General features: G+C 42.8%; 11 protein-coding genes and 2 long non-coding RNA genes across 28 annotated transcripts; 9 read left to right on the plus strand and 4 right to left on the minus strand.

Moving 5' to 3' along the window:
- The first annotated feature begins 2267 nt into the window (after positions 1-2267).
- On the plus strand, positions 2268-5077 carry si:ch211-222l21.1 (prothymosin alpha). The gene is made up of 5 exons (XM_064968956.1): positions 2268-2466; positions 3217-3300; positions 3679-3769; positions 3893-3975; positions 4174-5077. The coding sequence occupies exons 1-5, from the start codon at positions 2416-2418 to the stop codon at positions 4240-4242; spliced, it is 378 nt and encodes a 125-aa protein (XP_064825028.1). The 5' UTR covers positions 2268-2415; the 3' UTR covers positions 4243-5077.
- A 980-nt stretch (positions 5078-6057) lies between these two features.
- On the minus strand, positions 6058-12744 carry slc45a1 (solute carrier family 45 member 1). 4 transcript variants are annotated; one of them, XM_064968952.1, is made up of 9 exons: positions 12588-12744; positions 11368-11835; positions 11104-11196; positions 10770-10994; positions 9658-10529; positions 9415-9568; positions 9077-9253; positions 8274-8479; positions 6058-8056 (listed from the first exon to the last, which is right to left on the minus strand). In XM_064968952.1, exons 2-9 carry the CDS (start codon positions 11801-11803, stop codon positions 7784-7786), a joined length of 2436 nt encoding a protein of 811 aa, XP_064825024.1. In that variant the 5' UTR covers positions 11804-11835; positions 12588-12744; the 3' UTR covers positions 6058-7783. The 4 variants fall into 4 exon arrangements, with proteins under 4 accessions (XP_064825024.1, XP_064825025.1, XP_064825027.1 ...); XM_064968953.1 differs by having other exon boundaries at positions 11368-11845; XM_064968955.1 differs by having other exon boundaries at positions 6058-6942; positions 7831-8056; positions 11368-12744.
- A 13547-nt stretch (positions 12745-26291) lies between these two features.
- On the plus strand, positions 26292-33972 carry prxl2b (peroxiredoxin like 2B). The gene is made up of 7 exons (XM_064968957.1): positions 26292-26463; positions 27462-27666; positions 28188-28239; positions 28483-28546; positions 28703-28778; positions 29659-29777; positions 33390-33972. Exons 1-7 carry the CDS (start codon positions 26404-26406, stop codon positions 33414-33416), a joined length of 603 nt encoding a protein of 200 aa, XP_064825029.1. The 5' UTR covers positions 26292-26403; the 3' UTR covers positions 33417-33972.
- Positions 33973-34344: 372 nt separating this feature from the next.
- Positions 34345-78110, minus strand: LOC135542189 (membrane metallo-endopeptidase-like 1). The gene is made up of 24 exons (XM_064968958.1): positions 78029-78110; positions 71133-71422; positions 70589-70633; positions 69857-69916; positions 69533-69694; positions 68864-68944; positions 68584-68679; positions 66474-66592; positions 66294-66359; positions 66073-66207; positions 65734-65823; positions 61823-61959; positions 61497-61590; positions 61259-61387; positions 60985-61083; positions 60798-60881; positions 60585-60688; positions 60414-60472; positions 40208-40327; positions 39928-40061; positions 39095-39160; positions 38858-38953; positions 37870-37946; positions 34345-37774 (listed from the first exon to the last, which is right to left on the minus strand). The coding sequence occupies exons 2-24, from the start codon at positions 71287-71289 to the stop codon at positions 37675-37677; spliced, it is 2310 nt and encodes a 769-aa protein (XP_064825030.1). The 5' UTR covers positions 71290-71422; positions 78029-78110; the 3' UTR covers positions 34345-37674.
- A 26393-nt stretch (positions 78111-104503) lies between these two features.
- Positions 104504-108034, plus strand: miip (migration and invasion inhibitory protein). Its single transcript, XM_064968959.1, has 9 exons — positions 104504-105088; positions 105214-105434; positions 106115-106217; positions 106319-106430; positions 106591-106670; positions 106790-106916; positions 107067-107163; positions 107385-107522; positions 107661-108034. Exons 1-9 carry the CDS (start codon positions 104770-104772, stop codon positions 107793-107795), a joined length of 1332 nt encoding a protein of 443 aa, XP_064825031.1. The 5' UTR covers positions 104504-104769; the 3' UTR covers positions 107796-108034.
- Positions 108035-108668: 634 nt separating this feature from the next.
- LOC135542191 (uncharacterized) lies at positions 108669-109966 on the plus strand. Its single transcript, XR_010456031.1, has 2 exons — positions 108669-109250; positions 109474-109966. It is a non-coding gene; the product is annotated as an uncharacterized LOC135542191 (long non-coding RNA).
- Positions 109967-110735: 769 nt separating this feature from the next.
- LOC135542195 (uncharacterized) lies at positions 110736-125918 on the minus strand. The gene is made up of 4 exons (XR_010456032.1): positions 125831-125918; positions 121255-121388; positions 111367-111438; positions 110736-111164 (listed from the first exon to the last, which is right to left on the minus strand). It is a non-coding gene; the product is annotated as an uncharacterized LOC135542195 (long non-coding RNA).
- si:dkeyp-61b2.1 (tumor necrosis factor receptor superfamily member 21) lies at positions 115012-124923 on the plus strand. 3 transcript variants are annotated; one of them, XM_064968960.1, is made up of 10 exons: positions 115012-116588; positions 117941-117986; positions 119651-119755; positions 119985-120165; positions 120416-120636; positions 120790-121029; positions 121249-121404; positions 121612-121631; positions 121839-122022; positions 123140-124923. In XM_064968960.1, exons 1-10 carry the CDS (start codon positions 116529-116531, stop codon positions 123367-123369), a joined length of 1443 nt encoding a protein of 480 aa, XP_064825032.1. In that variant the 5' UTR covers positions 115012-116528; the 3' UTR covers positions 123370-124923. The 3 variants fall into 3 exon arrangements, with proteins under 3 accessions (XP_064825032.1, XP_064825033.1, XP_064825034.1); XM_064968961.1 differs by having other exon boundaries at positions 121857-122022; XM_064968962.1 differs by having other exon boundaries at positions 121273-121404.
- tnfrsf1b (tumor necrosis factor receptor superfamily, member 1B) lies at positions 125060-131590 on the plus strand. Of its 3 annotated transcripts, none has more exons than XM_064968965.1 (9): positions 125060-125418; positions 127844-127949; positions 128123-128248; positions 128335-128433; positions 128655-128748; positions 128882-129171; positions 129295-129360; positions 129469-129539; positions 129636-131590. In XM_064968965.1, the coding sequence occupies exons 1-9, from the start codon at positions 125341-125343 to the stop codon at positions 130047-130049; spliced, it is 1344 nt and encodes a 447-aa protein (XP_064825037.1). In that variant the 5' UTR covers positions 125060-125340; the 3' UTR covers positions 130050-131590. The 3 variants fall into 3 exon arrangements, with proteins under 3 accessions (XP_064825037.1, XP_064825036.1, XP_064825035.1); XM_064968964.1 differs by having other exon boundaries at positions 125061-125418; positions 128335-128490; XM_064968963.1 differs by having other exon boundaries at positions 125062-125418; positions 128335-128514.
- An 8778-nt stretch (positions 131591-140368) lies between these two features.
- Positions 140369-187093, plus strand: LOC135542196 (E3 ubiquitin-protein ligase TRIM62-like). 2 transcript variants are annotated; one of them, XM_064968967.1, is made up of 6 exons: positions 140369-140562; positions 141403-141948; positions 172890-172985; positions 177439-177764; positions 178988-179103; positions 181132-187093. In XM_064968967.1, exons 2-6 carry the CDS (start codon positions 141541-141543, stop codon positions 181683-181685), a joined length of 1500 nt encoding a protein of 499 aa, XP_064825039.1. In that variant the 5' UTR covers positions 140369-140562; positions 141403-141540; the 3' UTR covers positions 181686-187093. The 2 variants fall into 2 exon arrangements, with proteins under 2 accessions (XP_064825039.1, XP_064825040.1); XM_064968968.1 differs by having other exon boundaries at positions 177439-177695.
- Positions 187094-192813: 5720 nt separating this feature from the next.
- On the minus strand, positions 192814-202843 carry LOC135542197 (uncharacterized). Its single transcript, XM_064968969.1, has 3 exons — positions 202773-202843; positions 195429-195578; positions 192814-194179 (listed from the first exon to the last, which is right to left on the minus strand). The coding sequence occupies exons 2-3, from the start codon at positions 195574-195576 to the stop codon at positions 193020-193022; spliced, it is 1308 nt and encodes a 435-aa protein (XP_064825041.1). The 5' UTR covers positions 195577-195578; positions 202773-202843; the 3' UTR covers positions 192814-193019.
- A 2124-nt stretch (positions 202844-204967) lies between these two features.
- znf362a (zinc finger protein 362a) lies at positions 204968-219720 on the plus strand. Its single transcript, XM_064968970.1, has 9 exons — positions 204968-205261; positions 208723-208786; positions 209170-209422; positions 209798-209923; positions 211221-211557; positions 211671-211895; positions 214379-214457; positions 216854-217012; positions 217249-219720. Exons 2-9 carry the CDS (start codon positions 208724-208726, stop codon positions 217363-217365), a joined length of 1359 nt encoding a protein of 452 aa, XP_064825042.1. The 5' UTR covers positions 204968-205261; position 208723; the 3' UTR covers positions 217366-219720.
- Positions 219721-220057: 337 nt separating this feature from the next.
- Positions 220058-230614, plus strand: LOC135542200 (alpha-1,3-galactosyltransferase 2-like). 8 transcript variants are annotated; one of them, XM_064968976.1, is made up of 6 exons: positions 220058-220542; positions 220796-220870; positions 222889-222978; positions 228039-228134; positions 228760-228897; positions 229036-230614. In XM_064968976.1, exons 2-6 carry the CDS (start codon positions 220866-220868, stop codon positions 229721-229723), a joined length of 1017 nt encoding a protein of 338 aa, XP_064825048.1. In that variant the 5' UTR covers positions 220058-220542; positions 220796-220865; the 3' UTR covers positions 229724-230614. The 8 variants fall into 8 exon arrangements, with proteins under 8 accessions (XP_064825048.1, XP_064825050.1, XP_064825047.1 ...); XM_064968978.1 differs by having other exon boundaries at positions 222954-222978; XM_064968975.1 differs by having other exon boundaries at positions 220832-220870; positions 222886-222978.
- Positions 230615-238699: the final 8085 nt, after the last annotated feature.

The following is a 238699-nucleotide window of genomic DNA, read 5'->3' on the forward strand; positions in this document are numbered from 1 at the left end:
CCCCTGCTTAAGCCAGTACATGTCCAGGCCCGTCTGAAGTTTGCTAGAGAGCATTTGGATGATCCAGAAGAATATTGGGAGAATGTCATATGGTCAGATGAAACCAAAATATAACTTTTTGGTAAAAACTCAACTCGTCGTGTTTGGAGGACAAAGAATGCTGAGTTGCATCCAAAGAACACCATACCTACTGTGAAGCATGGGGGTGGAAACATCATGCTTTGGGGCTGTTTTTCTGCAAAGGGACCAGGACGACTGATCTGTGTAAAGGAAAGAATAAATGGGGCCATGTATGGTGAGATTTTGAGTGAAAACCTCCTTCCATCAGCAAGGGCATTGAAGATGAAACGTGGCTGGGTCTTTCAGCATGACAATGATCCCAAACACACTGCCCAGGCAACGAAGGAGTGGCTTCGCTTACGAATGCTTCTTAAAGCATTTCAAGGTCCTGGAGTGGCCTAGCCAGTCTCCAGATCTCAACCCCATCTCAACCCCATAAAAATCTTTGGAGGGAGTTGAAAGTCCGTGTTGCCCAGCAACAGCCCCAAAACATCACTGCTCTAAAACGATCAGAGACATACTGTACAATCATGGCCATGGGACACAATCTATGTTGGACATGACATCAAATCTGTGAAGGAAACATTTAGGGCTACTTTTTTTGAATGACTTCCGAGGCTTTGGTAGCGTTAAGTGAGAGAAGTGGCCAACGGTCCATACAAGTGCAGTAATCCAATGTGCAGAGCAAAGTTTCTCCAGATTCACAAAAAAGGAGACCACCCTACTCTCCTCCCCTCACACTCCATTCTCCTTCCTGCCGTCATTGTCAGTCAGACTCAAATCAGACGGCCACACCTTAATTGCTGACCCTACGACCAAAGCCATTGTACTGCATGTGGACTTTCCTGCCATAGAATACGTGGCCCCAAACAGACCAATGATTTCTGACCAGCCCTCAGCTTGTAGTCCATTGCGTTATGCTTCATAAAGTTACTGAACACGGATAAAGTATTGGTGGGACACAGAATCAGAAGTTTTATGAAACATGTTTCGAAACAACTCAGAAAAGAACACATAGGCCTAGTTGATCCCATGATTCCCATCATTCATAGATGACCCTGCTGGTCATCTATGAACTTTTGAAGATCTTGGCCATGTTCTGTTATAATCTCCACCTGGCACAGCCAGGAGAGGACTGGCCACCCCTCATAGCCTGGTTCCTTTCTAGGTTTCTTCCTCGTTTCTGGCCTTTCTAGTGAGTCTTTCCTAGCCACCGTGCTTCTACACCTGCATTGCTTGCTGTTTGGGGTTTTAGGCTGGGTTCCTGTACAGCACTTTGAGATATCAGCTGATGTAAGAAGGGCTTTCTAAATGCATTTAAACTAGACATGCTGCCTGTTTCCCAATTATTACTCTGGCCCAAGAATTGCAATGGTTAACATTCACATGGATCACCATTCGTGCTTTACAGTTCAGATATTTCATATTACACAGACAGTCACAGACACAGCGAATAAGTGTAGGTAGCTTACTGGCTTGCTTGTAATAGGCTTATGTAGGCTAGCTATTGTATTCAAATACAAAAGCCTCCTTCTCATTTTTTTCATAGGAGGCACTGTGTTCCTGACCTTCTTGTTTAAAATAGAGAAGTCTAACGGAGGCAAGAGGTGTGGTTTAGTTAGTAAATGGTTTCACATCATATCATCTTTGTGCTGTAATTTGATACTTAGGCACTGAAGACAAAGGGATAAGAGTCTCTACCAGGGCTTTACACATGCTTCTAGATGGACGAAATCAAGGACAACTTGTTTTGAATACAAATATATCAAAATCAAGACAAGAAAGAACTACAATTGGCAACAGCATTAATGATAAAAAAATATTGTTGTTTTTGAATGTAGGGAATGCTTGCAGTCACACAAAGGAACTGCATTCATCAACGCACACTTCAAGCACGTTCTTATGTATTGCTTACATTAAACACCATTAAAATGTCAAATGCAATTCATGAGAGAAAATGTTAATATCCCTAAGATACTTTCAATTTAAATAATTTAATGTTATCACATGAACACTTTCTTTATGCTTTACATCAGAGTACACGCTTTACATTTTCAACCAATTAGGAAAAGGACAGCTGGGAGGAGCTTGATAATCGGGCTCAAATTCGGAAGATTGACAACAATCTGTCCAATAAGAACCGCTTAAGCGTGTTTGTTACTTTAGATTGTCCAATTACGTTTTAGATCGACCGTCTCCATTCTAACTAATGGACTACAGTTGAGCTTAACAGATGTCGCTGGTGTTCATAACTCTCTCCTCAGCGTGTCATTGAAACAGGCTTATATCACTGCCATAAACATCAAACAAAGTATTTATTTCGGAAGCATATTATACCCTTAAATTAAACTAGCTATGGCTGATACCGCAGTAGAGACGACCACAACCACCGAGATTTCAGCAAAGGTGAGTTTGATTAATTTGACTAGCTAACAACTTTACTCTTCAGCTAAGCCTGCATGAACACCAGCTAGCTAACTTGAGCTGTAATAGCAAGCTACAATAGCCAGCCGTGTAATAATAACCAAGTAGCTAGCTAACATTAATGTTTGTCACTGTCAATGGCTGAAACATAGTATGTATTTCTCAAACATTTAGTTAGCTATTTAACCTGTTCAATAACTTCGCTAGCTCCATTAGTAGTACTACATTGATTACTGCGTTGTTTTGATTTTGCAAGAAAGGACTTTCACTGTACTTCAGCACGTGACATTTAACTTCAACTATTGGCGACTTGGCCTGTGACTAACTTTCCTAACCAGCTAGTTTTATCGTTACATTTGCAATGTGGCTACTGTAGCAAGTTTAAGTTATTACTAGTTAGTAAACGTTAGCTAAAAAGCACCTCAAATTAAATGCGCTCGAGCTACACTGTTGCGCGATGGCGGGAAGGGATAACGTTAATCTTTCACAGTGCGATAGGAGTGTGCACGCTTATCTTTCTCGTAGGGAACAGCGATGCTAGTTCCCGATGCCTTCCGTTGTGTGCACTTTGGCAGTGGTCGGGCATGCGCCGCTAGTAAATACTGGAGATATGTAGAAAGGTTACTACAATTTTAACCATCCGAATTAAAGATGGCGACGAGTATATGGCCACATCGTGGTGGACATGCTTTAGTTGTGTCAGTGAGACAACCAAGAATAACATATTTTTAGGAGCTTAAAGAGAAGAAAGAGGTTGCCGAGGAGGTGATGGTGGAGAAGGAGAACGGCAGTGGGGACGCACCTGGCAATGAAACAGTGAGTTGATGCCGAAGTTTATTTCCTTGGGAGCCTCATGGCCTTTTGTCTTGGCCATCATCATACAGGTGTCTCCAGACACAGCCCCAACTACCCCACCCCCACTCACTACTCTTTGTTTATTTTGTGAAATGGCACAAATGTTTCTTATGGCATGTGTTGGACCTCATTTGCATTCCCTTTCCTTATTCTCAGGGGGAATTAAGTATAAACTGCAACATGTGCCCTGTTTAAACTCTGAAGCGTGTTGGCTGTAACTCTTGGGTTAACTTTTTCAGAATAATTTTCTGAAAGAAATTCCTTATCACTCATGCATACAATCAACCCACATTTATGTGAAATATTAAAGTTTGTCATTCTTTTATTCCTTCCCTCTAGCACACAAATGGTGCAGAGGAGACAAATGGTGCAAAGGAGAAGACAAATGGTGCAATTCATTCTGAAGTAACTCCAGAGGTTGAAGAGGATGGTAAATTCATGTCCCTCTTTGGACTAACAGCTGGATATATATTTTTTTATGTTTAATGGTTATTTGATACATGTGAGGTGCTTGAAGCCCATGTTTTTACTTCATGTATGAATGTGATTGCAGGAGAGGGAGAGGATGCAGAAGAAGATGCAGAAGAAGCTGCTGATGAGGTTGACCACCCTGTGAAGCGCCCAGCTGAGGATGAGGTACAGTTTTGTCTTATTTTTAAAACCGTCAATATACCCAATTTGTAAGTCGCTCTGGATAAGAGCGTCTGCTAAATGACTTAAATGTAAATGTAAATACAATAGTCTCACAGTAAAAGTTGAGCCATCTTTATTACTGTTTTATATCTGGCCACTAAGTTCTCTCCTCACTTAAAAAATGTTTATGTTTGCCCTCAGGAACAAGGGGAAACAAAAAAACAGAAAACAGAAAACGATGACTCAAAGGAAGCTGAAGTGGAGGCCTAGAACACTCCGTCTGTACTCTTCCGCAGCTCTGTCTACATGACGTTGTCAACTTCACCTTGTAGAGCTTGTGCTTTATGTATGTTTTACAGATTTTCTTTGCCCCCAAGATATTACATTGCACTGGAGTCCTTAAACATAGTGGCCTCCTCCCTTTTTTTATAAGATGTTATTTATTGGTTTCTTACGCAAAAAAAACTTGTGCAAATAGGATCCATGCTGTTTTATCAGTATGTTAGTTTGTGTCTGTATGAGTTAAGCACATTCTCTACGTTGTTACTGCTGACCAGTTGATTCAGGCAGGCAGCTGCACCCTTCTCCACATTTTCAAGGTGACCTCAGACTCACTAAAGACCAAAGATAAGTTTTAAGCAGGGGCTAATGGACTATTGTTAGCATTATTAGTTCAGGCTTTTTTAATACCTTTTGTTTAGTGCTGCTGCTAGTAGTTAATCCGTTGTCTGACTGATCTGTTAACACAACAATGGCACAAATAAAAGAACACCTCCGTGATCAAAGATGGCTTGATCCTGTTTTGGGGTCTGGCTTCTGCAATGTTAATTACCCCCTGTTAATTCTTAAGGCGTTGGTTATATGTTTTGTATTCATTTTAAAACAAGTTTGTACCCAAGATACTGTTTTTCTGTTTTATTATCAGCTATTTTTTGTCTGGTTGACTCAAATTGTCTACAATGGTCTTTATCAGAACAACATTCCCAACCTAGTGTTCTTTCTCTTCTAGTGCAGTTATATTTCATGATTGCTATTTGGTTGCTTCGGCCACTGCTTTGTATATTCTGGTTGTTGATGATTAAATAAGTCAGTCTTGTCTTTTTAACCATGGTGTTTTGTTTTTGCATACGCTGTAGTTAAATGTGCTGGATATTTCACCTCTGTTTAAAGGGCAATTCTGCCACTTTTCAACCTCTTATTCTTGATCTCCAGTGCCATACTAGTGTCTACATATCTGGAAACGGTACGTTTCCATGGTCTGCGGTTAAGGTCCTAAAAAGCGCTTCTCTGACATCACAGGGTAGATTTCAAAGTAAAAAAAATTAAATGTCAAACCCTGCCACGAGTTTCTAGCCATAGAGAGGATATTTTCTTTCTCCCCACGTCACTACGAATCTCAGGGTTTTGAAAAGCATTGCTTTAACTTTATCATCAGGTCGAATTTTGTAACTTTTTTTCTACAAAACAAATGCGCTGTTAAACACATGTAGACACTGGTATTGTGCTGGAGATAATGAAAATGAGGTTAGTGGTGGAATTGCCATGTAAGATGCTTTACACTGTTAACACAATTACAATTGTGCCTAAAATTAGTGTTTACAATGAAATAAGGGATGCTTTCAGTTAAAACAGTTCTAGCCATGTAAAGTATCTGATGTCAGTTGACTTAAGGCATACGACTGAATATGGATGGGAATAATTCAAGATTTTGTAACTCTGAAAGGGTGATACATCTGGATTTTGGCTTCTTTTTTTTCTCTCCATAGAACTACACTACACGTCAATCAATTGAAGTCCTGACGTGTTGCAGTTTAGACCCATCTAGTGGTGTAAACTGGTACTGTAGGTCAATTCCATGGTAGAATTTATTTTTGAGAATCGTTTTTGATAGAACCCCCATGTGGATAGAGGTTCTGATAATGACCAGTTATGAAGATCACATAGCTGTAAATCTAATACCAATATTTTACAAAAGGAAATTAAGCCTAAAGTACACATATGCATAATTATCTGCATAGAGGAGACCTAAGATGTGTGAAGTTCTATGATAGTGAGCTTAATAAAAAAGGACAAAAGCCCAAAAAGTAAAAATTATCATTTTAATTGAACTCAACCCTAAAGTAGCTGTTACAGTAATACAGTTAATATTGGAATTAAGGATGAAGAACATCAGAAAACACTATTGTAAAATACTAGAAATGTGTTGAATTGAAGCAAGTTGCAACAGCATGATGATCCATACAGTTGCTGTTTTCTCAAAAGAAACCAGTCAGAAACATGACATCATCATGGCACGTGTCCAGTCTGTTATGGAGGCTTTAGTGGTAGACCCTGATCAACATTCCGCTGAGGCATCAGCTCTAGATGACTCATGACAGTGGGGTGTTTCACGGTGGTGGGCATTTTAGTGAAACTTACAAATGAAGCTGAACGCAGGCATGAGTTATTGATAACAATTCATTTAAAAAAATGCCCGGAAACAGTCTTGGTGTCAACTAAGTGATGTTCAAGGTATGAAATGCCGAACAAGTTTTTTTAGCCTGTCATAGATTTTCTCAATTGAAAAGTAATTATGATTTCACCAATGTTTTATAATTGGCTGATTACATGAAATGTTATTTGAGCTGTTTATAATCAAATGAATTGAGTGAATAAATGCAGCAGCGTGTGATGAGACTGGATAACTAACTCAAATGTGAGAGGGTCACCAGTGAGCCAGTTTGGGTCGTGTGGTGAAACAAGCTTAAACCTTAACTAAAGCATGCGCCTTAGCGGTGAAAATAAGCACTTGCTGTTGGCAAATATGAACCCAAAAGTCTTCCCTCAAAGTTGTCCAGCGCCATCTTAAGCATAGTTCACATGCATCTTCCTGAATTCTTTCTTGCCACCAAAACAACAGATTTGTTGTTCTTCTTTTTTGTTCGGTTTCCGATGGAATGCCGAATCACACCCCAGTTTCAACTTCTCTTCCTGGTAATGACAAGAATCACTGTCATTACAACAGTCACGCCAGGAGCAAGGTGACAGGACAGAGTGATGTCCATGGCTTAGTAAAGGGTCCATCTCTGTGTGTATGTTTGTAAACGCATTAGTGAGTGTCAAGTCAAAATGGTAATAAATAATGACCATAATAATCTGAGTGCCTTGTGTGAAAGATGTAAAACCTCAGAGGCACAGTTTGGCTCTTTATTGTTCACATAGTACAAACTACATTGAGTGAGGGTGGTCCTATGGCTTGCATGTGTGTGTAAATGTACTGTAGATATGCTACTGTGCTTACATGAATTCAGGGCTTCAAGCAAAAGGTCATTGGTGACACATTCAGACAGTCCCTAAGCCTGCCTACAGTGGGATGATAGTGCGCTGACAGAGAAACAGGCAGGTAGACATTCCCTCGGACATCAGACCAAAACAGAAGATGCAGGGCATTGAGGCTACAGCGCATGCATATATTAGGCGAGGCCAAAACAATTAACCCCTTCAAAGATTGTTTAATTTTTTTCCTGATGTCCTGGGGAATAGGAGCTGTAGGGCCGTAATTATTTAGGCACGCACAAAATTAACATAAGTGCCGCTTTTTAGTGGAAATAATGGGAGAGAAATACATGGACACACTATAACACACTGACACCGCAGAACGGTGGCCTCTGTCAGTCTAAGCTCTAAGAGGAGCTATGCTAAGTAGTGCGAGAGAGTACAGTACTGTATATGCTTTGCAGAGAGACAGAGTGTGTAGGCTATACGCGGTGAGCGTTGTGACAGAAGGCTGCAGTGTGATAGTGTGTAGTGCAATGTGAGACAAGGGGGGGGTCTAAATGTGCACCAGTAGTGGCTGGGCCTCACTTTCGGAAGGCTCACCCTCAGGGGGGGGCAGGTGGTACACCACGCAGAGGGAGGAGTACAGACAGCCCACAAATGACATCGCGCTAGAAAAGTACATCACTCCCTGGGCCCCGCCCACCAGCGAGGTCAGAGGTCCCATCGCCACGGAGACTATGATCTGAGCTAGGAAGTACTGGCAGCTGAGCAGAGAGATGTCCACCCCCATCCCTCTCCTGGTCCCTTCCTCTGACGAGCCACAGAACTACACAAACGGAGAGAGATGGCACATGTATGATTGATACTGTGAACACTTTTACAACAAACACATTTTTACAAATAAATCTATAAAGACAGTACTGTATCAAAACACTTGACCAATACTGTATAAAATACTTTCACAAAAACCCAATTCAGAACATTATATAATATGTTCACATTTATGTGTTGTATTCAGTGTATACCCATTCATATTCACTAACCTGTGGGCTCTGGTAGTATTCACACAGCAGAGAGTAAGGCAGTGTGCACAGAGAGGAGAAGAGCACCCCGTAGGTGACACAGAGCGACAGCACCACATAGAGGTTGGTGGAGAGTGTAGCAAGGCCCGTGCCAAGGCCAAACGCCAGGTAGGCAAAGAAATAGAGAGAGCGGAGGGAAAAACGCTCCTCCAGCTTCTCCAGTATGGCTATGAATAGAAACAAGAGGAGAGGAAGATAACAGAAGGGGAAAGCCTGTAAAACAACTATATCTGATAAAGAATCTAAATGATGGCTGTTGTGTGAGGTGTGTGTTCTATTTCTGTGTTTTTGTGAGTGTGTGGAATGTTGAGTGGATTTACACTTGCTACCAGACTGAATAATCCGCTGAACATGCTCAACAGTGACGATGCGGCAGTTAGCCAGAGCCTCCCTTCTTCCTCCTCCGTCAGTCCATAAGGTCCCACTGGCCATGGACAGTGGCCTCGGACAGTTAGTATCACTGATATTTGGCAGTCTCTGCAATGTATATAGGCTCACAGTACTTGGCCTCAATTTTGCAGGCCTGCCTAAGACTTAAGCAAAGTAATTGGCTAGGTATGGTTATTTTTCAGCTGTAATAGGCAGCATAGCTGTTTAGAGAACAGGGTGTTTTCTGTATCCTTAAGTGTCCATGCATAGAAAGACCTTTGAAATGTTTGAATCTTTCTTGAAATAATGTGATTTGTGGATTCAAATAAAGTATTTAAAAATGTGTGTTTCTTTTTTTGTTTATGAGTGTACTGGTGTGTGTGTGTAGGACTCACCTGAGTAAAAGGCAGCACTGAATGCATAGATGCACATGCCCCAGCAGCCCATGCTGACCCCAGCATTGTAGCGTTGGTAGGCCTCAGAGTCATGGGGTGCTCTGGGGTCTCCCTCAAACACTACCTCCCCCATGAAGTCAGTGTAGAACAGCAGCATGCCCTCAAAGGACAGCCAACCTATAGGATCAAGACAGGGTGGCAGATGGCTCATGTTTACATAGACATACTCACACAGCTTCCACTGGAGTACAGATAGGTTAAAATCATCAGTGATGATGTCACCGCAACCTTAGTGAGCGTACAGACAATAAAACACAAGCACGAGTGACAAGACTCACCCAAGAAATGGTTAGTGCATAGGCTGCGCAGTGACGGAGGCATCCTGTAGATGGCGATACACAGTAGCCTCATTGACATCTGTGAATCTGCTGTCTCCACATTTTCACTCAGGTCACTCTCATAGCGCACCCCATTCAGCAGAATGTTTGCCACCTTTATTACAGGAGGAAGAAGAATCAGAAACATGAATTATCTCAACATGATGATTTGTTAAACTAAGAGAAATTAAACTCCAGGCTGACCTGCTGACTGAAGGTGACGGTTCTTCTGCGGCCATTTTCCAGCCCTTCACTCTGGATCACCATTGGCTCCTCCACAAGCGCAAGGCTCTGAGGGCGCTTCAGGATACCAGCGGACGAACCTCGATGGGACCCTGCCTCCATCTGAGCCTCCCCGGCCTGAGCCCCGGCCTGGGATCCTGCCCCAGCCAGGGTCGCTGTCCCAGCCACGGTTAGTGCTCCAGCCTGGGCTACTGCTCCAGACTGTGACCCAGTTCCAGGTTGAGATCCCTGGAGAGGTGGGGTGTCCCCTGGAGGCAGTGGTCGGGCTGCAGTGTCCTGGTCAAGGGGCTGTGGAGATGGCTGTCCGGTGTAGCAGTCGATGAGCACACTGTCTATATAGGAGGTTCCCAGGGATGAGGCGAACTCATTGATGCCAGTGAGAGAGTTATCCCGACTGATAAAGCTGCCATATTTAGGAGTAAGGGGGCTGAGGGGGGAGATGGGGCTGGTGAGGCCGGCACAGAGGCGTGCATTGGCACTGCAGGAGTGTGCCATGGGGTTGGGGTTTGAGGGGCAGGGTTCAGAGAACTGGTAGCTATAAAGCCTCTCCTCTGCCTCTTCCTCCTCCAATCCCAGGCTTGCCCCCGGAGGGACGGGGGGAGAGGGAGGCAGAGGGAGGATGGGGCTCTTTAGAGAGTTTTTAGAGTTCTTCTGAGGCTGCGTCTTTGGCAGGGGCCGCTCAGGGATGCTGTTGAGGGTCATGCACGTGGCAATGACTAATGTGACACTGGTGAACATGTAGATGACTCGAAGTTGACCTCCCATTGACCTCCCAAACTCAGTGTGGTCCCAATTAATTCCACCCACGATGTACCCGAATCCACCACCCAGGCCTGCATAGAGTGTGTGGGACATAATCATCATAGAACTGGTCATCATATCAGTGACATTGATTATGCTATCACTATCAAATCTTAGACATATTTTATATGTTATGTTTAACTCTACATTGTCAGAAGTGTTTTATATGTACATTTTACTGTCTCACCTACCAGTGGTGAGTGTTATAGCCAGCCAGTAGTGTATAGCGTTCCCTGACTGACCAGTAGTTAGTGCATACAGTGCTCTCTAACCTGCCAGCAGTGCGTGAATATTGAGGCCACGGTCCTGGTCCTCTGGCAGGCACACGTCCATCATGTAGGCGTGGCTGGGATTATCTGCCGAGTCCGCACAGAAGTCCATCAGAACCACTCCACAAATAGTTAGTATGATGCCCCACTTGTGATTGGTTGCTGTGTCTGCCACCGCAGCTCCAATGTCTCGCCCATTCAGCACCATTGTCAAACCAAGCAGAGCTCCTACAAAGTTAAAACAGAGAACTCCACTTCAGGACTACAATATTAGTTAAAAACAGGAACAGAGTTTCACCAGAGGAGGGAGAACCTTGCAAGACAGAATATTCCTTACCAACAGCCAAGGCTAAAATAAACGGTCTCCGACGGCCAAAGCGGGATGTACAACGATCACTCCAAGCTCCTAGGAGAGGCTGGACCAGGAATCCTAAAAACCATGAGGAGAAATTAGAAGGATTTAGTGGCACTCAAATGGGCAATGCTGATGGGAACAGCAATATAATCTAACTCTACTATTCAAAGCACAGTTATGCATTATCTTTATCTAATCAAACAGGACTTTCTGTATCGACTTCATCTCTCCCTGACACTTCATTACCCAATATAGGACTGATGAACCACACCAGGCTGTAGAACTCTTCGGGCAGACCCATCTGTAGCAGGACAGGGGTGACATAGGCCGTCTCCATGGCGTAGCTGAACTCAATGCCAAACAGGACACAGCCGTTGAAGAGCAGCTCAGGGAAGGTGCGGCGAGGAGGCATCTCACTGAGGTCCAGCTGATCTAGGGGGCAGGGGGTGTTGGGCGGGGGGGGCGGGGACGGTCTGATAAGCTTCCGCCGCTTCGGGTGTCTCTGGAAGTTGTTGGCACGGTGACTCAGGAGGCGTGTGGTAGACGATGGGAAGCTGACAGTCTTGGGCATGGAGCTCCTCCAGAGGCCATCATTTGTGGCACCCAATGACTTCTCTGATGACCTCCCTCCTGGGCTGGCCAACAGGGGGTCACTGGGGGTGCCCATTCCTGGAGATGACATCACTCTGCTGGGCCCAGTTTACTCTGGACACACTAGGAGATTCTCATTCATAGATCAAAATGCAATCACATTAAAGTTCAAAAGATAAATGTACCATTGTATGAGGAGGAATACTTTACTGTAAGGATGTAAGGAGGCATATCAATAACAGAATTGCAGTAATTCCATCCATAAAGTATTAGTAGCTTTGGCAAGCTACTTTTAGAGGACACTCAAGGTAACATCTGCTCATATGGCTAGTACTGTAAAACAGGAGAGGAATAGTAGACACCAAGGTAATCGGCGGTAAGGCCACTGCCAGCCTATGATGGCACTATACTCCTCATGGGCAAGACGCACTGCAACAAATGTGCATGTTGATGGTGATGTGCACAAAACCCATGTGCTCTAGTACAGCAGTGTGGTATGCGGCATCGTCGCTCACCGTGGCTTTTTCCGTTTAGATTTTTCATGGTTGTATTTTGCCCATGTTCCAAGCTAATCGGATGCGTAGGAGCCATAAAAAGCCATTGGCACAAATCGTCTCAAATAATACGTTTTAACATGCAAGGCTACACATTATTTATTTGTGAAACACACGTCCTTAAACATTAAACATGCTTGGCATGTGACTACGGCTTGATAGGTCTGGTTTGTCATCATTTATTTTCCAATTGTCATCGACGTTATGCTCGTTGACTTGAAAACATTTTTGTTCTCGAGTCAAGGTGAAGATTATTCAATCGAATTAACACATGGTCCTAGACAGGGCAGAGCGTGCAAATTGAAACGTTAAAGAAATTACCTTATCACCGTTTCTCTGTCATTTATTTCAGTATTCTCTGTTGGTAAACAAGTCAATCATATTTATGATTTAGAATATTTACGTTGGATGAGAGAAATATGTTTGTTTTTTCCTTAGATGCAGTCATCTCCCTTCTTTATCCTCCGTCCCTTTTCCTTCCCCCTCTCTCTCCCTTCCCGTCCCTCACCCGTGACGTCACCATCACCCCTCCTGTTCCCTGCGCTTGGTTCTTGGTAGACCTGCAGCCTCAGCACCAATACATATGAAGTTAGCGTCATCCATATTTAAAGGCCCAGTGCAGTCAAAACATGACTGTGTTAAATATATATCCACACTATGAGGTTGGAAGAATGGCACTGGAGGGGATGGATGCCGTTTTATGGCCTACTAAGCAATTGTGCTATTTTGTGTGTTTTTTCGTGTTGTTTGTAGCTCATTTTGTACATCATGTTTATTTCCGTTAATGAGTCTGACCCAAAGGATATAATGTTGCTCCCGGACAAAGGCCAAATCCTCATCATTCGCATGAAGAAAATAAGTAAATACAGGGGCCTCAGGTCATGGTGCCTTGTGAGAATTCGTCAGTGAGTGGGTAACCCGCTTATACCATCATTCTATTGGCCAATGTGCAATCACTGGAGAATAAACGCGATGAGCTCGGTTCGAGACTATCCTACCAACGGGACATTAAAAACTGTTATATCTTGCGTTTCACAGAGTGGTTGCTGAACGACAACACAGATAATATACAGTTGTCTGTTTTTTCCGTGCATCTGCAAGACAGAACAGCTACGTCCGGTAAGACAAGGTGTGTGGGTGTGTGTTTATTTTTCAATAACAACTGGTGCGCAATGTTTAATATTAAGGTAGTCTCGAGGTATTTCTTGCCTGAGGTAGAGTACCTCATGATAAGCTGTAGACCACACAATATACCAAGAGAGTTTTTATATTTTTCGTAGCTGTCTATTTACCTCCACAAACCAACGCTTGCACAAAGGACCGCACTCAACAAGCTTTTAAGGCCATAAGCAAACAAGTAAATGCTCATCCAGAAGCGAGGGGACATTAATGCAGGGAAATTTAAATCCACTTTACCTAATTTCTACCAGCATGTCACATGTGCAACCAGAGGAGGAGAAAAATAAACAAAAAAAAGTCTAGATCACCTTTACTCCACACACAGATGCGTACAACGCTATCCATCACCCACCATTTGGCAAATCTGACCATAATTCTATCCTCCTGATTCCTGCTTACAAGCAAAAACTAAAGCAGGTGACTCAGTGACACACTCAATTCGGAAGCGGTTAGATGACGCGGATGCAATGCGACAGGACTGTTTTGCTAGCACAGACTGGAATATGTGCCAAGATTCATCCAATGGCATTGAGGAACAGTGGTGTAAAGTTCTTAAGTAAAAATACTTTAAAGTACTACATAAGGTTTTTTGGTATCTGTACTTTGCTATTTATATTTTTGGCAACTTTTACTAAACTACATTCCTAAAGAAATAATGCACTTTCTACTCCGTACATTTTCCCTCACACCCAAAAGTACTCTTTACATTTTGATAGGAAAATGGTCCAATTCACACACTTATCAAGAGAACATCCCTGGTCATTCCTACAGCCTCTGATCTGGCGGACTCACTAAACACAAATGCTTAGATTGTAAATTAGTGTTGGAGTGTTCCCCTGGATGTCCCTCAAAAATTGTGCTCTCTGGTTTGCTTAATATAAGGAGAGTTGAAATGATTTATACTTTTGATACTTAAGTACATTTGAGCAATTCCATTTACTTTGATACTTAAGTATATTTAAAACCCGAATACATAGACTTTTACTCAAGTAATATTTTACTACTATTGCGTGACTTTTACTTGAGTCATTTTCTATTAAGGTATCGTTACTTTTACTCAAGTATGACTATTGAGTACTTTTTTCCACCACAGTTAGAGTATTTTATTTTATCTTTAATTGACTAGGCAGGTCAGTTAAGAACTAATTCTTATTTTCAATGACGGCCTAGGAACATTGTGTTAATTGCCTTGTTCAGGGGCAGAACGACAGATTTTTACCTCGTCAGCTCGGGGATTCGATCTTGCAACCTTTCAGTTACTAGTCCAACACTCTAACCACTCGGCTACCTGCCGCCCCTTGAGGAGTATACCACCTCAGCTTCATCAAAGTTCATTGATGACATCGTCCCCACAGTGACCATACGTACATATCCCAACCAGAAGTCATGGATCACAGGCAACACCAACACCGAGCTGAAGGCTAGAGCTGTCGCTTTCAAAGAGCGGGACACTAATCCGGACGCTTATAAGAAATCCCGCTATGCCCTCACATGAACCATCAAACAGGCAAAGTGTCAATACAGGACTAACATTGAATCATACTATACTGGCTCTGACACTCGTCGGTTGTGGCAGAGCTCGCAAACTATTACGGACTACAAAGGAAAATCCAGCCACCTGCTGCCCAGTGATGCGAGTCTACTAGATGGGCTAATTGCCTTTTATGCTCGAGTCCAGGCAAGCAACACTGAAGCATGCATGAGAGCACCAGCTGTTCCGGATGACTGTGCGATCACGCTGTCTGTAGCAGATGGGAGCAAGACCTTTAAACAGGTCAGCATTCACAAGGCTGCGGAGTCAGACAGATTAACAGGACGGGTACTCAGAGCATGCGCGGACCAATTGGCAAGTGTCTACACTGACATTTTCAACCTCTCCATGACCGAGTCTGTAATACCTACATGTTTCAAGCAGACCACCATAGTCCCTGTGCCCAAGAAAGCGACGGTAACCTGCCCAAATGATTACCGCCCCGTAGCACTCACGTCAGTAGCCGTGAAGTGCTTTGAAAGGCTGGTCACAACAGCATCCTCCCGGACACCCTAGACCCACTCCAATTCGCATACCACCCCAACAGATGACAATCTCAAATCGCACTACCCTATCCCACCTGGACAAAAGGAACACCTATGTGAGAATGCTGTTCATTGACTCCAGCTCAGCGTTTAACACCATAATGCCCACAAAGCTCATCACTACTCCAACAAGCCTGGGACTTAACTCCCTCTGCAACTGGATCCTGACGGGCCACCCCCAGGTGGTAAGGATAGGCAACAACACATCTGCCACACTGATCCTCAATACGGGGGCTCCTCGAGGGTACGTGATTAATTCCCTCCTGTACTCCCTGTTCGCCCACAACTGCGTGGCCACGCACAACAACATCATTAAGTTTGCTGACGACAACGGTGGTAGGCCTGATCACCAACAACGATGAGACAGCCTTTTGGGATGAGATCAAAGACCTGGCAGTGTGGTACCAGGACAACAACCTCTCAACGTGAGCAAGCCAAATTAGATGATCGTGGACTACAGGAAAAGGAGGGCCCGAAAAGGCCCCTATTCACATCGACAGGGCTGTTGTGGAGCGGGTCGAGATTTTCAAGTTCCTTGGTGTCCACGTCACCAACAAACTATCATGGTCCAAACACACCAAGACAGTTGTGAAGAGGGCACGACAACACCTTATCCCCCTCAGGAGACTGAAAAGATTTGGTATTGGTCCCCAGATCCTCAATTTCTACAGCTGCACTGTCGAGAGCACCCTGACCAGTTGCCTGACCGAATGGTATGGCAACTGCTCAGCGTCTGACCATAAGGAGCTACAGAGGGTAGTGCGTACGGCCCAGTACATCACTGGGGCCAAGCTTCCTGCCCTCCAGGACCTTTATACTAGGAGATGTCAGAGGAAGGCTCCAAAAATGGTCAAGGACTCCAGTCACCCAAGTCATAGACTGTTCTCTCTGCTACTGCACGGCAAGCGGTACCAGAGCACCAAGTCTTGGTCCAAAAGGCTCCTTAACAGCTTCTAACCCCAAGCCATGAGACTGCTGAACAATTAATCAAATGGCCACCTGGACCATTTGCATTGCCCCCCTCCCCCTTTGTTTTTACACTGCTGCTACTTGCAGTTTATTATCTATACATAGCCACTTTACCCCTACCTACACTACCTTTCAAAGGTTTGGGGTCACTTAGAAATGTCATTGTTTCTGAAAGAAAAAAACTATTTGTTTGTCCATTAAAATAACATCAAATTGATCAGAAATACAGTGTAGACATTGTTAATGTTGTAAATGACTATTGTAGCTGGAAACGGCTGATTTTGAATGGAATATCTACATAGTTGCTGATAATGGGCCTCTGTATGCCTATCACTCCTGTGTTCCAATGGCACGTTGTGTTAACTAATCCAAGTTTATCATTTTAAAAAGGCTCATTGATCATTAGAAAACCCTTTTGCAATTATGTTAGCACAGCTGAAAACTGTTGTCCTGATTAAAGAAGTAATAAAACGGACCTTCTTTAGACTAGTTGAGTATCTGGAGCGATTACAGGCTCAAAATGGCCAGGAACAAAGAACTTTCTTCTGAAACTCGTCACTCTATTCTTGTTCTGAGAAATTAAGGCTATTCCATGTGCGAAATTGCCAAGAATCTGAAGATCTCGTAGAACGTTGTGTACTACTCCCTTCACAGAACAGCACAAACAGTCTCTAACTAGAATAGAAAGGTGTGGGAGGTCCCGGTGCACAACTGAGCAAGATGACAAGTATATTAGAGTGTCTAGTTTGAGAAACAGATGCCTTACAAGTCCTCAACTTGGTGTTTTGCTGGCAGGTCTAGTTCATAGTTCTGTCCTTCACGCTCATATCATTCCCCGACAGTCCTAGCAAAATTATTACTTGAGAAATTGCTCTTTGCTGTGCTATTGTCATTTTTTTTTTGTGTAATATTTAAATTGAAAACAATCGCAGTAAGGTACTTAACTGTTAGCCAGAAATTATTTTATATTGAGATAAAAACAGCTGCATTGGACCTTTAAAATTATTGCCAACAATAACTAATAGTTAAAAGCAGTACCGATATGTCGACCATTTACCATACAAATAAGCCTGGGCTCAGACTACCTAGACAAACATCTGCATTTGGTTTTTGTGGTGTCCAGACAGTTTTAGCCCAATACGCAATGGAGTTTCATAGAAATGCTCTCTGGTAGAAGTATAGTAGCCTAGTAGTTTTATTTTCATAAACCATAATGAGCAACATGAAAGCTGATGCCAATACTGTGTCTCCTCCTGTTAATCTTTGATCTCACTAACATTTCATAATAGAACACTTGCCACACCTTTGTTAACTTATGCAACTTGTAAACCCCAGCCCCTATCGAAGCACAAGGTCTGATAACACCAGGCTCAGAGAGTTTCTATCTACAAGCCATCAGACTGCTGAACACTTGAACTGGACTGACAACCTGCTCTGATTCTCAGCAAAGTAGCACACATGCACTCAACTCACACCCACCAACACAGACATGCACACACATCTGCTGCTACCAAACTCTTATTGAGTACCACAGTATGAGTCATAATACCCATAAAACCTAGCGGTAAAACCCGGAAATGGTTCCAACCATTTTTCCACCATTCATTTTTCCATAGGGGATTTTAGAACTACTGCATTTAAGGTCTGTGTTTCGTGTAGGCTTACTCTGGCTTGATGTTTTGATAACCGTGCAAATCTCTCTCGGGCAAGAAAACTTTTAACAATGCATTTGCCTGTAATTACCCCCCCCCCCCCCAAAAAAAAAGTAATACTAATTAGCCGCTAATGTGGCTATCATACAGAACTACACATCCTGTCCCAAGCTTTGATGTAATCACTCAGGGTGCAGGGTGGGGAAAAAAACTCCACATTTCTCCATGCAAACTCTCATCGACAAGCTTTAAGTAACCTAACAAGTAAATGATATCAATTATTTACACAAACAAAGGCTAGGGATACAGCTAGCTAAATATCGCCTGGTGGGCTAGCAAGTTAGGTACCTTGGTTGGCGAGTTGGCTACATTAGCTAATGCTGTACTGTATCTCACCATGGGATAGTCAGACTTTCCCAATAGGCATATTCGATAGCATGTTAGCGCTAATGTTAAATATTCCTGCCCTGGTGGACTAGTTAGCATGTCACCATCCGTGGTGTCTGGGGGAAACTCTGACTACACGAATGATGAGCTAATGTAACTACCTAGCTAAACGTTACCTAAATATTCCTGCCCTGTTGGGCTAACATTAGCTAGCATGTTACCACATGTAAAAGTTAACTGGCTAGCTCACAAAGGACTTGTGGGCTCAATGTTTTCCCTTTCAAAACAAATGCCTTTGTTCCAGGAGTGCATCTGTTGTACATGGCTAATATGTGTGAAGTCAGTTATGCATGTCAGCAGGGATGGAAATCAGGCTAGTACTTTTCAAACTGGAATAGGAGACAATGTGCCAAATTAGCCTGACACAGCAGTGAAATTTTGCATTTCTAAACATTGCATGCCACAGATTTAGGACCTGAATGTTACCGGGGCTGGAGGAAATCGTAGTCTGCTGGCCAGTACATCTCAGGCTTTTTCAGAAGATCCCCTATTGCTGTTGGTCCTTCTCAGTGACCTCATGGTTAAGGGTTGTAACTTTCCTCTTTGGAATCAGAAGTACAGCCATATACTGTAGCTAATTGCAATACTTACCCTAGACTGATCATTTTTCCATTCCAGCAGAAATGTCCCATCCACATAGTTGTCACGTCTACTCCCACTCCTCGTTGTCACCAGTTGTCTCATCATTGCGTACACCTGACACCATCGTTACGCGCACCTGTGCCTCATGACACTCACCTGGACTCTATCACCTTCCTGATTACCTCCCCTATATCAGACCAGCCTTTGTGATTGAAGTTATGTTAACTACATTACTTCAGTTGGCTGCTTTGAGTGAAACCTCAAGGTAACCTAATCTATTCTAGGAGCCTGTTTGTGTATGGTCTTTATTAATTGTTCACTTGTTTTTCAACCATGTCAGCTACAGGCAGGGATGACTGGGGCCTTCAGGGGGTAAGAAATAATTGAAACATCACAGCTACTGCAACTGAAGCCAATGGGGAAAGTTAAGTAAATTACCCTTATTTAGGGTTGCACATTTTGGGGAATATTCATAGGTGGAAACTTTCCATGGGAATTAATGGAAATATGTGTGTGTGTGTGTGTGTGTGTTTTTTGACTTGGATATTTATATGGAGACAAACATAGACCTTAACATAAGTAGACATAATTGCAAATGATTAAATCCTTCCAATAGAGAAATTTAATGTGGGGTTACAAAATTAACTTTAATTAAATTAGTAGACTCTTCACATGGGATGATTTCACTGAAGAACAAAAGGGAATATTGACTGTCCCGTGTATGCTGTGACGTGCAAGGGCTAGAGGCAGAAGGCTTCATGCTTCTTTATGTATGTCAGGACTGCAGTTTGTTCTGCTTGGCGCAACAGTGAAGTGGGCAGGGCAGTACGGATTTCTTCTTACACCTGCAAGCAGCATCTGAACATCAGACAGTATGGCATTGTCTCCCTCAAGCCGTGTAATGGCTACTGCTATAGGTTTCAGGCTTCTTACCATTCTCCCAAAATGCTTCAACCAGAAGGATCCTCTTGATGGGGCTGTCCATATCGGCAGACTGATGTGGCCATTTCTTGGCGAGACTCCTTCCCCTCCAGGTGACTGTCAAACTTGACAACACAACCCCAAAGGGTGTTTATGGGCAACTTCAATATGGTGCTCTTATTCTTCTCACTTTGCTTGGTGAGGTAGGTTGCTGCTGTAATGTGATGACCCATCACATACCTAACCAATTCCTTGGTTCTCTTGTAGAGTTTCCTTTTCAGTGCCATGATGTCCTTGAGGAACAGATTCAATGCATGAGCAGCACAGCCAATGGTTGACGTGAGGGTTGGACTCCACTTTAGACCAAGCAGCCTTCACGTTTGCAGCATTGTCGGTCATCAGTACAAATACCTTCTGTGGTCCAAGGTCATTTGATTGCCTTCAGTTCAACTGCAATGTAGAGACCGGTGTGCCTGTGCTCTTATAGAATACTGGTTGAGGGGTGGAAATGTAGTTAATTATTCCTTTCCCACAAACATTCGATCACCCATCAGATGATTGTAATTGTCTGCTTTCTGATATGCTTGACCTTCACTTGAACTCTATTGAACTCTGCATCCAGCAAATGAGTAAATAAAGCAAGTCTGCTTGGAGTGGTGTATGCTGGGCAAAGAACATTTCCGAAATCTCTTCCAATACACATTACCTGTGAGCATCAGAGGTGTACCAGTTATGTACACAGCTCGAGCAAAACATTATCAGCATTTCTGACGAGGTTCCTCCATTTGAGTTAAAAAAAAATTGGATTCTAGGAGGACCATGAGCTGTTGCTATTGAATAGAAGTAGAGGGACATTTGTCAGAGGCTGCTTGTTGTGAGGGAATTTTATGCACTTGGCCAGATTCTGCACCTTTGTTGCATTCTTCACATGATTTGGCACAGTATTTGCAAATGTACACAGCTTTTCCTTCTATATTAGCTGCAATGAAATGTCTCCATGCATCAGTGCCCGTGGTATTTTCCTGTAAAGATTAGAAAAGGAGTAAAAAATACAATTCCATGTACAGATAATTAGTTAAGCGGTTAGATTAAACAACTCCTTTGTAAGATAAATGAAACATGTATGGAAACAGGTTTATTAACACTCAGTTAGCAGGCTCAAGCAAACTAAAACGCACATGGTAGCAAACACTAACTAGCAGATTGTTAACAAGTTAGAAATGATAACACTTTGCTGGAGGCTACTATTTACTAGTTAACAAAACATAATGTATGTCATATAAAATATATTCACACCACCCAGTATTGTAATTTAAAACTTACCAGAAACCATGCAGTCCTTGGCTCAGACAGTAGTAGTATGGGCTCGATAGCATCTCATTAGTGCAAGATCTTGATAATCAGCTGTATATGTGAGGGAAGAATGCACTGTACATGCAGAGGGTTGCAATTGGGGATAGTTTAACCAAAATATGCCCAAAGACCTAGAACTGGCTTGTGTATCCAACAAAGGTCCACTGTCAAGTAACTTTTGTGGTGGGAATTTTGCTTAAAATCAGTCATCCCATGGAAATGTTTGCAACCCTACTTGTATGTAATATAACCTTTTCTGGGAAGTGTGTGCACGTATGAACTGTGGACCATTGCCTTCCCTGAAAACAGGTCCTGACAGGAGGAGCAAAATGAGTGTCAGAGGTTGTCATGCTGGATGGTGCTGGAGGCTTTGGTTGTCCACACAGCTAAGTAAAGATGGTCTTCACGGAGGCTATAAAATCCTCTGTCCTTGATAGAGAAATCCTTCTACTTCACTGCCTCTTCAATGGTAAGGTCCCTTGCACCGTAGGAACACTTTACCTCCAGCACTGCTGTGGTGCCCACCAGACCATCCAGTGAGGCACCCAGGATCCCAGACCTGTGACAGAGGGCTGTGTACAGGGCCTCTACTGACTGCACCTGTTTGGGCACAGCTGGCTTCCTCCACTTGCATTCCACATCTGCAAGGTCAACATTGAACCGCCAAGATAAGCTGCATGGCTACACTTACAAGCTCCACAGTCATTCACATGTGGTAGAGTGAATCAGCTGGTCACATATAGAGACCTGGCAGGCTAAGTGCCACATGCCTTTCAATGCAAGAAATGTGCTATATACTGTGAATTGATGTAAAATATATCACTAGCCACTTTAAACAATGCTACTTAATGTTTACATACCCTACATTACTCACCTCATATGTATATACTGTACTCTATACCATCTACAGCATCTTGCCTATGCTATTCTGTACCATCACTCATTCATATATCTTTATGTACATATTCTTTCTCCCTTTACGTGTGTCTAAGGTAGTAGTTTTGGGATTGTTAGATTAGTCGTTGGTTATTGCTGCATTATCGGAACTAGAAGCAAAAGCATTTCGCTACACTCACATTAACATCAGCTAACCATGTGTCTGTGACATTTGATTCGGTTTGAATATTTAGCTTTATGACATTGCACCTGTAGAGTACTTAAGCTGTCAGTTTCACATGCAGTTTTTCCATACATTTTTAATTGTTTAACTTGGGATTTTACCACTTGACATATCAATCATATATTGGTTACTATCCTAGAAATCAAGACTGAATAAATACTGTGCTTTTCAATATTTGTCTCTGGTCATGAAACTACAATACAGGCTGGCTGTCTAAACAAAGTCAATTCTGAATGTCAATAGACTTTGGTTAATTCTCATTAATTACAACATTATAGAACTGAGTTCTTGCAATGTAATCTGGTTAGTGATTATATAATTAAGTGGTTCTTTCCTTGAATGTTGGCGGCTATACAGAACATATTGTCTTGCTAAGATGCTGTAATTTAACTGCTACACAACTCAGTGGCCTTGTGATTAGTTTTGGCCCTGAGACTGGAAGGTTGTGAGTTCAATCCCTGGCTGAGTCATCCCAAAGACTGTTAAAAATGGGCCATGATGCGTCTCTGCTTGGCACTCCACATTAAGGAGACAGATTGGAGATAAAGCTCTGCAATAGACTACGGTCATATCCAGTGGGTGTACTTGTACATCAAGCTACAGAAACAGGAGATGGGCTCCTGCCCTATGAGCCAATGTTACTTCACTCACCAACCCAAACGTTATCCCTCACAATTCTCCACATGGACAGATTTAGGGGTCCTCTCCCCTTTCAATGCTCTTATGCTCATCCTTAAAATCCATTAGGTCTGAAATGGACTTAAGTCGACATACTGTGCAATTATCTACGCTACGTAACAATCTACTATTACTAGTTAAAGTGTACTTAGTAGCTAGATGATACGGAAGAAGTAAAACCCTTAATTTCCCTGGGACGAAACACCTCCCTCTGCAACTGGATCCTGGATGTCCTGACGGGCCGCCCCCAAGTGGTAAGGGTCGGTAACAACACAACCGCCACGCTGATCCTCAACACGAGGGCCCCTCAGGGGTGCGTGTTCAGTCTCCTCCTGTACTCCCTGTTCACTCATGACTGCAAGGTAAGACTCCAACACCAAGTTTGACGACATAACAGTGGTAGGCACGACCAACGACAACGATGAGACATCCTATAGGGAAGAGGTCAGAGACCTGACCGTGTGGTGCAAGGTCAACAACCTCTCCCTCAACGTGAGCAAGACAAAGGAGATGATTGTGGACTACAGGAAAAGGAGGACCGAGCATGCCCCCATTCTCATCGACAGGGCTGTAGTGGAGCAGGTTGAGAGCTTCAAGTTCCTTGACGTCCACATCACCAACAGACTATCATGGTCCAAACACACCAAGACAGTCGAGAAGAGGGTACGACAACACCTTTTCCCCCTCAGGAGACTGAAAAGATTTGGCATGGGTCCTCAGATCCTGTACATAGTCCATCTGTAAATAGCCCACCCAATCTACCTACTTCATCCCCATACTGTTTTTATTTCTTTTCTGCTCTTTTGCACACCAGTATCTCTACTTACACATAATCTGCTCATTTATCACTCCAGTGTTAATCTGCTAATTTGTAATTCTTGTATATATATACTCTTTTTCCCTACTGTGTCATTGACTTTATTGTGTTATTGGCTTGTTTATTCCATGTTACTTCATGTGTAACTCTGTCTGTGTCACACTGCTTTGCTTTATCTTGGCCAGGTCGCAGTTGTAAATGAGAACTTGTTCTCAACTAGCCTACCTGGTGAAATAAAAAATAAATTAAAAAATCCTTAAAAGGTTCTACAGCTGCACCATCGAGAGCATCCTGACGGGTTGCATCACTGCCTGGTATGGCAACTGCTTGGCTTCCGACCGTAAGGCACTACAGAGTGTAGTGCGTACGGCCCAGTACATCACCGGGCCAAGCTTCTGCCATCCAGGACCTCTATACCAGGCGGTGTCAGAGGAAGGCCTTAAAAATGGTCAAATACTCCCGCCACCCTCGTCATACTGTTTTCTCTGCTACTGCACTGCAAGCGGTACTGGAGCGCCAAGTCTAGGTCCAAGAAGCTTCTAAACAGCGTCTACCCACCAAGCCACAAGACTCCTGAACAGCTAATCAAATGGCTACTCAGACTACGCTAACTCCACCTACATGTACATTATTACCTCCACAACAGTGCCCCCTGCACATTGACTCTGTACTGGTACCCCCTGTATATTTACTGCTGCTCTTTAATTGTTTGTTTTTCTTATCTCTTTTGTAAGGGTTTTCTTAAAACTGCATTGTTGGTTAAGGGCTTGTAAGTAAGAATGTCACTGTTATTTCACTGTTTTGTATTTGGTGCATGTAACAGATACATTTGATTTGATTTTAATATAGCACATGGATTAGTCATGAATTGGGCACATGTCTCTGATCGCGCTGGTGAACGGTAGCTGACAGTGTTGGCTGATAATGACAAGCAGGAGCTTCCTGCAGGAATTTGTAGTCTTGCTGAGTGAGGTCTTCTCTAATTAGCATTTCACATTTTTTTTGTAAATTTGAGGTGAATATATTGATAATACTCACCGTGTCCATGAGAAAATTACATGGTAATGAAAACATCACGCTGAGGTAGGCCTACACCAAACACATACTTCTTTTGAAGTGTTTGTAAAATTCACAAAGTGAAAAATTAATGCTGAAAAACGATTGGAACCATTTCGGTGTTTGACCGCTAGGTTTTATGAGTGTTATGACCTGTCTACTGTGCAGGACTATTACGATTGCTAAATATTGCACAATTTGAATACTTGCCCACCAATCCCACCTTCCCCAAAATACCTGTAAATATTGGACAAAAAAATGGTGTCTCCTGTATTAGATTTATGCTAAAATATTTATTATATTCTACTGGGCCATTTACTTTTTGTTCATATTCTTATCTTTTATTATTTCTAGTTGTTGCATTGTTCGAGAAGGAACCTGCATTCTACCTGTATGCAACCTGGACTCATGGGTAGACATAACATAATACATGTAAACACGTGATATTTCAATTATTATGATATGTTTAATTTCATATGGTATGTATTAATTTGTGGATATCCATCATCCATTTCATATGATATACTACCAATTACAATGTGTATGGTATGCTACGAATTAGAATTACTACTATATGTTACAAATTCCAATTTGTTGTAGCTAACGTAAACCTTAGCTCGACGGCTAAAATGAGCTAGGCTAGTGGTTAGGTGTTAGGGTTGACTAACATGCTAAGTAGTTGCAAAGGAGCAAGTACTTAAAGTAATGAGATTCAAACACGTAAACATTGGGTTGCTAGACGTTCACATTATACACCTACCCTCCCTACTGTCTGCCTTAAGTAACCTTCTGTCTTACGTAACCAAAGATCATATCATACTAATTTGAGAGTTCCGGATTTAAATTTACTGTGTTACGTCTAGTTTATGAGACCAGGCTGGTGTAAACCCGTACTTCTACTAATACAACTTGAAACTTGAAAATATGTCTTTTTTGTGCTTCAAAAGCATGCACAAACTCCGTGAAATTACATCATCTTTGAATACATAGCTATATATAATCCCAGCTATTCACTTTACTCAACAATACTGGAAATTGGAATATAGGCGACTTTGTATCTGCTCATAAAAAAATGTATACTTTATGTTATCAAACCCGCCCACGTGCGTTCATCGCGCCAGGGTGCTGTTCTCGATTGTGATTGGATATCAATATGGAAATAGGCGTGGTCGTTGTACATTCGCTTAGCGGGCTCGTTGTGCAACTAGCGTGTCTGCTATAGTCAGTTGTGTAAGTCGTTTTTACTCACGTATTTTGTCTCCAGCCAATTCAATACGTTCTGTGGAAATGGCAAAGATTGAACTAAAGCCAGTTGGAACGAACTTGTTGAAGAGTGTTTCTGGAGAGGTACGTATGTGTTGAAAGTCAATGTGTGTGTGAGATAATGGTGGGTTTAGGCTCATAGCTAGCGTTAGCTAGCTGATTCGGAAGATGGAACGATCCTGGGTTTATAAGCGAGGATATCGACTCTGCCGCACCAGCATGGTTTTGCGACACAGTCGATAGCGCGCTGGACTTCGGGCTAGAAAGTCGAGGGTTCGAGACCTACTCCCTCCTTATTTCATTTACAATACTAAGTAGATATAGACCCAGGTTTTTACTGGTTCGGACAGATCTGTTTTCTCTTTATCAGGTTGTGCCAGGTTTAGAAAGGTCGTGAACGGCTTTCCTAGCCAGTTAACTTGCTACTTTGCGAGCCACAGGCAGCACTTTAATGATTGATATAATCCCTCCATTGCTGAAATCACAACCTTATCATTACTTCTTCATCCATATTATTATTGCAGCAAATTGTAAATGGCATCCCCTAGGTATGGGTCAAAATGATCAATACAATTCAGTAGAGGGAGCATAAACATTGATCTTCCCCATCTCAACCACTCCCTATCTACCTCCTCCCTCAACGTTTCATACCTCCCGCTCTCCCTTGCTGACTTCTATCCTGCCTCCCTCCTCACTCTCTCAACGTTTCATACCTCCTGCTCTCCCTTGCTGACTTCTATCCTGCCTCCCTCCTCACTCTCTCAATGTTTCATACCTCCCGCTCTCCCTTGCTGACTTCTATCCGGCCTCCCTCCTCACTCTCTCAACGTTTCATACCTCCCGCTCTCCCTTGCTGACTTCTATCCTGCCTCACTCCTTCAATGTTTCTTAACATGAAATTGTTACTTTGTTCTGACTGACTTTTTTACATTGATTATTCACTCAGCCATTGTTTGTGAGCCACCAATGCACTTCATTCAATTTAAACAGATACAGATTACTATTCAGGGAGGTAACCTCCCTCCTTGCCTTCCTTCCTCAATCTTTCATAACATGTCATTTTTCTCTGTCATTTGTTGCAGAGTGTGGAGCTCCAGTCTTTATGGAGTGACAAGCCTGTGGTGCTGTTCTTCCTGCGCAGGTTTGGCTGCCAGGTGTGCCGCTGGACAGCTGCAGAGATCAGTAAACTGGAACCAGACCTGACAGCCAACGGTATCGCCCTGGTGGGCATTGGACCTGAAGAGACAGGCCTGGAGGAGTTTAAGGAGGGGGGATTCTTCAAAGGAGGTTAGAAAAACCATTGCTGCTTTGCAAAAAAAACACATTCTCTATTGAGGGCACAGAGTCAGTTGTCCAAAGTCACATTACAGTTGGCTGTAAGTGTCAATACACCAATGATGTCTACAACCCAGCCTTTTTGACCTCTCAAGCAACCACAAATGTATTCAAGCACAAATGACTTTAAAAAAAAGAAGCTAAATACACCTTTTTTTAAGCAAATAAAATATTTACTTAAATAGTATAGAAGAAAAAATAAGTATATAAAAATATATTTTACATTTTAATGACAGTTTGTCATTTAGAATCAATAGAAGCTTTGTCACCCTTACACAACATATGTAGCTTCCTTTTGTAACACTCAGTGCAAGCGGGAGTGTCCTAAGTAGCCATAGTTATGGCCATTTACTAGGAAAGCAATAAACTTGCCTCCTGATGGATTCCACAGCCGACCATAAATGCCCTGCCATAGTAAGAGTTTTGAGAATTTGTCGATCGTATCATTATCCTCCTGTTGTCTTCTGTGGCAGACCTTTACATTGACGAGAAAAAGCAATGCTACAAGGACCTGGGCTTCAAAAGGTAAGCTGGGTCGTCTGAGTACTATTTACTTCCCTAGGTGTACTACTTGGAGTGCCAAGAAGAAAAATAGCTCTTGAAAAGAACTTACATTTGGGGCGGCAGTGTAGCCTAGTGGTTAGAGCATTGGACAGGCAGTTAACCCACTGTTCCTAGGCCGTCATTGAAAATAAGAATTTGTTCTTAACTGACTTGCCTAGTAAAATTAAAGGTAAAAAAAACAACAATTTTTACATTTGTGAACAGGTACACAGCTCTGAGTGTTGTTCCTGCAGCACTGGGGAAGAAAGTTCGAGAGGTTACGACAAAGGTAACCTTTGTGATTTCACTTTGTCCAATAGCATTTCTGTATTGGTTGACACGGGAGGGGGGTTATGTTCAGTTGATACTGCATGTATATGTCCTCGTCTGTCTGAGTGGAATTGGAAGGTGTTTTACATGATTTGTCCTCTGCTCTGTCCTCCAGGCCAAAGCTCAAGGGATCCAGGGGAACTTCAATGGGGACCTCCTACAGAGTGGAGGCATGCTCATCGTGGCCAAAGGTAGGTCCATACACAGACATGGGGAGAAAAGGTTGAAGTACATTCCAGATAATCGCCATACGGAACCATATATAGGTCAGAAATACAGCTTTCAGGGGTTGACCTGTCTGGAAAAACATATCAAAGCTGTTGTGATTAGAATTGATTGCTGGACAGATACATTTTTCAAATATTAGTTAAATACATAAAAAATAACCATGTGTGATAATAAGTTTCATAAGTTAAGATCCTCATGGGATTTTTTTCATAAATAAATGTAATGCTGTGGCCACTTTTTGTGTACTGTACCAAAGATTTTTTTTAGAACTAACCCAAGATGCACTATAGCAAGCCGTTTCCAAAGGAGCAAATGAAGCATAGCTGGCAGAACAAGCAAGGAGGTGGGCAAAACCAAGCACGCGCTAGCGAGATCCAATTGGGTTGTTCTACCATGCGTTTGCATATTTCCAATAGTGAATGCCTATGAAGTACGCGTGTGCAATGACTCAATTCGCCCTTGCAGTCTTTCTAAACAACGCAATTCTTAGGGTAAAGTCTATAACACATAATCCTTTTTTGGTGATCAGAAAATTGTTTTGAGATCAAATGTTTCATAGATGAGAAAGTTAGCAGAATGTCGGCCCAGTCTCGCTCCATTTTCTCCCACTCCTGGCCACTGGGCTTCCTCTCATCACAATATTTGGTGGTGAGTGGAAATTCCAACCACATGCTTCAGATTTATACTTCTGCCTAAACATCCGTCTCCTTGTTCTATCTGTGACTGTACTATATACTCTCCACCAGAGGGCAGTGTGATAACATCAGTTCACACTTGACTGGTATTTGAGGTTGTTGGTATGCATCTCAGGCCTGTCCATGCTGTGTTTTGTGTACTATACAGGTGGAGAAAAAGTACTGCTACACTTTGTCCAGGATTCACCCGGAGACTATGTACCATTGGAGGACATTTCCAAGGCTCTTGACATCTCAGCCAATGTACAAGCAGGGGAGAGACCACAGGTAAGTTGTCAACCAGCCAATGACGGGCAAGACCAGAACAGTCTTGAGAGAGACCATGTTCTGGAATAATTTATATTATCATGATTTAGTGATTACTGCTGTTGTGAATGAGCTCAGAGTAGACATTTTTTAGATCTGATCATGTCACTCTGAGATAAAGAGCTGCGTTTTTCCAGGCTGCGGACAAGTTCCTTATGGTGATTTTCCCACTGATGCTGTGTGCAGACACCGCCACATGTATATTAGAGAATACTCCTTATTGACAATGCCACACACATTCTGCCTACACTCCATGATCCAGATCTCTTCTTCAATTTTAGATAGGCAGCCTGTATTATCACTCTTAATTCTCCAAACTCCTTTGAACCTTGACAATGGTCTTTCTGGCTGGTGTAATAGTTTTTTCAGCATATCCCTACAGTGTGAGATGAAATAGCTCCCATGAGAACCTGACGATTTCTCAGTGCTCCTATGGAATCAGGAAGAGAACAGATAGACCAAGAATACCATAGCTGCTGTTTCATCTCCCGAGGATGTTCCCGTGAATAGGTTGAGCTGTTGATCATTTGTTGTAGGGAGAGGTCAGATTGGCAGGGTTTATATTTTTAACCTGTAGAAAATCTTTAGACTCTCCATTTACCCTTTCTTGGTGATTTAATAGATAATGTGTTATAATCTGTCTAAATCATGCGTTATCTTAAACCACCATTCAGATAAACACAAATTGGAGCTTTAACGATGAGTGCCCGGTCTGGCCACCTTGAACCTATGTGAACGTGAATAGATTACATAGGAAACGACAGACATCTTGGACGCATTCTCCAGTTCTTATTTTACCTCTGTCGTCAGTGTGTGAATGGGCGCAGTTTGACTACGCTACTGATATTCCCTGGGGTTGACTTGTAAATGACTTGTAGATCTATGAATATCAACACAGTTATATACTTAGTTTGACACTGGATAAGTTGTCACAAAAGATGAGGTATTTTTGGTAGGTAGAACTTAATATGAGCAAAACATTTGAGGAAATCGGCAATTCTGAATGTTTTAAATCGATTTTCTGACTGACGCATGCTACATTTGGATCAGTTTGGGGAATGTGGATTGATGCAGTCGTATCTTCAACATTTTAAATCGGGGACCGATGCGTGCCGGTGAATCATTACATCCCTAATAGTCACGTTTACGTCCACCCACCCATCGTTTGTCATTCAACAACACAATAGGGGTTTTGTAAGCAGATGCCTCGAGAAATAAACAGAGTCATACTTCCAGACGACTGAGTGGCTGGTGACCCGGTGATTGTTAGTGATGTCTGCAGGCCTAAGAGGCTCAGCATGTGGGACACAACTGCAGGCTGCCCTCAGGCAGGCCGATGTTCTGCTAACACTTCAGTGCCAGGCCTAGAGCCAGCAAGGCATGGGTGTTTCCCCGTGACTGCTAAGGACAAGCAGCTGTCCTCTCACCAGCTCGGGAACACAGCAACCTTTATGCTTTCTTTATAAGGGTGAAGAGATGGGTGAAATAAGCCTTTAGGCTCCAACGTCTACATTGCAGTGCCGCGGTCTATAAGCCCGGAAGGCGATGCATTTCATGGATAGCCATTTTATCACGGTTATCATGAGCTAAACATGACAGCATTAGTTAAAAAGGCATGTGGCTGATTGATAATCACAGGAGAACAAGTTTCAACTTAATCTGTCCATGGTGAGAAATGACCCCAGCTCACCCAGTGTGGGTGGGTTAATATGCCCACATAGGTCCTCTGGCCTGTCTGGTAGTAAACACAGTGTCACTCACAGGCTGCTATCTGTGTCTGAATCAGAGCTGGAAATGCTCCATTTCTCCCAGGGGAATCACTTCAGTCCCCTGCATTTTATTTGATTTATCTTTTATTTTACCTTTACTTAACTAGGCAAGTCAGTTAAGAACAAAATCCTTATTTACAATGACGGCCTACACTGGCCAAACCCGGATGATGCTGGGCCAATTGTGCGCTACCCTATGGGACTCCCAATCACAGCCAGATGTGATGCAGCCTGGATTCGAACCAGGTACTATAGTGATGCCTCTTGCACTGAGATGCAGTGCCTTAGACCGCTGCACCACTCAGGAGCCTCTGTGCCCTGTCGCATCTCCAGTTCTGCCCCTGGCTAGGGGCACCAGGGACATTATTCCACCCTCTCCCTCAGGAGGCCAGGCAACAAAAAAAAATATATATATTTTTTTTCCTGGACTGGGCTTGGTGCACAGGGCATTGCCAGGTGGTTCCTAAATTCTACACTACAGGCCAGCTTCTGTGAGGTGTGCTGCACGGCAAAGAAGCTGTGTTTTGTTATCGGAGGATTGAATTAAGTTAGTGTCATTGAACCTTTTATGAGACCTGCTGTCTGTTGTACGTCTATGGCAGGAGAGTGTTCCTGTGGCTGAAGGCCAAGTCCTGTCTCAATGACGCATTAAAATATGTTTGAGCCAACACTTAGCTGTCCTAGTTGGCTGTAAATCCAGCCATTGTAGCATTTCATTTGACAGCAAAATGGATTAAATCTCATCCCTTCTCCAGAATGGACTAAAATCTCTCCATTCCTGACTTACCACATCTCTGAGAGAGTGTCATTCAGAAATAAGGAAAATATTTGAGTCGCATAAATCAAACTACAGAACCTTTATCTACAGCATAAATGAATCAAGCCCAAGGACCAGTAACTCCTCATCAATGCAGCCCACATAAAGTAAAAGCAAATGAAAATACTGTCTGTAAAACAAAACAGTAGCTACGCCAAAGTCCAAAACATATGGTGTATATATAGTAGTACTAGCTATGGAGAAACGTGACGTGTCTTCCCCTGGCTTTGCACCTACAGGCACCTACAGTGTGGGCCGCAATAACATCTCCAAACCGATTTGACAATTTCCTCTCGACTGTATTTAGAACTGAAGGGATGTTCTAGAGCGCAGGCTTTCACATGCGGATGAATGTGAGAGTTATAAATGTCCTACAACGGCTACTGTAGGCAGCAGAATATCCGAGAAATCTTACTACTGTAACCTTGGAGCAGTGTGCTTATTATGTCACTCACAGTTGACTTACCTGTCTAAGTACATGTACAGAGATCGGAAACCCCGATCTTTGAGAGCTGGAGTCACTTCATGTTTTGGATTTAACCGACGGGGAAGACCAGATGTGTTGAATTTAGGCAATCACTGAACTGATCAATTAGCTCAGGTGTGGTGCCTAGTTGGAACAAAATCCTGCAGTACCTCCGGCACTCCAGGAACAGGGATTCCTACCCGATGTATTTCCATTATCCTCATCCCCCTGAGTTGTTTTTGAACTATTGTTTTGGCTTTGAATGAGTACATCTATGAAAGAGTACCCATTTTTCTGCCTTTCACCATGTAATAACATGCATCATCTACTGCACACACAGCTGATTAGTGAAGGTGCAGGAGGCAAAAGTCTTTGCCACACTTCCAGTCATGTGCAAATGTATTTAATTGTGGCTGAGCTTTCAGTCAGTCAGCCTTTATCAGAGCACTATGTAAAATACCCTGTTGAAGGTTTATCCATATAGTAGTATAACCTCGGTATCTCACTGCATCTCCTCCCAGTGCAACGATGATGTTTGTACCAGATGAAGCCTGAACACACCCTGGACTGGTGACAACTCAAGTGCACTTTGGGGAGGAGAGCTGAACCCCGACCACCAATCAAGCGGGGGCAAATCTGGACTGTGAAGCAGGATGATTATAACCTTTTGAATCTGCGTCAATGTTTATTGTAATGGATACCCAAACTCGGTACAACCACATCCATTTTGATTCTCGATTATAGTAGATTTCTAGATGTTTTCCAGTTTGTAAATCCTTATTTATAAATGATTGTGGATAATGTTATTAAATAGTATCAAGTTGCTTGTTTACTGGTGAGTGGCCAGTCACTCCAGTTCCGTCACAGAGCGGCTAATTTAAACTGTATGTGTGCTGAGGCTTGTGCTGACTTACGCACGCCTCGCTAGACATTCCTATAAATTATCCTGATAATTTTTCCTTAATCAGATACATAACATTTAACATTGACGATTTTATTGTATAGTAATTTCTCAATGGTCTGTGACATTCTACGACGTACTGTGTTTGAAATACTTTTTTGTATGTATGTGCCGTGCCCAATTAAAATGAAAACTTGCTGTTTCGTGGCTTACGGGATTGAATACAATGACTTCACCCTGATGTTGGTGAGTTTTGCAGAGATCTGTGAACATTTTCCACACTCGTGAAATACAAACATGGAGTTCAGTCATCTGATCTGGACAGAGCTGCCAGGTGTTGGTTGTAAGACCTTACAGTAACCATATTATTTTTGACATAGAGCTCGAACACACACAATCAACATCTTATGAATCAAATATTTGTACCTGATCTGAAATAGCACCATTAGATCGACTTGGGTTTACCTAGGTTAAAATGTATATACCTTATGTAAGGTCATATAAACTGTTAAAATATCCAACTTGCATTCCACAAACTCAGGCCAAACACTTGTAATGCTTAGATAAAAGTGAATTTAATCCAGTTACGTAATATCTTCAATAAGCATAGCATTTGTTTTTACACCAAGATATACAGTAACATAATTTGCATATTACTAATGCAATGCGATATGCATTTTTATCACAGAACGGCACAAATTCAGAACATTGTGATGTACACAAACATTTAACACAAGGTTGAATGACTCACTAGTTTGATAAGTGAGGATTTAGCTCCATAGCTCTTTATAATGATCACAATAAAACATTGGGAAAAAGAGACTTGAAACGTCTCAGGTAAACAATCAATTGATAGCGCTAATAACAGATTGAGTCGCAAAAATAGCTGTTTATATAGATAATTATATAGCAGCATGAGCTTTCACCTGTAAATACCAGAGAAGCACACAGCACTGACAAGGTATCTTATTGTTGCTTCAGAAATATATTTTATTTGTGTTCCATTTAGGTTTATAGTTATATCAGCTAGTTATGCAAGAAAAGTACAAATCCAATTGCAGATAGCTGTAGTTTGGGTATCTATTTGATTCTAATGGTCTAAGGAATACTGGTGGCAGAATGTATATCTATCACAGGTTGGAGAGGCTATTTTGTGTGTGTGTGTGTCAATGTGTAAGAGGTATGTACAATTCTCAAACTGATTTTGTGCGAATGGTATTGTTTAAATCTTATGTGCATGATGAAACCATGATAACAGATTGGTTAAAAGGACAACCAAACAACAAATACAATGGCACATCCCAAAGTATTGTACTATATAGGGTGCTATTTGAGAAGCAACCCAAGTAGCTTATCTAGATGTTATCTTTATATTGTCACTGTTGGTTATTTTAATTCCTTGTCAACTATGGATAGTCGCTTTGATTGGCAACAAACTACTTCACCACTTACATCCCAAGTGAAACAGGCATCAGTAACAAAGCTATTGGAATCCCCTGCACAACATCCAAGCCATTACAAGAAGTAAACAGGCAGAGTGATTGTAAATAAAGCTTCAAAGGCAAGATACACGTACCATGAACATTCACTAAATCAGCCTCTGATCAGACATAACAGTCATGTTCAAATGACAAAGTCATCCTGAATTTTCTCAATGACAATGTTGAGCTTTTAACAATGTTTGTTTTCTTTCCCCAGCAGTGCTTCAAACCCCTCTGTTCCACCACCATGTCAATCTGTTTGATCATGTTGTCAGTTTCTCAGTCGCTCTCTCCTGTTCTGCCCTTTAGTTCTGCTGTCATTAGTTGTTAATCAAGGTAGAAAATAACAGTCCTGGCCTTGACTGGGAACTCTCTAATGAGAAGCTATTTCCCCAGTGTCAATCTGTCAAGTCTGTCCAAGAGGCCCCTATAGCGGCTAGTTACCAGGCTCCCAACTGTCCCCACATACGCACCAGCACAGTCTTTCTCTGGGCCACTAGTCAATTGCAGAGATCAAGACGTGCCCCTTCACCTGGCCTTCACCTGCTTCTCTATTCAAACCTACATTCCACTTCTGTGTGGATATGCCAATGGGGTTTTGCCTCAAAGGTTGCATACAATAATGAAGTTCTAGCTTTTAGATGTTCTCAGAAGAGCATGTGTTCAATCATGGCAAGATATACAACAACGGGTAAGGAATTATGAACAATGGACATTTCTAAAAAAAAAAAAAAAAACATCTTTGTCAAATTGTGAACATGTGTTGCCTGTCCTGGAAACTATTGTGGAAACACCTCGTAGTGATATCTGAAATATTGGCATTTTAGACATCCAAGCCACACCATAAAAAATGTCACGCCTAGTATCCCTTTTTTGGGGGGAATATAATATTTTTATTTCTCTATTTCTTGCACACCCAATATGGAAAGGCGTATCTGGATCCAAAAGTAAAGAGTGTATTTGTCTCTGTATATATTTTTTTAAACGGAGGAAGGAGACATGGCTGCACATTCCTCATTATATGAAGTATCAACCCCAGGACTATTGGTAGGCGCTAACCCCATGACTATTATGGGATGCTGGGAACAGTTCTGTTCTGTTTTTTATTTTATGCAGTAAACAAAAAGCATTGTATACACTTAAAGACTTCTCTGTGCAGCTTTTTGAAAAACACTCCTCTAAATGTTTCTTTCTGATCATATCCTAGTCCCAAATGCTGACTGGTGCTGTGTGGACAAAGCCCGAGATCAGAAGCACTGTTGATCAAATGTTTGTCTCTGAAACATACTGTAACACAACAATAAGTCAGTCAAGTAAGTCAAATCACTTTCAGTTGTGATCGAGTATAGAGTATCTAATATAAATAAGACACTGATCACTCCATGGCAGATCATCACTATAAATTAATCTCAAACAAAACCGTGCTAGCCTAGCAAGTATTTAAACTTATTTCCAAGCATTTATCTTCGTAGATCTCACATTTATATATGCTATATCAAAAACATTTTTAGCCATCCTTTTTTTTTTAAATTTTCAAAATGTTCATATAAGGTTAAAGCTGCAAAGGTTTAACAGTCTGATGTCTTCAGGTAAATGGTTTCATTTCAAAGAGTGACGTAACCAAGCCTTAGCCTAGGAGTGAGACTAATTATGTCCATCTCTAGGTCACCGCTGCTCTTCATTTTCACAGAGCCTTTATTCATTTCATAGTCACACTGTAATGTCAGACTTATTATTCACTTTTGCCTCTTGCCCTGTGGCAAAATGTCTTAAAAAACAAATGTTCCATATCAGACAGGATCATACCAGGCAACTCAGTACCAAAAGATACTTTTTGCACATAAATGAAAGCCACTAATTATGTGGGCTTAAAAGCGCTGTGAATTTGCCATCTGAATGACTTGGCAAAAAGAACAAAGAGTTTAGGAAATTCTTTAAAAAGTCAGTTAAAGCATATTAAGCCAGCTTGGCTCAAACATATTCTACAAGGTCTTAGGAATGTCCTACATTTGCCCGACTATGCATTTATCCACTGACCACCCACATTGGCCCATAGGAGCTTCAGATGTATGCATGTATACAACAAAACCACTTGTAAACAAGAACAAGCAAAACTGTTCACCCACAGACATCTTTAGGTTGAGTAGCCATATAAGTACATACGCATTCCAAGTGTTTTTTGTGTCTCATCATAGTTTACATCTGCTTCAAGTGGTGATACTAGGGTGTAGTTTGGTCAGTCATCCAATCTGTAACACTTATGTAAATGTCTTATCTTCTGCCATGTAAATCAATCGGGCATACTCCAAAGCAGGATGCCTCTTTGGCGTCAGTATAACACAAGGTTGTTGTTAAGCAGGTTCTTTTGTTTAGCTGCTCCAAGTCAAGAAATAAATAACAAGAGTAGAGAAAAGCCCAAACTGGCTACCACACCCGACATTTCATCTCAGGATTCATGGGAGTACCCGGTTTGCACTGGAATGCATCTGAGAATGCTCCAAAATTCTGTAGGGAGCCGAGTACCCTGTGAGAGAAGATAGGTAAAGAGTGTAAACAGATTGACAGAAAATACTGTATGATGGAATAGCCAAGCGCTACATTTTTACTGTTGGTCGTTACCTGTATTCCAGGGGACTGTGGGAGTCAGTCTTGATGCACTGGCTGGCATATTCAGGCCGATAGGCACCACACCATACCTGGAGGAGAAAGATGTATCACTAATTAAATGCATTCAAGTTCGAAACAGTAAAAGCACATTTCTTTTCTCAGCTACATGTGTTCGCATTTTACCAGTGCTGATATTTTTTGAATATACAGTAAATGTAAACCATAAAATGATAATGAAATTGATATGCCTGAGAAAAGGCTTTTTTCCAAAGTGCCTTTCGACTGAATAATCCCAGCAGGGAGTTTGTTTGGCTGTTATGCAGACATTGGCTTTTGACCTGGTTTTGGATAAGGACTATAAAACACTAGTCTGGCTTTGCTCTTGCCTTGTTTTCCCTGGCACCGCAGTGGTCTTTAAAAACAACAACATTCTGTACCCCAAGGTAGGTCGCTTGATATAGTCATGATCTGGTGTAGTTTCAAACTTCTTGGTCCAATTGTTTATCTCTTGAAAACCAAGTATTTAGGAAAATATAATCTCTTTGTGTTTTTGTTCTCAATGGTCTGTGGACAGCAGTTGAGGAGGGACGCTAGTATAGCTTTTAGGTCCCATGGCGTAATAAAGGTTGAGAAACAGTGGCCTACTTTAGACCAGGGTTTCCCAACCTCGGTTAGCACTACAAAGCTGATTCAAATAACCAACTCATCATCAAGCATTGATTATTTTAATCAGCTGTGTAGTGCTAGGCGCAGGGGTGGGCAACTCCAGTCCTCGAGGGTCTGATTGGTGTCACACTGTTTCTCCATCGCCAGCAAACACAGCTGATTAATCAAATTGCATTCTAAACTGAAGATGATGATTAGGTGATTATTGGAGTCAGGTGAGTTAGCTGGGGAAAAACTGTGACACCAATCAGGCCCTTGAGGACTGAAGTTGCCCACCTCTGTAGGGGAATCCTGCTTTAGACTACTCAATTTATTAAAATGGGAGCTTACTCACTTGGGCAAAGTTAAGGAAAAAAAGTTGCTTGTGGTCCATGTCCAGACCAGGTAAATGAAGCTCTTCTCCTTCTCTCTCCACCCACTTCATATAGGCCTGACCACAAACATGAAAAACATACAAATATAAAATATAATTAGTATTTAGTCAGAGTTTCTTTGTTGTTGTTATGAAGTGGTTCATTGTGTTTTATGGGGGTTGAATGTGTTTTGTCAGGGTGCTATGATTGTGTCGCACCTTGTAAGCTTGCCGAACTCCTCCGTTGTCTGCGATGTTCTCCCCCAAAGTACTAATTCCACTGACCTGGGGTACCACAGAGACAGTCATTAAAGTCCTAATCCATTTACAAGTGACCTTTTTACCTAATTTAACACCTGATTTAGGTTGTCTTAAGTGTTTGTACATAAAATATTGGAAAAAGTTCCAAAATCACCGCAGGACGTATATAACACTCAAATTTAATCAAATCTATTTATATAGTCCTTCTTACATCAGCTGATATCTCAAAGTGCTGTACAGAAACCCAGCCTAAAACCCCAAAAAGCAAAACAATTCAGGTGTAGAAGCACGGTGGCTAGGAAAAACTACCTAGGAAGAAACCTAGAGAGGAACAAGGCTCTGAGGGGTGGCCAGTCCTCTTCTGGCCGTGCCGGGTGGAGATTATAACAGAACATGGCCAAGATGTTCAAATGTTCATAAATGACCAGCATGGTCAAATAATAATAATCACAGTAGTTGTCGAGGGTGCAGCAAGTCAGCACCTCAGGAGTAAATGTCAGTTAGCTTTTCATAGCCGATCATTTTAGAGCATCTCTACCGCTCCTGCTGTCTCTAGGGAGTTGAAAACAGCAGGTCTGGGACCGGTAGCACGTCCGGTGAACAGGTCAGGGTTCCATAGCCGCAGGCAGAACAGTTGAAACTGGAGCAGCAGCACGGCAGCTAAATGGTAAACCCTCAATCGAGGTTCTTTCAAAAACAAATCTAGCATCTTCTATAATCTTTAGTTTTAGTCATTATACCAAAATACATATAACATTTTGCCCATGCTTCAGCTACATTGGGAAACTCACATTTTGTCCTCCTGCAAGCTTCCAGTTGAATTTGCCATACTGTTGCACCATGCACTGTGACTGGTCCTTAAAGTGCTCAGCAGAATAATTACTCCACCAGTTAAGCATGTTACCATCCTTGTCAAAATTACGGCCTGTTTTTGAAAGATATAATGTGGAATTAATTGTGATGCAATCTCTTTGACATTTTCCCATGAATTAATGCTCTATACTAGAAATGATTTTGCAACGCATTGGACACAGATATGGACAGTGACTGTAAATATGAGGACTGCCTCACCATTGTCATCAAACCCGTGGGTGATCTCATGTCCAATAACCATCCCTATTCCACCAAAGTTCAGGGCCTGGAGCTGCTGCTTACTGAAGAAAGGAGGTTGCAGGATACCGGCAGGGAATACTAGGAAAGGGGACAGAGAGAATTGTACAAGGAACAGATCGGGCCAAATGAACTAAGACCGTCTATAATCGTTGTGATGGAAACTAATGTTGGTGCTTTTCTTTTTACCAATTTCTATGTGTGTGCTTTTCTAATAACCGTTTTCATGCAAGTGACTGATTTGAATGAACCTTCACGATCAGTATCTGCATTTTGGCAGTACGCCCAGACCCTTATTTTGAGAACGAAAGATACAGTGCCTTGCAAAAGTATTCACACCCCTTGGTGTTTTTCCTATTTTGTTGCATTACAACCTGTAGTTTCAATTTCATTTTTATTTGGATTTCATGTAATGGACATACACAAAATAGTCCAAATTGGTGAAGTGAAATTTAAAAAATAACTTGTTTTAATAAAAATAAAACATGGAAAAGTGGTGCGTGCATATGTATTCACCCCCTTTTGACATGAAGCCCCTGAATAAGATCTGGTGCAACCAATTACCTTCAGAAGTCACATAATTAGTTAAATAAAGTCCACCTGTGTGCAATCTAAGTGTCACATGATCGGTCACATGATCTCAGTATGTATATATGTGTATATATATCTCTGTTCTGAAAGGCCCCAGAGTCTGCAACACCACTATGCAAGGGGCACCACCAAGCAAGCGACACAATGAAGATCAAGGAGCTCTCCAAACAGGTTAAGGATGAAGTTGTGGAGAAGTACAGGGTTGGGTTTAAAAAATATCTGCAACTTTGAACATCCCACAGAGCACCATTAAATCCATTATTAAAAAATGGAAAGAATATCGCACCCCAACAAACCTGCCAAGAGAGGGCTGCCCACCAAAACTCATAGACCAGGCAAGGAGGGAATTAATCAGAGAGGCAACAAAGAGACCAGAGATAACCCTGAAGTAGCTGCAAAGCTCCACAGCGGACATTGGAGTATCTGGCCATAGGAACACTTTAAGCTGTACACTCCACAGAGCTGGGCTTTACGGAAGAGTAGCCAGAAAAAAGCCATCTCTTAAATATATATTTTTTGGTGTTCGCCAAAAGGCATGTGGGAGACTCCCCAAACATATGGAAGAAGGTACTCTGGTCAGATGAGACTAAAATGTTGCTTTTTGTCCATCAAGGAAAACACTATGTCTGGCGCAAACCCAACACCTCTCATCACCCCGAGAATATCATCCCCACAGTGAAGCATGGTGGTGGCAGCATCATGCTGTGGGGATGTTTATCATCGGCAGGGACTGTGAAACAGGTCAGAATTGAAAGAATGATGGGTTGCACTAAATACAGGGACATTCTTGAGGGAAACCTGTTTCAGTCTTCCAGAGATTTGAGACGGACGGAGGTTCACCTTCCAGCAGGACAATGACCTTAAGCATACTGCTAAAGCAACACTCGACTGGTTTAAGGGGAAACATTTAAGCGTCTTGGAATGGCCTATCCATTTTAATTCCAGGTTGTAAGGCAACAAAATAGGAAAAATGCCAAGGGGGTGAATACTTTCGTAAGCCATTGTATCTCAGTTTCAAGGTCTCAGCTTAGAGAAGAAGCCTCGTGAGGTATTGATCTGTCACATGCATGACCCAATATTGGTTGGATGAATTAATTATAGATAAGCTCAATCATGCAAATATGACTTGTCTGCATTATATAAGAGAATTAATGACTGCCCCTTGAGAACTCCTGACAGATGTTCACTATGGTGCATCAAGTTTGTTGGAACCTCTTCAGCGCGCTGATAATAAACAATGATTCATTTATGATTGACTTTGAAGTGTCCCTGTGTAAGAATTTCCACAAAATATTGACGTCACAAACTGGATTATTCATTCTGCCTGCCGAGCTTTCCAGTGGGGGGTGGGGGGGGGGGTGGCATTGTATGACGCATGAGGGAAATTCCTGTCTGACCAAAAGAGGACGAGACCCGCCCAAACAAGAGCCTTACTATGAGCTGCCCAGGAAGAGATGTATCATCCGCGAACAATTGAGGGATGGTAACTGATTTCAGTAAGTCAATTATAAATGAATCAGTATAACAAATTAATTATACAAAATAAAATGAAGGCGACCAATGCATAAAAAGGTACTCATATTCTTATAGAGAGAAGGCTGTTCACTAGTCTAACGAGAAGACTAGAGCGAGGACGTAATGGTACCATGGAAAGCCTCGCTGACAGCTGTCTACAGGCATTTATAATAAATATCTACAGTTGAAGTCAGAAGTTTACATACACTTAGGTTGGAGTCATTAAAACATATTTTTCAACCACTCCACAAATTTCTTGTTAGCAAACTATAGTTTTGGCACGTCGGTTAGGACATCTACTTTGTGCATGACACAAGTAATTTTTCCAACAATTGTTTACAGACAGATTATTTCACTTATAATTCACTGTATCACAATTCCAGGGGGTCAGAAGTTTACATACACTAAGTTGACTGTGCCTTTGAACAGCTTGGAAAATTCCCAAAAATTATGTCATGCTTTAGAAGCCTCTGATAGGCTAATTGACATCATTTGAGTCAATTGGAGGCGTGGCTGTAATTCAAGCCCTACCTTGAAACACAGTGCCTCTTTGCTTGACATCACGGAAAAATCAAAAGAAATCAGCCAAGACCTCAGAAATATTTTTGTAGACCTCCACAAGTCTGGTTCATCCTTGGGAGCAATTTCCAAACACCAGTAGTTACCACTTTCATCTGTACAAACAATAGTACGCAAGTATAAACACCATGGAACCACGCATCCGTCATACCGCCCAGGAAGGAGACGCGTTCTGTCTCCTATAAATTAACGTACTTTGGTGCAAAATGTACAAATCAATCCCAGAACAACAGCAAAGGACCTTGTGAAGATTCTGGAGGAAACAGGTACAAAAGTATCTATATTCACAGTAAAACAAGTCCTATATCAACATAATCTGAAAGGTCACTCAGCAAGGAAGAAGCCACCGCTCCAAAACCGCCATAAAAAGCCAGACTGTGGTTTGCAGCTGCACATGGGGACAAAGATCATACTTTTTGGAGAAGTGTCCTCTGGTCTGATGAAACAAAAATAGAACTGTTTGGCCATAATGACCATCATTATGTTTGGAGGAAAAAGGGGGAGGCTTGCAGGCCGAAGAACACAATCCCAACCGTGAAGCACGGGGGTGGCAGCATCATGTTGTGGGGGTGCTTTGCTGCAGGAGGGACTGGTGCACTTCACAAAATAGATGGCAGCATGAGGCAGGAAAACTATGTGGATATATTGAAGCAACATCTCAAGACATCAGTCAGAAAGTTCAAGCTTGGTCGCAAATCGGTCTTCCAAATGGACAATGACCCCAAGCATACTTTCAAAGTTGTGGCAAAACGGCTTAAGGACAACAAAGTCAAGGATTTGGAGTGGCCATCACAAAGCCCTGACCTCAATCCTATAGAAAATGTGTGGGCAGAACTGAAAAAGCGTGTGCGAGCAAGGAGGCCTACAAACCTGACTGTTACATCAGCTCTGTCGGTAGGAATGGGCCAAAATTCACCCAACTTATTGTGGGAAGGCTGTGGACGTTTGACCCAAGTTAAACAATGCTACCAAATACTCATTGAGTATACTTCTAACCCACTGGGAATGTGATGAAATAAATAAAAGCTGAAATAAATCATTCTCTAGTATTATATTCACATAAATAAAGTGGTGATCCTAACTGACCTAAGACGGGGAAGTTTTTCTCTGATTAAATGTCAGGAATTGTGAAAAACTGAGTTTAAATGTATTTGGCTAAGGTGTACAGTATGTAAACTTCTGACTTCCACTGTATCTACAGGATATACATATGGTGCATAGCAAGTAATGACAAGAAAATTGTTGAAGATGCACATGGGTAATAAGGGAGATTACAGAGTGTGTTTGGGAATGTGGATGTGAAAGTTGTGTGATTGTGAGAAATGGCTTATTAAACTGATTGAAATTTGGATATTAAGAGTGATTAAAATATGATCATAAACTGATTGAAAATTGGATTATAAGAGATTGAAAATTAGCTGTAAATTACTGAGTGAATGAGAGCTGTCGGGACTAGCTCACGTGTGAAAGAGGGGAATGAATGCCCCAACCAGTTCTGTGAATTTAGTTTTTCAGTCTGTAATGTTATCTAGGGTTTTGTCCACCACCACCCGTTGGATCTACAGGTGGAAGATAACATGTCTCGATAAGTAACGAGGATTACATGATAACATGTCTCAGAGGATAACGTGATTACACGTCTCATTAGTAACAAGGATAACATGTCTCTGAGGGTAACATGCCTTTAGAATACATGAGGATAACATGACTCATCAGTGGAGTTTGATGGTACAACGTTATTATGTATGTGGAGATATGAAAGGAGAACGTACTATTCCCAAATATTCTGTTAAATAGAGCACTAGAGTGAATATTCAAACCCCTGTATGAATAGAACACTGGTGTAGGGGAGGAATTTGTGATGTAAAACACGTGTAATGGGTTACTAGAGATAAAGTAACATAATATTGAGTATAATGGGTTACTAGAAATCTGATGAAGTAACAATAGAAATAATAAAAATATACAACTTGCACACCCACACATCAACGTGCTTAAGTGGTGTAAAAAATTTGGAGTAATCTTCAGTGGTCCCTTTATGGATCATTTGATAAAGATACGGTTAAAGCATTGTACGGGACTTGAATTAAACCTAACCAATAAAACTATAAATGCTTATGAGACTTTCTCCACCCTGGTAATACATTTTGAAATAAATCCCATACCCTAAATAGACCCAATGATTTTCTGTATTCACCTACTCAACCATTTTAACTTGCTCAGTAGAGACTTATTATGGACAGAGCACCATGCTATCTACAGGGGACTGATAGACCATGCCAGCTCAGTTAATACGTATTGATCCCTCCAAAGCATTACATGTTAATCTTAAAATAATAGACATTTAATAAGTGTGAAGCAGAAAGTGAATATCCAACAAATTTGAAATAAATATATAGTGTAACATTGTTAGGGTAGACTAAAATGAAAACAATAACTTTATCCATATTTGTTTTGTTTTAAACCTTGCAATGGGGGAAAAGCAATATGTTGTTTGAGAGTGATCCATGTGTATTAGTAATAGTAGATTAATGCAACCGATTAGATTAATGTCAGATTTTTTTAAAACTTGACGGAAAAAGCATAATCTGAGAATGGCGCTCGGAGTCCAATCCAGCCAAAGAAATATCCACCATGTTGGAGTCAACAGAAGTTAGAAATAACACTATAAATATCCACGTACCTTTGATGATCTTCATCAGAAGGCACTCCCAGGAATCCCAGTTCGACAATAAATGACTGATTTGTTCCATAAAGTTCCATAAAGTCCATCATTTATGTTCAAATATCCACTTGTTGTTAGCGTTTTCAGCCCAGTAATCCATCTTCATGAAGCGCGAGCACTTCGTCCAGACAAAAACTCAGAAAGTTCCGTTACAGGTCGTAGAAACAAGTCAAACGATGTATGGAATCAATCTTTAGGATGTTTTTAACATAAAACAGCAATAATGTTCCATTCGGAGAATTCCTATGTCTGAAGAAAAGCACTGGAACGAGAGCTAACTCTGTCGGGAGCGCGCGTCACGAGCATGAGACACTCTGCCAGACTACTGACTCATTCAGCTCCCATTCCCCCCTCCTTTATAGCAGAAGCCTGAAACAAGTTTCTAAAGACGGTTGACATCTAGTGGAAGCCGTAGGAAGTGCAATTTGACTCCATAGACACTATGTATTCGGTAGGCCAAGCTTTGAAAAACTACAAACCTCAGATTTCCCACTTCCTGGTTGGATTTTTCTCAGGTTTTCGCCTGCCATAGTCTGCCGATAAGAATAAGGTGGTTGACAGAGTCGAAAGCCTTGGCCAGGTTGATGAAGACGGCTGCACAGTACTGTCTTTTATCGATGGCGGTTATGATATTGTTTAGTACCTTGAGCGTGGCTGAGGTGCACCCGTGACCATCTCGGAATCCGGATTGCACAGTGGTGGGATTCGAAATGGTCAGTGATCTGTTTATTAACTTGGCTTTCGAAGACTTTATATAGGCAGGGCAGGATGGATATAGGTCTGTAACAGTTTGGGTCTAGGGTGTCACCCCCTTTGAAGAGGAGGATGACCGCGGCAGCTTTCCAATCTTTAGGGATCTCGGACGATACGAAAGAGAGGTTGAACAGGCTGGTAATAGGGGTTGCAACAATGGCGGCGGATAGTTTTAGAAAGAGAGGGTCCAGATTTTCTAGCCCCGCTGATTTGTACTGGTCTCGGTTTTGTACTGGTCCAGGTTTTGTATCTCTCCCTTTGAAAGGCTTCCTCAGGCAAGTGCCTTGGGAGAGCAGTTAAAGCTACCCGGATCCAGCTGTTAATTCTTGGATATAGGGGGGCGCTATTTTAATTTTTGGATGAAAAACGTTCCCATTTTAAACAAGATATTTTGTCACGAAAAGATGCTCGACTATGCATATAATTGACAGCTTTGGAAAGAAAACACTCTGACGTTTCCAAAACTGCAAAGATATTGTCTGTGAGTGCCACAGAACTGATGTTACAGATAAAAATACAATCAGGAAGTGCCGCATTTTTTGTAACCACCTCATGGCAATGACTCCTTATATGGCTGTGGAGGAGCTTGGAGTCAGCTTACGTTTTCCACGTTTTCCCCAAGGTGTCTGCAGCATTGTGATGTATTTGTAGGGATATCATTGGAAGATTGTCCATAAGACACTACATCTACCAGGTAGTCGCTTGGTGTCCTCAGTCGCAATTATTGCGTAATCTCTAGCTGCAGTATTTTTCCGTTTGCCTCGAATGAGAAACCGACTGCCAGGAATGATTTTTCATCGAATAGAATTGTGAAAAACACCTTGAGGATTGATTCTAAACAACGTTGGCCATGTTTCTGTCGATATTATGGAGCTAATTTGGAAAAAAGTTTGGCTCTGTGTTGACTGCATTTTCGTTTTTTTTTCTTAGCCAAACGTGATGAACAAAACGGAGCTATTTCTCTTACACAAATAATCTTTTTAATCTTTTTGGAAAAAATGAACATTTGCTATCTAACTGAGAGTCTCGTCATTGAAAACATCCGAAGTTCTTCAAAGGTAAATGATTTTATTTGAATGCTTTTCTTGTTTTTGTGAAAATGTTGCCTGCTGAATGCTAGGCTTAATGCTATGCTAGGCTATCAATACTCTTACACAAATGCTTGTGTAGCTTTGGTTAAAGCATATTTTGAAAATCTGAGATGACGGTGTTGTTAACAAAAGGCTACGCTTGTGTTTCAATATATTTATTTAATTTCATTTGCGATTTTCATGAATAGGAAACGTAAAAGCTGACCACGACTCCATTTTGCTGATCCCTGCCTACAGACAAAAACTAAAACAAGAAGCTCCCACGCTGAGGTCTGTCCAACGCTGGTCCGACCAAGCTGACTCCACACTCCAAGACTGCTTTCATCACGTGGACTGGGACATGTTTCGTATTGTGTCAGATAACAACATTGACGAATACGCTGATTTGGTGTGCGAGTTCATTTAGAACGTGCGTTGAAGATGTCGTTCCCATAGCAACGATTAAAACATTCCCTAACAGAAACCGTGGATTGATGGCAGCATTCGCGTGAAACTGAAAGCGCGAACCACTGCTTTTAATCAGGGCAAGGTGTCTGGTAACATGACCGAGTACAAACAGTGCAGCTACTCCCTCCGCAAGGCTATCAAACAAGCTAAGCGTCAGTACAGAGACAAAGTAGAATCTCAATTCAACGGCTCAGACACGAGGCATGTGGCAGGGTCTACAGTCAATCACGGACCACAGGAAGAAATCCAGCCCAGTCACGGACCAGGATGTCTTGCTCCCAGGCAGACTAACTTTTTTGCCCGCTTTGAGGACAATACAGTGCCACTGACACGGCCTGCAACGGAAACATGAGGTCTCTCCTTCACTGCAGCCGAGGTGAGTAAAACATTTAAACGTGTTAACCCTCGCAAGGCTGCAGGCCCAGACGGCATCCCCAGCCGCGCCCTCAGAGCATGCGCAGACCAGCTGGCTGGTGTGTTTACGGACATATTCAATCAATCCCTATACCAGTCTGCTGTTCCCACATGCTTCAAGAGGGCCACCATTGTTCCTGTTCCCAAGAAAGCTAAGGTAACTGAGCTAAACGACTACCGCCCCGTAACACTCACTTCCGTCATCATGAAGTGCTTTGAGAGACTAGTCAAGGACCATATCACCTCCACCCTACCTGACACCCTAGACCCACTCCAATTTGCTTACCGCCCAAATAGGTCCACAGACGATGCAATCTCAACCACACTGCACACTGCCCTAACCCATCTGGACAAGAGGAATACCTATGTGAGAATGCTGTTCATCGACTACAGCTCGGCATTCAACACCATAGTACCCTCCAAGCTCGTCATCAAGCTCGAGACCCTGGGTCTCGACCCCGCCCTGTGCAACTGGGTACTGGACTTCCTGACGGGCCGCCCCCAGGTGGTGAGGGTAGGTAACATCTCCTCCCCGCTGATCCTCAACACTGGGGCCCCACAAGGGTGCGTTCTGAGCCCTCTCCTGTACTCCCTGTTCACCCACGACTGCGTGGCCACGCACGCCTCCAACTCAATCATCAAGTTTGCGGACGACACAACAGTGGTAGGCTTGGTTACCAACAACGACGAGACGGCCTAGAGGGAGGAGGTGAGGGCCCTCGGAGTGTGGTGTCAGGAAAATAACCTCACACTCAATGTCAACAAAACTAAGGAGATGATTGTGGACTTCAGGAAACAGCAGAGGGAACACCCCCCTATCCACATCGATGGAACAGTAGTGGAGAGGGTAGCAAGTTTTTTAAGTTCCTCGGCATACACATCACAGACAAACTGAATTGGTCCACTCACACAGACAGCATCGTGAAGAAGGCGCAGCAGCGCCTCTTCAACCTCAGGAGGCTGAAGAAATTCGGCTTGTCACCAAAAGCACTCACAAACTTCTACAGATGCACAATCGAGAGCATCCTGGCGGGCTGTATCACCGCCTGGTACGGCAACTGCTCCGCCCTCAACCGTAAGGCTCTCCAGAGGGTAGTGAGGTCTGCACAACGCATCACCGGGGGCACACTACCTGCCCTCCAGGACACCTACACCACCCGATGTTACATGAAGGACATAAAGATCATCAAGGACATCAACCACCCGAGCCACTGCCTGTTCACCCCGCTATCATCCAGAAGGCGAGGTCAGTACAGGTGCCTCAAAGCTGGGACCGAGAGACTGAAAAACAGCTTCTATCTCAAGGCCATCAGACTGTTAAACAGCCACCACTAACATTGAGTAGCTGCTGCCAACACACTGACACTGACTCAACTCCAGCCACTTTAATAATGGGAATTGATGGGAAATGTAAATATATCACTAGCCACTTTAAACAATGCTACCTTATATAATGTTACTTACCCTACATTATTCATCTCATATGCATACGTATATACTGTACTCTATATCATCGACTGCATCCTTATGTAATACATGTAACACTAGCCACTTTAACTATGCCACTTTGTTTACATACTCATCTCATATGTATATACTGTACTCGATACCATCTACTGTATCTTGCCTATGCTGCTCTGTACCATCACTCATTCATATATCCTTATGTACATATTCTTTATCCCCTTACACTGTGTATAAGACAGTAGTTTAGGAATTGTTAGTTAGATTACTTGTTGGTTATTACTGCATTGTCGGAACTAGAAGCACAAGCATTTCGCTACACTCGCATTAACATCTGCTAACCATGTGTATGTGACAAATAAAATTTGATTTGATTTGCGTTATGGTAATGAGCTTGAGGCTATGAATACGCTCCCGGATACGGGATTGCTCGACGCTAGAGGTTAAGGGAGCTCCCAAATTAAGTTAGGCCTGGCCATTTAGTTTGTTTTTACCCTATGATTTTTTTTCCACACACGCCAGCACCCTCACACAACCCACCTACTCACAGGTTAGAAAGGATGCTGTACACAATTTACATTTTCTGAATTTTCTATTGTCAGCGTTTTGGTTGCACACATGTAAATTATCTTGATAAGAAATGTACTGAATAACCCAATGTAAGCCTGATACACAAAATGTTTGAAATATCTTTAAATAATGTCTAAGGTACAGGGAAACAAACACTCACTGAATTGGGCTGACTGACCTCGGACCTCTGTTCTGAATTCCTGGGGAGGCCTGATCACCTGCACTAGAAGGACTAGAGACATTGAGTGAGATTTAAATGGGCTATGTAAATAATTATGGATGGAGTTATCAAGAGTTTTAATTCTAATTTGATTTGTTATTCTAATTAGTTTATTTTTGATTTAACAGGCAGTATTGTTGTTTTCTTGGACGCATGTATCACGATGTGAGTCGTGTCCAAAGGGGGAATTACCGGTCCCCTGGGCCTTTGGTAAATATGCAAATAGATTTTCTTCACATGCCTGCCAGTAAAAGGAAAAAAATGGTGGAAATGGTTGACAGTTACTCCAAATGGACTGAAGTTTTCTCCACCTCGAGGATTATATTTGTATTGCTGTTGTTGTTTTGTTTTCTTTGTTTTTTATCTTGCTTCAGTAACAAATCTCACCAGATTGGGTCTGCTGGATGGTCTTGATTTCTCCCTAAGGATTCTCCCTTAGCCCTCTAACTCTCTGACCCTGTAACTCTGCGGTGAGATCGGCAAGATGATAGGGGAGTAGAAGCCAATTTGAGAAAAAATATTTTCAACTGTGTGTTAAGAGTATTGGTAGTAGTAATACATTGTCATAAATTATTTACTGTATCTGGATTTCCTAAATCAGAAATGCCCTAAACTAAACTGTTGTTCTGGTCTGTCCCCTCTCGAGGTTATGGCGAAGGTGACCACAGATGGTATCTAGATGCATGGAAGGGATAATTCTACCAAGAACAGTGTGTACCTCAAACCCCCCCTAACAATAATAATGGCGTTCAGTACGGTCCTTCACCACATCTTCCGTGAGACCTGATCCGAGCCAGCACCCTGCACAAAGCATCCAGTCGAAGCTATCAAATGCCTTTTCTCTCGGGAGTGCGACATAAGTTCATGTCATACTGTTGGTGTACTGGTCGAAAAATGGACAAAGACATAATGGACTGTAAAGGATAGTGGAGGCTCAGGTGAGAGACATTATCAAGGGCCATCCACTTTGAACATGTGCCATTAGGAGGACAAAATGAAACACTATATCTGAAGAAGAACATGAAGAAAACGGCAGAAGGATGAGTGCCGGGAGGGGGAGGGGGGGTCAACCGTGCACGTAATTGATTTAGGCTTATCCAAAATTGTTTATTTGGGGTATCAGGTTGATTGTGGAGGTCTGCACACTGCGAAATTGAGTGTAATTTAGACTAAGAATGCATTGAGATACCAACCTGTCATTACCACAAATTGGGGCCGTGATGTGAAATGTTAATGTTAGAAAAATAAGAGAAATATACTGTATGTCAATGTCAATTTACATTCCGCCATTACTGGTGTGTGCTAAGTTGAGGGTCTTAAATTAAAGTGATAGAACCAACGTGAAGCACTAAGAACTGTCATTCTAAATTTGGGTTGGATAATTTATCAATAGTTATAATTAGGATTTGGAAAGGCGAGGCTTCTATAGACAGAGCTATGCCTATAAATTGTGAGGAGAGCCACTAGATTGTAGCTTGGGCAAACTTTGCCCCAATCTCATTCTTTTAAAGGTTGGTGTGAAACTGTTATAACATGTATTCTCTCTTCCCTGTGAAAGTCACTATGCATGTGCCCTAGACCAGATTCAGGAGATCTCTAGAGACGTAGAGAAAATTGGAAATGCTAAATGAAATGCTTAAATTGGCTTTGCAAAACAGAGAGACTATCTTTTGTCAGGTCAAGGGGGCACTTGTGCAATCATTGGCGATGAATGTTGTACTTTTGTCCCAGATCACTCTTCTAATATAACTGATCTCGCCGAATACATTGCTACTGTTGCTAAGAATAATTCCCCACAACCAGAGTGGACATCTGCAACTTGGTTGGAATCCCTGTTTGGAAGTTGGGGATCCCAAATTGCCCAATGGGCTGCAACATGTTCTTTATTTCTTAGTTTGTCTAAATTGTGTTATTTAATATGCTGTGTATGTGTATTCTTGATAAATTCACTCCTGCTAATAAAAGTATAACCTTTTATTATGATAATAGTATTACCCTACTAATTAGAATGTATAACCCAAAATGAAGGGTTTGAAATTATGTGTTTTTTCTGTGTTGATTTCCATTACTTTAATAGGTGTATAGAATATTTTGATATTGAAGCTAAAATCAAAATGCTTACATTAAAATATAATGATTATTATCACACGAGATAAGAGAATGGTATGTGATGGAACATTGTATGTTGGTGCTTTTCTATTTAACAATTTCTGTGTTCATGCAAGTGACTGATTGAACGAACCCTCAATATCAGTATCTGCAATTTGGCAGAACGCCCAGACCCTTGTTTTGAGAATGAAAGTCATCTCAGTTTCAAGGTGTCAGTTTAGAGAAGAAGCCTTGTGAGGTATTGGTCGGTCACATGAATGAAGTAAACGTTAATGATGAATGAATAAGCTAAATCACTGCCCCGTGGGAGCTCCTGACAGACGTTCACTATGGTACTTCATGTTTGTTGGAACCACTCCATTTAAGATTGACTTTGAGTGCCCCGTGGTAGAATTTCCACCTCATGCAACCTTTTATATCAAGTGAATGAAACAAAATTCTTCACATCTGACTAATCATTGCAGCATTGTCTGAGTTACATTCATTGTTGCTGGCGCCCCAAGCCAAGTCCATGTTTTTTTTTGCCACAAAGTTTGTGTGCACTGGAGCCTGAAACTATCAACAGCAGAACGGATTACCTCCAGTCATTGTTCTCAATGAGGTGAGAGTGGAGGTGAGCCAGCCCTTATAGAAAAACCACATGATTTCACATGTGGAAAATCACGTTTTGCACATGTGAAATCATGTGAAACCATGTGTTTTTGGAACAATTCACATGGTGATGTGGATTTTCACACTAAATTTCACATGGATTTTCACGCGATCGCATAACCTTTCACGTCAATTAAAATTCACAAGATTTCACAGATGATGACCTGAAAATAAATGTGTTATGATACACACACAGAGCTTTAACTAACATTTTTGACTACAGTGTGTATGTTTTATTTAAACAGCAATTATTATTCCTCATGTCCTTACCTGGGATTTGAACTCAGAACCTCTAGGTTCAATGCATTCTGATCATCCTGCTACACCAGAATGTCTGTGTCAATAACTGATTACACCTGCATTCCTACATGTTGGACATCAAAGTATATCTCCGTTTTGTTAAAAATACACTCAAGAAAAATGATTATATTTATCATAGTGATTCAGGTGTTACATTAAAACAGAATAATATACCCCACCAACATTTGACAACTATACAGAAAACTCTCAATGATGGCAGCTTCATTAAATAGTATGTCTGAATTCCATGTCTGAAATGTGCTGTATAAATAAAGCTGGATTTGATTTGATGATTTGATGGCTAAGTAGGTTACTGGCAAGGAGTGGCAGCAAGTGTCCTGTAGATTACTAGCAATGTTTTGCCAGTAAATTCTTCTGAATGTTAAAATAACTTATTAACTAGTAGTGTCCAGGTAAGAAATGACAAATTCACAGCAACTTTTGGCAATACGCTGTCATTAACTTACTGGAATATACACAATAACCTCTTTACAGTGCATGTCATTACTGACATAATCTCTTCCTAAATTTGCAGAACAGACTGTGTCAAATGAGGCGCTTTACTTGCTTCGGCATAACCATCAAACACTTCATTAATATATTTTCCAAGTAATGAACCTAGTGGCACGGCAGAAACATCAATGCACTGCCATTGTTCAAATCTCCAAAGAGTTGATGTATTCTCTAAGTTCTTGAGAACTGCTAGTTTTATGTTAATATTATGTTGGTGGTGATAATTGGATAATTATTTACTTGCTTCTTGGCCCATATCTCTTCCATGCTCACAGATTTTACGCTTTAGCTACACTGAAGCAGGACATGAGAGGTTGCTGAGATGTTATGAGTTCAAATTGAATTCCCATTTAAGGCTCTGTTCCAATTGTGGTCATGCTACAAACGTATACAAGATTTTAAAGTTATTGAAATCAGAATACAGCAGCATACTGTCATTTTATAGAAACAACACCAAGTTTTCATATATAATGACTTCATTTGTCCTGCCACTTTAGGCAAAGTGCAAAACTGTATTCTTCGGCAATAAATGTATAGCCGATCTCCATTATGTCTACAGAATTGGTGGCGCAGCAGGAACTTCCGTTAGCTAACAACCAAAAAGTTGTGAGTTCAAGATCCAAATTATGTTGATTCTAATGTAATCAGCATACAGCACAGTGGATATTCTTCAGAGGAGAAAGGGGAGGACTATCCTACTCAGTGAATTTCATAAAAATTGTGAAACATGAAAAAGTTAAAACATTTCTATAAACTATACTAAATATACAGTTGAAGTCAGAGGTTTACATACAATTAGGTTGGAGTCATTAAAACTCGTTTTTCAACCACTCCACAAATTTCTTGTTAACAAACTATAGTTTTGGCAAGTCGGTTATGTACACGACACAAGTAATTTTTTCAACAATTGTTTAAAGTATCACAATTCCAGTGGGTCAGAAGTTTACATACACTAAGTTGACTGTGCCTTTAAACAGTTGGAAAATTCCAGAAAATGATGTCATGGCTTTAGAAGCTTCTGATAGGCTAATTGACATCATTTGAGTCAATTGGAGGTGTACCTGTGGAAGTATTTCAAGGCCTACCTTCAAACTCAGTGCCACTGTGCTTGGCATCATGGGAAAATAAAAATAACTCAGATTTAAGATTGTAGACCTCCACAAGTATGGTACATCCCTGGGAGCAATTTCCAAAAGCCTGAAGGTACCATGTTCATCTGTACAAACAATAGTATGCAAGTATAAACACCATGGGACCACGCAGCCATCATACCCCTCAGGAAGGAGACACATTCTGTCTCCTCGAGATGAATATACTTTGGTGCGAAAAGTGTAAATCAATCCCAGAACAACAGCAAAGGACCTTGTGAAGATGCTTGAGGAAACTTGTACAAGAGTATCTATATCCACAGTAAAACAAGTCCCATATCGACACAACCTGAAAGGCCGCTCAGCAAGGAAGAAGCCACTGCTCCAAAACCACCATAAAAAAGCCAGACTACGGTTTGCAACTGCACATGGGGACAAAGATCGTACTTTTTGGAGAAATGTCCTCTGGCCTAATGAAACAAAAATATAACTCTTTGGACATCATGACCATCGTTATGTTTGGAGGAAAAAGGGGGAGGCTTGCAAGCCGAAGAACACCATCCCAACCGTGAAGCACGGGGGTGGCAGCATCATGTTGTGCTGGTGCTTTGCTGCAGGAGGGACTGGTGCACTTCACAAAATAGATGGCATCATGAGGTAAGAAAATTATGTGGATATATTGAAGCAACATCAAGTTTGAGTATCATGTAGCAACCTAAATCTATCAATGTTACATTGAGCTGGGTGAATGGAATATGAATGACAGTCATCCAGCATGCTATAATAGAAATAAGGACATGCTCATAAAAACGCTCCTACTTCCTCTGCAAGGTCACCAACCGCAGCTGATATAGCATCATTACTGTTCTTTCACATGAACACCTTAAATGAGCTGTAACAGTATGATAGTCATGTTATCACGTTGACATTTTGACTCCCCATGTTGTCACATTTATGCTTCACCAAAGGTTGAGGTTTCCTCCAGATGTGACGAGTTCAATCTTGGTTTCATCAGACTAGAGAATCTTGTTTATTATGGTCTGAGTCCTTTAGGTGCCTTCTGGAAAACTCCAAGCGGGCTATCATGTGCCTTTTACTGAAAAGTGGCTTCCGTCTGGCTGCTCTACCATAAAGGCCTGATTGGTGGAGTGCTGCAGAGATGGTTGTCCTTCTAGAAGGTTCTCGCATCTCCACAGAGGAACTCTGGAGCTCTGTCAGAGTGATCATCGGGTTCTTGGTCACCTCCCTGACCAAGGCCCTTCTTCTCCAATTTCTCAGTTTGGCCAGATGGCCAGCTCTAGGAAGAGTCTTAGGGGTTCCAAACTTCTTCCATTAAAGAATGATGGAGGCCACTTTAATCTGGGGAACTTCAATGCTGCAGAATAGTTTTTTGGTACCCTTCTCCAGATCTGTGCCTCGACACAATCTTGTCTCGGAGCTCTACGGAGCTTGACACAATCCTACGTCCTCATGGTTTGGATTTTGCTCTGACATGCACTATCAACTCTGGGTACTTTTTGTAGACAGGTGTGTGTGTGCCCTTCCAAATCATTTCCAATCAATTGAATTTACCACAGTTGGACTCCAATCAAGTTGTAGAAACATCTCAAGGATGATCAATGGAAACAGGATGCACCTGAGCTCAATTTCGAGTCTCATAGCAAATGGCCCTTAACCACCAATGCAGTTTTAAGAAAATATAGTTAAGAAAATATTTAGTAAATATATTTCTAAAGTTAATTTTTTTTTTAAAGAACACAATTAAATATCAATAACGAGGCTATATAAAGGGGGTATCGGTACCGAGTCAATGTGCAGGGTACAGGTTAGTCAAGGTCATTTGTACATGAAGGTAGGGGTAAAGTGACTATGCTTAGATAATAAACAGCTACTGGCAGGAGTGTAAAAACATAGGAGGGGTGGCCATTAGTACGGGTGGCCATTTCATTAATTGTTCAGCAGTCTTATGGCTTGGGGGTAGAAGCTGCTAACGAGCCTTTTAGGCCTAGACTTGGCACTCTGGTAACACTTGCCGTGCGGTAGCAGAGAGAACAGTCAATGACTTGGGTGACTGGAGTCTGACAATTATTTGGGCCTTCCTCTGACATGCCTAGTATATAGGACCTGGATGGCAGGAACCTTGGCCCTAGTGATGTACTGGGCCGTATGCACTACCTTCTGTAGCACCTTACGGTCGGATGCTGAGGAGTTGCCATAGCTGCCAGTGATGTACCCGGTCAGGATGCTCTTAATGGTGCAGCTGTAGAACTTTTTGAAGATCTGAGGAACCATGCCAAATCTTTTTAGTTTCCTGAGGGGCAATAGGCATTGTCGTGCCCTCTTTATGACTTTCTTGGTGTGTTTGGACCATGATAGTTTGTTGGTGATGTGGACACCAAGGATCTTGAAACTCTCGACCCACTCCACTACTCTCGACCCACTCCACTACTACCCGCCAGGAAGTCTAGGATCCAGTTGCAGAAGGATGTATTTAGTCCCAGGGTCCTTAGCTTAGTGATGAGCTTTGTTGGCAGTATGGTGTTGCATGCTGAGCTGTAGTCAATTAACAGCATTTTCACATAGGTGTTCTTTTTGTTCAGGTGAGAAAAGGCAGTATGGAGTGCGATAGAGATTGCGTCATTGGTGGATCTCTTGGGGCGTTATGCAAATTTGAGTGGGTGCTGTTGATGTGAACCATGACAAGCCTTTCAAAGCACTTCATTGCTACTGATGTGAGTGATATGGGGTGGTAATCATTCAGGCAGGTTACCATCGCTTTCTTGGGCACAGGGACTATGGTGGTCTGTTTGAAACATGTAGGTATTACAGACTCTGTCAGGGAGAGGTTGAAAATGTCAGTGAAGACACTTGCCATTTGGTCCGCACATGCTCTGAGTACACGTCCTGGTAATCTGTCTCGCCCCACAGCCTTGTGAATGTTGATATATTTAAAGGTCTTGCTTACATTGGCTACGGAGAGCGTGATCACACGGTCATCTGGAACAGCTGGTGCTCTCATGCATGCTTCAGTGATGCTAGCCTTGCAGTGAGCATAAAAGGCATTTAGCCCGTCTGGTAGGCTTGCGTCACTGAGTAGCTCGCAGCTGGGTTTCCCGTTGTAGTCTGTAATAGTTTGCAAGCCCTGCCACTTCCGTCAAACGTCAGAGCTGGTGTATTAGGACTCAATCTTAGTCCTGTATTGACGCTTTGCCTGTTTGATGGTTTGTCTAAGGGCATAGCGGGATTTCTTATCAGCTTCAGGGTTAGTGTCCCACTCCTTGAAAGCGGTAACTCTAGTCTTTAGCTCGGTGCGGATGTTGGCTGTAAACCAAGGCTTCTGGTTGGGATATGTACGTATGATCACTGTGGGGACGACGTTGTCGATGCACTTATTGATGAAGCCGGTGACTGAGGTGGTGGTATACTCCTCAATGCCATTGTTTGAATCCCGGAACATATTCCAGTCTGTGCTAGCAAAACAGTCCTGTAGTATGGTATCCGGGTCATCTGACCACTTCCACATTGAGCGAGTCACTTGTACTTCCTGCTTCAGTTTTAGCTTTTAAACAGGAATCAGGAGGATAGAATTATGGTCAGAATTGCCAAATGGTGGGCGAGACAGAACTTTGTACGCATTTCTGTGTGTGGAGTAAAGGTGGTCTACAGTTTTTCCCCTCTGGTTGCACAAGTGACATGCTGAGTGAAATGAGGTAAAACGGATTTCAGTTACCCTGCAATAAAGTCCCCGGCCACTAGGAGTGTCGCTTCTGGATGAGCGTTTTCTTGTTTGCTTATGGCCTTATACAGCTCATTGAGTGCGGTCTTAGTGCCAGCGTCGTTTTGTGGTGCTAAATAGACGACATCAAAAAATATAGATGGAAACTCTCTTGGTAGATAGTGTGGTCTACAGATTATCATAAGGTACACTACCTCAGGTGAGCAATACCTCGAGACAACCTTAATATTAGACATATGTAACATATTGACAAATAGACACACCCCCAGCCCTCGTCTTACCGGATCTAACTGTTCTGTCCTGCCGATGCACAGGAAACCCAGCAAACCGTATATTATCCGTGTCATCATTCAGCCACGACTCGGCGAAACATAAGATATTACAGTTTTTAATGTCCCATTGGTAGGATAGTCTCGAACTGAGCTCATCCAGTTTATTCTCCAGTGATTGTACATTGGCCAATAGAATGGATGGTAGCGGCGGGTTACCCACTCCCTGACGAATTCTCACAAGGCACCCTGATCTGCGCCCCCTGTATCTGCTTATTTTCTTCATGTAAATGACGAGGACTTTCCCCTTGTCAGACTCATTAAAGAAAAAATATTTCTCAGTTCGAGGTGAGTAATCGCTGTTCTGATATCCAGAAGCTCTTTTCGGTCAGAAGAGACGGTACTATCAACGTTATGTACAACATAAGTTACAAACTTATGTTGTAAGTGCGAAAAATGCGAAAAAACACACAAAATAGCTCTTTCAAGTTGTTTTTTGATCATTTTTAGACAGCCATTTTCAGGTCTTGCCATAGATTTTCAAGCAGGTTTAAGTAAAGATTGCAACTCGGTCACTCAGAAACTTTCACTGTCTTCTTGGGAAGCATCTCCAGTGTCGATTTGGCCTTGTTTTTTAGGTTATTGTTCTGCTGAAAGGTGAATTCATTTCCCAGTCTCTGGAAGAAAGCAGACTGAATCAGGTTTTCTTCTAGGATTTTGCCTGTGTATAGCTCCATTCTGTTTCTTTTTTATCCTGATAAAATACCCAGTGTCCTTAAAGATTACAAACATACCCATAACATGATGCAGCCACCACTATGCTTGAAAATATGGAGAGTGGTACTCAGTAATGTGTTGTATTGGATTTGTTTTGGATTTGCCCCAAACATTTAAAAAAGTTATTTGCTTTGCCATGTTTTGCTTTATTGCTTTAATGCCTTGTTGCAAACATGATGCATGTTTTTGCTTTTATTCTCTACATGCTTCTGAATTCATCAAATAATTATGGTGTTTGCAGAACTTGTTTATTTTCTAGTAAGGGATTTTTCTTTAAGTCATGATTGGCTGGCAATAGCTAACTGTGGATGGGTGACAAAAGTTGCAGCGATTGTGTTGGCTGTTGTCATCTTACCTATCTGGTTTCTGTTTGGCGAGTAGAAAGCATTGACAACAGCAGCGCCAATGATCCACCTAGAAAAAACCCCAATTAGAATAAAGATCCCATCATTTGAGAGGGAATGTGTGCTCAGTGTTCCGTGGGGGGTGCGTCTACAGTATGTGAGGCTTAATGGATGTATCTTACATGTCCGGGTCGACTGGCTCTCTCAGCTTCTTCAAAGTCTTGTGAGCTTCAGCCTGCAGGTTCTCAAGGACGTTCTCAAAGTAGTTCTCCTCACTAAAGTTCAGCTGCAGAAAGAGACCAGATCATCAGAAACAATCTAGACAACAAATTCTACATCCATTTCTCTTTCAAATTGGAAGATGTAGCACAGTACTTTGGCCAGGTCACACATACATGGGCATACTCCTGGTCAAGCTTCAGATTGCTCTCTTCCAGAATGTGGTCAGGATAGCCAATATGCTCCTTAATGGCCATGGCCTGTAACATAGAGCAGTAGAACAGTCAGCTGGTAAGTTCTTTGAATTACACTTTCAAAATGCTGAGGTACATGGTATGTTTGTTTGCACCGCTTTGTTTGTACCTTCTCTCTTGCCTTCTCCTTAGACTGGTCATCCATCCAGTTCAGCTCCTCAAGTGTCTCCACGTACGCTTCCTGGATCTTACTGATGAGGTCACTGACCTGTCCACACAAAGAGTTAATAAATCAACATATACACACCCGTAACAACTCACATGGACACAAATGGGCACTCATGTTAAAAGTGCTGCCTAAACTGCTTTAGTGACAGTGATATAATTTGCCGGAGAGGGATTTTCACTGTTTTGCCTGCATAGGGTCAACAGGAGTGACTCACCATGCGTTTACTCTCACCAGCAAAGGTCTCTCGCACATAGAGAGCACCCACTGCGTTCTCCATGCTGCCCTGGACGTAACGCACACAGTCTCTCCACCGTGCCTCTTCAACGGTGGTCCCGTACAGTGCCTGACACACACACAGACAGTCTAATTTGCCACACGTTTACACGTGAATTTGCTTTTCAATGTGCTTGTTTCGACGTGTGCTCCTAAGTGTGCTCAAATATCTGTCTCACCTTTCTGTAGTGTGCCCTGGCATCTTTGAAGCGGCGACTCAGGCTGCTGACTCTCTCCATGACGAGCTGCCAGGTAAGGTAGTTCTGCAAAGTTCTGGAGGAGAAAAACATGGACATATTTCACCAACAATGTAGATACATTGCTTGAGCGATTGAGGGACATGACACACACAGCCCGAGATGGTGTGACCACAATCCACCCTCCTGCATGACTCGCGTGATAATTCACAGTAGATACTATACTGATAGAAGCACATGTGAACCATGGGCTTCTCATGATCCTACCATTGTTTCACATGAACAGCTGCCATTGGGCAGAGTCTGACCTGACAGTGTGTTTGGAAAGCACGTCGTTCATCTTCTCCAGGTAAGGAGAGCTGTAGACCACCACCTCCTCCTCTCGCTGTAGGTCCACAGCCACGCTGGACAACACTCCACGCACAAACCTTGTCCAGTTAAAACCCTGTCAGAAATATATATTTGCTGCTATTACTATCAGGCTGAGCCTTCTTCTGCAAGCTACAAATACATACAGTGAATTCGGAAAGTATTCAGACCCCTTGACTTGTTTGTTACGCTACAGTCTTATTCTAAATGGATTGAATTGTTTTCCCCCCCCTCATAAATCTACGCACAATACCCAATAATGACAAAGCAAATATATATTTTTTAAATTGTGCAGATGTATAAAAAAAACTTAAATATCACATTTACATACAGTTGAAGTTGGAAGTTTACATATACCTAAGCCAAATACATTTAAACTCAGTTTTTTACAATTCCTGACATTTAATCCTAATACAAATTCCCTGTCTTAGGTCAGTTATGATCACCACTTTATTTTAAGACTGTGAAATGTCAGAATAATAGTAGAGAGAATTATTTATTTCAGCTTTTATTTATTTCATCACATTCCCAGTGGGTCAGAAGTATACATACACTCAATTAGTATTTGGTAGCATTGCCTTAATTGTTTAACTTGGGTCAAATTGTTTCAGGTCGCCTTCCACAAGTTTCCCACAATAAGTTGGGTGAAGTTTGGGCAATTCCTCCTGACAGAGCTGATGTAACTGAGTCAGGTTTGTAGGCCTCCTTGCTCCACACACTTTTTCAGTTCTGTCCACAAATTTTCTATAGGATTGAGGTCAGGGCTTTGTGATGGCCACTCCAATACCTTTACTTTGTTGTCCTTAAGCTATTTTGCCACAACTTTGGAAGTATGCTGAGGGTCATTGTCCATTTGGAAGACCCATTTGCAACCAAGCTTTAACTTCCTTTTACTTCCTTTAACTTCCTGACTGATGTCTTGAGATAACATAATTTTACATCCACATTTTGTTTTTATTTAACTCGGCATGACAGTTAAGAACAAATTCTTATTTTCAATGACGGCCTAGGAACAGTGGGTTAACTGCATTGTTCAGGGGCAGAATGACAGATTTGTACCTTGTCAGCTCTGGGATTTGATCTTTTGGTTACGAGTCCAACACTCTAACCACTAGGCTACCTGCCACCCCGCTGCACAATTGGCCCAGCATCTTCCAGATTAGGGGAGGGTTAGGCCAGGGTAGGCCGTCACTGTAAAATAATACAAAGGAGGAGTCTTGCAATCCTTATGATGCTATCTATTTTGTGAAGTGCACCAGTCCCTTCTGCAGCAAAGCACCCCCACAACATGATGCTGCCACCCCCATGCTTCACGGTTGGGATGGTGTTTTCGGCTTGCAAGCCTCCCCCTTTTTTCTCCAAACATAACGATGGTCATTATGGCCAAACAGTTCTATTTTTGTTTCATCAGACCAGAGGACATTTCTCCAAAAAGTAAGATCTTTGTCCCCATGTGCAGTTGCATACCATAGTCTGTCTTTTATGGCAGTTATGGAGCAGTGGCTTCTTCCTTGCTGAGCGGCCTTTCAGGTTATGTCGATAGAGGACTCGTTTTACTGTGGATATAGGTACTTTTGTACCGGTTTCCTCCAGCATCTTCACAAGGTCCTTTGCTGTGTTTCTGGGATTGATTTGCACTTTTCGCACCAAAGACGTTAATCTCTAGGAGACAGAACACGTCTCCTTCCTGAGCGGTATGAAGGCTGCGTGGTCCCATGGTGTTAATACTTGCGTACTATTGTTTGCGCAGATGAACGTGGTACCTTCAGGCTTTTGTAAATTGCTCCAAAGGATCAATCAGACCTGTGGGAGGTCTACAATTTTTTTCTGAGGTCTTGGCTGATTTCTTTTGATTTTCCCATGATGTCAAGCAAAGAGGCACTGAGTTTGAAGGTAGGCCTTGAAATACATCCACAGGTACACCTCCAATTGACTGAAATGATGTCAATTAGCCTATCAGAAGCTTCTAAAGCCATGACATCGTTTCTGGAATTTACGAAGCTGTTTAAAGGCACAGTCAATTTAATGTATGTAAACTTCTGACCCACTGGAATTGTGATACAGTGAATTTCAAGTGAAATACTTGGTCTGTAAACAATTGTTGGAAAACTGATTTGTGTCATGCACACAGTAGATGTCCTAACCGACTATAGTTTGTTTTAACAAGAAATTTGTGGAGTGGTTGAAAAACGAGTTTTAATGACTCCCCCCCAAGTGTATGTAAACTTCCAACTACAACTACTTTTTTATTTATTATTTAACCTATAACTATGCAAGTCAGTTAGGGAAAGGGAATGGGGGATACCTAGTCAATTGTCCAACTGAATGTATTCAACTGAAATGTTTCTGCAGTTAAGAACAAATTCTTATTTAACAGTGATGGCCTACCATGGCAAAACTCTCCCCTAACCTGGAAGACTCTGGGCCAATTGTGTACCACCCTATGGGACTCCCAATCATGGTCTGTTGTTATACAGCCTGGGATTGAACCAGGGTCTGTAGTGATGCCTCTAGGACTGAGATGCAGTGGCTGAGACCGCTGCACCACTCAGAAGTATGCAGTACTTTGTTGAAGCAGCTTTGGCAGCAATTACAGCCTCAAGTCTTCTTACAAGCTTGGCACACGTGTATTTGGGAAGTTTCTCCCATTATTCTTTGAAGATCCTCTCAAGCTCTGTCAGGTTGGATGGGGAACGTCGCTGTACAGTTATTTTCAGGTCTCTCCGAAGATGTGTGATAGGGTTCAAGTCCAGGCTCTGGCTGGGCCACTCAAGGACATTCAGAGACTTGTCCCAAAGCTACTCCTGCGTTGTCTTCGCTGTGTGCTTAGGGTCGTTGTCCTGTTGGAAGGTGACCCTTCGCCCCAGTCTGAGGTCCTGTGTGCTCTGGAGCAGGTTTTCATAAAGGATCTGTCTGTACTTTGTTCCGTTCACCTTTCCCACAATCCTGACTAGTCTCCCAGTCCCTGCTGCTGCAAAACATCCCAACAGCATGATGCTGTCACCACCATGCTTCACCGTAGGGATGGTGCCATGTTTTCTACAGATGTGAAGCTTGGCTTTCAGGCCACAGAGTTCAATCAAGGTTTCAAGGTCCTTTAGGTGCCTTCTGGCAAACTCAAAGCTAAGGGGTGGCTTCCGTCTGGCCACTCTACCATAAAGGCCTGATTGGTGGAGTGTTGCAAAGATGGTTGTCCTTCTAGAAGGTTCTCGCATCTCCACAGAGGAGCTCTGGAGCTCTGTCAGAGTGATCATCGGGTTTTGTAATCTTGGGGACCTTCAATGCTGCAGAATTTCTTTGGTACCCTTCCCCAGATCTGTGACTCAACACAATCCGGTCACAGAGCTCTACAGACAATTCCTTCGGCCTCATGGCTTAGTTTTTGCTCTGACATGCACTGTCAACTGTGGGACTGTGGGATGTATGTGCCTTTCCAAATCATGTGCAATAGCTTGAATTTACCACAGGCTGACTACAATCAAGTTGTCGAAACATCTCAAGGATGATCAATGGAAACAGGATGCACCTGAGCTCAATTTCGAGTCTCATAGCAAAGGGTCTGAATACTTATGTAAATAAGGTATTTCTGTTTTTTATTTTGTATAAATTTGCAAACATTTCTAAAAACCTGTTTTTGCCTTGTCATTATGGGGTATTGTGAGATTGATGCGGGAAATCAATAATTTAATCAATTTTAGAATAAGGCTGTAACATAACAAAATGTGTAAAAATGGAATGGGTCTGAATACTTTCAGAATGCAGTGTACATGTAGTAGAGTGTACTATAAATAGACAACGCCATCCGACTCAAGTCTCATCCACTTGAAATCACTGGAGTGGAAGCACTTACATTGAGATTGAAGGACTCCTGCAGTTTACTAAGGGTCATCTTATTGTAGAGAATCGTGACATCCTGACGTTCCTCTGCAGGGGATGTGGCCTATGACACGACAGCACAGAAACTATAGGTGTACAGTAATGTCTGATGTATTATAATTTGAGGTGACAAACTGTATTTAGCAGTAATATTGATCTATTCATGATATTCATCAAGTTTATAACATGCGGACAACATAAAGTAGAGTGTAGTTGATTTCATGAGTCTCTATTAGATTAGTTTCTTGCTGAAGACTAATTCATTGAAGTCTATTTTTCATTTATGTCCCTATTGTGGCAGGTTAGCACTCACATTGGCTATATCTGTCTCTAGATCCAGCACCTGCACCATTTCCTCCACCACACGGTCATCATCCTGGGTCAAGTTCCTGTCCTCACGGGCAATCCTCGCCATGGAAACCATGAACTGCAAGTAGGCCTCTCGCACCTAAAGAGCCATACGACACACAACTGCAAAGTTGACCTGCAATGACATCCATATAACGTTATTAAACACGCTGTTGATGAAAGTACCCTTTTGTAGTTTCCATCGTTGAAGTAATAATCTCTGGATGGCATTCCCAGTCCTGGCTGGTCAATCTGTAAAATATAAACAGACATGTCAGTTTTCTATCACCAAATCACTGTTGGTGAAGATTGACAAATAAAACACAGAACTTTGCGAACATTGTGTATTCAAGACAATGTCCTTACGTAGATAATGTGGCGCCGGGAGTCGCGGTCATCCGTCCACACATACATGTCCAGAATAACCTTTTTGTGGTAATGAGAGTTGAGGGTGGCTAGAGTATCTTCCAGGCTCCAAGCCTGTTCTGGTATAATAACATTAAACAATTATATACAAGGCCATTTAATATAACATTAATCATCTGGCTTGCAGAGAGTACACTGACTACCTCTCACACAGCCAAGCATACAGTGCCTTCAGAAAGTATTCATATCCCTTGATTTATTCCACATTTTGTTGTGTTACAGCCTGAATTCAAAATGGATCAAATAAATACAAACTCTCACCCATCTACACACAATACCCCATAATGCCAAACTGAAAACGTGTTTTTAGAAATGTTTCCATAAGTATTCTCACCCCTGAGTCAACACTATGCAGAAGCACATTTGGCAGTGATAACAGCTGTAAGTCTTTCTGGGTAAGTCTCTAAGAGCTTTCCACACCTGGATTGTACAACATTTGCTCATTATTCTTTTCAAAATCATTGCTAGACAACCATTTTCAAGTCTTGTCATAGATTTTCAAGTAGATTTAAGTCAAAACTGTAACTCGGCACTCAGGAACATTCACTGTCTTCTTGGTAGATTTGGCCTTGTGTTTTAGGTTATTGTCCTGTAGAAAGGTGAATTCCTCTCACAGTGTCTGGTGGAAAGCAGACTGAACTTGGATTTTACCTGTGCTTAGCTCCATTCCGTTTACTTTTTATCATGAAAAACTCCCCAGTGCTTAACGATTTCAAGCATACCCATAACATGATGCAGATGCCACTATGCTTGAAAATATGGAGAGTAGTTCTCAATTTTGTGTTGTATTGGACTTGCCCCAACATAACACTTTGTATTCAGGACCAAAAGTTAATTGCATTGTCACATTTTTGTTGACTTGTTGCAAACAGGATGCATGTTTTGGCATATTTTAATTCTTTACAGGCTTCCTTTTCACTCTGGTTAGTATTGTGGAATAACTTCAATGTTGTTGATCCATCCTCTGTTTTCTCCTATCACAGCCATTAAACTATGTAACTGTTTTAGACTCACCATTGGCCTCATGGTAAAATCCCTGAGCGGTTTCCTTCCTCTCCGGCAACTAAGTTAGGAAGGTCACCTGTAACTTTGTAGTGACTAGGTGTATTGATACACCATCCAAAGTGTAATTCATAATTTGACCATACTCAAAGGGATATTCAATGTCTGCTTTTTTTTTTACCCATCTACCAATAGGTGCCCTTCTTTGCGAGGCATTGGAAAACCTCCCTGGGCTTTGTGGTTGAATCTGTGTTTGAAATTCACTGCTCAACTGAGGGACCTGAGGGACATATAATTGTATGTGTGGGTTACAGAGATGAGGGAGACATTCAAAAATCAAGTTAATTTAAACACTATTGTTGCACACAGAGTAAGTCCATGCAACTTATTATGTGACTTGTTAAGCACATTTTTTACTCGTGAACTTATTTAGCCTTGTCATAACAAAGGGATTAAAGACTTATTAACTCAAGACATTTCAGCTCTTCATATTTTATTAATTTGTTCAATTCCATTTATGGGGTACTGTTTGTAGATCAGTGACACAAAGTCTACATTTAATCAATGTTAAATTCAGGCTGTAACACAGCAAAATGTTCAGAAAGTCAAGGAGTGTGAATACTTTCTGAAGGCACAGCACTGTAGGTGGCCACTGCCGCACAATTTACAGTCATATATCTGCTTGTGAAAAGGCACCAGATGCACTTACGTGTGTTCAATTTTGTTTGAGCCGACGGCCTTAACTACATTTAATTATACTGGCGGCAGTCAGGAGGTTTGGCGCAGAGCACAGTGGTCTATTTTAAGAATCAGTCACAGTCCTGATTGAGGGCTGTTCTGCTGCCCACTCAACCCCCCTCCCATCCCCCCCCCTTCACAACACCTGAGAGCTGGGAGGAGGGGCAGGTTGGACGAGCATGTCACACGTCACCCTCACTCATATCACTCATCATTTCAGTGTGTGTGTGTGTGTGTGTGTGTGTGTGTGTGTGTGTGTGTGTGTGTGTGTGTGTGTGTGTGTGTGTGTGTGTGTGTGTGTGATCAGTACCTGTAGCGCTGTTCCAGTCCTCTGAGGCAACAGGCCAATCTCCTATGCTGACGATGAGACGCATGAGAGGCTTGGAGTCGAGCTGCTCTATCAGAGCTACAGCAGACAACACAGACAACACAGTAACACCTTTACGAACGCACCATGAGTCAATCTTACATACTTACTGTTGATTAATATTACAGAGTATGCAACGAATTCTGATGAGACCAAAGAGCTGTGTAACAGTGTTAACTGCTGTTGAGTTAGTATGAGTTTAGACGTGAGAAATCCTACTCACTCTCATTCATGCAGGAGCTGTAGAGAGTTTTTGCCTTCTTGAAGGCATCACGGTCCTGATCACTCTCAGTCTCAAAAATTCCTGTGAGAAGATAACCGACAGCATTGCAAAGATTGACCTAATTTTATTCATTGATTTTATCTAACACAGCAAGTTGATGATAACACCGTGTAATCCTGCATACAAGACAGTAGCTGACCATGGGCCACGTTTATCACATAATGGCTGACCCTGAGGTTACTATGGAAACATGTTGCTGACTGACCTTTAAAGGCCCATTGATTTTCCTGTGTTTTATATATATTTCCACACTATGAGGTTATGATCATGCCGTTTTGGTGTTAGAACTGTTTGAAAAGACCACCTGAAATGTCAGCCTGTCTTGGTGAGTTTTGGCCTTCCATGGTGACATCCCCATGCGGTAAATTTGTTAGTAGACCAATGAGAAAGAGAGTTTCAAACCCCTCTGCCAATAACACCTCATTTTCAGTTTTCCCCTCCCCACTCAGACCACTCCTGGCAAAATTCTTTCTTGAGATATCGCCTTTTGCTATTTTTGTTTCTTTTTGACCATTTTAATTGAAAACAATCACAGTAAAATACTTCAGTGTTACCCAGAAATGATTTGACATTGAGATAAAAAAAAAGAAAAAAATGGCTGCATTGGACCTTTAAGCACGATCTCCAGCTTGTCTCTGAGGATGTCGAAGACGCTGTGGCGGGAGCTGGTCTCTGGGATGACATGGCGCTCCAGCCAGCCCCCACAGGCATACTGGTAGAAGTTCTGACAAGCCTCTACCGTTGCATCCATGTTCTGCAGAAGACGAGCAGCTGTGGGGCCACAGTCAGATGAGGAGTCAAGAGAGGGGAATATGGGATTACATAGCAGTTAAGGGAAACTTGTGATGCAGTTATCTGTGATGTTGATGTAATATTGAGCGATGAGTTTGTTTTGGGAGGAAGAACAACCCCATATGAAGGCAGAATGCTCACCTGCAGTAACACACTCAGGAGTTGTGCAAACATTGCTGGGGGCAGAACGATACTGCTGCCCTGAAAACATGACACAGTGAACTTAAGAGGAACTTTTAATAGAAAACAATTATTATCATTCATGGCAAAGAGTTTGAATTTATTAACAGCAGCATTAAGGACCATTTGGATTTCTCTGTCAATCATGGCTTGATACTGTCTGTCTGGTCTCTCTGTGTCACGACTTCTGCCGAAGTCGGTTCCTCTCCTTTTTCGGGCAGTGTTCGGTGGTCGACGTCACCTGTCTTCTAGCCATCGCCGATCCATTTATCATGTTCCATTTGTTTTGTCTTGTTTTCACACTCACCTGGTTTCAATTCCCTAATTACATGTTGCATATTTTCCCTCTGTTTCCCCCATGTCCATGTTGGGAATTGTTTATTTTGTAAGTATGTGTGCTATGTGTTACTGGTGCGCTACTGGTTTTGTAGCCATGTGTTTGTTGTTCTGCATGCAGTTAGTTTTATATATTAAACTGCTCTGGCTATTCACCACATTCTGCTCTCCTGCATTTGACTTCCCTGCCAACAGTTACGCACCCCTTACACTCTGAAATGGCTGTGTCAGCGATGACTATTCTCTCACTTTTGTCAGAGGGAATTACAAGGGGAACATCCTCTGGCCAGTTTACATCGTAGCGTATCCTATAACATGGATATAATCACATATTTCAACTCAAGTGTCAAGACTCACCCTCGGTGACTGAGCTCCTTGACACACCAGATCTATTAGATTGCTCTGCATTGGAGAGAAAATAAACATGGAAAATGCTTGATCAGAGCACTTACTGTTACAATAGGCTGGAATGCTTTGCCCAACTCAATAATGGACATTTTATTCTGATTAGAAAATATAGAAATATATTTTACAAAACACTCTGGGATAGTTGTCACAAGATGCTCATAAAGTTTTTCAGATACTGCTTGGCTTTGTGCTTACCAACTAGACTAATCATAACATGAAAACCTGATGAATATCACAGTAAGATGTGAGTGTAATTAGTGGAGGTCAAATTCTATTTGTATTTCTACTGCCCAATGACCATTGCCCAACTATAGCCAAACCATATGACCTCCACAATTTAACATACCCGTTAAAATGTAAATTGCATTACTATTAGCGGAGAAAATCAGAGGGTCACAGACCAATTCTGGACATTAAGGACTTTACTTTACAAATGGAATGGCATTTAGCAATTGATTAGGGGAATAGTCCTCGGTCGTTGGGTTGAGCCTACCTCTCAAAGCCGAAGTGTAGAGGACTATCAGTCCAGCTAGGGCACAGCTGACCAGCAACAACAGCACAGATAGCCCGATCTCCACAACAGTCCAACGGCGCTTCACTGGTTTGGTTGATTTTTCCATGATATCCATTTGGCTTTCGGATTTTCCCATTCTCACCTCTCCGGGCTCTCTGGGAAATGAGTGTGCAGAGTGAAGGGGACGGGGCACAGGCAGAGAGCCTGCGTACCCGTTTGTGAGTGGGCTGTGTCAAGTGATGCAGTGCTATGCCAGTCGTTCAAGTGACCTAGACCGAGTGGGAGAAAACATAGTTGAACCTTCAACTTATCCCTTCGTAGGAAAGTGTGTCTCCTTTCTATGCTAAAGCTTATTTATAGGCTAATAGCCTAATGAATCACACCCTTCCATTGGGCCTACTGCGCACCTGGAAATAAATTATTGTAGTGTCTGATGTGACCATGGTGTTCCCTTGACTGCTTCTGTGATATGACCCAGACACAGCTGACAACAATGCGCAGAACAAATTATGAGCTCAGCTTTGCCACTTTGCTATTTTGAGAAAATTCTTAGTTTGGGACATAATATTTGCTCATTTGACTTTGGATACGTTTTTAGCCTTACAAGTGGTCATATTAGGCTTAATGTTAGATATAACGTGGGTTTCTTCACCCACTCATATCTTAAAGCATTTTGAATTAAATTATGCATTTGTGCTTTTAGCATAATTCTACAGCTGGCCGTACACCTCCTGCACAATATGTCCTACTCATCATAATGTTTTATCTGAACACAATATTGCAAATGAGCATTTCTGGGGAACAAATCCCAATGACTCATACCTTTCAGCATCACTTTGCATCTTTTCACTCATCAACACCTGTTCCTCCTCCAATACCAGCCTGTTGCACACGCTCTCTAGCTGCTCTTCTATTAGGAGTGACAGGAGGCAGGGCTCTAAATCAGAGGTTCATGCCGCGGTGCCCTATTAGCTTCTCCTGATGAATACTCATGGGCACGTCTGGCACGGCTGTTGGAGGTTGGAGGAACTGCAGGTCTTTACTGCCTGTCTCGAATGTATTCGCAAAAGCTGTCTGTCTCAATGTCAGAGCTACATATCTCTGTAGTCAACAAGACCAGGTTGCTGTAGTAGGCCTATATCCAAGCCAAAACTCTGCTTTCACCCCTCAGATAGACGATACAATGAATTCCTTATTTTGATAATTAGATATTGCATATTTGATATCTAATAGTGATATGATTGCACTGTCATCTTCAATTTTCTTACAAAGGGTTGTGGTCATTTATGTATTAAATTCTGTTGATATATGCTGAGCAAAAATATAAACGCAACATGCAACAATTTCATTGATTTTCCTGCGTTACAGTTCATATGAGGAAATCCGTCAATTTAAATAAATTCATTAGGCCCTAATTGATGGATATTACATGACTGGGAATACAGATATGCTTCTGTTGGTCACAGATACCTTCAGAAAATGGGCCTCGCACTGAGCCTCAGGATCTCGTCACAGTATTTTTGAGCATTCAAATTTTCATCGATAAAAAACAATTGTGTTTGTTGTCCATAGCTTATGCCTGCCTGCCCATACCATAACTCTGTTCACAACTTTGAGATCAGCAAATCACTAGCCCACACGATGCCAAACATGTTCTGCGGTTGTGAAGACAGTCAGGACGACTGGACATACTGTCAAATTCTCAAAAACAAAATCGGAGGCGGCTTATGGTAGAGAAATTAACATTAAATTCTCTGGCAACAGCTCTGGTGGGCATTCCAATTGAACACCCCCTCAAAACTTTAGACATCTGTGGCATTGTGTTGTGAGACAAAACTACACATTTTATAGTGGCCTTTTATTGTCCCCAGCACAAGATGCACCTGTGTACTCAAAGCATGCGCGGACCAACTGTCAAGTGTCTTTACTGACATTTTCAAACTCTTCCTGACCAAGTCTGTAATACCTACATGTTTCAAGCAGACCACCATAGTCCCTGTGCCCAAGGAAGCAAAGGTAACCTGACTAAATGATTACCGCCCCGTGGCACTCACGTCAGTACTTTGAAAGGCTGGTCATGGCTCACATCAACAGCATCCTCCCAGATATCCTAGCCCCACTCCAATTCGCATACCACCCCAAACAGATCCACAGATGACGCAATCTCAATCACACTCCACACTGCCCTTTCTCAAATAGACAAAAGGAACACCTATGCGAGAATGCTGTTCATTGACTACAGCTCAGCGTTCAACACCATAGTGCCCTCAAAGCTCATCAATAAGCTAACACCTCCCTGCAACTGGATCCTGGACTTCCTGACTGGCCGCCCCCAGGTGGTAAGAGTAGGCAACAACACGTCTGCCACGCTGATCCTTAAACTTCTTATGGCTGCAATCCCGTTAACGGGATGATATGACAACAGACAGTGAAAGTGCAGGGCGCCAAATTCAAAACAACAGAAATCTAATAATTAAAATTCCTCAAACATACATGTATCTTATACCGTTTTAATGGTAATATTGTTGTTAATCCCACCACAGTGTACGATTTCAAATAGGCTTTACAGCGAAAGCATCACAAACGATATGTTAGGTCACCACCAAGCCACAGAAAAACACAGAGTTTTTCAAAAAGCACAAATAGAGATAAAATGAATCACTAACCTTTGATGATCTTCATCAGATAACACTCATAGGACTTTATGTTACACAATACATGTGTGTTTTGTTTGATTAAGTTCATATTTATCAAAATATGAGTTTACATTGGCGCGTTACATTCTCTAGTTCCAAAAACATCCAGTGATTTTGAATAGCCACATTATTCAACAGAAATACTCATCATAAATGTCAATGATAATACAAGTTATACACATGGAATTATAGATATACCTCTCCTTAATGCAACCGCTGTGTCTGATTTCAAAAACCTTTACGGAATAAGCAAACCATGCAATAAATAGCCAGAATAGCCGCCATGTTGGCATCAACATAAACAAGAAATTACATGATAAATATTCCCTTACCTTTGATGATCTTCCTCAGAAAGCACTCCAGGAATCCCAGGTCCACAATAAATGTTTGTTTTGTTCGATAATGTCCGTTATTTATGTCCAAATACCTTCTTTTATTAGCGCGTTTGGTATACATATCCAAACGCTCATTCTGGTCAGCGTTACGTTGGACAGAATTTTCAAAAAGTTATATTACAGGTCGAAGAAACATTTCAAACTAAGTACAGAATCAATCATTAGGATGTTTTTAACATATAGCTTCAATAAAGTTCCAACCTGAGTATTCCTTTGTGTCTTGATGAGCAATGGAACGCAAGTGGATACCATGAAGAATGCGTGTGATCAGAAAATGGCTGACTGCAAGTCACCTGATAGATTCTGCTCTCATTCAGTACCACAACACAGTAGAAGTCTCATTCAAATTTCTATAGATGGTTGATATCTAGTGGAACCCCTAGGAAGTGCAACATCATTAATATCTCAAGGGGATTTCATTGGGAACTGTGGTGAATACATACCAAGCTCAGATTTCTCACTTCCTGTTTTGATTTCTCTTCAGGATTTTGCCTGCCATATGAATTCTGTTATACTCACAGACATCATTCAAACGGTTTTAGAAACTTTAGAGTGTTTTCTATCCAATACTAATAATAATATGCATATATTAGCAACTGAGAATGAGGAGCAGGCCGTTTACTTTGGGCAACTTATTCATCCAAGCTACTCAATACTGCCACCCAGCCATAAGAAGTTAACACTGGAGCCCCTCAGGGGTGTATACTTAGTCCCCTACTGTATTCCTTGTTCACCCACGGCTGCGTGGCCAAACACGACTCCAACACCGTCATTAAGTTTGCTGACGACACAACAGTGTTAGTAGGCCTGATCACCGACAACTATGAGACGGCCTATAAGGAGGAGGTCAGAGAACTGGCAGTGTGGTGCCAGGATAACAACCTCTCCCTCAATGTGAGCAAGACAAAGGAGCTAATCGTGGACTACAGGAAAACAGGCCCCCATTAACATTGACGGGCTGTAGTGGAACGGGTCGAGAGTTTCAAGTTCCTTGGTGTCCACATCACCAACAAACTATCATGGTCCAAACATACCAAGACAGTTATGAAGAGGGCACGATGAAACCTTTTCCCCCTCAGGAGACTGAAAAGATTTGGCATGGGTCCCCAGATCCTCAAAAGGTTCTACAGCTGCACCATCGAGAGCATCCTGACCGGTTGCATCACCGCCTGGTATTGCAACTGCTCGGCATCTGACCGTAAGGCACTACAGAGGGTAGTGCGAACAGCCCAGTACATCACTGGGGCCAAGCTTCCTGCCTTCCAGAACCTATATAATAGGTAGTGTCAGAGGAAAGCTCATAAAATTGTCAGAGACTGCAGTCACCCAAGTTATAGACTGTTTTCACTGCTACCACACGTCAAGCGATACCGGAGCGCCAAGTCTAGGACCAAACGGCTCCTCAGCAGCTTCTATCCCCAAGCCATGAGACTGCTGAACAATTAATAAAATCGCCACCGGACAATTTACATTGACCCCGCCCCCCTCCCTTTTGTACACTGCTGCTACTCACTGTTTATTATCTATGCATAGTCACTTCACCCCCACCTACATGTACAAATTACCTCAACTAACCTGTACCCCCGCACACTGACTCGGTACCCGTGCCACCTGTATGTAGCCTTGTTATTGTTATTATTATTGTATTACTTTTTATTTTAGTCTACTTGGTAAATATTTTCTTAACTCTTCTTGAACTGCACTGTTGGTTAAGGGCTTGTAAGTAAGCATTTCACGGTAAGGTCTACACTTGATGTGTTCAGCGCTTGTGACACTAAAGTTTGTTGGGATTTGATTTGATTTGTAACTATCATGCTGTTTAATCAGCTTCTTGATATGCCACACCTGTCAGGTGGGTGGGTTATCTTGGCAAAGGAGAAATGCTCACTAACAGGAATGTAAAGAAATCTAGGCGTTTTGTGCATATAGAACATTTCTGGGATCTTTTATTGCAGCTCATGAAACATGGGACCAACACTTTACATGTTGCGTTTATATTTTTGTTCAGTGTAGGTTATACCCTCAAATGTCTTGAGGGAATAGATGAGATTCAGTAACCTTTAAAGGTGTATTTGTGAATTAGAGCAATCATGCAATGTTATGGTGCATAACTAGACATCAAAACGAAACCTTTGGGTGGAAAATGTCATGGATTTAGACTTTCTTTGCTCTAAGCACCTTTTCTCGTTAGTTGGGATTACATGTTTGGTAACTGGTACCACAGCCACGTCTCTAAACTTCTTAACTCGGTGCCAGGGATTAGTGCCTGTGTCAGGTCAACAGAATGAACTTACTCAATGTTTCTGAACCCTGAGCCTATGTTTTGTTTATACACTACATGACCAAAAATATGTGGACTCCTGCTCGTGGAACATCTCATTCCAAAATCATGGTCATTAACATGGGGTTGGTCCCTCATTTGCTGATATAACAGCCTCCACTCTTCTGGGAAGGCTTTCAACTAGATGTCGGAACATTGCTGGACGGACTTGCTTCCATTCAGCCACGAGCATTAGTGAGGTCGGGCACTGATGTTGGGCGATTAGGCTTGGCTTGCAGTCGACGTTCCTCCTGAAAGAGGAAAGGGCTTTCCCCAAACTGTTGCCACAAAGTTGGAAGCACAGAATCGTCTAGAATGTCATTGTATGTTGTAGCGTTAAGATTTCCCTTCAGTGGAACTAAAGGGCCTAACCCGAATCATGAAAAACAGCCCCAGACCATTATTCCTCCTACACCAAACGTTACAGTTGGCACCATGCATTCGGACAGTTAGCTTTCTCCTGCCATCCGCCAAACCAAAATTTGTCCGTCAGACTGCAAGATGGTGAAGCGTGATTCAACACTCTAGAAAACGCATTTCCACTGCCCAAGAGTCCAATGGCGGCAAGCTTTACACCACTCCAGCCAACACTTGGCATTGCGCATGGTGATCTTAGGCTTGTGCTCCAGCTCTTCGGCCATGGAAACCCATTTCATGAAGCTCCCGACAAACAGTTCTCGTACTGATGTTACTTCCAGAAGCAGTTTGGAACTCGGTAGTGAGTGTTGCAACCGAGGGCAGACAATTTTTACGCACTACCCGCTTCAGCACTGTAAGCTTGTGTGGCCTACCACTTCACGGCTGAGCTGTTGTTGCTCCTAGACTTTTCCACTCCCCAATAACAGCACTTAAAGTTGAAAGGGGCAGCTCTAGCAGGGCAGAAATTTGATGAACTGACTTGTTGGAAAGGTGGCATCCTATGACGGTGCCACGTTGAAAGTCACTGAGCTCTTCAGTAAGGCCATTCTACTGCCAATGTTTGTTTATGGAAATTGCATGGCTGTGTGCTCGATTTTATACACCTGTCAGCAACGGGTGTGGCTGAAATAGCCAAATCCACTAATTTTAAGGGGTGTTCATATACCTTTGTATATATAGTGTATCTTGTTATTGTATATTGTTCTCTAGTTTGTTAAGACATTTCAGGTGGCTTTGGGGGTATTTTTAGGATGCACACATGTAGCATTCATGCTCAAAACAATCCATAAAGTAGGCAGCATGTATGATACAGTATGTATGTAGCACAGATAGATAGATAGAAAACTGTTATCTGACTGGTAGCAAAATTAGTATACATTTTTACATTAAATAAAATGACCAGCAAAGATCATACAAATGAGTTTCAATCCTATGATAACTTGAAACTATAGCAGCTCTAAATGTATATCTGTTTATGTACCAGTCGTGGTTAAATGTGTGCTAAGGTATGTAGCAAGGGAATGCCTGTGAGGCAGTGCTCCTTACCTGGATCTAGACGGTAGAACTCCCTGAGACGTCTCTCACAGCAAGCTGTTTTCCCAAACACCCCTACTGAGCTGTCACCCAGAGCTGGTGTGTGAAGAAATGACGCTGTGGCGCTGGATGCTTGAGAGATACTATCTGGTCCAGTTTGCAGCTCAGGGAGGGAGTGAGAGAGAGAAAGAGTGAGAGAGAGAAAGAGTGAGAGAGAGAGAAAAAGATGGAGAAAGAAAGAGGGAGCGAGGGAGAGGTAGAGAGCATCCCTTACAAAAATACATTATTAAAATAAAATAAAAAATATTTCCTTGCAGTATTTTGTTTTGCTGTCAATACTTTTGGGTTTATGTTTTGCTTTCAATATATATATATATATTTTTGCAATACTAAGAATTTTGTTCTCTACTTCAGAAGCGTTGCTTGATATTAATGGCACAAAATTATCTCACTCACTCGAGGATTGCACCATATAATAACACTATTACTCTATTGAAAGTGTTTAAAGCAACAGTCCTTAATTGAAAATTAACAAAGTGAACTCCCTGCCAGAGTTTCCGTAAAAAGCTGAGGCATGGGGCTGGAGGAATGCAACCACTCTCAAATCCATAGACTGCGCTATGGATGCAATTGCTGACCATCCATGATATCAAACCAACAGTTTTAACAATGTTTTTAGGCTAAACAGTGGTTGTTTAAATGTACTTTGCTTACAAATGTTGGGGTAAAAGAAGCTTATATGTGGGGTTCTGATGGGCAACAACAGTTGAACTAAACTCATGAGGCATTTATGTTATATTCTTCAAGAATCAATGGGTACGTAATCATTAATTTAAGTCCAAAAATGTATGTAAAAACAAAGGATTGCCCCTTTAACAGACAGTGATCTTCATACAGCAGAACTACACGGAGTACACCAAACATTAGGACCACCTTTTTGATATTTGAGTTGCCCTCAGAACAGCCTCAATTAAGCAGGGCATGGACTCTTCAAAGTGATGAAAGCGTTCCATTGGGATGCGGGCCCATGTGGACTCCAATGCTTCCCTCAGTTGTGTCAAGTTGGCTGCATGTCTTTGGGTGGTGGACCATTCTTGATACACACAGGAATCTATTGAGCGTGAAAAACCCAGCAGCGTTGCAGTTCACACACACAAGTTGGTGCACCTGGCACCTACTACCATACCCCATTCAAAGGCACATGAATGTTTTGTCTTGCCCATTCACAATCCATGTCTCAAATTATCTCAAGGCTAAGAAATCCTTCTTTAACCTGTCTCCTCCCCTTCATCTACACAGATTGAAGTGGATTTAACAAGTAACATCAATAAGGGATCATAGCTTTCACCTGGATTCACCTGGTCAGTCCATGCCATGGAAAGAGCAGGTGTTCTTAATTTTTTTGTACACTCAGTGTATGTCGCCATTTGAGCGTAATCCATTAAAACCTTCTATAGTCTAAGCCGGGGGATGGAGGTTTCTACGAAGCTAATATATCAAATTATTTTAAGAATAACAGTTTCATAGATGGAAAAATACATAGTAAAAAATTCAAACAAAATGAAGTTTGTTTTGAATTCTGTCCGATATCTGAGAGATATAAGAAAGATCAGGATATTTATACATATTTCTTACACATATTTAACCCCTTTGTTTAGGCACTGAACTACATCCATATGTACTTCCCTTGTTTTGTAGGTTAAACTGATTGGACGCTACAGATGTTTTCGTGAGAAGACCGATTTTCATGGTTGTCTTATGGTCTGACAAACACCGCTGTAGCTTGGTCACCTTCCACCGCAGATATAGAAGGCCGCCATTGGTGGACGCTGTGGATTGAGACGCAGCCCATGCAAAAAATATATGTAGAGGAAATGGACTCAAGATGATTTAACCCCCCACCCCATTTCAGGAAATGTCCCGCAAAATCATTCCATTGTCCCACATTTGGGCTTTTTAGATGTGGTCCTAATTCCACTGGTGGAAACAGTGCTACTGCAACGTATTAACAACATCTTTTCACATGTGAGGAGAATAACATTATTTCAACCCCACATGTGAATCTGCAATTCAGTTTTTTTACGTGTGAAACTGCCAATTTGATTTTCACGTGACTGTTTTTCAAGGGGTGGCAGGGTAGCCTAGTGGTTAGAGCGTTGGACTAATAAGCAAAAGGTTGCAAGTTCGAATCCCCGAGCTGACAAGGTACATATCTGTCGTTCTGCCCCTGAACAGGCAGTTAACCCACTGTTCCTAGGCTGTCATTGAAAATTTGAATTTGTTCTTAACTGGCTTGCCTAGTAAAAAAAAACATGTGAACTTGCAATTCCACATGTAAAAGTGAGATTTTATTTTTTATTTTACATGTGAAACGACAGCTGGATTATAATTAATGGACATTTTTTATAGGGGCTGATAAAATGTTCAATAGGGGAAAACAAATCTGATTTTTTTTTTTATGGTAATGACAAGGTATAGGCTTTTTTAAACCTGGAATACAATCTCGAATACAAGTTTGCGTGCAGGAAAATTTCTGCAACAATAGGATGATCAAATTAAGATACGGCATCTGTATCCTCCACAAATGTAAAAAGGTGGTGTTATAATGTGAACTCTAAATTGATACATGTGAAAATATGGTTTCAGGTGTGAAATTTAAGCTCAACATGTGAAACAGCTATTTCACATGTGAAAAAGTGATTTTCGTATGTAAAACTGCAACTTTGACGTATTTATTTATAAGAGAGAGTTGAAGGGAGAGGAGGGGTAGAGGTAGAGATGGTAGAAGGCTGCCAGTGAGATAGTGACAGTGATAATAAGAAATCATGAGGAGAAGAAGACTTTTGTTATGGAGGGAGAGAGAGTGGCGAGAGAGAGGCAGAGGAGGGTAGAGGAGGATCGCAGTTGGCATCAGTTTCCTCAGTGTTTCATTTTCTTACAAAAGTTTCTATTGAAGGATCCCGCCCAGCTGCTGAGTGAATCAGTGAAAAGGACAAAGGGACTCTGAGAGAGGGGAAGCTGGCTGGAAGAGCAACTGGAGAAAAGCATGGGCTTACAGGAATCTGTGGAGGGAGTGTATGGAATGTAATATTGACTCTTTAGTGTCCCAGGCAGTATGAGCAGTTTAAAACAATGCTCTCCAGCCCAAGGGAGGGCACTGCTGCTTGGGGGAAGTTAGTTAGCTGCTGCCTGGTCCCGCTGTTCGCTGAGACATGACCCTGCCCTGGTGTCAGATTGAAATGGCATGGCGCCCAGGCTCATTATCAGGCTGATTAAACCACAATAATGAACTGATATTAGATAGAGAGTGGGAACCACTTTGGCCAGCTAACATCCGTTTCTCAGTCCATCTGTCCATGACGGTTTGGTGTTGCTGATAAAACAAGTTATGAAAACAGATCATGTTGAGAACAGTGTATAAATTTAGCAGTGGACAATCTTTATCACGCAAACTAGAACTAGAGGTTCATTACCAGATGAAAGGCCAAAATAGATTTTTCATACGTACTGTGGCAATCAAGGAAATACAGACTGGATATGGCTGGGGGAATATGCAACACGTTATTATGCTTAATTCTATGTAAAAAATATGTTAATTTTTTTGCATATCTTAAGCATACCTCTTGAGCTGTCTGTATCCTTGTGACTGATGGTCATTTTTCAAGAAACTAAATATGCTTCTCTGCATCTGCTGAAATCTGGGTAAAAGATTGAAAGGAATGTTAGTCTTATTCCGTACATTTAGAAATTGCTTGCTTTTCTAAAGGCTACCAACCTTGTCAGCATGCCAGCTAAGATAGTTAGACAAGCTAGCTTCTCTAACTTGATTGATATCCTGAAATGGCTTATTGGTCACTAGTTATGAGGTTGGGAGATTGGGAACCTATCTGGGCTAGCTAAAAGCAACTTTATAAAATTGCTAGGTGGCTAGTAGTGTTACAAAGAAACAACAACAAAATAGGACAGGACAAATCTGAGAGGGCACGTGCCCCTCTTCTCCCTATGGGCATGACACCTCTGATGCAACAGACAGACCAGAGGAACAAAATATATGGGATATCACTAATATTTCCATTCCATTTCATTAGAAATGGGTCCTTGTGCCAAATATTCCATTGTTAGGCCCCGAGCCTGGGAAATCAAGACTTGCAAATGAGCTAATAATTCTGGAATCATTTAGTTGGAGGGAATGTGTTCCTATAACTCAGAAATCATTCAACATAACCATCGATAGCTACATGAATAAATAAACTCAAACTCTCAGATGGATGATAATATGCTCTTTGCGCATTCGAGAATGTATTGGAAGATGTTGGTTTCTTTTCGCTGAGATTTTGTCAACGCTCTTGGTTTCAGGTTAAGGGGGAAAGAAAGGGCCAGGAGTTGCAGGAGTTGTGCCCCGTGTAAGCATCCCCATTTCCTGACTTCATAAGTACATACAGTAACTCAGTTAAACAATACAGTGTACATTTGTGTCACTGCTAATTTAATAGGGAGGACCATTGACAGCTGGTGATGGACAGTAGTTCCAGGTATAATGTCTGGCTGTTTGGCACGCCCACAACACATTTGAATAGTTCATTGAAACGAAGTGTTCATAGAGTCGTGGCCTTTGTTTTTCAGTAGCCAACTTGCAGCTTCTTGATATGCACTATATTATATATAGGTAGTTGTTTTAGGGTTTACCAGACATGGCTTGTCATGCTCATTATTCCTTATATGGCTGATTGTCTGATGTTCTCTGTCCTCCACCTGTATATGGAGCAGAGACTGCTCCCCGTGCTTGGCAAAAGCGCGTCTCATTGCAGGAGTTCAAATTCAATCATTATAGATTTATTTGCTCTGTAAAGTGTATAAGGCAGTGTATGTTTGTGCTCGCTCAGGCCATAAGTTAATACTTCCCTGTCTCGATTATTAGAAGCTTTGAAAAACTAGCTTTGAAAGCTTTTTAATTAGGCTATTGGGAATGAACTCAACTCGTGCTTTTGCATGAGTTTGTTAAATTCTCAATTCTCAAATGTGGACAGTTCTCTGTGGGGAGAAGGGAAATATAGGGTCACCTGGGTGATAGTATTAATTACAGTTGTTGTTTTTACCAAGAACATACTGGACATTTATGTGCCTCTTTATTATAACAAATGAAAATGATTCATTTTTTTTTCAAATGTCCTCCATTCTGCACATGTATTATAACTGTTATTTTCATCAAGGTCTCTTCCTATTATAATAACATTGTAACAAAAATGCATGTATTTTTTTTTATTGAATATTCCATTTCATTTCCTGGAATTGTTTTGTTTCTTGCTGGAACACATATTTCCTAAGCCTATTGTGGCAGACCAGGGGGTTTGGTCAAGACGTTTACACAGATCGGACACGGACAGAATTGTATTAGCTAGGTTTCAAGGGTGTTTATTTAAATAATAAACAAATAGGAAATAATAGGCCTTCTTCAGGAGGTCTCCTCCGGGATACTGTCTTCTGGGCTCCGGGATCTTGCTGTATCCTGTTGGGAACAAAACCGAGCTCCCTCCGTTATCTCTGGTACTGAGCACGACTATACAGGAGTAAACTCTCTTCTCCAGTCCCCACTCCCGTGTGCTGCCCTTCTGGCAGCTTTATGAGACTCGTCCAGCTGGTGAGCAATCAGCCCCTTGATTACACACAAACCACAATTATCCCCAATTAGTCCTGGCCGGAGAGCCCGGTCGAGACCTGGCACGTCCGTCTGTCACCAGGCCTTGACGAGTCTCCCCCTGGTTGTTAACCTGAGGGGGCTGTCGTCAGTGTGACGTATGTCTCCCTTCTCGATAGGGCATCCGTGTTCCCATGCTTCGCCCCTGACCTGTGCACAACAGAAAAAGATAAGCGTTGAAGAACCACCTGGTGACCTGACTGTTTGTGTCCCTGGTCTGGATGGCCAGGGGAGCATGGTCTGTGACCAGGGTGAAGTGGGTGCCCAACAGGTAATACTTGAAAGTGTTGTTCAAGTTTTGTTTTTCTCTGGGTATCAGCATTCAGCTTATGTACATGCTGGTTTGCTCCTCCCCATCATGTACCTGGGACAGGACGTCCCTAGTACCGTGTCCCATGCGTCCGTCTGGACCAACATCGGTAGCTGGAAATCGGGCGTTACAAGAATCAGATGGGAGCATAGTGCTTCCTTCAGGCGCCTGAATGCCGTTTCGGTCTCACCCGTCCATTTCACTGTTTTCGGGAGGCAAACCCTGGATAGATCGGTAAAGAGGGAGGCTATTGCCGAAAAGATGTGGATAAACCGGCTGTAGTTCCTGCCAGTTCCAGGAAGGACTTGACCTGTGTCTTGGTGCATGGAACGGGCAGTCACATACCGTGTGGGCTTTCCTCTCTTTCCGTTCCCCCATCCGATCAAATACCCCAGGTACTCCACCTCCTCGAACACTTGCATTTCTTGAGGTTCGCTGTCAACCCGGCTTGCCTGAGCGTGTCAGATGCTCTTCCCAACACTGGCTGTGGATGATGATATAATCCACATAGGCCGCTGTGTACTGTTGATGGGGTCTTAAGACTCAGTCCGTCAGATGTGGGAACGTGGGCGGGCTCCGTGGAGACCGAATGGGAGCACCCGGTACTTATAATAGCCGTCTGGTGTCTTCTCCCGGGAGGAGACTGCCAACGATACCTGCCAATATCCTTTGGTCAGGTTGAGTTTGCTGATGTACCGGGCCTTTCCCAATTGGTCGATGAGCTTGTCCATCCTCGGCATGGGGTAGGTGTCGAACAAAGAGATGTCGTTCACACCACAGAAGTCATAACAGAAGCACAGGCTACCGTCCTGGTTTGGGCACCAACATGATGGAACTGCACCAGCCTCCCCCTTTGCTAAATAAGTTCTGTTATACTCACAGGCATGATTAAAAACGTTTTAGAAACTTCAGAGTGTTTTCTATCCAAATCTACTAATAACATGCATATCTTATCTTCTGGGGATGAGTAGCAGGCAGTTGAATTTGGGCATGCATTTCATCCGGACGTGAAAATACTGCCCCTTGTCACCAAGAAGTTAAGACCAGCACCTTGTCTCCCACCTGGATTTCTCAGAGCTGGGTTCCCCGATTGTAGACCTGGGCCTTCTCCATATGTTCCCTTACCACTGGCCATTTGGCTGTCATCCGCTCCCTCATCATCTCCACGTGTTCTACCACGCTGCGTAAGGGGGTTGGTTGCGCTTCCCACACCTCCGTGGCGAGGTCCAGTAGTACGCGTGGCCTCCTCCAATAGAGCAGTTTGAAAGGGGAAAACCCGGTGGATGACTGGGCACTTCTCGGACCGAGAACATAAGGTGGGGTAGTAGCTGGTCCCAGTTCTTCCCATCCTGCTTGTGGACTTTCCGCAGCATTTGTTTGAGCGTTTTATTGAACCACTCGATGAGCCCATCGGTCTGCGGGTGAAAGACAGAGGTCCAGATCTGCTTGATCTGTAGGAGAGCACACAAATCTTTCATTAGTCGGGACATAAACTCTGTACCTTGGTCGGTCAAGATCTTGTTCGGGATGCCCACCAGGCTAAAGACGTGGAACAGCTCCTAGGTGATTCCCTTGGAGAAAGCCGCCCATAGGGGAATGGCCTCAGGATACATAATCTACTATTACCAGGATGTACCGTTGTCCTCATTCCATTTTTACCAGGGGTCCTACTATATCCATGGCGATGCAATTCAAAGGGCACCCCGATGATCGGTAGGGGTACCAGTGGGTTTCGGAAGTGTGCTTTAGGGGTAGTGATTTGACACTCTGGGGAGCTGCCACGGCCCTCCTCATCCTGGGCAAGTGGAACTGGTTAGCGAGCCATTCCCGGATCTTCTACATTGCAAGGTGCACCCCCAACAGATGGGTGTGGGCCAGCTGAAGAACGGTTTCCACATACCGTCGGGGCAGCGACAGTACCTCTCGAAGTTCCCCCTGTTGGCGTCACATCTGACACAAAATGTTATTCTTGATTTAGAAATGGGGGTCTCGCAGTCAACCCCGGAAGTAGCTGGCTATCCACCATTATCACTTGGGCTGCAGCGGCTTTCAAGTTTGGATCCTCCCACTGGGAAGTCCTAAACTGTCCCCTCAGTTGGCCCATAGCGGGCATCTTGGCTGGTCCCTCAAAATCAATGAGGGGGAGGTTGGGCTCCTCCTTCAGTTGTTCGCCAGGGGGATCTGGTTCCGGCGCCCCCTCAGACTCTGACTCTGGACCTGTAGATATGGGTTAGTCAACCGCTTGCTTCCGGGCCGCGCAGGCGACAGGTCGTCCTCGCTCTCATCTACCGGCAGCTCTCTGTCCGTTTTCCTCAGCTCATGCCTCCACAGTGCCATGAACAGTGGACAATCTGGTCCCATGAGGAGGGGTATTGGCAACTCCGGTATGGCAACACCATCATCTGGCAGCTCCCTTGTGGCGTCACAATGTCGGATACTGCTCGGTGTCACTGTGGACACAGGAAACGGACATCTCCCCACCACGTTTGGTCTTCTGGGTCAGCAGGCTCATGACGATGAGCGTAACCACATTCTCGGAGTCCAATAAAGCTTCAGTGTCATGTTTGTCGACTTTCATCGGGACCATGGGTGCCGGTGTTTTGTGGTGGCCCAACAAGAGGTGATGTAGTTCACAGTGTGACCCATCTCGCCTCCGGGGCTCGCTGATGGCATCGACTCCTCTCGAGCCGGGCAATTCCATGCAAGGTGCAACACTCAAAACACCTCCTTTGGTCTCCATCTACCAGTGGTCATCGGCTATGGGTTGGCTCTCCCCCAGCCATCTCTCTGCGGTCCTTTGGCCCCGCTGACAGTTGGTTCGGGGTATACGGCGGTGGGGGTGTCCTTCCGTTCCCTCAGACGGGTCCACGAATCGGCCCGGCTCCCCTTCAGCAGGGCCTCTATGTTGTGATGTGTCTCCACTGCTCCCAGGAGGTCCTCCAAGGTCTGGGGCACACGTAGACTCACTGTCCTCGTCATGTTGTGGGGTAACTCCCGTAAGAAGCTATGATGGAGAGGTTGGATATGTCGGTTAGGAGCCATGCCTTGGTGATGTGCAGTAGGTCGCTTATCTGGTCGCTTATCTGGGCTCCCTCCAGCAGAGGGAGCCATCGCCGCGTGATGTAGACTTTGAGTCTCCCCCTGGTGGCTAACCTGAGGTACTCCACACTACATTTACATTTACATTTAAGTCATTTAGCAGACGCTCTTATCCAGAGCGACTTACAAATTGGTGAATTCACCTTCTGACATCAGTGGAACAGCCACTTTACAATAGTGCATCTAAATCATTTAAGGTGGGGGGGGTGTGAGAAGGATTGCTTTATCCTATCCTAGGTATTCCTTGAAGAGGTGGGGTTTCAGGTGTCTCCGGAAGGTGGTGATTGACTCCGCTGTCCTGGCGTCGTGAGGCAGTTTGTTCCACCATTGGGGGGCCAGAGCAGCGAACAGTTTTGACTGGGCTGAGCGGGAACTGTACTTCCTCAGTGGTAGGGAGGCGAGCAGGCCAGAGGTGGATGAACGCAGTGCCCTTGTTTGGGTGTAGGGCCTGATCAGAGCCTGGAGGTACTGCGGTGCCGTTCCCCTCACAGCTCCGTAGGCAAGCACCATGGTCTTGTAGCGGATGCGAGCTTCAACTGGAAGCCAGTGGAGAGAGCGGAGGAGCGGGGTGACGTGAGAGAACTTGGGAAGGTTGAACACCAGACGGGCTGCGGCGTTCTGGATGAGTTGTAGGGGTTTAATGGCACAGGCAGGGAGCCCAGCCAACAGCGAGTTGCAGTAATCCAGACGGGAGATGACAAGTGCCTGGATTAGGACCTGCGCCGCTTCCTGTGTGAGGCAGGGTCGTACTCTGCGGATGTTGTAGAGCATGAACCTACAGGAACGGGCCACCGCCTTGATGTTAGTTGAGAACGACAGGGTGTTATGAAAATGGTTGTAGTTAGCAGTTGCAGATTTCCCATTTTCTGCGATTTATTAATACATCCCTGCAGAATTCTAAAGGATTATCGCTCTCTGAATGTCCCCAGCTAACACACCATATATGAGTTTATCATTGCATAACTTTAGAATAAGCATTGTTTTAGATGTGAATCCCATTTAGTCATGCTGTCACTAAAATACCATCCCACATCAAAGAAAATTCATTCAATCCAATGGCTTTTCAAACACTGTCTCTGTAGGTCGGGTCTGGGTTTGTTAGCTTTCCCTACAGACTGGATGTTAGGGTCGTAGTAGGCTGTAGATTAATGAGCTGATGTTCCCTCCTGATGTTCAGGCTCTGCTGTGACTAACCACAATGTTCTCCCTGTACAGATTTACTGCCTGGTTGTCTAACGCTTCCTATTTTTATTTAACCTTTATTTAACAAGGCAAGTCAGATAAGAACAAATTCTTATTTACAATGACGGCCTACCAAAAGGCAAAAGGCATCCTGCGAGGACAGGGGCTGGGATTAAAAATAGATTAATTAATTATAAATGTAGGACAAAACACACACCACGACAAGAGAGACAACACAACACTACATAAATAGCGACCTAAGACAACAACATAGCAAGGCAGCAACACATGACAACACAGCATGGTAGCAACATGACATGATAACAACATGGTAGCAACACAACATGGTAGCAGCACAAAACATGGTACAAATATTATTGGGCACAGACAACAACACAAATGGCAAGAAGGTAGAGACAACAATACATCACGCAAAGCAGTCACAACTGTCAGTAAGAGGTGGTTGAGTCTTTAAATGAAGAGATTGAGAAAAAACTGTCCAGCATGAGTGTTTGTTGCAATTTGTTCCAGACGTAAGCTGCAGTGAACTGAAAAGACGAGTGACCCAGGGATGTGTGTGCTTTCGGGACCTTTAACAGAATGTGACTGACAGAACAGGTGTCGTATGTGGAGGATGAGGGCTGCAGTAGATATCTCAGATAGGGGGGGAGTGAGGCCTAAGAGGGTTTTATAAATAAGCATAAACCAGTGGGTCTTGCGACGGTTATACAGAGATTACTAGTTTACAGAGGAGTATAGAGTGCAGTGATGTGTCCTATAAGGAGCATTGAAAAAAGCAATGAAACAAGATAGTAACTAACTAATTGGATACCACGAAATTGGGGAGAAAAGGGGGTCAAATTTAAAATAACATAAAATAAGATAAAAATGGCAGCACAACATTGTTCCTTGTTCCTTGTTGTTCCTTGTACAGAATCAAGGAAACCAATGGTGACATCATTGAGGACCTTTAAGGTTGCGGTGAGATACCCATAACCGGTGCGGAAACCAGATTGCATACCAGAGAGAATACTATAGACAGTAAGAAAGCCAGTCAGTTGATTATTGACAAGTTTTTTGATAAACAGGGCAAAATAGAAATAGGCCTATAACAATTAGGATCAGCTTGATAAAGAACAAACCGTGGCTGCCTTCCAAGCAATGGGAACCTCCCCAGAAACGAAAGACCGGGGGCAGCAATCTTAAAGAAGAAAGGGTCTGAACCATCTGACCCAGATGTTTTTTTGGGGTCAGGTTTCAGGAGCTGTCACGGATCCCTCTGGAACTTTCATTGCGCACACCTGGCCCCTATTCCCACGGATTGTATTTGTATATATGTGCCCTTTGTTCACCATGGTGGGAATGGTTATTGTTACAATGTCCGTTGGTGTGTGTGAGTACCTGTGTTGTGTGTTTTGGGATTTCGTGCCCTTGTGGATTGCGCAGATGATTACGGGTCTCGTCCCGTATGTTAATCATGGTGCGAGTGTGTTATTTATTCGAGGTACTCCTCGCTCTTTTGTTTGGGTTTCAATCCTGTGCTTTTGTTACGTGTTTGTTTGGTCTTCGCTGTAATTTGGCTAATTTAGTTATTTAGCAGAAGCTCCAGGTAGCTGTCACTTACAGTTAGTACATTCATCTTAAGATAGCTAGGTGAGAACTGCATATCACATCATAGTAAGTACCTTTTTCCTCAATAATGTAGTTATCAGCATAGTTTTAGGCAAGATAGACTTGTAACTGGTCCTGGTCAAGACATCACTCCAGGCCCACTACGAACTGATATGATTTCTCCTCCTCATCTTGGTCTCTCCAGGCTTTCTCATCAGCTCTCTCCTGGTTATGATTTACTTAATTATTGAGTATCTGTATGGGTTGTTGTACATTAGCATACATTGCCTGTTGCCTGTTTGCTTGTAGAAAAGGAAAGACAACCTATTCTAGCACTGAGCAGTCTTTAATGTTTGGCCCTGTCCGGGGGTGTCCTTGGATGGGGCCACAGTGTCTCCTGACCCCTCCTGTCTCAGCCTCCAGTATTTATGCTGCAGTAGTTTATGTGTCGGGGGGCTAGGGTCAGTTTGTTATATCTGGAGTCTTCTCATGTCCTATTCGGTGTCCTGTGTGAATTTAAGTGTGCTCTCTCTAACTCTCTCTTTCTTTCTCTCTCTCGGAGGACCTGAGCCCTAGGACCATGCCTCAGGACTACCTGACATGATGACTCCTTGCTGTCCCCAGTCCACCTGGCCGTGCTGCTGCTCCAGTTTCAACTGTTCTGCCTTATTATTTTTGGACCATGCTGGTCATTTATGAACATTTGAACATCTTGGCCATGTTCTGTTATAATCTCCACCCGGCACAGCCAGAAGAGGACTGGCCACCCCACATAGCCTGGTTCCTCTCTATGTTTCTTCCTAGGTTTTGTCCTTTCTAGGGAGTTTTTTCTAGCCACCGTGCTTCTACACCTGCATTGCTTGCTGTTTGGGGTTTTAGGCTGGGTTTCTGTACAGCACTTTGAGATATCAGCTGATGTACGAAGGGCTATATAAATAAATTTGATTTGATGTAATGCCTCTCTCACTGAGGAGAAACCCATAACTACTTTATCACCAGCAATTTGTGAATACCGAGAATTGTCCTCATGAGGGGCATTGAGTAGCAAGGATAATGTTTGGCTAAGTGTGACTGTGCTTGTATGTGTGCTTGTGTTTGTGTGTGTATGTGTGTGTATAACTTTTTTGTATTTGCCTGTGCTCTGCAAGCATTTCTGTTTCTGTGTATCTTTTGTATTCGAGTGGAGAAAACTGCTATAACTATGCCTTTAAACAGAATCCAGGGGGTCAGCTGATGAATAAAACGAAGAGTGCTTGACTTATTTTGCAATATCAATGGTGTAATTGCTTTTTCATTAATCCGTGTATGATGTGTCAGAGAAATTCTAAGATTAAGTTCGGTTTTCTGTCCCATTATGCCGTCATTCGTCCTGTCCCAAGGTCAACCTCAAGTCAAATTTTTATTTGTCATATGCACTGAAAACTCTTTACTGTGAAATGCTTACTTATGATCCCTTTTTCCCAACAATGCAAAGTTAATAAGTAAGGGAAAAAAAGAAAAGGATATATACAGGGACTACCAGTACCGAGTCAATGTGCTGGGGTACGAGGTAGTTGAGGTGATTGAGGTAATATGTACATTTAGGTAAGGATAAAAGTGACTAGGCAATCAGGACATATAATGAACAGTGGCAGCAGTGTATGAACAGTGGCAGCAGTGTATGTGTGTGTTCTTTAACGTAACGTAACATAATCAACACTGCTAGCTAGCCAGCTAGCCCCCGAATAGCAGCACTGTAGAAACTATTACACTCGACGGAACGACTTGATTAGTGTAGTGTCAACAACGCAGCCACTGCCAGCTAGCCTACAAAGTCAACAACGCAGCCACTGCCAGCTAGCCTACTCCAGCAGTACTGTATCATTTCAATCATTTTAGTCAATAAGATTCTTGCTACGTAAGCTTAACATTCTGAACATTCGAGACGTGTAGTCCACTTGTCATTCCAATCTCCTTTGCATTAGCGTAGCCTCTTCTGTAGCCTGTCAACTATGTGTCTATCTATCCCTGATCTCTCCTCTCTGCACAGACCATACAAACGCTCCACACCGCGTGGCCGTGGCCACCCTAATCTGGTGGTCCCAGCGCGCACGACCCACGTGGAGTTCCAGGTCTCCGGTAGCCTCTGGAACTGCCGATCTGCGGCCAACAAGGCAGAGTTCATCTCAGCCTATGCCTCCCTCCAGTCCCTCGACTTCTTGGCACTGACGGAAACATGGATCACCACAGATAACACTGCTACTCCTACTGCTCTCTCTTCGTCCGCCCACGTGTTCTCGCACACCCCGAGAGCTTCTGGTCAGCGGGGTGGTGGCACCGGGATCCTCATCTCTCCCAAGTGGTCATTCTCTCTTTCTCCCCTTACCCATCTGTCTATCGCCTCCTTTGAATTCCATGCTGTCACAGTTACCAGCCCTTTCAAGCTTAACATCCTTATCATTTATCGCCCTCCAGGTTCCCTCGGAGAGTTCATCAATGAGCTTGATGCCTTGATAAGCTCCTTTCCTGAGGACGGCTCACCTCTCACAGTCCTGGGCGACTTTAACCTCCCCACGTCTACCTTTGACTCATTCCTCTCTGCCTCCTTCTTTCCACTCCTCTCCTCTTTTGACCTCACCCTCTCACCTTCCCCCTACTCACAAGGCAGGCAATACGCTCGACCTCATCTTTACTAGATGCTGTTCTTCCACTAACCTCATTGCAACTCCCCTTCAAGTCTCCGACCACTACCTTGTATCCTTTTCCCTCTCGCTCTCATCCAACACTTCCCACACTGCCCCTACTCGGATGGTATCGCGCCGTCCCAACCTTCGCTCTCTCCCCCGCTACTCTCTCCTCTTCCATCCTATCATCTCTTCCCTCTGCTCAAACCTTCTCCAACCTATCTCCTGATTCTGCCTCCTCAACCCTCCTCTCTTCCCTTTCTGCATCCTTTGACTCTCTATGTCCCCTATCCTCCAGGCTGGCTCGGTCCTCCCCTCCCGCTCCGTGGCTCGACGACTCATTGTGAGCTCACAGAACAGGGCTCCGGGCAGCCGAGCGGAAATGGAGGAAAACTCGCCTGCCTGCGGACCTGGCATCCTTTCACTCCCTCCTCTCTACATTTTCCTCCTCTGTCTCTGCTGCTAAAGCCACTTTCTACCACTCTAAATTCCAAGCATCTGCCTCTAACCCTAGGAAGCTCTTTGCCACCTTCTCTTCCCTCCTGAATCCTCCCCCCCTCAACCCCCTCCTCCCTCTCTGCAGATGACTTCGTCAACCATTTTGAAAAGAAGGTCGACGACATCCGATCCTCGTTTGCTAAGTCAAACGACACCGCTGGTTCTGCTCACACTGCCCTACCCTGTGCTCTGACCTCTTTCTCCCCTCTCTCTCCAGATGAAATCTCGCTTCTTGTGACGGCCGGCTGCCCAACAACCTGCCCGCTTGACCCTATCCCCTCCTCTCTTCTCCAGACCATTTCCGGAGACCTTCTCCCTTACCTCACCTCGCTCATCAACTCATCCCTGACCGCTGGCTACGTCCCTTCCGTCTTCAAGAGAGCGAGAGTTGCACCCCTTCTGAAAAAACCTACACTTGATCCCTCCGATGTCAACAACTACAGACCAGTATCCCTTCTTTCTTTTTTCTCCAAAACTCTTGAACGTGCCGTCCTTGGCCAGCTCTCCCGCTATCTCTCTCAGAATGACCTTCTTGATCCAAATCAGTCAGGTTTCAAGACTAGTCATTCAACTGAGACTGCTCTTCTCTGTATCACGGAGGCGCTCCGCACTGCTAAAGCTAACTCTCTCTCCTCTGCTCTCATCCTTCTAGACCTATCGGCTGCCTTCGATACTGTGAACCATCAGATCCTCCTCTCCACCCTCTCCGAGTTGGGCATCTCCGGCGCGGCCCACGCTTGGATTGCGTCCTACCTGACAGGTCGCTCCTACCAGGTGGCGTGGCGAGAATCTGTCTCCTCGCCACGCGCTCTCACCACTGGTGTCCCCCAGGGCTCTGTTCTAGGCCCTCTCCTATTCTCGCTATACACCAAGTCACTTGGCTCTGTCATAACCTCACATGGTCTCTCCTATCATTGCTATGCAGACGACACACAATTAATCTTCTCCTTTCCCCCTTCTGATGACCAGGTGGCGAATCGCATCTCTGCATGTCTGGCAGACATATCAGTGTGGATGACGGATCACCACCTCAAGCTGAACCTCGGCAAGACGGAGCTGCTCTTCCTCCCGGGGAAGGACTGCCCGTTCCATGATCTCGCCATCACGGTTGACAACTCCATTGTGTCCTCCTCCCAGAGCGCTAAGAACCTTGGCGTGATCCTGGACAACACCCTGTCGTTCTCAACTAACATCAAGGCGGTGGCCCGTTCCTGTAGGTTCATGCTCTACAACGTCCGCAGAGTACGACCCTGCCTCACACAGGAAGCGGCGCAGGTCCTAATCCAGGCACTTGTCATCTCCCGTCTGGATTACTGCAACTCGCTGTTGGCTGGGCTCCCTGCCTGTGCCATTAAACCCCTACAACTCATCCAGAACGCTGCAGCCCGTCTGGTGTTCAACCTTCCCAAGTTCTCTCACATCACCCCGCTCCTCCGCTCTCTCCACTGGCTTCCAGTTGAAGCTCGCATCCGCTACAAGACCATGGTGCTTGCCTACGGAGCTGTGAGGGGAACGGCACCGCAGTACCTCCAGGCTCTGATCAGGCCCTACACCCAAACAAGGGCACTGCGTTCATCCACCTCTGGCCTGCTCGCCTCCCTACCACTGAGGAAGTACAGTTCCCGCTCAGCCCAGTCAAAACTGTTCGCTGCTCTGGCCCCCAATGGTGGAACAAACTCCCTCACGACGCCAGGACAGCGGAGTCAATCACCACCTTCCGGAGACACCTGAAACCCCACCTCTTCAAGGAATACCTAGGATAGGATAAAGTAATCCTTCTCACCCCCCTTAAATGATTTAGATGCACTATTGTAAAGTGGCTGTTCCACTGGATGTCATAAGGTGAATTCACCAATTTGTAAGTCGCTCTGGATAAGAGCGTCTGCCAAATGACTTAAATGTAATGTAATGTAATGTAATGTTGTGTGTGTGTGTGTGTGTGTGTGTGTGTGTGTGTGTGTGTGTGTGTGTGTGTGTGTGTGTGTGTGTGTGTGTGTGTGTGTGTGTGTGTGTGTGTGTGTGTGCGTGTGTGTGTGCATAGAGTTAGTGAAAATAAAAAAGGGGGTCAATCCATGTAGTCAGGGTAGCCATTTGATTAACTGTTCAGCAATCTAATGGCTTGGGGTTAAGAGCTGTTCAGGATCCTTTTGGTTCCAGACTTGGTGCTGTAGCAGAGGTAACAGTCTATGACTTGGGTAGCTGGAGTCTTTGACAACACCATAGATCCCACAAAGCTCATCACTCAGCTAATGATCCTGGGGTTAAACACTTCCCTCTGCAACTGGATCCTGGACCTCCTGACAGGCCGTCCCCAGGTGTTGAGGGTAGGCAACAACACATCCGCCACGCTGACCCTCAACATAGGGGCGGCTTGTCAGGAGGTCCAGGATCCAGTTGCAGAGGGAGGTGTTTAATCCCAGGATGATTAGCTGAGTGATGAGCTTTGTGGGCACTATGGTGTTGAACGCTGAGCTATAGTCAATAAACAGCATTCTCACATAGGTGTTCCTTTTGACCAGGTGGGAAAGGACAGTGTGGAGTGCAATAGAGATTGCGTCATCTGTGGATCTGTTGGGGTGGTATGCAAATTGGAGTGGGGCAAGGCTGTCGTGTTGATGTGAGCCAAAGGCATTTCATGGTTACCTTCTTGGGCACAATACACTTGCCAGCTGGTCAACGCATGCTCTGAGTACGCGTCCTGGTAATCCATCTGAATGTCAACCTGTTTAAAGGTCTTACTCATATTAGCTTCGGAGAGCGTGATCACACAGTCGTCCGGTATAGCTGGTGCGCTCATGCATGGTTCAGTGTTGCTTGCCTCGAAGCGAGCATAAAAGGAATTCAGCTTGTCTGGTAGACTCACGTCACTAGGCAGCTCACGGCTGGGTTTCCCTTTGTAATCCATTATAGTATGTAAACCCTACCACAACTGACAAGCATCAGAGCAAGTGTAGTAGGAATTGATCTTAGTCCTGTATTCACTCTTTGCCTGTTTAAAACCTGTCTAGGACACACGTTCCGCTAACGGAACCCCCCCAACATTCCGCTGAAAAGGTGGCACGGGAAATTCAAATTTTTTTTGTTGAAATATTTAACTTTCACACATTAACAAGTCCAATACAGCAAATGTTAGATAAGCATCTTGTTAATCTACCCATCATGTCCGATTTTTATAATGTTTTACAGCGAAAACACAGCATATATTTATGTTAGATCACCACCAAATCCAAAAAAACACACAGCCATTTTTCCCAGCCAAAGATAGAGTCACAAACGCAGAATTAGAGATAAAATTAATCGCTAACCTTTGATAATCTTAATCAGATGACACTCATTTCACATCATGTTACACAATACATTTATGTTTTGCTCGATAATATGCATATTTATATCCACAAATATCGGTTTACATTGACACCATGTTCAGAAATGCCTCCAAAATATCCGGAGTAATTACAGAGAGCTACGTCAGATAACAGAAATACTGATCATAAACTTTGACGAAAGATACATGTTTTACATATCATTAAAGATACACTGGTTGTTAATGCAACCTCTGTGTCAGATTTTTTACAAACGTTACGAAAAAAGCATACCATGCAATAATCTGAGACGGCGCTCAGAAGTAAATATATTCCTCCACCATGTTGGAGTCAACAGAAATACGAAATTACATCATAAACATTCCCTTACCTTCGGTGATCTTTCATCAGAATGCAGTGCAAGGAGTCCAAGTTCCACAATAAATCCTTGTTTTGTTCCATAATGTCCATTACTTGTGTCCAATTAGCTGCATTCGCTAGCACGTTTAGCTCACATGCCCAAAAGCTGGCGCTGGTCCAGGCGAACTCGGACAAAAACTTCAAAAAGATATACTCCAGGTCGAATAAACTGGTCAAACTAAGTAGAGAATAAATCTTCAGGATGTTATTTTCATATATATCCAATAACGTTCCAACCGGAGCATTCGTTTTTGTCTAAATAGTCATGGAACGCAGGCGATATCAACAAAAAATTGCACTACCAGGAAATGGCATTCTGCCAGGCCAGTGACTCATTCCCCTTCCATTCGGTCAAACATCACACTAGAGGCTTCATTCCAAGTTCTACTGACTGCTGACATCTAGTGGAAGGCGTAGGAAGTGCGAACAGATCCATATCTTATTAGGGTGTGAATAGGCAATGACTTCAAATTCGACCAGCCTCAGAATTTCCACTTCCTGTTTGGAAGATTGCCTGCCCTATGAGTTCTGTTATACTCACATACACAATTCAAACAGTTTTAGAAACTTCAGAGTGTTTTCTATCCAATAGTAATAATATGCATATATTAGCATCTAGGACAGAGTAGGATGCAGTTCACTATGGGCACGCAATTCATCCAAAGTGAAAATGCTGCCCCCTATCCCTAACAGGTTCGTCGGAGGGCGTAGCGGGATTTTTTATGAACCTCCGAATTACTGTCCCACTCATTAAAAGAAGCAGCTCTAGCGTTAGCTCAGTACAGATGTTGCCTGTAATCAATGGCTTCTGGTTGGGATATCTACGTACGGTCACCGTAGGGAAAGCGTTGTCAATGCATTTATTAATGAAGCCGGTGACTGATGTTGTGAACTCCTCAATGTCATCGGATGACAACCCGGAACATATTGCAGTCTGTGCTAGCGAAACAGCCCTGTAGCTTAGCATCCACTTCATCTGACCACTTCCATAGTGAGCACGTCACTAGTACCTCCTGTTTGAGTTTTTGCTTGTAAGCAGGTGTTATTATATCTATGTGAATAACTCACTTCGGAGAGTTTTGAAAAATGCAAACACAATCCTTCACTCAGGTATTACATGTTACAGGTTACGATATCCTAATCAGACACCTGTTTATATATCCAAGATAGGTGCCCCACTAGCACCATCTCTGGGTTGCCCGCTGCGCTGAGGCTAGTAAACACTGTCACCACCGATAAATCTACGTTAATCAAGAATTTCAATAAGCACTTTCCTACGGCCGGCGGTGCTTTCCGCCTGGCTACCCCTACCCTGGCCAACAGCTCTGCACCCCCGCAGCAACCTGCCCAAGCCCCCCGCACTTCACCTAAATCCAGATAGCGGATGTTCTGAAAGAGCTGCAATATCTGGACCCCTACAAATCAGCTGGGCTAGACAATCTGGACCCTCTCTTTCTAAAACTTATTTTAGAACACACCTAAAATTGTTGTAACACCAAAATTGTTGTAACCCCTATTACTAGCCTGTTCAACCTCTCTTTCGTATCGTCTGAGATCCCTAAAGATTGGAAAGCTGCCGTGGTCATCCCCCTCTTCAAAGCGGGAGACACTCTAGACCCAAACTGTTACAGACCTGTATCCATCCTGCCCTGCCTTTCTAAAGTTTTGTAGCCATGTGTGCAAATTTTGTTCATATCCTTTGCTAGTTAGTGAGTTATTAGCCCAGTTATAGATCATTTGTAGTCAGCAATAGGGGAATGATTGCTTACAAGCGCACCAAACGTCTGCATTACTAGCCTTCTTTGAAAAGCAAGTCAAGTAAAGTGCTTTTGCTTGTCTTAAAGGGGCGGTATTGTATTTTGAGAAGACTTGAATAAGCTAAGTAGCCAGTAGAGAGAGGTTAGCATAATGTGTCTGATTCTCTGTAATAATGGTATGGGAATAATAATGCATTATATTTAGTAAAGTGGTTTCATGCATCAAACAACACAACAACCATTTCAGTCACCTTCTTGTCGGAAGGACAAATTGATAAACAGGTTAATGTCAAGTCCTGCGTGTTGTTTTTTAAAGGTCTTATGGAATGTAGGCCCACATTGGACACCACATTGGCTGATACTGAATGATAGAACAGCTATTTCCATGTTAAAATGTTATGGATGCATTTTCTCCATTGCTTCTGATGGTAGGCCACTCTGGTAGACCTACATTATGATCAAATAGCCACAGTAGCCTAATTGACCACTGTCAACTTAAATCGACTGCAGCCTCAGTGTTCACAATTAACACTCGCTGGAAGTTGCACAGACTTTTCACAACATTCAAGTTTGCCCTCAGCAAACCTGAAATTTGCTCAGTGCCTGAACATTGTTCATATATTTACTACACCTGTTGTGACATATATTGCATTATTTTATGTCTGGTTATGACACCTACATAAGAGTGTCAAAACCCACATTCATTCAAATGCATTTGTTCTCCATGTTAAGACGTTTCCTTTCGTTTGAAAGTTTATTTCTTAAGTTGTTGTTGTAATTCATTATTTACAGTCATGTTTTTTTTGTCATATTTAAAAAAAAAATGTTATGACACTGTCATGAAGCATTATGACCATCATAATCATAGAAGCCAGATTGGCCTATCATGTCCATGCCATTATGTCAGTCATCTGTCAAAAAAAGAGTGACTTGTCCTGCTCCTGAAATCTGCTCCTGCATTCATCCCAGTGATCAGCAACAGAGCATTGAGGTAGGTGCATGTCTTACCTACATTATGTATGCAATACAATGATACTTTTATATGGTCAATTTCAGAAAATGTTATAGAACATTAACATACTGTAGACAAGTATGCTATGGTGTAATATAATGTTTTGTCTTGTGTGGTAGGTTTTTGGGTTTTGTCACTCTTATATAGGTGTCACATCCAGCCATAAAATAATGCAATATATGTCACAACAGGTCTAAATGTATGTGTCCTGACAGTGTTATGACCATATTATGACATGGTTATGATAAGTTATGTCAGCTGTTATGACATTATGACATGGCTATGAACGTGTCATAAATGGGTGACCATGTCATGACATGGTTATGACTGTGTCATAATGTGTTATGGCAATGGGTGTCAAGTAAAGTGTTGTGCATCTCGCTCTATAACAGGTGCACAACATAAAAGATACACAAAATCACCAGGGTGAAATCTCAGAGGTAAATTCTGTGCTGGAAGGATCTACAATACAAGTAGCTAAAGAGGGCTTGCAGGTCCTTGTTATTCCAGAAAAGGAAAGCTGTTAGCATGGAAAGGTGATCACCTTCCTTTTCTGAGATACCAAGGAGCTAGAATGAATATGCACAAATTAGCACTCCATTCCTGGAAAACTTTTGGTAGCGCCGGCACACCTAAATACTAGCTAAAGAGTGCAACCTTGCCATGGTTCTGTTTTTCTCATTGTGTTCTTACCATTCTCTGACACTCAGGGCTCTATAGGATGATGGATCAAAGCTCGTACCTGGATGTTTATGTAGGAAGGCAAAACAATATTCCTCCCATCCTGGAAAGGCTGATCATTTATAGTAGATCCCCTCAGTTAGAAGCATTTTTATTGTGTCATGAACATGTGAACATGTGTTCCTGCAACCTGAGAAGGATGCTGTTTTGCCTTGTACTGTATACCGCGACACCGTAAAGGCATACAGCCTATAGACATACAGCCTTTAGTTTCTTTGATTGTTTAATGTGTCTGTGTGTGTGCATCCTGTGCTGCTGCTGAAGAGCAGAGTATCTGCAAACCTCTCTTGGACCATGCGTCTCTGCATACCTTCGCTTGGACCCTGTCTCTTACCCAGTGTGATCTCTCCTGCTGTCCTGTCTATCAGAGTGTGGCAGCTAGGACAACCCCCTCCCTGTGCTAGACCTAATCCTCCTTATCTTAATGGCATCGCCCTGCTAAAAGCAGCTTGGCGGGAACAATCGACCTTCTGTGTCTCTTTATCAGCACAGCCACCTCCCCCTTCAATACCTCACTGCCACCTGCTGTGACAGGTATCCCCTCTCAGCCTGATCCTATCAGCCAACCTGACCCTTCACTGTCCATCGCTATCTTCTGCTGGGACTATGTTGTTCTGTGTGCTTACTGCTTATCAAACATAATTTCAAATGAGGAATATAAGAGATGTCAGCCAGTAGAGGTAGCCCCTGGACACATTTTTTGAATAGACCCATCCAGACACATTAGGTGACTTGATGTAAACTGAGTGTACAATACATTAAGAACACCTGCTCTTTCCATGATATTGACTGGCCAGGAAATCCAGGTGAAAGCTCTTTTGTATACTCAGTGTATATTTACTTTGGCTTTGGTTTATTTTTCTTTGCATGTACTCTACTTCAACTGGTCTCCGTAGTCCCACTATGATGCCTACAGCTCCGCAGCAGGGGAGCACACCGAGGATTTCAGATCAGAGGACATTTTAAAAAGTGTGGTAAAGCCAAGGTTCGCATCTGGTAAAGAAGGACCCACAGTATTTCTAAACCATGTAAAACTATGATGAGATCAATACATTCAGTGACTCCAGTTGGGATTTGAATGGAGTTGTAACATGGTTGGAGCACTTAGCTCAGCCTCAGCATGAACACAGTGTCCTGTTTTTTTGTTGCTAGAACACTTCTTGTGAAGTATATTTCCATTTGTTATTGACTTTTACAGTTCCTTCATATCTGAAAGAGTCATTTAAAGTCACATATCGCCCCCTACAGGGTATGAAATGGATAACATTCCAGATGTAAAAATTATATTCTTTGTTTCACTTTTTACCCTTTTAGTTCACCAAAAAAGCTCCCAGAGCTCTGGTCTATTTGAGTATTGACTGAATTGCTTCACATTTATCCTATGATTACCACTGTCAAATGAACCAGGGCTTTTACAGTAATGAAGGTTGACATTTATTCTAAATTCTAAGAATGATATGTTTGTAAATATTGTGTAATTCCCTATTTTGTTGTTGTTGTTGTGATGTCCGTGACCAGTGGTTAATGGACGATGATGCCTTCCGGGCAGCAGGCAGTAATTGCCTGGAGCACAACAGTGATTACAGGGACACATTGGAGTATATGACTTCATAACTGGCACCATTTAATGATAATGTGGTGCAACTCACAGTACTGTGGTCAGCTAATCACACTGGACTGGCTGTGACACATCTCAATGCAAACGAGCCGTGACTAGAATACAGAGTAGCATCTCGCCCACACAGCTCAGCACCATTCAAAACGAGAGCATACATATCATTATGACTGTGACCCTCTGCCACCGGCAGTGCCATGATTAGTGTCACCACGGATGGACAGGTTTAATTGAAGATAAACTAATCTCCTCCTGTCAGTAAGCAGTGGATGAATACTCACAAATTTCTCAGCTTTTACAAGCACAGATTGTCCTTTTAGGATGGCACAATGAAAAACATTACAATGACCTTGTCTAAAGTTTTCAGAAACTATGAATGAACATTTTAATTATATTAAACAGTCATTGTACATTTAAGTGATAATACCCCCGAAGCCGGTGTTTGTAGGATATATTGGCATTGGTGTTGTTAGGCAAACGTGCAAATATATAAGCGCGGATATCGACTGCCGTTCGAGCATGGTTTTGCGGCACCGTCGATAAAGCGCTGGACTTCGTGCTAGAATGTCGAGGGTTCAAGACCTGCTCCTTGTCTGTTTCATTCCAATATTCTCCAAACACCTGCTTCGAGGGCATTATCACTTTTATAAAACGGGTTACAATGAAAATAAATATTGACATATTTTCGTTAACGTTATTTGGATGAATTTATTCATCCTTCCACAAGATATAGTCCCGACACAAATCTAGGATTTGCTATCCAAGCCGGCTGGTTGTTCGTTCAATAGGTTCGGTTGCCAGACGCGAACCAGTCATTCAGTCTTTTTGTTCTGTATTTATTGCCATACTGGCTGGCTGGCAACGTATTATTTTTTTTAACCTCTTTTGTATCTCTTGCTTGCTAGCTAGCCAACTACGGCTAACTTGCACTCACGTCAAACAATGCATCCAGAAAAATAACAGTAGCTGCATTTGCATTTGTTTAAGCTGTTTTCTAGTGACATTTATTTGGACACATCCATAACAATGAGATAATGAGACGCTATTTTGCCTGGCATAGAAAATATGTTGTTCAGAGGAGCTATCCAACGCCACAGCTAACACAATCACTTCAAACTGAATATGAAAATACTGCAAACTAGCAGCACTTGGTTTCGTTTCACCTTTTTCAATTTGTATGTATCCATAAAAATGATGCCAGCTGATTCATGATTTCGACTGGCTGAGAAACGCTGTGTCTCGTCCCGACTCCTGACAAGTTCATTACTATGGTACAGCAGGAGATCGAATTTGAATATTGAAACAACGTTGCAAATGTCGGAGAAACAGACAGCAACGTTTATACAAATCTCCGCTGTTGAAACTAAATGTTAGTATAAAAGAAATGTGAGATAGAGAGGAAGATCGTTTATATATTGTCTGGCTGGGCTGATGAGACAGTGGACTAAGCAGGCAGATGGAACAGAGTAAATAGGCAGTTTAACGTCATAGATTTACCCGGTGGTAATTTGTGGAAAAGACACCTGCTGGAGTACCGTTTTTAACCGATCAGCATTCAGGATTAGACCCACTGATTGTATATAACATGTTACAGACAATCTGTAGGGGGATAATATAATTGACTGGAGCATCATGTGTTATGTCACTCCTTGTCATTTTAATTACATATGGAATCCTAACTTCCTGACAGATCACATAGTTTAAAAAACTACATGTGCATGATATTATTTGATTACGTTCTCATACCTAATGCTGCGTTAATTTTCAAGTGGGGAGGTGGTAATTACCAGTGAAATGAAGTCGTAAATCTAAATTGGATGCATTCGTGTGTTTGAACTCACCGAGAAACGCAGATTGGCTAATGGTCAACACACTGCATCAACCATAAACTAAGTAACTATTACAGCGATCACGCTTGTAAACAAATTATAGCGTTCAAAAAACATATTAATAGATAGCTTTATATAAAAAAATTGTTGTTGCATGACTGTTGAAAAGGCTGTTATAGAGGTAATTTCCTTAGTAGGTGATGTCAGAGACTAGCATGTTGGAAAAATCGGAGCTCAGGGATGATATACGAGTTCAACTAAATTCAATTGACTTTATTGACATGGCAAGTTCATTATTACTTACATTGTCAAAGTCTACATATAGAAAAATAAAATATATATATGAGTTTATATACGAGTTTCCCCACTTGCTACCAGTTGGGGGGCGTTCCCAGTCGTGAGTGGTTAATACAACCTTCCCACCTGGTCATGAATGCAGAATTAGACCTAATCTTCAATCCACAGAACCAGTTTGCATCCCAATTAGTCTCCTTTCTCCTGAAGTGTACACTCCTTCACTACTTTCCACAAGTAGCATGGAGGGAGTTTCCACAATATTTATTGTACCAGTATTTCCTATCAAATCAGTGATGGGAAGTGCTCAAATTGACACTTTGGGAGTAGGTAGAGATAATTGGGACGTAAAACAGTTGTTTTCTTCAGTAGTGTGTGTTTGTTTCTTTAAAACGGTTGCGTGTTGCATTATGGGTGAGGTGACTAACATCACATTAGCCAATCAAATGGCTTGTATGCTGATACGTTGTTATGGAGTTAAAGTCAAACTGAAAACATAGAAGGCTGATCAAACTTGGATTATGTTTGTTTATAAATTATTGAACATATATGATATATTTTAAAACGTGTATGAAATAGCCAGCGAATATTCAAAAAATATGTGTCTTCTGAATTGGCCAAGACTGGCTCTTTGCTCTTAACGTAACGTTGCTTTTGGTCTAGCTCGCTAAATTAGCTTAGTAGCTAGATATCTAACGTTAGCCAGCCCCCCTGTTCAGTAGCGAATGGCCTCGCCCGAACGGTTGCGTGCATTGCGAGAGCGCAACAAAGACTTGTTGATGCAATTGAGGCACCAAACCGAAAGTTTGTTGACTATCACCGGCACCAAAGGAAGCTTGGAGAATGATTCAAACCGGACAGTACAAAACAACACAACGAAAAAGCCAGGTCAGAATCAAGAAAAAAGTCCCCATACAGAGAACATAGTGACCCTGATAGATGGTGACTTAGGCACTGCTCGGTCTGCTCTCAGCAAACCTACTGTACAGTTCAAGGAGAGAGACGACACGGAAACACAGGCAACAGCACCACTGAGAACTGAAGGTAGGTAACCTTAACAAGCTAGATATGCCAATGAAATGCAAAGGAACTGCTGACAGACTAATATTGGCATATCAGTCACACAATAAGATTTCCATAGAAATAATGCTGAACCCATTTTTCCTCAGGTGAGGCAGTGGAATCTGTGAATGTCACCCGCTGTCAGACCTCTACACCATACCTTATCACGGGAACCAAGCTTAAACCAGGCCAAGCTACAGAACACTCTACTGTTTACACAGGATTTCTTCAAGACCAAGGCAAAGGCCGTCCTGCAACTCTTGTCAGATCACTGGATTTTAGGATTCCCTATACCAGGCCTATTTACTATAATCAGGAGAATGAACGGGTGAGCAAAGTAAAAAGGGAGAAGGGAAATGTTGCTATTACACAAGTGGTGTAAGGACAGTTCTGTTAAAAAAAAGTTGTTACTGTAGTAATTACCTATTACTACCATAGATAATATATAAAGAAAGGTTACTATACACGGGTATATCATCTCCAACTAGATGGCACTGTATTATCAAAGCGAGGCAGTTCAACCACAGATAGAACAATGAGCCAGATGTTTACCAGAATTATAGCATCCTGTTGGCATTTCCACTCACCACCAAATATGGTGATGAGAGGAAGCCCAGTGGCCGGCTGTGGGAGAAGATGGATGCCGACAAAATTTAAATTTTAAAGTTTTTAAAAATTGCTTCGTTTAGGAGTGCACGTGAAAATTTAGTTATTGCACATTTCACAGAGTAGGCATTCCCTAACAGAAGAATGCAATATATATGCTAGAACGCGCCAATAGGATCAAACTAGCTTGTGCTTGGCTCTACCCACCTCCTTGTTCAGCCCATTATGATTAATTTCCTCCCATTGGAAACGACAGGCTGTGGCCCGTCTTTGGTTAGTTATAAAAAATATTTGTTACAACTGCTTGATCTACCATTGCACTCACTGCTGTGTTTTTATTGAGCAACACATTTCACCTTTAATAGTCTAATTAAAAATGATGCCCTCTGCTTGTGTCCATAGAGGGAGATGGGTAAATTCACATTCCAATCCTCTGGACTGGAGCAAACATCAGCCTCCGACAGACAGCGTCTGCAGCCTTTACTGGGCTATGACTGGATAGCAGGTATGCCAAGAAATGTTCTATACAGAAATTAAGCTAGTTTATTGGGGTAGCAGCCAAAATGTTACTCTATATGTAATTGATACTGTTTTCTCCTCCCGTAGGGATTGTGGATGCAGAAAACTCCTTGACAGAGCACTCGGAGCAGTTCTTCAGTGATCTGCGCACTTTCCGACAAGTCAACAGAGATGAGTGTGTCCACAGCCAACAAGCAGGGTAAGTGCATTCACTTAATGTAATTTTTTTTTTCTTGAGTTGTGAATCGGATTTGGGTATAGAGTATTTTTAACCAAAAGTTCAGACTGTAAGAGGGCTATTACTGAAATAGATAATAATTCTTATTTAATGAATGACTGTTGATTTACCCTCCTCACAGATTATCTGAAGAGAACCTTTCACCCCCACCATTGTCAATAGAGAAGGAAGACCAACAGCACTCCATGGACACTCACCAGTGTATGAAAAACCATAGCAAGCTTTTGGATTAGACCTACATAATGTCACTATTGCTTACTGAAGAAGAGACCCTGAATACTATACTGTACTGTCTGATTCGGTTTCTCCTTGTTGTCTAGGTACGTTCTGTTACAGGATCAACGGCCGACTGTTCCCAACCCCGTTGGATTCTCAGGAGTCATGCCCTGTGTGTAAGAAGCCCAAATACAAAATCCCCCACACTGCGGCTGAGCCAGCCTTTATCAGGTGAGACCACTCATCCTCCTGGTGCCACTTTTCATCTCACTCATCCTCAAATTCTACTAAAGTCCATTACAAACCAGGATGGTGTTTTATTACCATCCCGTTATAACACTTGTCCTCGTCATAAAGAATATGCTTTTGTTTCTGTCCCAGGGTCAGCATCCCGCGCTCCACACTGTTGCCAGCATACAAGTACAAAGCCCATCGGAGGTGTAGCTTCGACCCCTCCGACAGCCTGGGTCTACCATCGGTGAGTGTGGCATGTTAATAAGAGAAGACTACATCTCTCCACACAATGTGGTTTTGACATTGAAACACACTCCTCAATTATTTGAATTATACTGTTCTGTTATCATCTGGCTTTGTCAACTTGCTCATTCTCATTGCTTATCAGGACCAATGTTTGCCCAAAAACTTTTAAGGTTTTAGTTGTAGTTGTATCACAAGCCTTTGATTTGATGTTCCCTACAGCACTGTCTGTCAGGCTGGTCTAACACAGTCCCCAGCACTGGGCCCCAGCTCAGCAGCCTGGATCTGAGGAGCTCTGTGGACACGAAGGCGGCAAGCTGTGGCGTCCCCTCTGCAAAGCCACAGTCTAAGAAGTTTCTGGTGAGCCATTGCAAGATGAAAGAAAACATATCACAGGTCTTGGTGGCCATTGCAAAGATGTCTGTGTCTTAACATGTGTTTGTTTGGCATACTGGTATGTGTGGATCTGGTTGATTGGTTTTCTGTTTTTTTTCTCAGGATTTCTCAGTGTCCAGAGTGTCTGGCAGTCAGCGTTCTGACCAGCTGCTTGACGTGTCTCGTTTGGCCCGCTACCGTTTTCAGCGCCTGCCTGCCAACAGCAAACCACACAGCCCGTCCTACCCTGTGTTCTGACAACCTAACAGCACTATAAAACCTGTGTAGTATTATGATTTCATCTTTTTACATGAATGAAATCTTTAATAATGATGACGAATTAACCCTCAGCAGTTTTAACGTAGGATTATCATTGTGCCTATTGAATCATTAATGTATCGTAATTTTCTATCATACAGTTATATAATGTGTTAAGTGCTTGATTTTCATTTTGATGAGGTACAGATTTTATTAAAGGTGCAATATGCAGAACTCGCTCCGCCATTTCCTGGTTGCTAAAATTCTAATAGTTTGTGTGATAAAACAAGCAATGTATAGTGTAGATAATCTTTTTACAGCGGTTTAAATGGTTTGGTTATTTAAAATATATTGTATTTTCAGCTGTTTGAAGCTGGTGTACAAACCCGAAAGTAAAAGATACAAGAATGGGAAGCATAGAAATAGTGCACATAGAACATACTGCAACTTTTAAGATTGGTACCGAGATAATACGATGTAATTTGCTTAAATAGTATTACCACCAATTTACTTAATTTCCATTGTTAGGGTCAATAAATGAAATTAGATTTCACCTTGTTCTTTTTTTAGGAATGCATGTTGATGTCTTTAGGTATTTGTGGTGGTGATGATTTCTGGGGCTTCAGAGGGACAAATAGTGAACATTAGTGTAAGTGTTGTGCATACCTTAGAAACAATTTGACTTGACTCATTATAAAATGAATAAATTGACAGATGGGAAGTCCCTTGTTTGAATCATCTTAAAAATAAAACCTTGCGACTTTCCTTGAACTGCTCCTAGGCCATCATTGTAAATAAGAATTTGTTCTTAACTGACTTGCCTAGTTAAATTGAAACTAAATAAAAAATCAGACATGATTGCATAGACCGAAGCTATGGAGGTAAGGGGTTTGCCTTTTATCACAAAATTGGAGAAGGAATTAGGTTTTAAAATCAACATTAAGGTATTTTTTGTTGCTAAGATATTCAAGTCGATATCAGAGAAGTGTTTTTGTGGATGCAGCCAGCCTCTCGTGCTGTTAATTCGTCACCACCTACAGGTAACTGTCAATATAAAGGAAACCAACATAGTGTCTTACATGCTGACCGCTAGGGCCACCACGAGCCGCCAGAACAGCCTCAATCTTGGCATAGATTCTACAAGTCTTTTTTATTATTTATTCAAGGGATTTGAAACTATTCTTCCACAATAAATTCTATAATTCGTTTTTTTTTGTTGATGAAAAACGCTGTCTCAGAGAAGCGTATCGGCCGGGGCATCGTTGGACAGCGCGAACTTGGCGTGGGAGGCTGTGAAAAAGTCAAACGTTTCCCAATTTTATCCACAAGCGGCGACCGCTAGGCGATGACCAATCATATCGAGTTTTTCCCATGGCGAATTAGAGGCTATGCGACCCAAGCTGGATACTTTCTTCAGCAAAGATGGCTGACAAAAATACTGAGATGGAAGTGAATGTAAGGAATTATAACGCCATAACGAATCACGTAAAATAAAAATACAGTTGAGAGTAATATGTTAGTTAATATTAGAGACAAACGATTATGTATATGTTTTGGTCATAAAGTCAATTTACGAAAATCGCTATTTATCAAACTAGCTGACGAGCTAACATTAGCGACCTTTATGGGTGTTGTAACATGAGTTTGAAATTGTAATTATGTTTGTTTAATGTTTTAGGGACTCATGAAACAACCAGCAAAACACGCTGTCGTCTTGTGAAACAGTGGATGTAAAGAATGTAGCTGGCAAAAACTTTTACCTCAAATTGAATGTTTAATTTTGTAAGCTTGCCTTGCTGATATTTGCCATTCAATGCATCTGAACTAAAGTAGCTAGCGAACTATTTTCTTGCTTATTGTGCAGTGGAGAATAAAAATACCTGTATGCCTATGGATGTGGATGGATGTGGATTGGTATACATGTTAGTTCAGAACCTAGCTATGAACCTCAGCTATCATAGACACTTGTATGTATCAACTTCAGAACAGTCTGAATGACATTAATGAAGCCTATGGATTGAGTAGAATTTAATATAACTTTGTGCCAACGATGAAAGGCGTATATACATGTAGTTTTGACCATGCATGAGATCCCCACATTGTAGCCTGTAAATGTAATCTATTCACTGATCATGTACTCTAGATTGGCAAATAAAGGTGCAGTTCAGGTATGTCTGTGAGATTATTTTTCAGTCATATACCAGGAGTATCAAATTCCAGTCTTCGAATGATGCTGTGTCTGCATGTATGTATTACAATTATACACTTCAACAGTGTTTACCAATCCTGGTCCTGGGACATCAATGGTTGCACATTGTAACTATGCAATAGACTAGAAACATGATTTAACTAGTTAAAGGCTGATTTGTAATTCATATATACATAAATATAATTTAAAAAACAGTACACTACACTTCCCATTCATCATGTAAATTCTCTAAAACCGGTTCATCTCAATATCTAATTTCATTCCTCTGCATTGATCTGATAAACACAGGACAGGTGTAGTATTTCATCAAATGGAAGGAGTTCATTTCAACCAGTAGAGAATGTGAAACGCTTTATTGAAAGAAGTTCATTATCCAAGGGTTATAAATACATTATGTATTATAAATATTATAATTGTAATATATTATAAATACGAGTGCAATCTGTACTTCTTCTCTCCTCTCCTCAATTCTCCCTCTTTAATTCTCCCCTCTTCTCCTCTATTCTTCTCTATTCTCCTCTCCTCTATTCTCCTCTTTTCTATTCTATTATATTCTCCTCTATTCTATTCTCCTCTATTCTATCTATTCTCCACTATACTATTCTCCACTACTCCACTATTCTATTCTCCTCTATTCTATCTATTCTCCTCTATTCTCTTCTCCTCTTCTTCTCTTCTCCTCTATTCTATTCTCCTCTATTCTCCTCTATTCTATACTCCTGTGGCTCAGTCGGTAGAGCATGGCGCTTGCAACGCCAAGCGTCGTGGGTTCGTTTCCCACTGGGGCCACCCATATGCAAAAGTAGTGGCCCCAGCCGACTTGTAAGTCGCTTTGGACAAAAGCGTCTGCTAAATGGGATATATTATTATTATTATTATTAAAGCACATCTGGTGTGCATTATAAAAACAGGAAGAAAGGGGGTGGCGAGAGAGGTGTAAAAGACAGAAAGGGAAAGAGGTAAGAACAGAGGAGCAATGAAGACAGCATATGATTAATGAATCACAGTGCTACCCTAATATTCACTCAGTTCATCACAATTACATAATAGAGTCTCTAGCGGTGTCTCCTAACCAGCCTTGGGCTCCCAGTGGGCTCGAAGGTTATCTTAAGAGTGGGTTAGGTGGCGACGTTGGCATCCTCTTTCATCTCAAAACATACCTGCAGACAAGAGACAGATGGAGAGAGATAGCATGTTTGAACCTTGTTTTTTTATTCTAACACTGTCAGTCATCATAATCATCAGCAGGTGAAATGCAAAACTGACCTTGGATCATTAATTCTGGGACTACTGCATCTCTATTTCAATATAAAGCATCTCTTTAATAATACTTCCTGTTGACCCGACCAAGTGACCTCTCACCTCTGATCATGCTGTGCCCTCTATGTAGCCAGTTCAGCTGCGGGAGGGGTTCACCAACACCTCTGATATAATCTAGAGGATTTAGGGAGAAAGGGATGAAGTGAAGGAGAGAGACTGTTATTGTGGAAATAAGGTAGTTAAAGAGACAGTGTTCCAACAGGAATCTGTGTGTGTGACCTCACCTGGTGTCCACACTAAGCACAGACAGGAGGACAAACAATATAGGGTAGTTATAGAATGATGTGTCTTACTATTCTCCATGGTTGGCCCTCTTGCCTATTTGAAGGTGGAAGGAGCCACAGTTATACACCTGAGCCTGCTTACTGCACAACACAATCCATCAATCAGATTGATACATGAGTGTGTAGGTGTGGGTTACAGGGTGTCTAATTGTTCTACATTTTTGTCAATATGGGTGACTTAAAATAGCCTGTTTTGTTTTTGTACAGATGTCACACCCTTACCTAAACAGCAATCTCACCTGAGAATTAGAACTCAAAGGGAGAGAAACTGGTGTTTGAATAACTGCAGTTGACATAGCTAAGTACAGTGGGGCAAAAAAAGTATTTAGTCAGCCACCAATTGTGCAAGTTCTCCCACTTAAAAAGATGAGAGAGGCCTGTAATTTTCATCATAGGTACACTTCAACTATGACAGACAAAATGAGAAAAGAAAATCACATTGTAGGATTTTTTATGAATTTATTTGCAAATTATGGTCAAAAATAAGTATTTGGGAAAACCTACAAACAAGCAAGATTTCTGGCTCTCACAGACCTGTAACTTCTTCTTTAAGAGACTCCTCTGTCCTCCACTCGTTACCTGTATTAATGCCACCTGTTTGAACTTGTTATCAGTATAAAAGACACCTGTCCACAACCTCAAACAGTCACACTCCAAACTCCACTATGGCCAAGACCAAAGAGCTGTCAAAGGACACCAGAAACAAAATTGTAGACCTGCACCAGGCTGGGAAGACTGAATCTGCAATAGATAAGTAGCTTGGTTTGAAGAAATCAACTGTGGGAGCAATTATTAGGAAATTGAAGACATACAAGACCACTGATAATCTCCCTCGATCTGGGGCGCAAGATCTCACCCCGTTTTATTTAACAAATATTGGCATGTGACGGGGTTGAGACTAGGGTGACAGGAATGAATACTGTAACAGGGTTGAAGAGACATCGGTTTCGATTTAAACAAGTTGAGTTTACTATCATACTACCTCCAAGATTTACCCCAATGCATTTCATTGTATGCAACCATGTAATAAGGACATTAGATATATTTAGAATACTCTGGGTTTTATTAACCAAACTGCAGTGAATATCGAAACAAATAAAAACCCATTAGGCACTAGGCTACTTAATAACATTCAACAGGTTTCATCAGAAAAGTTCAACGTGTCATCAAACTGTAGGAACATTTTCCAAGGGCATTTAGAACGCTAGAACAGCTGTAGTTACAGCGCTAGTGTCAGCATGACTATCCTTCTCAGGAGAAACTTATTCATTCATGGGTTTCTTCCTGAGAGTCTGGCCCACACATCTCTCTCAACCTCCACTTGGTGGGATGTCACACGCCGTGGGGGTGGAATCATCTCAAGGACTTCATCAAACGGATACCAGTGGATGTCATCTCAAGGAGGCCAGAAAAATCGGTTTGGTGCTACACCATGCATACATTTCACTTGTACATTCATTTCATCCGTGCAGAGGATGATGCCTGGATAAAGGTCAGCATCATATTCCACTACACACCACTGTCCAAGAAGACCTGGATTTCCCCACTGGATTTCATCCACATGTTGTGGATTTTCCTCATTGGCTGGCTGTTCTGGAGCAGCCAGTACCTTCTGCCTGAAACTGAAGTGCTGTGTGTTAAAGCATATACAGTTTAGGTCCTCCTTTGTTGAACAAAGGCAGCTGACATCACAAGATATCAGCTCACCAGGAGAAAGAGTGATGACATGGTGTATTCTCATAGTGGAAGGCACAGCTTTAATCGGGCTTGGCATCATCTCCATCGCACGTTCAACATCGGTACTCGTCACAAAGAACAATTGCCCTGACCTTGAAGATCCTGGCTGTGGGGACTGCTCTGGAACATGATCTGGACTTTGCGGAGGAGTGGTCAAGTTCCTCAGTGCTCCTTTCCTCTCCTTGCTTCTTTTGTATGCTGCTCTCCACTGTTTACGCTGCTGACACTGGTATCTCTCATTGAAATCACTTGCTTCATACGAATGCTATACTATGGTTTGACCAGACCGGGTTATGTGTTGTGAAGCTAGCCACATAAAGGAATAGCCACAATAGTGGAATTTGCGGTTCGCCTTTAAAATAAAAGTCCCTCTTTGAAAGTGATGCAGAAGGTTAAAATGGGTGAAATCATGCCATGTTTAAACTTGATATTGTTAAGCATGGTTGGAGTGTTGGAATGTGGAGCAATGAAATGGGGTATCAGTCTACTCGGTGACACTAAGAGAACACAACTGTGCGTAGTTTAAGGAAATATTAGCGTTGTAGCTCTTATTGCGGGACTTTGACTGTGGGAAATCACCTCCCCAGTCAGCCTATTGTGCGTATTACACTCTACAGCCTTACCTAATGATTGGGGATCAATGAAATGGGGCATCGGCCTTCTCAGTACCTAAGTGCTTTTTTTCCCAAAGTCCTCCTCAAGAGTTATCAGGCTCCAAAACATCCATGTTGAATTGTTTTTCCTCTGGAATAGTGTTCAATACACATGGTAGGTTGACTGGTACAATAAATCTGGCTCAATTCACAGTGGTTTCAGAGTCCTGCAATAAGAGCTATGACGCTAAGGCTCTCTTGGTGTCACTGAGTAGACTGATACCCCATGTCATTGATCTACTAATCCATAGGTAAGGCTGTACAGTGACATTTTTTATTTTATTTTTATTTCACCTTTATTTAACCAGGTAGGCAAGTTGAGAACAAGTTCTCATTTACAATTGCGACCTGGCCAGGATAAAGCAAAGCAGTTCGACACATACAACGACACAGAGTTACACATGGAGTAAAACAAACATACAGTCAATAATACAGTATAAACAAGTCTATATACGATGTGAGCAAATGAGGTGAGATAAGGGAGGTAAAGGCAAAAAAAGGCCATGGTGGCAAAGTAAATACAATATAGCAAGTAAAACATTGGAATGGTAGATTTGCAATGGAAGAATGTGCAAAGTAGAAATAAAAATAATGGGGTGCAAAGGAGCAAAATAAATAAATTAATTAAATACAGTAGGGAAAGAGGTAGTTGTTTGGGCTAAAATATAGGTGGGCTATGTACAGGTGCAGTAATCTGTTAGCTGCTCTGACAGTTGGTGCTTAAAGCTAGTGAGGGAGATAAGTGTTTCCAGTTTCAGAGATTTTTGTAGTTCGTTCCAGTCATTGGCAGCAGAGAACTGGAAGGAGAGGCGGCCAAAGAATTGGTTTTGGGGGTGACTAGAGAGATATACCTACTGGAGCATGTGCTACAGGTGGGAGAAGCTATGGTGACCAGCGAGCTGAGATGAGGGGGTACTTTACCTAGCAGGGTCTTGTAGATGACATGGAGCCAGTGGGTTTGGTGACGAGTATGAAGCGAGGGCCAGCCAACGAGAGCGTACAGGTCGCAATGGTGGGTAGTATATGGGGCTTTGGTGACAAAACGGATTGCACTGTGATAGACTGCATCCAATTTGTTGAGTAGGGTATTGGAGGCTATTTTGTAAATGATCGCCAAAGTCGAGGATTGGTAGGATGGTCAGTTTTACAAGGGTGTTTGGCAGCATGAGTGAAGGATGCTTTGTTGCGAAATAGGAAGCCAATTCTAGATTTAACTTTGGATTGGAGATGTTTGATATGGGTCTGGAAGGAGAGTTTACAGTCTAACCAGACAACTAAGTATTTGTAGTTGTCCACGTATTCTAAGTCAGAGCCGTCCAGAGTAGTGATGTTGGACAGGCGGGCAGGTGCGGGTAGCGATCGGTTGAAGAGCATGCATTTAGTTTTACTTTTATTTAAGAGCAATTGGAGGCCACGGAAGGAGAGTTGTATGGCATTGAAGCTTGAAATAAGTATGACACCAATGCAATTCTAAAGTCTAGTGCATCCAGTATGATTTCAACAGATTTTTGTCAAATTAACAAATTATTGTCTTTTGTTGAATTTATATAAGAACATTCCAACCTCGTTTGCATGATCTATTCCATCATGGAATGATTCCACTATTTGTATTATTTGCATGACTTTCATTGACTTTTATTTTGAAGACAAACCGTAAATTCCACGATTGTGGCTAATCCTTATTGTAGCTAGCTTCACATAGATGGGTCTGACCACCATTAATCAAATAATAATATTTTAGACGATGACACTTAGCTAGATAGTTCGCTAGCTAACTATAGCTACCGAAACAGATTATGTCGTTTTGCTATGTTTTTGAGGAAGAACTTTGTTTGCCTCCATCAGCTAGCTAGCTAGCTTTATTACCACCAGCACTTTACCAGCGTCATTATTATGTGATGTAGTGAAATTCGGGTCCTGATTGGTCCCAATAAGGGTTAGCCACAATAGTGGAATTTTGCGGTTTGTCTTCATAATACAATCTCTCAAACAGCGTTCTCTAATGAACCCTCTATGCACCTTTAAGACCGCTCTTTCAAAGTCACCGAGATCTCTTCTTGCCATGGTAGCCAAAATAGTGGGCAACTGGGCATTTTTATACAATTTCCCATTACCAGGGTTTTGTTAAGAAGGGATACAGCTTTTGTCGAAATGTACTTTTCATACCAGGTTTAGGAGAATCTATGCAGTAGGTTAGGAGAATTGGGTTAAGGTTAGCGAAAATGCAAAAACCAACTTTTGACAACAACTGTATCCATCTAGACATGATGACCATTTATGTACGTACATTTATCCAATAAGAGATTACCAAAGGCGGAAGTGGCCAACAAGCGCGCTATATTTATCTGCTTCTTTATTGGACAACCCACTGATGACGTAACCCCGCTAAACTCGAACATCAACAAAACCTCCGCTGCATATTTTAGCACCTTGACCAGAGATTCAACCAGGCATGGTAATTGAACTAACTGTATTCTGCTGGTTTCTTTTGAAAGACTACATTTAACAGATGACTTCTCTGTAGTGCGAAATGGATTATCAACGGCATATCACCTCACGTCCTTTGAGAATTCTTTGCCTTTTTAATCTGGTAAGTAGGCCTACTGTATGTTTTACAGATGTTATTGGGTTTAGTTTAGGTACTGTGATTTAACTGTGATTTTTTTAATGAGGGTGATGATGACAAGAGACGTAGATAATTAACATAATTATGATGACCTATGTATGATTATTGAAGAGATGATGGTGGTGGTTGATTATGATATTATGTGAATGTAATTATGATTGTTGCTATTGCTGTTATTATTTGTGCCAATGATACATCTTTTATACTTGTAATTATAGTAGTCTATCATATTTTATGTTATATATTGCAGTATAAAATCTTTTCTAAACTGATAGGTGTAGCCTACTTTTCAGATATGAAAGATGAAAATAAACAAGTGAACATAAAACAATTACAAGTTAGGGCACTGCTCTTACAGAAACTGAAACTTTTTTTATCATAACCTTAGTGAGCCTGCCTGCAATTTGTCCTACACTGCCAGTAAATGTAGTCATTCTAGTATTGTGCAGAATTTTATATAGCAGTTAATTCACTGAAATCAAGAATGCTCTCATAACATTTTTGTTATCATCAGGGGATTAGTTTATTGTATGTTAATTATTAGTTTCTAGATAGCCTTGTGAATCTATTATTAACAGCTTAAATTGTGATTGTTATTTTGGTGCTTACCAAATAGTGAACTAGAGAAGCTTTATGACAGAACCATTATTGATTTGGCCTATTGCTGTTTTTATTGCCAGTACAGCCAAAATAAACTCTGTTTTTGTGTCAACATAAACATTAGTATGTGAAGCAGACCTTTATCCTAGTTTGTACTAGTTTTTCTTTGTGTATGTGTTTTACCAGGTTGTTCTTGGTACATTCTGTGACAGTCACTTTTTTCTGAACTGTGTGGGTTTTGCCACCAGGAAGCATTGATGTGCACCCTCTGAAAAATCTGAATTGAACAAAAAATATTACATTAAAAATAAATTTAAAAAATTCACAAATGTAGTGCACCGGGACTTCTGTATTAGCAGACCAATATAGCCATCTGTAGGGCAGACAACCCCCCCCCCTCCCCTTCCTGTGGCTATGCCAGGAAGTGTAGGTGTAGTGTAGATAACCTACTCCGTAGGTTATGGCCATGGCATTTCCATGTTGCAAGATTTATCATTTGTTTACTGGCAGAGTCATCTCGGTTTACCTTGAGCGTAATTTTGTCAGACGCTCATAGTCTGTCCATGAGAGATTAATGCCAGAGGGCTGAGGGAAAGTAACTCTTCTACATCATGGCTGGACTTCACTCTGGGAACTGGAATATTCTGTTGTTGCAAAAATAAATAATGATTCCTCTAATGATCATGGTTCTCTCTCTCTCTATCTATCTCTCCCAGGTATCCTCTGTATTGTTGTCCAGCTGTCCTCAAATCTGTGACCCAGGTAAAGCCATCAGTTTATCCCCTGAACTAGATAGTAAAATTGGGGTAAAAGATTACACAGTGTTACAAGGTGTATTTACTTCTTGTTTTCATCCAGCAATTCCACTCATTTTGCCATGTGGTTGAGAGAAAAAGTAGCAGTTTTGCAATTCTACACATTTTGCCATAGGGTGGATGCAGTTTTTAATATGATAACTGATTATCAATGGGCCCGTGATGAAACCTCCTGGCACAGGAAGTAGCTGAGAACATGCAGTATATCGTTTTCTGTGGAATGCGATATTGGTAGATAAGGAAGCCATCGACGACCTTTGCGATGACTGAACAGTCTGTCTGTCACATCATTTGGAATAGATTTGGGGAGATGCCATTTGCAAGCCACAAATGCTGCTTGTTCCTGTTTTGACCCACTGAAATGCAAACAAATGACAGATACAGTCAGCTCTCTGTGTCCGTGTGAAGGAGATACTGCTGTCACAACAAAATGCATTTCCATCCACAGTCGTTATGCAAGTGAAGTCATACATTATTTTTTTTAAAGCATGATAGCTGTGATGGAAACAGGACATTTAGGTACATAAAAAAAATGCTGACAGATAATTTATTCATTCGACATGGTCGGATCTTGTGAGAAATGTATTATGTGAGAAGTGGCGGTGGAAACTCCTTTATGGGTAAATATTGATAAAATGCCCATCATATCGAAGTAAACTTGGATTCACGCGATGATATGGTGTGTGGTCCTCCCACTACGACTTAGGGAAACATGCAGTTTATTAGGCTACAGATGAAATAAGTTATGATGAACTTCACAGGATGGTGAAAGTGCCCAGTGATCTTGATGCTCCTTTCCAATAAATATCAAGGGTCTTATTCTGGTGATGTGATTGATGCCTGACTGCCGTTTTGACAAATTAAAATACATTTAACCATAATAATCTCATCATGTAGACTAGCCTACCCGCAGTGTATCTGCGAGCTGTTGGCTAGAGCGAACGACCCAGAGTAGGCACGTTTACTATTTAACGCAACAGTTTTTGTGTCTAACGGTCCAGTTGAAAATGCGATGGAAACACATTGAACTTTTAGATTTTTTTTTCAGTAAATGAAAACTTAAGCTAAAAAGTCAATTTTGTGTGCACTATGTCATCAGACACGGATTTTTATCCACAACAAGTCTGTTTGGTGGAAACACACCACTGACTGAAAAATGTGCATATTTTCTTCATGCGGATTCTAGAATATTTGCATGAAAATCTATCGCCTATTGGCTGGAAACCTCATTGGATGGAAACCTAGCTGCTAATTTTAAGTACTTCAACTTCATTTTTTGTCATCTCGTCCTACCACAACATTTCTTTGACACCGTCCGTGAAAAGACGTGCCACTGGCATCATACATATTATATAGTATGCTATCGTGTGTGACTATCTTTAAAGTTTGGTCAGTCTACTGTAATGGCAGGCAACTCTCCACATTCAGAACAGTCTTCAAGGAATCATTTATCTTCCATTCCATGGCTCCTAACGTCTGTGAAACCATGGTACATACATACTAAAGGGACTGTAAATGCACTGAAGGGGAAAAAGAAAGAGTCAGAGACGGAACAAGTGTGTCATCATGATGTTGACACCTATGTGAACACCTGTCTTTTGTCCTTTGCAGGCTTCATTATTGACAAGTGTAAGTGTGTCCCTTGTCCCGATGGCTACTACTGGTACATGCAGAACGGCCTTCCGAAGTGTGACCACTGCAGCGAAGCCTGCTCAGGTAACTTTTACAATTAGGCATTACATTGTGTTCTTTCATTCCTCTACACTAAACGTCATACCCATTATTCATTATTTACCTCAAGGAAGTACAGTATGTACATTGGTAACAATAGTTTAATATAAAGTGCCATCATTATTTTACATGAGTTGAATAAGGGACAAACCTATTGAGAGCAAATGTCTCCGAGATCATTTGTGTGTTTGCGTGTCTTTGTTTGCGGGCAAAGTGGATCAGCACTTGACACAGGTGAAGGAATGCGGTCGGGACTCAAACCGCGAGTGCCACTGTGACAGTGGCTTTTTTTGTGACAACGCTGCCCAGTATACCTGCAGGAGGTGTAAACCGTGCTCGCCCGGAACCTTCTCTAACAAACCAAACCTAACCATGTCCTGCAAACCCCACACAGAGTAAGTCCACAGTTATACAGCCCTGGTGCTGAGCACCATACTGATTCAGACATTCTCTGCCTACCATAAAGACTTGACCTGTTAATAAGCTGTATCTCCCTCTAGTGGATTTATGAGTAATTTGAAGCAAACAATTGTACACACGGCCTACTTTTACAGTAAATTCAATTATTATACCTACTAGTATCCAACACTGCACTTTCTCATTTAGATAAACCACCTCACAAGTTCTCTCCTGGCTTCTCCCCAGTTGTGGCCATAAGGGAATGACTATGGTGACAGAGGGCACTGCCACTCAGGATCGTGTATGTGCCCAGACCTCCCCTAACTCTCCTACAACCACTGCGCCTCCAACTGTCCACAGCTCAGAGATAGGCTTTCATTCTTCTACCTCCAGTGGAGTCAGCACCACCCGAAAACCCCTCATCATAGCATCCCCATCTGGCCTGGTGGGGTCTAAATCTCCTGATGGTATGGCTCTTATGAGAGCTTTCTCTCACTTGAGTGAATCCAAGCATTTCCTGCTCTGTCCACTGGAGGGCTTTAATAACATGCTTCACCAGTCCAGCACTCAAGGTTTCATTGTTCTGCCATTTAATCATACTCATTCTCTGTTTATTCCAGCCTTTCCCATAGCCACAATTGACACATCTGCAGACCCTTCACCAGCCTTACTCACCAGGCCTTCTTTGTCCCAAGCCCAAAGCGAGCCCTCTACCTCCCTCCCAACTAGGAAACAAGTCACTGAACACAGCTCCTTTGACCCCAACACAATGCTCACCACCAGGATAAACCCCAGCAAGGTGGACAGTAGCACCCCACCTGCAGAGTCTGCCTCTGCACCTCTTACCACAGATGACAATGGTATGCTTCTCAGAAGACTAGAGTATCCCGTCTCTCCATTTCTACTAGATGATTCATTCTTTCAGAAATACATTTGTAGTTAATATAGGCTCTTAAAGGGTCTGTTATATTCACTAAAAGTAACATAACACTGACAGGTTCAGCATTTCAGGCTTCCTGCTCCTGTCTCTCTGCCTCTCCATAACACTGATGAAGCACCTTTTCCTCTGCTCATCCCAGACTCACCTCATCTCACATCAACAGATACTAGACCGAGCCCATCCACTCTCCCTTGGCTGCTGCTGATAGGTGGGCTACTAGGGGTTGTCGTGCTGCTGGTTGTTTACTTTGTCCGTTGTAAGGAGAGGTCACTGAAGTCCCTAGACAAGTGGAAAGGTGAGCGAGTAAAGTGGTTAGATAACACAAACACATTATTCAGTGATGCATCAGATTATATGCCATGTTTCCCTTTCTGTAAAACACAGTCAATAAATAAACTTACAATAATTATAGGGAGACGGTGAAACATTGTGGTGTATACATGCATATACAATATGCATTTTGATTTCTTGATTTCGTTTATTTTATTTTTTATTCCTTTAGGTCCAGTATTTGGTATAAATGTGAGTACAGTACTAATTCTCTATTTGCATAAAGTATGTATCGAACTTCTGTAGTGTTGCTAGAAGAATAAACGGTGACTTCTCGAAAGTCAAATGGGTCACTGTGTGAGAATGTGTCTCCACCTTTAGGATGAGCAGATTTGTAAGGAAGGTTTAAGAGAGAGCTATAATGTGTGGGAGAGCTATCATTGTCCTGCTGCCCTACAGATGGCTTCCTATATACAGGCCCAGCCACCACAGGAGAGTTGCCCATACCCGGAGGCCCAGCATCTTCTGGGGAGTGAGACTGGGGGAAATCCTAGACAGGATGGTGCAGGGTTGCTACCTCCAGGGGTCATGAAGCAGGTCACAGTGGACCACTCTGGTGGAGAGAACATTAGCAACACAGTGGGTAGGTGTTGTGCATCGCTCTGCGCTTGTACTGATGTTACTACACTGTTTTGATATCATATTGTTACACTGTATCTTATGTTTGCGTGCCGTGTAGCCACATTTGGACAGGCATATTTCCTCTAGCGTGTCTGAAAACTAGGGGGCTAAAGGTCTGGAAAAACTCGGGTCTGGAAACATTTTGTTCTTCGGCAAGGAAGTTTGTTTAATCTAACTTGCGTCCGAGTTCATATTTCCCTTTCCAGTTGTTTTGTTTGGCTGTGAGTTGAGACATACTTCTTTTAGTTTAAACTTTCTGTTCAAATATCACTGCCAAGACACAGTGGTTCCAGTGCAGTACTGCAGTGTATAAAGCATGGTCAGAGATCACACAGAAATAGAATCATGTATAGACTCTTTTCCAGTACATGACACACTGACGTCACACACTGACACGTGCGACTCTTGACGGCAGTAAGAAAGCCATTGCCATCTGCGCCCATTAAACACAGCCTAAATGTACTTTTTTATTACTTCTAAACAAAATACCTTTTTTGGGGTTCTCATACCCTTACAATGATGTTTTAATTATTGCGTGAACAGTCGCTTAGATTATATTTGGTTGTGATCTTTGCAAAATAACTATTTTGGATGCAGCAGCTGTTAGCTATAATGCTAACGCTCATTGATATAGGCTGTAGCAAAAGCTAGCCATAGAGCCATTTTATTGGTTGAAGTTTAAGTGTTTTTTTAAGTATAATGCAGTTGATTTGTGATGATGACACGAACATTATATTAAGCAGGACATTCATACGAGCCTTAAAATCCAATTGTAATCCAAAAGTAGTGTGAAATGCACTAATAAGCTAATAGAGGCTTTTTTTTGCTAGCGTTCTATAAGAACTCCCCCCTGTTATGCCACCAACTTGCGCACATTGCCCTCAATGTTTGTAAACACAGAAAGGGGTCTATAAGCTGCTGAATGAGGCCAGCTTTTCACTTCTTCTCTGTACATTTATTACAGTACTAAGTTCAACAGGTTTTATATCAGCATTTACTGTGCATAACAAATAGGAATGTATGTGTCACCTGTTTCAATAGTTTAATTGACTAATGTTTGTGCTTGGTGTTTGATTCAGGGTCTATTTACATCTACTCTCCGGGGACGGTTGTCCTGGGATACAACAAGTCAGAGAGGAAGGTGGATCAAGTCGAGAGTGGGGTAGAGGGCTGTCCCCTCACCAGAACACCCCAGCAGGAGTCCTCCTGCCCCCTCCCTGAGGACCCTGCTCTGGGGCCAGAGAGAATGAGTACACAGGAGGAGACCTGCAAAGAGCTGAGATACCCCATCCCGGCCACCAGCAACTGAGAACTAGAACAAAATGGAAATTAAGGATTAACTATGGAAAAAGCCTAGGGAGGAGCAACTTCATTCAATATCATCTATCATCTCTAGGGGAAGAATGCAGGCAGATTATTATTTGCTACTGTAAAGACTGTTAGACTGGATGGCTTCCTTCTGTACAAGGATTGCCAAAGCCACTGGGGTCCCTCATGGGTCTTCTATTATGAAAGAGTGACAGTTTGTTCCAACTGTATGTAATAGTCTTAGCACGGTTTCAAATTCACTGTAAGTCACTGTTGTGACAGCATTGCTGGGACAGTTTGTGAGAGCAATGCATGGTCTGTTTGATATGGGGTGTCAACACTGTGAGTCGGAGTTTCCCATCATAGGGTACATGTACACAATGGCGCCAGATAGTGTGAGAGTCTACGTGTATCAACCACAGAAACAGTGAAGACAAGAAATTAATATGAGGTGGGAAGTAACCTATATAACAAGTTGGGTTTGGCGTGTGAAGAGCTTACAATTTCCATTGTAAAGTAATACAGGGACTGTCTGGACAATTTAAACTCAAACATAGCCATGTTCACTGGTTATAACTTTTGTTCTGTGAATTTATGATCAAGACATTGCTATGTACAGTAGCCTACAGAACGAAGACAGAAGAAAGATGATTTTATAACAGACAATAGCAATCTGTTCCAGTCTATTCCTTGACATAAATGTACACAAATGAACAAACGATGTCAAGTCATCTCTTTATGGTGAAACCACTTATGTAGTTGACTATGACTATGTGCAGCCAATCACTGTCTTTTAATCATGCAGAACAATTGTAATATTTAGTCTGTTTGACAAACGCATGTGACGTAGGCTATGCCATAGCATGAGCGGTTTGATTACCCCAATTTTCTTTTATCCTTCTGAAATTGTAGAACTTTTTCAAGCAAGTATTTACTGACAAAACACACCATTTACGATGAGGAATGAAAAATGGTATCTCTTTTTGTATAGTAGTGGTGCTGAAAATGGTGACTCAACATTTTGTGGTTAACATACCAAATTTGGCACAGATGTAGATGCCCAGTGCCTTCGAAAAGTATTCAGGCCCCTTGACTTTTTTTCCACTTTTTGTAACGTTACAGCCTCACTCTAAAACATGATATAAAAAAATCCTCAGCACTCTACACACAATACCCCATAATGACAAAGCGAAAACAGGTTTTTAGAAATTTCTGCAAATGTAGGGGTTATTCGGCTGTCCGCATAGGATAACCCTTTTTGGTTCCATGTAGAACCCTTTACCCCCGACATGGGACCCAAAAGGGTTCTACCTGGAACCAAAAAGTGTTTTACCTGGATCCAAAAAGGGTTCTTCAAAGGGTTCTCCTATGGGGACAGCCGAAGAACCTTTTTAGATTCTAGATGGCACCTTTTTTTCCCCCGAATAGGGTAGTCCATAGCGTTCTAAAGTTCGAGCTAAAAGTCTGATGGCACCAGTTGCCATATCGCCTATAACTCAATCGCAAATTTCTCAGCCTCTGAGTATCACAGAAACACAAGACTCTGAATGAAAAACAGAAACATGTTAATGACAAGATCCTATGGCTGAAATGGATCAAAACATGGAAAAGCGTGCAAAAATGTATATTTGAAACATAAGACTTGACTATAAATGTGTTAACATTCTTAATATTCTTAATATTTGTATTGTGTTGTGTTACAAAAGGTTAATGAAAGAAAGTATTACTGCTTGACACTGCCCCTGCAATCATTACCAGTTTTGGTACAGTACATGGACTTCTTGAGGAAATTGAAATCTAAGGTTACTGCAGTGCAAAGACGCCCTCAGTTTCCTCAACTAGTCAGCAGTTCAAGGAAACGCGCACTTTTGTTCCAGGTTGTAATTCGAGTGTTCTTCTGTAGGCTAACTATACGGTTTCAGTATGGACTTTTTCGCAAGATCTTAAAGGGTCAATACTAGTTCAATCAATCATGATACTGAGGACTGTAAGTGGCGTTCTTACAGTAAGGATTTTTCTAGCAATCATGGTGCAGCCTGTTGAGAACATGGTAAGTGTCCTTCAGACTTGAATGTTGTGTGACGCGACCATGACAACGAGAAACAAGGTCCGTGTAACTGCTTGCAGCCTGACCAATGTTTAGCTGAATGGGATACTCTGCAGTGTTGTATAATCATCAGAGGAGATCATCAGGCTGATTTTAAATAGCGAATCATTAATAATTGATTGTTAACTCTTATCTAGGTCTATGAATTGTGTTTGTGCGAGAGAATGTTGTGTTGTCTTGGATTTTTCAACTTAATTTGTGAAGGTATTGTGACAGAATATATGTTTAAAATACATAGGATTTGAAAAAAAAGTAAACATAAACTGTTGTTTTGAGAGTGAAATTGAAGGATTATGTTATCGTTGTGACCAATTTTCAACATAGAGAAACCATATAAAATATGTTGAATTTGTACCTTTGAAACCAAGTCAGATCTTCAACATTGTATCTACTGTCAGAAAAAAACTAAAGTCTACGCAGCTACTACTGGAGAGTTGTCTAACAGGTATTAATTTGATCTCCCATCCACGGTTTTAACCAAGCCCAGCACTGCTTAGCTTTGTTGCTTGGCGCTGACTACTACGTGTACCAATGTCATTTCATGAGAACAAGTATTGAGAGATCTGCTGAAATGGATAACGAAATATATTCACTGTTGCTATCGAAGTCATTCCCGAAAGGTTGGTTTAACCGAGCAAATTAAATGTAACCATACTTTATGTCATATCATCAATGATACTCTTTAGGCCTATATAGCATTTGCAAAGTCATCTACATTGTTCTTGTCTATGAATGTTCTGTATTATGTCATGTCTCATGATTTGTGTGGACACCACATTTGGAGGTTAGCCCACCGTATTCTAACTATAAATGTCCTCTTATGTCATCATAGGGAGTGTGTATGTTCAAGATAGCAGGGCAAGGGTAACAGGTCTGCCGAGTTGCTATAACAAATCGTGCACAATCTCGAACAGCAGTGATCATTTGTACATTTAGTGTAGCCTAATCTCAAGTGCAATCCAGGTCATTTGGTTGTGCTATTAGATCAAGCACAGTGATAATAACACATTAAATGATTGTATAATTACAACATATCGGACATTTTATTCCCATTTGAACTTTGTTGTGCTTTCAAATGGTGGCCAGCGGGTTGTTTCTTAGAAGTGGGGCACCAGGACAGGGGGTTGAATGAAGTATGTCAACCTGTCACAAGAGGAATCAGGATGCTTCTGAAAGAATACATAAGACAATGGCATGCTATGTAAAGCATGGCAAAGGGGCTATGCACCAAATTTGGCATAGCACCAGATGTAATCATCTTCTATAGCCTATTAATACCACACATATTAGCCTTATGACTTATAAATGATTTGTATAGTATTTTTTGTAGCACCTTCACTTCCTCCAATATTTGAAAGATATCTGTATTGGTTTCGGGATGACATGATTTCAAATTGGATAACCTATGGTCTGTTTAGTATGCTTGTAGCGTTGATATTTAGTTTTTTCAGCAATGGATTAATTGTTTGTTTGGAAAAAACATATTGCACAGAGCACCTAGGTGCAAAAGCATTTAATTCATTATTAATTTCACCATCAAAATAAACTGACGTTTTTGTAAAGCTCAATATTTCATTTTCACTCTCAACTCGAGTGTTCCACAAAACCAAACACATCAAATCAGGAAAACGCCTGATTCAGTTTTCTGATTTGATATGTTTGTTTTGGATGGCTGCCATAAAGGAAAAGGAAATGCCTGTCAGAAGAGACATTCTGTCCCATTGTACAAAAGGCTACAAGAGAGGACAATGGTGAGAGGCCTTGGCAGCGGCATATCTTTGCTATTCAGACATCATAGCCAGTCCTTGACAACTTATTGGAAATCTCTCCGATCTCCTCACCCACTTCCTGTCAAACACGAAACAGACAGATCGTTTAAAAAAAAAATGTTTTACCGTCTGTACATTGTGTCTTGTGTCTACTGGCAAACAATTACTATATCACAAATGTGTCAGTGTATATTCCCCAGTCCCCGACAGATATAATAGAAAATGCCTTCTTTTTTTGCTGACACAATACCCAACCCTCAGGTTCTACACTCTTAGAAAAAAAGGTGCTATCTAGAACCTAAAACGGTTATTCGGCTGCCCCCATAGGAGAACCCTTTGAAGTACCCTTCTTGGTTTCAGGTAGAACCCTTTTGGGTTCCATGTTAAAACCTTTACACAGAGGGATCTATATGGAACCTAAAATAGCTCCATCTGGAACCAAAAAGGGTTCTCCTATGGGGATAGCCCGAAGAACCCTTTTGGAACCCTTTTTTTCTAAGAGTGTACGAGAAGTTTAAATAGACGGCTCTTGGTGGGGCATGTTACTCATCATTCCTCCTCCTGATCAGGTGCACTTCATGGTCCCCTTGTCCCTACAGGTGTACACTCTGCCATACACACCAGACTCAGACGGATCCTGCCGCAACAAAACAGCTGAATACTATAACCCAGATGTAAACCTGTGCTGCAGCAAGTGCACTTCTGGTAAGGTGTGGTCCTGAATACGAATGAAACTGAGAGGAGAGGACATCCTTAGAATCTTAGCACTAGATATGATCACTTCAAACATTACAATACTTTTACAGCACTCGGTAGGTTCTGTAAAATGTACGTGTACTGAGATGATTACTGTAAATTATACATTTATATCATTACAGGGACACGCCGGAAAGTTGTATGCAGCTCTACCTCAGACACGGCGTGTGAACCATGTCCTAGTGGCCAGTACAGCGGGACCTTTAATTACTTCCCAAAATGCTTCAGATGTCCCAAGTGTTCAGCAGGTGGGTGGGTTATATTATTCCAGTGACTCAGCTACATTGATACGTGTGTTGTCTTTAACGAGCATTTTATTCCTTTATGCGTGAAGACAAAGGCCTGAAGTATGTCCAGAAGTGCTTCAGCACCACCAAGACCCAGTGTGCGTGCCAGACTGGAATGTACTGCGTACTGGACCAACACCCGGACTGTAAGGAGTGTGCCAGTTATACATACTGCAAGCCTGGTCATGGGGTCTCTGTAGAAGGTACCACAGCTGGACAGGAGGCTGGTAGAACACCATTTCTAACTAACATTTCTAACTGAGTCCATGTTTCTGTCCTCGTCAAATATTATATTGGAAGTTTGAATGCAACTGTTCACTGTAAGAGTATGAGTAAACGTGTTTGTGTGTTGTGGTGTGTGTTTCAGGGACAGCAGAGTCGGATGTGGAATGTGCATCATGCCCCAATGGAACCTTCTCTGACCAGCACTCCTACTCCCAGATCTGTCAGCACCACACAGAGTGAGTGACTCACGCATTCATGCATAACACGAACGCATGCAAGCACGCACACACACAGACACGCACACACACAGCAATAATTTGGACTGTCAGTATTAGTGTTAACAATGGGACTGTGACACTGTCTCCTCAGTTGTGTGTCTCAGGGGAGGGACGTACTGACTTACGGTACAGCCACCACCGATGCGGTGTGTGGACCGAAGGTAAATGGACGACTGGTCTCCATCCTCCAAACCACCACACCTCCAAGCCCACCGACCACAATGCCACCCTCTGGTAAAGTGCATACCACATCAAGTCTACAGAGCATGGATATGTCTACAGTACCAACCACCCTGGGCTCAAAGCTGACATCTAGTCCCTCTGATCCACTGGTCATCGCTCCAATGGAAGAACAATCACCAGGCGTCGACCTTTGGATAGGTAAATACAGGCAGCTATATAGTCCACGTGTCAGAGACCACTCTCGTGGTTTGAACATTTCTCCACCGCCGTCTCTCGTATACTTACACCACTTTGTTGTACCCCCGCTCTTGTATCTTTCAGTTGCAGGTGCTATCGGAGGTGTTATGCTCCTGCTGCTGATCATAGGCACTATCATTTACAAGAAAGGTAAAGCCTTAGAGTTAAACACTTGATTGTAATAGCCCTTTAATTGATTGCGAACATGGCTATGAAAATGACAACATTTTACTGTAAGTTTACTATGTTCTCTTACAGCCTTCACTAAGTTCATACGTGTATCTTCTACAGAAGATATAAATGGAAATTCTGAGAAGGAGGCCATTAAAGTGAGTTTTTTGTTGTTGCCATTTAACCGTAGTAAAGCATGTTGGAGGCAAGAACATTTCAACAGCATTTTATCTCTCTCTTTTTTTTATATATAGTGTCTGCTGGGGAAAGGAGACTGCAGTAATGTCGGTCAGGCAGAGACCCAGCAGGATGCTATTAAGACCTGGTCAGGCTCTGGGTGCTCCAACAGCCTGGAGGGCCTGTCAAAATGCCCTGTCCAGTCCACCCTTCCACAGCCCAGCATCCTGGCCAGCACCCCCCAGCCCAGCCCCCAATCCACCAGCCCTCTGGCATCTGTCCCCCTAGTTAATGTCAACATCACTGTTACCTACCCTGTGAACATAGGAAATGAGTTATGCTCCAGACCTACCAGCACCCAGATAGACTCACCACAAGCCGACCCTGAGACCCCTTTATCAAGGGAGGAGGAGGTGTATGTGAACATGCCGCAGCGAGAGAGTTACAAAGAGGCACTTACGGCAGTACAGGAGTTTGGAAATGATGTATGAGGACTGGAGGCATATGGGGGAGGATCAGGCAATAGAGTGTGTTTTAGTGATGTTTTTTTTTCACTGTGACTGTTGTCTCTGTTATATGGTTGCTACGTGAAGTACTGGTGGTGACTTTGTGTTGGTAGAGAGGGACAGAATGACTGTTCATGTGCCTCAGGTAGGATTTCCCAAACTTTGCACGTTTTGCATAAGTTATACCCAGGGAGGGTACCCGAGTTTGGGAAACCCTGGTATATACCCTGATATAATGTGCTGTCTGTGCTGGAAAGTCTTGAACACCTGATTTAGATTGGCATTAACTGTTTGAAGAATTATTGATAAGTGAATGATGTATGCAATTACTGTGAATGTTGTTGTAAGTATACTGTAGATGTGACACGGCTCAAGGTATCCCGAAATCTTTTATCATAAGTAGGCAATAACTTTTCCAACACATGCCATACTTTTGGGGGAATTCATTATGGCCTGTGCCATATGAGAAGATTTCACTTGTATTCTTATGAGGGAAGAGCGTGCCTATACTTGACAGAGTAAGGGTTCTTTGTCTCTTTTTTTAATCAAACTGAAATGGTAGACTAAATGAAACTGCTTTGTTTGTTGTTGTTTTTGGCCTACACCTGTTGAACCGTGTGCCGATCATGAGTAATACATTCTCAACATCAGCTCAATAAGAAGTTAAGAATGATGGATGAGACATTTTTGTATGAAGGGTATTGTTTTTGTCTAATACTATCACCACCTACTGGTGGAACAAATATATATATATTTATTTTTTTACAGTTTATGCACATAATATGATTTAGTATTATCCAGCAACTATATTTGGATTATTAGAGTGGCCTACAGTAAAAAATTAAATAAATTAAAAAGTAATAAAAAGGTTGAAAAAGTTGATTGATGCTCCAACAGGTACACACAGCAAAGTAATGTTTTCAACAAAGTACAGAAGCAAACTTTCCCCATTGAAAGCAGTGTGGCCAAGCCTGATTTCAAGCACATTTTTTTTTTTGGGGGGGGGGGGGTATTATAACTGGATTATAGCTCTTGTCCAAATGCCGTGAATTATATACACTGTGCATGTCATAGTCCCCAGTCAACTCCATTACACTCAAAATGTACTTAAACCAGTGAATGCTAGCGATGGCTAGCTATGCTAGCTATTCTACCAGTCTGTCTTAATGAGTGTTAGCATGCTAATAGCACACCATGTACACAGAAATGTCTTTTTTTAAGGGGTATGCAGTAGGTTGATAACTATGTCACCAAAGTATGTTGTATCATCAGACATGTCAAATAACATTCCTTGCTAATGAGAAAACATTCATGGTATTTCATTTAAGAGAATGAATGAGATGTAACAAGGCAACCTTGGGGCTAATTTGAATGGGCAACAACAGCAGATTGAGGGATTTTTACATCTGTACCTCAGTACGACCCACGTGACCGCAGTCAACATCCCTCCGTGAGGGACTGTCCCTTAGATCCTCTTCCCTTCCTTATTGTATTATATGCGTTGTTAATAAAACATTTAAAAAGCAGTTTAATATTTATTTGGAAATCCCGTTCCCCCATTCATGTTCTACCAACAGTATAAACTTTGATCGTTTCAGGTTAGAAATAGTCAAAATCAAAGCCAAGTACCGCACTGAAATAAGATCACACATCTTTCTATGCGATCACATAGCTAGCAACAAATCCCGCACGAGAAAAATTTGAAACATTTTTTTTTTTTACATATCAATCTAATATCCAGGTAACTGCCCAAATAAAGGAAACACTTGAGTAAATAAGGGAAACAAAGTATATTGAAAGCAGGTGCTTCCACACAGGTGTGGTTCCCGACTTAATTAACCAATTATAACATCCCATCATGTATAAAAATGCCCAGGTGACCATTATTTTGGCTACCATGGCGAGAGGTAAAGATCTCAGTGACTGAAAGAGGGCTCTCAAAGGAGCATAGGGGCTTTAAAGGCTGTGTGTGTGTGTGTGTGTGTGTGTGTGTGTGTGTGTGTGTGTGTGTGTGTGTGTGTGTGTGTGTGTGTGTGTGTGTGTGTGTGTGTATTTCTCAGTCACCGAATCTCAACCAAATTGAACACTTGAGGGAGATTCTGGAGTCGTTATGTGTCTCCTCCGTAGGGAGAACAGGCAAAGGGAGGAGACGACAGGACTTAGAAAACCGATCCACAACGACCAGGATCGTGGTGCTGCCCAGGAACGGTGGAAGATCGGTCAGGAAGTCCACCGACAGGTGTGACCAAGGCCGCTGTGGAACAGGGAGGGGTTGTAACTTCCCTCTGGGCAGGTGCCTAGGAGCCTTGCACTGAGCGCACACCGAACACGAGGAGACCTAAACCCTCACGTCCTTAGCTAAAGTGGACCACTAGTACTTCCCCCTAAGGCTTCGCACCTTCCAATTGATACCTGGATGACCAGAGGAGGGTAACGTGTGAGCCCACCGAATCAACCTGTCTCGAACCCCAAGCGGGACGTACTTCCGTCCAGCCGGACACTGAGGTGGAGTAGGCTCTGACCGAGATGCCCGCTCGATGTCCTCGTCCACTTCCCACACCACTGGAGCCACCAGACAAGAAGCCGGAAGTATGGGAGTGGGATCAATGGACCGCTCCTCTGTATCATACAGATGGGACAGTGCGTCTGCCTTAGCGTTCTGGGAACCTTGTCTATACGATATTGTAAATCTGAATAGGGTGAAAAACATAGCACACCTTACCTGGCAAGGGTTCAGTCTCCTCGCCGCCCAGATGTACTCCAGATTACAGCAGTCAGTCCAGATGAGGAAAGGGTGTTGAGCCCCGTCAAGCCAATGTCTCCACACCTTTAGAGCTTTTACAACAGCCAGCAACTCCCGGTCCCCCAAGTCATAGTTTCGATCCACCGGGCTGAGCTTCCTCGAAAAGAAAGCCCAGGGGCAGAGCTTCAGTGGCGCTCCCGAGCGCTGTGAGAGCACGGCTCCAATCCCAGCCTCGGATGCGTCCACCTCCACCATGAATGCCAAAGAGGGATCCGGATGAGCCAACACGGAAGCCTCGGTAAACAGAGAACTCAAGCAAAAAAATGCTCCGTCCGCCTCAGCCGACCACCGCAGACGCACCGGCCCCCCCTTCAGCAGTGAGGTAATGGGAGCAACCACCTACCCAAAACCCCGGATAAACCTCCGGTAGTAATTGTCAAACCCTAAAAGCCACTGCACCTCCTTTACCATGACAGTCGTGAAGCGGGCACAACAAAACCTATTCCCCCCCAGGAGACTGAAAAGATTTGGCATGGGTCCTCAGATCCTCAAAAGGTTCTACAGCTGCACCATCGAGAGCATCCTGACTGGTTGCATCACTGCCTGGTATGGCAACTGCTTGTTTTCTGATCGCAAGGCACTACAGAGGGTAGTGCAAATGGCGCAGTACATCACTGGGGTCAAGCTTCCTGCCATCCAGGACCTCTATACCAGGCGGTGTTAGAGGAAGGCCCTGAAAATTGTGAAAGACTCCAGCCACCCTAGTCATAGACCGCATTTAGTGTTCTGTCGCTCATCTACAAAATCTACGGGGAGAGCTCGAAAATTCAAGCCCCTTGGGTGCTGCCATTGAGTTACATTAGAAGGCTCATGGTCACAGAAAATATTACGCCAAATCACTTTATATCTACCGTAGCTTGGACTGATCAAGTCAACATCATACTTTCAAAATCTTACATATCAAGCTAGACAAATCAAAATCAAATCAAATGTATTTATATAGCCCTTCATACATCAGCTGATATCTCAAAGTGCTGTACAGAAACCCAGCCTAAAACCCCAAACAGCAAGCAATGCAGGTGTAGAAGCACGGTGGCTAGGAAAAACTCCATAGAAAGGCCAAAACCTAGGAAGAAACCTAGAGAGGAACCAGGCTATGTGGGGTGGCCAGTCCTCTTCTGGCTGTGCCGGGTGGAGATTATAAGAGAACATGGCCAAGATGTTCAAATGTTCATAAATGACCAGCATGGTCCAAAAATAATAAGGCAGAACAGTTGAAACTGGAGCAGCAGCACGGCCAGGTGGAATGGGGACAGCAAGGAGTCATCATGTCAGGTAGTCCTGAGGCATGGTCCTAGGGCTCAGGTCCTCCGAGAGAGAGAAAGAAAGAGAGAAAGAGAGAGTTAGAGAGAGCACACTTAAATTCACACAGGACACCGAATAGGACAGGAGAAGTACTCCAGATCTAACAAACTGACTCTAGCCCCCCCACACATAAACTACTGCAACATCGATACTGGAGGCTGAGACAGGAGGGGTCAGGAGACACCCCCGGACAGGGCCAAACAGGAGGGATATAACCCCACCCACTTTGCCAAAGTACAGTCCACACCACTAAAGGGATATCTTCAACCACCAACTTACCATCCTGAGACAAGGCCGAGTATAGCGCACAAAGATCTCCACCACGGCACAACCCAAGGGGGGGCGCCAACCCAGACAGGAATATCACATCAGTGACTCAACCCACACAAGTGACGCACCCCTCCCAGGGACGGTATGAAAGAGCCCCAGTAAGCCAGTGACTCAGCCGTATTTAGCACCAACCCAGACAGGAATATCTCTGACCAAATCAGAGAGATAGGTAGGAGCAAGCCCATGTACTGCTTTGTAGGTTAGCAGTAAAACCTTGAAATCAGCCCTTGCCTTGACAGGAAGCCAGTGTAGGGAGGCTAGCACTGGAGTATGATCAATTTGTTTGGTTCTAGTCAGGATTCTATCAGCCGTATTTAGCACCAACCCAGACAGGAATATCACATCAGTGACTCAACCCACACAAGTGACGCACCCCTCCCAGGGACGGTATGAAAGAGCCCCAGTAAGCCAGTGACTCAGCCCCTGTAATAGGGTTAGAGGCAGAGAATCCCAGTGGAAAGAGGGGAACCGGCCAGGCAGAGACAGCAAAAGCGGTTCGTTGCTCCAGAGCCTTTCCATTCACCTTCCCACTCCTGGGCCAGACTACACTCAATCATATGACCCACTGAAGAGATGAGTCTTCAGTAAAGACTTAATGGTTGAGACCGAGTTTGCGTCTCTTACATGGATAGGCAGACCATTCCATAAAAATGGAGCTCTATAGGAGAAAGCCCTGCCTCCAGCTGTTTGCTTAGAAATTCTTGGGACAATAAGGAGGCCTGCGTCTTGTGACTGTAGCGTACGTGTAGGTATGCACGGCAGGACCAAATCAGAGAGATAGGTAGGAGCAAGCCCATGTAATGCTTTGTAGGTTAGCAGTAAAACCTTGAAATCAGCCCTTGCCTTGACAGGAAGCCAGTGTAGGGAGGCTAGCACTGGAGTATGATCAATTTGTTTGGTTCTAGTCAGGATTCTATCAGCCGTATTTAGCACTAACTGAAGTTTATTTAGTGCTTTATCCGGGTAGCCGGAAAGTAGAGCATTGCAGTAGTCTAACCTAGAAGTGACAAAAGCATGGATTAATTTTTCTGCATCATTTTTGGACAGAAAGTTTCTGATTTTTGCAATGTTACGTAGATGGAAAAAAGCTGTCCTTGAAACGGTCTTGATATGTTCTTCAAAAGAGAGATCAGGGTCCAGAGTAACGCCGAGGTCCTTCACATTTTTATTTGAGACAACTGTACAACCATTAAGATTAATTGTCAGATTCAACAGAAGACCTCTTTGTTTCTTGGGACCTAGAACAAGCATCTCTGTTTTGTCTAAGTTTAAAAGTAGAAAGTTTGCAGCCATCCACTTCCTTATGTCTGAAACACATGCTTCTAGCGAGGGCAATTTTGGGGCTTCACCATGTTTCATTGAAATGTACAGCTGTGTGTCATCCGCATAGCAGTGAAAGTTAACATTATGTTTTCGAATGACATCCCCAAGAGGTAAAATATATAGTGAAAACAATAGTGGTCCTAAAACGGAACCTTGAGGAACACCGAAATTTACTGGAAACTGGGAACTCGATGACAAGCAGTCATCATCATGAATCACGTCGACTATCTACTGGCTAATCCTTTTCAATCCTTGTCATATGAAGAGAAATTATAGATAAACCGTATCGGTGGTCATCGGCCATTGGACATAAACATTAAACAACATGTTGGAAATCACAAATTCAACAATGAGTGGTTTGGGAGGAATCAGTGGCTAACTGCAAGCGTTGCAAAGCAAACTAGCTTGCTATTCAGCTTTTTTTGCTTTATCTTTATTTCACTAGGCAAGTCAGTTAAGAACAAATTCTTATTTACAAAGACGGCCTATCCCGGACAACACTAGACCAAATGTGCTCCCAAACACAGCCGGTTGTGATTCAACCTGGAATCGAAGCAGGGTCTGTAGTGATGCCTCTAACACAGAGTGGCACAGCCTTAGACCGCTGTGCCACTCTGGAGCCCATTTAAGTGGGTGTGTGGTCCAAGTCTGGGTTCGGGTCTCTTTTTCAAGCTTAAAAGGATAAATATTCAACACCATGGGCCTGAAAAGTTTGAATACATTGGCCATACTGTCAATCCGCGTTCATAACAACTGAAAACTCGAAACGGGGAAATGTCAGACTTCAGTGAGTTGAAGACAACTGGGAGCCCAGGCCTCTTTCTAGAGCTCAAACCTGAAGAACACTGATGTCATTATCCAACCTTGTTTTTTTCAGAGTTCCCAGTTGTTTTTAAAGCACCATAAATCCAAAGAATGCCAGACTTTGATGATAAAGTTTGATGACAAAATTTGCCCACAAGAAAGATCGCCACACCATCTTCCTGGTCAAATTTGATTTGATTGGATTGAATTTGAAGTGAGCACAACAAGGTGAGTCCAAAAATGTATTGTATGCTGCTGCATAAATGATGTAATATGCCAGGGAGATATGTATACCATAGCTAAGAAGGTAATACTAAGTGTATGTTGTGTAGTAAGCTGTTAGTAGCCCATGTGCCTCACCCTAATAATTTGGTCCCTTTACCCCTCATAACATAGCCTACTGTTCTGACTTGGTGGTGCACATGTAGCCTATAGCCTGTTTTAGATAAATGTAATCATTGAATATTGTAAGAGCTTTCATTGTCTGCTTATAGTATGCCCCCTTAATTTATATTACAGTTCTGACTCAGTATACAGGGAGAATACCGTAAGAATGGCCCATGTTCTGAATTCTGTCACTGTACATTTCAAAAGTGCTGAACAAATAGTTATATTGACTATGTCCTTCCTAACTTGCTCATTAATGTCTTAATCAAAGTGATCTGCTCGTTGTCATTTTATGCCAGAGTTTGTACATCTCAATTGTCAATAAAGAACACATTTGTTTTTAGAAAGTCAGCCATATCAGCTATGTTTTTTAAAAGGCAGTAAAGGAGGCTGAATGAACTGTTTTGCTGCCAGACAAGGCTCCGCTGATAGCCAGGTGTATTGGTGGTAAGGATTCACTCCTTGGTGCTGAAAGGAAAGCTCTGCTGTTGGGACAGCTTTATGTAGGCCCTAACAGTTTGTGGACACCGTTTGTCACCGTTATAGTGCAATTCATGTATTGTTTAGTGGCTTTGCTTGCTTTTTTTTGTTTTTGTTTGCCCTACCAAGATTTACATGCTTAAATCACCACTGCATGCTTCTCTCCCTGGGCTGATAATTCTTCTGTGCTCTGTGCAGCAGTCCCGGGGAGCTGAGCAGCTGGACTACTGCGCGCCAGTGCACATGCACAGCTTAGAAGGAACATTGCTTATGAGTCAATGTCAGTTGGCTTTTCATAGCCATGCATGCATAGGTCGAAACAGCAGGTCTGTGGGAAAGAAAGAAAGACTCCAAAAAAATGCAGGCAGAGCAGAACTAGGACTATACCAAAATCCAGAAAAGAGATGTTCAATTCTACAACCACCTAAAAGGAAGTGTTGCCCACACACTCCACCACAAAGCCCTCAACTACAGAGAGATGAACCTAGAGAAGAGTCCCCTCAGCCAGCTGGTTCTGCATCTCTGTTCACAAACACAGAGCCCATAGATCCCCAGAACAGAAACACATTTAGACCCAACCAAATTATGAGAAAGCAAAACTATTTGACACATTGGAAAGAATCAACCAAAAAACGGAGCAAATTGGAATGCCATCTGGCCCTAAACAAAGAGAGTACACAGTGGCAGAATACCTGAGCACTGTGACTGACCCCAAATTAAGAAAATCCTTGACTATGTACAGACTCGGTGAGCATAGGCTTGCTACTGAGAGAGGCCGCCATAGGCTGAAGTATGAAAGAGAAAATAAATAAACATAAATAAAATTAGGTTGTATTTCCAATGTTGTCTGTGCTCCACTGGTTAACCTTTTCTCATGGCAAGGGGCCACAAATCTTGCTGCTGTGATTGCACACTGTGGTATTTCACCTAATAGATATGGGAATTATATCAATGTTTGATTTGTTTTCAAATTCTTTGGGGGTCTGTATGATCTGTGGGAAATATAGGTCTCTAATGTGGTCATATATTTGGCAGGAGGTTATGAGGAAGCTGGTGGGAGGAGCTGTAGGAGAACAGGCTCGTTGTAATGGATGGAATGGAATCAATGGAATGGTATCGAACACATGTTTGACTCTGTTCCATTATTGATATTACAGGCATTACAACGAGCCCATCCTACAATAGCTCCTCCCACCAGCCGCCTTTGATACAGTTATGTTCTAGACTTAGACATTGCTCGTTGTGATCTTTGTTCATTTCTTTCTTTTTACTTTTTGGATAATGTGTGTATTATTTTGTATTACTGGACTGTTGGAGCTAGAAACACAAGCATTTTGCTGCACTTGCGTTAACATCTGCAATCTATGTACATAATCACTTATGATTGATAACACACATTTAACAACAATAAATAACGTGTATGTGAATAAGCAACCACAGATTGAACAAAAACTTTTGATGTGGCAGTGTGACACCCATAGTTCGCACAGGTGGAGGAGTTGATTTGTTTTTCTGGACAGGGGAACCCAAAGAGGGTCGGTTTGTTAAATTAATGTTTTTTTTATTTACCCCTTTTTCTCCCCAATTTCATGACATCCAATTGGTAGTTACAGTCTTGTCTCATTGCTGCAAATATTGTACAGACTCGGGTGAGGCAAAGGTCAAGTGCCATGCAACCTCCTAAACACAACCCAACCAAGCCACACTGCTTCTTGACACAATGCCCACTTAACCCGGAAGCCAGCTGCACCAATGTGTCGGAGGAAACACTGTGCACCTGGCGACAGTGTCAGCATGCACAGGAGTCGCTAGTGCTCGATGGGACAAGGACATCCCTGCCAGCCAAACCCTCCCCTAACCCGGTCGACGCTGGGCCAACTACACAATATCAACTACACCGAAGAAAAGGAAACATAAATCACAGAAAATAGATGTTGTGGTGGCACCAGAAGAAAAGTATTTGGGTATACAAGATTTGACTTCAGAAGAGTTACAGGGTGTGTTTAGTGGGGGTGTTCCATCATCCCAGGCAGTTGGCATGGTGAAGGAGCAAATAGGGTCAAAGTGGTGGAATGGGGTAGTGGGTTTTCTAAGTGAGTATAGGTGGCAGCTGCAGAGAAGTAACTGGGTAGTAGTAGTTATAAAATGTTTGAGATTTTAAAAAACCCAATTGTGTTATTATAGGTTTAGGTTTGGTTGGTGGTGGAATTGTTATTTATTTATTTAAAATAAAAACACAATTGTAACTTGGTTGAACATGCACTATCACACAGTAGGTGGCGGCATGCACAAACAAAATATGCGAAGGCCATGATAACAAAGAAGAAGAAGAACAGTTCGTTTTTGCGATTGCTGTCAAAGATGTTTTATAATTAATCCAAGATAGACCACAGCCTGTCGGTTCCAATGGGAGCAAATGAATCATAGTGGGCAGAACAAGCAAGGAATTGGGCAGCGCTAAACACGAGTTAGTGAGATCCTATTGGCGTGTCTTAGCATGTATTATCATATTTCCGTTAGCAACGCCTACTCTGTAAAGTGCGCAAGTTCATTAACTCAATTCGCCCTTCTAAACAACGCACTTTTTAAAACGTAGGCAAAGGTTATACAAAACGCAGTCCACTCTGTTTGTTATAGACTCACTCTAGGTTTGGAAACAGAAAACTATATGGAGTTCAAATGTTTCTTCGATGAGAAAATGTGCAGAATGTAAGCCAAACTCCATCTAGTTATATTTTCTCCCACTGCCGGTCAATTGGCTTCCTCTAATCACCATATTTGGTGTGATGGGAAACACCAACCAGATGATTCACATTTATACATCCGGTGAAATATCTGGCTCATTGTTCTATCTGTGTTGCTGTATTCTATTCCTTCCTGAAAGGGACCTGAGCAGAAATTCAGGAGTTGTGCTTGTCACTGTGACAACAATGCCGTGAGTGAGGTTGTCTGAAATGATTTATTTGATGTGGAGCAGTCTTCTTCGATTGTTTTGGTAAAGGTCAGACAGGGTCGCGTTGAAAGCACCCTGATTTGAAGTAACGTTACCAAAGGAGACTTGCTAAGGTAAGTTTGTCAAATTATCTTCCCAATAGAGGAGGCAGATGTTAGCATTGTTTACAAATCCAACTGGCCAGCAAGGCAACTAACGTTAGCTATAACTAGCTCGCGAGGTAGCCAATTAACGTTAGATAGCAGCTGATGTTAGTTTGTCAGTTTGACAACTGAAAAATATGAACGGTGAGTTAGCTGACAAGCGAAGTAAAGTACAGAAATACCCAGGTAACAAACGTTAACTAAATAAGTTTGTATGGCAAATGGAGTTGCTGTCTCACTTTTTTTCTAAACATGTCGATTCGTTAGCCGTAGCTGGCTAGCTTCGAAACATAGCTAGCTTGTTAGCAGATATGACCAGTGTCGAAGGGAGGACAGGTAACGTCAAAATCAATGTTAAAAATACTGCAGTTAGTGAGCGACACTCCATCTTAGTAGCTAGAAGACAAGGAAAATGTAACCTGCTGTTAAAAAAAATCTATCATTTTGATTGAACACAGATGCCATAGCATTGACAGTGGTTCACATTTCCTAACAATTGGTCAAATCACAGCTAAGTTCCAGCAACCAGCTGGTTACTGTTTACCAATATATGAAGGCAAAGATAGCTGGTTTACTGCACCTAGTGCTAGTCAGCAATGCCAGTGCCCTCGATCCCTTTATCAGATGTAGTTTTCATTTACATTTTTAAATGTTTTATTTAACCAGGTAGGCAAGTTGAGAACAAGTTCTCATTTACAACTGCGACCTAGTTTTATGTAATATTTTTTTTTGTATAATTGTGCAATTGTGTAATTGCTGCTTGTTGGATAGCGCTCTGATGGATATGGCGTCCCCCCCCACAAAATACAGGAAAATCAAGAGTGGCCAAGATTCTGAAGTGGGTGTCAAAGAACTGCCAGTCAAGAGTTGATCTCACAAGCCAGAACATTGTCTTAAAAAAGTATAGCCAGTGTGCAGTTAAATGCAGCTCAACCTCTGTGTTTGCAAATGGCTTGCTGTCTGAAGGATGAGCTCCTGTGTTCCATCTGCCTGAGTATCTACCAGGACCCTGTCAGTTTTGGCTGTGAGCACTATTTCTGCCGAAAGTGCATCACTGAGCACTGGAGCAGACAGGAGCCCCACGGTGTACGAGACTGTCCTGAGTGCAGGAGGACCTTCGCAGACCCTCTTCTCTCCCCAAGCCTCAAGCTGTCCAACATCGTGGAGCGCTACTCAGCCTTCCCGCTGGACGCCATCCTCAACGCGCAGAGGAGCTCCTATCCCTGCAAGGACCACGAGAAGGTCAAGCTTTTCTGCCTCAGCGACAAGAGCCTGGTGTGTTTCTTCTGTGACGAGCCAGCCTTACACGAGCAGCATCAGGTCACCACTATTGACGAGGCCTACGAGGAGATACAGGTAGGTTTGACTGGTCATCCCTTCTCTTCCTCCAGTACATACCCTGAGGTGTCCAGAATTATTAGTGGTAACAGTGTTGGTCATAGTCGGGGCCCAGGGGATGAATTAGGGGGAAATGGAGTTGAACAGACAGAAATTGTAAATAGTTTGTTGATATACAAAAGTTTTCTGCCAAACGATGGAGGACAAACCATTGATTTGCAAAATAACACACCGTCTTTGCCCTCAGGCAGCGTAACAAAGAACGGTAGAATAAGGCCATATGAGATTTTCATTACAAATGTAGTCTGAAATTCCAAATAGCATCTCTGTATAGACTAATGATGGGGTATAGAGCAACAATTCAATCTATTTTCCTTTGATGTTGCAGATATTACGACATACTTGGTGTCAATTTAATACGGTTAGCCTTTTCTTCAACACTTGGATTAGTCCCACAGAGACCCAATCCCATAACACTGGCATAGCAGTCAGCCTAATCCTGTTCTCTTCTCTTTCTTTGCACTCCATTGAAGTACAGTATGCTTAACAGTACAAGTCCAATCCCATTTGTTTTGTGTATTAAACCCTTAAATCCGTCAACACTCAAGGCAGCTACAGAGACCCACTCTTTGTCCCGAGCCACTGTCTGACGAGAGCTTAGTTGTGATACTGCTGAACGGAAACACTTGATTCACACTGTGGTTGGTCAACACCACTCTGATAAGGACCAGACCTGAGGGCTTATGCTTACCAACACTCGGGCACTCGTCTGAAAGGTTTACACAATCTCCTTACTGCAGTAATTCACACTGACACACAAAGTCTTTAGGGATTGAATGTGGTAGTACAGTATCTTCTTACTGATAAGAACTACAGTATCACGGTCTTGCATAGCAACACCAATTATGCTGCTCAGTGTAGTGGGTATTTTAGGAAGGGGGTACTATGTAATTGCATACACTTTTATGGTGTTGGGTTTGATGTGAAGGTCAGTTAGTCTAGTAGCTAACAGATACTATTTAGGGTATTTTCATTACTTTCAAAGGCATTTGGAAGTAAGTATTTTGCTATTTATTTTAAATGACAAGTAGTTTTAATATTGTTATGTATTTGGAAGTACTCTTGGAAAGTATTTGAAAATACACGGACTCAAACTCACTCTTGTGCATTTAACCCAGATATTTGAAAATAGTATTTGAAAATGCATTCAAATAGAAGGCTATTTATAGGAAATTATTTGAACATACTTCCAAATACTTCGAATAGAATTAATTGATTCAGGCCACATTATTTGAAAATATTAAAATACACAGAATTTAAAAAAATGTTTAAATGACAAGTACATATGTACCTAACTGGCAAATTGGGCTAAATTAGACTCTGGTAAGATGTCAAGAAATATGACGGAAATGGTGTAATATACCCTAATCTTTGTATCGGGTGGGAGTCTGGAAGGGGAAGTAGAAGAAGAATGTGCTACATTCATGTGGCTGTAAAATGCATGACCAGACCTGGGTTCTTATGTCTTTGTGCCCTTTTTGAAATCATTTCCTCAATCCCGCGTTTATTCTACAAGCATTAAGCCTATCTGTGGGACGGCAGCAGGCTCTGACTGTTCTTTATGTTATCCCCATATTGCTTATGTCTGACTCGGGAGGAGAGAGAACCTATTGTTAATATATTCATGTTGAGTACGTGAGAGTTGAAGGTAGTACCCTATTTCACAACGTCTTCCCCTGAGTTCAATTGAAATAGTCTACTTGCTGCTGACTGCTTGCAGCCATTATGAACTGGGAACTGAACTCGACAAGCCTCAAAAACCGTCTGTCTAGGTTTATCCAGGCTGCCTTGAAGCATGAAAAAAGGTCAGAGCAGTGTAATCTCAATGCAGAATTAATTGGTACAACATTCTTGGACAGTTTCTCAACTTGGAGCCTTTTCCAACAGCAACTGTTGTGACGTTTAGTATTACGACAGGAGGTTAAGAAGCTGCCCAGATCTACAGGACTCTGAGAGAAGAGAGGTACCCATAGCCTCCATTGGAAACAAGTGACTTTTGGCTCCTATGAGTTTGGCACACTTCTGTTTCAAGTGTTTGTGTTCAGGTCGTCATTTCTTGTTAAAGTGAAACGAAAGGAACAGGAATGTTGTTCGACTTATTGGCAAACATGTTCTGTCTTTTCAGTTTTGTTTCTTTCCCTGATTTTAGCAAACTAACACCAGTTGGACGGTTGATGAAATGCATTGTTCAATGGTTTTGGCTGTGGGTACAAAGTTCACATTGAACACAAACCCTGATCGTTCTGAGTAAGAGCAATGTTCAACTCAGAAGGCACTTGAAGTGCCAGGTGGGAAGTCTCTGTCGAGTGGTAGTGATCTAGGGTTTTGCCAGCTGAGACCTAAGGGGATATGTTGCTGGGTGGGATGGAATTTGCTGTAGTCACACACACACACACACCTTTCTTCCTTTTGTTCTCTCTGGCTGTAATGACACTGCAAGCTCCATGAGGTTCTCAGAGAGCATTCCTCTGTACAACAGGCCACCAGTAGGAAATTATTATTATTGTAATACATACTTAGCAGACGCTTATATCCAAAGCAGCGTTGTAATGCATGCATACATTTTTCCGTATGGGTTTCCCCGTGAAACGAACCCACAACCTTGGCAGTGTACGCACCATGCTCTACCAACTGAGCCATACAGGACCACTGAAAAATAGCTTCAGGCTGACTGACTGACTCACTCACCAGCTCTACTGCCCTGCGTTAAAAGATTGATGTATTTTGAGAGGTGAATTGAAAAGCAGAGTTTGGAGCAGTAATTTGCTCAGCTTTGCTTGCTTTTAGGTTACATTATACTGTCGCTGTATTGCCCATTCCCCGACTGGAAGACTGTGAGGATAGAGCAAAATGTCTCTGGTTACCTTGTTGTTTACGCTGCAACTTACCATAGGGAGTGGTGCAAACATTTTGGTGTTGCACTGAATGCTTTAAAAATAGCCTATATGTTGAGCCAGATAAGTGATGTCTACTGTCTGTTTGCCTGGCCCTGGCCACAGATGAGCCCAGCCAGGGCTTTGGTTGGCTTGTGGCAGGAGCTACGCTCTGGGCTGGGAGAAAGAGGGTGTAATCTCCTTAGCTTGGCACTCCACTGCTCTGACCTCAGGCAGGCAGGCCAACAGTCTTGTTGGTTGTTGTTGCTGATGTCAGGGGGCTTTGCTCCTGCAGATTGTCATCCTTGTCCCCTGTGGATCCATGCTGCAGTAAAATCTATAATGTGGTAGATGGCATGTCCTCCAACACACACACACACACACTTTCTGCATGTGCTTTTCAATGTAAAGGATATTAAGGTGGGGATAGAGAAGGATTTGTTGTCAGTTCTGCCATTTGCTTGAGGGAGCAGAGATTCAGAGGGAACTAATGCACTCTGCGTAGGAGGAGCTTTGTGCCTCTGTTCACACAGGAGGGCATGGCTGGCATGATCACATCTCCCCAACTATTCAGAGCAGATCAACCCCTTTTACAAATACACAATTGGAAATAATGTTTAGTTTAGTTGGTCATTGACTTAGCCTTATTAGATTGAAGTCTGGCCATTGAGGCTTCTTGTCTTTGGGATTGCATCTCTGATTGAAGTGTTTGTGGGTGGACAGCTTTGTTTGATGCAATATGGTGCAATCTTTTTCCATGTTAGTGCCATCTGAAACAGACTGGGAGATAGCATAAGCAATGTTTGGCTGGACATGGCATTGGGAAAGTATTCAGACCCCATGACTTTCCCCCACTCCCCCACATTGTGTTACGTTACAGGCTTATTATAAAATGGATGAAATTGTCCCCCCCCCCCCTCATCAAGATACACACACAATACCCCATAATCATAAAGCAAAAATAAAAACTGAAATATCAAGCATTCAGACCCTTGACTCAGTACTTTGTTGAAGTACCTTTGGCAGAGATTACAGCCTTGTCGTCTTGGGTATGACGCTACAAGCTTGACACACCTGTATTTTGAGAGTTTCTCCCATTCTTCTCTGCAGATCCTCTCAAGCTCTGTTAGGTTGGATGGGCTGCATAGCTATTTTCGGGTCTCTCCAGAGATGTTAGATCGGGTTCAAGTCCGGGCTCTGGCTGAGCCACTCCTGCATTGTCCTGGCTGTGTGCTTTGGGTCGTTGTCCTGTTGGAAGGTGAACCTTCGCCCCAGTCTGAGGTCCTGAACACTCTGGAGCAGGCTTTCATCAAGGATCTCTCTGTACCTTGCTACTTTCATCCTAACCTTAATCCTTACTCGTCTCCCAGTCCCTGCTGCTGAGAAACATCCCCACAGCATTTTAAAAATATATTTAAAAAAAATAATGTAACCTTTTATTTACCAAGGCAAGTCAGCATGATGCTGCTACCACCATGCTTCACTGTAGGGATGGTGCCAGGTTTCCTCCAGATGTGACCCTTGGTTTCATCAAACCAGAGAATCTTGTTTCTCATGGTCTGAGAGTCCTTTAGGTGCCTTTTGGCAAACTCCAAGTGGGCTGTCATGTGCATTTTTACTGAGGAGTGGCTTCTGTCTGGCCACTCTACTATAAAGGCCTGGTTGGTGGAGTGCTGTAGAGATGGTTGTCCTTCTGCAAGGTTCTCCCATCTCCACAGAGGAACTCTGGGAGCTTTGTCAGAGTGACCATCAGGTTCTTGGTCACCTCCCTGACCAAGGCCCTTCTCCCCCAATTGCTCAGTTTGGCCTGGTGGCCAGTTCTATGAAGAGTCTTGGTGGTTCTAAACTTCTTCCATTTAAGAATGATGGAGGCCATTGTATCCTTGGGGACCTTCAATGCTGCAGAACTGTTGTGCCTCGACACAGTCCTGTATTGGAGCTCTACGTACAATTTCTTCAACCTCATCGCTTGGTTTTTGCTCTGACATCCACTGTCAACTATTAGACATTATAGGTGTGTTAGGTGTGTACCCTTCCATATCATGTCCAATCAATTGAATTTACCACAGGTGGACTCCAAGTTGTAGAAACATCTCAAGGATGATCAATGGAAACAGGATGCACCTGAGCTCAATTTTGAGTCTCATAGCAAAGGGTCTGAATACTTATGTAAATAAATTATTTTTGTTATTTATTTTCAATAAATTATCAATAGATTCTAAACCTGTTTTCACTTTGTCATTATGGGGTATTGTGTGTAGATTGATGAGTGGGGGAAATAATTTAGTCAGTTTTAGAATAAGGCTGTATGTACTGTAATAAAATGTGGAAAAGGGGAAGAGGTCTGAATACTTTATTTTAGGCCCATTTGTCTCTGCTCCATATCGACAAACTGGAATCACTAAGGCCAGTCCCTTAATTGTGATGTGGTCTGTTAGGTTGCAGATCAAATCAATGCATTTCTAAAGCCCTTTTTTACATCAGCAGATGTCACAAAGTGCTTATACAGAAACCCAGCCTACAACCCCAAACGGCAAACAATGCAGATGTAGAAGCACGGTGGCTAGGAAAAACTCCCATGAAAGGCAGGAACCAAGGAAGAAACCTAGAGAGGAACCAGGTTCTGAGGGGTGGCCAGTCCTCTTCTGGCTGTGCAGGGTGGAGATTATAAGAGTACATGGCCATTAAGGCCAGATCGTTCTTCCAAGATTTACAAATGTTCATAGATGACCAGCAGGGTCAAATAATAATCAAAGTGCTTGTAGAGGGTGCAACAGGTCAGCACCTCAGGAGTAAATGTCAATTGGTTTTTCATAGCTTAGCATTCAGAGAGGGGGAGAGAGAGGGCGCTAGAGGGGGAGAGAGAGGGCGCTAGAGGGGGAGAGAGAGGGCGCTAGAGGGGAGAGAGAGGGCGCTAGAGGGGGAGAGAGAGGGCGCTAGAGGGGGAGAGAGAGGGCGCTAGAGAAGGTAGCACATCCGGTGAACCGGTCAGGGTTCCATAACCGCAGGCAGAACAGCAGCACACAGGACACCAGATAAGACAGGAGAATTTCACCAGATAGGACAGACTGACCCTAGCCCCCCAGAACAGACTATTGCAGCATAGAGACTGGGTTGGGGACCCTGTGGCCCTGTCCGACAGGGCAAACCAGACAGGGTATAACCCCATCCCCAAAGCGCAGCCCTCACACCACTGGAGGGATATCAACATACCACCCTGAGATAAGGCTGAGTATAGTCCACGAAGATATCCATCGCGCGAGCAACACCGGACAGGAAGATCACGTCAGTGACTCAACCCACTCGAGTGAAGCACCCCTCCTAGGGACGCCACAGCACATTACGGCATGGAAGAGCACTAGGACCTACTGAAGAGATGAGTCTTCAGTAAAGAGTTAAAGGTCGAGACCGAGTCTGTGTCTCTCACATGGATTGACAGACCATTCCATAAAAATGTTGCTCAATAGGAGACAAACCTGCCTCCTGCTGTTTGCTTATAAATTCTAGGGACAATAAGGAGGCCTGCGTCTTGTGACCGTAGAGTATGTGTAGGTATGTAACGCAGGACCAAATCAGAGAGATGGGTAGGAACAAATCCATGCAATGGTTTGTAGGTTGGTGGTAAAACCTTGAAATCAGCCCTAGCCTTAACAAGAAGCCAGTGTAGAGAGGCTAGCACTGGAGTAATATGATCAACTTTTTTGTTGTTCTAATCAAGATTCTAGCAGCCGTGTTTAGCACTGACTGAAGTTGTGCTTTATCCGGGTAGCCGGAGAGTAGATCATTGCAGTAGTTTAATCTAGAAGTGACAAAAGCATGGATTATCTTTTCTGCATCATTTTTGGACAAACGGTTATATATTTTTGTAATGTTACGAGGGGGGGCTGCCCTTCAAATATTCTTGATATGTAAGTCAAAAGAGAGATCAGGGTCCAGAGTAGCGCCACGGTCCTTCAGTTTTGAGATGACTGTACAACCATGAAGATTAATTTTTATTTTACCTTTATTTAACTAGGCATGCCAGTTAAGAACAAATTCTTATTTTCTGTGGAACAGTGGGCTAACTGCCTTATTCAGGGGCAGAATTACCAATTCTTTACCTTGTCAGCTCGGGGATTCAATCTTGCAACCTTTCGGTTACTAGTCCAACACTCTAACCCCTAGGCTACCTGCCATACCAGATCAGACAGCAAATATCTTTGTTTCTTGGGACCTATAACAAGCATCTCTGTTTTGTCCGAGTTTAGAAGTGAAATTTTGCCACCATCCACTTCCTTATATCTGAAACACAGGCTTCCAATAGAATATAGTGATTGATGGTGTCGAAGGCGGCACTTAGGTCTAGGAGCACAAGGACAGCTGCAGATCCTTGGTCTGACGTCATTAAAAGGTAATTTACCACCTTCACAAGTGCAGTCTCAGTACTATGATGGGGTCTAAAACCAGACTGGAGCGTTTCGGATACATCATTTGTCTTCAAGAAGGCAGTGAGTAGCTGCGCAACAGCTTTTTCAAACATTTTTGAGAGGAATGGGAGATTTGATATATATATATATATATATATATTTTTTTTTTTTCAGGAGAGACCTTATTACTGCCACTTTCAGTGAGTTTGGTACACATCCTGCGGATAGGGAGCTGTTTATTTTGTTCAACATAGGAGGGCTAAGCACAGGAAGTAGCTCTTTCAGTAGATTAGTTGGAATAGGGTCCAGTAGGCAACTGGAAGGGTTTGAGGCCATGACTATTTTCATGAATGTTTGGAGATATACAGGATTAAAAAACTCCAGTGTCTCCATTGATCTTATGGCCTGGCAGTCCAGGGGAGACGCAGGACCACTGAGTTTTTGAGCAATAAACATATTCAAAGAGGAGTCATTTTCTTTCTAATGATCATGATCTTTTCGTCGAACAATTCATGAGTTCATCACTGCTCAAGTGAAAGCCCTCCTCTCTTGGGGAATGCTGCTTTTCAGTTAGATTTGCGGCAGTATCAAATATACATTTTTTTATTTGTTTTTATTCTCCTCAATCAGGTTGGAAAATTAGGCTGATCGAGCAGCAGTGAGGGCTGTTCGATATTGCACGGAACTATCTTTTCCAAGCTAGTCGGAAGACTTTCTGTTTGGTGGTGCTCCATTTCCGTTCCAATTTTCTGGACGCTTGCTTCAGGGCTCTGGTATTTTCTGAATACCAGGGAGCTCATTTCTTGTGACAAATGTTTTTGTTTTAGATGTATAACTGCATCTAGGGTATTACGCAAGATTCCATTTAAATCCTCGGTTAGGTGGTTAATGGATTTTTGTACTCCGACGTCCTTGGGTAGGTGGAGGAAGACTGGAAGGTCATCTAGGAATCTTTGGGTTGTCCGATTTATAGCGCTGCTTTTGACAATCCTTGGTTGGGGTTTGAGGAGATTATTTGTTGCGATTGCAAATGTAATAAAATGGTGGTCCGATAGTCCAGGATTATGAGGAAGAGCATTTAGATCCACAATATTTATTTCACGGGTCAGAACGAGATCCAGGTTATGACTGTGGCAATGTGTACATCCGGATACATGTTGGACAAAACTCACTGAATAGATAATTGCTCCGAAAGCCTTTTGGAGTGGGTCTGTGGACTTCTCCGTGTGAATATTGAAGTCACCAAAAATGTTGAATATTATGTGCCATGACTACAAGGTCTGATAGGATTTCAAGGATATAGCAGTGCTTGGGTAGGTTGTTTAGATTTAATGACTTGAAGCTAATAAAATGAAAAGCAGTTTATTTTATTTATTTTTCAATAGAAATTTGCTGTAAAAAATGTAAGCAACACCTTTGCAGGATGTGTGGGAGATACTAGTGTAACCTGGAAGAGAGGCCTCATTTAATTCATTATATTCATCAGGCTTAAGCCATGTTTCAGTCAGGCCAATCACATCAAGGTTATGATCAGTGATTAGTTAATTGACCGAGTGCCTTGGATATGAGGGATCTAACATTAAGTAGTCCTATTTTGTAAGGTATAATCAGTCTCTTTTTTTATATATTTGTTCAATTTTTTAAATGACCGGGATGGAGGTCTTTATTCCAGTGAGATTGCTAAAGTGAACACCGCCATGTTTAGATTTTCCTGACCTAGATTGAGGCACAGACACTGTCTCAATGGGGAAAACTAAGCTGACTATACTGATTGTGCTAGCGGCAGACTCCACTAAGCTGGCAAGCTGGCTAACAGCCTGCTGCCTGGCCTGCAACCCATCTCATTGTGGAGCTAGAGGAGTTCGAGCCCTGTCTATGTTGATAGATAAGATGAGAGCACCCCTCCAGCTAGGACTGAGAGGGGGGCTAGAGACATTTACTCGATACCGACACGTCTTACTAGCTAATTTACACGCTGAAGTTATGTTGCGCTTGGTGACCTCTGACTGTTTCACCCTAACATAGTTGATGCCGACGTAGATAACAATATCCCTATACTCTCTACACACCAATTTTAGCCTCATCCAGCACCATCTTAAGATTAGCAGTTACGTCAGTAGCCCTGCCCCTTGGTAAACAGTGCATGATTGCTGGATGATTCATTAAGTCTAATTTTGCGGGTAATGGAGTCGCCAATGACTAGGGTTTTCAATTTGTCATAGCTAATGGTGGGTGGCTTCTGCGGCTCACACCCCGTAACGGGTGGAGGAGAGACCTGAGAAGGCTCGGCCTCTGACTCCGACTCGTTGCTTAATGGGGAGAACCGGTTGAAAGTTTGTCGGCTGAATGAAGCCTTGAGAAAAGTGTCCGGCTGCGAGGACTTTGTGGGCTGATTTATACTACTATCTGTACTTACTGGTGACAGACGCTGTTTCATCTTTCCTACACTTAAATCGCCCTTTCCTAACGATTGCGTCTGAAGCTGGGCTTGCAACTCTGCTATCCTCACCATGAGGTGATAGTTGTTGTGCATATTGTGAGTACAGTGACTGCAATTAGATGGCATAGAGTTAATGTTGCTACTTAGCTTTTTCGGCTGGTGGAGGTCCTGCAGAAGCATGTCCAGATAAAGCGTCCGGGGTAAAAAAGTTGAACGAAAAAAACTAAGACGTTGGTAAATTTGGTTAAATGCAGAGTTTAAATGGTTATTAATAGTAAATAATGAAAAGTTTGGCAAGTAGCCAATTAGCAACAAACAGCACAGCAGCCTAGGACTGGGACAGGAGAGTTTGAGGTTAGAGAGAGAGCCTCTGCCTGCTTTCCAGTGGCCCCAGGACATGGACCTCTTTCTGCTCCACTTGTCATTAGACAGACAGCGGTGATAAGAAACCCCGACTAGAGGAAAAGTGTTCTGTAGCCCCTGGTTACTTATGCATACAGGGACGTGTTTGGAGACTAACTGAGCTCCAGAGACGTTATTTTTAGGAATGCGCAGGAGGCTGTGGGAGAGGGTACAGCACATCTATTTGCTTTAGCAAAGTCTCCAATGGCTCCGTGGTTTTCTATCCTGGGAGTGTCTGTTGGTGTACCATAGAGCTCAACCTCCAGCAAGATCTGTCAGTTAAAGGGAACTCCTGTATTCCACTCTCCGTTAGACCTGCCATATCCACAGTTATCATTTCATCCTTATCTGGTCCAGAACACGGAGGTTAAGCATGACAATGCGTTACCATTTTTCCTCTTATCTGCTCCACTGTGTGGTGTTTGAAGCAGTGGAACAAGAGGAGCATGTGGGCCTTTGAAGTGTCCCTCCAGGGGTTAACCAGGGCTCTCTCTGTCCCTCTCACTCTGTCGGCTCTCTCTGTCTCTCTCACTCTGTCGGCTCTCTCTGTCTCTCTCACTCTGTCGGCTCTCTCACTCTGTCGGCTCTCTCACTCTGTCGGCTCTCTCACTCTGTCGGCTCTCTCACTCTGTCGGCTCTCTCACTCTGTCGGCTCTCTCACTCTGTCTGCTCTCTCACTCTGTCGGCTCTCTCACTCTGTCGGCTCTCTCACTCTGTCGGCTCTCTCACTCTGTCGGCTCTCTCACTCTGTCGGCTCTCTCACTCTGTCGGCTCTCTCACTCTGTCGGCTCTCTCACTCTGTCGGCTCTCTCACTCTGTCGGCTCTCTCTGTCTCTCTCACTCTGTCGGCTCTCTCTGAGCTCCCTTTCCACACACAGTCCCATTGCTGCAGTAATGAGTCAGGCAATTTCAAGGGCACCTATGGCTACCAATTCTCCTGTGTCCTGCCCCAGTCCGCTCCAGCACTCTCTCTCTCGCTCTCATTTACTTTCTCGCTCCCTTTAAATCCCGTCCTTATTTTTCCTCCTAATTCCCGCCATATGCTCTTTATTACATAGCTCATTTTATATCATTCTTCTGAGAAAGGTGGTTCCCAGAGCCAGACAGGTTTTTCTTCTTCTAGCTCACTAGCAAATGAGTTTGAGTGAATTGGCAGTCAGTCAGGGTGGCATCGCAGAGAGGGAGCGCGGTTGCGTTCATGTGGAAACGGGGCCATGCGAAAGGCAGACCGGTCATATCCTATTAGACCCAAATGAGAAATTCTGTGTTTTCCTAGGACCCAAGCTCATGAAAACATGCAACTATATGTAAATATGGGTACATTTCATTGCCCCTTCTGCCTAAAACAAATATAATATAGACAAAAACAAATAACAATGAAATGAAATACCCATATAAATAGATTAATGTTTTATTGTTCCCCATTAAAAACACTCTTACATATCTGTCTTGGTTGGAACTGTTGCTGTTAAATACAATGCGTTTTAATTCTAAACGGGAATAAACTGATTGATCACACCGATGTCTAACAGGAAACAAACACACAGGCCTAGTTTTATATAGTGCAACCCTAAGTAACAATACAGATGAAAATGATCAGGCCTACTGTACATCTTGCTGTAGAAATGATTGTTGAAAAAAATTCTAGGTTGGAACTGTTGCTGTTAAAATACAACACATCATTTTTCATTATGAACTTCAATAATCTGATCACATCACACAGATGTGGATCAGAAAAGACATGAGGTGAGAGGTGTGTGGCTGGTTGAAGTTTTCAACAAGCAGATATATTCTGGACTTTGTTACCTTATATGGTCATGCTCAGCATTGAGTTTGTTTCTGTACTTTTTATTTTTTTCCTACCCACTTTTTGTGATTTATAATCTTGTCTTATCGCTGCAACTCCCCAACAGGTTCGGGAGAGTTGAAAGTCATTCGTCCTCCGAAATATGACCCGCCAAACCATGCTTGTTAACACCCGCTCACTTAATCTGTACTGTTACTTAGGGTTGCACTCCGTAGCTAGCTTGCTTGCTTTGGTGAACGTTAACGTTAGCTGTTGTACAAGGGGATTGTTTTAACGGGGGAACACAAATCAACTATGATGAGAGCGAGTACTCCCTTACTTCTGCTTACAATATCATCATCATCATCATCATCACCTGTTCTAAAATGATGACCATGCCTTGCTAGCTGACTTACTCTTCCATTGTTGAAGTTTCCTGTTTCCTGAAGCATTCTGCCCTGTTCTGGAAGAACTACCCGGGTTTACCGTCATGCTGGGGATGTTTGGTCAGCACGTGTTGTTTTAATTTGTTCGTTTTGAGAAACTCATTACTAAGCGCTTCCCCGCACAAAACACATTGCCGGCGCTCCTCGTTATTTCTCCAAGTGTGTATGAAACCAATAGCGAGAAACTCGCCGCTTTATTTGCATTTCATGACGATTGAGCTCACTCAGAACTTGTGGCTAGCTTGAGTCAATTCGATGACAGCGGTGAGTAATGCCGAGTGGGGTGGGAATGACAAGTCAGTGGCTGAGAGCGGATCATCTGCTGCTGAACGACAGCGCTGCAGCGTGTGGGTTGCGGAGCGATCTTCCGGAAAACTGCTGAAAAAAAGATCTGGTAAACCACGAGGCACACGCACATCTCCCTCCCACTCGTGCAGATGCCAAACAGAACAGAGGCACTGCTGCTAAGAAGAGAGCGCACTGAACAGAGAGTGCAGTTGCACTTGGCCAAATCAATTTGAGTAATTAATTAAATAATGATACATTTCCCCTTGACACGTCGCAGCCCACCATTAACAGTTGAGCATTTTTAAGAGAGGATGCATACAAACCTAACCTCCTCATCCAGGGATAGATGTATTAGCTTCTAGCCTATTTCCCTTGTTACTGCTGCTACCACTGAAGCTGCTTGCTTAGTGAAGCTCTGCTGAGGGCTCCCAAAGTGAGATGGGGAGTTTCTACAAGAGGTTTGTGTAAACCCACCTAGAAAGTACAGGTGTTATTAACCTTTTGCTATGTCAGATGACCATGCCAGCAGACTAATCATACAACAAGTCATTTAACTTTGGGATAGGGGGCAGCATTTTCACTTTTGGTTGAAAAGTGTGCCCAGAGCAAACTGCCTCATACTCAGTCCCAGATGCTAATATATGCATATTATTATTGTTGTTATTAGTATTGGATAGAAAACACTCTGAATTTTCTAAAACTGTTTGAATGATGTATGTGAGTATAACAGAACTCATATGGCAGGCAAAAACCTGAGAAAAAATCCAAACAGGAAGTGGGAAATCTGAGGTTTGTAGTTTTTGAACTCAGCCGCTATCGAATTCACAGAGGGTTATTTTGCACTTCCTAAGGCTTCCACTAGATGTCAACCATCTTTAGGCTTCTACTGTGAAGGGGGGCTGAATGAGAGGGGAATGAGTCAGCGGTCTGGCAGCAGCCTCGATGTCAGTCACGCGCATTCATATGAGAGGTAACTCTCGTTCCATTGCTTTACTACAGACAATGGAATTCTCCGGTTGGAACATTATTGAACATTTATGATAAAAACATCCTAAAGATTGATTCTATACATAGTTTCTATGACCAGTAATATAACCTTTTGGAATTTTCATCCGACCTTTCCGATGGAAGTTGCACGCGCTTTTCGATTTGTTTACCAAACGCCCTAACAAAAGGAGGTGTATGGACATAAATTATGAACTTTATCAAACAAATCAAACATTTATTGTGGAACTGGGATTCCTGGGAGTGCATTCTGATGAAGATCATCAAAGGTAAGTGAATATTTATAATGCTATTTCTGACTAATGTTTAACTGCCCAACATGGCGGATATTTCTTTTGGCTGGTTTTGGCTTTGAGCGCCGTACTCAGATTATGCTTTTTCTGTATTTTTTTTTTTACAAATCTGACACAACGGTTGCATTAAGGAGAAGTGTATCTAAAGTTCCATGCATAACACTTGCATTTTCATCAACATTTATAATGAGTATTTCTGTGAATTGATGTGGCTCTCTGCAAAATCACTGCATGTTTTGGAACTACTGAACATAACACGCCAATGTAAAATGAGATTTTGGGATATAAATATGCACTTTATTGAACAAAACATACATGTATTGTGTGTAACATGAAGTCCTATGAGTGTCATCTGATGAAGATCTTCAAAGGTTAGTGATTTAATTTTATCTCTATTTGTGCTTTTTGTGACTCCTCTCTTTGGCTGGAAAAATGGCAGGGTTTTTCTGTGAGTTGGTGGTGACCTAACATAATCGTTTGGAGCTTTCGCTGTAAATCATTTTTGAAATCAGACACTGTGGCTGGATTAATAAGAATTTTATCTTTAAAATGGTGCATAATACTTGTATGTTTGAGAAATTAGATTTCTGAGATTTCTGTTGGTTTGTATTTGGCGCAATATCATTGGCTTTCAATTCATTCCACTAGCGGAACCCCAGTGGACGAGTTGGATGTTGCTTCATCTGTTGTGCATTAAACTAGACTTCCCGCATCCGACTATGACTAGCTCATCCACCTCCTCCCACTCTTCATGTCACTGCACATTTGTCTTTTTATAACACAGTGGTACTGAATTGAGGTGTTGAGATTATACGTTGACTGTTGCAGTAGATTTTTGGGGTTTTGCATTTACTGTAGGGATGCACCGATATGACATTTTTGGCCGATACCTATATCCGATATTTTCCTTCCCAAAAACTGATATCAATAACAGATATTTTTAATTTTAGATGTTTTTTTAAAGCTTTCTAGTACAGTTAAATGGACACACACAACTGACCAAAAAAGGTATTTTCTTGACATTTACGTTCTGCAAGTCCCCATTACCAGTTAAACATAATCAAAACCTTTTTCTTTCACTTACTTACTGTGCTGTTTCATTGTTAATTTGTTCAGTCGTTTCATTCTCAACCAGGATTTCATCATACATGTCGATCAGTGACGTTTCAGCTCTGTCTGTCAGTGACCTCTCTTCCTCGGTGGGCACTGTGTCTGTTTCCATCTTGTCCTGCTGTGTCTCTAACAACATTTCACGTAAACCCTGTTTCTTGTCTGCATCAAAGTAGCGGTCCTTGTACCTAGCATTGCGCATGGTGGCGACACATTAGAGGCTCAGAGAGAATGCCACCGAATAGCATGTTCACAGTCTCTAGTAAAGTACTTTTGCCAGTTTTAACCCCACAGTCTGTTTTGGAAGTTTTGTTGAGCAGGCATTTCACTGTCATGACAGAGGGTGTCACGTCTGCTTCAGACGCAGTTGATGAGCTTATTTCTCCAGTCAGTTGTTCGAATGGAGCTCGGAGTGTGTTCATGTTTCAAACGTCTCAAATGCCATTGAAATGGCAGCAGCGGAATGGAAACCAGCACATTCTTGAGCATGCAATAAATCTTTCCTCAGTTCGAAATCCTCGTCGACCCACCGTGCTGTCAGACTCCGCATGCCCATGGGGCTGACGTCGCTGGTCCAAATGTCAGTCGTGAAGCTAATAGCTAGCTGTGACACCCATAACGGGTAGCTCATGGATGTGCGTTTCATCAATACTGTGTAACTCCGGTAGGGCAACATCTGAAAAATAGCGCCTACTTGGTAATGTGTACCGGGGCTCGAGGGGCTCGACCAGTCGGCGAAAGCCAACATCATCCACAACAGAGAACGATTGCTTGTCAAGGGCAATAAATTCCATTATCTGGAATTCATTCATGGATTTGGCCTTTGAGTTGTCTCGCTGAAATGTTCTTACTCTTTCAAATGACTGCTCGACTTGAACTCGTTTAGTTGTTGGCAGTGTTAGTTTTTTTCCTGCTTTTGTTCTAAGTAGTTGCTGAACATCTGGGGGTGATGCACCTTCAAATGAGTAATTAGGTTTGTTGTTTTGAAAGATTTCACTTTCTCCCCTCAGGAAATAATAGCAGCACAAACGTTGCATATGGCCTTTCTGTTATCTTCCTTTGAAATGTCAAAATAGATCCACACAGCAGACATTGTGAGCCAGGTTAGGAATGCTGTGTTGCACGTGTAGCGCTGTATTCTTCGTGGCGTCATTATGTCATAAAGCTACGTTATGTAGGTATGCACGTCAACTTTGACATCGGTTTTGCACATCGGCGTTAAACTAGACATCGAGCCAATGCTGATATTGCCATTTTTAGCTTATATCGGCCAATTCCGCTGTGCTTTTGTTGTTGTTGCTGATATCGTGCATCCCTAATTTACTTAGTTGGAGATTTGCATTGGGTCACTCCAGTGTTCCCGATTTGGAGTCTTGTGCCCTCACCAGTGTTGGCTGTTTGTTTCTTCTTCTCTCGTGTGCTTTCTTAGGTCCCTGCATCTGTTTTTATTACAGCCCAACTCACTCCCTCTTTTACAATAAGCTGTAAAATGTCTAAGAACGCAGGAAGAAATAGGCCAATGAAATTAGGGTCATATAAGCTAATTTCTGCCAATTAACCTAGTTGATGCAGTGGAATACCTTAGTTTCAGTTTTGTGTAATGATGTTGATATAGCCTTGAAGTCAGACCATGCTGCTCCCACCCTGTCCCCGTAGGCCCTTGTTTTTATTTTATTTTTACATTTAACCTTTTATTTAGCTAGCTGCCAGACTGCCTGGGGAGTGGTATATGTGCAGGAGGAGGATTTGCAGGTCATGTCTGCCTCGCTATGAAAGGGGAAGTGCTGTCTCCTGACTTTGACAGCTTAGGGGTCTTATCCTCAATCCCTGCATGTACACCAGTCGGTGTAATTCTGCAGGGAAATCAGCTCTTCCTAACACAATGTTGCTGTCCACATCCGCAAGGAAATCTGTTTTACATGGTGATTATTTGATAATTTGCGACAACCCCATAATCTTGAGTACAGAGTTGATATTAAATACTAGTCTAGTGGGCTACTAGGAAGGCCGTGGTTGCCTATACATACCCCTCCTTTAGTTCTCTTTAGTGCAGCCTGAGTAGTAAGCATTTCCACAATGTAATTAGTATTGAGCTGCATTGTGTGTGTGTGTGTGTGTGGTCAGACAGCCGCAGAACCCCTGCCCAGCCCTGAGGCTCTGAGCTGTGCGTTCCTGATTAGTCTGGGATTTAGCAGCCCAGATTACAGGCCATTGTTCAGAGCTAGTCTGGGCCATTATCTCCTGTAATTCCCTGTGTCCGTGATTAGCTCCAGATGATTTAATTAGACGTGCTCTTGATAGGAGTCCTCGTTACTGCTCTACAGCCTCACACCCCAACCCCTCCACTCTATTGGTGCTCCAGGAGTGTGGGGTGAGGAGGAGCTTGCATGGTGACGTTAGTATTGTGCTGTTGCCTGCCGTGGAGTAGCCTAGCTGTTTACATGGTCTATTATGGAACACTACCGCTGTGTACTCAGTGACTCTGGTGTCTTTTACCCCTCAGTCCAGATGCAGTGGAATGAGCGAGGGATCGGCAGGCTTGCAGGTGCACCAGGGAAATCCTCCGTATCCTCTTATCTCTGCCTATTACTAACCCTGGACTTGTAATGAGAATATGGTGTCTGGTGAACACACAGGGAGCCCTACAGTTCCTTCAATACCTTGCTGGATTATTAACAAGGTGTGAGGCCAAGATGAATATTAAAGCAGCTCTGGAAGGAGAGGCGATGGAGGAAGCGGAGTGTGTATGCTAGACTGGTTGTTCTTAAACTAGACCCAAGTTTCTCCCATAGAAGACAGCTTGTTATTGGTTCTGGTTTGGTCTGGGCACTGTATGGGACTTATCACTGCAGTGACACTGTTCTCTCTCATCTCTCCCCATTGTCTTCATTGCGTTCAACTCCACTCTGCACCCCCAGGCCAGATTGCTCTCAGATGGTGTGGTCCCTGTCCATGCAGCAGAGGGGCCACTACACTACTGCAGAGTCTCTGCCCAGCCAGTGGCGACTTTAACCTGTTTTTCTATCAGTGTACATTTCAAGCTAAAGTCAGGGCTTCCCTTCGGCCAAACATTCAGCATTGTGGTTTGGCCTGTTTTACCCCTGTATTTATTGACTAGATGGAAAGTGAATCGATGGACTGGGAGCTACAGAGTAAATCTGGACTGGCCTGGATACTCTGAGACTGTGTGAGGACAAATTTAATGTTTGTTTGTTTTGTGTGTGTGTGCACAAGTCCACACACACACACTTTTTTTAATGGGTTTACATGAAGTAGAAACGCTGGCAAGCAGTAAAATAGTAAAGCCAGCCAGCTACAGAGAGACGACGGTACGCAGCTGCATCCAGGGCCAAGATTTTCGAAGCTAAACCAGTGTTTGTGAACTCTGTAGTCTGTCTGCATTTAGCGTGTGATGACAGGATGTTCTCCGTGGAGATTTGTGGCTCTTACACATAATGGATACTTGGTTTTAAATGAACAACATGCTGACTATCAAAGTGTTTGCCTAATCCTAAGAAGTCTTCATAAAAACAAAAAAGAAGCGTGGTTATCTTTGGTTTTGGTCATAACCCCCCCCCCCCGGTCAAGGAGCTCTGAGGCTCAGGATGCTATATTCCTTACAACATCCCATCTGAAATAGCAGTGGCGCTTTCTTGAAAACCTAAGCTTGTCCTCTTCATCCATGCGTTTTGTTTGGTAAAATTGTTTTTGTGTGGGTGGGTGGAACACAACACAAATATAGAGCGGAGTCGCTACTACTAATGAACCTGTCTCTGGAAATAATTGGAACGCTGATTTATGAGCGCCACTAATGCATTTCAGTTATTATGTAATGTACAAAATACAAAGCAATTTTTTTAATTTAACCTTTATTTATTCAGGAAAAGCCCATTGAGAGACAGAGTATTTTTCAAGGGAGACCTGGCCAAGATTCAGCAACAATCAATACATTACAGAATTAGGACTTTTTGTCTAGGACAAAAAGGCTTCTCAACAGTTTTTACCCCAAAGCCACGGCTCCTGAAAAGGTTATCAAATGGCTACCCAAACTATTTGCGTTGTGTGCCTCCCCCTCCCATCCCCTCTTTTTACGCTGCTGCTACTCTCTGTTTATCATATATGCATAGTCACTTTAGCTATACATTCATGTACATACTACCTCAATTGGGCCAACCAACCAGTGTTCCCGCACATTGGCTAACCGGGCTATCTGCATTGTGTCCCACTTGCCACTCGCCACCCGCCAACCCCTCTTTTACGCTACTGCTACTCTCTGTTCATCATATTTGCATAGTCACTTTAACCATATCTACAGTTGTGACCAAAAGTTTTGAATGAAACAAATATTAATTTTCACAAAGTTTGCTGCTTCAGTGTCTTTAGACTATGGAATACTGAAGCATAATTACAAGCATTTCATAAGTGTCAGGCTTTTATTGACAATTACATGAAGTTGATGCAAAGAGTCTATTTGCAGTGTTGACCCTTCTTTTTCAAGACCTCTGCAATCTGCCCTGGCATGCTGTCAATTAACTTCTGGGCCACATCCTGACTGTTGATCCATTCTTGCATAATCAATGCTCGGAGTTTGTCAGAATTTGTGGGGTTTTGTTTGTCCATCCGTCTCTTGAGGATTGACCACAAATTCTCAATGGGATTAAGGTCTGGGGAGTTTCCTGGCCATGGACCCAAAATATCAATGTTTTGTTCCCCGAGCCACTTAGTTATCACTTTTGCCTTATGACAAGGTGCTCCATCATGCTGGAAAATGCATTGTTCGTCACCAAACTGTTCCTGGATGGTTGGGAGAAGTTACTCTCGGGGGATGTGTTGGTACCATTCTTTATAGAGGTCGGCCGATTAATGAGGGCAGATTTCAAGTTTTCATAACAATCGGAAATCGGTATTTTTGGGCGCCGATTTCCGATTATTTATTTTATTTATTTATTTATTTATATATATATATATATACCTTTTATTTAACTAGGCAAGTCAGATAAGAACACATTCTTATTTTCAATGACTGCCTAGGAACTGTGGGTTAACTGCCTTGTTCAGGGTTAGAACGACAGATTTTCACCTTGTCAGCACAGGGGTTTCAATCTTGCAACCGCACAGTTAACTAGTCCAACGCTCTAACCATTGCACTCCACGAGTAGCCTGCCTGTTACGCGAATGCATTAGAAGCCAAGGTAAATTGCTAGCTAGCATTAAACTTATCTTATAAAAAACAATCAATCATAATCACTAGTTATAACTACTAATCCAGCCTAATGGCTGGTGTAACCGATGTGAAATGGCTAGCTAGTTAGCTGGGTGTGCGCAATATTAACCAGGTGAAATTGTGTCATTTCTCTTGCGTTCATTGCACGCAGAGTCAGGGTATATGCAACAGTTTGGTCTGCCTGGCTCATTGCGAACTAATTTGCCAGAATTTTACGTAATCATGACATACATTAAAGGTTGTGCAATGTAACAAGAATATTTAGACATAGGGATGCCACCCGTTCCGGTTCCGTATTTCACTGAAATAATAAACGTTTTGTTTTCTAAATGATAGTTTCCGGATCATATTAATGACCAAAGGCTCGTATTTCTGTGTGTTATTATGTTATAATTAAGTCTGATTTGATAGAGCAGTCTGACTGAGCAGCAGCAGGCCCGTAATCATTCATTCAAACAGCACTTTTGTGCGTTTTGCCAACAGCTCTTCGCAAGCACAGCGCTGTTTATGACTTCAAGCCTATCAGCCTAATGGTTGGTGTAACCAATGTGAAATGGCAAGCTAGTTAGCTGGGTGTGCGCTAATAATGTTTCAAACGTCACTCGCTTTTAGATTTGGAGTAGTAGTTCCCCTTGCGCAGCAAGGGCCGCGGCTTTTGTGGAGCGATGGGTAACGATGCTTCGAGTGTGGCTGTTGTCAATGTGTTCCTGGTTCGAGCCCAGGTAGGGGCGAGGAGGGGGACGGAAGCTATACTGTTACACTGGCAATACTATAGTGCCTATAAGAACATCCAATAGTCAAAGGTATATGAAATACAAATGGTATAGAGAGAGAGTCCTATAAATGCTATATTAACTACAACCTAAAACCTCTTACCTTGGAATATTGAAGTCTCATGTTAAAAGGAACCACCAACTTTCATATGTTCTCATTTTCTGAGCAAGGAACTTAGCTTTTTTTACATGGCACATATTACTTCTCCAACACTTGTTTTTGCATTATTTAAACCAAATTGAACATGTTTAATTATTTATTTGAGGCTAAATTGATTTATTGATGTTTTATATTAAGTTAAAATAAGTGTTAATTCAGTATTGTTGTAATTGTCATAATTACAACTAAAAACAAATGGCCGATTTTAATCGATATCAGCTTTTCTGGTCCTCCAATAATCGGTATCGGCGTTGAAAAATCGTAATCGGTCGACCACTAATTCTTTATTCATGGCTGTGTTCTGAGGAAAAATTGTGAGTGAGCCCACTCCCTTGGCTGAGAAGCAACCCCACACATGAATGGTCTCAGGATGCTTTACTGTTGGCATGACACAGGACTGATGGTAGCGCTCACCTTGTCTTCTCAGGACAATCTTTTTACCGGATGCCCCCAACCAATCAGAAAGGGGATTCATCAGAGAAAATGACTTCACCCCAGTCCTCAGCAGTCCGATCCCTGTACCTTTTGCAGAATATCAGTCTGTCCCTGATGTTTTTTCCTGGAGAGAAGTGGCTTTTTTGCTGCCCTTCTTGATACCAGGCCATCCTCCAAAAGTCATCGCCTCACTGTGCGTGCAGATGCACTCACACCTGCCTGCCGACATTTCTGAGCTTTTTACTGATGGTTACCCGATCCCGCAGCTGAATCAACTTTAGGAGACGGTCCTGGAGCTTGCTGGACTTTCGTGGAAGCAATGAAGCCTACTTCACCACAATTGAACCGCTCTCCTTGATGATCTGATAAATGGTTGATTTAGGTGCAATCTTACTGGCAGCAATATCCTTGCCTGTGAAGCCCTCTTTGTGCAAAGCAATGATGGCATGTCTCCTTGCAGGTACCCATGGTTAACAAAGGAAGAACAATGATTCCAAGCACCACCCTCCTTTTTGAAGCTTTCAGTCTGTTGTTTGAACTCAATCAGCATGAGTGTGATCTTCAGCCTTGTCCTCGTCAACACTCACACCTGTGTTAACGAGAGAATCACTGAAATGATGTGTGCTGGTCCTTTTGTGGCAGGGCTGAGATGCAGTGGAAATGTTTTTGGGGATTCAGTTCATTTGCATGACAGAGGGACTGTGCAATTAATTGCAATTCATCACACAATCACCATCACCATCAATCACCATCACACAAACTGAGGCAGCAGACTTTGTGAAAATTAATATTTGTGTCCTCCTCGACGCTTTTGGCCATGACTGTACATGTACATATACTACCTCATTCAGCCTGACTAACCGGTGTCTGTATGTAGCCTCGCTACTCTATATAGCCTGTCTTTTTACTGTTGTTTTATTTCTTTACCTACCTATTGTTCACCTAAAACCTTTTTTGCACTATTGGTTAGCGCCTATAAGTAAGCATTACACCTGTTGTATTTGGCGCACGTGACAAACTTTGATTTGATTTAAAACACACTACAATACAACAATATGATCCAGTCCAAAAAATAGCATTTACACTCCTCTGTAACAGTCTCCCAACAAAATGTTCAATTCATTTAGTGGCAGTCACATATCTTGATGAAGCATGGATTGATAAAGATTTTTTTTTTAAATGTATAAAAAAATGTGGATATGGGTAAAGGGGGTGGTCACGGAATTACACAGCAGTGGTCAGTTGTAAATAGTCGGTGGCGTCTTGTCTGCTGCTGTACAGAACATTCGTTCCCAGACACGGTATGTAGTAGTGTTGTCAACATACCATTTTGACCTCGATACTGATAACAGGTTTAGTATCACGATACTCCACACCATCACGATACCGGGGGGCGGCGTCAGAATGCTGCTTGATCCGGACAGATATATTTTGAGTTCAACAGCATCACATTTGGAATTGTAGATTTTTTTTTTCATGTATGCGTTATTGAAACAATTATACACTCGCCTGGACTTTGGTAAAAAACAACATATTTAAAAATTTATTTTTTACCCCTTTTTCTTCCCCAATTTCGTGGTGTCCAATTGGTAGTTAGTCTTGTCTCATCGCTGCAACTGCCATACGGACTCGTGAGAGGCGAAGGTCGAGAACCGTGCTTCCTCGGAAACGCAACCCAACCAAGCCGCACTGCTTCACGACACAATGCCCACTTAACCCGGAAGCCAGCCGGACCAATTTGCCAGAGGAAACACCGCACACCTGGCGACTGCGTCAGCGTGCACTGCGCCCGGCCCGCCACGAGTCGCTAGTGCGTGGAGGGTCAAGGACATCCCTGCCGGCCAAACCCTCCCCTAACCCAGACAACGCTGGGCCAATTGTGCGCCGCCCCATGGGACTCCTGGACGCAGCCGGCTGCGACAGACCCTGGACTCAAACCCAGAATCTCTCGTGGCGCTAGTGGTGTGCAGTGGGACAGGCTAGAACTAGCACTGAGGAAGTGGAGCAGGCATGGTACTCTCGCGCTGTAAGGGTACATCGGCTGCGCAGATAGATGGACTTGAGCCTTTCAATTAGTAGACGACGTGAGACACATTTTACATAAGTACCGAAAGTAACACACATTCTACTACTGAACCGGTTATCAGGTCCTAGTATCGAAAAAGTTCCTAAAGTTTTGGAATACCGTGCTTCCAGGTAAGTGAAGACTCTACACAACAGGCCCATTCTAGTCAGCTGATTTGGCCGAGACAACATGGGACCAGTGACGCAAGAGCCACCCGACAAGCTAGCTAGCAGGCTGGGGTTGCCATGCCTTCACAGAGCATGACCTTTCCTCTGCTCCCAATAGAATGATAGAGAAAAGACGCACCCTCAAGTCCCTGACAGAGTAGCTGACTGAAGATGTGAGGAGGAGACCATTACAGACTATCAGTTTCACAATCAGTCAAATATATGAATATGTTCTGGCAGAGAGCTATTTCCATGACGTATAAGGGAGGGAAATACTTTCTGGATTTCTTCATTCCTAACTCATTATTCTTAGAAATGATTAAGGCGGGCTAGCTACAGTGCAAGAGAATGGGCCAAATCATAAAAATATATGAAGTGTTTTTATTCATGATGTGTATTAGCTATTAAAAATGGTAAATCTGAGGTCAGTCAACAGTTGTGCCTCCATAAGAGTATGGAACTGCCTGTCCCCACGCCAAACATTGCCAACAGTCTGGTTGCCAATTGTCTGGTTGCTGCCAATACACTCACTCTGCCGCTGGGGTAAGCAGTCAGTCAAAATCTAATCAAAAACACTCACCAACATACTGTGTCAGGTCAGTGTTTTTTGGGAACATCCAAATGTGCTCAAGCTGCGCCTAAAATCCCAGCCCCTCATTTTCCACTCACAGCCTCTCCAGGCAAGTCCCTGCAGTCTAAACAGCACAGCAGCAGCATCCAGACTACAGCAGCCAGCTGACTGGGCAAACTGGGGCTGCAGGCAACATCCACCCCATGTAACCTACTGGCTTTGATAGACAGACAGCCCTGTCTGTCATTGTGTATGACTGTGACTAGGCCAGGCTGAGATGCACAGACAGCGATGGCGACAGTATCACACACAGACAGACATGGCCCTTCCTCCTCCTCCGTATCTGACTCTCCCCACAGAGGAGATGGAGAACCCAGTGGTCTGATCATTTCTAGCAGTCAGATGGGAGATTGGCGAGAGAACCGGTCTGGCTGACCTGTCTGAGTTGTCATTTAGTGGCTGCTGTGACCGGCTCACTGCCCAGCTCTCGCTACAGAATGATATGCCCACTTACGGCAATGGAGCCCAACACAATTTAACTTGTTGAACAACATTGCGCGCGTACACACACCTTGTCCAATTAGACCAAAGTGGGTCTAGCTCCTTGAAAATTGTGTGGCCACGTAGAGTTCAAAGGAAAAGAGAGAAGGTGGCGATGCTGGCATTCTCCAGTGGTTAGAATGTAGGGCAAGTCATGTAAATGATGAATGCTCCCAGCCTGCTCCACATCTAGCTCATCTCCAACTACAAGAAACACTACCAAGAGGTCCCTCCCTCAGAAACGGACTCCTGTTAATGAAGGGACACACAACGTTATGGGAACATAACATGGTGGCAGGGCTGCAGTTCTCTCTCTCCTTCCCAGAAGATCTGCACTGATGGCCCATGACTCATAGTTTCTCCTCGCCCCTGTGACTCACCTATTCTAGGGCTGTAAATATAGGTGTGTGTCTGTGAGCAGAGATGGCAGGTTTGTGTTCCTGTTCACACTGATTTACACAACCGGGCCCTTCAAGTAGATGCCTGTACTGGTCGCAGTGTGCATTCTGCTCAGCTCAGAGCAGTGTGTTGCCACGTCTGCTGCCTGAAAGAGCTGGGTTGTGGATATGTAACGATTAGCAGGTCAAAGAGACGTGGATATGATTCTGTACAGAACAACCTGTTGCAGTTAAATCTATACATGTCTTAATTTAAGCTCACTAGACCTAAATATCAATGCTGTTTACCTCTGTGTGGGCTTCCACAACTTTAGTGGTTAGAATGTAGGGCAAGTCATGTAAATGATGAATGCTCCCAGCCTGCTCCACATCTAGCTCATCTCCAACTACAAGAAACACTACCAAGAGGTCCCTCCCTCAGAAACGGACTCCCGTTAATGAAGGGACACACAACGTTATGGGAACATAACATGGTGGCAGGGCTGCAGTGTTAAGGGCAGCAGAGTTTTATAGATATTAGTGAGTGAGGCTTCCAGGAATGGTGCTACGGGGTTCCATTGACGAGAATTAAAGTCGCCTTTGTCCTAGAGCGATTTACACGGTTATCAGAACGTCACATCCCAGGGTAAGCCTACACGAAACGCAGCCCATATTTTTAGTATTTCTAAAAATCTCTTATGGTGGGAAAAACGATTGGAACCATTAACCTGTTTTGACCGCTAGGTTTTATTGGCATCATGACGCCTACTGTAGTACTCTATAGCTTACTGGCTAGTTAGTGGCAATTGAAAAGTTACTGTACAGTACATATTATAAATTGAAATCTCATGGCGCTGCCTCTCCTTAATTCATGCAAATAGCCTTGTAGAGCTGTATGTTAATGATCACAGAGCGGGACCCTGGCAGGAATATGGAAGGGCAAGGCGGGGGGGACCTGTCTTGTTGGCAGAGGGCTGAAGAATAGATCTGGGTGGTAGAACAGGATGACATGTTGTTTCAGCAGAGAGTTGCCAGACGGTGCAGTCAGCCGTGTCAATGATAAACAGCCTCTTTTCCCAACAACTGACTCAAACTACCTGCGTCTTACGACCTAAACTGATCAAAACGACAGTTGAAACAATCAATCTTGAGCCTCTGCACATGGCGTCAAGTCAGGGTTCTTATCCTAAAACCAGTGTACAAAAATGTACATGGCTATGTCAATTGGATTGTGGCAACATGTCCAAAGGTGTGTGAGACACCAGATTCACTCTGTTCCATTTTCTATATAGGTTATTGATTCCTTAATCCCCTCCCTGGGTGTAGAAATCAATACTTTTCAGTCTGACACACTTGCTGTTGGGGCTGGGAATTGCCAGGGACCTCAACGATACGATATTATCACGATACTCAGGTGCCCGATACTATATGTATTGTGATTTCTATATATTGCCATTCAGTCTTCCACACATATTGCTCACCATGTATGCTGCAGAGGGACAAGAGCCATGAGAAAACAAGATTTGAAAAGTGCTTGGAAAAAATGGTCTCAACATAATAAGAAGATGGAGAACAAAGCTATAAAGGAAAAATACTATAGTTTTGGTGCAGGGACAAGGACTAGTGCAAAAAATATTGCGCTATATCGTCAACAATAATATCCTGATACACTACATGACCAAATGTACGTGGACACCTCATCCCAAAATCATGAGCATTAATATGGAGTTGGTCACCCCCTTTGCTGCAATAACAGCCTCCACTCTTCTGGGAAGGCTTTCCACTAGACCTTGGATTATTGCTGCAGGGACTTGCTTCCATTCAGCCATGAGCATTAGTGAGGTCGGGCACTGATGTTGGGATATTAGGCCTGGCTCGCAGTCAGCGTTCCAATTCATCCCAAAGGTGTTCAATGGGGTTGAGGTCAGGACTCTGTGCAGGCCAGTCAAGTTCTGACACACCGATCTCGACAAACCATTTCTGTATGGACCTCGCTTTGTGCACAGGGACATTGTCATGCTGAAACAGGAAAGGGTCTTTCCCAAACTGATGTCACAAAGTTGGAAGCACAGAATCATCTAGAATGTCATTGTATGCTATAGCATTAAGATTTCCCTTCACTAGAACCAAGGGGCCTAGCCCGAACTATGAAAAACAGCCCCAGACCATTATTCCTCCTCCACCAAACATTACAGTTGGCACTATGCATTGGGGCAGGTAGCATTCTCCTGGCATCCGCCAAACCCAGATTTGACCGTCAGATGGTGAAGTGTGATTCATCACTCCAGAGTTCAATGGTGGTGAGCTTTACACCACTCCAGCCGACACTTGGCTTTGCGCATGGTGATCTTAGGCTTGTGTGCGGCTGCTTGGTCATGGAAACCCATTTCATGAAGCTGAAGTTGCTTCCAGAGGCAGTTTGGAACTCGGTAGTGAGTGTTGCAACCACGGACAGATGATTTTTACACGCTTCAGCACTTGGTGGACCCATTCTGTGAGCTTGTGAGGCCTAGCACTTCGCGGCTGAGCCACTGTTGCGCCTAAACATTTCTACATCACATTAACAGCACTTACAGTTGACCGGAGCAGCACTAGCAGGGCAGACATTTGACAAACTGACTTAATTTGGAAAGGTGCCATCCTATGACGGTGCCACGTTGAATGTCATTGAGCTCTTCAGTAAGGCCATTCTACTTCCAGTGTTTGTCTATGGAGATCGCATGGCTGTGTGCTTGATTTTATACACTTGTCAGCAACGGGTGTGGCTGAACTAGCTGAATCCACTAATTTGAACGGGTGTCCATATACTTTTGTGTATATATAGAGTATCAGTTGAGTTCCCCAATACTTCTTGCTCTCCTCCTGTGTGTAAACCCTCCATCACGGTGAAAGCAGCCAAGAAGTTCTCTCTCTCCTTCCCAGAAGATCTGCACTGATGGCCCATGACTCATAGTTTCTCCTCGCCCCTGTGACTCACCTATTCTAGGGCTGTAAATATAGGTGTGTGTCTGTGAGCAGAGATGGCAGGTTTGTGTTCCTGTTCACACTGATTTACACAACCGGGCCCTTCAAGTAGATGCCTGTACTGGTCGCAGTGTGCATTCTGCTCAGCTCAGAGCAGTGTGTTGCCACGTCTGCTGCCTGAAAGAGCTGGGTTGTGGATATGTAACGATTAGCAGGTCAAAGAGACGTGGATATGATTCTGTACAGAACAACCTGTTGCAGTTAAATCTATACATGTCTTAATTTAAGCTCACTAGACCTAAATATCAATGCTGTTTACCTCTGTGTGGGCTTCCACAACTTTAGTGGAAGTTTCTTGGCTTTGCTTTCGTGAATCCAATGAAATCCCAAGTAAGGTGTGTGTGTGTGTGTGTGTCCAGAGGACATTGTGAGCAGCTCATTATTCATGCTAGGACTGGGGCAGTTTTTTTCCTGGCCTTCGTCAGTACAGGGAGCCTGTTGGAAGCCAATAATCCTATTTAGCTCCTGAGCAAAGCTCTGCTGTATTTAATAAGGCCTGCAGTTAGGAATGTTTGGGAAAATGTATATAGCCCCAGAGTGTGTTTAGGAAATGTGTTTTAATAATTGGCCTGCCAGCCAGCCGCGACCCTGTTCCCTGCCCTGGAAATGTCACGTTTGGTCCTCCTGCTGAGATGGGGGGGGAATCTAGGGTTATTGCCATAGAGGAGACCGACAGACTGAATTACAAACGACATCAGACAGTGTTGCCTCTCTCTCTGTTAGAATCATCTTGATCCAAGATACTGAGTTTTTCAATGCTATAGGCCTATACACTGATCGGCTTACAACCTCACAGAACAAGTTCAATGCCAATTGCACTGGATTAAAGCCAACTTGTCAGACAACAGAACGAGGGCCCTGGAAGTGGAGAGGCCTGTATAAACGGCACTCCTTCTCTCTCAGGATTGGTCCTCAGCCTGGGAGAGGAGTGTGCCCTCTGACCTGCTGGAGCTAGCCCTGAGAGAAATGGAACCTGCTGAACCTACTGCAGGCTGGAGCTGGCCCTGAGAGAAATGGAACCTGCTGGAGCTGGCCCTGTGAGAAATGGAACTTGCTGATCCTACTGCAGGCTGGAGCTGGCGCTGAGAGAAATGGAATCTTCTGATCCTACTGCAGTCTGGAGTTGGCCCTGAGAGGAATGGAACCTGTTGGAGCTGGCCCTGAGAGAAATGGTACCTGCTGGAGCTTGCCCTGAGAGAAATGGAACCTGCTGATCCTGCTGGAGCTGGCCCTGAGAGAAATGGAACCTGCTGGAGCTGGCCCTGAGAGAAATGGAACCTGCTGCTCCTGCTGCAGTTCTCTTAACATTAAAATGTAAAGCCACATCCTGTCTGAGGCTCTGTTCACAGCACTGGGAGATCGTGTTCCTTAGTTCAGGTCCTTGATTAGGCTCTGTTCAAAACTGTATAGAAACTACACTGTTTTCACATTTATTTTGTAGCTTATTAAGGACATGGGCTTGTTATGTCAACACATCGTAAACCAAATTACATGCAGCGGCTGCCTGGCCTGTTTCTGTGCCAAAGAGCAGAGAACTGAATTTGAAGAGTGTTATTGGCTTGGCTATTTGACTCGATATAGTCAACAGGAAGCAATTTTCCAGCACTGCATTGATATTCCTCAGAGTATTTTCCGCAGAAGCAAATAAATAACAGCTGTTGTAATGAACCAGTCTGTCCTTTTACTGTCAATCCCGTTTTAGACTTCTGTTATCCCTCTGGACTATTGGCACTGCAGGAGAGATTAACTATGACCTTCACAGGCAGCATGACATTGAACACATTCTCAAGCCCTGCACCTGAAGTCCTGCTCCTCTCCTGGCCCTAAGCATCATCAGTCCGATGAGGATCTGCTTCTGTCTGATAAATGGACTCTGTTCACTGTGTGTCTGTGGTGGGCTGGGCTCAGGGGACCTGTTGGTGACAGCAGTTCCAGCTCCACTGCCTGGTGTCCTCCTTCTGCCTGAGGAAACTTGGAGGTGGATTAGAGGGAGAAAGAGAGACGGCCTGGTTCTGCCATGGAGGGAGTGCCCTGGAGGAGACGACCCACTTTCTGTCTGACAGAACCCTGTCTGGAGACGACCTCCTTTCCTCAGACTCAGCCCCCCCCCAGGCCCGCAGAAGGTTATCATAATACAGCCTTCCTTAATCAATAAGTCATAAAAGGCTTTTAGGCCGTTAGGAGGAAGAGGTGTCTGCGATACCTGAACCTCCCACTGAGGCTGAAACCGATGTAGATGTCTTACGAGAACCTTGAGTTGAACTTAAGAGTTTGATGTTTTTCCCAATAGCAAGTGGTAGCAAAGGAATGGTGCCCTATGCTGCTGCAGGACAATTGGTCAACATCAAATCAACGGACTTAATCTAATGTTATGCACCAATTTGATCCAACAGAGGAACTTGATGAAATTTGTGCTCCAGTAAATCTGTAATTCACCTCATTAGTAACTAGGAACAATGCTGTATGTGTGTTTCTCTAGTCAGTGGTTGCTAATTTGTTGTTGTTGTGTTGCAGAGGGAGATGAAGGAGCAGCTGGCCACTCTGCAGGACAGTGAGAAGGGACACACCGAGGCCTTGCAGCTACTGCAGAGACAACTCACTGAGACCAAGGTAACAGACACTCTTCTCTACTCCGTGAGACCGAGGGAACACACACCAAGCACACAAATTCACTTAGACCAAAGTCACTTACAGTATAGAGAGCCTTTTCACTTATATGAGACCAAGGTAAAGCACCAGTGTGTCCTGTCTCTCTCTACCTAAGTCTCTCCCACAGCTGAGAGTGAGACTCCAAACAGCAAATTGGTTCATTAAGCATCTCTTTAATCTCAACAACTTGTTTTAACCAGCGGAGCCAGCGCATCCAGTCGATACAACAGCTTCTCCTCTTCTTTTCCATCTGGCTCAGCTCTCCCCCTTAAGCGTCTTTGAGCTGTATCGGTCAGAGAGGGAGGGCTCTCTGACAGATGGGGTTTGTGCCGTCAGCGGTATTTGTCATTTGGGATCCATCGTTCTTCCTGCTGTTTACATGCTGGCTGTCCACTGGCATGCCAGCCAAGCCAACTCCCTCCTGTCTTCCTGTTCTGTCCTGTCTGCTTGAGTTCTGCAGTGCAAGACTTTACTTTACCCTGGCTCTGTTCCAGAGAGACAAACCTGCCTGCTTCCACTGCCATCAACTCCAACTGAGTGCCAGCTGCAGGTCTCCATTATAAATCAGCCCATCTCATTAGGTTTGCATCCATTTGTCCGAGGTGACGTGCGTTGCCTGGAAGAGGGCCATAAATTGATCTCTTTGCCTCACAGATGCATTTAGGTTTATGACAATGAATTGCTCTGTTGTTCTCTTGGTTTTCGTGCTTGACCTCACACCGACACCAAAAGGAAAATTGATTAGTAGGATCAAAGCCTCAAAAACCACCCATAATCCTCTCTGCCCCTCTCTCACCGGCAACATGGTGCTGAAACGGAAACTTTGAGCAGGTTGGTGTGAGGCTGCCATTACAGTTGTTTTGGGTGTGACACTTAAACGTCCACTAATACTGCTGTTTATCACTTAATTGGTTTTTATTGGTTCTGGTGCTCTAGTTTAGTTCCAGCCCTGGGCCCATGTGTTTATGGACGTCCCCTCCCCCATCCGAAGAGCAGACGTTGTCTGATTCCCAGGCCCTGTGTGGGGTTCGCCTGATAAGCACATGCTGCTGCTCTGAGACCCAGCCTCTACTCCCTGTAGGCTTAATATGGGCTTTAAATATTCCCCCTGCCACAGCCATAACACCCTGCTGGGACCTGGCACAGGCCTCATCAGTACTGTCCTCCTCTCTCTGTCACCAGGTGGACGAGAGCAGCCCACCTTAACACATCCCATCTGTACTGGAGATAAATGATCTTAATAGGCTGAGAGCTCCCAGCAGCGCAGAGATAATATCTGCCTGCTTCCAGGTTCCTACTGGAACAGGCATGCTGTTGGAGGGAGATTGACTGACTGATTGATTGATCGCAGGCAGTAGTAATAAAACCCAGATTATAATGCTACTGCCCCTATTCTTCCGTACTCCCCTGTGATGGAGAGGAGTAGAGGGGTCATTCCACCAATTGAGGACCTTTTGGGTGGTGTAGTTTTAGTTTGCTTAATTGGAACATTCTGTCATAAAGAGCACATGTTTAACATAAATTAAAAACATGTTTTCCCATCCCTAGGTTGCATTAAAAAAATTACTATGGTAAGTGCCTACTACGTGCCTACTACGTGCCAAATAAAGTACCAGGGTTGACTGTACCAGGGTTGACTGTACTAGGGTTGACTACACCAGAAAATGGCCAAAAAGAGTAGAATCAGCTCACCTGCTTTTACACTATGTTGACTATTCAATGTTTCTTTTGAGTAAAAAAAAAAGGAATTGTTTTACCATATTAAAACAAGAGTTCAGCTCACGTAACAAGATTGAACTTAAAATGAGGGACAGACATTTCATGTGATAAGATGAATCACTAGTCACTTTAAATATATAATATTCTTCAGAGGTGACTTTGTCAAAGCAATAAAATAACGAGGGCTTTCCATTTAGCACATTTCCAGCCACTGTTTTTATGTGAGTATAGTCATACCATATATATTTTTAAATCACTACAGCTGTGATGGAAACAGTAGTTTTGGTACAATTTTATAAATATCGACAGAATTGAATCGTTCGACATCGGTATCTTTTTGTGTCTGTAAAATGTATTATGTGAGAGATGGTGGTGGAAATACCTTTTTTTCTATGAGCAAATATTGATATAATAACCATCGTATCGAAGTCAACTTGGGAGTCGCGATGATATGGTGTGTGGTCCTCCCACTACGACTCAGAGAAACATGCAGTTTATTAGGCTACAGATGAAATAAGTTACGATGAACTTCACAGGATGGTGAAAGTGCCCAGTGATCTTGATGCTCCTTTCCAATAAATATCAAGGGTCTTATTCTGGTGATGTGATTGATGCTTGACTGCCGTTTTGACAAATTAAAATACGTTTCACCATAATGATCTCATCATGTAGACTAGCCTACCTGCAGTGTATCTGCGAGCTGTTGGCTAGAGAGAACGACCCAAACCCAGAATAGGCACGTTTACTATTTATCGCAACAGTTTTTGTGTCTATCAGTCCAGTTGAAAATGCGACGTAAACGCATTGAACTTTTAGATTTTAATTTGGTACATGAAAGCTTAAGCGGAAAAGTACATTTTTGTGTGCACTGAATTGTATCCGCAACAAGTCCGTTTGGTGGATTTTTTTTCTTCATATTTTGTTAAATGCGGCTTTTCGTCAATTGGATGTCTCAGATGACAACCGAACTGACGACATATTCATTAAGTACCACCGCATATGTTCCATTGATCGGATTGCCAGAATATAGTTTGTCTATATTAAAAGGCACTTCATTTAATATAACAGGTTATATTCCACATTGGTTTACAATTTCTACTTAAAATATTAAAGGGACACAAAAGGCACTCTTTTTGTGGAACGACCCAGAGACTTCTAGAACTGGTTTATCAGTAAACTACCAGAACTTTGGTGTCTCAAGGATTTCATGTAATTTATCACAAGCCATCTAGTGGCCTTTTTTGGTACTTCAGATTATCACAGGTACCTGTATTTATCTCTTTCCCTCTGTGTGGCTGTATCACACGTAAAATGTATGAAATAATTCAATAAGATTTTATAGTACATTTTTAATAACAACTGCAAAACATTATCCACCTATAATCCATCAACTTAGTGAATACCAATGGTGTTTAATACTTGGTGTTTATTCGGATGCCCATCAGCCGCTGCAAAAGCGTCAGCTTCTCTTCCTGGGGTCCACATGACATAATACATAGCACAGAACATTATTAGTAACGGACTGAAATATGAGTGTTTCAGCATGAAATATGTATTTTTATTCCATTTTTTTTTACACACTTAGTAAAATAAATATGTCAATCAGTCAGTTGTGAAAAAAGTCAATAGTTGGATGAGTTGCAGAGTTATTTAAAAAAAATGCCATTGTTGATTAAATGTTTTTCATTAATTAGACCAGATGGTTCAAGAGAAAATAGCCTATCTAATAGAAACTCATGGACAATATGGACACAGATATAACAAAATGAATACTATATTGGCTAATATTTATAATGTGATCCTGCGTTGTGTGTTGTATAATGTGAAGGGGAAGAAGAAGAAAAAACGGTAGATTTTCATTTAATTCCCAAAATGACTGAAGATGCCGGTAACTTTGGTAAGTTACCGGGAGCTTTGAAACCCTAACGACAACAGAGCTTGGAAGATAATGTTTCCTCTGTAGAGACGGACAGAAGCCCTGAGTGAGAAGCTGCTCCCTCTCTAGTTGTTACTGGATTGAGCGTATAGATCCTCTTTGTTTTGTCTAGTCCGCTACTGCTGTTAGCATTGGAGGTGATTCATTTCCGCTACACTATAAATAAATTAATCAAACTCTCTCCTCAGCTTCTGCTCCTTTCCTCCTTATCAGCAGCCCTGCTCTTTCTATAATAGCATCCGTTTATCTGACTATTCTCAGGCCTTGTAAATGTTGCCTTGAACACACAGCTAGTCTGTCCCCACAGCATCAGCCTCTTAAAAAAATGCTCCATCTCACAAGCAGTGTCACCATTAAAACGGCACACTTCCACTGTTCCAACCTTACACTGAGCTTTGCCCTATTTAACACCTAATGCGATCTGCATAGGCTGTTCTTATGATAGTACATTTTGTATTGAGTTAATCAGTGTTGGATGATCTATAACAGCAGAGGGGGATTTTATGTCCTTAGAAGCCCTGCCTTTGACTGGTAGCCAGATTTTTTTTTCAATTAATGAGTTCACATTTACATAATTGTTAGGCTAGGTGATAAAAGGTTTTTAAGCCCCGGGGTGGCTGACTTTCATCCAACTAAGAGTGACAGAGGCAGAATACATTTTGTTATTGGTGTGTTTAATGCTTGGAGCACAACCTGCACATTAATCCTAAATAACCAACCTCTCATCTCTCTCTTATCCCTCTCTCGCTCTCATTCCAGTCGTCGGCCAAGGGCCTGCGTGCGACCATCGGCGAGGCATTTGAACGCCTGCAGCGGTTCCTGCGAGAGCGCCAGAAGGCCATGCTGGAGGAGCTGGAGACGGACACGGCACGCACGCTCTCCGACATCGAGCACAAGATCCAGCGCTTCAGCCAGCAGCTGCGTGACGTCAAGGAGGGCATCGGCATCCTGCAGGAGCGCCTCAACGAGACGGGACGCCACGACTTCCTGGAGGGCGTGGCCCTCACCTCCGAGAGGTGCTCTGCTTACTGTCTGACTGACCTTGGATCAGCTCTTCTTCCAAAAAGCCACAGTCCTAAACTTTTGTAAGATGGCACGCTGTCTGAGGTTATGTTATACTCCCCTCCCGACATAAGACCATCCCCTGAATGTAATGAATGTAACCCATTCTGCTCATCGTCAGGATACCGATAGTGATACTAATAGTGATAGCTTGGAGAGAAAGTGCAGAGTTAAGCAACTCATTGATATACCAGACTCATTATTTTAAATCGGGGAAAGAGGGTGCTCAGGGATTGAGTGAGAGTATTTAAGATCTTAGAAGCGGTTGATAAGGTGGACTGAGGAAGTTGTTGCGTCAGAATGCTTTCTAATTGTAGCCGACCACGACCGGGAGACCCATGAGGCGGCGCAACAATTGACCCAGCGTCGTCCGGGTTAGGGGAGGGTTTGGACGGCTGGGATGTCCTTGTTCCATCGCGCTCTAGCGACTCCTTGTGGCGGGCCCTGACACATCTGACACATTGGTGCGGCTGGCTTCCGGGTTAAAGCGAGCGTTGTGTCAAGAAGCAGTGCGGCTTTGCAGGGTCATGTTTCGGAGGACGCGTGGGCTCTCCACCTTCGCCTCTCCCGAGTCCGTACGGAAGTTGCAGCGATGGGACAAGACTGTAACTACCAATTAGATATCACGAAAATTGGGGAGAAAAAGGGGTAAAAATTACAAAAAAGAAATGCAAAAAAAAAGACTACTTTCTAACAAACGGTCCAGAGGGCATTGACAGGAATGAGTGAAGAATGAACTGATATACAGGTTTGCCTCCTCATGAAGTCACAACTATTCCAGGAAGTGTAGTACTGGCAGAAACCCTTGGAAAATGTGAGAAAAGACTTGACAAGGTTGTGTTTTCTCCTCGGGGTAACTCTCACAGACTCACAGCAGGTGAATTGTTAGCTTTGCATCACTTTTTGTTTCAATGTTTCTCAGGCTTGCCGGTGTACAGCTGTGCAGCCCAATGGTTCCCAGGCAGGGTTGAGAGGGGGGGGTTCAAGGATGCATGTGGGAGGAATGAGAATGACTAATGTGGGGGTGGATACTGTAATAGCGTTTCAGTCCCCCCCCCCCCCCCTCAATCACCCATCAATCTACACTGCTGCAGAATATTACGTGGGCATTCAGAATCTGACAGATACTTTTATCAACCACGAACAGCGAAAATAGAGCAATGACTAGAGACGTCTCTCAGAGAGAGCAAAGAGATGTGAAAGTATAGAGTGATAGTTGACATTGATCGTTCTTCTCCACCTACAGGATAAAAGGAAAGATACATGAGACCAATCTAACATATGAAGATTTCCCGACCTCCAAGTACATGGGGCCCCTGCAGTACACAATATGGAAGTCTCTCTTTCAGGATATTTCACCAGGTATGCACCACCTACGTTAACCCTCACATAATTCAACTGTGTAACAGCATTTGCTTCACCAGGGAGTGTCTTGTGAATTGTTCGATGCACCCAAGTACCCCAGCCCAAGTACCTCAGCACATCATTCAGTTATGTTACAAATCACTGTCTCCACCCTGGATTTTTTACTCCAAAGGGTGCTCTTAAGCGAAGTATCTAACCCTAATTGCTCCTGTAAGTCGCTCTGGATAAGAGCGTCTGCTAAATAACACGCATGTAAAAATGTAGCATAGATTTGGGTTTAAATTGGGCTCTGATTGATGCCTTGGAAACCTTGGAAAAGACTCCCACAGTCTGAGTTAATTCCACGTTCAAATATCTGGGATGTTTGTGAGTTCTGTGAGAAAATGGTGGCTGGAGGGCTGAGATGCCCTTCGCTGTCAGGAATGCCGATGAAGATCTTTCTCCTTCTCCCTCTTCCTGTTCTCCCTGAGCCCACAGCCATCGCTCACTCTCACAGAAGGTTATTTAAAATGATGCACTCAATTCTCTGTCAATTCTCTCATTTTGGTCTTCTGAAGCTGGAGAGAAGGCAGAGTGGTTTCTTGGCCTCCCTTGACTGCTTGCCAAATGGAACAATTGGTTCAGATCCATCAACACTGGCTGCCACGGTGACAACAACAAACCCTTTTCTCCCATCATCCCTCTCGCTCTCTCTGCAGATGATAGTTTAGGGGAATAATAGTAGTCTACCTCTCCTCTTCTCTCAAACCCAGTGTTACCAACTAGAAAATGTTACCAACTAGAAAATGGCATACGTGTGCATGACTTGAGTGTATGAACGCTTGTGTTTGTTGTGTGTGTGTGCAATAGAGATTATGGCATTTTCATGAATTGATTGAAACACACACACTGCCTGGCGACGCTGTTGCGTGGGGGAAAACATTGTCCTGCCTGCTGGCTAGTGGCAAGGCCACCTGTTTTTGTACTGTGTGATATAAACACTGAAGATCAAGGGGGAGATTTGGCAAATTCCTTTCTCTGTTCTGTTTTAAACCAGCTCTATGTATGGGAGTGAGTGAGGAGAACAAGCTGTTATTGTTCTCCCAGCTCATTTTTCCATAGAACCAGAAAAAAAGAGACTGAACCCAGTGCGACAACCACACTCCCTCCCTAACCCACAGTTAACCCACAGAACGACATGTAGCTAGCTGCCTCCAGCCCTGCCAAGCCAACACAGAGCTGTGGAGACATGCGCCTCCCTGCATGACATTGTACAGTATCGATGTGTAGTGGAGGCCGAGGTCATTTTGAATGCTTACTCCATAAGCGGTTTCCCTTTTTGTAGCATAAAGTCGAAGGTTATGAACCAACAGTCCCAAACATGGCTCATGTAAATACTCTTCATGAGGTCTTCATTTCCTTAAATATGATTACAGTAGATGCTGGGCAATAGGGTGTATTACAAGAGTGGATTATTAGGCTACCCATCAGTCATCCCAAATTCCAACACCATGACAGTCCCTTATTCTCCTCCTGATAGGGACCTTCAGCAGCACCGGCTCATTTGATTGGTCGAGCAGAAACACCAGACACTGACTGACCACTGCAGACAGAGACTGTGCCAGTGACTCAGCTCCTCCCTCCATACAGAATGTCCTTGGTCCTCTCCCAGTCGCCTGATGAATCACTTTTAAAGATAACATTTAGAAAATCAATTTGTATGCACTTTCCTTCAGATCCCCTCTCCAGTTCAGTGACTGGCTGAAACGGGATGCCAGGACATTTTCACTGCCTCAGCATAAAACTCAGACAGTACAGCGGCAATGGTGACAAATGGAGTGCAACGAATGACACCGCCGTTCTGGAGCTCGTGTCTGTCTGAGGGAGGGAGCGTCCTCATAACATATTTGTGTTTCTCATATTGGTAAACAGTAGGGAAGAATATGCCCTTATCTGTATCCTGTCTAACTGGCTTTATCTGGGCTTGCCCTGTCAGGTCGTCTCTGGTGTGTTTTTGAACTGTCTTCATTCTCTCTCTCTCCGTAGTGCCAGCAGCTTTGACCTTAGACCCCATCACAGCCCACCAGAGACTCATCCTATCAGATGACTGCACCATCGTAGCCTATGGTAACCTGCACCCCCAGCCCCTGCAGGACTCCCCGCGGCGCTTCGACGTGGAGGTGTCTGTGCTGGGGGCCGAGGGCTTCGGCTCCGGGGTGCACTACTGGGAGGTGATGGTGTCAGAGAAGACCCAGTGGATGATCGGCGTGGCCAATGAGACGGTCAGCCGCAAGGGCAGCATCCAGATCCAGCCCAGCCGCGGCTTCTACTGCGTCGTCATGCACGACGGCAACCAGTACAGTGCTTGCACCGAGCCCTGGACCCGCCTCAACGTCAAGAGCAAGCTGGAGAAGGTGGGCGTGTACCTGGACTACCCCAAGGGCCTGCTGGTGTTCTACAATGCTGATGACATGTCCTGGCTGTACACCTACAGGGAGAAGACTTTCCCGGCCAAGCTCTGCCCCTACTTCAGCCCCGGGCAGAGCCACGCCAATGGCAAGAACGTCCAGCCGCTGAGAATCAACACCGTGCGTCTATAAGAGCCACACACAGGGTCACTCTACAGATCGGCTCGCTCACCTCAACCGATGATGACGTAACTAAGATCCTAAAGACGGCTCGTTTTTTTTAAATGATGAGGGGGGACAACGACGACGACGACGACAGGGTGTTTGACTATGAAATGTAAATTTCTTTCGTTCTGGTGTTCTTTTCCGGGTCTCTGTTTTTGTCTTGCCTGTCGGTGTGGCTCCTCACTGATCTCACCAGGGAGGGACTATGTGGACATTGCTGCAGCATCATGGTTTCAACTGGAGCACCGGTTAGCTTCTTCAGGGGTGGAAGGAGAGGGAGACCCCCGCTCCCCCAAGCCCCTCTGGGCTTTACTCTGTCTGCATAGATGACGTCATCGCACCGTGGTTTAGTAGTGGGATCTCTGTGCTGTGACTGAGGTCCACCTTGAACAGGCCCATGGGCTCTGCTCTCCTTCCAAGGCTCCAGACTGACTGACAGACGGCTGCTCGGTCTGTCTCTCTCAGCAGCCAGACATTTTGAAACCGGGGGCCACCTTTCTTTTAGGCTTGTTTGCGGAATATTTCTGACGACGCTCTGCTCCTTTTTTCTTTGGCACAGATCTCAGTTGTGAGTGAAAACCTATCGGTGTGGCAGTGAGTGCTGTTCCATGTCCTCCCCGGTGAACCTGTACACTTTACTGATGGAATGATGTCGCATCCCTTGATTCCTTTCCCTCAGGACACACGTCCAGTTTTCCACTGTCGAGTCAGTCCAAGTGCTGGACGTGGCTGATACTCGTCATTCGACAACGGCAGCCACGTGGTCTGTGTGCTCTAGTGATGGTCACTCTGTGCGTGGTCACTGTTGTGGTGCTTGCTGTCCTCACCATTCCCTCGTTTCCCTACACCTCTCTGTCTCATTGGGGGTGCCTGGAGAGGTCGTGTGTGTGTGTGTGTTTGCGTGTGTGTGGCATGAAAATGTGTTTCACTGTGCGAGTGGGGACCTCTCTCCCCCCACCGGGTGGTTTCTGTTGGGTTCTTCCACTCCAGCATGAGAGCTCTACTCTACCTGGCATGTACCTATGTTACATGTTTGTTTGTTATTTTTAGCAGGTTAGTCTCGTTTTGAGCATTCTCTTTTGCAAGAGAGAACTGGCCAAAATAGCAGTACCCCAAGTTGCAGTCACGTTTACAAAATAAAACACAAAGCACTACAGTTGGAAAAGAAGTGTGGCGCAACTAGGGGTCAAAACATTGACCGCAACCCCCCCACCACCACCTAATTTCCCATCATAGTGTTTAACGTAGTTTTAATCTCATTTAAAGGGACGAGCTCCTGTCATTTCAGGACCTTTTTTGAAGCTCGTCCCAAGTGAAAGGGGCAGTGAACTGGCATACTCCCCGCCCCCCTGCCCGATCAGATGATCCTATCCAAGTCTTTACAACGTGTCATGATCAACGGCGTCGAATGCCTTTTTGACAGCTCGATGAAAAGGGAGACGGTGCCGTTTCTCGCCCCGTGGCCTCAATAATATCATTAACAACTTTTGTTGCTGCAGTAGAAGAGCCATGCTGTTTTCTGAAACCTCCATTGAAACTTAGATCAAACGTCATTGACACACAAACCTGTGGATTCCATCTCCCTGCCTCCTCTCTCCCTCGACATCATAGGTGTGAGAGGTTAATCAGAATAAATGAATCTTGACTTCTGCTGAATTACAGTTAGCCTATGGGGCAGAGACCACTGACAACTCGAGCAGCATGACGCTGGAATTAATGAGCTCTGGAAGGTCTTTAAATCATTCTGTCTTTTTGTACACCAAATGCAACAATTTCATATTTTTGTTCAGTGTATTTTAATAACATTAAGGATATGAAAATGGCCAAAGAAAGCGATATTACAGTACATTATTATACTGCCTTGGCCTGGACTGTTGGCATCTTGTTGGCAATGTTCCATTTAGTTCCATAAGGCTGTTGCAGTGTAAACATAACACACCAATATATATTCTCTGAGGCCCAGGTATGTGTTTGCTTCTCTGCCCCATATGCACCAAGAGCTCTTGTTATTTCCTGGTTTAAGATGAGAGCTCTTGTCTCTTAACCAAGTCCAGCATTGAGAGAGCCTAGAGCCAGGGGGCGGGCTGTCTGTATGTTAGTGTGTGCTCATGTTGCTGGGATATATGCAGTTTCTTCAGAAAGTATTCATGCCCATTGACATATTCCACATTTTGTGTTAGTCTGAATTAAAAAAAAAAAAAAAAAGTTTAAAGTTTTCCCTCACGATCTACACACAATACTCCATAATGACAAAGTGAAAACGTGTTTTTAGAAATGTTTGCAAATTTAATGAAAATGAAATAGTCTGAATTTACGTAAATATTTACACCTGAGTCAACGACAGTTGAAGTCGGAAGTTTACATACACCTTAGCCAAATACCTTTAAACTCAGTTTTTCACAATTCCTGACATTCAATGCTAGTAAAAAAAAAAGTCTCTGTCTTAGGTCAGTTAGGATCACCACTTATTTCAAGAATGTGAAATGTCAGAATAATATTAGAGAATTATTTATTTCTGCTTTTATTTATTCACATTCCCAGTGGGTCAGAAGTTTACTTCACTCAATTAGTATTTGTTAGCATTGCCTTTAAATTGTTTAACTTGGGTCAAATGTTTCAGGTAGCCTTCCACAAGCTTCCCACAATAAGTTGGGTGAATTTTGGCCCATTCCTCCTGACAGAGCTGGTATAACTAGGTTAGTAGATCTCCTTGCTCGCACATGCTTTTTCAGTTCTGCCCACAAATTTTCTATAGGCTTGAGGTCAGGACTTCATCGTGGCCACTCCAATACCTTGACTCTGTTATCCTTAAGCTATTTTGCCACAAATTTGGAAGTATGCTTGGGGTCAATGTCCATTTGCGACCAAGCTTTAACTTCGTGACTGATGTCTTGAGATGTTGCTTCAATATATCCATGTAATTTTCCTGCCTCATGATGCCATCTATTTTGTGAATTGCACCAGTCCCACCTACAGCAAAGCACCCCCACAACATGATGCTGATGCCCCCGTGCTTCACGGTCGGGATGGTGTTTTTCGGCTTGCAAGCCTCCCCCTTTTTCCTCCAAACATAACGGTGGTCATTATGGCCAAACAGTTCTATTTTTGTTTCATCAGACCAGAGGACATTCATCCAAAAAGTACGATCTTTGTCCCCATGTGCAGTTGCAAACCATAGTCTGGCTTTTTATGGCAGTTTTGGAGCAGTGACTTTTTCCTTGCTGAGTGGCCTTTCAGGTATAGGACTCGTTTTACTGTGGATATAGATACTTTTGTACCTGTTTCCTCCAGCACCTTCACAAGGTCCTTTGCTGTTGTTCTGGGATTGATTTGCACTTTTCGCACCAAAGTACGTTCATCTCTCGGAGACAGAATGCGTCTCCTTCCTGAGCGGTAATGATGCCTGAGTGGTCAGAAGCTTCTAAAGCCATGACATCATTTTCTGGAATTTTCCTATCTGTTTTAATGGCAGTCATGTAAACTTCTGACCCACTGGAATTGTGAAATAATCTGTCTGTAAACAATTGTTGGAAAAATTACTTGTGTCATGCACAAATTAATGTCCTAACAGACTTTCCAAAACTATAGTTTGTTAACAAGAAATTTGTGGAGTGGTTGATAAATTATTTTTAATGACTCTAACCTAAGTGTATGTAAACTTCTGACTTCAACTGTATGTAGAAGCACCTTTGGCTGCAACCTTTTTTAGGTAAGTCCATAAGAGCTTTCCACCCCTAGATTGTGCAACATTTTCCCATTTTATTATTTTAAAAAGTATTCAAGCTCTGTCAAATTGGTTGTTGATCATTGCTAGACAATCATTTTCAGGTCTTGATATAGATTTTCAAGTAGATTTAAGTCAACTGTAACTCGGCACATTCACTGTCTTCTTGGTAAGCAACTCCATTTGGCCTTGTGTTTTAAGTTATTGCCCTGCTGAAAAGTGAAGTAATCGCCCAGTGTCTGGTGGAAAGCAGATTGAGACAGGTTTTCCTCAAGGATTTTGCCTGTACTTGGCTCCATTCCATTATTTTTTTTATCTTGAAAACCTCCTCAGTCCTTAACGATTACAAGCATACCCATAACATGAGGCAGCCACCACCTATTTAAAATTACGGCCTACCCTGGACGACCAAATCACGACCGGATATGATACAGCCTGTATTCATTGCAAAAATTGTATTGCTTTACCACATTTTTTGCAGTATTACTTTAGTGCCTTGTTGCAAACAGGAAGCTAGTTTTTGAATATTTTTTTATTCTTTACAGACTTCCCTCTTTTCACTCAGTCAATTATGTTAGTATTGTGAAGTAATTGTTGTTTATCCATCCTCAGTTTTCTCCTATCACGGCCATTACACTCTGTAATTGTTTTCCTCTCCGGCAGCGGAGTTAGGAAGGACGCCTGTATCTTTGTAGTGACAGGGTGTATCGATACACCATCCAAAGTGAATTAACAACTTCACCATGCTTAAAGGGATATTCAGTGTCTGCTTTTTTTTTTTTTTTTGCCCATCTAACAATGGGTGCGAGCTATTCTTTGCGAGGCAATGGAAAACCTCCCTGGTCTTTATGGGTGAAACTGTCTGAAATTCACTGCTCGACTGAGGGACCTTACAGATAATTGAATGTGTGGGTTACAGAGATGAGGTAGTCATAAAAAAAAAACTATTGCACACAGTGACTGTGACTTGTTAAGCCAATTTCTATTCCTGAACTTATTTAGGCTTACCATAACAAAGCGGTTGAATACTTATTGACTCAAGACATTTCAGCTTTTCAGTTGTAATTAATTTGGAGAAATGTCTCAAAACATAATTTCACTTTGAAATTGTGGGTAGGCCAGTGACACAAAAACGTCTCAATTTAATACATTTTTAAATTCAGGCGCTGTAACATTTGGGAAGAAGTCAAGGGGTGTGAATACTTTTCTGAAGGCACTGTATGTTCTGGCCTCTTGTCTGTGAGGTGCAGTGATAAAAGATCCCCCTATATCCCTGCTCTTGCATCCTTGTGTCTGTGTGTCTTGTCTGTGTTGTCCACTTTAAAGAACTGGGGCAGTGCCCTGCTTTGTTGGATGCGTTGTTGGTGTGTTCTGATGACTATGTGCAGTATGATGCAGATCCCTGTGGGGTCTATTAAAAGCAAGACTGCTGTCCGGTGATATGGATAAGAAGTAGAAAGATGATTATTGTGGGGTGGTGGTGGGTAACTGGTATTGGTGGTGGTGATGATTTATAATACCACTTTTAATGATTGTGTCGGGATGTTGGTGGCTGTGCAACCATCATTGTGCGAACCCACACTGGTGTGCTTGTTGCCCGTGGGTCCTGAGAAATGTTTTAATGTACAATTAAAGAGTGGTAAAAAACCAACATGCTTGTTTGACTTTCTTTTAGAAACACTGATTTAACATACTAGAACATTAACATGTAGTACTAATGGATTTGTCGGGGCTCAGTCCTTTGACAAAATGCAAGTGAAATACTTTCTCAGACCATGTTTAACAGAACTCATTACTAGAGAGCAGCTAGAATCTATCAGAATTGTACAGAATGGGATGAGGCAGTGCTTGCTGGTGTACATTGTGTCAAGGTGCATATTTCAGCTGAGTTGTGCCAAATCCCAGCCCTGTGAAAGCGCCTCTGACAAGCCAGAGAGGATGTACTCCCTTTGTTCCTCCCCTTCTCATGCTGAGGCATTTCTCAACTAGATTAATACAAAGCTGAGAGTAACCCTGTGATGGATCACACTGTCTGAACACAAGACAACCTCACTACAGGGCATGGCCTTATTGTGCTGTATGCAGGGCTGATCCCTCACTCACTGTCTCTGTCTGTGAGGATGCCTGGAGATTGGAGAATTCCTTCTAAAAAAGGCCAGACCACTCATTCTTATTTTTCTTTTAATGAAACCATTGTATAAAGTGAACATTGGAAGCGAGAAGCAGCGGTTTGCCAGCTATTTGATGTCCGTGCCGTTGTTGGAGGAAAGGTTATGCTTGTAGAGTGACATTACCTCCTGCTCCATTGTACATGCTAATTCAGGGCTGATTGAGTCCAGGTGCATCATTATTACAGAGGAGCTGTGGACCTGGCAGCAGAGCAGCTAACAACCGTCAATCAGTCACCCCAGCATCAGATCTCAGTACTTCTCCTCTACAGTATTTAGTTCTCCTCTCACTTACACTCTTGTAAAGGCGCAGACTATCTAACTTCAACTCAGGACAATTTGTCCATTCAAATAAAAGGGATTTTTTTTTTTTTTTGTGCCATGGGGAGATCTTTAAGAAACCCTCACCATTTAATACAGGTACATGTGGTTCAGTTATGAGTGTAGTGTGAGCTGTCCTAAGAACAGTGAGCTGATGGTAAGCAGGGCTGTTCTCTCACAGGTACCATAACTGTAGTGACTGAATGTGCTGGAGAACGAGCGTTCACTATCAAAGCAAATGGTGCCATAGACACGATGAGAAGATCACATACAGTGTGTGTTTGTTGCTAGAGTTGAGATCAGACAGTAAATGAGTACAGAGTTGAGTGATATCTGCACAAAGGCGCATTCAGAACAGAATCGGTTTTTTTGTTGTAAATGTAGCGCCTGAAGGGCATATTCAAGTCTTATACGGCAGTAATGGTTGTTTGAGATGTTTTGCGTGGGAGTGATTCTGCCCTAGAGGTGACCACAGAGGACTTAAAGTAACAACCGAAAATACGGGAATGTAGCAGGTGATGTCAGTTCAAATATGTATTTATATAAAACTAACACAACCCATTTTCTCAACACATGATGTGCTTCAGAAATAAGAAAATAAATCCACAAATAATGTAAATTCAATGTAGCATTTTCACAAACACTAATATTGCGTAATATTCCACTATTCATGCATTTTTCGGGTGCCATTAAAGCGGCAGCGCTCTCTTTCGGCCACAATGTCGATCGTCCATACAGAACGGAATGACTAACATACGAAAGAGAATCATTTCATACAGTTTCTCAAAGCTGATTTTATTTCTATCACGTGGATTGTTGTGCACTCTTAGATATGTGGCAGTGTCACAGTGTATTGAGAATTAACCACACACAGATTAAGCGTATGTTAATAGCATCCCTGATCGCCGTGTTGTGCATTTCTACATTAGCATCGTATTTGGGATTTTGCATCTTGTGGAATGAGGGCTGCATTTCCCCAATGCATGTAACACCTTACTTCATGCCTGGGACTCATATTCCTTGTACGCTTTTTGATTTGTCCATTCATTTGAATAAATAATTTGACCCAGTACAGATATGCTGCTCAGCTAGCAAGGAAATGAACAGAATCACTGAATTATTGATTGAATCAAACTGCCATGTGGCAGAAGTAGCAGCTAAGACATTTCCTCATCGTTTCATCGGCTCCTGAACTTCAGTGTGTCAGTGCTAAACACACACACTCTCTTTCAAAAGTAAGTGTGTATGTACATTCAGATGGAACAGAGTAAATAGGCATTTTAACGTCATAGATTTAACCAATCAGCATTCAGGATTAGTGCCACCTGTTGTATAAATGTACGTAACACATATACAGTTACAGCCAAATATACTGGCACCCTTGCACTTTTCTTAAATAATTCCCTATTTCTTCAATAAAAATGTTTGGCCACCACACCTTGTTATCGGATGTTACATTGCAAAACCAATTTCATTTTTGTAAACTTCATTTTATGATTTGAATTTAGAAAATTGACAAAATGATTGGCACCCCGGAGCTAGTACTTGGTTGCACAGCCTTTGGCCAAAATAACAAATACTTTGTACTAACAATTAGCACAATTTTCCAGCAGAAAAATGCTGTAGTTCTTCAATATTTAAGGGGTTCCCTCCACCAACTGCTGTTTTCAGAGCTCACCATAGATTTTGGATGTGGTTCAGGTCTGGTCTTTTCGCAGGCCACCCCAGAACAGTCCGACATCTCTTCTTTACCCCTCCTGAGTGCTTTTTGATGTGTATTTGAGGCCGTTGTCCTGCCGTAAGACCCACAAACTTCAATGGAGACCCAGTTTTTGGACACTGAACAAAACACCTGATAATCTGCTGATTTCATGATGCCTTGCACACGTTCAAGGTCCCCAGTCCCAGAGGCAGCAAAGCAACCCCACAGCATTAACAAACCTCCCCCATCTTTGATTGTAGGGAGGGTGTTATTTTCATTAAATGCTTCATTTGATCATCAGTAAACACAACGCTGATCTGAACTGCCAAAGAGCTCTGATTTAGTTTCATTGGTCCACAGAATATTTTCTCCAGGATGTAGGCTTCTTTAGGTGAGTTTTTGAAAAGTTCTAATCAGGCTTTCCACTGGGCAAAAACTGGTTGAATCAACTTTGTTTCCACGTCATTTCAACTCCCCCCCAAAATAGACATGATGATTATGAATCAACGTGGAAAACTGACTGGATTTGCAAAAAGTCATCAACATAAGGGTGTCTCGTCTTTTTTTCACCCAACTTTTAACCTAAATCCAATAAAATGGTGACATTTTTGGTTGATATCACTTTGAATTCACATTGGTTGACAACAACCAAATGTCAATCAAAACTAGACATTGAACAGACAGACATCTGTGCCCTGTGAGTTTCTTTTGACTCCTTCAGCAGTGAGGTCTTCTTATGTTCACCAACGACCAAATGAACAGTTCAAAGAAAAGAGCAACCTTCCTACAATCAATTATGGGGGAAGTTTTTTAATGCTGTGGGGTTGCTTTGCTGCCTTGAATGTGTGCAAGACATCATGAAATCAGCAGATTATCAAGGTGTTTGAGTGCAATGTTCAACCCAGTGTCCAAAAACGGTGTAAAAAGCACCCTGGAATGGTTCAAGAAGAAACACTGGAGTAGCCAGTGTGAGTCCAGATCTGAATCTCTTCCAAAACCTATGGTGAGAGCTGAAAACAGCAGAATTAGATCAGTTTGGTGCTGAAGAGTGGGCCATATTGCCAGTAAAAAGGTGAAGCAAGCTCATTGGTGGTGTTAGGTTCTAAGTTCTGGTACAAATCCAGTCGGACACCAAAGGCTCTGGAGTGATGAATCATGCTTCACCATCTGGCAGTCGGACAGATGAATCTGGGTTTGGCGGCTGCCAGGAGAACGCTACACCCGTAGGGCGGAACACAATTGGCCCAGCATCGTCCGGGTTTGGCCGTGGTAGGCTGTCATTGTAAATAAGAAATTGTTCTTAACGGACTTGCCTAGTTAAATAAAGAAGTTTAATAAAAATAAAAAGAACCTGCCCGAATGCATAGTGCCAACTGTAAAGTTTGTTGGAGGAGGAATAATGGTCTGGGGATGTTTTTCATGGTTCGGGCTAGGCCCCTTAGTTCCAGTGTAGGGAAATCTTAACGCTACATACAATAACATTCTAGATGGCCAACTCCATTTTAATGTCCATGATTTTGGAATGAGATGTTCAACGAGCAGGTGTCCACATACACTACGTGACCAAATGTATGTCTAGTATAAACAATCAGTCTCTGTCGCTGGGCAAGAACTGAGTCTGTTCCTCCTCTTGATGTTCGTCCTCCGAGTCCAGAATTTTCCTGGGCAGGGAGGTGAGATAAGACGACTGTTGGACTATTGTTAGGTTGGGCCCCTCTAGCCCCCCTCCTAGAGGTTTCTTCTCTCTTCAACTGTTGCCCTCACCTCGATGTTGAACTCGACATCTCTCACTGTCCTGGTTCCACAGAAACTAGCCTGACCTTACCAGGAGCTGAGACTCGACTGTGGCTTGACCTACTTCCTTAGAAATATTATTAACATAACTGGACATAGACTTTCTGTACTTCCCTTTGCAACTGTAATAACAGTCTCCAGCTCCAACATGCTAACCAATAACAAGGTATTACTACTACTAAGTGGATTATGCATTTAAAACGGTTCAAGTCAGATCATGTCCAACAATGACTACAATAAGTATTTGTGGCAGCTATCATGGCCAAAGGCTGTGCAACCAAGTACTAGCCCTGGGGTGCTATTCATTTTGTCAATGCCATTTTTTTAAACATTTATCAATTAAAATTGTACACTTAAGTTCTGCAATGTTGAAAATCAAATAACGCCTTTAAAAAAATATTTGTTTCACTTCTTTTAGAAGAAATAGGGAATTATTTATTAAAAGTGCAAAGGTGCCAATAAATTTGGCTGCAACTACACCTTTAATAATATATATATATTTCAATCTATATCCAGTGTCAGACACTTTAGAGAATGAGCTCAGCCTCATTTTGATCTGTTCTGGGCTCCGGGTTGAATCACTATTTTGCTGTGTATCTGTCTGTACAGGTCTGAACACTTTGGCAGCCAGAAAGATGTAGCTAACTTGCCCTACCTGCAGTTGACTCAGTGTTTGCCCTCTGGCTCTCTCAAGGGCCGCACAACCTAAACGTTACTCCTTTGTTTAGATAAATCCCATCTCCATCTCTTGTTTCAATGTACTGTATGTAATAGACATTCTAGCCTGGGAGCTTCAGAGGTCTCCGTTGTGAGCTACCTGGGGTTGTTGCTGGCTGCAGGCTGCCCTCTGGTGTTGACCTGGGTAATATCAGCGTTTCCTCTGAACTCCGAAGACATTTGAACCTGATGTTAAGAGGTATGCAGCATGTGTCTGCAACGTGGTACCTGTATGAACACGGCTGTTTGTGTGTGTGTGTGTGTGTTAATAGCTTGAATTTCTCAATGTTATTCAGCCCCCTGCTGTGCCTGTGATCAAGCGGAATCTTATTCCTCGACTCAGAAAACCCCTGAGTGAAGAGAAAGCTTTGTTGTCGTTTCATGCCTAGCTACAGCCAAATGGCAGTAGTGTTTAGAGCCACTTCTTGTTAAGCATGCATTATAATCACTTGCCTTTTGCTGAGGTAAGGTGAAGTCAGATCATCTCCCATCAAACTAATCTAAAATCACATTTCAGATAACTGAACCCCCCCCCCCCCCCCCCATCTACTGTTTCAGCAAACTAATTATTGGGTTGCATGTCTATAGATCTGGAAAGCAAGCCTCAACCTGACTTTTTCAGCACTCCTCTGCAGCTTCCCAGAGATCACTCAGCACGCATGAATAGACAGTCACAGTCAAAGGGGGAATCGTTTACTTTTTATCATTGACAGGTAGACCAGCTGTCTACAGTACATGTAATATTCATCTGATCCCACCCCCGGACAATACCTAATAAGTCCCTCTCAACACAATCCCATTCCCAAGCCACACTTTAGTATCTAACACTACCCCCATCTGGGTTTATTGTCCAGTACACTGACTTTATGCCTGTGTTACATTGACTGGGAGAGCCCTGTGTTGTCTGTGGCTTCTTTGGGTACAAACAATAAGAGCTTCAAACTCCACTCCAGCATTGTCTCTATGTGCCTGATCAGTAGGATGTTCACGCTGAGATTTAGAGGTAACACACAGACAATGAGCAGACACACAAACCCTGTCATTACGTTTACCCCCAGGCAGGGAAAGCCCCACTGCCCCATCCCACACTGGCTCCTGTAGGTAGAGCCTGTGTGTTCCTCCACGGTAGTGCTGAGAGGCATGTCTCCTAGTCCTTTTGTCTCTCTGTGTTCCTCTAGTATGTCTGCTGACAAACACTCCAACGATAAGAGGACAGAGTATCCATGGTGAGCCAGTGATAGCTGTATGTTGTTCCCGGAACATGGGCTGTGAAGGGAGCATCTGGACCGTGTTGTCTCTGGGTCAACAGACTGTGTGTCTGGCACCGCTGACGTGGCAGGGTTTACAGCCATGCATGGTGCAGCGAATGTTTGTGCGGGCAGTTGAATGTCAGTGCCATGTTCCCCCTTGTGTGTCGTTGAGTGTGTGTCCGTCTCTGTGTGGGCCAGGTGTCGTCTGAGCAGGCCCCAGCCCACCGTCAGCACCAGCAGGAGGGCCAAGGTCACGGTGGCCAGGGCCCAGCAGGGCTCACCCAGAGCAGACAGGACATTGTTAGGGAGGCTGGGAAGGCACATAGTGAGGGAGCTGGTCCTCTCCATGCAGACCTTCACCCAAAGTCTCCAGCTCTGACCCCCACAGACACCACAGAGAACCCACACCAGCAGACAGCAGAGGAAGTAAATGATGTGGGGCAGGCACTTTTCCTGGTCCTCTCTCCCTCCTCTCTGGCTGTCTGTGTCCCTGCTCTGCCCGTCCTCTACCTCCACTGTCACCCCATGGTGATGTTCAGGAGCTTTAGAGTCCGGGGTTTTACTACGTCTGCCTGTGTCCCCGTCCACTGCTCTACCTCTGCCACCATGGACCTGGGGCCACTGCAACTTCATGGCAGTCTCCACGGCAACAAGAGGAGTGGTCATCAGCAGTACCGCCCAGTAGGTGTGGCTGAGGAAGAGCAGGAAGCGCAGGGCAATGACATCAGAGGATGTGGAAAACTGAGGTAGCCAGGGGTCTGCAAACCAGAGGACAACCAGGATAGCTGAGGGACAACAAAGACCAATCGATCAAATAGAGAAATGTGGACGATGGGATGAGAAGCATGAGGATTGGGACACTGAAGTATGCCATAGGAGTATAAAGAACTCTCATTTAAATTGTAAGATCACTATAAAGTTCAAATTCAGTGATTAACACAATGTTTAGCACATTGATATATTTTGCCTTTCTGTAATACACATAGTTTCCAGTGTTTACGACACTGAAGGTGCAGGTTGACGGTCACTAGACTTGACACTGAATCATATGGCTTATTCTCACATCTGTTGATAGCGGTTGAGGCCAGACTGGATGACCAAGGACACACTGTTGTACTGTTATCGCTGACATCCTGTGAACACTGTATGATTCTATAGGAGCTGAGAAAGTCACTGCCTTTTGTTTTGACAGCCTGTCTCCAGGGGCGTGTTCTCTTCTTCTGTGCTGGGTTTACAAGGTGATTATGTGCCCTGAACTTGTAATAAACCAAATTGGGGTCATTCCACGAATAGAGTACATTTTGGGTCGTGTTCATTTCACCTAATTATAACACATTTTCAATTTCATTTAAAAAAAGCGTTGTTTTCCCCTTCTCAAATAGTTAAATAAAAAATGACTATAGCAAGTGCCATTAAAGTGCATTAAAGTAACAGGATTGGCGGTAGCAGGGTTGACGACTTCCTCTTAAAAATCAGCCATAAATCCCCTTGTGACTGGGGGAATGGAAGCTTGTCGTGTGCAACAGGGAGAACTATTGAATGCTTCACAAAACAACGTAAGCTGTTAAAACATTTCTAGCCTGACTATTAGATGTTCAATGTTTCTTTTAACATTTAAAAAAATATATATTTTCACCATATTAAAATGAGTGTTCAGGGTTGACCTTAAAATGAGGGGCAGAAATAAATAATATTATTCAGAAGTGACTGTCAAAGCAAGAACATGACTAGGGCTTTACAATGACGGTGAAAACGTAGAGAAATGGTAGGCTGAAGTGGGTTAAAATATTCCTAGAAGTTGGGGAAACACGACGAGGGACATTTCAAAAATGCAGATTTTTGGTCTTTATTCATGTAAAGAATTTGATGGATTGTATACCAGGCTTTTCAAATTCAAAAGGTGCGCAAAATGTACTCTATTCATGGACTTTAGCAACTGCTCCCCTTTCTGTTTTCCAGCCAATTCTTATTACAAGGAAAAACAGGTGGTTGTAGCTGTACACAGCAGAGATGGGGTTAGAGGTGGACACATACTTGTGACTACGAGGTCTGTGAAGAGCAGCAGGCAGTTGCAGCAGAAGCTGACTGCACTGAGAGAAGCAGTGACCATGGGCAGGAAGAGAAGACTGCAGGCCAGTTTACACACACACACCACAGCCGCTCCCTCCAACACACCATCCATGGCTAAAACAAAACAACACAGACAAGAGGTATATATTATAAACCATTGTTGGATTATCACTGGATTTTCTTTTACTCCAGTTGGCGCATACACTGATCACCACCCAGGTCGTTTCACTATATAGGACCTGGGTGTTGAAACTCTGTTTTGTTAGGCACCCTGAGAGTCAAGGACAATATTCACTGTTTGAGACAGCTTACTGTACGTACAAAACATAGCATCTAAACTCAATGTATTAGACCCCTAGAATGACTTAAAGGCCCAATGCAGCCATTTTAATCTCAATATCATATATTTTATGGATAACAATTTAGTACGTTATTGTAATAGTTTTCCATTAAAATTGTCAAGAAATATAGCAGATAATACAGAAATAGCTTTTTCTCAAACAAGAATTTTGCTTGGAGTGTCTAAGTGCAGAGAGGTTTGGAACTAAAACGTATACCACCTGGTATACCACCTGGTGACATCTGGGCAAGCCAAAACTCCACAGATGCACAACGTGCTGATTAGAATGTATTATCAACCAGCAACTTTCAGGAAATAACACTGATCAAATGTTCACTTTTACAGTGTTAGGGCTCTATTCAATCTGTATTGCTGAAGTGTTACAAATAGGAAATTACCTTTAAATGTCTAGCGCGCTATTGGGCCGTCATCTGCAGCGTTTACCGACATGAATGCAATCTCTGCTAAGGTGGGAACATTGCCTTGTAATTTCAATCACGCTTTAAAGCTGTATTTCTGCGATACGGATTGAATAGAGCACTTAGTTTTATCAGCTGTTGTACAATATGATACAAATAACAGGAAACAAATTATTTGGATTGCAGTGGGCATTTAACTCAAGACCCATCATGTGAAATACTGTAGCAAATATATGCAAGCAATACTTTTAAAAATAATTTTATGCTGTTGTCATCCAAATGATGTCGATCTGCTGCAACAGATCAATATCTCTGTGTAAATTAGCATTAATCCATGGCCTTCTCAGCCACCCATGAATGTTTTTGGTCACTGAAATGTCAATAGACAGCAATGAAACCAGTGTGTGATTTTTTTTTTTTTTTAGGACGTTTTTTGGCCTTTCAACTTTTGAGATCCATAACAAACTTATTATCATATGTATTATCTTTTTATTTCGATCATCTGTAATAAGGGTATGGTTAGGGTACAGTATTATCGGGGGTACAAAAATATACAAATACACTTAAATGTACCTTCAGAGGTACACATAATCTCACATGGTATTCTTCGGTACCTTTTAGGGTACATGTGCGGATAATTTTGTATGATGTTAAATTTGTGTACCCAATATTCTGAATATAAAAAAAGGTACAATCATCACACACTCAAAAAAACATGCCCATCATTATCATATTTCCCAGCATGCTCTTTTGCAGATAGATTTGTACAGATATTTGCATGCACATTGATTGATTTCATTTTGTCTAGCAGAAGATCAATAATATGCATTTACTGAGATGGTTGTTCCTGTTTACGTTGTCCAATTTAGAAATTCTCCCCAACTTGGCAGTCATTCTAAATGCAGGTTGCGGGTGAGCCAACATAATGTGACTATGTTGCCAGTAAACCAGGAGTTTCAGACCACTGTGTTGGGGTAAAACTGTCGAAGTATGATATACGGTATGTATTCACTTAGGCACTCACTTGATGAAGGCTACAGGACTGAAAGCCATTGAATGCAACAACCATGTCTTTGTCACTTGCAAACACAGTCATGGGTGGTACTGGTAACTATAAAACTAACTTAAAAGGCACACTGGGATCTATGCAAATAAGGTTTTATACCCTATAGTGTTAAAACAACACCCAAAAACCCCTTTAGGTTAACATTTTTGCCACTTAAAAAGGAACTTTGTCACTGTGGAGGTAACCTAGTAAGGCAGATTTGTAACTTTCCTAAGGTACGTTCTTGTACCTGTACCATCTTGTCGCTAAGGTACACTACTGGTTCTTTTAAAGGTATGAACTGCAATTGTACAACTATGTACCTATAACTAAAAAAGGTACAAAGGCTCTTCACAGCTCTTAGTCTGTTGTCAGTCTTTTCAACCGACATATGTGACATACATAATTACATTGTGCATGTTTATTCATACAGTAATTATTATTTACATGTCCCCACGTGGGATTTGAACACGCAACATTTTGGTGCACAGCATTCTAGCTAGCTACTTCCCTCGCCGTAATGTTAACATAACTGTGGAAAAGCAGTGATTAGAACACTGTATTATATAACTCTGTTCTATCCCCTCTGGAATCCTGAAGTGATTCAACTGTCATCACACTCAAATCAAATCAAATTTTATTTGTCACATACACATGGTTAGCAGATGTTAATGCGAGTGGAGCGAAATGCTTGTGCTTCTAGTTCCGACAATGCAGTAATAACCAACAAGTAATCTAACTAACAATTCCAAAACTACTGTCTTATACACACAAGTGTAAGGGGATAAAGAATATGTACATAAAGATATATGAATGAGTGATGGTACAGAGCAGCATAGGCAAGATACAGTAGATGGTATCGAGGACAGTATATACATATGAGATGAGTCTGTAAACAAAGTGGCATAGTTAAAGTGGCTAGTGATACATGTATTACATAAAGATGCAGTAGATGATAGAGTACAGTATATACGTATACATATGAGATGAATAATGTAGGGTATGTAAACATTATATTAGGTAGCATTGTTTAAAGTGGCTAGTGATATATTTTACATCATTTCCCATCAATTCCCATTATTAAAGTGGCTGGAGTTGAGTCTGTGTGTTGGCAGCAGCCACTCAATGTTAGTGGTGGCTGTTTAACAGTCTGATGGCCTTGAGATAGAAGCTGTTTTTCAGTCTCTGGGTCCCAGCTTTGATGCACCTGTACTAACCTCGCCTTCTGGATGATAGCGGGGTGAACAGGCAGTGGCTCGGGTGGTTGTTGTCCTTGAAGATCTTTATGGCCTTCCTGTAACATCGGGTGGTGTAGCTGTCCTGGAGGGCAGGTAGTTGCGTTGTGCAGACCTCACTACCCTCTGGAGAGCCTTACGGTTGTGGGCGGAGCAGTTGCCGTACCAGGCGGTGATACAGCCCGCCAGGATGCTCTCGATTGTGCATCTGTAGAAGTTTGTGAGTGCTTTTGGTGACAAGCCAAATTTCTTCAGCATCCTGAGGTTGAAGAGGCGCTGCTGCGCCTTCTTCACGATGCTGTCTGTGTGGGTGGACCAATTCAGTTTGTCTGTGATGTGTATGCTGAGGAACTTAACTTACTACCCTCTCCACTACTGTTCCATCGATGTGGATAGGGGGGGGGGGGTGTTCCCTCTGCTGTTTCCTGAAGTCCACAATCATCTCCTTAGTTTTGTTGACGTTGAGTGTGAGGTTATTTTCCTGACACCACACTCCGAGGGCCCTCACCTCCTCCCTGTAGGCCGTCTCGTCTTTGTTGGTAATCAAGTCTACCACTGTTGTGTCGTCCGCAAACTTGATGATTGAGTTGAGGCGTGTATGGCCACGCAGTCGTGGGTGAACAGGGAGTACAGGAGAGGGCTCAGAACGCACCCTTGTGGGGCCCCAGTGTTGAAGATCAGCGGGGTGGAGATGTTGTTGCCTACCCTCACCACCTGGGGGCGGCCCGTCAGGAAGTCCAGTACCCAGTTGCACAGGGCGGGGTCGAGACCCAGGGTCTCGAGCTTGATGGCGAGCTTGGAGTGTACTATGGTGTTAAATGCCGAGCTGTAGTCGATGAACAGCATTCTCACATAGGTATTCCTCTTGTCCAGATGGGTTAGGGCAGTGTGCAGTGTGGTTGAGATTGCATCGTCTGTGGACCTATTTGGGAGGTAAGCTAATTGGAGTGGGTCTAGGGTGTCATGTAGGGTGGAGGTGATATGGTCCTTGACTAGTCTCTCAAAGCACTTCATGATGACGGAAGTGAGTGCTACGGGGCGGTAGTCGTTTAGCTCAGTTACCTTAGCTTTCTTGGGAACAGGAACAATGGTGGCCCTCTTGAAGCATGTGGGAACAGCAGACTGAGATGGGGATTGATTGAATATGTCCGTAAACACACCAGCCAGCTGGTCTGCGCATGCTCTGAGGGCGCGGCTGGGGATGCCGTCTGGGCCTGCAGCCTTGCGAGGGTTAACACATTTAAATGTTTTACTCACCTCGGCTGCAGTGAAGGAGAGTCCGCATGTTTTCGTTGCAGGCCGTGTCAGTGGCACTGTATTGTCCTCAAAGCGGGCAAAAAGGTTATTTAGTCTGCCTGGGAGCAAAACATCCTGGACCGTGACGGGGCTGGTTTTCTTTTTGTAATCCGTGATTGACTGTAGACCCTGCCACATACCTCTTGTGTCTGAGCCGTTGAATTGAGATTCTACTTTGTCTCTATACTGACGCTTAGCTTGTTTGATTGCCTTGGAGGGAATAGCTGCACTGTTTGTATTCGGTCATGTTTCCGGTCACCTTGCCCTGATTAAAAGCAGTGGTTCGCGCTTTCAGTTTCACGCGAATGCTGCCATCAATCCACGGTTTCTGGTTTGGGAATGTTCTAATCGTTGCTATGGTAACGACATCTTCAACGCACGTTCTAATGAACTCGCACACCGAATCAGCGTATTCGTCAATGTTGTTGTCTGACGCAATACGAAACATATCCCAGTCCACGTGATGGAAGCAGTCTTGGAGTGTGGAATCAAATTGGTCGGACCAGCGTTGGACAGACCTCAGCGTGGGAGCTTCTTGTTTTAGTTTCTGTCTGTAGGCAGGGATCAACAAAATGGAGTCGTGGTCAGCTTTTCCGAAAGGAGGGCGGGGCAGGGCCTTCTGCGTTGCAGAAGTCTGAATAGCAATGATCCAAGGTTTTGCCTGCCCTGGTTGCGCAATCGACATGCTGATACAATTTAGGGAGTCTTGTTTTCAGATTAGCCTTGTTAAAATCCCCAGCTATAATGAATGCAGCCTCAGGATGTATGGATTCCAGTTTGCAAAGAGTCAAATAAAGTTCGTTCAGAGGCATCGATGTGTCTGCTTGGGGGGGAATATATACGGCTGTGATTATAATCGAAGAGAATTCCCTTGGTAGATTATGCAGTCGACATTTGATTGTGAGGAATTCTAAAATCAGGTGAACAGAAGGATTTGAGTTCCTGTATGTTTTTGTGATCACACCACGTCTCGTTAGCCATAAGGCATACGCCCCCGCCCCTCTTCTTACCAGAAAGATGTTTGTTTCTGTCTGCGCAATGTGTGGAGAAACCAGCTGGCTGCACCGACTCCGATAGCGTCTCTCCAGTGAGCCATGTTTCCGTGAAGCAAAGAACGTTACAGTCTCTGATGTCCCTCTGGAATGCTACCCTTGCTCGGATTTCATCAACCTTGTTGTCAAGAGACTGGACATTGGCGAGAAGTATACTAGGGAGTGGTGCACGATGTGCCCGTCTCCGGAGTCTGACCAGAAGACCGCTTCATTTCCCTCTTTTACGAAGTCGTTTTTTTGGGTCGTCGGCTGGGATCCATTCCGTTGTCCTGGGTGAAAGGCAGAACACATGATCCATTTCGCGAAAGTCATATTCTTGGTCGTACTGATGGTGAGTTGATGCTGCTCTTATATTCAGTAGTTCTTCTCGACTGTATGCAATGAAACTTAAGATGACCTGGGGTACTAATGTAAGAAATAACACTGTGCACTAGTGTCAACATCACAACATCACTGGAGCGATGTAATGACTTTTTACCCTTCCGAGACCTGTGTGTGTTGTCAGTATCACATCATCACTGGACAGCTATAATGACTTTGTACTCTGCTGAGATGGTTCTATCAATCTCACTGTTGTTGACTGTTGAATGTACAACAACACTGTGGTTCACAAACTGAGGAGCGCAGGGGGTGCACAGGGGCAACACGTTAATTTCAATTACCATTTTATAAAACAATGGCAACACTGCCATGTTGATCTGAGCCTTGCTGTTGGAAAACCACAATAGTGTACGACTTTCAGCTGTCGCAGATGATATCTTATATTCTTATATTCTGAGAAAATGGTAACCATGTTCTATCTATGTTTGGTGGGATCTTGATGTAATTTTCTCCTAGCCCTTAGAAAACTTACCACAGGAATGAGCTTGCAGCGTTCCTGTAAAACATGTCTAAAACATTATTATTGAATATTCTGAGAACATAGTAATCACGTTCTGGGTCAATTCTGTTTGACATTAGGGGGAATGGTAATTTTGACATTTCATGGGAAGATTCCTATGAAAACGCTAGGTAATTACCTGAGACTGTAAGGGAACGTTCTCTAAAGTTGTGAGAACGTTAGTTGTTAGCTGGGATCTCACACTCCATTGTAATACAGGCAGTTGACGCCAACACCCCTCATCTAATATTCCAAAATATTTTCAAATTATGAGATGTATCCACCAATCTAAAGAGAGGAATTGGCTGAAACTCGACAGCCTGCCATTCCGCTCTGTGGACAACGAATTCCATTCTAAGGGCGGAGACACAAGCATCTCGTCATTATATCCAGCAACTCTGGCTGCAGTGAACAGCACGACTTTCCTCTCTAAACAGTGCAGAGGTGGAAGACGACTGTAGATGGCTTGGTAACTTCTGTTTGACTTGACATGAAACGAAACTAGTGTTTAATCCCGGTGCTGAGCTCGTGCGTAGCAGCTAATTAATGTATAACATGTTGTTGTAGAATGTTATGCATGTCCCTACTGCAAACAAATTGATAATCGCTAGAGTAAATGTTTATTGTGTTTGCTGTTCTCCGAATATAATTTGAGTTTTAAATGTTTAGAAATGTAGTAAATAAGCTTTAACTTTATTTATTTTTAATTATTGGGGAGGGGGTGGTTGTAAATGTGCCATACTGTAGGTTTAGCTGAAATGACGCAACTGTGCAAATGTCATGAGAACTCTAGCACACGAACAGACACTCCTCCCCCATGTCTGATTTGTTTTGAGTTATGCCTCACTGCCAGTTTCTGTCTATAAGCAAACTAACACTCTCAAGCCCATCTCCACCATCTTAAATCCTAGCAACAATCGAACAGATGAGTCTAAACTATAGCCCACGGCAATGCATAGTGGTGGTCGGTCAATGATCCCAATTCAGTCAAGGAGTGAGTTTGCATGAAAAATCGTTGTGAAGTTTGAATTAGTACCTTACCTGTGCACACGGGCGCCTCCAGCAGCACGTCAGTGTGAGCCAAACAGCTCTCTTCCTTTCTATCCACCTCCCCACGCCCCTCCCCCTGTGGGACATGTTCAGTCCAGGGGGGCAGGGTTCCGGTCTGTGCTCAGAGGGCACTTTCGGTACTGCATTTTAGCTGAAGCCAAGCCCCAAAAAATTCCTATATACTGCCCCATAGAGAAGTCCAATTTTAAAATTCCTAAAAAGACACTTTCATTATCGCCTTTGTTCCAAAAATATCCATTGGATTTTCCCAGTTAATTTCATTGTGGCCGATTTTTTTCTCCATCACTCACTGCCGAAGATATTAACATTTAATATCCACCCAATGTCTGCCATCCTTTTGGATGTAGACGTGCCCTCCAGGACGTCTATGTCGCCAGATGTTACAGAAGATCATCCAGGACATCAGCCACCTGAGCCACGGCCTGTTCACCCCACTACCATCTAGAATCTAGAAGGCAGAGACAGTGCAGGTGGTGGGACCGAGAAACTGAAAAACAGCTTCTATATACAGGCCATCAGACTTTTAAATAGTCACCACTAACCACTAATCAGCCTCTGCCCAGTACTGTTAGAGACTGCTGCCCTATGTACATAATCATTGAACACAGGTTACTTGAATAATGTGTGCATACTCTTGTACCCACTTCATATGTAAATACAATATTATATTCAAGGTTAATCTTGTAAAACTACTGCTGTACACAACTGTTCTATTCATATACTGTCTATACACACCATTATATACATATATATTTATATTCCGGACTATGCCATTGCTGGTTTTGATATCTCCTAATTCCTTTGTTTTAATTTTTAGGATTTGTGTCTTTTTTTGTATTGTTAGGTATTACTGCATTGTTGGAGCTAGAAACATAAGCATTTCGCTGCACCTGTGATAACATCTACAAAATATGGGTACTAGACCAATACAATTTGATTTGTTGTGTTCGTATCTGTCTGTCTGTCTCCACCTGTCTCTCCGTCTGTCTGTCTGTCTGTCTAGTGAAACTGGCACCTCTGTGGTGTCCTTTGTAGATTGATGTGTTCTGTTGAGAAATTAAAGCTTGTTGTTGGGCAACATTGCCATTGATAGTAGACTACTGTTTTACATGTCCATAATGTGATCACTCAGATATTCTTATCTAATAATTCGGTACTGCCATCTCATGCTGAAAGGTGCACATAGTGTTCAGGTTGCAAAAACACATCTCTGATAGGAGTGCTGCAGCTCAATTCTAATTTAAGGTCATCATTTCAGGAAGTAAACTTAAATAACAATAAAACCATTTTTTAACAAACTATTTACAATGACTTCTCGATCAACTGAGCTATTTATTTTAAAAGTTTTTCCATTTTTGTATTTTAAATTAAAATCACTTCCTGAATTGACCCCTGCCCTGAAGCCCCCATTGTTAGTTTGAAAATGTGGTTTTATGAGTTAGGCTCGCTTTATGGAGTTTATTAAAATGTACTTGCTACGATTGTGATATGTTGTTGTCTCACCTAGCTATCTGGATAAGAGCATCTGCTAAATGACTAGAATGTCAAATGTTATGGAATGAAAAGTGGCTAAATGTGTCATGGTTTACCAACAAACTGATTAAATCACACAACTAATGGTTATTACATGGTAATGCATTATATTTATGCCTATTCAAAATGTATAGCCTTTTTTATTGTAGTATATGTATTATTGTTTCAGGGTATAACCAAATATTCTACTTTGCGCCATAGGGGCTACATGGGCAGTAATTTAACGGAGACCCCCTGTTTTTGAACCCTGGCCTCATCCTCAAATTCTTTAGAGTTGAGAAGTAGTGAAGACACTAGTTGAAGACACAATGTGAGCGTGAGAGCGTATTACTATGAGGATGTTTGATACCCAGTGGTGTAAAGTACTTAAGTAAAAATACTTTTAAGTACTACTTAAGTAGTTTTGGGGGGGTATCTGTACTTTACTATTTATAATTTTGACAACTTTTACTTCACTACATATTCCTAAAGAAAATAATTATACTTTTTACTTCATACATTTTCACTAACACCCAAAAGTACTCGTGACATTTTGACAGGAAAATGGTCCATTTCACACACTTATCAAGAGAACATCCCTGGTCATCCCTCACGTAAAGCAGTTGAGAAATGATGATGCCTTGATATTATGGTGCAGACAGTTGACAGCCTGTCAAACGAAAAGCTGTCACCAATTATGTCACTACAATGAGGCATATCCTAAACCAAGTTTATATCGCAGCAATTATGTCAATTTTGAATATCTTTAGGCCTATTTTGTAGTTTTTATATTTCCAAAATCTGCTTCAGTGAAAGCAAATCCTCGCCTGCAGCACCCAGAAGTGAACAGTAGGCGACCCGGAAGGTCTGAACTCCAACTGAAGACAAGCAAAAGGAACATCTTATTATTATATAAAATATCATTAAATCTACCATCGAGGTGTCAGGTTTGTATACATTTTTTCTCCTCTCTTGTGTGCAAATTTAAAAACGTTCGGCTGCATTGCTATTTTGAAAGCAGTTATCGCTACCATTTGAGTCGTCAAAAAGTTCAAATAAAAAAATACTAGCCATTACCAGAGCATATTTGAAAAGGACAACGTTCTAGTTATATTGTGCATAGCACACGGAAATGCGGCAGATGAGATGCAGTTATGCTACTATTCTGGAACTAAATGATGGATTTGCATAGCGAGAGAACCCAGTTGTCCATAACGCATTGCATTTTGCAAGGCATGATTGTTGTAGGAAGTGTCTCGTTTTTTTTCTTCTTCCTCGAGCCGGGCTATTCAAACCTGCAAATCTAAGTAAACAATCATCCGAACACTTACGCTAATGCAAAGAAATGGATTACAAATGTGCATGCATCGAGACACGTTTACTTTTTTTAGGCGAATTAGTACTGTACATTTGGGATCTGCAGAATATGGCGTCCAGTCCTTATAAAAAATAAGACAGGCTGCCATTTTTGTTTTCCTTTTGTCTGAATTCTTTAAATAAAACTGTCTGAGAATGTGGGAGAGGCTGTGGAGCGAGGCACCAGGGGGGATCAGAGTTGCTCTGCAGTCAAAATGATCTTGATATGATGTGTTAGCGTTTTAAGTTCTAAAGGTTTTTATTTTATTTTTGATCTGCAAATAGACGTAGACGTCCAGATAGAATAAGGAAAAGTTAAGTAGGCTAACTTTTGTTTTTAGTTCACAAGTCTAGACCAGCCTCAAGTGATTTGTCTACCCTTGTTATAGGCTGATAATTGAGTACTCATTTATTTTCTGTTTTAAGATAATGATTTATAGAGCAAATAATAGCCTATAGTATTCGTATTGCAAATATGACGTTGGGCTAATGTTGCACGATTGACACAGGCTGACTATCTAATTTGCCGCTAATTGTCTGAAGATGGATAACCTGCAGCCTAATATTTTTAATTTCCTTAAACACGACTAGCCTATACATTTCGGTTTATGGGTTACAGTCATTTTAAAAATCGTACATCTGACTGGCTAGAAAGCAATAGACACCATTTTGAGAAACAGCAGTATTTGGGTTTTTATTGCGTAGGGGCATGACACAGAACGATAAAATCACTGATATCGGTTCAAATGTACTTTAAATCTGCGGACACATTTCAGATAGCGGTTCTCACCACAGATGTTTTCAGCATGCAGCTATTTCTACGGTGACTCAAATAGTTTAGGTGGTTCACTGTCTGTAGTTTAGGTGGCTATTTCACGGTCTGTAACAACTAATGCAAAATAGTGTAGTATTTCAATTGAAGACTTGATTCCTCAATACAATTGAAATTTGATTCAATATTATATACGGTCACAAATGTGGGTTAAATTTTTGTTGTTGTTATTAAAAAGTAATGTTGCTCTCCTTGAATAGCAACTTGAGCACTACTTATACATAATGGAAATCAAGCCATGTTTGCATGTGGGAAGGTAATGGGATACATTTGCTCCTTTGTTAAACATTTTTGCAGTGGTCAACTCTTTGATGGTTGGCACATTTTACAGAGTGTGGCTTCAATCGGAATTAGGCATTATGGGGATTTCAAGGGGCTCAGTGAAGTGTGTTCATTTCCCAACATTGATCCCAGGGACCCAAAGTGTAGAACTGTGTTGGATTTTACTCCAGCTGAGTATCAATAAGAGACATAATTAGTATATCAGATTAGCAACCTATTATCACCTATTCTCTCTGCAGCCTTAGTTACGTGGAAGAGTTCAGATTTAATCTATTTGATTGTCTTGCTAATGGGAGTAATTGATTTAGATTGAAACCTGCACACAGAACATTCCGGGCAATTGACTCTTTTTATAGATCTTGCAGCTGGCTGGACCTGATCCAAGGCTTGATTTTCAACCATGTCCATGTTATCCCTGAAATAACCTTTCAAAATGTCTGTCAGTTTAGTGTCGAGTTAAATGTGATTGATTTATTGAAAACAGTATACAGTCTTGGTTCTAGGGGTTGCCATGGCATAGACTGTTTTTTCCCCCCCTGTTTGATTGTTGATTATGGCAGTAATATATTTGTAGGCATTACAGCCTCCATCGGACAGGATGCTCTACACTCCATCTCGAATACACAAAGGACTCTACTTTAATATAGTTTGACACTTTCCTCTGTTGCCTATGAAGATGTGTTGTTATTATCACCAACATCAAACATGGCATATCAAAGACAGAGACAGCCGTCATATGGGGGAGATTATCAACTCTCTACCTATATTCCGCTCTTGCCCAGGAGACTCAGAGTGCCTCTAGGAAGTGAAATGGACACCCTGTCGGCATGATTAGGGAAATATTTTCTGGGTTTTTGTTCATACGGCTGGACGTATCATTTTAGTTTTTTTTGGCTGATGCAAGTGGACTGTGTTACGCTGCTGCTAAGTCAAACAGACTTTAGAATGGTGGACTGTGCCAAAACACACAATGCAATATGTCATATAAAGAAATGAATAAGGCTTGAAAAGAGAAGCGATGGAAAGAAAGCCCACAGATCGCAGACATCTATGAGAGAGCAGCAGGCTCTACCATGGGACAAAGAGCAGCAATGCCACTTGCCCCAAATTCTTCCAAATGTGACTTTTTCATAGAGAGATTGGAGTAAAAGCCTGTTCAATTGATTCAGTGGAACGTCAGGGATATAGGTTCTTTTGTTCCCTATGAAAATATCGACAGTGGAGGCTACAGAAGTACCATCTATTTTCAAACGCCTCAACCATCAATGCAATTCTATCTTTAATCACAAAATGGTATAGGGAACTGCCAATATGACAAGTGTTTCTTAACAAGCTATAGCTCCCATGTGATGTTATGGTGTTTATTTGGGGAGATGCCCATCATGCAGTGTGATGGTTAGAGTGTCTGCTGATGGAGAGGGAGAATAAACAAGGCCTCATGGGTATTTCCCTGCCTAATGAGGGGATCCCTATTGAGTCACACATTTTATTTTATTTGAATCCTCTGCAAATTCTCAGCTGTCTTGTGGGGTGACAGTCGGGAAGTTGTGACTCAGAAAAGTGCGATTATTAAGCTCTATACTTAGCTACAGTGCGTGTGGAACTGGAAACACAACTTCCGATGTGGACATGACAGAGGAAGAGGAGGGGAGAAAGTTAGAAAGTAGTTCCATTTACTTTGAATCGTGAGGCTAGAATACAATACATTTACAAACGTACGCCCAGTGTTTGGCAAGTGGCTAAATGGCCAGAATTAACTACATACGTCTATTGCAAGAAGTCTATTGGAGATTCAGCAACTATTTATGAACTCATTAAAGTGCTGCAAGCATTTGAATGAATTGTGAGGCTGAATTAGCTGTGTTGTTGTTGTTGTCATATCTATTTATATGGACAGTGTGCAGAAGGTAGTATTTACATCTGGCTTGTTCGTCACAGGATGGCTGAACCTCGTTTCAATAATCCCTACTTCTGGCCCCCACCACCCAACATGCCTGGCCAGGTGAGTACTGACTGTCTAAGACTCAACAACAGGGTAGTTAGTATAAAAGAGGATGAGGAAGAAGATGACGATGGCGGACAGTAGACTGTGAAGATTGTCAATTATTATTCTAGGTGATGTAACATTGAGACCCAAGAGCAGTGAAAGGTATTTTGCCCGCTTGATTGTCATGCAAATGTCCATGTAAAGTATGCACTATTTTTTACGACTCACTTGAAGAGAGGACATAGATTACTGCTAATGTGCTTAGGGTACATTGTTGAGTTATTTTCCTGTGAGTCCATTGGAGGGAGCCAAAGCAGAACAAATGAATGTAAGCCCACACAGACGTTAACTAAGGACTGTTCTTCTGTCTCTGTGTGTTGTTGTCTCCCTGCTGTCAGCTGGATAACCTTGTGTTGATCAACAAGATCAAGGAACAGCTGATGGCTGAGAAGATCAGACCGCCCCACCTGCAGTCTCCCACAGTTCCCTCCCAACAGCAACTGCTGGGGAATCCTACACAGACAGAAGGTGGGCAGCATGTCCAGATGTCAGTTGAGAAACTGCAGCAGATGCAACAAGAACTCCATGCCCACAGCCCGTCCCATCCAGACATTGCCCTGCACGCCCGGCCAGCCTCCAGCTCTGTTGCAGGTACACTGACCGCCCCCCACCTCCCTTCACCAGGCCAGGCTCCACTGTCCATTGACCACCACCACCACTCACACACTTCTATTCTCAGAGGCGGTTCAAATCAGAATGCGTCTCTACTGTATGTCTTGTGATCACACCCCCTTCCATCCTCCTCAATCTCATTGGCACACATCCCCTCACTTTTTATAAATACTTTTTGTGTCACTTGTAATTACTGTAATAGGCCTACTTATAATCTTTTTCTATCGTTGATAGATGGATGGGGAAAATACTTGTTGAGCCTTGTATGAGCCAGGCTTTATATTTCCTGTTAATTTTCTATGGTAAGAGTTTTTTTTGTGTAAATTCTGTGAATTTTCTGCACATCTCTAACAGGACGTATTCTTGGTGATGTAAACTTTAATCTGGATGATAAAACAGCTATAAAAGCTAGAGGATTGTGGGAAGACTGGCATTTGCGTCAAATCATAGACCAACCCTCTAGAACGAACCACCTGTCAGGTAATCACATGATTTTTTGATACAGTAATGCCCGTCCGGCACATAGGAGAGACTGGGGTTAGTTCAGCCAAAGGGGTAAGTTGAGCCATGCTTGTTTCTAGGAAACCATACACAAAATGTATAATTTGACCAAGGTCATCATTTCATGGAGTCTGTGAAGGAAGAAACCACATGGAAAAGGTGTTAAGCAAGTTAGGTAAAAAAAAAGAAAGATTTTCACCATGTCAAATTCATTTATTGTGTTAAGAGGTTTCATGATGCTTCTATCTAAACCAAAGTAGGTCATTTAAAAATAGTTCAATACATCAGTTGGGGGTCTCTATAAGCTACAATATGAGGTCCTAAACCTAGCATGAAAGTACATCCTTGTAACTGTGTGGGCTAATATAGTCAAAATGTTTGCCTTGGGGTAAGTTCAGCCAATGGCCATGGGGTTAGTTGGTTGAGCCAATGGCAAGTTGAGCAAATTGAAGCGTTTTCTTCTCAGGTGTAATGCAAGGCATATGAGGTAACAACAGGGCCTGGCCTGTGTTAGGTGTTAAAAAAAAGTACAACATGTTTGTTAGGTGTTAAGCAAATGTTAAAATGTGCTTAAAATGATTTAAAGGCAACAAAAATAGCTTAAAATTATTAAAAGGCTAAAAAAAAAGTTTTTGTGATTCATTGTGTTTGGGAAATAAAGATAGACATGGTTTTAAGAAGGTAGTGGTAATATTTAATTCATTACAGAAATTGTAGGCATCTTTACTTACCCTGTCCCCCATCCTGAGTAATTCGTGCAAAGATACCACTTTTTTAGACAAGCTATGTTTTCATGAATTCAGATTATTTACAGGGATACACAACACCCTAAAATATATGTAGATATCTTTGTTAGAAATAATACTATATTTCCCTTGACGGAGTGATGCTGAATGTAAAAAAATGGCTCAACTTACCCAACTCCCCCCCCCCACACGGAAAGAGAGGCAGACTTCCATAGCCCATTCCAAGATTCCTGTACTGTTGGCCTTTAGACTAATCCAGGCCTCTCAAAATGTGACAGGACTTTTGGCGTATCAACGTGATTTCAAACTACTTCAGCCAACAACTAGGCACAAAGAGTTCTACAATGTTGAGCGAATAACTAAAAGGGAACATGTCAATAGTTAATTTTGAGCATTGTCTCTGAAAAAGTATGCACAATTTTAAGAAGTATACATGTAACTGACTGCATTCTTCTGTTGGAGATTAGTCATTACATAATTATGTAGTGATTATTTAGTTTGTGAGTCCTTTTTACCTCTTGACTTGCCAGGTCTGCCACTTTCCTCTCGAATGGGCAACCATAACACCTCAGAGGCCGTCACTCTGACTACACCCAACTCCAATAGTCTGAGCCGACTCGGCGGAGCCCCCTCACCACATCATGTCCTCTCAGGCTTGGCCAGTGGCCCTGGGATGGAACAAATCAAAAGTAACGGAGGCCTTGCTGGACTGCTGGGGCCCCCTCCCAAGATGGAAGGGCGAGGCCGTAAGAAGATAAAAGCTGAGAACGGTGGTGGCTCTCTGTTGGTGGTGCCTTACCCCATCCTAGCCTCAGGCAACGACCAATCCTGCCACACCATCACCCCCAAACAGGGCAAATGCTACAGGCATGAGCACACATGAACCTTTTACAGACTGCTACATGTTGATTATCCTCCAAATGTCTTACTGTCATATTGATTGCTTCCGGTGTCTTCCATGTGTGTGTTGTTTTGCGCAGGTGTAAATCGTGCCCGCTGACCTTCTTCTCCAAGTCAGACATGCAGATCCACTCCAAGTCCCACACAGAGGCCAAGCCTCACAAGTGTCCTCACTGCTCCAAATCCTTCGCCAACGCATCCTACCTGGCCCAGCACCTCCGCATACACCTGGGCGTCAAACCTTATCACTGCTCCTACTGCGAGAAATGCTTCCGCCAGCTCTCCCACCTGCAGCAGCACACCAGGTCAAATCATGGACTAATTTGATCATCAGTTTAATACTGTTTTCATGTACTCACCAACTAGGTTCTATAATGTAGTGATGATGATGATGTATCTTTCCCAGAACCCCAAAGTCATGTGTGTACTACGCTTTTAAAGTGTATTTACAGTAGTGTTAATTATTTGTCTTCATAGATTATACATTTAAAAACATATATATATATATACTTTTACCTTTATTTAGCTAGGCAAGTCAGTTAAGAACAAATTCTTATTTTCAATGACGGCCAAAGAACATTGGGTTAACAGCCTTGTTCAGGGGCAGAACGACAAAGTTTTACCTTGTTAGCCCGGGGAGTCGATCTAGCAACCTTTTGGTTACTAGTCCAACGCTCTAACAACAACCCCCCCCCCCCAGGACAGCCTCAATAGGTTGGGGCGTGGACTCTACAAGGTGTCGGAAGCAATGCCTCCCACAGTTGTGTCAAGTTGCCTGGGAGTCCTATGAGTGATGGGTCGTTCTTGATACACACACCTAACAACCCATTTCCTAACCTTAACTCAATTATTGATGTGATCCTTTGCTGTGTATTTTGTATTTTGTTTCCATTTGCAGCAACAGGGTACTTCAACCAATCCTGGAGCTTTAGTAACTTGCAAGCTACATGGTTTTGTGCATTTTGTTTTTATTTTATTTAACTAGGCAAGTCAGTTTAGAAGACATTTTTTATTCACAATGAAGGCCTAGGAACAGTGGGTTAACTGCCTTGTTCAGGGGCAGAACGACAGGTTTTTACCTTGTCAGCTCGGGAATTCAATCTCGCAACCTTTCGGTTACTGGCCCAACGCTCCAACCACTAGGCAACCTGCCGCCCCGCTCCTTAAAAGCAGCCGAACTGGCTGTGATTGGGAACGATTCCCATAAATAGCCCTACAAATACAAATTGGTATTTTTCCACGCGTCTGCTAAGATATTGTTTTGTATTTCCTCACATTGTTTATAATTTGACTCATGAAGTTATCAAACATGTCACCATTGGTTTAGTATGTTTTTAATTACATAAACATATCACCAATCAATCAGGAGGATAGGCCTATTACGCATTAAACATTCTAGAAAGTACCATTTTGATCAACGGTAGGTAAGCATAATAAACACTAAAAATAATTCATTTAAAGTTGGCCGATACTTCTACAATCAACGTCTAGGCCTGTTAAGCAATCCCTTGTGTATCAAGAATGTCCATCACCCAAAGAACTCCCAGGCAACTTGACACAACTATGGGAAGCATTGGAGTTGAGCGTGAAAAACCCAGCAGTCTTGCAGTTCTAGATTAAGAAAACAGTGCACCTAGCACCTACTAACATACCCCGTTCAAAGGCACTTAAATATTTTCTCTTGCCCATTCACCCTCTTAATGGCACACATACACAATACATGTCTCAGTTGTTTCAAGGCATAAAAATCATTCTTTAACCTGCCTTCTACCCTTCATCTAAACTGATTGAAGTGGATTTAACAAGAGATCATAGCTTTCACCTGGATTCACCTGGTCAGTCTGTCATGGAAAGAGCAGGTGTTCTTAATGTTTTGACACTCACTGTATACAGTTGAAGTCGGAAGTTTACATACATTTTAGCCGAATAAACTCAGTTTTTCACAATTCCTGACATTTAATCCTTGTAAAAATCCCCTGTTGTAAGTCAGTTAGGATCACCACTGTATTTGAAGAATGTGAAATGTCAGAATAATAGTAGAGAGAATGATTTATTTCAGCTTTTATTTCTTTCATCATATTCACAGTGGGTCAGAAGTTTACATAGACTCAATTTAGTATTTGGTAGCATTGCCTTTAAATTGTTTAACTTGGGCCAAACGTTTTGGGTAGCCTTCCACAAGCTTCCCACAATAAGTTGGGTGAATTTTGGCTGATTCCTCCTGACAGAGCTGGCGTAACTGAGTCAGGTTTGTAGGCCTATAGAGTACCAGTTTTTCAGTTCTGCCCACAAATGTTCTATAGGATTGAGGTCAGGGCTTTGTGATGGCCACTCCAATACCTTGACTTTGTTATCCTTGAGCCATTTTGCCACAACTCTGGAAGTATATGGAAACTTCTGACCCACTGGAATTGTGATACAGTGAATTACAAGTGAAATAATCTGTCGGTAAACAATTGTTGGAAAAATGACTTGTGTCATGCACAAAGTAGATGTCCTAACCGACTTGCCAAAACTATAGTTTGATAACAAGAAACTTGTGGAGTGGTTGAAAAAGCAGTTTTAATGACTCCAACCTAAGTGTATGTAAACTTCCAACTTCAACTGTATATATTAAGATATTTTCTGACTTTATTGAACTGACAGAGAGGCTTTACCGTAGGGAAAGACAGAGTAGGGTTGTGTCAAAGGGCAGTAGGACAGATTTTTTTTCCTTTGTCGACACTGTAGACACCGGTGCCGGATGCTGCAGCTTCATTAAATCTCCTCTTTACTATATATTTTACAGGATTCACACTGGAGATCGGCCCTATAAATGTGCCCATCCAGGTTGTGAAAAAGCCTTCACTCAGCTCTCCAATCTGCAGGTATGAACTGGACAGGGTTTTCAGTTAACCTCATGCTTGGTCTTTTAACCACACCTCTTGCTCCCCGGGCCACAAAATTTCCATCAACCTACACACACACTCACATCAAACCTGTTCTAGTTTTCAGTCGGTCAACTTCTGTAAAATGTACTATGGGGAAGTCACGCTCTTGCGACTTCGGTTGAAGGACCTACAATTATGCATGACAAATCTGATAAGCGGAAGGCTAGGCTTTATTCCTTCAGTTACACCGCTCTTCACCTCGGTGTGAACAGGAACAATTTTAGCATGAATCACACTACTAAAATAGACAATTGGAACAAATTTCATTTGACACATACCCCGAATGCAACAGGTGTAGACTTTACAGTGAAATGTTTACTTACGAGCCCTTTCCCAACAATGCAGAGTTTAAAAAGTAAGAACATTGAGCAAAATAAGTAAATAGAAACACATAAAATAACAATAACGAGACTATATAAAAGGAGTACCGGTACTGAGTCAATGTGCAGGGGTATGAGGTAGTTGAAGTAATTGAAGTAGTATGTACAGTACCAGTCAAAGGTTTGGACACACCTACTCATTCAAGGGTTTTGGGGTTTTGAAATAATACATATGGAATAATGTAGTAACCAAAAAGTGTTTTATATTTGAGATTCTTCAAAGTAGCCACCCTTTGTCTTGATGACAGCTTTGCACACTCCTGACATTCTCTCAACCAGCTTCATGAGGTAGTCACCTGGAATGCATTAACGGCCTTGTTAAAAGTTAATTTGTGGAATTTCTTTCCTTCTTAATGCGTTTGAGCCAATCAGTTGTGTTGTAACAAGGTAGGGGTGGTATTCAGAAGATAGCCCTATTTGGTAAAATACCAAGTCCATATTATAGCAAGAACAGCTCAAATAAGCAAAGAGAAATGACAGTTTATTATTACTTTAAGACATGAAGGTAAATCAACAAGAAACAAGAACTTTGAAAGTTTCTTGAAGTGCAGTCGCAAAAACCATCAAGCACTATGATGAAACTAGCTCTCATGCGGACCTCCACAGGAAAGGAAGACCCAGAGTTACCTCTGCTGCAGAGGATAAGTTCATTAGAGTTAACTGCACCTCAGATTGCAGCCCAAATAAATGGACCGCAGAGTGAAGGGAAAGCAGCCAACAAGTGCTCAGCATATGTGGGAACTCCTTTAAGACTGTTGGAAAAGCATTCCAGGTGAAGCTGGTTGAGAGAATGCAAAGAGTGTGCAAAGCTGTCATCAAGGCAAAGGGTGGCTACTTTGATGAAGTTTGTTTAACACTCTTTTGGTTACTACATGTTTCCATGTGTTATTTCATAGTTTTGATGCCTTTCACTATTATTCTACAATGTAGAAAATAGTAAAAATAAAGAAAAAACAATGAGTAGGTGTGTCCAAACTTTGGACTGGTACTGTATTCAGCTCTATTTACTCTCAGATTTGAAAATGCTAATTAGCATCAAAGTAGACATCATGCAAAGACTACAAATTCATGCAAGCTCCTGCACGTCATCTCTAGCTGGCATGGGTATTTATGGGTATTATGACTCATACTGTGGTACTCTATAGGATAAAATTGTGCTGCAGCGAGTTGGGCATCACCAAACACTTTTGTGAGGTTTAATCGATGTCACTGCTCCCAGTGTACTTACAGCTGGGACAGGGGAAAGTCACAACGCAGCGCACCATGTACGCAATACCTAGACTGCCTGCATTTGGCAGCATCAGGTCTGGATGGTATCCCATCGGCCCTTTCATTTAGTATCTGTTGGGGTCAGCATGGGGCGTGATTATGTTTCCCCATAGTATGTTGTACCGAAGTTGACTGACTGAAAGGGAACGGAACGTTATGACTAATGACTTTACGCTGAAGGAGGGAAGTTAGGTAAAACAACTGCGCTGCCTGTTCCTTGGCTTGGTAAAGAGTGGTATTAAATTGAAGGAATGAATCCGAGCCTCACACTTATCTCCTGTGGAAGGCGGGGCTTCCAGCGAGGAACGGATTGCATTGGCCTTGTCGGGCGTGATTGTAGATCCTTCAACCGAAGGATTTTGTCCCAGAGAAGGCAGTAAAAACATATCAAATCCACATAGTCACAGACAACAATGCTATTCATTCTTCTTATATTTCACACACATGCTATTATACCTGAAAATATTGACAACCTTTGGAAATAATTGTTATTTTATGTTTTGATTTATTGGATTTTCAGCATGATTTTCCTCTATTCCCACCTCTCATAATTCTGGTCAGATGATGGCCTGGTTTGACAGGAAGTGCATTTGTAGCAAGATAAAGTTTCCCTACCCTGAAAGTCTAGATAGGTCTTTGAATCGTGTAATGTGATCACTGTGTCCGTCTGTTTCCCTGCCTCAGTCTCATCAGAGACAGCACAACAAAGACAAGCCCTACAAGTGTCCGAACTGTTACCGTGCCTACTCGGACTCTGCCTCACTGCAGATCCACTTGTCTGCGCATGCCATCAAAAATGCCAAGGCCTACTGCTGCAGCATGTGTGGCAGAGCCTACACCTCAGTGAGTAGGCTATGCGGCAGCATGAGCTGATGTTTTCACAGGATGTGGGCAAACATGCTCAATGTCGTTAGCGATGGAGTCCTAGTGTTGTTTCTTAATTCTCAGTCAATATATAAATAGTATTGGTACTGTAGCTCATCGCTCTTTTAAAAATTACACTTTTGGGGAAGCATTCATACCTCGTTGTGTACTGAAGCTTGGTGTTAACTGAACCTTTATTTGATGTTTGTCCTCAGGAGACCTACCTTATGAAGCACATGTCCAAACACACGGTGGTGGAACACCTGGTGAGCCATCACTCTCCACAGAGGACAGAGTCTCCCAGTGTCCCCATACGGATCTCCCTCATCTGAGCACTTCGCCCTGACACCCTACCCTGATACCCTACCACTGACACCCTACCCCTGACACCCTACCCCTGACACCCTACCCTGACACCCTACCCTGACACCCTACCCTGACACCCTACCACTGACACCCTACCCCTGACACCCTACCCCTGACACCCTACCCTGACACCCTACCCTGACACCCTACCCTGACACCCTACCACTGACACCCTACCCCTGACACCCTACCCCTGACACCCTACCCCTGACACCCTACCCTGACACCCTACCCTGACACCCTACCACTGACACCCTACCACTGACACCCTACCCCTGACACCCTACCCCTGACACCCTACCCCTGACACCCTACCCCTGACACCCTACCCTGACACCCTACCCTGACACCCTACCCTGACACCCTACCACTGACACCCTACCACTGACACCCTACCACTGACACCCTACCCCTGACACCCTACCCCTGACACCCTACCCCTGACACCCTACCCCTGACACCCTACCCCTGACACCCTACCCTGACACCCTACCCTGACACCCTACCCTGACACCCTACCCTGACACCCCTGTAAGGTCACACCCCTCCACTTAAGCGTAATCAATCCCAGATATTGGCTTTTATTTGTTTGTTTGTATACCCCATGTGGGTTTAAAAAATGGGTCAAACTGTATTTGTACCTTATCAAGAGGTAGACTTTTTTTCCTGTCATCTATATGGTGTGATTGGGTAATGTTTGGGACATCCAAAGATGATTTTACAGCACTTTCAGGCCTCATAGTATTGGCCCAAAAAGTTTTTAGTCTACAAGACAATAAAAGGCATTGCTCCAGGCAGCTAAAAAGTTAACCATAGGTGTTATAATGCATTAAAGGACCACTCCTATGTTTTTCTATATTGTCCTTTTCTCTCTTTACGCTTTGCTAAAGTATATTTACATTGGGAACTTTACCTTCCTTTTGGTTAGGTCAACTAAATCATGTATCCAAGCTTTTTTTTTTGCTACGCCTAATGTCAATGTTTGCATCACTTTTGTTACTTAAAAAGGAATTGTTCTCATGTAAGCTTTATAACGCTTAAGTATGTCTTTTAGACAACAATGCACACAAAAGGCTTTCAAAATGGAGGGCCAATACCTATGTTTTATTGTTGTAGTTTTCATCTTGTTAATATTATTGTCCACGGTATTAAAAAGGACACTGCTTATGGCAATCCTGAAAAGCACCAAAATATATTTTGAATCTGATGTTGGTATTTGTAGAAACTCAGCATGTAAGAGTAAAAATATTTTGGTGACGTATTGAAGAAATGTAGCACAAAGAATTGTCCATAATGAAACTGACATATTTGTTGGTTCAAGCCATTCCAGTACCTGACAGATTTTCAACAAGATTTGAATGGAGGCAGACAACTCATTTCAAATCGAAATGTATGAAATATCTTAACACACATTCCATTATATGTAACATTTCAATGTGACTCGATTGAACCCTCTACCATGTGTCATGCTGTGGTCAATTGCATGCATGAGCTCTGCCTGTGTGCTACAAAGATTTGTTTGCTGACGTTGATGAGGAAGGGGTCTCCTCATATTTCCTTTTATCTTGCCTATGAAATAGGAATGGAAAGTACAAATACGAGAATCCACAGGTTTGAAACCAAATGAATGTAATCCTTCTTAATTTGTATATTTTCCCCATGTCTGCCAGTGATGGATATGGTGTGCTGTCTGGTAGAAAATGGCAGAGCACATTACAAAATGTGATACCTCCTGGCCTTTCCTTGGTTAACACCTGTGAAGCTCTTTGCGAAGAACAACATGTGCTGCCTCCTCACTGTCTCCTTTTCTATTGAGTGATTATTTGTACATATATTCTGCATCTATGTCCTGCAGGTTATTTTATGCCCTTTAATGTTTAAATTGAAAATTAGTAAATTCCTGTTTTGGGTGTCCCATGAAATATGTATAGATATCTTTATGTACAAAAAGACCTCCTTGTGTCTTGTAATCATTTTGCTCTCATGTCTAAATATGAATGATTAACATTTTGTTAATTTTATACGCATTTAAGCCTTAACTTGTATCATTGTATTACATTTTATTTGTCCCATATTGATGCCTCTCTGTACCCAGTGTTTTATGCATTTTATTTCATAGCATGGAATATACTGTAAATAAACTATATTAACTGTTAATCCCTTTTCTATAGTAAATGATTATATAGGTCTAGCTATTATTACAAAAATCATTGTTTCATTTGTCATGCATTGTGGTACCATGTCCACATTACACGCAGTCAAGACTTAGAGTGAATTGACTTTGTGTAAGAATGAGCAAAGAATAAAACTATTCAAATGTTCCAATAGTTTGGGATTGTTTTTTTTTGGCCAATATGTCCTTACATGATAATGTATAAATTATACTTCAAACAGGTATATGATGCTGGAGATACTTGACTTTTCGGGTAAACTACCTGTGTAAGGTATGCACTGCAATCAGGAATGGTCAGCTCATCCACCTGAATCAATAGATTCCCTCATGTCTGTTCATGCCCCCAAATTCACTCCCATACCATTCCATGACCTTTTGATGCCAACAAGCATTTGACTCTTGATACACCCCTGGTGATGTTCAGCACCACGCTTTATAACTCAAATTTATTTAAGCCTGTTCTTTATTTATTTCCCTTGTTGCTTTGGCACACACGTCTCATCTCGAAAATATCTCGCTCCGTCGTGTGATATGTCAAATGAGCTCAGGACAATCCGACGAATGGTCCGATGAGGCATATTGGCGTGGGGAAAGATGCCGCGTTCCAGTACTATCCGCGAGTTATCTGGAGCTCCTAGTTCCAAATTGGAAATTTCATTTTAACGACCCTCTATATCGTAATTACAGGGAAACTCGGAGAAATGTTTGTTACCCGAGTTGCCGAGTTGTGACGTTTCACCACCAACCATTTACCTTTTCAACCAAACTATGACAACCAATCATTTGTTGACAATTACAACTCTCCGTGTACAGGATACTACTTCTCTCGAGATTAATGCCAAGTTCTGATTCGTTGAACGCTGCACTTGTATAACTACAACCAGTTAGCAAATCGGGAAAAAAATACATTTTTAGTTCTGACTTGCACTTGAAAGCAGTTTCCGTTTATTATAGACGCGTCAACAAGCAGGTAGGCTACAACATTTCCATCTACACCTGATGACATTGTTGCTGTTTTTCATTTGTGTAAACGCTCCTAGTCATATTTTTGGGATATTTGTGACTTATCCCTATTGCTACTTTAGTATCACAGATGTATAGCCTACATTTTATTATCCTAAATCCAAGTAAATAATGACTTATCTTTACAATGCGCTGTTTGTCATGGCCATAATAACATCAGGTTGGTATTCACTTTATCAATGTAAATGTTATTCCCTCAGCATATTCGTTTCACTCCTTTTTACCATCTGAAACAGACTTCGGAAGAAAAAAAAACGCATTGGCCGCACAATGAGGTAGGCTGTGACTTCTGTGATTATGCATGTACAGTGGGGCAAAAAATGATTTAGTCAGCCACCAATTGTGCAAGTTCTTCCACTTAAAAAGATGAGAGAGGCCTGTCATTTTCATCATAGGTACACTTCAACTATGACAGACAAAATGAGAAAAAAAATCCAGAATTTTTTTAATGAATTTATTTGCAAATTATGGTGGAGAATAAGTACCGTCATTTCCGGACTATAAGCCGCTACTTTATTCCCACACTTTGAACCTCGCGGTTTATACAATGACACGGCTAATTTATGGATTTTTCCCGCTTTCACAAGATTCATGCCACCAAAAAACTGAGCACCGTCACATAATGTGACGTAAATCGAGCGCGCTCAAACTTCCCATCATTCTGATTACGGTAGAAATTTTGTCACCCTCATCATGGCAAAGACACAGAGAAATGCATATGATGCAGCTTTCAAGTTGAAGTCGATCGATCTGGCTGTTGGAAAAGCAAATAGAGCTGCTGCATGGGAGCTTGGCCTTAATGAGTCGATGATAAGACGTTGGAAACTGCAGCGTGAGGAACTGACTCAGTGCAAAAAGACAACAAAAGCTTTCAGAGGGAAGAAAAGCAGATGGCAACAAAGTATTTGCAGCCACTCGACATCAGTGTAAATCGTGCATTTAAGGTGGCGCTCCTTGTTCAGTGGGAGGCTTGGATGACAAGTGGGGAGAAATCCTTCACTAAAACGGGCTGCAGGCGAATAGCATCTTATGGTCAAGTCTGCCAGTGGGTCCTGACAGCGTGGAGCATTGTCAAAAAATCCACTATCAACGGGTTTTGAAAGGCTGGACTGCTGCGTGTTGAAGGGGCAGCATGAGCTCAGCGGGGTATTTGCCTCCGGATGAAAGTGACGAGAGCGACAATGAAAACGATCCAACATCGGATGAAGCAATTCTGAGGCTATTCAACTCTGACCCCGAAGGAGATGACTTCAGTGGTTTCAGTGCACAGGAGGAGGAAGATAGTGACCAATGACTTTCTTGGTCGGCTACTGTTTTAATTTTTGTTACAAGCCGTGTTTCATTAAAACCTATTTATTTTTGTTACAAGCCGTGTTTCGTTTAAAGGCTGTGTAAAGTTAATTTGTTTCAATGTACCGGTAGGCACCTGCGGCTTATAGACATGTGCGGCTTATTTATGTACAAAATACATATTTTTTAATAATTCAGTGGGTGCGGTTTATATTCAGGTGCGCTTAATAGTCCAGCAATTACGGTATTTGGTCAATAACGAAAGTTTATCTCAATACTTTGTTATATACCCTTTGTTGGCAATGACAGAGGTCAAACGTTTTCTGTAAGTCTTCACAAGGTTTTCACACACTGTTGCTGGTATTTTGGCCCATTCCTCCATATGCAGATCTCCTCTAGAGCAGTGATGTTTTGGGGCTGTTGCTGGGCTACACAGACTTTCAACTCCCTCCAAAGATTTTCAATGGGGTTGAGATCTGGAGACTGGCTCGGCCACTAAGGGACGTTGAAATGCTTCTTACGAAGCCAATCCTTCGTTGCCCAGGCGGTGTGTTTGAGATCATTGTCATGCTGAAAGACCCAGCCACGTTTCATCTTCAATGCCCTTGCTGATGGTGTTGCCCAGCAACAGCCCCAAAACATCACTGCTCTAGAGGAGATCTTATATTAACTTTAAATTCATTTTGAGGTATTCCTTCATTTGGAAAAATTAACACATTGACTGGGACCATGCTAATCCAAACTCCCCGGGTTCAAGTGCTGTTTGGAACTAGGAAACTCGAAAACATTATGTATTCTAAGTAAAATCCCTCTCATATCCCCTGAACTATTAAAATTCATCAGAATAAAAGGGTCACAATGTTGGGACAATGACATTTCACTGTCAGAACAGACTTAAACTGGTATTTTGTTGTTTTGCCATGTGTTCAGGAAATTGATGAGTTATTGCATTGACTCTCTATTGCACCATAAAAAATATATTTTCTTGTCTATTTTCCAGCAGATTAATGTACAAGGCAAAGTGTGTATTAACAGTTGCATTCTGTGCCTTTGTGCTGCTCTTCATAGCCTACTTCACACCCATGTCAGTAAGGTGAGAATGTCTCTCCCTAACCAAACAATTAACACACCCTCTCCCTAATCAAACATAACTCCTCCCATTTGCTAATCAATGGCTATATACAGTGGGGAGAACAAGTATTTGATACACTGCCGATTTTGCAGGTTTTCCTACTTACAAAGCATGTAGAGGTCTGTAAAAATGTTTCATCATAGGTACACTTCAACTGTGAGAGACGGAATCTAAAACAAAAATCCAGAAAATCACATTGTATGATTTTCAAGTAATTCATTTGCATTTTATTGCATGACATAAGTATTTGATATATCAGAAAAGCAGAACTTAATATTTGGTACAGAAACCTTTGTTTGCAATTACAGAGATCATATGTTTCCTGTAGTTCTTGACCAGGTTTGCACACATTGCAGCAGGGATTTTGGCCCACTCCTCCATACAGACCTTTTCCAGATCCTTCAGGTTTTGGGGCTGTCGCTGGGCAATACGGACTTTCAGCTCCCTCCAAAGATTTTCTATTGGGTTCAGGTCTGGAGACTGGCTAGGCCACTCCAGGACCTTGAGATGCTTCTTACGGAGCCACTCCTTAGTTGCCCTGGCTGTGTGCTTCGGGTCGTTGTCATGCTGGAAGACCCAGCCACGACCCGTCTTCAATGCTCTTACTGAGGGAAGGAGGTTGTTGGCCAAGATCTCGCGCTACATGGCCCCATCCATCCTCCCCTCAATACGGTTCAGTCATCCTGTCCCCTTTGCAGAAAAGCATCCCCAAAGAATGATGTTTCCACCTCCATGCTTCACGGTTGGGATGGTGTTCTTAGGGTTGTACTCATCCTTCTTCTTCCTCCAAACACGGCGAGTGGAGTTTAGACCAAAAAGCTCTATTTTTGTCTCATCAGACCACATGACTTTCTCCCATTCCTCCTATGGATCATCCAGATGGTCATTGGCAAACTTCAGATGGGCCTGGACATGCGCTGGCTTGAGCCGGGGGACCTTGCGTGCGCTGCAGGATTTTAATCCATGACGGTGTAGTGTGTTACTAATGGTTTTCTTTGAGACTGTGGTCCCAGCTCTCTTCAGGTCATTGACCAGGTCCTGCCGTGTAGTTCTGGGCTGATCCCTCACCTTCCTCATGATCATTAATGCCCCACGAGGTGAGATCTTGCATGGAGACCCAGACCGAGGGTGATTGACGGTCATCTTGAACTTCTTCCATTTTCTAATAATTGCGCCAACAGTTGTTGCCTTCTCACCAAGCTGCTTGCCTATTGTCCTGTAGCCCATCCCAGCCTTGTGCAGGTCTACAATTTTAACCCTGATGTCCTTACACAGCTCTCTGGTCTTGGCCATCGTGGAGAGATTGGAGTCTGTTTGATTGAGTGTGTGGACAGGTGTCTTTTATACAGGTAACGAGTTCAAACAGTTAACACAGGTAATGAGTGGAGAACAGGAGAGCTTCTTAAAGAAAAACTAACAGGTCAGTGAGAGCTGGAATTCTTACTGGTTGGTAGTTGATCAAATACTTATGTCATGCAATAAAATGCAAATTAATTACTTAAAAATCATACAATGTGATTTTCCGGATTTCTGTTTTAATTCCGTCTCTCACAGTTGAAGTGTACCTATGATAAAAATTACAGACCTCTACATGCTTTGTAAGTAGGAAAACCTGCAAAATCGGCAGTGTATCAAATACTTGTTCTCCCCACTGCATATATATATTTATATACAGTTGAATGAAAAAGTTTGGGCACCCCTGACAATTTCCATGATTTCCATTTATAAATAATTGGGTGTTTGGATCAGCAATTTAATTTTGACCTATAAAATAACTGATGGACACAGTAATATTTCAGTAGTGAAATGAGGTTTATTGGATTAACAGAAAATGTGCAATATGCATCAAAACAAAATTAGACAGGTGCATAAATTTGGGCACCCCAATAGAAAAATCACATCAATATTTAGTAGAGCCTCCTTTTGCTAAAATAACAGTCTCTGCACGCTTCCCATAGCCTCTGAGTGTCTGGATTCTGGATGAAGGTATTTTGGACCATTCCTCCAAAACATCTCCAGTTCAGTTAGGTTTGATGGTTGCCAAGCATGGACAGCCCTCTTCAAATCATCCCACAGATTCTCAATGTTATTCAGGTCTGGGGACTGGGATTACCATTCCAGAACATTGTACTTGTTCCTCTGCATAAATGCCCGGGTAGATTTTGAGCATTGTTTTGGGCCGTTGTCTTGTTGAAATATCCAGCCCCGGCGTAACTTCAACTCTGTGGCTGATTCTTCAACATTTTTCCCAAGAATCTGCTGATATTGAGTGGAATCCATGCGACCCTCAACTTTAACAAGATTCCCAGTACCGGCACTGGCCACACATGATGGAACCCCCACCATATTTTACTGTGGGAAGCAAGTGTTTTTCTTGGAACGCTGTGTTCTTTTGCCGCCATGCATAACGTCCCTTGTTATGACCAAATAACTCAATCTTTGTTTCATCAGTCCACAGCACCTTATTCCAAAATGAAGCTGGCTTGTCCAAATGTGCGTTTGCATACCTCAAGCGACTCTGTTTGTGGCGTGTGTGCAGAAAAGGCTTCTTCCGCATCACTCTCCCATACAGCTTCACCTTGTGCAAAGTGCGCTGAATTGTTAAACAATGCACAGTGACACCATCTGCAGCAAGATGATGTTGTAGGTCTTTGGAGGTGGTCTGTGGGCTGTATTTGTCCGTTCTCACCATCCTTCGCCTTTGCCTCTAACGATATTTTACTTGGCCTGCCACTTCTGGCCTTAACAAGAACTGTGCCTGTGGTCTTCCATTTCCTTACTGTTCCTCACAGTGGACACTGACAGCTTAAATCTCTGCGATAGCTTTTTGTAGCCTTCCTCTAAACCATAATGTTGGACAATCTTTGTTTTCAGATCATTTGAGAGTTGTTTTGAGGCCCCCATGTTGCCACTCTTCAAGAGGAGAGTCAAAGAGAACAACAACTTGCAATTGGCAACCTTAAATACCTTTTCTCATGATTGGATGCACTTGTCTATGAAGTTCAATGCTTAATGAGCTCACCAAACCAATTGTGTGTTCCAATTAATCAGTGCTAAGTAGTTACAGGTTTTCAAATCAACAGAATGACAAGGGTGCCCACATTTTTGCATAGCCTATTTTTCACATCTGATTTAATATCATACAACTTAATATTGCTACACTAAAAATCTTTGTCTGGACAATACCCCAGTACTCAGTTTTTATTAGAAAATGAATGGCATGCCACTGTGATCATTTTCTGTGACGACAGAGTAAATTATTATGCAACCTCAGAGGGGTGCCCAAACGTTTTCATACAACTGTATATATACACTGCTCAAAAAAATAAAGGGAACACTAAAATAACACATCCTAAATCTGAATGAATGAAATAGTTTCAATAAATACTTTTTTCTTTACATAGTTGAATGTGCCCGCAACAAAATCACACAAATTATCAGTGGAAATCAAGTTTGTCAACCCATGGAGGTCTGGATTTGGAGTCACACTCAAAATTAAAAGTGGAAAACCACACTACAGGCTGATCCAACTTTGATGTAATGTCCTTAAAACAAGTCAAAATGAGGCTCAGTAGTGTGTCTGGCCTCCACGTGCCTGTATGATCTCCCTACAACGCCTGGGCATGCCCCTGATGAGGTGGCGGATGGTCTCCTGAGGGATCTCCTCCCAGACCTGGACTAAAGCATCCGCCAACTCCTGGACAGTCTGTGGTGCAACGTGGCGTTGGTGGATGGAGCAAGACATGATGTTGCAGATGTGCTCAATTGTATTCAGGTCTGGGGAACGGGCTGGCCAGTCCATAGCATCAATGCCTTCCACTTGCAGGAACTGCTGACACACTCCAGCCACATGAGGTCTAGCATTGTCTTGCATTAGGAGGAACCTAGGGCCAACCGCACCAGCATATGGTCTCACAAGGGGTCTGAGGATCTCATCTCGGTATCTAATGGCAGTCAGGCTACCTCTGGTGAGCACATGGAGGGCTGTGCGGCCCCCCAAAGAAATGCCACCGCCAAACCGGTCATGCTGGAGGATGTTGCAGGCAGCAGAACGTTCTCCACGGCGTCTCCAGACTGTCACGTGCTCAGTGTGAACCTGCTTTCATCTGTGAAGAGCACAGGGCGCCAGTGGCGAATTTGCCAATCTTGGTGTTCTCTGGTAAATGCCAAACGTTCTGCACGGTGTTGGGCTGTAAGCACAACCCCCACCTGTGGACGTCGGGCCCTCATACCACCCTCATGGAGTCTGTTTCTGACTGTTTGAGCAGACACATGCACATTTGTGGCCTGCTGGAGGTCATTTTGCAGGGCTCTGGCAGTGCTCCTCCTTGCACAAAGGCGGAGGTAGCGGTCCTGCTGCTGGGTTGTTGCCCTCCTACGGCCTCCTCCACATCTCCTTATGTACTGGCCTGTCTCCTGGTAGCGCCTCCATGCTCTGGACACTACGCTGACAGACACAGCAAACCTTCTTGCCACAGCTCGCATTGATGTGTCATCCTGGATGAGCTGCACTACCTGAGCCACTTGTGTGGGTTGTAGACTCCGTCTCATGCTACCACTAGAGTGAAAGCACCGCCAGCATTCAAAAGTGACCAAAACATCAGCCAGGAAGCATAGGAACTGAGAAGTGGTCTGTGGTCACCTCCTGCAGAACCACTACTTTATTATTGCCTATAATTTCCACCTGTTGTGTATTCCATTTGCACAACAGCATGTGAAATTTATTGTCAATCAGTGTTGCTTCCTAAGTGGACAGTTTGATTTCACAGAAGTGCTATTGACTTGGAGTTACATTGTGTTGTTTAAGTGTTCCCTTTATTTTTTTGAGCAGTATATATATATATATATATATATATATATATATATATATTTACATTTTTCAGTAAATCCATATGTTGAAGGTATGGCAAACTTTCCATAACCAGAAACACATTACCAGTCACACACTATAGAAACAATCCATACACTTCACCTACAAACAGAAAGGTGTGTACATTCTGACTCAACATGTTGGGTTGCAGGTACTTGGAGGGGTTCCTTCCAATGAGCCAATGTCCTCAAGCCCCTGCAGAGAAGCTGAAGCTGGGGAACAGTATAGATGCCTCCCTAGACCTCTGGTAGGCTATAAAATGTGATTGTCTGAATAATGACATGCACAGAATATGCCATTACTTTTACTGTGTTCACTACTTTTATCATGTCCAATCAATTGAGTTTACCACAGGTGGACTCCAATCATGATGTAGAAACATCAAGGACAATCAATGGGTACAGGATGCACCTGAGCTCAATTTCGAGTCTCGTAGCAAAGGGTCTAAATACTTATGTAAATAAATGATTTATATTATTTTAATACATTTGCAACAAAGTTTTTCACAGTCATTATGGGCTATTGTGTGTAGATTGAGGATTTTGTTATTGATTTAATCCATTTTAGAATAAGTCTGTAACGTGACAAAGTGGAGAAAGGAAAGGGGTCTGAATACTTTCCAAATGCACTGTAAGTCCTACTATATTCAAATGCACTAAAAAGGGCCAATCCCTTGAGTATTGACAGCATGTTAACTTGCTTCATATCCCCCACTGTCTCTAGAATAGGGAGTTAATTACCTTTATTACTCTCATTCTATATCATTTTCCTCTCCTATTCCATATACCACACAGTACACACTACAGTGAAGCCACTTTTGTTTTTACCATTGTTTGTTCTGAAACCCAATCTGTTCTTTTCTCTCCAACCAGGTCCAGAGGTGATGTTCAGACCTGCACTGACTGGGGAGCACCTGTGATCTGGGATGGGATGTTTGACCCAGAGCATTACGACCAGGAGCACAGGAAGAACCACTCATCTGTCTCTCTCACTGTATTCGCTGTGGGCAGGTCGGTTTTTCAACTCAGTTACCTTCTTTCTTTTTTTTATATCAACTCATCAATTCTTATGAAACACTTCTCAGTCACTTAAACAACATTTTGATAAGTTCTTCTTGAACCAGAGTTTTTACTCCTTTCCATCCCAAGGTATCTAGATGCCTACCTGAAGGCATTCCTTCTCTCTGCTGAGCGTCACTTTATGGAGGCTTTACCTGTGACATACTATGTGTTCACGGACGTTCCCGAGAGGGTACCAGACATCCATCTTGGTCCTGGGCGGAGCCTGAAAGTTGTGAGGGTGCAGAGACACTCTCGCTGGCAGGACATCTCCATGATGCGTATGAGGGCCATCGCAGATGCCATCGAGTCACGGATTCGTCACCACAGCCACTACGTCTTCTGCTTTGACGTGGACCAGGTGTTTGTGGGTCGGTTCGGCTCCGAGGCTCTGGGAGACTCTGTTGCTCTGCTCCACGCCTACTACTACCACCGACCACAGAGCCTGTACGCCTATGACCGCAACCCCAGGTCCAGGGCCTACATGGAGACTGGGGACTTCTACTATCATGCTGCTGTGTTCGGAGGCTCGTGGCGAACTGTGAAGAATATGACGGAGATCTGTTACCAAAACATCATGAAGGACAAGGAGAACCAGGTGGAGGCTCTGTGGCACGACGAGAGTCACCTCAACAAGTACCTGTGGCTCCATAAGCCCAGCAAAGTGCTGTCTCCAGAGTACTGCTGGGACAGGAACATTGGCTACCGTGGTGACATACATGTGGCCCGCCTGCTCTGGTCAGAGAAGAAATATGGCACACTCCGGGTTACAGAGTGAGTAATCAGAACCTGTGTGCAATAATCTAAAGAGCAAAAGCCTATGAAGCGTCAAACATGGTCCACAGTACAGAGCTGCGATAGTCTACAGCCCAATGTGATTTATGCCCATGCCTTGTTCAGAGCAATGAGGCTTGTAAATGTGTCACAATGGGCTGTCAGACTATTAGAGCTGTGAAACTGTGGAAACTTTGGCTTGTGTGTTGACACATGATCTTGCAAGTAGTACGTTTCTTGGTTCTCCTGTGTTGCTTCAGTTGGTGGTATTGTCTCTCCACCCATGAAGTCTGCTGTCTGTGGCTGGCGGGGATTGAACAAATGGGGAAATAGACCATGCTTGCACTGCTTCTTTTGTATGGTTTATATTTGTGGATTAGAAGTAAAAATCTGTTTTATAAAGTTGTATTAGATATTGGAAATTGTTTTTATCTATCATTTCTTTTACAAATAAAGATGGATACCTTAAAAAAAAAAACTTGTATAAGAACTTGTCAGAAGGATCCACCCATAGCACACTGACTCCAAAATAAGGGCTAGATTCCATCAGTAGCGCTACAGATTGAATCTAGGCCTAAATGTTTAAAAATGGCAACGTCTCAGGTTGGGGATTTTCATGCCTCTAAGGACAATGATTTACTGGCCACATGTCTGCTGAGAGAGATGTCCTAACAAACATAATCCTCAGGTTGTTTTTAAAATGTATAATCGATAATATATCAACTGGGACTGTAGCTTTTTCAATAGGAGAGGGAGAGACCATGGCTGCCCCACTCTGTTGCGCAAGGAAAACTCTGAACACCCAGCTATCCACTGATAAGATGTGATATTTCTCGCTATTTTTCAAAATAAAAGCCTGTGTGTGTGTGTGTGTGTGTGTGTGTGTGTGTGTGTGTGTGTGTGTGTGTGTGTGTGTGTGTGTGTGTGTGTGTGTGTGTGTGTGTGTGTGTGTGCGTGCGTGACCAGTATGACCACGTGCCATCTGGACAGACAGTCGAATGCACTTGCTTGCCCAAATTGGGTGAACCGTTGCGCTGCTGTTAGAGGAAGTATGTGTGGAGGGATTTCCTGTCATTCTCGCCCTTGTTGACCTCACTCAGTTGTGACAGCCTGAGGCAACTTTTTCACACAGTTGTCTCCCTTCGCATACACATACAGTACATAGTCATGTGTTTCGCAGATGCTTGCATGGGGTAGCTTGACTATATACAGTGCCTTGCAAAAGTATTCATCCCCCTTGGCATTTTTCCTATTTTTTTGCATTACAACCGGTCATTTAAATGAATTTTTATTTGGATTTCATGTAATGGACATACAAAAAAGTCCAAATTGGTGAATTGAAATGAAAAATCCCCCTTTGCTGTGAAGCCCCTAAATATGATCTGGTGCAACCAATTACCTTCAGAAGTCACATAATTAGTTAAAGTCCACACGTGTGCCATCTAAGTGTCACATGGTCGGAGTGTGTATGTATACACACGCACACACACACACACACACACACACACACACACACACACACGTTCTGAAAAGCCCCAGAGTCTGTAACACCACTAAGCAAGAAGCACCATGAAGACCAAAGAGCTCTCCAAACAGGTCAAGGAGGAAGTTGTGTGGAAGTACAGATCAGGGTTGGGTTGTAGAAAAATATCCAAAACTTTGAACATCCCACAGAGCACCATTAAATCCATTATTAAAAAATGGAAAGTATATGGCACCACAACAAACCTGCCAAAAGAGGGCCACCCACCAAAACTCAGAACAGGCAAGAAGGGAATTAATCAGAGGCAACAAAGAGACCAAAGAAAACCCTGAAGGAGCTGCAAAGCTCCACAGCGGACATTGGAGTATCTGTCCATAGAACCACTTTAAGCCGTACACTCCACAGAGCTGGGCTTTATGGAAGAGTGGCCAGAAAAAAAGCCATTGCTTATTAAAGAAAAAATCTCGCAAACACTTTTGGTGTTGGCCAAAAGGCATGTGGGAGACTCCCCAAACATATGGAAGAAGGCACTCTGGTCAGATGATACTAAAATTGAGCTTTTTGTCTATCAAGGAAAATGTTATGTCTGGTGCAAACCGAACACATCACCCCGAGAATACCATCCCCACAGTGAGGCATGGTGGTGGCAGCATCATGCCGAAGGGAGGTTTTTTATTGGCAGGGACTGGGAAACTGGTCAGAATTGAAGGAATGATGGATGGAGCCAAATACAGGGAAATTCTAGAGGAAAGCCTGTTTCAGTCTTCCAGAGATTTGAGACTGGGACGGAGGTTCACCTTCCAGCAGGACAATGACCCTAAGCATACTGCTAAAGCAACACTTGAGTGGTTTAAGGGGACACATTTAAATGTATTGGAATGGCCTAGTGAAAGCCCAGACCTCAATCCAATTGAGAATTTGTGGTATGACAAAGATTGCTTTACACCATTGGAACCCATCCAAATTGAAGGAGCTGGAGCAGTTCTGCCTTGAAAAATGGGCAAAAATGCCAGTGGCTAGATGTGCCAAGCATATAGAGACATACCCCAAGAGACTTGCAGCTGTAAATGCTGCAAAAGGTGGCTCTACAAAGTATTGACTTGGGGGTGAATAGTTATGCACGCTTAAGTTCAGTTTGTCTTATTTCTTGTTTGTTTCAAGATAAAACATATTTTGCAAGGGCCTCCCGGGTGGCGCAGTGGTGAAGGGCGCTGTACTGCAGCGCCAGCTGTGCCACCAGAGACTCTGGGACGCCCAGACTCAGAGACGCCCAGGCTCTGTCGTAACCGGCCGCGACCGGGAGGTCCGTGAGGTGACGCACAATTAGCCTTGAGCTTTTTGTCTATCAAGGAAAATGGTATGTCTGGTGCAAACCGAACACATCCCCCCGAGGGAGGGTTTGGCCGGTAGGGAAATCCTTGTCTCATCACGCACCAGTGACTCCTGTGGCGGGCTGGGCACAGTGGGCATTGCGCGCTAACCAAGGTTGCCAGGTGCATGGTGTTTCCTCCGGCACATTGGTGCGGCTGGCTTCCGGGTTGGATGGCGCTGTGTTAAGAAGCAGTGTGGCTTGGTTGGGTTGTGTATCGGATGACGCATGACTTTCAACCTTCGTCTCTCCGGAGTCCGTACGGGAGTTGTAGCGATGAGACAAGATAGTAGCTACTAAAAAAAACAATTGGATACCACGAAATTGGGGAGAAAGGGGTAAAATAAAAAAACATTTAAAATAAAAAAATATATTTTGCATCTTCAAAGTGGTAGGCATGTTGTATAAATCAACTAATACGAACCCCCCCAAAAAAATCTATTTTAATTCCAGGTTGTAAAGGCAAGAAAATAGGAAAAATTCCAAGGACGGTGAATACTTCCACAAGCCACTGTAAATAGTCATGTACTCTTTGTAAAGGTAGAATTTCCACCACACAATCTCTGACTTTGGTTAAAGGAATAAGTGTGTTTTGTGATGCTAACATTAGCCCAGGAATGTTTAGATGTTTTAGTTGGGGGGGGGGGGGGATGTAAGAAACTGTTTATAAAGAACAAATCTTGTTCTTTCAACATAATATTTGCGATGATTGATAGTTCTTTCTGAAAAGAAAATGGGGTGGACAGTGATAAGGGAATTTATATGTTTAAAGGTAATGACTAAAGAATACCACCCTGAAATGTAATTATGACATTATGTAACATATATAATGAATAATTAGACAAATGTAACTATTAGATTCTGTAACATGTATAATGAAATAGAATGTGAAACTTCAGTCTAATAAGGTTTGGTCGAGACAAGTAGAAATGAGTGTGTGTGTGACTAAGAAAATACCAAGAACAATTAAACTGTGTATGACCTGACCTGGCTAGAACTCTGAGAAACTTACGGCAGGAAAGGGAGTCCCATCAAGGTCCTCCAATCTCGGGGGACTGGAACCTCCAACTTGGTAGTGATAAACAGTGGTGAGAACCATGGGGAATGATACATCCCACCTACTGTTCGTGTGTATGTATGTGCATAGGCTACTGACTGTTTGTGTATAGGTATGTGCGTAAGTAGGGAGGGAGTGATTTATAAAATGGCACGCCTTTGTATTATGGACGTTAGAACATTCTGAGTAAACTTTACGGACCTTTTGCATAAGCTGAGTCTGCCTAATTATTATTAAACCCAGGGTCTTACAAACCTCGGGGATTGGTCAAAGCTTAAATAAGTGTTAGTTATCATTGGGATTGAAAATTATCGTGACAGACAGTAGGTTGGTTCTGCTGCTACGATTGGATAGCGTGCACTGCAGCACAGGTGCAGCTGTGCTCGGGACGATGTGGGTGCTGCGGGTGATGCCAGCAGTGCCAGGCAACGGTCCCATGTGGGCAGAATTGAAAACGGTGATGTTCTCGATTCTTTGACAGATTCTCGTATTTACACCCATTTTAAACAAGTTATTGCTGGTTTTCTAAGTCTAAATATTGTTCTAATACTAGTTCATCTCCTTGGTTTAAACTTAAAGCGCCAATAAGCATTTGAAACAATAAATCGTGCTGCCTGTGTTGTTATGTGTTAGTAACATTTAGACTACCTTACCCAGCAGGCTATGCGGGGGGCAGGGGGTTGAAGAATGCCTTGCATGGCTAAACATGGGTTTTCTATGTCCATTAAAAGTAGTTAAACACACATCCCGGTTTGTCATTATACAAGGAACAACCATAACATGGTGTCAGATTGGTAGTCGCTATGACGAGACGGATAAGGAGTAACTTTGCAAATTTCCGCAACAAAAATTGAACATTCTACCACAAGTCAAGTGACGCGAATAGTCGAAGATGCTAGCTTGCAAGAGCCGCAGCAGCGAGTGACAGCAGCGAGAGCGAGGCTGCATTGGAATCTGTTGACGAGCAAGTTGATGAGCAACATACTGAAGTAAGAGAAATTGACACTGTTCCTGTTCTCCATCATGGATAGGCTTAGTCCTCCTACTCCTATGCAGTTAACAGGCTATCTAGCTGACAATTGGAAACGTTTCAAGCAGAGATTCAATATCTACCTAGCGGCAAGTGGTGCAGGGGGAGATGATGACCAATTGAAAGCTTCCATTTTTCTGCATGTTATTGGAGAGGATGTATTGGACATTTACAATCGCTTTCAGCAAGACGTGGCAAACTTGACATTGTGCTAATGGATACATTTGAGGAGTACTTTGTACCAAGCCAGAACGTCATGTTTGAGAGATACAAGTTTTTCTCTCGTTCAGAAACAGGGAGTCAGTTTTGAGAAGTATTTGGCTGAGCTGAACACACTGAGCAAAACGTGTGAATTTAAAAATCTGAAAGACTCACTAGTGATAGACAGGATAGTCTGTGGCATACTTGATAATGGACTCAAGGAGAGATTCCTGCATGAGCAAGATTTAACTTTGTATAAAGCAGTGAATGTGTCGAGCAGCTGAAACCACCAGAGCACAAGCTAAAGAGCTGTGCAGGGATGAGACATCAGTGTATGAAATAAAAAGAAAGGAGCACCACACACACACACACAACACCTTACAAAACAAAAACAAGCAAAAGAGAGAATCAAAACACTACATGTGGAAAATGTGGATTTATCCACAAACCCAAAAAATGCCCTGCATATGGCAAATCATGTAACAACAGTGGGAAAAATAATTTCTCAAAATGCTGCAAAGCTAAGGCTACAAAGAAAAAGGTTCACACAATCAAGGAGATTGAAGAATTCTTTGTTGATTCTGTGGAAATATGTAATGCAGTAAAAGCTGAATGGATTGTGCCATTGACTGTGAATGAAACTATAATACCATTCAAGCTTGATACTGGAACACAGGTAAACCTGTTGTCGCTGGATGACTACAAAACACTGAAGGTGAAGAGCAAAATACACCCGGTGAAAATGAAGGTTACTGGTTATACTGGGGAGAACGTACCAGCCAAAGGTAGCTGCATAGAAACTTTACAGCACAAAGGAAAACAGTTCAGAGCACAGCTGCTGATTGTGGAAAAGTGTGTACAGCCTATTCTAGGAATCAATGCATGTGAAAAGCTCAATTTGTTGAAAAGAGTGTATGTAGTGACATCACAGACTGAAAATGACCAAGAATCGCTACTGGCTGGGTATGAGGACGTGTTTGAGGGTCTTGGATATTTACCAGGAGAACACAAAATATGTACGGATGACAAAATTTCTCCAGTTGTGCATGCATGCAGAAAAGTTCCTTTTGCACTGAGGAAAAAGCTCAAAGAGGAACTTGGACGCATGGAAAAGATGGACATCATCACAAAAATGGATGAACCTACAGACTGGGTTAAGCTCACTGGTTATTGTGGTGAAAAAGAACGGCGATCTCAGGATATGTCTAGACTCAAGAGATCTCAACAAAGCAATCAAGAGAGAGCTTTTAAAGTTGCCAACCAGAGAAAAGATAATGTCGCAGTTTACTGGAGCAAAATGGTTCAGTAAGCTTGATGCCTCATCAGGATTCTGGCAAATGAAGCTAGATGATGCAAGCTCAAGGCTATGCACATTCAACACACCTGAGGGCAGGTACAGATTTCTTCGTCTACCATATGGGATTCTCTCAATGCCAGAGGTCTACCACAAGACAATCCACATGATCTTCGAGCACCTTCCAGGAGTGGAGACCATGATGGATGACATCATCGTCTGGGGTTCCACAAAAGAAGAACACGACGCGAGAGTGAGACAAGTGCTGGACCTGGCACGGAAAGTCAACCTAAAACTAAACAAGGACACATGCCAGTTTGGTGTGAAAACACTTACCTTCGTGGGAGACGTCCTTTCAGAGGATGGAGTCAAACCAGACCCGAGGAAAATATCAGCCATCAACAACATGGAGCTCCCAAAGAACAAGGACGATGTGAGACACTTCATGGGCATGATCACCTACCTTGCAAAGTTCATACCTCAACTGTCAGCACAGTCCGCTCTACTCAGATGTCTTCTGGAACAGAAAAATTTATGGGAATAGTCCCATGAACAGGAAAACTGCTTCAAAAACCTAAAGAAGACAATCACAGAAGAGCCAGTGCTCAGGTTCTATGATCCAGAGAAAAGCACAAGGATTTCTGCAGACGTGTCACAGTTTGGCCTGGGAGAAGTTCTTCTGCAACATCATGACGACACATGGCAACCCGCCGCTTATGTGTCCAGAGCCTTGACAGGCACAAAGATAAGGTATGCACAAATAGAGAAAGATATGGTGAGCACATACGCTTGTGAAAGGTTACACCAATACGTCTACAGACGAGACTTCAAAGTAGAAACCGACCACAAACCATTGGTGTCTGAATGATTGTGCAATGAGAATCCAGAGAATGTTGATCAGACTGCAAAAGTATAATGTGAAGATGATCTATACCCCGGGAAAGTTAATGTTCGCCGCCGACACTCTTTCTTGAGCAGTAGACAAGGAGAGCTTCGTCACACAGAAAAACACAGATTGAGGCCAACGTTGACATGATGGTAGCATCACTTCCTGTGTCTTCTGAGAGAATGGAGCAGATCAAAAGAGAGACCACAGCTGACCAAACAATGACAGACTTGAAAGAAACAACACTGATAGGATGGCCCGCACAGAAAAAGAACTGTCCAAGGAGAATACAGGATTACTGGATGTGCAGAGCAGAGCTCACCATTGTGGATGACAGTGTTCAAAGGCAACAAGATTGTCATTCTCATGACACTACGCAAAGAAATGCTACAGAAAATACACGAGGGGCCATTTGGTTGAGGGAAAATGCAAACGACGAGCACGAGAAGTAATGTACTGGCCAAGAATGAACCAGGAAATCAGCCAGACCACTGCTTCATGTGAACTGTGTTTCACCTACAGGCCAAAGCTGCAAGCAGAGCCGCTAATGCCTCATCCAGTACCCAATAGACCCTACTACAAAGTTGGAGTTGACCTTTCTGACTGCAATGGCAAAAGTCACATTATTGTTACCGACTACTACTCAAACTACCCTGAAGTAGCAACACTGCCAACTAGCAGAGCTGTAATCACCTACCTGAAATCAGTCTTTGCAAGACATGGGGCTGCGTCTGAACTGTACTCGGACAATGGCCCGCAGTTCTCAAGTTCTGAATTCCGATCATTCGCTGACGATTGGGGATTCCGACACAACACCTCCAGCCCCAACTTCCCAAGGTCCAACGGCTTAGCAGAGAGTTCAGTCAACATTTTTAAAGGTCTGTTGAAAAAGGCACACTATGGAAAGGAGGAATTCCTAAAAAATCTGATGATCTACCGCAGCGCACCGCTGCAGAACGGACTTTCACCTGCACAAATGTTGATGGGACGTTGTGTCAGAACCAACCTACCCATCCATGAGGACTTGCTAACACCCAGAGGTGCTCACAAAGTCAAACTCGTGAAGGAACAACAGAAAGACAAACAAAAACAGCGACACAACAAAATGCAAGACACTTACCTGAACTGAAACCTGGAGATCAGGTACGACTCCGAGACATCACCACGGGAATCTGGATGCAGCAAGGGTGTGTGCAAAGAGAAGTTGCACCGCGATCCTATGAGATCCAAATGGAGCCTGGATCACAACTGAGACGAAACAGAGTGGATCTAAGGCTTCAGACATTCACTCAAGGGACTGAGGATCATCAGGAGGATACTGCTGAAGCGTCAAATGCCTTTAGAAATGGGCAATTCAGTCAGAACACCCTGACTGACAATGAGCGCTGTCCACAACTGTTTCAGGAAGCACTTCAGCAGAAGGACCAAAAAAGGACTGTCAGAGCCCCTGAAAGGCTTATTGAGAATTGCTAAAAAAAAATAGATATATTTTTTTTTTTAATTGGGGGGGGAAATAAATGTGTTATTGAAAATTACGTGTTATGCAGGTTGAGTAAACAAATGTGATGTGACATGTGTAGTTACATAGAAAAGTAGTTTCCTTTTTAAAGGAAGGAAGATGTGTTGTTGTGTGTTAATAACATTTAGACTACGTTACCCA

This window comes from Oncorhynchus masou, chromosome 6 (genome assembly GCF_036934945.1).
Source record: "Oncorhynchus masou masou isolate Uvic2021 chromosome 6, UVic_Omas_1.1, whole genome shotgun sequence".
In the NCBI taxonomy this organism is placed as follows: domain Eukaryota; kingdom Metazoa; phylum Chordata; class Actinopteri; order Salmoniformes; family Salmonidae; genus Oncorhynchus; species Oncorhynchus masou.

What these genes read in the sequence shown, in the direction of transcription:
- si:ch211-222l21.1 (XM_064968956.1), top strand. Translation starts at nt 2,416, where the DNA reads ATGGCTGATACCGCAGTAGAGACGACCACAACCACCGAGATTTCAGCA. An exon ending in CCACCGAGATTTCAGCAAAG is followed by an intron (nt 2,467 to 3,216) that starts GTGAGTTTGATT and finishes ACATATTTTTAG; the next exon opens with GAGCTTAAAGAGAAGAAAGA. An exon ending in TCCAGAGGTTGAAGAGGATG is followed by an intron (nt 3,770 to 3,892) that starts GTAAATTCATGT and finishes ATGTGATTGCAG; the next exon opens with GAGAGGGAGAGGATGCAGAA.
- slc45a1 (XM_064968952.1), bottom strand. Translation starts at nt 11,803, where the DNA reads ATGTCATCTCCAGGAATGGGCACCCCCAGTGACCCCCTGTTGGCCAGC. An exon ending in TATTTTAGCCTTGGCTGTTG is followed by an intron (nt 10,995 to 11,103) that starts GTAAGGAATATT and finishes TTAACTTTGTAG; the next exon opens with GAGCTCTGCTTGGTTTGACA. An exon ending in CCGTCACCTTCAGTCAGCAG is followed by an intron (nt 9,569 to 9,657) that starts GTCAGCCTGGAG and finishes CCTGTAATAAAG; the next exon opens with GTGGCAAACATTCTGCTGAA.
- prxl2b (XM_064968957.1), top strand. Translation starts at nt 26,404, where the DNA reads ATGGCAAAGATTGAACTAAAGCCAGTTGGAACGAACTTGTTGAAGAGT. An exon ending in TGAAGAGTGTTTCTGGAGAG is followed by an intron (nt 26,464 to 27,461) that starts GTACGTATGTGT and finishes CATTTGTTGCAG; the next exon opens with AGTGTGGAGCTCCAGTCTTT. An exon ending in CATGCTCATCGTGGCCAAAG is followed by an intron (nt 28,779 to 29,658) that starts GTAGGTCCATAC and finishes TGTACTATACAG; the next exon opens with GTGGAGAAAAAGTACTGCTA.
- LOC135542189 (XM_064968958.1), bottom strand. Translation starts at nt 71,289, where the DNA reads ATGGGAAAATCCGAAAGCCAAATGGATATCATGGAAAAATCAACCAAA. An exon ending in AGGAGAAGGCAAGAGAGAAG is followed by an intron (nt 60,882 to 60,984) that starts GTACAAACAAAG and finishes TCTATGTTACAG; the next exon opens with GCCATGGCCATTAAGGAGCA. An exon ending in AGCTTGCAGGAGGACAAAAT is followed by an intron (nt 39,161 to 39,927) that starts GTGAGTTTCCCA and finishes GTGGTACCCCAG; the next exon opens with GTCAGTGGAATTAGTACTTT.
- miip (XM_064968959.1), top strand. Translation starts at nt 104,770, where the DNA reads ATGGCCTCGCCCGAACGGTTGCGTGCATTGCGAGAGCGCAACAAAGAC. An exon ending in GGGCTATGACTGGATAGCAG is followed by an intron (nt 106,218 to 106,318) that starts GTATGCCAAGAA and finishes CTCCTCCCGTAG; the next exon opens with GGATTGTGGATGCAGAAAAC. An exon ending in GTCCACAGCCAACAAGCAGG is followed by an intron (nt 106,431 to 106,590) that starts GTAAGTGCATTC and finishes CCCTCCTCACAG; the next exon opens with ATTATCTGAAGAGAACCTTT.
- si:dkeyp-61b2.1 (XM_064968960.1), top strand. Translation starts at nt 116,529, where the DNA reads ATGGATTATCAACGGCATATCACCTCACGTCCTTTGAGAATTCTTTGC. An exon ending in TTCTTTGCCTTTTTAATCTG is followed by an intron (nt 116,589 to 117,940) that starts GTAAGTAGGCCT and finishes TATCTCTCCCAG; the next exon opens with GTATCCTCTGTATTGTTGTC. An exon ending in GGGGTCTAAATCTCCTGATG is followed by an intron (nt 120,637 to 120,789) that starts GTATGGCTCTTA and finishes TGTTTATTCCAG; the next exon opens with CCTTTCCCATAGCCACAATT.
- tnfrsf1b (XM_064968963.1), top strand. Translation starts at nt 125,341, where the DNA reads ATGATACTGAGGACTGTAAGTGGCGTTCTTACAGTAAGGATTTTTCTA. An exon ending in ATCTGTCAGCACCACACAGA is followed by an intron (nt 128,749 to 128,881) that starts GTGAGTGACTCA and finishes CTGTCTCCTCAG; the next exon opens with TTGTGTGTCTCAGGGGAGGG. An exon ending in AGGCGTCGACCTTTGGATAG is followed by an intron (nt 129,172 to 129,294) that starts GTAAATACAGGC and finishes TGTATCTTTCAG; the next exon opens with TTGCAGGTGCTATCGGAGGT.
- LOC135542196 (XM_064968967.1), top strand. Translation starts at nt 141,541, where the DNA reads ATGGCTTGCTGTCTGAAGGATGAGCTCCTGTGTTCCATCTGCCTGAGT. An exon ending in AGGCCTACGAGGAGATACAG is followed by an intron (nt 141,949 to 172,889) that starts GTAGGTTTGACT and finishes GTTGTGTTGCAG; the next exon opens with AGGGAGATGAAGGAGCAGCT. An exon ending in AGCCACAGTCCTAAACTTTT is followed by an intron (nt 177,765 to 178,987) that starts GTAAGATGGCAC and finishes CTCCACCTACAG; the next exon opens with GATAAAAGGAAAGATACATG.
- LOC135542197 (XM_064968969.1), bottom strand. Translation starts at nt 195,576, where the DNA reads ATGGATGGTGTGTTGGAGGGAGCGGCTGTGGTGTGTGTGTGTAAACTG. An exon ending in CACAGACCTCGTAGTCACAA is followed by an intron (nt 194,180 to 195,428) that starts GTATGTGTCCAC and finishes GTTGTCCCTCAG; the next exon opens with CTATCCTGGTTGTCCTCTGG.
- znf362a (XM_064968970.1), top strand. Translation starts at nt 208,724, where the DNA reads ATGGCTGAACCTCGTTTCAATAATCCCTACTTCTGGCCCCCACCACCC. An exon ending in TAGAACGAACCACCTGTCAG is followed by an intron (nt 209,924 to 211,220) that starts GTAATCACATGA and finishes TTGACTTGCCAG; the next exon opens with GTCTGCCACTTTCCTCTCGA. An exon ending in AAACAGGGCAAATGCTACAG is followed by an intron (nt 211,558 to 211,670) that starts GCATGAGCACAC and finishes TGTTTTGCGCAG; the next exon opens with GTGTAAATCGTGCCCGCTGA.
- LOC135542200 (XM_064968975.1), top strand. An exon ending in GATGCCTCCCTAGACCTCTG is followed by an intron (nt 228,135 to 228,759) that starts GTAGGCTATAAA and finishes CTCTCCAACCAG; the next exon opens with GTCCAGAGGTGATGTTCAGA. An exon ending in ACTGTATTCGCTGTGGGCAG is followed by an intron (nt 228,898 to 229,035) that starts GTCGGTTTTTCA and finishes TTCCATCCCAAG; the next exon opens with GTATCTAGATGCCTACCTGA.